This window comes from Rhineura floridana, chromosome 6, assembly GCF_030035675.1.
Source record: "Rhineura floridana isolate rRhiFlo1 chromosome 6, rRhiFlo1.hap2, whole genome shotgun sequence".
Taxonomy (NCBI): Eukaryota; Metazoa; Chordata; class Lepidosauria; order Squamata; family Rhineuridae; genus Rhineura; species Rhineura floridana.
In genome coordinates this window covers 54,359,058-54,647,415 of record NC_084485.1, presented here as the reverse complement: position 1 = coordinate 54,647,415, position 288,358 = coordinate 54,359,058, and the positions used below count along the sequence as shown (strand labels likewise).

The 288,358-nt window shown below is 42.1% G+C and overlaps 4 protein-coding genes and 1 pseudogene across 13 annotated transcripts; all 5 read right to left on the bottom strand.

The window, feature by feature from the left end:
- Window positions 1-8,535: 8,535 nt before the first annotated feature.
- TRIM33 (tripartite motif containing 33) lies at window positions 8,536-91,407 on the bottom strand. 6 transcript variants are annotated; one of them, XM_061631937.1, is made up of 21 exons: window positions 90,662-91,406; window positions 54,518-54,636; window positions 54,233-54,380; window positions 51,420-51,552; window positions 49,224-49,340; window positions 48,535-48,649; window positions 45,164-45,310; window positions 41,018-41,135; window positions 39,293-39,472; window positions 35,471-35,718; window positions 35,112-35,282; window positions 34,280-34,480; window positions 32,538-32,670; window positions 31,105-31,168; window positions 28,884-29,043; window positions 27,859-28,205; window positions 26,410-26,533; window positions 16,972-17,046; window positions 16,369-16,521; window positions 13,646-13,696; window positions 8,536-13,564 (listed from the first exon to the last, which is right to left on the bottom strand). In XM_061631937.1, exons 1-21 carry the CDS (start codon window positions 91,170-91,172, stop codon window positions 13,352-13,354), a joined length of 3,528 nt encoding a protein of 1,175 aa, XP_061487921.1. In that variant the 5' UTR covers window positions 91,173-91,406; the 3' UTR covers window positions 8,536-13,351. The 6 variants fall into 6 exon arrangements, with proteins under 6 accessions (XP_061487921.1, XP_061487922.1, XP_061487923.1 ...); XM_061631938.1 differs by having other exon boundaries at window positions 35,121-35,282; XM_061631939.1 differs by lacking the exon at window positions 13,646-13,696 and having other exon boundaries at window positions 90,662-91,407.
- Window positions 91,408-117,031: 25,624 nt separating this feature from the next.
- BCAS2 (BCAS2 pre-mRNA processing factor) lies at window positions 117,032-132,573 on the bottom strand. The gene is made up of 7 exons (XM_061631936.1): window positions 132,370-132,573; window positions 132,178-132,270; window positions 127,719-127,789; window positions 127,083-127,244; window positions 125,992-126,042; window positions 124,316-124,396; window positions 117,032-117,395 (listed from the first exon to the last, which is right to left on the bottom strand). Exons 1-7 carry the CDS (start codon window positions 132,460-132,462, stop codon window positions 117,269-117,271), a joined length of 678 nt encoding a protein of 225 aa, XP_061487920.1. The 5' UTR covers window positions 132,463-132,573; the 3' UTR covers window positions 117,032-117,268.
- Window positions 132,574-134,323: 1,750 nt separating this feature from the next.
- On the bottom strand, window positions 134,324-216,339 carry DENND2C (DENN domain containing 2C). 3 transcript variants are annotated; one of them, XM_061631935.1, is made up of 19 exons: window positions 216,233-216,339; window positions 171,141-172,102; window positions 168,665-168,813; window positions 167,000-167,106; window positions 164,646-164,816; window positions 159,930-160,026; window positions 159,268-159,312; window positions 156,761-156,948; window positions 154,363-154,472; window positions 152,881-152,950; window positions 152,495-152,572; window positions 149,226-149,366; window positions 148,793-148,941; window positions 147,088-147,265; window positions 145,782-145,823; window positions 141,825-141,930; window positions 140,232-140,471; window positions 138,713-138,799; window positions 134,324-137,079 (listed from the first exon to the last, which is right to left on the bottom strand). In XM_061631935.1, the coding sequence occupies exons 2-19, from the start codon at window positions 171,932-171,934 to the stop codon at window positions 137,048-137,050; spliced, it is 2,784 nt and encodes a 927-aa protein (XP_061487919.1). In that variant the 5' UTR covers window positions 171,935-172,102; window positions 216,233-216,339; the 3' UTR covers window positions 134,324-137,047. The 3 variants fall into 3 exon arrangements, with proteins under 3 accessions (XP_061487919.1, XP_061487917.1, XP_061487918.1); XM_061631933.1 differs by lacking the exon at window positions 216,233-216,339 and adding an exon at window positions 216,049-216,209; XM_061631934.1 differs by lacking the exon at window positions 216,233-216,339 and adding an exon at window positions 173,625-173,712.
- A 9,760-nt stretch (window positions 216,340-226,099) lies between these two features.
- Window positions 226,100-255,400, bottom strand: AMPD1 (adenosine monophosphate deaminase 1). Of its 3 annotated transcripts, XM_061631930.1 has the most exons (16): window positions 255,285-255,384; window positions 251,023-251,095; window positions 249,872-250,049; window positions 241,890-242,055; window positions 239,778-239,943; window positions 237,727-237,946; window positions 237,142-237,271; window positions 235,389-235,583; window positions 235,082-235,213; window positions 234,804-234,967; window positions 230,068-230,194; window positions 229,419-229,582; window positions 228,187-228,307; window positions 227,469-227,642; window positions 227,221-227,331; window positions 226,100-226,448 (listed from the first exon to the last, which is right to left on the bottom strand). In XM_061631930.1, the coding sequence occupies exons 3-16, from the start codon at window positions 250,033-250,035 to the stop codon at window positions 226,284-226,286; spliced, it is 2,199 nt and encodes a 732-aa protein (XP_061487914.1). In that variant the 5' UTR covers window positions 250,036-250,049; window positions 251,023-251,095; window positions 255,285-255,384; the 3' UTR covers window positions 226,100-226,283. The 3 variants fall into 3 exon arrangements, with proteins under 3 accessions (XP_061487914.1, XP_061487913.1, XP_061487915.1); XM_061631929.1 differs by lacking the exon at window positions 251,023-251,095 and having other exon boundaries at window positions 255,285-255,400; XM_061631931.1 differs by lacking the exons at window positions 251,023-251,095; window positions 255,285-255,384 and adding an exon at window positions 250,343-250,637.
- Window positions 255,401-266,769: 11,369 nt separating this feature from the next.
- LOC133388247 (5S ribosomal RNA) lies at window positions 266,770-266,888 on the bottom strand (annotated as a pseudogene).
- Window positions 266,889-288,358: the final 21,470 nt, after the last annotated feature.

Genomic DNA, 288,358 nt, shown 5'->3' with positions numbered 1-288,358 from the left:
TTAACCTTTGAAACACTATGAAGCTTGGGATGCAGGTATCTAAAAGGGCTGCCTACTCCTATATGAACCTGCCTGAACTTTAAGAGATCATAAGAATGGGTGGCAGAGGGCTATCCAGGAGACAACTAGGGAAAGTGGGGCTCTGGTGGTAGACACTCTACCCACATGATGGTCAGGCACCAAATCATCTTCCATTCTGGCGTTAGCTCATTATGCACTTGGGTTTTATAAAATAATGTTAGCTCTTTTAGTTCCTGCAACTCTTTCTTCTTTTGTCTTGCTGTTTTTATTAATGTTTTCATTGCTTATTGTTTTTTAAAAATAGGAGTTTCAAAACTGACAGGCAGGTAACAAATATTTTATTTAAAAACAAGCAAACCCTTGTTTTTCATGCTTCAGCAAAAAGTGATCCAGAAATAATGATCCTACACTTTCAGAGAGGAATTTACTCTCAGGTAGGTCTGATTTCACAAAGTCAAGAATGCCTGGACTGCTCTCTGCTGGCGTGATGAAGAAAATGCATGTCTGCATCATGCTTCATCCTAAAGGTACCCCCTCATGAAAACTTATACCACAATAAACTTATTGGTCTTTAAGGTGCCATGAGACTTGGTTGGTTTTGCTCAAAAACAGTCATAGTCTAAGCAAGCCTCACTCCCCGCCCTATTCCAGTCTTAATCTGAGGATTTAATTATAAGATTCTAGCAGAAATAGTTTCTAAATACTCACAGCCAAGTTTTCATTTCAGAGTTGAGAAACTAATTAACTAATTAAAAAGTTAAATTGGGGGGGGGGAATGAAGCTCTCAAGGTTGCCAGACATCAGTTTCAGGAGAGCCATGTTCCTATAAAACAAAGAATATCAGATAATGACAAGTCCACAGAACAGATGCTTCCACTCTTGTGCAACTCAATAATGATTTTTTACTTCATGCATCTGATGAAGTTGACTGCAGTCCATTAAATGTTTATGCCATAATAAACCTGTTTGTCTTTAAAGTACTGTTAAGGCTTTGTTTTTCCCAAATCTAAAAAGATTATCTTAAGAGCAACCCAAGATTTTTTTTAAAAAAATTAAAGTCCAGAAATCCTGGACTGGGTGGTTGAAAGAACACCTCTCCCTAGATCTGGGGGAAGGAGGTCTTCTCATTGTTCTGCCTCTAAGGAAAGTTCATTTGGTGGTGACTTGGGGTACGGCCTTCTCTGTGGTGGTACCGTGATTATGGAATGCCCGCCCCTTGGAAGTCAGCTGACATTGCTGACATTTGGTGCCAAGTTAAACCTGTCTGTTTAGCCAGACATTTACATTAGTCTAGTGTTGCAACTGGTGTGCTAGATTCCCCCCCCCATATTTAATGTATGTTATGATCCATTGTGAGTTTGCCTGGATGACTGTTTTAAATATTTTGAATTCATCCTTGGAACCTTTAATGGAGGGCAGATTAAAAATGGCTTCAGAGACATCACAAGGACTTCAGAGACATTTATTCTTCCACTTGTGCAACTAGAGATAAATAATGCTGGAAGAAGCCCTTATGCTAAAATCCTGGGCACACATCTAGGAGTAAGTTCCTATGACAGCCTTTCTGACCATGGTGCCTTTCAGATTATTTCAGACTGTAACTCCCATTATCTCTGATCATTGACTATGCTGACTGGGGCTGATGGGAGTTATAATCTAAAACATCTGGAGTACATCATATTGGGGACAGCTGCCCAATTAACAGGGCCAGCCTTGCTAGGCAGCACTATGAAGTGGAGATAAAACAAGATGAAATCAAGAATGTTTGTCTAAATAGCCAGCAAGACTTTAGAAGTGTTGGCCTTAGCTCAGGGGGTGGGGGCAGCATTTGGGCTCCACTTCAGGCAACAAGATGTCTCGGGCTGGCACTGCCTATGGACTCAATAAAATATTCTGCCAGTAAATATGCATTGGATCAGGCTGAAAGTCATCAAAGTCCAAAAATGTTAAGCGTCAAGCAGGGCTGTGGAGTCGGTACGCCAGACCTTCAACTCCAACTCCTCTATTTTTCTACTGTCCAACTCAGACTCCTTCATAAATGGCAAATGTATATTAACTAGTAATAACCAATTTACTGTAGTAAAATGGTAGCACAAGGCATTTCATCACCACCACGTGAATCCAGAGCTTGGAAAAGTTACTTTTTTAAACTACAACTCGCATCAGCCCCAGGGATTGGGCTCATGGGAGTTGTAGTTCAAAAAAGTAACTTTTCCAAGCTCTGGATTCACATGGTGGTGATGAAATGCCTTGTGCTACCATTTTACTACAGTAAATTTGTTTACTAGTTAATATACATTTGCCATTTATGAAGGAGTCGGAGTCGGTACATTTCTACCGACTCCGACTCCACCCAAAATTGCTCCCGACTCCACGACTCCGACTCCACAGCCCTGACGTCAAGTCTGTATGAACTAGTTGGAAAGAGAACATTTCAGATGAGGTCACTTACACTTATGCTAGATAGTCCCCAGGCTAAATAATTGTCAGGCTAGGATGAGAAAGTGATCTATAAGAAGCAGTCCTGTGGGATTTTAGTTAATAATTGTAATCATACCATTTAGCTGAACACTTGGCTTTCCACAGTGGACAACCACACTTTCCTGGGTAGCCCAGAAGCAGGGTATGAAATGAAATAGCTTCCTAAGCCCCCACTCCAAAGCAACTGGCATTAGGAATCATTACTGCCTCTGAACATGGAGATTCTATTAGCCATCCTGTACCTGGCCCTGAAAAAAAGTTCATCTAGGTCCTCCTCACACACCATGGTAAGAAATAGATAATATACACAGTCCTGAAGTTAGCACTTGCCTGGTGAGGTGTCTTGCATATTGGTACATCCAATCCTGTCGTGGCCTGTAATTCTGCCCATAAGTAAAATATGAACACACGCACTACACTAACAGCCAAAAGGTGGCTCTGTTATGACATAAAGGAAGCTGAAAATTCAAAATTCTCCCTTCCCCCCCCCCATACCTTGTAAAGCAACAAAGCAGGGGGTACTGGCCTTTCCCAGGGGACTAAATTGTGACAACACAAGATGATGAAAGCTCATAAACCAGGCTGGGGAACCAGGGGAAAGAGCAGATGGGCTGGCAGTAGCAGTAGCAGACAGACTGGCAAGACTAAGCCTTGCCCTTCATTTGCAAACAGAAGAATGCCTTGCACTTGCTGCTTGAATGACTCACAGCACTACCCATTTGGCCTAGAGCCTTCTTCAGTGGCAAGTAATTTAGTATGGTGGTCAGTTCTGAGAGTTTGTATAACCCTGTGTGGATAATAGGCAAAAGTGAAATGTTATCCAATAGCCAAAGTTATGCACCTTCTTACAGCTGATAATATGCACATCCAATTATTTTGAATACACCAGCCTACTAAGGTAAGGCACACAAAAAAATATAAAGTTGGACTTACTGTGATAAATTCATTTCCTGCTGGGGATGGAGAGGATCCTCGGAGGGGTTGTCCCACTCACACTGCTTGGGAGGATTATGCAAACTGATAAAACTTACCCCAAATTGGAAGGCAGCCTGTCCTGGTTCACAGGTGCCACAGCTAACAGAATAGTGCAGCAAGGCAACAATCAAAACAAAGTAGAAATAGGAACAAAAGCTTGGTAGGGGAAAGAAAAAATAGCCCTAGGAGCCTCCTGCCCTATAACCAATTTGCTTGCATAGTACTGACAACAGCACTTCTCCTCAGTGCACTGGCACTAATCACTGGACGCCCTCCAAGAAATGCCCTTGTACAAGAAGGCCAATAGCTCATCTAGTCCAGCATCCTGTTCTCACAGTGACCAACCACAAGCAGGACATGAGTGCATACCCATAACTGCCTGCAATGACCACAACACTCTGCCTCAATTGTCATCCAGTTGTTTCTCCTGGGACTTGGCCAGATCCCAGGTTCTGAGAAGAGCACTTTGATCCCAGCACTCTGGATTCCAGGCTGGTTCTTCCAGGTAGTATGGAGCCTGATGGGCTGACCCTCAGCACCTCAGCCACCATTTTCAACAGGGCTTCCCACATCTGGCAGAAACTCAGCATTCCTGAGGTGGCAGATCCACCACCATGGCCAGTCTGAGCTCTCCTTGCCTCCACAGAGCAGTCCACTGAGAGAGTGAGACTGCTCATTCCTTCATAACTGAGGCAAAAATGAGCAATGGCCTTTTAATCCCTTTAAATGTGACATTCCTGAGGCGGCAGATTGTGGGCTACTGGACAGTGTAGTAGTGCTAGCTTTTCCAGAAAGACAGGAAAGGGTTAACATGTGCAGCAGCTCAAGGACAGCTCACAGGAGAAGCTGCAGCTGGCACAGAGCGAACCGTGTGTATAAAGCCTTGGAAAAAGAAACCACAAGGTGTGGGGGGTGTTGATAGAAGTAAGAGAGTTGAATCATTGAGTACTTTGCCTAAAGAACAGTAAAGATCCTTTCTACATGACTCGCTGTGGTCCGTCTTTATTCTGTTCGGCTGTGTTCATAAGGGTATGCTGGACACCGGGCATTTAGCTTTGGCGTTAACACGCTACGCAACAAGGGTTATGGGCCCAGAGTGCCCAGAGACAAGAGTGCCTAACTGGATTAACAAACGACCAGAGTCAAGGAGGGCTGCTGGAGAGGACGTATCCGGAGAGCTTGTCTGCAAGGATGGCAGTTTCGCTTTCAGCCGGGATGCCTCTCGAACGGCTGACATAAACAAATTACTTGAGTTGGCGTTTGAGAATGCAAGCATTTCTGACAAAGGAGGATTTATGGCAAGTGGTGATACACGAACCCCCATCCGTTCCACCACCAGAGCAGTGGATTCGACTGGAAGAAAAGGCAAGGTCGTATCTAATCTTAGCAGTAGATGATTCCCAGTTACTGCACATACAAGATAAGCCGACAGCAAGGCTTATTTGGACTGCTCTGAATGAGGTGCACGTAAGGAAAACAGCCAGTAGTAAAATTCATTTAGTGAGAAAGCTCTACCAAATGAGGCTAACCAATGACGTAAAAATGTCAGCACATTTATTAGAAATAAAGAAACTGTTTGCTGAGTTGCAAGAAAGGAACGTGGTTCACTCACAATTGCAACAAGTGTATAGCATTCTGTCTTCGTTGAACACTTCCTGGGACCTGGTGGTCTGTTCTTTGGAAGCCATGCCAGACAAAGCACTGACTGTCCAATACGTATCGGGAAAGCTGATTCAAGAATGGGAGAGGCGAAAGGAAGCAGAGGATGGAAATCGAGAATCTGAGACAAAAGAAAGGAGTGAAAGAAGAACAGAAAGAACCGAGACGAGTACAAGGATTTTTGGGATAAAAGCATGTTATATCTGTGGTTCACATGCACATCTACAAAGGGACTGTGAGTTGACACGAAGGGGCGAGAAAGAAAGCCGTCACAAGTACAGCTAGTGAGCTCCGACACATACAAGGACAAAAGCAGTGAAAACAGAGACAATATTGAGTGGGTAGTAGACTCAGGGGCTACCCACAGTATGATCACAGACAGAACATTGTTCAAAACCATGATTCCCACGAAAGAGGATGTGGTTCTTGCAGATGGTACGCACAAACAGGTACAGGGAAGGGGAACCATACAATTATGTGTATTAAATACCGTAATGACTGATGTATTATATGTACCTGAATTGGAAAATCATATATTGTCTGTTATGAAATTGAATTCCATGGGTTATGGAGTAATGTTTGAACATGGAATATGTACGATAAGAAAAGGGGATAGAGTTTGTTTACAAGGTTATTTAAATAATTCACTGTTTTATGTAACTTTGAGACCCAAAAGGGATAGTAAGAGGGTGGAAGACGAAGTAAAACCACACAAGGCTAACAGCAAGAGCCCAGAACGTATAACAATGATTATGAATGAGAAACCTCATGAGAGCTGCGTTCACTTGTGACATAGGAAACTAGCCCATGCTTATTTCGGCATAATTAAAAAGACGCCAGATAACAGCGAGGATGTAACGCTCAAGGAGTGCAACAAGTATGTAGATTGTGAAATATGTAACCAAACTAAGGCCACAGTAGCTCCCATACATAAAGAGGCACAGAGTGACACACACGAGCATATCAAACCATACAGATTGACCTAGCAGGACCATTTCAAAGGTCGCAGGGTGGAGCTCGATATTACCTTGTAATAGTGGATGACTATACCAGGTTTTGTACTGTATATTTGTTGAACTCTAAAGACGAAGCAGAAGGGAAAATGAAACTGTTCATAAAGAAAGTCGAAGTACAACATAACACGCACATCCGTCAAATTTGCTCAGACCAAGGTGGGGAATTCACTGGTAAATCGTTTGAGCAGTATCTGTTACAGAAAGGGATAGAACATGCGTTAACGGCTCCATTCTCTCCATTTCAAAATGGAATAGCAGAGAGAAAAAACAGAACCCTTCAGGATGCGATGAGAGCCATGTTAACGGCTTCTGATCTACCAAAGGCATTTGGGGGAGGAGTGTGTGTTATACACCAATTACATACAGAACAGGCTGTTTCACAGTACAATACTAATGTCCCCTTATGAACGACTACATGGCAGGAAACCCAGACTACTACACATTGTGAGGTTTGGCGCAATGTGCAGGGTGCACGTTCCCAAAGATAAACGAACAGGGAAACTGGCTCCCAGAGCAGAGAGGGGATACATGCTGGGGTTCCAGAATGCTTATTATCAAGTCTGGCTACCAAAGCAAAGAAGGGTTGTGCTCAGTAGAAGTGTCCAAGCGCAGGAACAAGAATGGGATGATACAGTATATGTAGAACTAGAAAACTCACATAGCAACAACGAAACCATCGAAGGGGAGAAAGAGACAGGGATAAAGCAGGAGGAAGAAGAACAACCTCCTGATAGTCCGAATGCAAACTGTGAACAAGTATTAGAGCCCCTGATAACGTTGAGAAGGTCTGAAAGAGCAAACATAGGAAAACCACCAGAAAGGTTTCATGTTAGTGCTCTACAAGCCCAAAACACTCCAGAAAGGAGTAAGCAGCAAATGACAGAAGAAACTGTGTATTTTGACTGTATAAAACCATACCATTGAAAGTGCATTATGTAACATGAACAAACGTGTAATGATATGTCTTTATGGAAAAGGTGGGAACTGTAGGCTACTGGACAGTGTAGTATGCTAGCTTTTCCAGAAAGACAGGAAAGGGTTAACATGTGCAGCAGCTCAAGGACAGCTCACAGGAGAAGCTGCAGCTGGCACAGAGCGAACCGTGTGTATAAAGCCTTGGAAAAAGAAACCGCAAGGTGTGGGGGGTGTTGATAGAAGTAAGAGAGTTGAATCATTGAGTACTTTGCCTAAAGAAACAGTAAAGATCCTTTCTACATGACTCGCTGTGGTCCGTCTTTATTCTGTTCGGCTGTGTTCATAAAGGTACGCTGGACACCGGGCATTTAGCTTCAGCATTAACACGCTACGCAACTCAGATTCACCACCATGGGCAGCCTGGCCTCCACAGAAGAGTCCACTGATTGTTCTTTCCCCCTTTACAATGGAGAATAAACCAGCACTGACTTTAATCTCTTTCCCCCACAACTTGTAAAGGAAGAAGAGGTTAAGCCCCCAAAATATTGCTAAACCGGCTCTGAATGTGACGAAGACACCAAAGGCTGCTCTGGGAGCTTGGCAGGAAGACACTATGGGTTCCTTGCCTTCCAATTAGGGTGTCATCAATTTGCACAATCCTGTCTAATGGAGCGAGAGGCAACCCATCCAATGATCCCTTCCTTATCATGGATTGATGCCATGAGGCATTATGCAAAGGAACAAGGCTACCTTGCAAATCAAAGTCTTCACATTTCATTATTAGACAACATTGCTTAGTTTCTCTAACAGGTTTTCATTCTTATACTCCCAAGGCTTTACTGGTAATTTTAAGTAATCTGGAACCCACACAGTGTTTGTGTTGTCATGTATCAGCCCACCTACTGATCCTTAAATGCAAATCAGTGAGTGAAGTGTAGGTGGAGGGCACTTGTGGTATGAAACACAATGTGTATGCAAAACAGAAGAGTGCTCTGATTAGAATATAGTTGCATTGTTACCTCTTCAGTCTCATTGCTTGTTATCAAAGTGCAAAAGGGGATTGTGTACTTTAGAGATTTTACTCTTATACAGCCCTTTCATTTTACATCCATCAATACAGAGATCTTGAAAAGGCTCAGATGTGTTCAGAATACTGTTGAACTAGAAATTTTATTCTTAAGAAACGTTGGAGATACTCCCCTCAGTTGTTGTTTACTTTTCCATACCAGTAATTACTTTGCAAGTAGCGCACCAAAACAGGAGCCCATATTTTCAGGAAGGCTGATGAGTTTACAAAAGAATACTCCATTTGAAAGATGCTTCCTTTTCTAATTTAATAGAAATAACCAAAACAAAATTGTTTTCAAAGCAATTCTTTTTAAAACTGTTCTAGTACAACTGCTACACCACATTCCAGAGCATTTAACAAGAAATATTTACAGGTTGCTAAATGTATTAAATAATCATGTAAAGGAAAAAAATGCCTTTATTACACACCAGCCAAATAACACAGGAACTGAACAATTAGAAACGTTAACTTGTTAAAAAATTAAATATTATTCAGAGAATACAATACCACAGAAACAGCACTTTTTTTGAAGAATCAGTAAAGTTAACTATGTGCAAAAAGTACCAGTTTTAATTACCAGAAAGAATATTGGGAATTGAACCCTTTGACTTGTAGGTTTACATATAAAATTAAAACAGGCTTTCAATTGCACAAATCTTTATAGACCTGTTATATACATGTTTAATGGCATTTTGAACTGAAGAAATGCCCATATTTGTAGGCCTTTAACAAACATGCATCATCTCCCATTTTGAAATTTATGTTTACGCTAAGGGGAATGCTGAAACAAACAAGAGATCTATAAAATTGTTTGCATTTCTTTGTACAAAGTCACAAATAATGTTAAAAGGAAGCAGCAGCTCCCCAGTTTTAAAAGTACTCAAATAGAAAGGGGCAAACTGAATTTTGTTTACTGTAAATCAGTTACTAAATTAAGAACCAAAACTGCAATTTTTCAAAGCTATTTTGATTCAGACATATTTTAAAAGAAGAGAGGAACAAATAGGCAAAAATCCCCACAAAAAGCTATAATGGATAGTGTTACTGCACATGCAACTTTGGAAAGGAAAAGTGGTGGCCATATCTGATATCACAAGTCTTATGTATTAGTCTGAAATATGTCTATGTAAATTGTGGCATATAAAGTTTTTAAAAAAGTACCTCCGTTATTTACTCAAACACCTACTTTTTAAAAAAATATGTTAACTTTCCCCAATTTTTAAAATAAAATGCCACACTATCAACTGCACACTTTATTTCTTAAAAGCTAGACTTGGGTGATACACATACAAACTCTTCCATAAAACCACTACCCAAAGGAAAAGGATTCCTGCCATGCTAAACAGGCAACAGACAAAGCAGTTTTATTGCTTTTTCCTAGGAAAAGGAGGAAAAAGGAAAAAAGAAGCCTACATCCAGAACATTACATACTCAACTTCAACATACTGTTGCCATTACCTACACTTAAATAGGGCTGGCTAATAAAACTAAGTTATACAACAGAATGGCAAATTGGGGAGATCTGTTAAAAAATATTGGTTGGTTGCAGTGGCTTTCAGAAATGTTTATAAAACATTCCACTTATCTATCCAGTGCTCAGTATGCCGACAGTCAATGCCACATCAAATAGTATTTAATGGGAATCTTTTCACATTAAAAAGGCTATCTACATTTAACAGCATTTCTACTTTTAAAAGCTAGGGGGGGAACACCCTTTTTTGGATAGTAATTCAGCCTTAATAGTATATGGTAGGACACTTAATTCCAGGGCACAGTTAAGTAAGACCTGAACATACTTAGCTGGTTAAACTAACACTAATCACTAGTAATTACATGGCAGGGGCCCTGCTGAGGTAATTGAGAAGTCCACAGTCAGCACGCTGTATACTTGTCGTCCTTCCTGTTTCAAAGCAAACTGCCTTTTTCTTCTTTGGATTAACATAAACTTTTGGAACATATACAATCAACAGGGGATATTTGATTATTTTTTTACAACACTTAAAATCACAGCAAAAAGTCAAATTAAGTGACAAGATTATCTTGGGACCATAACATACTTAAGTTATATTGTAATTATGCAGCACAGGTAAATCCATATCACATGCAAGTTCCACTATCAACTTCAAATCTGATCTCTAATATAAAGAGGTGTTCTCAATCTAAGTATAGCTCAATTATTGCACAAACATCCATGAAATACACATGAAACATACAAGGTAGCAGAACAATTACTTTGGCTGAATAAATCTTGTCAACACTGGAAAAATGTATAAAATCTAAAAAGGGCCCATGAGCGTATCTGTCTAGTTCAGTGTTCTTCAGCCTTGGATCCCCAGATGATGTTGGGCTACAACTCTCATCAGCCCCAGCCAGCTTGGCCAATGGTCAGGGATGATAGAAATCGTAGTCCAACAACATTCGGAGACCCAAGGTTGAAGAACAGTGGTCTAAATTCCTACATCTTTCAGGAACAGAACCTGGCAATTTGTAGAATGTATGTAGAATTTTCTGATCTACTACATTCCAAATAGATAATCATATAGAAAAAGCAACCAAAAACCAACTTGTATGAAAAACTATTTATTCATTCTTTTGTAAATAATAATAAAATCCTTACAATTAAAGAATACTACAGTTCTCTCTATTTGCATTGAACTTTGCAAAGTTGCAAGGCTGCAAAAATGTCAAACCATGGCCAAATGCCACTTGCAAAACAAATCCTGTACATGGTTTAGTTACATTCCTCTAAAGAGCAGATCTTCTACTTCAGCATGGAAGCTTGTAATCAGTCTAACCCATAATATAAATTAATGTAATCAGATGATAAACTATGTTGACAAAGTTGCAGCTTTCAGGTAATATAGAAAGCTAGGCTGTACAATGTTCTTAAAAGTACAAAAAAAGATGCCAAGGATACTAGAAAACTCATAAAATTTAAAATTCATGGTGCATATTCCATTACAAATTTCAATACTACTCTTCCTTACTGACATGCTGTGAACTTTCTCAAAATGTCAGTTATAAGTGGACATACTAAAATTATGGGATCTTTAAAGTCAACACATTAATAAGTAGAACAAGCCATCAGTTCACGCACATCATCCCGTCAACTGAACACAGATGGTAACATTCAAATCAGGTTGTGCTGATTATGTCCACTTGAGAACTTCCTTGGTCCATGAGCCTATCCCCAGATTTTTTAAAATTAGTGGTGTGTATGTCAGGTGACCCCATGTATTGAAAAACCTTAACACGTCGTAGTTTCAACACTGCCTTCTGTGCATGGAAAAGATAGGCATGATACTGAGACTTGCCTCTACTGTTATTGTTGACTTTCCATCAGGAAAAGGAATGTTTGACCAGGTCATTTAAATAGGGCAATGATCACTATATTCAAATACAGACAATTTAGAATTATTTCATTTGCTAGTCAAAAACCTTTGGAAAACACCTTGTAAATCTTTAAATTCTGTTGGATGCTTGTACGTTGAATAATGTTAAAGATAATCCAAAACTATGAATCAAAGCCATAAAATACCTTTAACTACTTTTCTAAATCACAGGTTTGGTTGCATCCTGTCTGCACACAGAAAATGAATACACACATTTTTATTAAAACTCTCTGCATTATTGAGACAACACATTGTGCAATAGCAGCTATTCATCCCTACTGTATTACATTTCTTTATATTCTCTGTGAATCATTTGCCATGATGAATTAACTAAATGTCACAGCAAAATTTACATTTTGGTCACCTCTGTATCTTCTGCATTTTTGAAACTGGCATAAGAATAAAATGTGCTGTACAAGGGCTTGAAATCACGTTCCCTGGTGCTGTTCAATACAGATCAGATAGGGAATTTTACCTGTTTTAACATTGGATTACAATAACACATATATTTCTGCTCTCAATGTTGCTATTGAGGCAGGAGTGAAGAGCTTGCTTACATGCAGATTATCGCAACTGGGGATGGCCCATTTCATCATCTACCTGGAAGTCACTTGTCTAATACACTGGTCCATGCAAGTTTGCTGTTTTAAGAATGGACAAGTAACTCTGTCAACAAGCTCATTCTTCTTCTTAGACATTTCATTTAAGCTGCTTCTGAAGAAAAGCATCTGAGTAGCTCTAACAAATTAATAATGAACTCAGTTTTAGAAATAGACAACATATAAATCTGTTCTTGATTAGGAACATTAGTAAGAATACATAGTAGCTTAAAAACAGACCAGCAAATGTTGCTGTCTGAAAGAATTTACAGTACCACTATTTACAAATAAGACAGAATGAATACAGGAAATTTTGCACATTTGATAGTTGACAGAGCTACTGTTTGCTGATAGTGGTCTATCAGAAACTGTTATTAGGGAAGACTGGACAGTCATGAACTTCATAGTCTAAATCTGAATTTATTAAGAGCAATATAACCAGTATTGCAGCCAACATCCTGCCTTTTAAGGGAAGAAAAATAGGATCAATAAACTCCAAGAGGATACTCACTTAAATGTTCTGTGCATAGGACTTCCAAGTGACACCATGTACCCTACTGAAAAGCATTAATTGCAACCACACTTAATGAAGCACATATGAAGCACTCGCACTCCTGCATTCTCCAATTCAAAATGATTTAATGATCAAGTTACGATACTTCTATACAAGTCAGTTAAAGAAAGCAGAACCTAGCTATCTGACCCAACACAAAATATGATACTCTCAATACCACTTAGATGAGACGATGAATAAAAACAATCCAATTCACACCTAGGGTTGCATGAACAGGATCTTCAGGAAGGTTTCTTGCAGTTTAAACTGCAGCCCAGTACAAAAACAAAACATGACGGTCTTGGTCCAGTCTTTCAGAAATAGTTACTAAGTAGTGACAAGAGTTCACTGTTTGTACAAATGTCATCATATAAAACTTGTTTATCAACATTCATCCCACACCTCTATCTGAGAAGTGAGGGAGTATTCTCAGTAAAAATCCAAATGAAAATTCAAACACTTAAAAAAAAAACCAAACACAAAACCAAGAACAGAAGTTGAAAGTTTTCCCCCTTTTTGACAAGTATGTTTCTGTACAAATGCTTTTTGTATGCTAATACTGTCTGAACACTATCAGCTTCAAAAAGATGGCCACTGAAGGCATGATAATATTCCAGGAACACTTAAATATGTTTTTCTTTTTACAACAGTTTAGGTCCGTTTTAAACAGGTTACTTTATATGCACTGGTCTCTCATCTGATTTTAGGCGTTTTCTACGTGGCTGTATAAAATCTTCATCGGAGTCATCTGTTACTTCAGCATCATCCTCTTCTTGCTCAAATTCAGGTAAAGGTTGGAAGGTCCTGTCTGGGTAGATCTCTGTAAGTTTATCTTCAAAGTATAATGCAACTGCCTTCCCTGCCTGTGCTACTTCTGAATCAGCCTGCAAAGTAAAAAGACAATAACATTCACTCATTGATAATGCACATCCCTTCAGCAAGTGTGCATGGTCTGAAACGCTTACCTTCAAATTAATCTCTTGTGTTTCTGCATAAACTTGAACAACTTTCATCATCTAAAAAGGATACCAGAGTCAAAAAAAAGGAAATTATAATCCCTTCTAAAGTTATGAGACCGCACAGGGTTGGATGACTAAAGTCAACCATACCAATTTATTTCTAAAATTCAGTGAAGTAAAGGTGACTCTCTTCATGATGCTCTGTTACTGCATTTGTATTTGCAGATCCTAAACAAGTTATGTAATTGCAGAAACTGACACCAAGCACAAAAGCCCAATATTGTTAGACTTGAAGCAAAACTTGTTCAGAAAATTGAGCGGAGAGTTTTGACATGGGTGTTTGGCAGTCATTTCTTCCAGTAGGGCTCCTGTCAATTTCTCTTAAAGAAAGGAGATTTCCTATTTGACACACTGTTTTCCTGTTGGGTCTCTGCCCACTTTGATAGCCTCAGTGTAACCTCATACATAAAAAGTAGTTCTGATCATATGAGAACTGTATCTACTGCTACAATAAAAGAGGCATTGTTCATTGGTTTAGTTTCCTACCATAGCTGTAACTATCCATCCTAAAAGCAGAAGCATTTTCCTTTCACAGCAAATGCTTCAACTATTCCTGAACATCAATATGCTCTGAGAAACACAGCCCTTCCACTTCACTGTTCAGCTCAGTTAAGAAGGTCAAATCTCCAAGTCTATCATGTGCAGTGACTCATACCTTTTAGGCTTTTACACTTTTATTGTTCTTATATCATAAAATAGGAAAACAGCATTTCATATATTAATATATGTGAAGTCTCTGAGGAGGATAAACAGGTGGTATTTGAATGCATAATTGAAACAAGTGAAATTATAAACTGAACATCATCATCAAAATATGTCCCATTCCCTTCATGCCCAGAAACAGTGTAAGATCACCTACCAGAGAAGTTTCTAAATTTGTTTTCTGAAGGATTGGTTTTAAAGCTTGGACACTATGGGTGAGATCTTACATAGTGCGAGCAGGCATCTGCTCGTACAACGGGGCTTCTTCTTTTCCTCCCCCTCGCAGCCCCACAAATACACCCCAATATGCTCTGGAGATTGGGGGGCAAGAAAAAAACCCAGAAGTCTCATTGCACAAGTGAATTTCTGGGCAGACATCACTGGATGTCTTCCTATGCTCAAAAGGCCTCAAGTAAGGAAACCTCCCACATCCATATTAAGTATTCCCCTCTCCATTTCAATCCATCATTCTTTTAAATCATTTGTATGAATTAAGCTATTATGTCCCATTTAGAGTTCATAAATTATATTTTTGTAGGATGCATATGTAATAATTACATGCTTCGATCCTAGAGTACCTCAGGAAGGGCTTATACCTGTGCTCACCATCTATGAAATGCTATTTTCTTTGGAAGATCACATTCTTGACAGTCGCAATCATAGGTGTTTGGTTTAATTTTAAGGGATCTTTGTTTTCTGAATTGAGCAGTAAGATGAGCATTTAAACCTTGTAATCAAAAAGCTGGCTGACAGCTCAACAAATAATGAAGCCCAGCAGATTACTTTGTCGGACAAAGGGTTTTCCAAGCTATTTTGGGTTTTATCTTCTGAAAAGTTTTCTGAGAGAAGTTTGTATTAGCCCTGCTGGATCAGACAAAGGGTCCATCTAGTCCAGTATCCTGTTCTTAAACAATGGTCAGTCAGATGCCTTAGGGTGCCCATAAGCAGAGCATGAAGACAATAGCCCTCCTGAGTTGTATACCCTCAGGATCTGGTGCTCAAAAATATACTGCTTCTGATCATGGAGGCCCCATTCAGCTACCTTGGCTGATAGCCCTATCAATTGCTAACCTCCATGAACGTTCAAACCTTTCAAACATTTATTTAAGCTTGATTTACTTTGTACTACCATTTCTCAGAACTGTTAACAGTTCACTTACAAGATTTTATGTTTAAATCAAATACATAAGTGATAAATGGAGATATAATTTATTTAATTAAGAAGAAAAATTACTTCCAATTGTAATGGCTTATTTTGTTTTCCGCAGCTTTTAATGTTTTGCATATATCACTTAAGCCATTCCCACAAGGAACTACCATATTTTATTATTTAGGTCTTCTCAGATCACACAAAAATGTGTCAACACAGGGAGATTTACTCCACAGAAAACCCAATCAAGCATCAATCACAACTTGCTATATATTTAGACAATACACACAGATACTCATGCAGCCATACTTTGAGCTAATCCAGATACAATGTCATTAACATGAAATCTGAAAAAAGATTTTTGAACAGAAGACAAAGAATAATAGTAATTAGGTTTATAATTTCTAATGGTCAACAGACTGACATGTATACAAGTGGAGTGAGGGAGTGAGACTTGCCACGTCCAGAACCTCAACCATGACAAAGGCCTACATGCATACATTTATATGCAAACAAGCACCACTACTGTGACCTATCTACTATAAAAAAGGTTTTGACAGATCACGAGTAGGCATTTATATGCCTTGTACCCAATTCACAGTAAATGTTCTAGGCACAATTGGGGAAAAGTGGGTAAGCTCAGGACAGTTCTGTGACCCACCACATATATGTACAACTAACACACTGGTATAAATGGGCCCCAAGTCTACATCTATCCCACACACACAGCAGTTATGACAAAAGTCTGTGTGGAAAAGGTACAGAATGAGATTCTCATATTAGCCAAAATAATTCTGCAGGTTGGAAGTTAACATACTTCATTAAACCTTTCACAGTTCTTGAAGATCAGCCGAACATCTGCCACAAAATCTTCAGGCGTCTGGTAGTGCTGGGAATGTTTCTTCTGCAGTTTCTTCTTTACTGTAGATAAATCCATTGGTTTCTTTATTATTTTATAGTAATTTGGTATCTGTTGAGAAAATATAAAGTGGGGTCACAATAGTAAAATAAAGTTCATGTTCAATATGGTGACATTTCATCTTTGCAACCGTGAAATACCCCCTTTTTTTTTTTTTAAAGAGCCAGTTTGATTCTCTCTTTCTTTTGAGTTTCTTCGGTAAGAGAAAAGTTGTGGGTTTTAAAATTTATTTATTTATTTATTTATTTATTCGATTTATGTCTCACCCTTCCTCCCAGCAGGAGCCCAGGGCGGCAAATTAGTAGACATTATGAACTCTCCATTTCAGTTAACTATCTTCATCCAAAGAACTTTGTGAACATATAAACTATTCAAAAGTATAGCCAACAAAATAATATTCGCATTGGTTTTAGTCCAAGTATCAGTACAGCAATTGTGACTATCAAATGCTAGTATTTCACAGTTTATTACTTCCAAGGTAATATGCATCAAGTTACTCACCGAGGCTGGGACTGGCTCCTGGAATTCAATGCTCAGTTCATGGCAATACAGGTAAAGCAGGAGGCGCTCACATTTCTTGTAGAGAGAAAAAAACTAGTAAATTTTCTTTTTGCTTAATGTTTATTTATTTATTTACTATTAATTTATATCCCGCCCTTCCTCCCAGTAGGAGCCCAGGGTGGTAAATTCCAAAAGGCTGCATTTCAGTTTACCAGTTTCATACATATAGGGCAATTTTCAAGAAAATAAAATTCTCAAAGCTCAACAGACTGAAACAAGACTCCAACTATGCACTTTTCCCACTAGCTTAAATAAGACAACCTGGAAGAATTGTAGTCTACAGCTAAGATTCAAATAACCAGGCTACTAATTCCTTGTGCCCAAGGGGCTCCGGACTTGTGTTTCCTGAACAGCAGTCCTACATGCCAAAACCTTTGGAATTGAGAGGAGATTTGACAGCAGTTTAATACAGAATAAAGAATATGTTCAAAGAAAAAAAGCCCACTAGGCTAGAACAAGCTCTTGAGCTACAGACTAGCCAGAAACGTCATGGAAGCAGACAAGCCAAGCACCACAGGGACAAGCCACCCCCTTTTTGCCTCTCTGAATGTAGAAGCAGCCTTTCTAGCTAATAGCCTTGACAGACCAATCATCCACAAATTCTTTTTAAAAATTGCATTTGCTACTGGCCATCCTAACAGTCACTGCAACGTATTCCATGGCTCAACAATGTACTCCTAAAGCATTCTGCTCATTCTGAACCTACTCCGCATCCTTTTATCCATTTTAGTAAATATATTAGCTTTATCAAGGACCTAGGATGACTTCCAGTTCTGAATGAATACTTTCTCTATTTGTTCCTGTCCCACTATTCATAATTTAAGAAATCTTTATCATGCCACGAACTTCCTTTAAGTTAAACATTTCAACAGCTTAAGCCTTTCTTAAGAGAAATGCTTGAATTCCACTGATAGTTTTAGCTCTATTTTTTATGAGAAACTGGTATGCAAACTATACATTTAATTATGAGAAGGTGTCATAACCTTCTGCTGCTCCTCCCTCCTCAAAATGTACTTTGCAAATATCTTTTCAGGTAATTCTTTGTAGCAAACTAAAGCAGTTGTTCAAAGCCAATGACATCAAAAATGTTTTAGAAAAAAAACATTGCCAGAGCTAGCAATGGATAGCTACAGAGCGATTTCATTTATTTTAAAATTTCTGTGCCAGCTTTCCACCAAAACTGGTACTCGAGGCAGCTTACAAAAATCATTAAAACAGCAATTACCAAACTAAAATCAACTAAAATCAAACCATAGACATTCCAGCTGCTGCAAATTACCAAGGCCAGAACAAAGAGTAGCAGCATTCAGGCACTCCTACATCAGGCCTGGATACAGCTCCAGCTATAAGCTCTTCTCCCTCCAGCCACCAACTGCCATTACTCAGACGTACACAGAGAGAAACAACCCCTCCATTGTGCTTAGATCTAGCTCCATGACCTGCTGAATTCCTATTTATCATGCAGATTTTCAGGGCTTTGGAGAACAGAATGTCAAGACAGTCTAACCATACGCAAAAGGAAGCATTCAAAATTCCAAAATATTTTCATCATCAGAGGGCATGTTTCACAGACTAAAGCAAAGGACCATCTAAAGAGGGAGCTGCAACCAAAGTGGTAGAAGGTATAAGGGGTTGAAAAGAAGCTGGTGAATAATGACAGCAGTATCGAACACAGGTGAATGGGTAAAAAGGAAGATCGGGGGGGGGAGTCCTGAACTAGAAGCACTGCAAATCATTTGGAAGAGCACTGAAGCTAAATTATCCTGCCATGTATATGAAAATTATCATATTTTGTAAGCTGTTATGGGAGAGTTTTGCTTGAAATAAATAAAAAACATTTTGGAGACAAAAGCTGATTCTAGGAACCATGCCCTCCAAGTGATAATGTCACCTTTTCAATCCATTCTAATGATCTGGATGATTTGGACTCCTGATAATCTGGGTAATTTCAGCTTTCTTGTTTGCGATGGAAATACTCAAACAATGTTGACATCTATGGTGACAATTCAGAAAGCCTAATCATCTCTAACATATGCATGTATTAACTGTATTTTAAATCTATTGCTTGAAATTTAAAGAGCATTCACAAATTCACATGTACCATTGATTATAGCACACCACAGTAGAGCCCTAAAAATTAAAATCAACTGCCATTTAAGAACTGGCCTATCTCCAATAATAATTTCCTTTCTAGCCTCACTATTGTGACATGTATGGAGGCATACCACATTAAGCTGAAGTAGCTGCAAAGATGTTAAAGGGAAGGAGCTATACACGAGAAGAAAGGAATGTACCATTGGTCTCACCTGAAAGGTGATTTTCATAGGAGTGGGCCATCACTGCGGGTTATAGTTCCACCTATCGTGCGAAGGCAAGAATGTTTTTGAAGTCAAGACTAGGGGCGTCAGGCCCCTCCCACTCTCCAGTTCATTCGTGGCGAGTCTGAAAAGAAGTATCTAAAAATACAAGAACAAGGCCAACAGGCCCGCCAGGAAAATAACACAATAGTCACATGCATAATAACATGATTCTAACATAACAATATAACAGAACTAAAGTCTTGACTTCACTCTTACATTTAAATATAATAGCGCAACAATAATATGTAACCGATTAAAAAATATGTAACCCATTAGAAAATATCTAGTCATCCTCCAACTGGGAGGGCCATGATGGCCCACTCCTATGAAAATCACCTTTCAGGTGAGACAAATGGTACATTTTCCATAGGAGGTGGGCCATCACTGCGGGATGTACCAAAGCAGCCCATACAGGGAGGGACCACCCACGTGTTAATCCTCATTAAGAACCTGTTGCAACACTCGTCTGCCGAAAGATGCGTCAGCAGAGGCATAACGATCAATTTTATAATGCCTTATAAACGAGTGTGGGGTAGACCAGACTGCAGCCCTGCAAATATCGGCAACAGGAGCATTAGTGGCAAAAGCAGCCGAAGTGGCAGCTGACCTGGTAGAATGAGCCGTTATACTAGCTGGAACTGACAGCTTCAGGGACTCATATGCTAAAGTAATGCATGCCCTTAACCAACGGGATAAGGTAGAATTGGATACTTTATGCCCCATAGACCTTGGATGAAAGGATACAAACAGAGACTCCGTTCGTCGAATCTCTTGGGTCCTAGACAGGTAGGTCTTGAGAGCCCTCCGGACATCTAACGAATGCCAAGCCTTCTCGAGAGGATGGATAGGATTCGGGCAAAAGGAAGGCAAAACAATATCCTGGTTGCAATGAAAAACTGAATCGACCTTGGGACGGAAGGATCAGTCTTCAGCACAACAGAGTCCTTATGGAAGACGCAGAGGTGTCGAGCAGAAAACAATGCGCCCAACTCCGAAACGCGTCTGGCAGATGTGATTGCGATCAGAAACAAGACCTTGAAGGACAGCATACGTAGGGGCACAGTCCTGATGGGTTCAAACGGAGGGCGTTGCAAAGCCTGCAGAACTTTCGGCAAACTCCATGAGGGGAACCGATGGACAACAGCCAGAGAGCGTAGGGCGACTCCCCTCAAAAAATGTTTGATGAACGGATGTGAGGAAATATGATCTCCAGGAGAGGACACTAAGAGAATGGATGACAGAGTGGACGCATGTCGACGTAGAGTGTTGGGTCGAAGTCCCATCATAAAGCCGCTATGGAGAAATTGCAGCACCTGATGCACAGTGGCCTGGGATGGATCATGGTGGTGTGACTGACACCACTTGGAGAAAGCCACCCAGGTATGTTGATAAATACGAGTGGTAGATGGTCTTCTCGAGGCCAAAATAATATCAATCACAGCGTCAGACAGTCCAGCTGACCTCAAATGTCCCCGTTCAAACGCCACGCTGTTAGATTGAGCCAAGTAGGGTCCTGGTGCAGTACTGGACCCTGGGATAGGAGGTCTGGCCTGACTGGAAGTGTCCAAGGATCCACCATTGACATTGCCAGAAGATCTGAGAACCACGGTCGGCGTGGCCAAAATGGTGCTATCAGAACCAGCTGTACCCTCTCGGTTCGCGCCTTCCTCAAGGTTTTGGCTAGCAATGGTATGGGAGGAAAGGCGTACAAGAGACCGTCTGGCCAAGGTGTCGTCAGAGCATCCACTGCTTCCGCTGTTGAGTCCAGGTATCAGGCAAAGTACCTGGGAAGCTGGCAATTGCAACTGGAAGCAAACAGGTCGACTGAGAAGGCACTGAAGCGACACTGGAGACGATGGAAAATGTCTGGATGAAGTTTCCATTCTCCCGGAAAGACTTGTCTGCTGAGCCAGTCTGCTGTCACATTCCAAATCCCTCTGAGATGTTCTGTTTTCAGGGATTGTAGATGTTGTTCTGCCCAGACAAAGATGAGGGTGGCTAAGTCCTGCAGAGGACGAGACCTGGTGCCCCCCTGTCTGTTCAAATGTGATTTTACACACGTGTTGTCTGTTTGAATGAGCACATGGTCCAAAGGGAACAGAGACTGAAAATGACGTAGAGCTAAGTGGACAGCCTTTAGCTCCAGCCAGTTGATGCTTTGAGTTTGCTCTGCGGTGGACCAAACCCCTTGAACGTACTGGGAGTTGCAGTGGGCTCCCCAACCGATGAGGCTGGCATCTGTGGTTACAACGGTTCTGCGGGGTTCTCTGAACGACGTGCCCCTGGAGAGGTGTTGAACCTTGGTCCACCAGCGGAAGGAGAGGCGCAGTGCGGGGCTCAAACGAACTTTGCGATGGTTGGAGCTGGCAATGTCCTGTTGAAATGGCAACAGAGTCCATTGAAGGTGCCGAGTGTGGGCTCGAGCCCATGGCACAATGTGGATTGTAGAGATGAACATCCCGAGCGCTCTGGCGAGAAGCATGACGTCTGCGGATGTTTGTTGTATCAGGGACCTTGCAATGCTTATGATGGCAGTGATGCGATCTGGAGCCAAGAAGACCATTCCCTGCAGGGTGTCCAACATTGCCCCTAGATGTAGTAGGCGTTGGGTTGGTTGGAGATGGCTTTTGTCGAAGTTGACAAGCCAGCAGTGGGCCTGCAAAACATTGAGGGTGATCGTTAAATGATGATGAGCCAGCTCCTCAGATTTGGCCCGTATTAGCAGATCATCCAGATATGGGTAGAGATGAACCCCTTGGGTCCGGAGATAAGCCACTAGGATGAGTAGCACTTTGGTAAACACTCTTGCAGCAGAGGAGAGGCCGAATGGCATCGCTCTATATTGAAAGTGCTGGTGGCCAAAAGCAAACCGAAGAAACTTTCTGTGGGCTATGCAAATGGGCACATGGAGATACGCTTCCTTAAGGTCGATAGAAGCCAGGAAGTCTCCTTCATGCAGACTCTCCGTAATGGAGTGGAGTGATTCCATTTTGAACCTGCAATATGTTACAAAACGGTTGACAAACTTGAGGTCCAATACCATCCTCCATGATAAATCTCGTTTTGACACAGCAAATAGGAGGGAGTACACCCCTTCCGACCTCTCAGTTGTGGGGACTGGCTCTATTGCCGCTATGTCCAAGAGGTGTTGTATAGCTGTCTGCATGATGCTGTGCCTGGTCTGTGCCCTGGGACAAGGGGATAGATGGAATTTGTCTGGTGGGGTCGCCCAAAACTCTATTGCATAGCCAAAGGAGAAAATGTCCCTGATCCAGGCGATCTTAGTCAGATGCAGCCACTGGTCTCCAAACATAAGCAGTCTGCCACCCACAGGTAGTGCGCTAGTACTGTTTGCGTTGGCGAGACCCTCCCCTATATGAGGACGATGAGGTACCTCTGCGCCCTTGGTACTGACCTCTGCCGTGGAAACGACGGTTCCAGGTTCCCCTGAAAGTACTGGAGTCATAGGATCTGAAGTCACGGCCTCGTCCTCCTGGCCGCGGTCTTCGAAAGGGCTGGTTAGTGCGGAAAGGGGGAAATCGCCTGAAAGGCCTATGGTCGATGTTCTTGACAGTGGCCAAGACCGGTTTGTGAGCGTCTTTGGGATCGACCAGCACTGCCTTTAGAGCTTCCTCGCCGAAGAGCAAAGATCCGGAGTAAGGTGCCCTAGAGAGATTCACTCTGGACGTAGGATCAGCCTGCCAATGGCGAAGCCAGAGGGTCCGTCGAGCGACTATCTGAGCTGTCATGGCTCGTGCTCCCAGTTGAGTGGCATCCAGAGTGGCATCCGCTACAAACGCCGCTGTCTTGCGCAATTTTATGAGTGACCTTCTAAGAGAAGCAGGATCAGGGTTAGGGTCCTCTAGAAGATCATCCAGCCACATCATTGCTGCCCTGGAGAAGACGGACGCTGATGCGGAGGCCCGCATGGAGAAGGCAGTGGTCTCGTGATTTTTGCGTAGAGCGAAGTCCAATTTTCGCTCAGTAGCATCCTTGAGTTGAGATTCTCCTTCTGTAGGCAAAAGAGATCGCGAAACTAGGTTGGCGATTGGCTCGTCTATGCCAGGAACGGCCAGCTTGGTGGTAAAGTCAGGGGCTAGAGAGTAAAGTTTGTCAGCCAGGTTCTTGAAGCAGCGAGTTTGGAGTGGATGAGACCATTCATCGCCAGCCAGTTTAGCGATGGGATCCGGCACCAGGATGTAATGCTCAGTGGGTGCAGGGGATTTGAGGACCCTGGCTCCTTTAATAGTTGGAGCGGCAGCAGAGGAGGGCGCAGCTTGGAGACCAAGAATGTTAACTACCCTGCGAGCTAGAGGTTGATAATCTGATCCATTAAACAAGCGATACGATGTATCCTCCTCATGTTCTGAAGAGTCACTCCATTCATCTCCATCAGCATGTTCAGCGAAGGATGACTCCTCCCCATATGAAGTGTCATCACAACATCTGCCTCTAGCTACATCAAAGGGATTTGGGGAGCAGGAAGGATTTGTCTCATGGCCTACATATTGGTCCATGGTGTTTTGAGATATGGCAGAGACCTGTGGTGACTGCACAAAAAAGTGACTGTAAAAAAAGACAGCATGCCCTGAAGTTGTGAAAGAAACTCGTGAGACAGCTGTAGCCCCGTCGAAGCAGATGGCTGTGGCTGAGTAGGTGGCTCAGTGGGCTGTGACGTAGGACCAGCTCTGGGTGGTAATGTGGGAGGAGGCTGGTTACGTGTTGGCTGAGTAGGGAAGCCAGGAAAGCCCTCCTCATCTGAGGAAGCAGTGGGGGAATGAAAGATATCCGTCAACTGTTCCTGAGCTGCTGTGGTGGATGTCGAGACAGAAGCATAGCGTGGTTGCTTGGTTTTGCTGTGGCTGGAAAGGTGTTTAGTTTTAGCCAGTACTGTGGTATGCTTAGTCTTAGTTGCCTTGGATGGTTGTGGCTTGGCTGTCTGAGACATGTCTGGCTGTTCCGCCATCTTATAATCACTATGGGTGCAGTACACGGCCATGGAGGGGGCAGAATGTAGAGACCCGAACAGGCTCAGTACACGACCACGGAGGGGGTAGAATGCACTGGCAGATGGCTGAGTGCACGGCCACAGAGGGGGCAGAATGCACTATGGTATCAGCTTCAGTATAATGCAGGCTGGATTTCAGGGTTTCAGGCTTGGTACACTGCCACAGAGGGGGCAGAATGTACAGGATATACTTCAGGCTTGATGCACGGCCACAGAGGGGGCAGAATGCACTATGTTGTCAGTGTCAATAATGCAGACTAGTTTAGGCTTATGCAAGTTATCACAGTCTGAGTGCACGGCCACAGATGGGTTAGAGTGTACAGTTCAACTTGTGCGCAGTATGAGTAGTGTCAGCACACAGCCACAGCAAGGTATAGTTCAAAAGCAGTTTAGATCACAGCCACAGCCTGAAGAGGCACAGCCACAGATGGGTTAGAGTGTACAGTTCAACTTGTGCGCAGTATGAATAGTCTCAGCACACAGCCACAGCAAGGTATAGTTCAAAAGCAGTTTAGATCACAGCCACAGCCTGAAGAGGCAGCCACAGAAGCGCAGTGCATACGGTGTAGATCACTGTCACAGACTTGAAAAGCAGCAGCAATAGTCGAGTGGAAAAGAAGCCTTGTATATCTGCAGGATCCTAACTGTCCCACACATACAGTAGCTCTGGCAGCCTATTAGTTAGTACATGAGAGGAAAAGGGGACAAATAAAATGGCGCCCGAGGCAGGCGCGGGAAAATACAAATGAAAATGGCGGGCAATAAAGAAGGGGCAATGGCGGACTGAGGCACACAACTCGATCTGCAGCCGCGGGGCCGATTAGCGAGATCGCGGCACAGCAAATAGGCAGGGAGCAGCTAGGGAGAAATCACAGCTGCTAGACAGCAGTAGGTAGCAGCCGCAGTCGCCGTCTGCCCAGCTGTTGCGGCGTGGAACGCAAGGCAGAGAGCCTCAAGAAAAAAGCTGCGGCACAGAAAATAGGTAGGAAGCAGCTAGGGAGAAATCGCAGCCGCTAGAGGGCAGTAGGGAGCCGCCGCAGCCGCCGTCTGCCCAAGTGTCGCAGCGTGGAAAACAAGGCAGCGAGCCTCAAGAAAAAAAAACCAACGGACAAAGCCGCACGAAAGAGAGCCATAGTAGCTGGCTCTTGAGGGGATATGACACCAAAGCTGCCGCCGTGAGGATAGAAGCCTCGGTAAACCCCGGGAAGGAATTGACTCAAAACGGCCAGGAACGGTAGAGAGCGCTGGGAGCTGCAGCCGCAAGCTCCCGCTGGGAATGGAGAGAACCGCAGCCGCGGTCTCTCCGAGGGCCGTAGGACAGAAAACTGGGAAAATAAACGGCCCGGGTCAGGGAGAACCCCCCCCAAGGAAGTTCCCCAGGAATGGCAAACAACGTTAAAAACAAGACAGAGGGAAGGGAAAACGGTTGGTAAACACACAAATAACAATACCTCCACACCCTGTCAGACAAATACAAGAACAAAACACACAGAGACTTAGCTAAGCTACGCTATAGAATATCAATCTTGTTCGTACGAAGGCAAGAATGAACTGGAGAGTGGGAGGGGCCTGACGCCCCTAGTCTTGACTTCAAAAACATTCTTGCCTTCACATTATAGGTGGAACTATAACCCGCAGTGATGGCCCACCTCCTATGGAAAACCAGACTTGGCAGCAGAGAAAGTGTAGGAGGTGAGAGGGGCAGGAAGCGAAGGGAAATAGCTCTTGTTTTAAGAAGGAAACTTCTTTTTAAAAAATCACTCTTCAACAGAAGAAAAGATAGCAGATTTAAACTTGTTCATATATCAGTAACAAAGATGAATATAATTTAAAACTATGACTACAATAAATGTACGATGTACCCATTAAGCATTAATTATAGTTACATAGTGTGGTTACCCATGTAAAAACAGGTTTAAGCTAAGTCAGGAGAGTATAACAAAAGAAAAGCCAAGAGCATTTTGTTAAAAAGGGTTTCAGAACAAGATAATACATTTATCTGTAACCTACCCTTTGGTCCACAGGACTCAAACCTTGTGCCGTTTTCCCCTTCTTACTATGCTGCAAATTGTCACAGTCATATTCTACTTCAGGTTTGCTAAGATCACGGCAAAATGTACATATCCAGTCTCCACTAAAAATGAAAAGAATAATCCAGAAATTCAGGCAAATGTTTATACTGCTGCACCAAAACATCTGCAAGTAGAAAATTCAGTTTCTGTAACTGAAATAATTTAAATTATGCACATGTTCTACATATTTTAGTTTTTCTGACTACACATTTTCCAGGCAGAAATTAAATTCCTCCACCATCACCAAAACATCTTCAAGAAATAGGGAAGGAACACTGACAATACCTAGCATGCTCAGGGACTGAAGCCCATGGGAAAATGTCATGGAGCCCATATGGATATGTATAGAGCGAACAGGTTCCATTCCCTGTCTAATTACAGCCTGATTAAGGACTATTTATGCTAAATCATGACATTTTTGAGGGAGAGAAAATTTTCTTAAAACTGACATTATATTCTTTGTTTTACAAGAACTATTAAATCCTGGAAACATTGCCTTATTCCATATTGCAAGACACAAAGCTCATAATGGTATTCAACCTGTTTTCTCCCCTAGATTATTAATAATCCTCCAATATTCCTACAACGTACTCATGATATGCAGCCAAGTCTCTCACACACATACAAAGAAATAAGCATTATTATTATATTGTGAACCTGGCCATTAGCCTAGCATGACAGGAATTGAAAATCTATGGCAGCCAATCCACAGTACACATTTAAGTAAGAGCTTTTCTGACATATCTTGAAATTATGAGGACCAGGTCTGCCCGAAGTACATCAGAGAGAACAAGATACTTGGGCTTTTTTCTCTCTGCATTACTTAATTTGACATTAACACTTGGCTACTGGTCACAAGGGGAACAAGCTAGAACTGTTACATAAACGTTTATTGTAGTTATAGGTCAGGGCTGGGGAGCCTCAGGCCCAGGGGCCAAATGCAGAGCACCAGACTTTTCTCTGCAGCCCTCAGAACTCTCCCCAGACAACATCCCTTCTCATGCCACACCCCTCACTGGCTCTGCTTTATCACTTTGATTACTTTTGCCTGGCTGGATGTGGCCTTGAACTGTGAGAATGCCTCTTACTTGTCTAGATGGAGAGAAGTGTGTGTAGAAACCTTGGCGTTGTGCATGGCTTGAATGTAGCCTACTGTACAAGGGCAAGGGACAACATCTGTGGTCCACGCCTTTACTTGATTCTGGCCATACCACCATGGATATGTGGTCACTGGATGGCTATCCATGAGGGAATGCAGCCATCAGAGCTGAAAAAGATTTCCCATCCCTGCCACAGGCTGACAAAAGTTGGCTGATGCTGCTACCCTCTCATTATGAATAACTCTACCAAGCTCATGTTGTGTAAAACACTACTAATGTTTTCATACCTTGGGAAGCTGAGGAGAGTGGGTACATGACATGTGAGGTGGAAAACCTTCGGGCACTTTTCACAACATAACAGGTCTCCTCCATTTTGGCACACAGCACACCAGTCTTCATTAGGATCATCATCTTTGTTATTGCCTTCTCCTCCAGATCTAGCTGATCGGTGCATGAGGCTACGCACTGGAGACTTGCCATTTACAAGACTGTGTCCAGACTGCTTGCAGCTTTCACTCAAGTCTGCTGGTTCAGTTTTAACATGGTTTTCTATACTTCCCAGTGCTTCTAATTCACTTTCTAGATGCAAGTTTGTGGAAAGTGGTGGTGTCAAGCTGCTCTCAGGACTGCTAAGCTGAAATAAAGGCACAAGATAAAAATCTAAGCAAACCACCTTGGATGGGAAACTGCTGCCTCCTCCAACTTTCTCTTGCTCGGGTTTTTGCCTCAGCCCGTCTACCTAATTTCCTTTAATGGAGGCAAATGTGCATCTGTCCTCCCCAACATTTAGCTTCCATATCTCCTTGGCTCTTTTCTTCATACAACTCACTTTTATCAACATTCTATGGCTCTCCATTTCTGAAGTTAAGATGGATCGTAAACAAAGAATTTCAACAAATGGGGTGTGTGCATGCACAGACGTGCAGACAATTTTCTGACAAGTAGTACGTATTTCTGTGTACTATATTTGGCAAATAATTTAAGAGGTTGAAAATATTTTGCAATAGGAGAGCTGTTTTGAACTAAGGAAGGGGATGGGAAGCTAGCAGCATTGGCCCTGCCCAATTCCTACATGAGTAGCTACTGTATTTTTTGCTTCTTCTGTGTCAGGAAAAAAAATACTCATTTTGAAGGATTCTCTCTGACATGATAAATCTGCTTGAAACTAGCCCCATGTGATCATCTCTAAATAACTCTCTGGCTGAAAATGGGCACTGAAGTGGCTAGATATTTACTTTATTGCCTAAAAAACAACACATAAATGTCCTCAGTTCATGTGATAGAATGGTACAACATACAAACAGATTTTTACCATGCAAGCACTCCTTCTTCCATCCTCTGTTTTTTCCTGCTTCAATGGTCCTGAGTAACTGCATACCTCTTCTTCTGTACCTGGCTCCTGCTTAACTTTCACATGATCAGATTTGAAACTAATATTGTTCTTTTCAACTGTTCGGCCTGATGAGCCACAGCTGGAAAGGAAAGAGGTTAAGCACACATTTTAATTGTACTTCAAACTGCTAGAACTGAGAATTAAAAATTCCCTGTCGTTACTTGAAAACTATTGTGCCTATAAACAAAGGAAGCACTTGGCTATGAGACATCATAACAAAGTTGGTTGTTACAGCTGCAGAACGCATTCTAAATTTGAGATAGAAAGGGTTTTTAGCATTTTAACATACATAAAATCAGTATGTCCTAAATATCAAATTTGTCTTTATCATTACAGAGCCTGCTATGGGAAATCTTTTGAGAGAGATGAACAAGCTGTCCAAATTTCAGAACAAATAGTTATTGCAGTTTAAACATGCTGCAGAGGAACAAGGGTCTTGGTTTCCGACTTTTTTGTTGGTAAAAAGCATACCTTCAAGCATACCTTCTAACTATTATTCTAAAGGTTGAAATGATTTCAGAAGTCCAAATATACTACTGGAATGTCCCTTTCACCAGCTTTATGTGTTGTTTTTAAAGTTAGAGGAGTGCTTGACTACTAGAAGTTTGGTAAGGAAGAACTTCTCTTTAAAGAAGCAATGCTGCTTTTTCCTAATCAAGGCTTGCTCTTTTATATGTTCAATAATTACAGCTCTTTCAAATAATTACATTGTATAATTTCATATATTGTGCTTATTTACAAATTTAGGCTTCATGCAACTGCACTTTCCTTTCATGTTTCAGACCTCTGGATTAGGAGCAACAATGAAGTCAAGAATCGCCACAGGGACAATGGCCATCCTGCTGCACTTTGGCCCTTACTTTCCATATATTAACAGACTGGCACACATCAGCAGCAACAGGCAATACATGGTGATGATGGGATGATCAAGGGTGAAAGATGCAAGATGCCAAGGAACACCTGATGTAAGGCCCAGCTTTTCCCACTCTAGCGCATGCATCATCATGAGGTGACACACAAGTCAGCAAGAAAAGGATGAGGTGAGTTAAGGGCCTTTACAAATGAGATGTTAACCATAGTTGAGTATTATGTGCATGAACAGGCATGACCTGCAGGCTTGCATGCTCATGCCCTCCTTCTCTGGTGTGGCCATGAGAAGACTGGAAGTTTTCACTTTCTCTTTTAACCAACCAGAGTTCTTCACTGAATGAATTAAATCTTCAGAAGGGCAAGTCTGATGCTTTGATGAGGCCTGAATAATAACTTTGATGGTCTTACTTTTGGTTCAACATGCACAAGACTTGGCTTTGTATCATGAGGTTGATTGTCAAAATTATAGTTTACAAGCATATATTTTATTAAGCACTGACCCCAACCTGCTGTTTTCCCAACCTGTAGAACAGTGGTGGGAAACCTCTAATCTGCCAGCCTCTCCCTAGGCTTTACCTCCTCCTAGGCCACCTTTTTCTTCTGCTCAGTAAGCAGCATGGAGGGGGGTAGATACTATGGGGAGAGACTTAAACCTCCCCTCCCTGAGACCCCCCCTCATAAGCTGAAAACAGGGCAGAAGCATGGTTGAGTCCCATTGTCAAGTTTCTCACGGAACAAAATACACCAATCTTCTTCCACGAGCAGCTCATTGCATTTCCATGCTGCATATTGAAAAAGGGACTCTTCTTAGCGTGCAGCTCAGAAGCAGAGTATAGAGTGTACACACACTTATGTGTATATATAGAATGTGAAGGCTTTGGCCCCAGCCACTTGGCGAGTTGGCTCCCTGCGACTGGTGTGCAGACCTCAACTACTTCCCCCAAGGAAATGTGGCCCTTGGCAGTGGATGGGGAGGGAGAAGGTTCCCTAAAGAAAAAGAATTGGGGCTGGAAGATTAAAAGAAAGTATGTGACATAGAGTCTAAACTGTTAAGAGAGCAAAATATTAGAGACTGTAAATGTCTTTACTTCTGGTGCAGATGTCAAAATGGGAGCCTTAATTTATAATTTCCATGTCTTTGGGTGTATGGTTTTTAAAAGCCTCAGTTCTTCTCTTAAATTGGAGATTTAAAAAATCCTATAATATGCATTTACTTTTCTAGAAACGTCAACAAGAACTTAGTAGCTGGTTTTGAAGTCATTCAACTTACCTGCCTCTACTGCCTGTGCTGGAGGTACTAGGTGGCCTCACAGGGGTGTGAGAATTTGATAAACCTAAGGAAAGGTGAATTGTTTATATCAGCAGCATGAACTGTACAACTATACATCTAAAGCTATGCAAGTGTTACCCTATTAGTACAGAGAGCACCATGGTAATAAAATAATTCACAAATTCTACAGTCAGCAACCTTTCAAGTGAATACTTAGTCAATTTCACAATTTTCCCCCTTGAATGAAGTAGTTGCTCTAGTAGGTTCCAAGCCCTAAATTATTTCTAAACCAAATTCACTTTATTCTGATGCAGCTATCATAAAGGACATTTAATGACTGTACATTAATAATTATAGACTTAAAGAACCTACAATAATATATGCTGACAACAATTAAAATAATTAAAGACATCTTAAATGGCTGGAGAAGCACAGAGAAAATGGGGCTGAAAGCTGATTTACAAATTACCAGCAATATATTCTGAAGAGATATCCCACACTGGAAATACAAAGTATAATTCAGTGTGATTTTAGTACTATGATTTGACCAGGTGCATAGAAAAAGGGCTGTAAGCCCAGTTTCCTCCTCCCTGTATTTTGCACTTTCTTTCAACATTCCACAACAGTGGCATAAATAGGCAAGTTATGCTACACTGAATTTTCATACTAGCAGATGAATTTCAGGGATGGGACTTCAGATCCACTTTGGCACTGAGTATTACACAGCTGCAAGACTATATAAATAGCACAGAAGTGCTAGAGTGTGGAATAGGTATGAAAACAGACCTACCAGCTCCATATCAGCTATGGCAATTGCACCCATTTTATGAATTATTATTGTATTTTATGATATTGTGATTTTATTGTTTTTCAGAAATTGCCCTGGAAACATTGATTAGGGGAGTACATAAATCTTATTTATTTTAATGCCCCACAGGCATTAAGGACTATAGTCATGATATAATACTTGCTAGTATATACCTAAAAACCATTGGGCTTATGAGTCACAATAATGCTGATTTAACTCTATTTACATGTCACTTCCATGTCTAACTTTCTGGACAGGCATCTTGTTGCTGCACAAACCGGGCTACAATGCTGTACTCCATTTTATGGCCTTTTCATTGACAGGTTGTTACATGAAGGGGAAATTATCTATTCATGTATAAAAATCACTCCCTATTAAGTTGAGCTAGATCACAACTACGTAAATGGTACAGTCACTGGAAGAGAAAGAAATGCTCATCAGCATTATTGCAGAAGTTACTAGAAATAACTAGATGAAATTAAAAAGGGGATGTTAAGTCCTGAGAAAGTGTACTAGAAACATCCAGTATCTTAGAAATCTCAAGATATTTGGAGCATTTGTTACTAAAGTTGCTGGTTGTTTTAAGCAGAAATGTAAAGATGCCCACTGCCTCTTCCCAGCTTACCTGATGAGCCTGGAGATAGGGCTGAGGGCCCAGGGGAGGGATTCATGCTGCTTATAGGCTGAGGGGGTAGATGGCTGCCTGCGATATATCTACTTAGTAAATTATCTAAGTTACTGGAACCAGCATCTTCCAGCTGAAATAAAGGAGGACAGCCACATAGTGATTCTGCCAAGTCTACACGCAGGATGCTAGAAATGACAGCTTGAGAATCATCTGTATTTTCACTGAAGGATATTAAAGTACTAGCACTGAGTCATATAACGGGGAAACAAACAGCTGAATACTCAATTTTGCCATATTTGTATTTGATATATTCCTGCCTCATCAAGGAGTCTAGGATATGGCATGGCTATAAATGATTAGTAAACCTTAGGACAGAATATTGTAGCTCTTGCAAATTCTTAGGATTCAATGAGTTTTAAGCAAGCATAATTCATGATTTCAGTCGTAAATACTGGGTGTGTGTCACAAGGTCTACATTAGCACAAGTTCCACTCTGTTTATGGATTTCATTCCTTGAACATTATCCTTTACCCACTAACCTGCCCTGATCCATATTCTATAAAATTTAACTAACTTGTTCAAATACAAGGAAAGAAATGTAGACAGGGAGAAACCATACATTACCAATATTGCTAAGAAGGGCCCAGAGATTTGCCACTAGAAGAATTTTTAAAAATGCCAATTTTTAAAAGTTGATCATTTTAGGTTACTTAAGCTGGCTTTAAAAAAGGAAATGAGTCATTTTGTGACCACATAATTTTATTATGGCTTTCCCTAAGAACAGGAGTGGCTAATCTTCCTTGGGTTGAGGGTCCACTGACCCATGATCAACCCTCTGGAGGCCACAAGTGAAAGTGGGTACGGCCAAAGTGTAACAGTGTATGTGGCCTTTTAAAGGACAGCTTTTAGGGGATGAAGATATCACAAAACCTTTTTGGCATCACAATATCACAGTGGGTACCTCTGGGAGTAGCCGGGGGGAATTAAAAATGAGTTTTTAGAAATTAAACACACACATTTTAATGCACAAATTTGGAGGGCCTTGTGTGAGGGTTTGGGACAAAACCTTATGGGTATCACAGTGGATGATCCACAGAAGCAGTAAAAAGCTTTTTTTAAAAAAAAATGACAAATGGAGAAGGCACAAAAGCCTTGCAAGGGAACACGCAGCCCACGCGTTAGCAACACTTGCCCTAGAAGATATCCAGCTAAACTGAAAACATTTTCTTGCATTTTAATTTCAATGCAGAATTCAGACATAAATTGCAATGTGCTATAAAATCACATATTCATATAAAATTCTTTTTTAAAAAATTCTTAATCAGAATGCAATAAATTGCAGGGTAATTTTTCTACTCGTTTTTCAAAGAGAACAAGCAGAATTTTTTTCATTCAAAAATCAATACAGCTTGCATTTAACTTTTTATCACTTGAACACACACACAATATAGTAGTAGTATCACTCTCCAAGGAGCACTGCACTGCACTGCATGTGTAGTTTCCATATCATAACAACCAGTGAAGCAGATTAGGGTGGGACATTGTGATTTCTCCAGAAAGTTTCACAGCTGACTTGGGACTTGAACACAGATGTTTCTAAGCAATCCATCAGGTGGTCATTTATCTTTTTAAAATGACCGAAGCGAGACGTACCTTTATCAACAGAGTTTTTAAAGTGTTGTCTAGAAATGTTGATGCAGTAAGATTAGTTTTCATCTCATTTGATATAATTTACTAACCTGTATGGGAGGAATATCGGGCAAGGAAGGCAGATTCTCTGGGTTAGTTACTGAGGGAATGAGCTCTATTGCTGCTACAGATGGGCTTGTTGGACCACGGTTAGCATTGGCCATGGTGGCTGTTGTAGGGCTTGTTGGATTGATAGTACTATTATGCACTGAAACAACTGGGAAGGGTCCTGCATGTCCTGGGTTTGAATGCTGACAAAGCAAAAGAGAGGACAAAAATAAGAGGCAGAAATTATTGTTATAATAGTGACAAAAGGAGCAAGTTCTTTCCTATGCAAACTGTAAGTTTTCAAAGCTTGTTCCATTCCTGCAATTCTCTCTTTAGGAATTTCCTCACTGCTGATCATTCTTTCAAACATTTCAACACATTTTGAATTTTATCCATTATAGCTTTTAAAAGTCAAAAAGGTCCCATAGTAATTTTAAGAATAAACTGGAATGGAATGTTCATATAGCACCTATGTTTGATACAACTCTTAGTCTGATCTTTCTTGTAAAGCTTCCAACTTTTTCTTAATCAAAGAAGAAAACAAATTATTCCTAGATTAACCTACTGGTTACCCAGCCAACAGGCAATAAAGTTGTGAAAGACCAATTTTAGCTGCAAGTGCATTTCATTAGACTCCCAATGTGCTGAAAACTCTGCATGCTGCTAGTAAAGATTTTACAAGATTCACATTATAAGTTCTTTAAACTGCCAGCAACAGAGAAATATATATGGTAGGTTATCCTTTTGAAAGAAGTTTCACAGCTAATACATATGGATATAAGTAAAGCTGAATCACAAGTCTAAAATCAAAGATGGGAAACAAAATGTGCACACAGCATATACTTGTCTTTGTAAGTGTGGCTGCATCATGGGGTACTGGGGCCCGTTGTGGCGTGGCATCCCTGGGAGACGAGCAGTGTTCTGAGCCATTCTCATCTGGTGGGCTTGGAAAGCACCGCAATTCATACCCCTCTGCATGGTCTGCATACTTATCAACCTGGGAGGCTACAAAACATGTATTTTAAAGATGAGAAAAAGTCTATTTCCCCAAGATGCATTTTTGTGCTTTTCAAGACAGCATCAGAAGCTGTACCTTAATTTTTACTGAATACAGCAGAACTCAAGGTGTAAGAGGTTTATTTTACTGTATCTTACTATAATGAGTATGTTAATTTAGACCGTTTGAAACTTGCCTGTTGCTGCAGCATTTGTGGGCCTGCCTGGCGAGGGATCTGCCCTGCAGGCTGCCCCATCCTCATCTGTTGTAACTGCTGGTGTTTTTGTTGTGCATACACCTGCTGTTGCATATGCTGGAGCCGAAGCTGTGCAAGATTAATTTGCGGTGGAGGTTTGCTGATGTGGTTTGTTCCTGGAGGAACCTGTCCCACTACTACGTTAGGAGTGTAACCTTGGGTTGGCTTATTTTCAATAACAAGATTACCTAAACAACAGGAGACAGAATTGGTTAACTACAAAGCCTTTAACTTTAGGCTAAATGTTAACAGTCTAAAGTTTTACGCTATGTACACCCTAGCTTCACAGAAAGAAAGGCATAAAGTTAAAAATAAATGTGCCTTTAATCAATATATTCAGAGATTTGTAATTATTTTAAATAGCTTATTGGCTTTACATAAGAAATTGGTTCTGATGTATCCATATCTTACCTTACTCTTATGCATAAAGATACATACTACACAATTTTGCAAAACAAAATAATTTGTGTATAATCTATCAATAAGCATGTAATTTTATATTAACGCTTTTGTATAACATTGGAAAAAAGCCTTCACACTAATTAATAATTCACACTAATTATTTTGATTGTATAATATGCAATTTGTTGTATATTGCAATTTAAATCAGCTTAGAGATATTTTTTTAAAAGGAAACCCATTTAATACTACAGAGACTGAAAGGAGGAAGAAAAAAATCACTTAAATATATCTCCATAAATTTTACACTAGAAGCCTTTTTCAGGGAAATGTCCTCCCCAGAGAAGCTTGCCTGCCTTCTAATTGTCTTTTCGGTGCCAAGTAAAATCCTTTCCCCAAGCTTTTCATTTTTAAAAACTTGTTTTTTAAAACCTTTAGAACAATATTCTCTGTTGCTAGTTTTATTTTGATAATTTAAAATTATTTTTTATTTCATATCCATATTATTTTTTCAAAATAACATAAAATATAAGAAAATGTATTGATAAAGGGCAGTATAATGCTGTAAGTAAATAATAATATCTCACAACATTTATGGCCATTTTTCTATGTAAGGAGCTTTGAGTACTGAAAACATCTCAAATTCTTTTTCAGAAATTTTGCAAATTGTGTTTCAGAAAGTGTTCTCAGATGCATATTATCTTATGGTTGCCATTGTGGGTTGCATCCCACTAAGTCATAAATAACTCAGCTCCATTGATTTCAATGGATTTACTCTGTGTATAAGTTAGTTGAATGCTATCTATTATTTCTACCATTGCACAATGTTACTTTGGTTCCATATAGCCATTCATGAAGAATGAGGACCATATCCAATGCTACCGTTCTGCTCACAGAACAGGCTTCTGCATGATCGAACGTCCCCCTCCTCTCCTCTGCAACCCCCCTTTGCACCCTCAAAATCTGCTCCAGGGGGCTGGGGCCCTTTCAAAGCAGTTTTTTGGGGGAAGGGGGAGGAGAGGAAGAGGATGTCCCATTGCGCAAGTAGAACTCTGTTCATGTAGTGTTGGAACAACCCTGAATATGAAGATTATAGAACACTGCATCCTAATTTTAGAACTTTTTCCATATGACTGACTACATACAGCACTCCAACTGTATTTGCAAATTCCGGCAGTTCTTGGCTAGATGTACTTTCCATTTTATCATTAATAAAAGCTCAGCGTGAACTCCTTGTCTTGTGCAGTGATACTGAGCTGAAGTACTGCAATGTCCAGTAATTCAGCACTAGAGGACAGCCAGCTATGTATTCCTATTCTTGCTTTCAAAGATTAAATTGAGCAGTTAAGAAGAGGACTGAAGCAAAAGGTCTTGTAAATAATTTGTAAATATAACCATATGATTTTTATTTTTCAAGAAACATCATTAAAACAGGAATTTGAGTGATTTACAAAATAACTATTTAACACAAGGATGGATAAACCTGTGACCCTCCAGACGTTGTTGGACTCCCTCCCTCCCATTAGCTCTAGTCAGCATGGCCCAGATCAGGAACGATGAGAGTTGTGGTCCAACATCTAGAAGGCTATAGATTCCCCATACCCAACTGAATATTTTTAAGTATTAAGACATGGATTCAAAATACTTTAAGGGAAGCTTCTGAGTATTCAAAAGGGCCTTTGTAGTGCCAGCTTTCAAACCACAGACCCCAGTGGCATCCTTTGACACTGCTGAAGCAGCAAGAGTTAGGGCAAGTCCTGCTGTGCTCATATAGTCACTTGCACCTGCTTAACTGACTCTTTTATCTTGGACAGTCTCTACGTTTTTTCACATAGTGTATAGTTAAACTATGGAATTCGCTTCCACAAGAGGCAGTGATGGCCATGATGGCTTTGAATGGCTTTGAAAGAAGAATTGACAAATTCATAGAGGATAAGGCTATCAATGGCTACTAGCCTTGATGGCTATGCTCTGTCTCTACAGTAGGAGGTAGTATGCTTTCGAATATCAGCTGGAAACTGGCTGGAAACTACAGGAGGGGAAGTGCTCTTGCACTCAGGTCCTGCATGTGGACTTCCCATGGGCATCTGGTTGGCCATTGTGAGAACAGGATGCAGGACTAGATGGGCCTGTCGTCTGATCTAGCAGGCTCTTCTTATGTTCTTAAGCTTGTAGAAATCCAGATCAATGCATATTAAGGTACTTCTAAAAGTACTGTATTTGTGCCACCAAAGCGGAAGACAAAACATATCAGTATAAATTTACTGTGTACAACACATGTAATACAAAGTTGTTCTATTTGTGTACCAATGTTATTTGGGCCTCATCACATGTTATCAAACAATAATGAATTGCTAATGATCCTGAAATAACACATTTCTTACAATCATGTATTAAGCATTCCAGGCCTGCCACCTTCTCCTTTTACAGTTCAAGGATTTTTTTACATTAAAACATCTGGATTCTCTGATGAATGTTTATCTGCCTTCTCCACTTTTAAACAAGCAATATACTTTTTATTTTGCCCAGTTTGCCACTTTCTTCATACAACCGTGAAGCTACTAGCCATGATGGCTGTGCTCTGCCACCCTAGTCAGAGGCAGCATGCTTCTGAAAACCAGTTGCCGGAAGCCTCAGGAGGGGAGAGTGTTCTTGCACTCGGGTCCTGGTTGCGGGCTTCCCCCAGGCAACTGGTTGCCCACTGTGAGAACAGGATGCTGGACTAGATGGGCCACTGGCCTGATCCAGCAGGCTCTTCTTATGTTCTTATGTTCATCAACAATCTTCTGATTTATAAAACTTTACCTCTAATAAATTTCCTGGGAGCTATTAACTACTGTAAATCTGCAATGATTTGTGTACATTGATAATTTCTTCTTTAAACCATAATTGTTAGCCAATATATTTTCAGATTTTCTAGCATCACCACGTGATCTCAACTTCTGTAAATCTAAAATGACTGCATCTTCAAGGAAGGGTATTTCATGCAAGCATGTGTCATCTAAAAAGACCCGGCACCCACTCCTTATTGAATGCAAATCTAAAGTTCATCAAAAATTCTGAAATCTTTTCTTCAATGTTACTGGAACAAAATCTTCACTTGGACTGCAGTAGCGTTAATTGCAATGGGAGAGCCTTCTCTAGCAGGCATTTGACAATGACACCCATGGTTTTCCCAGGTTTCAGAATTCTCCTAGTGTTGATTCTACAGATTTGTTTGAGGAATGTGCATTTGTCAAAGTCTGCACTCAATACTGTTCACTTCTTTAGTTAGTTAAAGACAAAAATATTTTTCAGCTAACTCTAGGATTCCTCTGAAAATATTTTTCTTAACGTACTTTTCTAAGTCTTTATTTCCAATACCTTTTTCAGTTCCCAATGTATAGCCCCAATCCAAAGGGCCGCATGGTGAGCTCTGCACATGTAGTGGGGGGTTCCGATACCTCCCCCTTTCCAGAAGCATCCCCTCACACTGCCCAACAAGCTGCCCTGAAGCTTGAGGAACCTCGAAAGTGTCCTCCAAGAGAGTAAGAGGAGTTGTTGCTGAAGAAGAACATGGGAAAAACCTGGTATGCACATGTAAGCCTTTGTACACACCTAAGAGGCTCTAATCTATTTTGGTCAGTGTCCTTTATTGATTCTTATTCATACAACCAATAAATCCTCTCATCAGTTTTCTATTCTTTTATTTTGTTTGTAAGTACTATGGAAAGCTATATAAATTTAACACACGAAAGGATTTTAAAACACAAACAATAATCTAGACAGCTGGAATTCACCTGCTATTGCCTTCTCCTCTTCTACATATGCCAAACGCAGGAGCCATGCAAAAATATAAGACTTCTGATTTCTCTCCTGTGGTGCTTTGCCTCTCACTTGGTACTAAAGCTTCTTCATATCAAAGAACTCACTCACCTACCTTGCTCAGCCATCATTTCACTGAAGGAATCTTGTTTTTGCCAATTCTAATTTGTTGATTAGAGCTCAAGCTCCTATCCATATTAAGCAACGCCGTTTTGGGACCATTTGGAATCTGGTGCCCAATTATCTCTTAGAATATCTAAAACATGCTCCTAAAAGACCTTGAAGACTTTCAGTCCTGCTTAGCTGGCATCAATATTATCCGTATTACTAAGTCTACAGGACGAATATTGAACTTACAAGTTTTCCATTTCTTCCTATTGCTTTCTACTTCCTCATCTATAGAAGCATACAAGATGACAGCTATGTTGCAGCCTGATATACTAAGGAGTTTGGATCAACCAAACACCCCTTCTTTGAATGCCTGAATGTGGTTACTAAGTTGACTCCAGATTGCTTTCTCCCTCAAGTAAACACAGTGATGATAGGCTGACACTTTCCAATGTTCTTTATTACCTGAGAGGGGTAAAGGGGAGTGACCAACAGAGTATGTGGAACACCTACTGATCAGTGTTTATTGATGCAAGTAACCTTGCATATAGTTCAGTAAATACTCTTTACTCCTCCTCCATCACCACTGTCACCACCCTCCTCTCCTCGCTGCCTGCTAGCCACCCCACTTTTCTTGCAACAGTCACACTGTTTTCTTCGAAGCCTATTCATACTGTTTAAACCCTGGAGAAGCATCTAAAGAAGCCTAACACTGCTGTCTTCAAGAAGGTAACAGAAGTGCTTCACCACCTGTTAAAAGTGGACCAATTTCCAACTGAATAAAGATGCATCAAGACTGTAGAGAGAACTACCCTAGCTGCAAGGAATGCATGCAAAGCAGAAACAAAACAAATAGCTCAAGAAGAGAAGCATCTGGGTAGTGGCTGCACATATATCAAGTGATGGCTTGGATCCAACCCCACGCACAAGCTTTCCCCTAGCACTTATGCCCTCTGAAAAACTGCTCTGGAGGTATTTTTTTTTGAGATTTTTGGGACTGCTGCTGCTGCTGGAAATAGGGAGAGGGGGAAGCTTCCTGGTATGAATGGATCCAAGCCACTACCGCCAATTTTAGTGGTAAGTCTACAGAAAAATAATGTCTATGGCAAGCCACTTATCACACTAAGAATTTTTGCACATTGATTCAGCTTTCAGAGAAACGGAACATCCTCTCACCTAAGTTGACTACATTCTTTGCCCAGAATGTGGGATCACAATGGAAGCGTATTGCTCCATTAGCAGCTAGGACAGGATCACATCGTGCTTTTAAAATATGTCGCAGCTGGAACGTGATCTGTGAGAAGACAAATACTCTCGGATTAGTGATGACATTGTGCAAAGAGTCAAGAAAAAGAAGCCAAAGTAACAAGATGCAAAACTTCAGTAACTGTGTGGCTTTGGGCAAGTTGCCATCTCTTATCCTAACCCATCACATAGGAATGTTATGAAGCTAAACTCCATTTTGTGTTCCTTAGAAGAACTGCAGGATACGAATCTGAAGTCATAAGAGAATTAAGGAACATACTACTACAAATAGATGGTGGCATCCAACTAAGCCACACTCAAGAGTAAACCCAATGAAATTGATAGACTTACTAACTTAAGTCTATTGATTTCAATGCATTTAATCTGAGAAAGGCTTAGTCAGATGTTACCCAGAGTTCATAAGCCTAGTTTAGAACCATTCCCTTGTACCTTTATATATGCCCAACTTTAGTTGTACCAATGTTCAAATGATTACATACAAAACATACACAAAATATTGAGTAAGACAGTTTAATTTTTCTGTGTGAATAAAAAGCAAACCATGAAATTTGAAATGAGAAAAGGTTTACTCTAAGGTAAAACACCTGAATTCATTTCAAATTCTATTTTGCTTAAATGATTGAGTCACCCAAAGTTCAAGCCATTAAATGTGAGACACACATACCCTGAGCAAGACACTATACTTTTATCACCTTGGAACTACTAAATGAAAGAACCAACACCAACGCTTAAAAATCCTAGCAAATTTCTAAAGGCCACCCTTTCATGCGTAAAGAGGCAACATTTCCCCTGCTTTTCTGACACTTAAAAAGAAATCTTTTGATTCAGTGTTTAGTCTGAATCATTCAACATGATAATTTCCTCTCTATGTTTACAAACATTTAATGCTGAAATTTTTGTTGCTCTTTTGACTTTATTAGTTCACCTTATCTTCCAGTAATACTTCTGTCAAGTATAAACTCCAAACTACTGTTCTAAAAATTTAATAGAACAATGTGTTTCCTGCCTGGCACTGATCGACACAATCAGTTCACAGCAACTACTGATAGTGACCCAAAGTGATGCAAGTACAATTTTGATAGCCCACTTCAGTTGGGGTCTGAGTTAGCATGTATACAAAACTTTGAAAAATACTAAAAATACTATATCCTCATGCTGATATTTGGGGTACTTTTGGACCCCAGGTGCACTTTTCATTGTGTAGGATGAGGATAGTCACAAATCTTAACCTGTACAATGCACTCAAATTTCAGCCAGTCACCACTGATCGTTTTCCTTCTAGAAACAAAAATACCACTCGGGTACAAATATAACGGGGCAAAAAACCCTGGGAGCAAATTTCTGCCTCAGAAGCACTTTTATTGTGTAATTTACACATGAATAGACCTACAGGGTTGTTCTTCAAGAATACTGTCGCAAGCTGTCACGTGTACAATTTCCCCTAATTTTAGCCAGTTATCACTTACCATTCTCCTTCTAGATACAAAAAACCACTGGGGTCCAAATATACCCCAGAAATTTTGTTGTACTCAATAGACATGGGGAAGGGGCCAGCATATGCTGCTCAGAAAAATTCTACCTCCTCTGAGTAAGTGGGTTTTTTGGCTCAAGGTGCTTTGGTATTGTCAAGCATACTTGCACTGGCAACACAGAAATGGTCTCTGGGACAAAGGTACCGCACCTTTCCTTTGGAAATCTCACTGGAGTACAAATATAACCCAAAGACGCCCAGTATGATCTTTTTTTTTGGCAGGTTTGCATGAGGATTTTAATTTTTCATGCTGTGTAGATATAATAAACATTTTATCTGGTCACCAAAAGCAGTTGAACATAGAAAGTTTTACCTAAATAGAGAACAGCTTTAGTTTTGACTTGCAATCTGTTAGATAGAATACAAAATTTTGGTTTTGACTTGCAGAAAGTCAGGTGACAATTTCATCATTTGATGTTTGGTTTTTGTACTTTTTGGTTTTAATTTACTCTGCTGTTCACAAATGACTAGTTCTAGAGAGGGCCAGAGCAATCCTATTCTCCTGGTCGGAAGCAATGGGGTGGAACAGCACAGCCACTACAGCACCCAGAGCGCCAACCATGGTAGAAGGTTGGTTGTTGTTATGTGCCTTCAAGTCAATTACAACTTATGGCAACCCTATGAATCAGCTACCTCCAAGAGCATCTGTCGTGAACCACCCTGTTCAGATCTTGTAAATTCAGGTCTGTGGCTTCCTTTATGGAATCAATCCATCTCTTGTTTGGCCTTCCTCTTTTTCTACTCCCTTCTGTTTTTCCCAGCATTATTGTTTTTTCTAATGAATCATGTCTTCTCATTATGTGTCCAAAGTATGATAACCTCAGTTTCATCATTTTAGCTTCTAATGATAGTTCTGGTTTAATTTGTTCTAACACCCAATTATTTTTCTTTTTTGCAGTCCATGGTATGCGCAAAGCTCTCCTCCAACATGACATTTCAAATGAGTGGATTTTTCTCTTATCAGCTTTTTTCACTGTCCAACTTTCACATCCATACATAGAGATCGGGAATACAGTAGGGCCCTGCTTCCCAGCGTTCCGCTAATGCAGCGGCTTTCCTCCCCTCTTTAAAAGCCGATTTTGCTGCTTTTGCGGCACTTTTGCGTCATTTTCACGCAACGCTCCCCATTAAAATCAATGGGGTTCCGCTTTACGGCGATTTCCGCTTTACGGCAGGGGTTCAGAACAGAACCCACCGTACAAGCGGGGCCCTACTGTACCATAGTCTGAATGATCCTGACTTTGGTGTGCAGTGATACATCTTGGCATTTGAGGACCTTTTCTAGTTCTCTCACATCTGCCCTCCCCAGTCCTAGCCTAATTCTGATTTCTTGACTATTGTCTCCATTTTGGTTAATGACTGTGCCAAGGTATTGATAATCCTTGACCAGTTCAATGTCCTCATTGGACATTGGAGGGGCAGTTATTTGTGACATTCTTGTTGCACTAACTCCAGAATGGCCCAGCAGAGGACCCAGATTGGACCGCTCACCTGCCAATAGTCCAGCTTTAGATACAGTATATATATTGCTGGACATGTCCCATTTATGAAGCTTATGATGGCTACCATGCTGGCAGGAATATTGCCAGTGCTAACTTCCTAACTGTCCATGGTTTCCAGAGGTGCAATGGGGCCTCTGCAGTAGACACACATCGTCTGGCAGAGGAAAATGGAAACCTCTGCCCAATTCTATACCTCTCTAGGAGTGTGGATTAGCAGTTAGGATTGGTCCCTGAATATGTGCGAGGTGCACATATGTTTCCTAAGAATATGACCTGAAAAAAGCTAATTACAACTTTGAAATGAGCCATCTTGACTGGAACTGCACTATTTTTTAAAAATATGAAATAATGCCTTTTTTTAATGGAACATTTTCCTTGGAAAGATAGTTTCTCTTTAGAATTCTTGCTGATTGTTTTTATGGTTTTTAACTTTGACTGCTAACTGCCCAGAGGACATTGTTAATTGGTTAGAATATAAATGTAAATAAATAAAATAGTAGAAGATCTTCTGCCTCACATTACTGGTACTGAGCAAGGTAAGTAGCTACAAGACATTTGAGTTTTAGTGCCTGCCTAAACAAGTGAAACTGCCTGTTTCAAAGAACCTCTACATCCATGAATTTTGTAAAGAAGCCAACAAACTGCACCTCAGCTGATCATTGCGAAGTCTGGGTAATCACTAGAAACAATCTGGCCTGACATCAACTTCTATACAGATACAGGAACAGGTAACATAACGTTCAGCCATTGCTGGAAAGATGCATATAAATGCCAACACCATATATCACAATACACAGTCACAAAACACATGTATCTCAGCAAAAATACCTGATTTGCAAACATTCCAAATTCTACAGTAATTTAAATATCAAGTTTGAAATTGAGTGTGGACTAGAAACACTTGTACAAAAATTTGCAAAGTTGCACTGGCTGTACTTACCTGCAAACTTTAAGAGCAAGAAACTGGTACAGTATTTTCTCTGCTATAATTTATGTAACATTAGAATTGAAAGCTTTTCTCACCAGTCGCTTGCTATAGAGTAAGGCTGTGCTGCTGCCACTTGTAATAGCCCAATTAGTAAAGTTCATCACATGTTTCACCTGCCGTGACAGACTGCTGATATCATTCTGCTGTTGTATTAGCTTCATCTGTCTCTCCTTTGTTACAGTCTGAATAGAAACAATAAATACATATTGAATTTTTTTAATACCACCAAGAATAAAAATTAAAATATCTATTTACACAATGTTTGAGTATTTGGTAGAGGCATACATCAGAAGTGTTGTTATAACATATAGCAGGTAAAATCCAACATTCTCCAAGTGGACTTCCATTCATACAATGACATTTTCAGTTCCTCTCCTCTCCCCTGCACCTCCCAAACCAAAGGGTCCCCCAACCATTGGAACAGACTTTGGGGACATGCAAGGAGCTGCAGTGGGGAGGAAATAAAGGTGAAGTCTTGTGTAACTGGAAGCATATGCACCAGCTCATTAGATATGATCAAGCATCTATACTGTAAAATAACCTCAAGTAAATCACACGTTTCAGCATTATAGGAAGGAAATGCATCTGGAATAGTTGCATGCAGATTAACACTAATGCACACAATTACTGCTACTGGAAAATTGAAGACAGTCATGTCTAACACAAATTCATCTATGAGACTAACTTGCAACTCTGATTGAACTAAATAAAAAATGATGGCATTACCAAAGGCGAAATATTATTTGCTACATTTATTTCCAATTTCCTTCCATGGTAGAACTCAAGAGTTCAGACAGTCACTTACCAGACTTGGCCTATTTAGCTTCAACAAGTTTGCAGTACTGCGCACCTTCAGACCATTTCCTCTAAATGTCCATTTCAACATGCCAGTTCTTATTTTAAAAAATAAAGGGATCCAAGGAATTAATATTGGTCTGCCCAGTGGCTTGTAGGCACTTAGTGCTAGTGCAGCACAAGATTCCTCAGCCTGATTCTGGACAATTCTCCCTCCTCCCACTGCAGCTCCATACAACATAATCCCATGGTGCTTGATAGGTCTCTCCAGACCTCTAGAGAGGCTTTTCAAGGGGGGGGCAGGGTAGCACATGTGACTGCAGTGAAGAAGGAACAGATCCTTTGTGTGAGCTTGCCTTCTACTCACTATGGATACAACCCATATTTCCAGTTATTATTTTATACATTATCCATGAAAAAGGTGCTTAAAGCAGTTCACAACAAAAATTAAAAGCATAAAAGCATACAAGAGCATTGTAACTGCTCCATAAATTTGCATTATAATTTATTTTTCAAATAAGTGCTTTTTTGAGGCAAGTTGTTAAAGCTAGCACTGTATCTGCATATTGACAAAGCTTGGCTCAGGCAGTTATCACCTAACTAGCAAATAAAAGATAGTGATGGCTATAAACAACCCCCAATCCCAAAATCCCATTTGGTGCTTATTACCACGGAGTCTAGGGATTTAATAGCCTCTTTCATCCACCTCAGTAATTTTATCAAAATTAAAGAAAAAAAGTAGTGCAACCTACACCTATGGGCATCACAGGAGAAGACAATATGGAATATAAATATGATTTCTCTGTAAGCTCTTATGGTAATTTTGAAACAGTGAAGGTACTGTAATATTTTAACAAAGTCTACAGAAGCAACACCACTCTATTATGGGCCACATTTTTTAAAAGAAAATGTTGTGTTTTTTTACTACTTTTATTTTTCTGTAGAGAATTTTCTGTTTCTAAACACACATTGTTTAGTGAGAATTAATTAGTAACATTATGAAAGGATAAAACAGCATTCAAATTATACAATTTCCAAATTGTAATTAACTTTATTTTAAAAAAGCATAATACATTCACAATACTTTCAAGTGTACTAAAAGTTAAGACTGCAATCCTATACCAATTTACCTGAGAGTAAGCCCTATTAAACTCAATGGAAGTTACTTCTGAGAAGACGTGCACAGGATTGTGCTGTAAACAGCAGCTTTCACTTTCTAAGTTTCTTCCCTTAAAACTTAAACAAGGGGAAGGGTATTTGCTATCATATTTTAAAATACATACAACTATTCCAATAAAATTTTACCTCACTGCATTTTGTGGATTATTTTTCCTTATTAAATATTTTAGTTAAACTACTGGCACTGGAAACATTTTTGAGATATCTATATAGCATGTAAAATTAGTATAGTGTATTCTTTTTAAAATTTATAGAAGCTAAACATATTAAATCTCATCCGAATTTACTGAAGATATCAGAAATTGTCTGATTCAAAGTTTTCTGAGCAACTCACATCATCAACACCCTTTCAACCTACGACAGGGGACATGGCAATGAGCACCACAATACTGTTATGAGATCCAAAGCTGCAGTGTAGACTTTTACTAGTTTTGCTGGGAAAAAATTATCTGCATCGTACTCAACAGAATTTTAATTTTTAGCTACAGATTCAGTGATCCCTTGGAAAACCTAGTTTTAATGACATTGAAGTCACAGGTCATATCCACATCATACAATTAAAGAATTATTATACCACTTTAACAGTCATGGCTTCCCCTAAAGAATCCTGAGAAATGTAGTTGATTAAGGATGCTGAGAGTTGTTACGAGACCCCACACAGAGCTACAATTCCCAGTACCCTTAACAAACAAGTTCTCAGGATCCTTCAGGGGAAGTCCTGACTGTTACAGTGGTATGATATGGTGTGGGTGTGACCAGACAAATCTGAAGGGCAGAACAAGCACCAATGAGATATTTCAAATTTTAAAAAACAATGCATACGACACAGGCTAAAATTTTAATGAGGCATCACACAGAAAGTACCACGCTTAAAGCCATTATCGAATGGTTCTGCAGTCTGAGCCTTACTTTAGTCTGTCATGAATATTTACAATTAATGAAGAATGTTTTAGGTAGACATACTGAGAAACGTGGGCACTGGCTTTTTGTGCACAAAGTTAAACCATAGTTTAGCTAAGTGCATGGGCAGCAGCATGCCTCGAGCTCACATGCTCCCCCCTTCACTCTCCTCCAGCACAGCCATGAGGTGATTATAAGTTTGACAGTTTGACTGTGGCTTGCTTGAATAAATTACATACTTTAAATTAACCAGAGATATACCAAGTTTGAATGTAATGGAAAACTTTAGTTACTTTAATTAGGTGCCTGCAATCTCCTCACTGTCATGCTGGAGCAGAAGATACAAGTTTGAGGCTCACTGCTTGTGGTGACATAGTTGTAAGCTATGGTCAAGCTCTCTATGTGAAATGGGCCAAAAATGTCATGACGGACAAAACCAACAGGGTTATTCAAACCAAAATGAATTATGTACATGCAAAGATCACAGCAAGACTCATGCCAAACATTTATACTTATTGTGCATTTAAAGTACCTCAAGCTGTTGTAAGAGAGATTTTCCTTTTTTATTTATTTCATTAATGAGGGTAAAAATAGCCACTTTAATTTCCTGTTCTACTCGTTTGTTAGTTTCATTTACTTCTTTTATCCTGAAAGAGAGAGAAGCTTGTTGTTAAGCAGTAACACTGCAACATCTCCAAAATATTTTTTTCATTCAAGTGAAAATTCAACTTATTATGTAAATAGATACAGATACACCATGCCTATAACACTCTGTTACAAGACTCGAAAGGAGTAAAGAGTGAGTGAAGCAGGTCACATATATACAATACTATGTTATAAGGAGACAGATAAGGGAGGTTGGAAGTTCTCTTTTCCCTCAATAACCTTTCAAATGATCAAATCATTAAACCCTTTCATTGTGATCCAGAGAAACACCAAAGCAGCAGAGGCTCCTACATGCAAACACATATCACTTCATCCAGCTTTCTGCACAAGCTTCTACATAGCTCTCTGTATAGGCACTTTATACTTATCCCATCGATTGCCACACCACCTGATGCATACTGTTGTCCCTCATAAAACAAGCATTTGTGAATACATCCACTTGTGGAAACCTATTTGTTCATGTGGGTTTTGTTTGCTGGATTAAGATGAATAGCCGAGGCTGGAATTTCAGTAGTCCTATAAACTAGCTTATTTATGATGGAAAAATTGACCTACCTATTTTGCACTTGAGAAGCTGCAAAGTTAACATAATTCTTCTTTTCAAGGAGTTTGGCTAACAGATTCTCAATAGCACCCTTTTGATTCTGAAACGCTTCTTCCAAAAACTGGTATCTTTCCAAAGCAAAAGACAACAAACAATTAATGTTGAAGCAGGATCACTGCAGTAAGAGGATGCACTAGATTTAAACTTATGCTTGCTAAAGTGACAGCCACACAAATATCATTGGTAAGGAATGCTTAAAGGACAGATTTGCTGTAACTGACTTCTGACATTGGTGCCATAGTCAGAGCCACATCATATTCTATTTATACAATGCCTAACAACTAGACACTGTACAATAATTTAAAAAATAGCTTTTCTAGATTTGGGTTGCTCACAGCAATAGTTTGGGAACTTCCGCTGTGCATGAACACAATGATTTCAAAGCCATTAGCAATTTGTCTTAGCCCATTTCAGTTCTCCAAACAGAATCCAGCATTTCTAAAAACGTAAGAATCTAAGCAATGTAACAGATTTGTGAAGAACTAATTTGCGCTCTACACAAATACTTTATTAAAAATAGAGGAATCTTTTTGATAATGTATTTGTATTAAATTACTTGTTTTTGCTTTACTGATATATTTATTTATTTATTGCATTTGTATACCGCCCCATAGCCGAAGCTCTCTGGGCGGTTTACAACAATTAAAAACATTAAAAACAAATATACAAATTTAAATCTCACTATTTTAATATGATAAGTTATAAACAACAAATTAAAGACTTGGTTATAGTTCTGAACAGCTCTGAGCAAAAATAAAAATTCCCCTGCACATCAAATTAGGACATCCTTCTTTGCTGCAGAAGCCAGCAGATATAGCTGTGAATGGGGGATAAGAACTTAAGAAAGCAAATATAATCTGATTTTATCACCACTATTATCAAAGTAAGACAATCATATGACTGCGTACACATTGTTTGCACACCGAAGTTAAGCTCCACTCAGCAGAACTGCATTAGTCAGAAGTAACCATTTTCACATTTCTCTCAAAAACTCAGCTATTTTGAAATGATTAAAATTTATTGTTGTATCAACCTATGAATTGAACTCATGCAATAGCCTTATCCTTTTAAAAGTGCAGGACCAACAGTGACAATTCTATTAAAAGATTAACATCCAACTGCATCCAGCAATTCATGAACTGTTAATTTTGTATTTTTTTACATTTTTTTGTTTCTTTTTATGTACTGGTCTCATTTACATGTCACATTATATCATAATTAGAATAAGCATGATTTAATGTGGTTCACACTGTTCAAAAGTTCTGAGCTCCCCAATCCACTCCTCCTGACTCCTCCCGACTGCCTCACCAGGGAGGAAACAAGGCATAATTTGGCTTGTCGTTGTGTCCAAATCCAGACTTGTAGATTCTCTTCAAACCAAACACAAGCAGTAAACCCATAACAAACCTTGCTCATTGCTCATTGTTTATTTGGACAGAAACAAAATACAAGCCTAGATTCAGCTGCAACAAGAAGCCAGATTTTGGCTGGTTTTGTCCTTAGCACAGCTGGAGGAGAAAGAGGAGTGGGAACCTTTGAGCAGCATGCACCAGCACCCTGCTTGTTCATATTATAGGGCTTTTATTAGTTACTCTGAGCATCCCCTTTTGGAAGGGAAAGCACAGTAGAATTTTTGTATAAAATAAAAAATCTATTAAAAACTTATTGATCAATTAAAAAACTGTTCCTGATTCATCATGCAATACATTTAAATTTTTAATTATTTTTAATAGAAGTACTTCCAAAAACTGCAACTGCTGATGCCTTCTTTTAGATGAGAGATTCCCCTCTTTCCCCCACCCCAAGGTAATGCCTCCTCTAAGATGGTACCTGCTGCATACTTCATGTAACAACCAAATATGTTTTCCCTCCAACAAAAAAATGTTGCTTTCATATATGAATGTATAGTTTTGATTGATCAATTAAAATTCACATGATTAAGTGATTAAGATTTCTTTAATCTGATGGATGCTCTCTTGCCACTTAAACCTCACTAGAATCAGGACTGGAATTAGGAGGCCAAAGCACCACCACCCCAAGTCTGTTTATTATAGACACAAAACAAACACATTTTATAGCACAAATAGTTGAGGATTGTATTTTAAATTCATTTGCTGTGAGAAGAGACAGCATAGGGATAGTTATACCTATGTTCTTTGTGTTCCAGTAACTGACAGTCCCTGCATGTCAGCCTGTCGCAGGTTTCACAGAAAAGTTTTAACTGTTCTTGTTTGTGCACAGGACAGAAGACAGGACGTTGGCCAGATGCTCCAACAGCCTCTGTATTTAAAAAAAATAAAATAAAACGCAGGCAGATTTCGTATTTTAAAACAGATTTGAGTCAGTCTACAGATCAGAATAGCCAGAATAGAGTTCAGAGCTCGAGGAGGGCCAAATTCTTTGCCTCTCATCTCTAGGATAGTGGTTCCCAACCTGCGGGCCGTGAAGTAATCAGGGGGGGAGGGGCAAACAGTAAAGAAATTATTTTTTAAAAAGTCTTCCCTCCCTGAATGCTGCATGCCCCCCACTGCCACTGCAGATGACACCTCCCCCTTGCTCCAAACAAGAGGGGAGGACTATAAAACATGTGGCAGATGCCAAAGGAGGCTGAGGGCAGAGCTACCAGGAAGAAGAGGGGATTACTATCACTGACTCCCGTCTCCTTGCACTGCCACTGCTGATGATGCCCTTGCTCAGAACGAGAGAAGAGAGCAAGGTTGCAAAGAAAGGCTGTTTTCCCCTTTCCTTCCTGACAGCCGGCCTGTCTACCTTTCTTGACTCCAGCTTCGCTGCCACCTCCTTTTAAAAATTAGTCTTATTTGTGAGGCTGCCCAGATCTTGCCTTCAGCCCAGACAGAGCCAAGAAGCAGTGAAGAAGCACAGGACTTGCTAACCTTCTATTTCTGAGGCTAAGTGTGTTCGAAGGTTCTTCTACCTACACTCCGTCCCCCCAATCTCTCTCTCCAAGATGCTGCAGCAGTTGAGGGCTTCCCCCCTCCCACATGCCCGAATGCCTGCAGATGCTTGCAGGAGTGGCAGGTGTGGTTGTGCATGTGTGCATGCGCTGATGTGTCTTCTGCTGTTTTCATTCCCCAAGTGCATGCTAACCAAGTCATCAGTTCTGATGATCATCCCAAGGCACTAACCTCCCTCCTCAATCTGTGCACGTTGTCTGCAGTGCACAATCTAGCATCTCCATCACCAACAACATTGCTGCTTCTTGATTTATTTTTTAAAAAAGCTCAGCAGGTTGGCTGAGGCTAGAATCCTGGTATTTATTGCAGCAGAAATGTATTTAATTAATTATTGCATTTATATCCCACCTTTCCTCCAAGTTGCTCAAGTGCACATGGTGTGTCCCCCCCCTTTCCATTTTATCCTTACACAGACCCTGTGAGATAGGTCAGGCTGACAGACTGTGGTCAAACAGTGGGCTTCATGGCTGGGTGGGGATTTGAACCTAGTTCTTAGTCCAACACTGTAACTCACTGATGTTGGGAGACAGGTCTGTACATCTTCAGACTGTTTGGGGGGGGGAGATACCAATCTGATTGGATCTTTACATTAACGAAAGAAAGCAACACCTCCCTGTCTGCAGGGAGCTTTTAAAGGAAAGGGATATTTGGAGATATGATTTTGCCATGTTTTTCAATTAAAAGAGACTAAAATTACAGTTAGCATGGGGGGGTCACCAAATTTTTTGAAATTACAAAGGGGATCCCATACTCATAAAGGTTGGGAACCACTGCTCTAGGAGAATGTCAGTTACTTCACCTGTGTTCTCTTCCAACTCTTTTCTCAACTCCCACAGAAACTGGCTTCCATCCCCTGCAGTTCACTGAAACTGCCTTGTCAAAATCACCAACTTACTCATTTCCAAATCCAAAGGTCTCAGAGCAGGGACCTATCTTTTTGTCATTACTGTAAAGCACTATGTGCCTTGATAGTGATATATAAATAAACAAGCATAAATAAATTAACGTAATAATGCTACTTTTCTTACTTGCATATTAAGACATGCTTACATTTATTAATGTATATGTCACTATAAAAGGGCAACAAAAAGACAGGCCTCTGCCCTGTGGAACATATAATCAAAAATTTGACACTGTGGAGGCAAAATTAGGAGGGGAAGAAAAAGGAGGGGGAAAGGAAACAAGGGTATATGGGAAGAATATGTATTCAGTTCAGTTAGACTTAGACCTAGTTTCAGTAATGGAAGACCAAGATGCAAGTGAGCAAAAACAACCCAGACGTATCTTCATCACTTTTGACTGGTTAAATACAAGCTTTGTATTTTATGAGCAGGCCTAGGATTGCAATGGCAGGGACAAAACGAATAGGGTTTCTCCATCAATCCACCTACAACAATCTCTCTCTTCTGACAACAGACTGTGCCAGAAATTACTTGTTTTCATATACCTGACTGAAACCGACAACATTACATTAAGGACGTATATATTTGCAGGCAGACTTTTCTGGAAAACCTATTTCCAATTAATAAATGCTTTTTATTAATGTCTGGTTAATACTTCAGAAATACCCAATACTTGTTTAGTTTTCCACTGGGAGTCCACTGCTCTGGCATCCTCAGCAGTTCTGCCCCACTGCCATCAGCACTGCAGCAACAGTGCCATGCAAGGGGCTTCTTCTGAGGCAGGGCTGAAATCAGACCCTCAGACAAAAGGCAACAGAAGGTAGCCAGCTATTGAACTTTAGCAGCAAAGGTGCCAGAATTGTAAAATAGGTTATGCCACAGCAATGGCAAAGAACTGAAGTGCCAAACTGAGGAGTTTACATAATTGCGTTGCACTATGTGAACACGAGTACTGTGAACCAAGCAAAATCTGCTATTACAAACAGCCATCTATGAAATGAAGCATTTGGTGTTATTTGCTCAGAGCCATAACTATTCTTGATAAGCAGATATTAAATGTTAAGTTAGAAACAGAAATTTCACCTGAAGAGACATCTTCCTTCTTTCTGATCATGTGATCCTTTGTAAATTTAACTCGTTGATGAGCTTCTATGCAAGTTTTGCACAGCCATTCTCCACATTCCACACAAAAACCAACAGCACTAGAGTTGTCTTCACAGCTGGTGCACACCTAAAAGGGGGGGAGAGGGGAATTTTTTTTTCAAATGCTGAAGCCTTGGCACAAGAATCCAGAAATTACCAAAACCTTAACTTACAGAAGACATAAACCAAACCACATGGCAAAGAGAAAGAGTGCAAATGGCATACCTGTTCAGATTTCTCATCAGAGCTGCTAGGTGTTTCAGATGTGTCTTTGACAAAGTAGTTATCAACCAAATCTATTTGCCTGCATTCCTGGCGACAGATTGGACACCTGATCACACCAACTGCAACCAAAAGAAAACATTTCTTACACTCTTCTGGATTGTCATAACTTGATTTTTAAAATAACTGATATTAAATCATATAGAACCTTCTTCCAAAACTATTAAGCATAAAATGACCACAGACAATGCAGAAGGCCACTTTCAACTCCAGTGGGCCAGATAACATGTTTTACTCCATTTGTTAACAACTACGGCCAGACAAAAAAACATTTTAAATTCTTACGAGGCACATCATTTTTTTTTAAGTGTCTGGACAACCTGGAAGCTAAGTTGTTCTCTAGACACACTAACAGAGTTCCATAAGCTTTCAGAACGGTGTTGTTTTTCAAAAAACACTACCCTTGATCAGCTGAAGGATACTGCAAGTTATGAAGCTAAATAAACAACAACGCAACAAATAAGCAGTTGATGGCATTTTATGCAACTACTCTTTCATGCTGTTTTTGCTCCTTACCATTAAGTTAAGCTAAGTTAAATGCACTTAAAATCAAAGACTAACTTGTCTCAGATTTCAGTGGGACCTAATTTAAATATCACTGCAATCAATGGCAGCAAAGTACAGCTAACGTCATCTGGATCCATTTTAATGGCCTGGTTCACATGACACATAATGCTATAGTTAAACACAAACTATGGTTTGATGTGAACATGCAGCAAGCTAGTACACACAACTGAAAAGTTATTACTCTGCTGGTGCCCACTCCTGCTGTGCTATAGACAAAACAAACTAGAGTCTGTATTGTCATGTCCTCTGAACCGGGCTCGTGGTTTGTTTGCCCAAAACAAAAAAATGAGAAGTAAGCCCAGAACAAATCTTGGTTAAGGAGAAGTGGCTTTAACCACAATCCCAGCAGGTTCGGACAACACGATAAGCCAAATTTTGGCTTAGCATACTGCACTAAAAAGACCAGGGAGGAACGAAAGAGCTGCAATCTCCTTGTGAGCCTGCAGTTAAGCCATGGTTTAAAACTTAGCATTACATGCAAACACAGCCAATGAGGTCCGCAAACAAGAACAGCTCATCAACTAGGAAGAAACCTTGTCTAAATATGGCCACCCCCTTTCCAGGCCTCTGAAGACTGTAAAAGACTGCCTTTGAACCAAAGACCAGGGAGGAGCAAAGTGGGTGCAAGATCCTCTCCAGGAGCCAGCAAGTTTGTGCCATCACAGTGAGCCATACTCTGGCTTACTGTGACACGTGAACCAATCCTATGTCACACGACTAAAACAGCAATGACAATCAAAGATATGCTGATGTGACTCTTGATGAAAGACAGTATTAGTTCACAATGCTCATCATTATAATTTAAATAGGAAAGAACAAGTTTGACATTTAATGTACATTTTATCTCTATGTAACTATTAATCTGAGCTTCTTTTCAATTCCATTTTCGTCTAAGAATATAGATACATTTTTCTTAAAATAGTCTGTAATAAAAAAAAGGCCACACCTACAAAATGGCAATATAAAAATAGATATTTTACTGCCTTACAAGTGCATTGTGCACAGATCTTAGTTTGAAGACAGTTTCACATGTATCAACATTGCTTGTATTTGAAGTATCCAGTACCTCACTGTACTCATTTTTATAAGCCAAATTGTGTTATAAGAAGCTTTACAACATCATACAATGTAAGGGAAAGGGTAGATGTTTTGTTCTTCTAGCCTTGGTGAGTTTCCATTATAGCATGACGAAGGTCAGCTGTACTACTATGGAATGTGGTTACCGTCTCAGTATCCGAAATGTCTCCTGCACATTGTGTAAAGGCAGGGGAAATCTTCCTGTGCTTGACAGACATAGAATTCCAGTGCTCAAAGGGAAGTAGAAGAATTGTGGTGCATTTAGTGTGCAATATAAGTTTGCCAACACTCCTCTCCTAGCCACACGTGTACAGTAAGGCCCCACTCATACGGTGGGTTACGTTCTGGACCCCCCCCGAAAAGCACCAAAAAGTGGAACTCATTGAATAGAGTGGTGCATGACGCCCGAAAACTGCTGTAAAAGTGGAACAAGCGCCGTATGAGTGGAGCTTTAGTCTAATTGCATCTAATTGAGACTGCCACATTAGCGAAGCACTGTAAAGTGAAGTGCCGTAAAGCAGGGCCCTACTGTACTGACAATATCAGAGATAATGTCAAGTGACACAAAAGCTAACTGCTGTTTGGTCAACAAGGGCCACATCACCCATCCAAGCTATCATTAAAATATAGCTCTCATTGTGTAATTAACAAGCATTTTAAAGCAGCAGTAGCAGATGAAATCACTTTTCAAAAGCTACTGTCCTGTACTGGATATTAGCCCTTTTCCCAGTATAGGTAAGAATAACATTTCCATGTGGATGAGAAAACCTGTGTCTCCCAAAACCGTACAGCAGGATGTGGAATCTAGCACTTCTTTCTCAATGAAGCTGGTCTGTTTGCTGGAGGGAGTTTCATCATCTCCAGAACTCAAGCGTAAGAGAAATGTTTTACAACTATGCCAATGGAAGAAATAAAAGGTACACTGCGTGTGGGTGAATGATCATGAAAATGCAGCCTTCTCCAATTTCAAAATTTGAGCTGTTTTTTAAGAAACTACGTTGGTCTCCTTGACATCAACTATTAAGTGCATTAATTATGCATTTTTTAAAAAAAGAACTATTCCCATAATTAGCCCCTGTGGAAGCTCATACAGAGGTGAGAGGCAGCAAGAGACAATTAACACAATAACTTGTGTAATAAATCCTGATTACCAAGTTAAGTGCTACAGCAAACACAAAATTGAAGAAATATTAAAAACATTCTCATAAAAAAACTAAACTAAAAATGGGACCATTAAATAGAATATAAATAATTATAGTGGTCCCATCAAATATTACAAAGTGGGGAAAAACCTTTTTAATTGGACTAACTTGCTGGCACAGAAATATGCAAGCTTTCAAGTTGCATTAAAAAACCTCATCATGCAGAAAAGGAATGGTAGCCAGTTCTCAAAGTACATAGAACAGGATTTGGTACAATTTTCTTATTTGTCTACAAAGTCTTGAGTGTAAGAAAAGTTTCTGGTACTTAGTTTGGAAAAGCAGGGGATGGTGGAAGTAATTAGGAGCAGCCATAGGACACTGCAGGATCTTCCTAACTGAGGAATATAAGGAAAGCCCTGCTGGGTAACACCAATTGTCTATCTACACCAATATCCTGCTTCCACAATGGCCAACCCTATGCCTCCACAAAGCTCATAAGCAGGACACAAGCAAAATAGATCTCCCACATTTTTGCTCCCCAGCAACCGGTGTTCTGCAGCATTTGAACATGGAGGTTCCATATAGCCATATATGCTCCATGCATTAGTCAAATCCCTTTTAAAGCCATCTAAGCTAGGGGCCACATTTTGTGGCTATGAATTATGCATTGTGTACTCTTTCTCTCGCATCTGTCCTGAATCTACTGCTAATCAATGATATTGAATGACCCCAAGCTCCAATACTGAGATGGAGAAACTATTACATCTAACCACATTTTTCACAGCATCCATAATTTCATAAATATCTATCAACAAACAAAAGTGTAGCTAGCAGTGGCAGCTTTAGGGCAAACTGGATAACTGCTCAGCCCCCTCCCTCCAAAATCTTGTACTAAATCCTGCCTGCCTCCTGTATAGTCTGTCCTTTAATGTAGCAGCACTGCAATCAAGCAAGTTGTTCCCTACAAAAACACACAGAGGGCCTTCCCCCCTTAAGCCAGGACCATCCATATCAGTACTAAATTAGCTCCTTGGCTAGCAGCTGTCTTTATGCACACGTGCAACTGCCCAGTTCACTCAGGACGTCAGGAGGAGGCAGCAGCCATTTTGTCTTACTAAGAGGGGAAAGGAGAAAAGATTCACAATTTCATAAGTATTATTTCAGCAGAGTGGAGAAAATATTGTCCTTCAGCCTTTTTTGCAGGCTCTGACTAGAATGGGGTGGGAAAGCTCCAGCTTCCAAGCCAATTATGGGCCCCCAAGGGGTCCAATTTTGCCCATGAGGACATTTTCCCCAGACCACACCCACCAGCTGATGTCACAAGTGATGTCAGGTGATGGGTGGGTTTTGTTGTTGTTATGTGCCTTCAAGTCGATTACGACTTATGGCGACCCTATGAATCAGTGACCTCAAATAGTATCTGTCATGAACCACCCTGTTCAGATCTTGTAAGTTCAGGTCTGTGGCTTCCTTTATGGAATCAATCCATCTCTTGTTCGGCCTTCCCCTTTTTCTACTCCCTCCCAGCATTATTGTCTTTTCCAGTAAATCATGTGTTCTCATTATGTGTCCAAAGTATAACCTCAGTTTCATCAGTTTCTCGATCGTCCCAGAGCGCATGACACGGAATAATGGGCTCAAGTTGCAGGAAGCCAGATTTCGACTGGACATCAGGAAAAACTTCCTAACTGTTAGAGCCATACAACAATGGAACCAATTACCTAGAGAGGTAGTGGGCTCTCCGACACTGGAGGCATTCAAGAGGCAGCTGGACAGCCATCTGTCAGGAATTCTTTGATTTGGATTCCTGCATTGAGCAGGGGGTTGGACTCGATGGCCTTGTAGGCCCCTTCCAACTCTACTATTCTATGATTCTATTATTTTAGCTTCTAATGATAGTACTGGTTTAATTTGCTCTAACACCCAATTATTTGTCTTTTTCGCAGTCCATGGTATCCGCAAAGCTCTCCTCCAACACATTTCAAATGAGTTGATTTTTCTCTTACCCCCTTTTTTCACTGTCCAACTTTCACATCCATACCTAGAGTAGACAGGGTTTAATCCTGTCTTGGCTGCATGATCTTGTTCCCTAGGTAACAGAATTTAATCCCCACTCACCAACTGAAGCGCTGCTTCAAAGAGATTTCTGCGGCTTTAAGGCAGCTCCTGCACTTCCATTTGCTCAAACAGGATTTCAATTGGGCAGTTAAAGGGGGAGGAGGGAGACTTGCAAAAGCATTTTCCAAGTTTCCCCACATTTCTCTTTTAATTCTCCATGATTGGGGGCTTAAAGGGGGAGGGGAGGAAGCTTGGAAGAGGCTTTTTCCAAGTCCCCCCATCCTCCCTTAAGTCCCCGATAGCAGAGAATTAAAAGGGAAGCACAAAGAGACCTGCCAAAGGCTTTTGCAAGTCCTCCCTCTCCCTTTAAGTCCCCAGTCGCAGAGACTTAAGAGAAGCGAAAACTATTTTGACCTGTGCAAGGCAGATGCTGATAAAGATCAGGCCAATGGAGTCAAAAAGGTTCCCCACCCCTGGAATAGTAGCTGAAGGAGGAGGGCAAGGTGACACTAGAATATCTGCTTAAGGCAGGGAGAAGGCTAGGGTCCCACCACCACCACCACCACCACCTTCCTTGCTCAAAGAAAACTTTAGGCATTAATCCTATACACACTTGCTTGAGAGTAAATCCTACTGAAAATATAGTAGGATTTAGGAATAAACATGTGTAGGGTTGCACCATTATACTTCTCTTTTCTTCTGATTAGTGCATGGGGGAGTGGATTTTAAGGAAGGAGCATATGGCAGGATTTCTTTCCTGCAGCTTTTTACTGTTGCTGCAAACCCAGTAGCAAAAGGAGAGGTTGCGTTGCTCACATGGATGACAGTTTTAAGCAAATGGTGCAGTTTAAGGACAAGTATAGATTCATATTTGATGTTAAATCTTTGAGGAAGACATCTCTGACTGAAATCAAGAGTTTGTTTAGGCTATATAATCAACTTTAAGAAAAATGCACAGCTTTGGCAGCCTTTCAATTCATTCATAAATCTTATATTCAAGATATTTATTCCCACCCACCCCCAAATTTATGTGTAGCACTTCACATTATTCTCACGATACTTGCAACTGTTGTGTCTGGTGAGAGGTCATTTTCAGTAATCTGTGCTCTTCTGTGTCACAAGAATGTCTAGTAGGATTAGCACTGTTTTTAACTGAACATAAAATGAGGAGAGGTTTGGATTACAGCAATTTGATTTTGAACCAAGGCGGCTCAAACAGTTCATTTCATTAAATAGGGCACTAAAGAATTGACTCTTATTTATTATTTATTTTTTTATTATTAATTTACTCATTAAATTTATATCCCGCCCTTCCTCCCAGAAGGATCCCAAGGTGGCAAACAAAAACACTAAAAGCACTCTAAATCATCTTAAAAACAGAAGACTTTAATACACATTAAAACAAAACATCTTAAAAGCATCTTTAAAAAAAAATCTTAAAAGCAATTTCAGCACAGATGCAGACTGGAATAAGGTCTCTACTTAAAAAGTTTGTTGAAAGAGGAAGGTCCTCAATAGGCGCCGAAAGGTAACAGAGACGGCGCCTGTCTAATATTTAAGGGGAGGGAATTCCAAACAATAGGTGCCACAACACTAAACTTCTGCTTCCTATGTTGTGTGGAACAGACCTCCTGTATCTGCAGGAGGCCCTCACCTGCAAAGCACAATCAACTAGGTATATAATGGATAAGACGATATTTCAGGTATCCTGGTCCCAAGCTGCATGGGGCTTTGTACACCAAAACTAGAACCTTGAATTTGGCCTAGTAGCTAATGGGCAGCCAGTGCAATTCTTTCACAGTGGGGTGACATGTTAGCAATACCCTGCCCCAGTGATCAGTCGCAGTACTGCATTTTATTTATTATTACTATTATTTATTAGATTTATATCCTGCCCTTCCTCCCAGTAGGAGCCCAGCTGCACCAGCTGCAGCTTCCGGACCAACCTCAAGGGCAGCCACACACAGACTGCATTACAGTAATCCAGTAATACAGCCTGGATGTTACCAGTAATCCAGCCTGGAGGTTACCAGTGCATGGACAACAGTGGCCAGGCTATCCTGGTCCAGAAATGGATGCAGCTGTCATACCAGCTGAAGCTGGTAAAAGGCACTCCTAGCCACTGAAGTCACCTAGCACTCTAGCGACAAATATGGATACAACAGCACCTCCAGATGATGAACCTGCTCTTTCAGAGGGAGTATGACCCCATCCAAAGCAGGAAACTAACCCATTATCTGAACTCAGGAACCACCAACCCACTGCGCCTCCATCTTGCTAGGATTCAGACTCAGTTTATTGGCCCTCATCCAGCCCACCACTGAGTCCAAGCACTGGTCCAGAGCTTGCATGCCCTCTCCCAATTCAGATATTACAGGGAAACAGAGGTGGTTATCATCAGCGTACTGCTGATGACCGCTCTCAAGGGCTTCATATAGATATTACTCACCATATTGTTATACTGTTATCAGTGAACTCTCCTACCACGATATCATACAATATGCTTTCTTAGAGAGATCATGGAGAGAGACACGAGTTTTTGGCTGTTTCTGTTAAGTGTGAGCACCACATATGGAGGTAATAGCTTATTTCTTTTTGTTTATGACTTGTATTCATGTATTTACACAGTGTACTGTTCATATAATATATTAAGTAATATTTTCCACTCCAGTTGTAGCAAATAATTGTATTTATTTATCCATACTTTCATTACAACTTCACGTATAGAATTAAGTGAAATGTTATGCCTGACTTGCTTTCACACCTTTAAGGAGGCCTAAATGATTCTTTTGCCCAGAGCCCTCAAAACCCTACGGCCATCACTGATTGCTAGGAGTGAGGGACAGAAGTATAGGGACAACTGGAACAAGGAGTTGGCAGCTGCCCCTGAATGTGCGTTTGCAGAACAACTCTTTATTTTATTTAATCTATTTATATGCCACCCTTCACTGCAAGACTCCTACAATGGGAGACAAATGATTTGGTATATCAAAGTCACGAAAGGCAAATATCCTTCAGAACATGGTGACAGATGCCAAGTTAGCCTTGCTTTCTCCAATATGCACTTCATCCTATAATATATTTTATGAATATATTGCTTGATCTTGCAAAAGCAAGCACACACAAACCCTACAGCTATTACAAGCATAGCTTGGCAACTATGTCATCTCTCACAGGATCAGCACAAGGATTCTTTCCCAAAGTTCTCCACAAACTACAGAGATCTTTTGCAGGAGTGATCTCTCATATCATGCTGCAATTTTGGCAGCAGTGACTGAGACTTGCATTCTACCTTGTGCAAAATCCCTGCCCAAACGTGATATAAGACCCATCTCATCTCATGGGAGATATCTTTTCTATCACTTTGTGCCTTGATATGAAAACTGAACGAACTGGTAGGAGTCTTCCATCTTTGAAGTTCTGTAAGAAGTGACAGATAAGATGACCCTCAAATCTTCTGGCATATGCAGGAGACTCTGACGAGGCGGGGGCCTTGTTTCATTTGGATATTTAAGCCTCTGCAGGAGGCAGAAGGGAGACAATCACTACAAAAGCCCGGTGCCTGCCAAGACAAGACTCCCATATCTCTGAAGTCCTGGACAAAGTGAGGCATCAGTTCATCTCCTAGGTTTTCTGCGTATGCCACAGGACCTAGGGAAAGAAGACTAGCTTGTGGTGGCCACAGTAATGGTTGACTAACAAGACTAGCTAAAATTTGTTAATCCCATTCAAAAATCAAGACACTTGAAGATGGGTTGGTTCAACATTTTGCCACATCTGACTTTATTCATAATACGTACAAAAACATCCAGCATAAACTGAATGAAAAGATCCACTTGTAGGAAAATGCATATTCATTTATTCTTAACCAATTGTGATGGTCCACCTGTGGACAAGAGCGCCAGATGAAATAATTATTTTTCACTCTATCTGTGTACTACAGCATCTTTTCAGTCCCGCTCATCCCATCCACCCCGCACCACTGTGTCTCTTGTCTACTGAAATGACGAAGACAGCAGCAGTGCAAGACAGAAGTGCAGGACTGAATCTGCCGTAGTGTGGCTCACTGAAATTCCTGCTCTATCCTGGAATGCAACAAACCTTTACTGCTGGTGCCACTTGCAGCACCTATGCCATAGGATGGCTATCACTGTCTGCCTTAAGGTTTGCTAACATTTATTTATCTTTTAAATATTTGCGTTTATACCCTGCCCTTCCTCTCAAAGGGAACCCAAAGCTCATGAGATTGATTCCAGAGAAGGCATACATTTCCCCTATTTTAATCTCACTTATATACTGGCAAAACTGGTATATATAAAAGATTAAGAGGAGCTTCTGTGCTGTGTAGGGTTGCCAGGTTCAGGGCCTGAGACTGATCCTGTATCTTTAGGAGAAGAGAAAGTCAGCCAAGTGCAGGTGTTCTTGCAACACTGTAATGGGAAAAACCACAAGGTGGAATTCTCCCTTCCCCCTGCACAACTTTTAAAGATACAGAAGACCTCTTGGTTGCCAGGCCCGGCCTCACTATATTTTAGGACAGGGATGGGGGACCATGGACTGTTTCAGGTGTTTTAAAAGGCAAGGGTACTAAGAGAATCTATTCCAATTTGCCCAAGCTGAGAATTTTCACTTAGGAGAAGATAAATTTAGTGACAGTTGCTTGCCCTCCCTTTCCTCCCCTATCCCCCCAATAGGCTGTCTGCCTCCTCCACTAGACCACTCCAGCTGCCAGGGTAGTCTTGCACCATAGTTTTAGCAGTGGAGATGAAAACAATTAAAAGAACTAGAATATTCTCACCTGACTCTAAGGTAAGGGAATAGCTTATGCAGTGTTCCCAGGATTCTCAGCTAGAAAAGGCAATACAACACTACTTAAACTTCAGAAGGGTGGGATCCCATGGCACTGGCGGAGGTTTCAAAGGAAGATAAATAGGATCAGCTGGAAGAGGAAGAAGTAGGGACAAGTGTAGTTTGCTACTCAGCAACTGTTTTACAGCAACTACTGCTAGGCCACAGCATGGAAGTAAGCAGTACATTGCAATTCTGAAATAAAAGCTATTAGACAAAAAAAAATTCATGAGATTTCACCTTGTTGGTAAAAGCGTATCTTCTAAGCAATTAGGAAGAAAGCTAGGTTATTTAGGGAGAAGTCCAGCTATTTTTTAATTTATTAAAAATGTTTTTGTCCTGCCTATTCATACACTTGGAGTGCCACACAATGATAAAACACACCACCACCTAATAAAAGGAAATATAAAAACAACAAAACAATGAATCGCTCAGTGAACAGCAGCATTAAAACAGACTCATTCCTGACACCCTCCTGAACAGGACAGGCTTGTAATCTCTAAAAACCATCAGAGATTAGCTTTGGCAGACCTCTTCAGAGAAGTCAGTACTCAGTCACCGGACTACCAATGAAAAAGCCCTGCTCGTTGCTGGAATAGCAATGACGGAACATGGAGCAGGGCACCTGGTGCAGATATTAATAGGGAAGGAAAAAGTGCTTTAAATGTGGTGTTTGTCGATCCAAGGGTAAAAAGGGTAAAACCAGCACAATTTGAATTGCATCCAGAAGCCAACTAGCAGCCAGTGAAAACACTGAAGAACTGGTTGTGTATGCTCACACTTCCTCGAGGAGTTGGAGTTCAGCACATTGCACCACTTGAAGCTTCTGAGTAGTGTTTACAGGCAGTCCCACATAGATAGATTACTGCAATTGTTTTCTTACGATGGCATTGATGAGGATACAGTTCCTGCTGTTGACAAAGTACTTTCCAAAAGCGAATAAAAAAGGGAAAAATCCACAGTGCCTCTGGAGGCTTTATGTGCCAAACCTGTCTCAGCCACTAAAGATCATATTTCCACTGCATGCCAAGTTAAAGGAATGAGACAAAGGACCAAATAAATGAAGTGATTTAAGTGTTTCATTTGTACCATATTGCTGTTCTTACTGAGAGTAGACATTTTAGAAGATTTTTAACAGCTCCTATAAGAAAACTAAAATTTATATACAGAGATATGCCGCTCCCAAATACAAGCCTTTTAATAATATTATTTGTCAAGAAGTCTTTTTGAAACGGATCTTTGAAGACTGGGAATAGGGGAGAATATGGTAAGGAGCGCATAACAGTGCAATCCTAACCGTGTCTATTCAGAAGTCAGTCATACTGAATTCAATGGAGCTTACTCCCAGTAACAGGGGTTAGGATTGCCACCCATTATCTAAAATTCATCATGGAAAAATGTTTGCACTGCACTATGAAAAATAATGTTTGCCTCAATCCAAAGTACTCCCCAGCCCCCACTATTTTTGAACACACTGGACCCTTTGCCTTTAAGTCTGACCAAGTAAACTAACTCTGGAACTAATGCACTCTAAGAAACAACATATAGCAATTTAAAGACTAAAATTGTTGTTACCTATTTACTGCTGTTTTATTATTTGATGTACCCTCAAAGCATATGGTTGATGAAGGGCACAAGCTTTTATGGATTGCATGGATTACTCTTATGGAGGCGTTTTTTTGAGTTGGTGGTATAAGGTGTTTGTAAGAATAAAAACAGAGGGAAATGAAATACAGAACAGTTACAATTACTTTATTAACAGTGACCATTCACAATTAGATGAGAATTAGCAATACATTTCTATTTCCTTGGACTGATAAGTATCCTATTTGTAATTCAACAACTAGATGTCCAAATAAAGCTTCAGATCTCATGCAATGACAACAGCAAACCAATAAAATGTTTTAAATTGCTTTAATTTCCATGCCACAGTCCACAGTGCCCAACTCATATACATTTTAACGAATATGTTTAGAAGCACATTTCTTTTTTTATAGCAATGATGACAAACAAGGAACACCAAACAACATGAGAAACAGCAACATTACTGTCACTAATGAGGCTTGCCCCCAAATCAAAGATCTGCTTTATTTCCTAGCCCAGTGGTTAGGAACCTTGCACCCAGAGGCCTAATTACTCTTGCCCACCTCGGAGGTTGGCCTGCCTGGCAATTTTGGGCAAATCACACCCACCTTCCTTGGGCCTGACATCATTTTTAATGTCAAGCATAGAAAGCTGCAGCTAAAATGAAGAAGATTTGGGAGTGCACTAATTGCACCCCCAATTCCTCCTTTGCATCCCACACCTTAATTTAAGACAGGGATGCAAAGGATCTTCCTCTTCAGATATGAGTCAAGCTTCACCTGCAAAGGAAGTAAGAAAAGAATCAGAATCAGAAGCACACTTTTTCCTTTGACGTTTTGTCACCTCACATCATGGTGCCGTCAGGTGATTGACAGATAGATGAAATTTCATTTCATTTCCTAGATCAGTGGGTGTGCCATGTGCAGACACGCTGGGCAGGACAGTGGAAAGTAATCTACTGATGAAGAAGTCACTTCAGCCAGATGAGGATGTAAAGCAGTTTTATTTGGACATTTATATTCCAAAATTCTTTGATAAAAAACAAAATCAAGGGAGCTCACAAATAAAAAATAATCACAGCATTAGTATTAAAATACAAATTAAATGCAGTAAACACATCATAATAAATTTAGACTAAAAAGCCACATATCAAAAGTTTGATTAAAAATGGCCACAGGAATAAAATACTTTTAAGAAACAATTTTAAAGCAGGCGAATAGAGGGCCTGATTAACCCTTCTATAGAATATTCTCCCCAAGTGTAGGCACCATTAGCTGAAAAAGCCCTCTGTGTTGTCTCTACCAGCCACATTTGTATTAGTGAAGAGACAGTGAGGAGGCTCTGGAAATAAAGTGCAGATCTTAAGCAGGCTCATATAGGAGGAGAAGTTTCTTGGTTAGTAGTTAGTCCTAGAGCTAAGGCAGGAGAGGGAACTGGGCTTAGGAGATGCACCTCCTTAGGCAAAGGGACTGACACTCCTCCTCAAACCTCACAGCTTTAAGGGCTGTGGAGGTAGGAGAGAAAAACAGCCTACTGCGTGCTCTATGGAAAGCCAGTGTGGTGTAGTGGTTAGAGTCTTACACTATGATCTGGGAGGCGAGGGTTCAAAGCCCCACACAGCCATGAGGTGACCTTGGGCCAGTCACTGCCTCTCAGACTCAGAGGAAGACAATGGTAAACCCCCTCTGAATACTGCTTACCATGAAAACCCTATTCATAGGGTCGCCATAAGTCGGAATCGACTTGAAGGCAGTCCATGTCCATGTGGGTGCTCTATCCTATGGAAGGGTGAATCGGTCTTCCAAGAGGATGAAACTCCTTTTTTTTGCCATGCCCTACTTGTTAAATCATGAAGAGTTTAACTGGTCACTATCAAATGGTATACAGCACCGTGCACAGAAAGTTCATTCCCCTTTAGACTGTAACAACCCTTCACATTTAGAATAGTGACACCTGTGGAAATACACCAGGGAAACTATAACAAGAACCTGAATCCCAAATCCAATGTCACTCCAGGTAGAAGCTCAGGGGCCAAGTAACAACTGAGCACACCCTTCAGTAAAACCGTACCGATGCTCGGACCAGGAAAGAGTGGGATTTTGAGGGTAAAAAAATGTTCAAAATGTTGCTGCCCTTATACTGTGGCTGAAATATGCTGCCTTGTACAGATCCTCAGCCTCTCTCATGATTAGCCTTGTCTGTGTATTTTTTGCACAGCTGCCACTATAAATGTTAAAATAGTAGCACTTAGACAGCCGCTATGATGTAGTGGCTAGAGGGCAGACAAATTCGTTTTTTATAGCAAGATGGAGAATACTTCAAGACAATTATAAAATTATAAAAAATAAAAATTATAAATTATAACAACAACAATTAAAGAACAAGAGATATTTGTTGGAATAGGTAGTATATTGCTTTCATTCTTGTTGCAATTCAAAGAGCTGACTCCCAGCAAATCACTAGAGATTTGTATTCATAATAATAAGTGATGGTCTCACACAAATAAGGAGCCCAGTTGAGCTCTAACCAAGGGCAGTTAGCCACAGGTAACAACTGGTGGCCCTGAATGGGGATTTGTATCCCCATGCTCGTCAAGAAACATACCAAAATAGTTCGGTGGAACCGTGAGTATGATGCAGATGGTGATAGGGATGTGCATCCTAACACACAACTGTATTGATTACTTATGAGAAAGGCTGCTTTCACACACAGATCTACCTTTCTGGGTTGGGGCAGATAGTTTATTTCCAGTACTGAGTGAGTCACAGTTATTTCCTTTTGTATAGCTATTGGGAGTGATAATTCCTGTACAGAGAAAGTATCAATGTAGTGGCTCTTTACTGTACATTTATTGGTCACTTTGTCTTAGAACACAATCTTACACGTTATTATGAATTAAATCTTACTATTTTAAATAGGACATGATTCCTAGGAAGTGTGGTCAGGATTGCAATCATAGAGAAACATCCAATACCGCACAAGTGGAATTCCACTTGTGCAGCAAGACTTCTGATTCCTCTCCACTCCCTGAGACCTCCCAAATCTCCTCCAACAGGTCCACCAACCATCCAGAGCAGATTGTGGGGGCATGTAAAGGGAACAGCCAAGGATATGACAATGAGATGCATCACACTGCTCTTTTTATATCTCCACATAATGTTTGGGAGGGAGCACATCATAGAAGAGTATATGAAAGGAACAGGCAATGCAGCACAGTAGCAAGACTGTTGAACTTAAAATGCACTTGGTCAAGCTCACAGGATGGGCTTCGGATAGTCACTGTCTTGCTGATCTAAGCCTACCTCACGGGTTTGTTGCAGGGAAAAAAGGACCAGGGGGCAATCTGCCTCTCTTAAACTTGTTATGCCAAAGGGATTATTTCACTAGATGTAGCCTAGGGCTTACTTTCCTGCTAATTACATCTAAGGCTGAAAATTATCTCCAAGTATGCAATATAGCGTTTCTCAACCAGGGGAGCATATGAAGATCCAGGAAGGCCGGGGGTGGAGGATGAGTGATTCAGGGGGGAAATGAACAATATAAGTAAAAAATAACAGTACTAAATGTTATCTGTATGAAATGTTAATGCTTGGAATGTGAGATCACACTGCGCTTATTACATTATCTGCACGTCATCATGGGTGCACAGTAGTTTGGCATTATCTCACAAGAATTATCTTGGAAGCTTGTGAGGAAACCTTTCATCACTGACGTTCAGTCTTTGTAACAGCATGTCTAAGAGGAGTTTTTGAAACTCAAGTTTGATTCAACTGCCAAAAATGATTTCAAACAATTCACTTTGGAAATATTTTGGTTGAAATATCTCCCTGTGCATCATTATTCCATTTTCATCCATATACCTTTGTGAAGCTGGTTTTTCTGCTCTTATGGCTATTAAAACAAAGTAATGCAACAGGATGGTGAACATGATCTAAGATGTGCTCTGTCTTCCACAGTGCCTAGAATCCAAACGCTTGTGACAATAATTGAAGCGGTTAAATGAAATTCAAATTTTCATGTGACTTTTTTTGAAAAATTGATTAAATATATTTTAAAAGAAATATAAGTACTTTGAATTACTTTTATTATTAAGCCCCCCAAAATATTTATAACTGAAACAATATTTCAGTCCTTCAAGCCGGATTGGAAAGGGAGGCATGGGATTTTTATGTTAGCTAAAAGGGGCATGGGTTTTTAAAGGTTGAGAAATACCAATGTAATGGCTCAATATTAAGAATCAACCTGCACAGATCTGATAGGAGAGGGTTTCAGGAATCAGGTCCAATTAACATACTCCTTGAGTCTCAATTTTATTTTATTGTAGAAATTAACTGAGCTTTTTCCCTTTTGCTGGAATGCCTCTTCCCCTCAGAGTCATTTCAGTCAAGGTGTACAGGTCCCAGACCAGGGGCTAATGTTCTTGTTAGGGCAGCTGGTGACAAACAACCACAGTAAAACCAACCCTGCAAGGTAGTACTGCTGCCACCGCTCCTTATATCCTCCCTATCTTGGGCCAGGAGATTCCCAAGCAGTTACCTGGATGTCCTTTGAGATATACTGGAAGAAGAGGAAGACCACTCTTTGTCCCTTGAGCCTCAAAATCTCCACAATTACTCAGCAGCAATGAGCCAAACAGCTAGGATTTATAACCAAACTCTCATCCAATACACTGCACCAAATTATAAGAAGTAGGTTTATTAAATACTGTTTTAAAATATAGCAGCATAAAAAGAAAAACTCACATACCAGTGACAATATACAGATAAAAAGATATTAAGAAATACCACAGTGAATATCAGGGAAATTACAGAACAAGAACAATAAAACAACAATGCTAACTTGCCTACTCTAATACAAACCACTTAAAGCATTTAATCCAACTAAGGGCGCAATCCAATTTACATTTACGACGGGCTGAGAGATGGATATGGTGAGCCAGCTGGGTTCTAGCTACACCAGCATAAGTCCCTCATCCCTGCTCAGCCAGAGGTCCACCAGAGAAGCCCAACCTGGTGGAAAGCGAGCTGGTGGAAAGCCTGAAAAAGGGGCGTTCCAGGGGAGGTGTCAGAGGAGAGGCTGGGGGGATACTTATATGATATCCAGGTCCCGTTGGGCTCCCTCCTATAGCCCTCTGTCCCAGTAGCTGATACAATGGGGAAAGGGATGATGGAAGGAAACATATATCCTCCCCTCCAAGAGGCCTTCAAGCAGCAGCTGGATGTGGCAACCCCTTCCACCAACTCCGACTCCACCAGCTTCACTCCTGCCAGCCTCCAGCAAGTTGGACTGCTCTGCCCACCAGCAAATAGCAATAGGTAACAGCATCCAAGACAGGAATCAAGATGTAGGGCATGGAACTAAGAACCCAAATCACTTTATAGAATAGGTCTAGCAATAGTCAGGCAGATTCCTTTACCAATCAGGGCAGGTATAACAGCCTTGAAATGTAGCTGGTATCAGAGATAACACAGATGCAAAGGATGCGCTCCCAGCCAATTAGTCAGATAAGCTTGGAAGAAAACATTTTTCACACAGACCAGCTCTTTACCCAGAAGCCTGAACACAACAGCCATTTTCTGAACCAAGAAATCCTAGTTTCTTGACAATTCCTACCTGGGAATTTTCTACCAACAGGACTTTTCCCACCGAGTCAAAAACCTCCTGGTGGCAAAGGGCAGATGAAAAGAATGTTCTCCTGAAGCACTTTTGAAAAGAGATAATTCTGGTGCATCTCAGAAGGGCAGTATCCCTTTGCATACCAGTTGCTGTGAACTTCACTGTTGCATTAAGAACTTGCCTGCAAGCTTTCCATAGGTATTTGGTTGGCCAATGTTACAAGAGAATGCAGGACTAGATAGGCCTTTGGCCTGATCATGCAGGGCTCTTCTTATGTTCTTATATATTTATGATTAGATTTTTGAACAGGCCAGTCTACAATAGATTAGGTGAAGAAAATCAGGACTAAAATGAAATTTGCATTGTAATTTTAACCCACTGCCTTACAGCAAACTATTTTTGGACTGTACATTTTAAATAGAATTATTGAAGCACTTATGAATACTAGAGGAATTTCACAATTATGTTTATAACAAATGGTTCATGGCAAGGATGCCTGTTACTTTCTACTCACAGGTAAATATTATACATTTCTAAGGTAACAAAGTACAGCAATTGCCCTATGAAGCTTCAATGATTGCCCCAAGTCAACTATCACATTCACAGGGTGACTTTGGGCAACTCACAAATTCTCATTCCAACTTATACCACAGCACTCCAAGAAAAAAAACCCAAGACATACAAATGATAAACAGGAAAATTAATGTGTTACTTTAGGTAGAATTTAATACTATAGTAACACAGAGACCTGTAAGCAACCCAAGTTAATCAGTGGAGTGTGGCTGAACTTCTAAGAATCCCTGATCTGTACAGACAAGGCTCATTAGTGCAGTATGATTATTATTGTTTGGGGCAATATAACTAAAATGTCTCGTTACTACACTGTAATACAATACCTAAAGCTTGATGGTGTAACTGTAAATAAGAAGACACATGAATAAGTCAAGAGTTTTCTGCCATTTTAAGTGAAAATATTTTCCAACAGATTCAGCACCCACTTCTGAGCTTCCTCACTGAAACTCAGATAACCCTAGTCACTGGAAGCCAGTGCAAACTCTAGGGATTATTGCAGGCAGTTCTGACAATATATCTCTTGCATTATGAAGGCCACAGGTCACTTACACTCCAACAAATAAGTCTTAAAATAGCATCAAGTGAAGAGCAAGTTAAGATATAAGACAAAAATGACTGGCTTCACATTTGCTATAGAAGCAGCACTACTATGGTCAAGGAAGTGTGGCGTAGACACATTTGTGGTCTTTGGGAACAGCAACCAACCAACCAAAGCAACTTTACAAGCTACAAGAACTGCAAAATTACATTAAAAGGAGCAACCCTATCTATGCATTTGAGTGAACCTGTGTAGTCTTAAAGTGGAGAAGGGACTCACGCACAAACCCTGCCCCCATCAGCCCCACCCATTCTGGCTTCACTTCTAACCTTTGTGTCCAGAGTGTATAGGTTTGAAGGGAGAGTCTAACCCCACTGAGCACAGTTAAAAGACTGCTTCAGACCTTTGCACTCAACATGTGAAGGTCAGAAGCGGAGCTGGTGAGGGCGGGGATGCTGAATGCACATCTTGTATTGGTGTCCCCGTGCCAGTTTAACCCCAGATGGGTTCATGTGAATAGGGCTAGTAACATCCTACAGACATTGTGTCTTCTTCAGTTCTCACAGCTGTACATTAATAGCAAATAAACAACTATTTGATGTAAATTTCAATCTAATCCTATGTTCGTGGATTTTAGCTGACCTTCTGAACCTTCTTCTGCCAACTCTTTCTGAAAGAAAACCCTGGAGCCTATATTTTGCCATAAACTTCCAAGGGCCAGAAGACAGTACCTACATACAATATGCGCACACACACTGCCCCCTTGAATTCTACTATCTAACATAAATAATGGGGAAGACATGCGCAGGGAAGAGACACAAGGGATGTTTGAACGTGGTTAACTGCAGGTATATGCACTTAAATTTAGTTGCAATTGGACATGAGCGTTAGCTATCTTTGGGAGCCAAGCATGGCTGAAAAGTGGGGTATAATAAATAAAACGGAGTTCACCACCAACTCTTGTTGATCTCATAAGAAATTAACTCAGCCTCTCTGCCAAAGTCCAGGGCTCAGGTCTTTGACTTCACACTTCACATCAAAGATTTTGAGTGCTTCTAAAGCATAGGATCTCTCACAGAAGAGTGAAGAAGTGGTCAACCTGGTAGCCAGATTTGGCAAATTTGTATCATCTACACATTTTTACTTGGAAGTTAGCCTTACTGGGTTCACTTAAGGTCACACCCAGAGAGATGAGAGCAATTTTAAATAAGCTTAAACTCTATATCCCCAATGAAAATATGTATGAGATTGGTTTGCATGTCAATTTAGGGGAGAGGGGAGAAGCAACAGGATTTCATTGTTTTAACTTTGCTCTTCTGGAATAGGAAAGGATGGACTCCTCCTTTGAAAATACAAAATACTAAAAAAAACCACCCTCTCATCCAGTCAGTTCTTTCATCTTTAATCTTCTAACCATGAAAGAGCTATTTTTATACCCATTACTTTTAAGAATGAGATTAGCAGTGCATATCTACTCAGAAATCAATGGGATTTATTCCCAGGTAAATGTGTGTAAGATTGCAACCTCAATGTGGTTGTTTTAATCCACAGTGTGTGTAGAAATGTGAATTAGTATAACTTTGTATGCTCTGGCAATTTGGGGAAACTTATTTGCAAACCAAAATTAAGTACAAGAAATACTTCCACATAAAACAATTTTAATAGTCTAGTAATCAATAACTGCAAGAAGGTGCCTTAAAAAGTTGATATTCCATAATGAAGATCATAGGAAGATAATGTTATATACACAATGCACAATACAAAGGATGATGGGTGGGATCATTCTTGGTGCTTTTAAAATGTGATGGCGGCATGTGGGCCAGCAAGCATTTTCCCATACCACCAATGTTAACGACTGCAAAAAGCACCTTATTACACAAAGTCAGGATGGGCAGAGCATTATTAATTAATTAATTAATTAAACTTCTATCCTACCCTTCCTCCCAGAAGGAGCCCAGGGCTGCAATCAAAGCACAAAACACTAAAAAATCTTAAAAGATCTCAAAAACAAAACACCTTTGAAACATTTTAAAAATAAAGCATCTTAAAAATATATTTTTTTAAAAAAATCTTTAAAAACCCTGTGATATTAACTTTAAAAAAGAAAAATCTTGGATTTAGATGGAGACTAAATGAATCTTTATTACAGAATGACAAAGTAGTACAAGAATGTAAGAAGAAATTAAAAGAGTTTTTTGAACATAATTTACATAAAGGAACAAGTGAAAATATCGTTTGGGATACAAGTAAGGCATTTATGAGGGGATATTTTATTAAATGTAACTCTGAATTAAAAAAAAAGAAACAACAGAAAATGCAATTAATTTTGGAAGAAATAAAACAAAAAGAGGAAGAATTGAAAAAGAATCCAACTAAAGTTTCTATTGTAAATCAAATTAAAATGTTACAGAAGCAAGTATCAATGCTGACAGTTAGAGAAATTGAAAGAAAACTAAATTTTGCTAAACAAAGGACTTTTGAATTTGCAAATAAACCTGGGAAATGGTTAGCATATAAATTAAGAAAAGAACATCAAAAAAAATTATTTTAAAGATACAAGAAGGAGATGAGACGTTGACAGATAATGTAAAAATTAAAAAGATTTTTCATCAATATTATTCAACATTGTACAAATGTCAGGAAATTCCATCTGAAAAAATAGAAGAGTATATATCTAAACAGAATTTGCCTAAAATTACAGACTTTCAGAGACAAGCTATTAATGGCCCTATTACATCAAGAGAGATATCTGAAGCTATAAACAAAATTAAATTAGGAAAGGCACCAGGACCAGATGGGTTATCTGCAATGTATTATAAATGTTTGGAGGAAGAACTCTTACTACCTTTACAGTCTACAATGAATCTTATTCTGCAAGAGGGAAAGATACCGGATAGTTGGAAAAATGCTAATATAACATTAATACCTAAAGAGGAGCAAGATTTAACTAAAACAAAAAATTATCGACCAATATCTCTATTGAATAATGACTATAAAATTTTTACAATGATCTTGGCAGAAAGATTGAAAATAATATTGCAACAATTTATTCAGGAAGATCAATCAGGGTTTTTACCTAAAAGACAATTACGTGACAACGTCAGGAATGTCTTGAATGTTTTGGAATATTTAGAACAACGAAATGATAAACAAGCAGCTTTGATTTTTTTAGATGCTGAAAAAGCATTTGATAATTTGAATTGGAAATTTATGTTTCAGGTTTTGGAGCAAATGGATTTTGGAGACAATTTTATAAAATGGATTAGATCGATTTATACATCTCAGAAGGCTCAGATAATTGTTAACGGAGATTTAACGGATTCATGTGAAATACAAAAGGGTACAAGACAGGGATGTCCTTTATCTCCCCTTTTATTTATTCTGGTCTTAGAAGTGCTGCTTAGAGATATAAGGCAAGATAAAAGAATTTCGGGATTAAAGATAAAAAAAGAAGAATATAAATTGAGAGCATTTGCTGATGATTTGATAATTGTACTAGAAAATCCTTTGGAAGGAATTAATGTATTGATGGACAAATTAAAAGAATTTGGACCGTTAGCAGGATTTAAGATTAACAATCAAAAAACAAAGATGTTGGTGAAAAATTTAACTTTAAGGGAACAGAAAGTGTTAATGGACAAGACAGATTTTACAATAGAGAAAAAGTTGAAATATTTAGGTATCATTATGACAAATAAAAATTCAAAGTTGTTTCATAATAATTATGAAAAATTATGGACAGAGATTAAGAAAGACTTGCTAAAATGGGATAAACTACAACTGTCATTAATGGGTAGAATATCTGTGATAAAAATGAATGTATTACCGAGAATGATGTTTTTTTTCAAACAATACCTGTAATATCCTCTGATTTACCTTTTAAACAATGGCAAAAAGATATCTCTAAATTTGTATGGCAAGGAAAAAAACCAAGAGTTAAATTTAAACTACTACAAGATGCCAAAGAACGAGGAGGACTGGGATTACCAAATCTGAGACTTTATTTTGCTGCCTGCTGTTTAGTCTGGATAAAGGAATGGATCTTATTGAGGAATAAAAGACTATTGGATTTGGAGGGTCATAATTTGAAGTGGGGATGGCATGGATATCTATGGTATGACAAAGTAAAAGTAAATGTAGACTTTAACAATCATTTTATAAGACGTCCTCTGTTGAAAATATGGAATAGATATAAACCAAGGTTTTATTCGAAAATACCATTATGTGTCTCAAGCCAAGAAGCGTTTTATAGAAGAGAAATGGCTGGAAAAGAGAAATGGTTAACTTATCAAGAACTATTAGAAAATGTACATGGAGAATATATAATGAAAGAGAGAGAACAACTGACAAAGGAAGGATATAGTTTTCAATGGTTCGCCTATTTACAATTGTTAGAAAGATATAAAATGGACAAGAAAATGTATGGGTTTGAAATAAGTAAATCTGATTTTGAAATAGGATTGTGTACAAATGATGAAAATATAATTGCGAAAATGTATAAACTCTTATTGAAAATGGATATGGAGGAAGAACAAGTAAAAGAGTGTATGGTAAAGTGGGCAAAAAATTTTGGTTATAACATACAAATGGATCAATGGGAAAATATGTGGAAAAAAGGTTTGAAATTTACACTATGTTATAATCTTAAAGAAAATTTTTATAAAATGATGTACCGTTGGTACATGACTCCAGAAAAGTTGTCAAAAATGTATAGTAATGTTTCTAATGTTTGTTGGAAATGTAAACAATAAGAAGGATCATTTTATCATATGTGGTGGTTGTGTAAAAAGGCAAAATCATTTTGGGCACAGATAGGTAGGAAGATGCAAAAAATTCTAAAGATAAATATTCAGTCAAAACCAGAATTTTTTTTATTGGGTTTTATGGATAAACAAATAGAAAAGAAATATGGAAGAATAATATTGTATATGATTACGGCAGCAAGATTATTATATGCACAAAAGTGGAAAATGGAATCAACACCAACAATGGAAGAATGGCTATTGAAATTAATGGACTTAGTAGAAATGGATAAATTGACATGTTTACTTAGAGAAAAATCGACAGATACATTTCTTAAGGAATGGAAGCCTCTCTTAGACTTTTTGTTGAAAGATCAAAATAAAATGATGATACTGGGATTTGACGATTAATTAAGACAGCTTATGGAGAAAAGGGATTCTGTATGTATACATTAAGGGACAGGTTTGATGTATATTATATACTTATAGCTGATCTGCGACAAATCGGAAGTCAACTATTTTATTTTTATTTTTTGTTGTTGTATTGTTATGTCTTTTTGACTTTGTTTTGTTTGTTTTTGGAAAAATTTGAATAAAAATTATTTAAAAAAAAAATCTTTAAAAACATCTTAAAAAGCAATTCCAGAACAGATGCAAACTGGGATAAGGTCTCTAATTAAAATGTTTGTTGAAAGAGAAAGGTCTTCAGTAGGCAACAAAAAGATAACACAGATGGCACTTGTCTAATATTTTGTTGTTGTTGTTATTATGTGCTTTCAAGTCGATTACGACTTATGGCAACCCTATGAATAGGGAATTCCAAAGGGCAAGTGCCACAACACTAAAAGTCCGCTTCCTATTTTGTGCACAATGGACCTCATAATAAGTTGGTATCCGGAGGAGGTCCTCACCTGCAGAGTGTAGTGATCGACTGGATATATAAGGGATAAGACAATATTTCACGAATCATGGTCCCAAGCTGTATAGGGCTTCGTACACCAAAACGAGCACCTTGAATTTGGCCTGCCAATTAATGGACAGCTAGTGCAATTCTTTCAACAGCAGGGTAACATGTTCACCATATCCTACCTCAGTGAGCCGTTGCACCGCTGAGAATGCGTCAACACAGGACTCAGAAACAGAAGGCACCAAGAAAGAAGAATAAAAAAGATGAAGTGATGTTTGAAAGACTTAATCACTTCTTCAGTTCACTCAATTTTTAAGGAAAAAGATATTATACATATATATATATATACAAAATACTTAAAGGTAAAGGCAGGCCCTCCCTTAGCATGTGTGGGGCCCAGGGCAAAAGGATAGTTGCCCCCCCACATTCTTTATATATTGAGAGAGAGAGAGAGAGAGAGAGAGAGAGAGAGAGAGATTTTATTTATGAATATATGTAATTATATTCAACACTCAAATGAACTAGCAGCACAATTATTTATAATCAAATTCACGCCTCTGTTGTCTTGGCACTATTTTTTTCTCTCAACGCGAACAGTACTAGATACACTATTTTCACATTGTATTAAAAAAAATCATCAGATGTCCACTTTTACAAGCTTAGAGCATCCAAACATATTTCTGCAACTCTGTACTGAAAGAGTCTGCTTCTAGTCTACCCTGTAATCTGACAGGGGTTGGTTGTAATCTGACAGGTTTTGTTGGTGTACCGCCCGCCCTGCTGCTCAACAAATTCCCTAACTGAGCTGACAGAGGTAGTCTCAGAGATATTGTTGCAGTCCCCTAGACTGTTGGTACTGGGGGACTTCAACGTTCATGCCGAGACTGCTTTATCTGGGGCGGCTCAGGACTTCATGGCGTCCATGACAACCATGGGGCTGTCTCAGTTTGTTACTGGCCCGACGCATGTGTCGGGACATACCCTTGATTTGATCTTCGCCACTGGGCAGGGAGATGGTGATCTGGAGGTTGGGGATTTTTCATCTACCCCATTGTCATGGACAGATCACCGCTTGCTGAGGTTTAGGCTTACGGCGACCCTTTCCCTCTGCAAGGGTGGGGGACCTATTAAATTGGTCCGCCCCCGGAGACTAATAGATCCTCAGGGTTTCCAAAGGGCTCTAGGGGATTTTCCGACTGAGAAGACTGGCGCTCCTGTTGAAGCCCTGGTTGAACTGTGGAATACGGAGATGACCCGGGCGGTTGACACGATCGCTCCCATGCGCCCCCTCCTATGTAGAGCTCATACAGCCCCATGGTATACCCCGGAGCTGAGAGCGATGAAGCAAGAGAGAAGGAGGCTTGAGTGCAGATGGAGGCGCACTCCTGACGAATGCAATTATGCCTTGGTAAGTGCCTGCTCTAAGCGATATACAGCAGCGGTGAGGGCAGCAAAAAAGAGTTATTTTGCTGTCAGTATTAAGGCATCACTCTCCCGCCCAGCGGAGCTTTTTAAAACTGTACGAGGGCTTTTACATCTTGGCCCTCGGGATACTATAGATTCATCTGTAGCCTGTTGTGATGAGTTCGCTGGACACTTCCAAACTAAGATCGCTTGCATTCGTCGGGACTTAGACTCCAATATTATAGCAGTTGGATTCAATGAAGCATCCAGACCACGGTCTTGTCCTCATTTATTGGATGAGTTTCAGTTGGTGCAGCTTGAGGATGTTGACAAGATCCTTGGACTGGTGTGGGCGACCACGTCTGTGCTGGATCCTTGCCCCTCTTGGCTGGTGAAAGCTGGCAGGACCGGAACCGCCAGCTGGGCCAAGGAGGTAATCAATGCCTCTTTGCGAGAGGGTGTGGTCCCTGACTGCCTAAAAGCGGCGGTAGTGAGACCGCTCCTGAAGAAACCCTCCTTGGACCCAAATAACTTGAACAACTATAGACCTGTGGCGAATGTTCCGTTCCTGGGCAAGGTTCTGGAACGGGTGGTGGCCAGCCAGCTCCAGGGACTCTTGGATGACACTGATTATCTTGATCCGTTTCAATCCGGTTTTAGGCTTGGGTTTCGTAACGAAACAGCCTTGGTCGCCCTGTATGATGACCTTTGTCGGGAGAGGGACAGGGGGAGTGTGACCCTGTTGATTCTCCTTGATCTCTCAGCTGCTTTTGATACCATCGACCATGGTATCCTTCTGGGAAGGCTCACGGAGTTGGGAGTTGGGGGCATTGCTTGGCAGTGGCTCCACTCCTACTTGGTGGGTCGTCAACAGAAGGTAGTGCTTGAGGAACACTGCTCGACACCCTGGACTCTCCATTGTGGAGTCCCACAGGGATCGGTACTGTCCCCCATGCTTTTCAACATCTATATGAAGCCGCTGGGTGCGGTCATCAGGAGTTTTGGAGTGCGTTGTCACCAGTACGATGATGACACGCAACTCTATTTCTCCTCTGCATCTTCCTCAGGTGAGGCTGTTAACGTACTAAACTGTTCCCTGGCCGCGATAATGGATTGGATGGGAGCTAACAGACTGAAGCTTAATCCAGACAAGACCGAGACGCTGTTAGTGAGTGCCTTCTCTGCCCAGATGGTGGATGTTCACCCTGTTCTGGATGGGGTTACACTCCCCTTGAAAGAACAGGTTCGTAGCTTGGGAGTTCTTTTCGACCCTTCCCTGTCTCTTGAGGCTCAGGTAGCCTCAGTGGCACGGAATGCTTTCTACCATCTCCGATTGGTAGCCCAGCTACGTCCCTATCTGGACAGTGACGACCTTGCCTCAGTCGTTCATGCTCTGGTAACTTCTAGATTGGACTACTGCAATGCGCTCTACGTTGGGCTGTCCTTGAAGATAGTTTGGAAACTACAGTTAGTCCAGAATGCAGCGGCCAGATTGCTGACGCGGACCAGAAGGTCCGCTCATATAACACCTGTTTTGGCCCGTCTGCACTGGCTTCCTATTTGTTTCCGGGCTAAATTCAAAGTGCTGGTTTTGACCTATAAAGCCTTACACAGCATGGGACCGCAATACCTGGTGGAGCGCCTCTCCCAATATGAAACTACCCGTACACTGCGCTCAACATCTAAGGCCCTCCTCCGAGTACCATCCCATCAAGAAGCTCGGAGGATGGTGACTAGAAATAGGGCCTTTTCGGTTGTAGCTCCCGAACTGTGGAATGGTCTCCCCGATGAGGTGCGCCTGGCGCCGACGCTGCTATCTTTTCGGCGCCAGGTAAAAACCTTTTTATACTCCCAGGCATTTTAAAGTGTATTTTTACAGTATTTTATTACTATGTTGTATTCTGGATGTTGTTTGGTTCTCGTATTGTTTGTGTGTTTTTGTTTTTTGAGTTATTATATTTATTGTATTTATATATTGTGCCTGCTTTTACCTTTTATGTACACCGCCCAGAGAGCCTTCGGGCTTAGGGCGGTATATAAATTAAATTAAATAAATAAAATAAATAAATAAACAACAGTCTCTGTATCTTCCTTTACTCATGAGGTAGAAGACATGTGCCTTACCAACTAAAGGATGAGGAAACGTGAAAAAAACCTATAAAATTTTAACACACACACACACACGAGGCAAGACAAATATGTTATTCTTGTTGCACCACCTAACCTTAAGTGTTGCAAAGGAAAATATTGCCTGTTAATAAGAACATAAGAACATAAGAAGAGCCTGCTGGATCCGGCCAGTGGCCCATCACTCTCCCCTCCTGAGGCTTCCGGCAACTGGTTTTCAGAAGCATGCTGCCTCTGACTAGGGTGGCACACCACAGCCATCATGGCTAGTAGCCATTGATAGCTCTGTCCTCCATGAATTTGTCTAATCTTCTAAGGCCATCCAAGCTGGTGGCCATTACTGCATCTTGTGGGAGCAAATTCCATAGTTTAACTATGCGCTGAGTAAAGAAGTACTTCCTTTTGTCTGTCCTGAATCTTCCAACATTCAGCTTCTTTGAATGTCCACGAGTTCTAGTATTATGAGAGAGGGAGAAAAAATTTTCTCTATCCACTTTCTCAATGCCATGCATAATTTTATACACTTCTATCATGTCTCCTCTGACCCGCCTTTTCTCTAAACTAAAAAGCCCCAAATGCTGCAACCTTTCCTCGTAAGGGAGTCGCTCCATCCCCTTGATCATTCTGGTTGCCCTCTTCTGAACCTTTTCCAACTCTATAATATCCTTTTTGAGATGAGGCGACCAGAACTGTACACAGTATTCCAAATACGGCCGCACCATAGATTTATACAACGGCATTATGATATCGGCTGTTTTATTTTCAATACCTTTCCTAATTATCGCTAGCATGGAATTTGCCTTTTTCACAGCTGCCGCACACTGGGTCGACATTTTCATCGTGCTGTCCACTACAAACCCCAGGTCTCTCTCCTGGTCAGTCACCACCAGTTCAGACCCCATGAGCGTATATGTGAAATTCAGGTTTTTTGCTCCAATATGCATAATTTTACACTTGTTTATATTGAATTGCATTTGCCATTTTTCTGCCATTCACTCAGTTTGGAGAGGTCTTTTTGAAGCTCTTCACAATCCCTTTTTGTTTTAACAACCCTGAACAATTTAGTGTCGTCAGCAAACTTGGCCACTTCACTGCTCACTCCTAATTCTAGGTCATTAATGAACAAGTTGAAAAGTACAGGTCCCAATACCGATCCTTGAGGGACTCCACTTTCTACAGCCCTCCATTGGGAGAACTGTCCGTTTATTCCTACTCTCTGCTTTCTGCTTCTTAACCAATTCCTTATCCACAAGAGGACCTCTCCTCTTATTCCATGACTGCTAAGCTTCCTCAGAAGTCTTTAGTGAGGTACCTTGTCAAACGCTTTTTGAAAGTCTAAGTACACTATGTCCACTGGATCACCTCTATCTATATGTTTGTTGACACTCTCAAAGAATTCTAGTAGGTTACTGAGACAGGACTTTCCCTTGCAGAAGCCATGCTGGCTCTGCTTCAGCAAGGCTTGTTCTTCTATGTGCTTAGTTAATCTAGCTTTAATAATACTTTCTACCAGTTTTCCAGGGACAGAAGTTAAGCTAACTGGCCTGTAATTTCCGGGATCCCCTCTGGATCAATTTTTTGAAGATTGGCGTTACATTTGCCACTTTCCAGTCCTCAGGCACGGAGGAGGACCCGAGGGACAAGTTACATATTTTAGTTAGCAGATCAGCAATTTCACATTTGAGTTCTTTGAGAACTCTCAGGTGGATGCCATCTGGGTCTGGTGATTTGTCAGTTTTTATATTGTCCATTAAGCCTAGAACTTCCTCTCTCGTTACCACTGCCTGGTAGTAAGACACAACAAACTCAACTGGACTCGATGAGCAGGGAGGAAAAGCATCGCACAACTCTCTTGTGGAAGAAAGCCATAGCCAAAATCCCTTCCTTCCCTCTCCCTGCCCCGCTTTATTTGTTTTTAAGAGTGAGAGTTCAAATCTTGCTAGAGGTCACACCCTCTGAGCTGGCTCCATTACAGGAGGAGAAACAGGAAGGTGAGCACGACTCTGAGGTGTGCTGCGAAACTCCTTAGAAAAGCGAGCAGCAGCGGCGACAGAACTTCTGCAGTTCTGCACCTTCACCTCGGTCTGGCTCGCTCCCGCCGCCGCCACTCTCCCGCCTCTTCCCCTGTGCGGAACGGAGCTACCTCTGCAGTGCTGCCCGAGGGGGAAGGGAGGAGAAAGAAGCTTCTTCGTCCTTCTCTCAGAGGCTTTCCTCCCTTTCTGCGGCAGGAAAGCCGAGAGCGGGAGGCACCAGCTGCTAAAAGGGGAAAGGCGCAGGGAGGTGAGAAGCGAAGTTTCCTTGGGTATGCCAAGCGCGGGGGCAGGGGCAACTGCCCCGCTTCCCGGTGCCTAGAAGCGGCTCTGGGTAAAGGTACTGTCTTCAAGTTGATTCCAACTTATGGCAACCCTATGAATAGGGTTTTCATGAGGCTGAGAGGCAGTAACTGGCCCAAGGTCATCCAGTGAACTTCATGGCTATGTGGGGATTTGAACCTTGGTCTCCCAGGTCATAGCCCAGCACTTTAACCATTACACCACACTGGCTCTCAAGTACTTATTTAAGTGTAATATTCTACTCACCTGCAGTGACCAGCAATTGCCATTTGGCCAAGAAGAAAAGGCTGCCATTCCCTATCTACTTGCACCATTCTCAACAGGTACCATAGCAGTGTGCTTTTTCCAGCTGAGCACACACAGAAAGGTTCTCTAACTGTTGGCTGCAATCCTCCCCCATCAGGCAAGGGTGAGGAGAAAACACGGGGGGGGGGGGATGACAGCAGCCAAATCTCCTTTGTTGTATTTCCCAGGTCAGGCAGAGACAAAGGGGCTCTTTAGCTATGCTGCCCCCCCTTCTTTTCCTGGAGGAGGGTGAAGAGAGACAGTGTTCACATAAAGCAGCAAGAGGGAAAGCCAGGAGACTTGAGCAAAGGTAGACAACTGCACCGGAATGCAAGCTTGCAAGCAAAGTGGTAGCAGTGCCTTTTAATTAGTATCTAAAATGCACAAAGAATATTTATGAAAACTATGTAACACCAAAAATTATGGCAGTTATTTTTCCTAATGTATTACTTTGACAACACCAAAAGAAGTAACTCTATTGACAGAAACAAATTCCATTTGTGAAACATGTAATATACACAATGAGTCACACATATATATTGCATTATTTCTACGTAACTATGGTTAAAAGGACAGCACAAACATGCTGCTTTAAATACCTCAATATAAAGCTGCTTACATATAGCAGACCATGTTCTTTGCACAGCTTGTAAAGTATTTCATAAAATGGCCTTACCTTACCAAACCCCTTTACCAAGCAGTGAATACCATTCTGTAGACAGTAAAGGGCTCTACAAGGGCTCTTGCATGGTATGCCTTTATGGCCCAACTATTTCACCATTCACATTACAGCCTGTCGCACCTGAAAGTCAGCAAGGTCACAACTATAGAGCTAGCTTCTTCAGGAAGCCCCATTACTAGAGCTTAACATGGTATCTTGCAATCAGCCCTCCTGTCCAATTTCACATACACAACACTGTGCTACACTCATTTTGATTATTATAACTTTAATGACTAGCTTATACAGAACCTCTACCGATAAGATCATAGATGTCTGGCCCATTTGAATGCTTCTGTACAGAAGAAAACACATTGTGTTTATTCATTAAATTTAACCAATAGCTTTCCAGAAATTGATCTGCTTCCAATACAACTGAACTGGACAAGACCAGCTTGATAGCCTATTCATAAAATATACTACATTTTACACCAAGTCTCCTGTGGCACTAAACCCTTGACTCAGTTGCCTAGACTAAATCTCTAATTATATATCCAATTATTTTGGTCACAGGAGATCCTGAGTTACACCAAGATTAATTTGCATTGTTATTTCAAATCCACAGAAAAATCTGGACAGGCAGAAGGACAGTCCTGTTACTCTCCAGATTCGCACACTAGAATAGCTGAAATATTATGCATGTCCAGGCAGTCCAGAATTCCTATCCCAATTTATAGGTATTTTTCTCCTTCAGGTCACAAGTTGAAGACTAAAAGTACAATCTAAGCCATTACTGAAAAGATCCGTAAACTACTAGACTGGTTTTACAAGGACCAAGAGAAGAACTCTGTGGTACAGCACATGCTTTGTATACAGAAAGTCCCAAATTCAATATCTGGCATCTCCAATAAGGATTTGGAAAGACTCCTATCTGAAACTGTGGAGGCTGGCTGCTAATCAGGGTAGACAACCCCACGCTAGACGGACCAATGATCCAACTCTGCATAAGGCAGCTTCCTATCTTCTTATGCTAAATTGAAACATTGTTCTATTACTGCTTTTTTATCATTATTCTTGTCTATGTTGTCCTTGTTGTCTATTTTGTCCTTGTTGTCTATTTTAGAATTTTAATGTTGATCAGGGTTTTAATTGATTTTATCATTTTTCACATGCTGCTTTGTCTAAAACTAGGACAAACTGATTAAGCATGGTTCTTGAGAAAAAAGTCAACTTGAAATCATGGTTTATGAGCCTGGATTGGTCAGACAAAGCACAGTTAAAACTAACCACAGTTAGTCCTGTTTCAGACATGATGACAAAATGGAAGTGGATACTTCTAATGTCTTCCTCCTGGTCACTTATACATCTATAAATTAATATAAATCTATAAAATTAATATTCCTAAGAATGTTTCCACAAAAAAGTCAATATCAATGGAGACCTACATCACAGATGAAGAAACAGCCTCTCTCTCTTAAAATAGTCACACAGCAGACCATTCCAAGACTTCCATTTCATGGCAGACCAGTTGTAAGCGTAATAAGCCAGCAGCTATATTTACAACACTATATTAAGGTTGCTACCTTTTTCCCAACAGAAACTCAACAAATATGGCTTTACCCATCTCCATGACCCAACAAACGATGACTTGAATTTATATCTGTTATATCTGTTGAAGATACAGATACGCTTGTTTCAAAAAGAAAAAGCACAACCTCCTATATGAGCTCTATATTTTAGTAGACACGCTATTTCATTTTAGTGACACACTAAAAGTAGTCCTCCTCTAAATTTATCTAGCTATAAACCTATTTGCAGAGCCGTATGCTCCTCTCCCTTTCTCACACATATATTGAAACAGAAACTGTGGTGAAACACAGCAGATACATCCAGACATAATGCTAACCCATCATTTACTGGGCCCAATCCAAGGTATTAATACTGGCGTAGAAAGCCCTAAACTGCTTGGGATCCAAGCACCTAAAATAGTGCCTTGCCAATATCAATCACCTCAGGCCCTACAATCAGCATGGGAGTCCCTGTTGGTGCTGCCACTCGGAGATGCTCCGTTGGCGGTGACCTATAACAGAGCTTTCTTGTGGTGGTTCCTCATTTGCGGACTGCTCTTCCCTAGTGAGGTGTGTCAGTTTCCCTGATTATTAACATTTAGGAGAAATTTAAAAACATACTTATTTACCTAGGCATCTGATATCTGAAAGACCTAACCCAGGACACCCTGAAATCATTAGTTTTGAGAGTAGGTGATTGCTTTTAGGAGTTTTTTAGGAGGTTGTTTTTAATTGCTTTTAGAAGTTTTAATTGTATTGTTTTAGTATTGATATGGGTGCCAGCCTGGGCTCCTTTGGAGGAAGGGAGGGATATAAATTTAATAAATAACATTAATAATAATAATGTATTACAATGTGAATAAGCCTGTGCCCTCCTCCTCCTCTCTCCTTATCTAGTTCAGCCACAAGATCAGAAGCATTCTCTTCAATTTTCAACAAACTGCACTTTGTTATGCCTGAATTGGGACAAACTGAATTGTTTTAAGCATGGTTTGTGCAAACAAGCCAACTTCAAATCACATTTATGATCCTGTCTTGATCAGACAAACCATAGTTAAAAGCAATCACTAATTCTTCATTCAGACTTAACAATAAACTTCTATGTCCTCACAACCGTACCAGAAGAGAAGAAGGAGGAGGAACAACTCATGAGTAACATATAAACCAGGCAAATTGAATCTCAGCTTTTTCAGGCTCAAAGACTAGCACATCCTCTTAGTTTAAGTATACTACTTATCCATGTAGGTTATGCAGAGCTTGGAAAAGTTACTTTTTTTGAACTACAACTCCCATCAGCCCCAGCCAGCATGGCCACTGGATTGGCCTGTTGGGAGCTGTAGTTCAAAAAAGTAACTTTTCCAAGCTCTGGATTTGTATACTGCCCTTCATAAAACTTAAAACCAAACATGCTTGTCTAGTAACGTACAAATGAATCCTGACCCCATTGACTGAGATATGTGAACCTAATTGTAGAAATCTCAGCTTTCAGTTTCTTCAAAGATTCAGGCCTACATAATTATAGAAAATGCACCAGTCAGAATTTTTTAAAAAAGTTAAAACATGTATAAAAGCATCTTTTTAGATGGTACAGCCTAGCGGTTAAGACAGTACACTATGAATCATGAAGTCTCCAGTTTAAATCCCCCCACCCACCACGAACTCACTAGGAGTCCTTAGGCAAGCCACTCTCTCTTAACCTCAGTTCCGGTCTGCAGTAAAGAGATAATACTGATCTAATTTATAAGGATGGTGTTGTAAGGATACAAAGTAGAGTGTTGAAAGTGCTACAGACACATTAATGGTGTTATATAAATACTGAGTATTATAAATGTTTCCATATCTAATATATGCTACATTTCTTTATTATACCAGAGTCCATTCTGTCTCAGTCAGGGTAACTACAAAGACCTTAGATCAAGTCCAGTGAGCTGATTATTGAACAAACTGATCATTTTATAAGATGACAATGTTTCCCTGAAATAACTGACAAAATTGTAGTTGGAGAAATCACAACGGGATTATGAACAGTCTTAACGTAAATAATGTGCTGTTAAAGATACTGCTGATGAAGACTGTTTAGATACCACAATTATAAAACACCTTCTGATAGGAAAATGCATGAAACCTGCATGTATACTACTACGCGTGATATTCACATGCCAGAAAGCAACAGTAGCTTCCCAGCACTTATCGGCAGCCAAAAAAGTACATACAATTGCCGCATGTGACCTGTGTGCTGATTCCAAACATTTTCTTTAAAGAGTATACTTTGATGTAGTAAAGTCATTGATGTTTAGAGGCCCCCACAATCAAGTACTCCCCAAAAAAGCCTCAAAAGACAATAAAATGCCTGCTTCTTGATACCCACCCAGTTTATAGAAATATATACTAGGCAAGCTTGCTTTAACATCCACTTAAGTTGCATCTCCAGAAGCTGTAAAAAATATATAACTGTTGCACCATGCCCATGGGCTACACATTTGTATTACATATTTAGGAGACTGGATTCAGGAAGACATGAATCCATCCCCCTTCCATTTTAGTTTTCCTCATACAGTTCATCTTGAGCTATTGATAAATGGCCCTGTTTTCATTTCCATAGTTCACAGTGTATTTGGCTTGCCCCAGTGTGGGCAATTATTTATTTTCTCATAGAACAGGTTCTGTTTCGTTAGCAATTATGAATAGATCCCAAATACAATAATAGGAAAATTTGGAAGCATCAAAGTTTTAAGCTTTGTTTGCTAAGTACACGTAAAATAAACATGCTACATTAGATCTATAGTATAAAAAAATCCAATAGAAACTACCCTATGCAAGTTACCCTATTTTTTCCAGAAACCCCACATCACTGCTAAAGAGAAACTGAGAACTACTCCCAAACTCAGCACAACTAAAGGACGCTTTCTACGAAGTAGAAGTGGAACATCACCTGTGTGCATTCATTAGAAATGATAAACAAATCTAGCAGTGTTTGACAAACATTTAATCACATGTCATAAGCTGCATTGCATATTAAGTAGAGTATGTACATTTTCAATACTATCTTCAGTAATTATTATTCTTAACTGCTTTTAAATTACTCAGATTGGCTACAGATCTTCGCTTCCTAAGAGTCTGTTGAATTCCTAGTATGGACAATGTATTACTGGGACAGCTACACATCAGTCCCGCATCCTTACTGATCTCTACAGTAGAATTCTAAGCCATATATCTCCCAATGTTCTTTTCTGTGCAGTTGGTCTAACTTGAACTCTCTACAACTGACTGCCTAAAATATTGGTTCCCAAACACTATTCCCCATGGACCACTGGGAAATTGCTGAGGGTCTTGACAGATCCCTTAATGATTTTTCTTCACGTTGTAACAATTGCAATACACTGTACCGGATTCTGTATAATTTTTAATTGTAGTTTTATTGCTGCATTTATATTCATTACAATTTGAACTCCACAAAATTCCACAAAATTCAAATTGTAAGCGTTCTTCACAAACGTGCCGCCAAGCACCTGAATGAACCTTGCAGACCACTGTTGGGCTACAGCTTGGGAACTCCTGGTCTAGAATCTAAACTCTGAGATACATACACACTCTCCTATGCTTCGCCTCGATGCTGCAAAGCCTCCGACTCCCACTGTAGCCTAACAAGTGTGCCACAATGTCTACAAAGAAAAAACCGCTCAGGGTAACTCCAGCAGATAAGCCATCACCATTAAACAAAGCAGGTAATCATCACATGCACACCTCTATTTCTCTTGACATCAACCTTCTACAGAGCTATCCACCTACCGGGGCTGCTCTCCATAACCCTTCCCTGCAATCTCTCAAAACCGGGCTTCTGATCTTTATCCACTAACCCATTGACGATCTGTGCCAGAGCTCCCCCAGCCTACTAACCGGGAACCTAGTAACCTGCCCGACTCCACTCGTTCACCTTGCTCAGCGCCCCTTCGGCCGGGTCCACCCCTACCGCCGGGTCCACCCCTACCAGGGCATCCTTCCCAAGCGGACCTCCGTCCCCGGCGCCCACCGCCCATGCCTCTGCAGCCTTCCCACTCACCCTGCTGAATGTCCCCGTTGGCGCCGCCGGGCACGGGCACGTTGAGCTGGCGTTCAGGCTCCGGTAGGCAGCGTCGGCAAAAGGAGTGAAGGCAGGGCAGCAGCTTCGGCTCGACCTCCCGGCTCTGCAGGCTCTGCGCACACACTGCGCAGGTGTCCAGGAGCGACAGCGGGCCCAGCGCGGCGCTGGAGAGGGCGGGGGGCGCAGGGCTGGGGCCCAGCGGAGCCGGCACGGAGCCGGAGGCCGGGCCTACGCTCACCACCATCGGCGCCGCGGCCTCCGCCTCCCCTGGGCCCTTGTCCGGCGCCGCAGCCAGGACCACCGCGGCGGGACTCTCCCTCTCCTCGGGCCCGGCGGGGGCAGGAGGGGACGGGGACGCGACTGCCGCCGCGGAGGTGACAGCGACTGCCGCCGCGGAGGTGACAGGCTCGGGTCCACCCCCAGCCGGCCCGGCCTCCCCAGCCCCCTCCTCGCCACCGCCGCCGCCTCCTCCTCCTTTGTTTTCCGCCATATTTCCTCCTTTGAACCCGACTCCCCGGTTTGCTCACGCACAAGACCGCGCATGCGTCCGCACGCACGCTATCGGCCTGCGCGCGCGCCTCCGACACACATCTGGCGCGAGGTACGCGGAGAGACGCGGGTTTAGTGAAAGAGGAGCGGTGCCGGACGAGCGCGCGCGTGCTTAAAAAAAAAAGGCAGAGGTAGAGAGTCCACAGAAGGGTGGTCAACTTTCCCTCTGTATGATGTTTAAATGGAGTAACATGGACGTAAAGTAGCGCGCGCGCACGCACCCCAAGGTCTGGAACACGAGCGGCGCACGCGCAGAAACAAATTCTCGTGCTAAGCTGGGGATTCGTGAGAGCACTTGGCGGTTGCCGAGCGGAGGGAAGCACGGGTCGTGCGGGAGACTGCGAGGCCTCGCGGATGGAGCGATGGGCGACAAGCAATAAGTCGAGGAGCACTTGAAGAATATAGCGCGACTAATCTCTGTTTAGGGAGGGCCTGTTTTTCGCAGCTGGCTGCTTCTCATTTCGTTGTCTCTAAAATAAGTGCGGTTCTTGAGTAGGAAGATGGTCAGAAAGAGGGAGAAGGGCAGGGAATATATGAAAAAACGTAACAGCATCTGTATATGTCCATTTTAATCTTTTCAATTTACATCGGGTTGATTCGGTACTTGGTTTGCTGCGTTTTGAAATGATGTACAGAACAATCCTAACCATGTCTACTCAGAAGTAGGTCCAGCTGAGTACAGTAGGGCTTACTTCCAGGTAAGTGGTGTTAGGATTGCGTCCATAGTACTGGGTGGGATTCATGCCGGTTTGGCTGTTTTATTGAGATACATTTTATTGTACCACGTGAGTTACTTGAGAACAGTGGGCTAAACAAGCTTTAATGAAGTAAATAAACCACTTGGGTTGCAGTGCTAAGGGGGGGATTTATTGAATTGCCTTATCCAGTGACTTGCCAATAGGGCAGAACTGACATCAGACTTAAAAAAAAAAGTTTCTCTCCCCCCCAATGTTTTCAAGGTTTAGACAAACTCAAAGTGTGTTTCAATTATCTCCTTGTTTGGGGGCAGGTCTTGGGACTGATAGGTTCCTTTGCATCCTAGCTGCTTCCTGAAATGCCCCTATTTTGGCACTACCCATGTTGGAGTTCTGATGTTAGTTGGGTTTTGACTTTTGAGAAACAGGTTATTCAGTATGTTCTTGTTGTTGTTATAGTATAATATAATTTTATACCCATTCTTCCTCCGAAAAGGGCCCCAGGGCAGCAAAACAATAAAACCATCTTAAAAACAATTCCAATACAGATGCAGACTGGGATACTTGAAAGGCTTGATGAAAGAAGGGCTTTAGTAAGCACAAAAAAGACAACACAGTGATGATGCCTGTCTAATATTTAATGAGAGGGGATTCCAAAGGTAGGTGCCACATACTCTTATATGAAGCATAGCTTTGTATCCTTGTTCTTTGGTCTCAGAAAGGGGAAAGTAGCTGCTTCATAGCACCTGAGCAGAAATTAAGAAAAAGTAAATATGATATTATTATTATTTGGGTGACATAGTGAGCAACTTTTTTTTTAGTATGCATCATGACTATCCATTATGTGGCAGAATAGGCAGTACAGTAGGGCCCCACTCATACGGCGGGTTACGTTCCAGACCCCCACCATAAAGGGAAAATTGCCGAAAAGCAGAACTCCGTAAATGAAATGGCGCCCGATGCTCAGCTGCCGAAAAACGCCATAAAAGCAGAACAAGCGCCATATGAGTGGGGCCTTACTCTAATTGAAAACTGCCGTATTAGCAGAACACCGAAAAGTAGGGCCCTACTGTATTAATGACTAATGCATATCAGGTCATGAACATGGCTATAAGCAAAGCCTTTCCACACTTTTGCTGCGAATATATCATCCAATTATATTTTATCAGTTCCCCAATACTTGCATGTGGCATTCAATTTTTGCCTAAAACTATAATATAAAACTAAACACAATAGGTGTATGTAAAATGGGGAAGGGGGAACAGTCAATTTGCTGCTGTTTGTCTTTTTTAAAAAAAACAAACCCAAACCTATACGCTTATATGGGAGTAAGTCCCATTGCGCTTAGTAGGGTTTTCTTCCAATCTGAATAGATGGGAGTAAGATTGTTCTACTGTCAAACTCAGTTCACACCATGTTTATAAATGCTGTCAATGCAATGCCGTCTCTGACATGTATCCTACTTTTCCAGAGATATTTCAACTAACTTAAAAATTATGAGTTGCCCCATAACAAAAGTGCATCGTAGTCATTGTGAGTACAATACTGAGCGCTAAGAAAGGGAAATAAATCCATATTTATTTTGACAAAAATAAAACAAGTCCGTTCAGAAAATTCTTGAAAAATATAGAGGAATCAAGGGCAGTTTCTTGCAACACAAAGCAGAGAAAAAACATGTAGGATGAGCTGTTTTGAATTTGATAATCAGGAAAAATTTACTGAGAATCCAAAGTCCATTGCTATTTTTTGGGAAATCAGCAAATGTAAACATATTTAGGGCCTGCTGATTTCAATGGGATTGATTGATTGATTGATTGATATCCCGCCTTTCCTCCCAGTAGGAGCCCAGGGCAGCATTTAAGCAGGTTCATTTAATCAATAAGGTTTTAAAGTGCTCATATCTGGCTGGAGGATTCCTCACATTATTTGCACATTGAGCAGAGGTAGGAAGCTCTCACAGAAAAAAAAAGCTAGCTGGGCTCTAGCACTGCTAGGAAGGATGTACAGGTTTTTGGGATCTTAGGTTCAATACAAGTCAGTAATATGGTGATGTTTCAAAAAAGAAGAGGAAGAAGAAGAAGCTAATCCTGTTTTGAGTTCATTAAGAGAAGCACCATGCAAAACATGAGGTAATGACACTTTTCTATGTGACTCTTATTATAGGTCTCTGCAGCGTTGCATTATTTGTTCACATTTTAAGGCACTGGGCATTTTAGCTTAAAGAAAAGTAGTTTAAAGAAAATAATGTGGAATTAATTTTTATATATTTAAACTTAAAAGATAATTGATTAATTGTAAGAAGGATGAAAAGCGATGGGTTCAACTTTTAGGAAGTGAAATTTAGGTTAGGTTATGTATAATGTAATTGTAAGCAGCTGGGTAGTGAAATGTTGCTTTAGGAAATGGAGAAGAGTAGAATGTTGCAGAGGGTGGAGCCTCTTCAAACAACAGAACAATGGATGATGATGGCCCCAGTGCTTGTGGAGAGTGCACTGGGAACTTTCCCTTTGAAGGAAAAGAAGTGACATACAAAGAAGAAAAAAGTTTTAAAATATAGGGCATTGATATCAGAAAGGAGGTAACTTTGTTCAAGTTTGGCCTTTTCTGTTGTCATGCAGTAAAAAAAGAAAGTTGGGTTTTTTTTGCTTTTTTGATATATAACATATACTATAAACAGAAAGTTGTTAAATATAAACAGTTCTGAATATTCAGTACATAAATCACATATTGTGCTTGTCTGTCTTATCGCTCATTTATCAAATCTTTAAACTCTGGCTATTTTCCACACATGCATTCAGACAAATCTATTTATGTGAGTGCAGACAGATCTTACAATTCCATACAGTAAAGAAGTATTTATCCCAGAATGTACTTTTTTAAAAGAATATTTTAAAATGCCAAACGGTTATGCAGAGGTACTCATTCTCTTCTCCCATTCCAACAAAAAAAATCTGTATAGGCTCTATGATTCTGTAACGTTATGGAGTAAGTAGTTATGGATGTTTCTAGAATCTACATCGAATTCCACCTTCCCCTACAAAAATCTGTCAGTTGTACGCTGTTTGTACTCCAGTTTGACTTACGCCTAAACTTATTAACAATTTCTGTCTTCTCTCATGCATAATTAGAGCATCATGGTTATACTAAGAATGGAACTATAGAACTAGTTTTCTATCAAAAGTATAGACCAGGGTGGCTAATCTGTGAGGCAGATTCAGACCTGCAAACTGCAGGAAGTGGCCACAGTGCTGAGATTTGAAGATCAAATCTTTTCCCGCTTCAAAAGACAGCCTTTTCCCCAACCCTATGTGTGTTGGGAGGTGCTTCCAGAAAACACCCCACAGTGTTTACTCATCTCCATGGATCCTGTGAAGAGCAAAAAGCAGCATTTCCCCCCACCCTCAGTAGCTTGAGGCAAAATTTCTGAGGTGGCCTTTCATATACGTAGCTCTCAAAGCAAACATGGCTTTAAGGGTCAAACAATGCTTTAAATTGTGCCCACAATCATACTGGAATCCAGTGGAGTTCTTTTAACACTAGATAAAGCTCCATGTGACAAGTTCCACTAGCCAGTATATTTTGCTTTTCCATGAAGCCTTCAAAGACAGTCTCCATGCAACACATTGTAGTAGTCAGTGAATCGGTAACTGTGGCCAAGCTACTTAACATAACTGTGCTTTGCAGTTAAAAGTTTATTTAAGAAAAGATGGTTAGGTTTCTAAAATGCAGATTGTGAGATGTTGAGCTGAATAATTTTTTGCTTGGAGGATATTTAAGCATCTTCATTGTTAGATAACTGTTCCCACTCAAAGGAAGATGTTTTGTTGGGTGTCACCTCACCCAAACTTTCAACTGCTTTGATAATCTGTTGATTAAACCGTGGTTGAAAATACTTTCCTCTATGCCTTAGAAAGGATCAGATGTGAATCCAACATGAGTCAAGCCCTCAATTCAACTATAATTGACTTAACTAGAATTATCACACCAAGCTAATATCAAGACTGGTTTGCCTTTGGGTGTGTAAGTGATCTGATAGTTTTGGATACATCTGTGAGGTAGTTCTGAGAACCAAAACTAGTTTTGGCTTATTTGGAGCAGTTTTGCATTCTAATTTTGGAATGCTCAAAAGTATTTGTGACTTTAAGACTGACTAAACCAGTAGTTCTCAAAAAAAAAAAATTCAGACCACTTGAAAATCGCTAGTGGTCTTAATGAATCACTTTATTGTATGCATTGTAGAACACTTAACGGCTAGGTCAAATATGAAGCAAAATAACTTTTTTCTTCAGCATTGCCATAATCAAAACCAGGACTATATTATGAAACTATATTCCTAGGCCAGATTGCTGAGAAGGCACCTTGAATTGATAAATTTATAGTTTTTTTTTTTTTAAAAGGAAATAGTACCAATGCCGTATTACGAAAACCATAACCCCCAAACCAGGGCCTTAGACTGTTTGATAATCCAGCCAGATTAAGAATGGTCTTGATCTCTGTTATCAGAAAAAGAAATAGTGCTAAGATAAAATTCCTCAGACATTTTTCTGAACAAATATCAGATTTTTCTTTTTCTCAGCCCACCTGAAAAGGCCACTTTGAAGAATTTTCTTCAGATATCCTCTACCTTTTTTATAGTGCCCTCTCCCACCCTCAATATATATACTCACACACTGTCCTAAAATTAGTTGAGCTGAGGCATTGTGGCCAGCATGCCCACATAGTTGTTGCAGCTCCTACTTTCATCACTGGCAAAAAGAGTACCCTAGGAGTAAAAAGTAAGATGCTGTGCTATTGAGAAATATGAAAAGAAGCAACACCGATTCCATTCATTCAGGCTTGCCTCAACCCCAAGAGTCTTCACCAAAACCATGGTGGCTCCCATTGCCCTCCTTGAGTCCCAGGGTGTAATGGTTTACCTCTATCTGGATGACCCTGTCCTAGATACCACCCCCAAAACTACAATAGGTGGATTTTCTTGTAAATAAAGAAGTCAATGTTTTATTATTTCAGGCTAATGGTAGCTCAGCATCATGGAAAGAGCAGAATATAGTTCAGGTGCTTCTCAAAAACAAAGGGGTAGCAAATACCAGTCTAGTTCAGCATTAAGCCAAGTTTCTGGTGTCCAAGATTGGTAGCAAGGGTTTCATGACCGTATGGGAGCTGTGAAATTGTTCAAATGGGTTTCTCCACCTGCCTGCCAAGTTTTTAAGGACAGAAGAATGCCCAGTTACAACAATGCTTGGTCCTGTGGGAATTCTTTCTCTTGATGTGCCAGACCCATCTCCTTGTCCTCTGGGACGGAAGCAGCCTCCACAGTCACTTAACAGTCCCCTCTCTGGGTAAGAGGCAGCCTCGAACTCTAGCCTCCCCAGTAGATCCAGGTGCATCCAGAAGTGGGGGAGGGCTCTGCTCCATTGTCCCTCTCTCACACACATTGCTCTAAATCCTCTTCCTCAAGTACCTCTCACTCCTGGTCTGAAGCAGAGTTTTCATCTTTGTCTGAAGCAGAGTACTCAGAGGGGGTTGTGATAGGCCCACTGTTATGGCCTGCTTCCCCAGCTGTATTGGAATAGTATAGTAACATGACCCTTGAAGAGTTAAATGTTAGAACTTTGTATTATCTGCTAGAGTTAGACTCCACCATTTGTCATGAGTCATGCTAGTAGGCGGTGGACCATCATGCAGGAGGGGGGCGAGGAAGACTTGGATTTCCCATCAAGGAAGGACCCAACAAGGGGGGAGACGTCAAAGCAGCCCCTGCCTTGGATGCTGACAGGTCACCAGCAGCCATTCCAGGACAGACTCTCGGACCAGCTGCCCACTCCTCCACCTGATGTGGTGCCTCTCCCCGTGCCTGCATTGCCACCAGATAGCTCTTCCCCTGCAGAGGGAGAGAATGGGACTGAAGCTGAGGCCCTGCCTTTGCCCAGGTCCAGGAGGCAGATGCGGCAGGAGATTCAACAAACCCAGCTCAGGAGTCAGCGCTTACACGCAAGCCTCCAAACATGACTCTGGGTACACGCAAGTAGCGGGCTCACCCAGCCCTACTTAAGCTGGGCAAGGTGGAAGGTGTCTTAATGCCACCAAGCTGCGCTTAGTTACAGAAGGATGGTGAGTTCTGAGTAAGCCGTAGATAGATTCATGAAGCGCTCTGAACTGAAACTTTCTATTACTTCAATAAAAGAAAAAACTACAGCTGTGTCAGACTGAGTTCCTTGAGTTAGGCAGGACACCCTTAGAAATATTTTTTTTGCTCTGCTTTTCAGTTTCCGTTTCTGAGGTGCTCTCTATCCAGCCAGCAATAAAGAAGCATGTTTGTTTGCCTGCAGTAAGAAATAAGAATTTGTTTATTCTGCAGTTATTATAATGAGTAGAGCAGGATTGGGTGCTTATTGCTAAAGGGTGAAATACAGAGATAACTTAAAGAAACAATGGCTACCCTAAATTACCCTTTACTTTTTAAAGCACTCGCTATACTCACAATCATAGTGGCTATTTTTTCCTTTTTCTTGATTACGTGATAGCAAAGGATGAAAACAACCCTAGAGGCATAGAAATATTGCTGTGTATATTACAGTTAGCTAGCTGGCTGGAAACCTAGGCTGTAGGTCTAATTTCTTATTTTCCCAATATGTGCAGCTCAGCATGAAGTCTTTTCAGGGTTTCTGGACAGAAAAATCAATGCAGCACCCAGTGGAAAAAAATCCAATTGCTTTCCACAATTAGTTTCCGATTGCTTAATTCATCATTTATATGGCAGCCAGTTAAAAAGTTTTCCCTTGATTGTCCAACAAGAAGGAAAATCTAAATGCCAGGAACAAGACTAGAAGGAGGGACTTTCATGGAGACACACTCTATAGCATTTATTTCTCTCTGCCCTTCCCTAAACCTGTAGTATGGGCAAGTTTGTTTTTCAGGTGGAATCTAAAACTGAGATACCTAAGGCAGCATCAAAGCCAAGCTCAGGAGCTCATTATTTTTACCAAAGTAGTTCAGTTCATAAAGAATCGGAACACAGGGACAGGCCAGAGATGGAGACTGTAGCTATAGGCAAAAGCAAGCTTTTGAGTCTGGTATTCCTGGGGATCTCTCAAAAAGGGGTGAGACAATTCAACAGGTTAAACTTCATTCATGTAAATTAACACACACTCTGGATGGAGAAGGAGTAACGGGAAAGATCACTGCCTTCCCTTCCCCTGGCTTGACCCTCACATCCTCTCCACCAGTGGGGGGGGATTGGCTGGTGCTATGCACCCTTGTGACCCACAAATGCTCCACCTAGAAATGTGGTTGCCCCATCTAAATAGGAAGGCTTCCTGGGCCTGGGATAGGTAATCTCAGCTACCTGTAATTCCTTATAGCAGTAAGGACCTTTTATCTCTTTAGTTTAGAGTTATGAATGGATTAAGATATTAATGATTAATTCTGCCATACACCCAGTAATTTTGTATCACTATTCTTCGCTTTTATTTCAATAAAAGAAAGCTTTGCTTTAACCTGGTTTGGAACTGCATTTCTTGGGTTATACACACACTATTTAGGCACATTTCAAGGCAAAGTCCTAGTTTATCCCTAGCAGAAGATCCCTCTCCTTTCAAGGAGGTGTGTTTAATGGGATACATGGGTGATAGGTTTACACACTCAGGTTCTCAATAGACACGTGTGTTAACGGCAACCAAAGATCTGAAGAGCCAGAGGCATATAGCATAACTAAACAAACGTAAACAAGTGGCTTCCAAAAGGCAGTAGTACAGAGGAAGGCAAAGTTTAGCTAGACAACATCTTTGGTGAAACAAGTTGCTCAGACTGGGGAGCAAATTTCCAAGGCTAGGGCTTTAAAAGGCCTGGTGGAGAGGGATTGCCCCTTGACCTTCAGCTAGGGTTGCCAGGTTCAGGGCCTGAGACTGATCCTGTATCTTTAGGAGAAAGTCAACCAAGTGCAGGCGTTCTTTCAACAGTGTAAAGGGAAAAAACACAAGTTGGGATTCTCCCTTCCCCCTGCACAACTTTTAAAGATACAGAAGACCTCTTGGTTGCCAGGCCCAACCTCCAAGAGGTCTTCTGTATCGTTAAAAGTTGTGCAGGGGGAAGGGAGGATCCCACCTTGTGGTTTTTCCCATTACAGAGTTGCAAGAACACCTGCACTTGGCTGACTTTCTCCTAAAGATACAGGATCAGTCTCAGGCCCTGAACCTGGCAACCGTATAAGATGACAGGGCCAGTAGTGCAGCTGAGATGATGCCCTTAAAGCACAAAACACAGTCTGCTTGGCTTGAGGCTGTTGGAAAATGCTGGTGGCACAGGAGGCTGTGTGCTAGAGTCTGGCAGGTAGGAGTCCTGGCTTGAGATGCTACCGTCCCCAATACTTGCATTCTTGCTTATAAGCAATTTATTTTGTCATGCAATCAGTTTCTTAAATCTGCAACTGTTGACACTAGACAATTATCCTGGGGGTTTTCCCCACTTTGATTTCTGATTTGCATACTTTCAACCTCAGTAGGATTGCTAAATAGCTATTATTTGCGGGGGGGCCTTTCCCATTTTATGCCCCTACTGCCCCCACCAATGCCAGCTTTGTCTCAGTCTGAAAACAGAGAGCCGATCATGATGGATTTGTTGCAAGTTCTCTTGCAGGAACTTAATTTTCATTGCCCATTTCAATATGGCTCAAGTTTAGCATTGCCAGATCAGAAGCATCCCAAACCCTGATATTTCAGGATTGGGCCCTAGTGGTGTCACAGGGGTGGACCCTAGTGATTTCATGGGGGCAGCCTTTAATTATGTCATTAAACATCACAGTTGCTTGGAGCATTTGTTTAAAAACAATTCTCTAATTGGAAATTAGGATAGAAATCTTAATTTCCCAGGTCCAGCTGAAGTGATGGGATCATTCTCATCTGCTAAGGAAACCTAGTTAGGGAACATTCAATCTAGTCGACTTGCTTCTGTCAAGAAGGGTTTAAGTGCCCTCAGGCCAGGCCAGTCACCAGAAGGCCATTGTAGGAAGAAGAGAGTTTACTGTTGTGATGCTAGATGGGAGCACTCAGGAGTAAAGATGGATGCCCCCGAAGGCTGCAATTCTAAACACACTTAGCCCCATAGAACTCAATAGGACTTACTTCTGAGTAGATATGGTTAGGATTGTTCTGTTGGTAAGGCTTGACTAGGGATCCTCTTCAAATATGAAAGCAGGGTTGGAAGCCCCTGCCTGGAATGCCCTGCCTGCCTTTTAATGTGGCTGCTCCAAACTTCTTTACAGACTTGACCCTTCACTGCAGAGAGTAGCTTGAAAAATGAGTAATAGTTAAGATTCGCTACCCTTTTCTGCCTACCCTGTGGGCTACTATTAACTCACTTTGATAGCTAACCCAATTCCAGTGAGTAATAATTGACAGAGAGAAAACACATATGGTTTGGTCTACCTTCACAGGCTTGGGAACAGCAGCAGCTGAAGCCAAACTTCCCAGTATGTGAATTATCTCTCACCACTGGTGGGCAAGAAACACCATCATGCAAACAACAAGGTGCATCACCAGTGAGTTTAAGGGGGTTGAGCTGACCACATGGAACCACTGTTGTTGCTTCTATGGATGTAAGGGAGTGAAGTCAGAAGTAATTGAAATGCAAATAGAAAAAAAAAGACAGTGATTTCCTAAATGCAATACCACACCAATCACAAGATTCCTACTATTAAGGCAGAAAACTCAGTATCCCACAACCAGTCAGGATTCCTAACCAAAACTAAAAAATTCCTGGCAGCCAATCAGCCAATCTCACAGAAATTCCCATGTAGCACAACCTCACCCAGGGGCTGCAGTTAATGCAGAATGCTGTGGCACAATTGATGACACGAGTAAGACCCTATCAGCACATAATACCTCTGCTCTGAAATCTGTACTGGTTTCCAATTTGCTACCAGGCCAAGTTCAAGATGTGCTTTCCATGTTATGGGTGACACATAGTACTATTTCTGTTCTTGTAAGAAATTTATCCTTTAGTGTGGCAGTACCTACACTTTGGAACTCCCTGCCTATTGACATTAGGCAGGCGCCTTCATCATACTCTTTTTGGCACCCGCTAAAAACATTTTTGTTTAGGCAAGCCTACCCAGGCATGTAGAAGCTATTATGTTTTTTATCTGTTTTTAACTCGTTGGTTTTATTATTTTGAATGTTTTTAAATACCTGTTTTTAACTGTTTTTGCCAATAATTTCATGGTTTTAATTCCTTCTATAAACTGCTTTAAGGTTTTTTTACAATAAAGTGGTATATAAATATTGTAAGTAAAATACAGAAATAAATTTCAGAGTCACTGTGGCCCCTGGGTATTTTTCCTTTTTCAGGAACAAAGGAATCTGCCTTATACTGACACAGGCCATTTGGTACCATCTAGCTGAGTACTGCTGACATGGCCTAGCATTGGCTCTCCAGGATTCCAGGCAATAGTCTTTTCCAGAAATTGGATTTTGGATCTTTGCATGCAAAGCATGTGCCCTACCACTGAGCTACAGCCCTTCCCTTGTTTAAAAAAGTATCTTTTAAAATTGTTCTTTTCAATTCACTAAGGATTGCAAAGCATACCTAGGCAGATCCACACCATTCATTTAAAAGCACATTCAACACACATTTGAAGCACATGAATCCCACCACAGAATCATGGGAACTGTAGTTTGTTAAGAGTGATGAGAACTATAACTGTCAGGGAGAAACTATACTTCCCAGGATTCTTTGGGGGAAGTCATGAGCTTTAAATGTGAGTTGGATGTGCTTTAAATGTAGTGGATCTGCATTCCTTCAAAAACCTTGCCTGCATATAAACCATTTTAATTATTTTTTAAAATTGAAATCAGTTATCAGTTACAAAGTTTACTGGGTGACCTTCTCTCAGCCTAATCTACTCTTCAGAGTGGAAACAACAGAGTGGGACCATGACCACCCCCACTAAAGGGCACATTTAAAATGTAGAGGAAATAATAATGTACACTATACACAATATAGTGTGAAATCAGACACTTATCAGGACATAGCATGACTGTCAAATATGTTTATTATTTACGCAACCTGTAAAGATATTTATAGTGCAATCCTATGCATGTTTACTCAGAAGCAAGTCCCAATGTATTTAATGGGGCTTACTCAAACATGGAAGCATGCACAGGACTGCAACCCCAAATGATAAGGAACTTCACTTACCCAATCCAAAATTCAGAATCATGCCATTTTAAGCAGTTTTGCAACTGTTTTATATTTGTTTTATGGTTATTGGATTTTAAATGGATTTATTTCTTTTTGTGAGTTGCCTTCGTTTCCAACCCTACCTCACAAGGTTGTTGGAAAGATTCCATATACACATACACTGGAGATGTAACAATACATACACCCCATATAATAGTTTACTGTCAAAACCAGTTGGTCACTGCAGAACATTGCTTAAAGATAAAATCAATATTAGTTCCCTACAAATAAAAGCAATGACACCTAGGTAAGCCCTGCCTAATTGCTTTAAAAATAGGGTTGGAGGGGAAGAGAAAGATTTACAACACAAACACAATACTTTGCTATGTTCACTCAAATGTCCCAGTGATTTACAGCACAATCCTAACCACAGGACTGTTGGTTGTACTGTCAGCCAGCTCTTGGATCTCCAGGTGCTGCTTTTAAATGCTAGGTCGGTCGTTAATAAAAAACCCCTTATCCACGATTTGATTGTGGAGAAGGGTGCCGACCTTGTGTGTATTACCGAAACCTGGGTGGGTGAGCAGGGAGGAGTTGCTCTTTCCCAGCTTTGCCCACCTGGGTATTCGGTGCAGCACTGTGGTAGATCTGAGGGCCGGGGAGGCGGGGTTGCTGTGGTCTATCGGAGTTCTTTCTCTCTCACTAAGCACCCTGTCCAGACGGCGACTGGTTTGGAGTGTCTTCATCTTGTGCTGGGCCAAGGAGACAGATTGGGAATACTATTGGTGTACCGCCCACCTTGCTGCCCAATGGCTTCCCTAGCTGAGCTGACGGAGATAGTCTCGGAGGTATTGTTGAGATCCCCCAGACTTGTGGTACTGGGGGATGTCAACATTCATGCCGAGGCTGTCTTGTTCGGGGCAGCTCAGGACTTCATGGCCTCCATGACAACCATGGGGCTGTCTCAAGTTGCTACTGGCCCGACGCATGTATCAGGACATACTCTTGATTTGATCTTCGCCACTGGTCATGGAGATGGTGATCTGAGGGTGGGGTATTTTTCATCTACTCCATTGTCATGGACAGATCACCGCTTGCTGAGCTTTAGACTCACGGCAACCCTTTCCCTCTGCAGAGGTGGGGGACCTATTAAGTTGGTCCGCTCCCGGAGGCTTATGGATCCTGTTGCTTTCCAGAGCGCTCTGGGAGTTTTTCCGGCTGATAGCACTGGTGCTCCTGTCGAGGCCATGGTCGATCTGTGGAATGCGGAGATGACCCGGGCCATTGACATGATCGCTCCCGCGCGCCCCCTTCGGTGCAGAACTCAAACAGCACCGTGGTATACCCCGGAGCTGAGAGTGATGAAGCAAGAGAGAAGGAGGCTAGAGTGCAGGTGGAGGCGAACTCCTGACGGATGTAGTCATTCTTTGGTGAGTGCTTCCACTAAGTTGTATGTAAAAGCGGTTAGGGCGGCAAAAAAGTCATATTTTGCTGCCACCATTAGATCATCTCTTTGCCGCCCAGCGGAGCTTTTTAGGATGGTACGAGGGCTTTTACATTCTGGCCCTCCTGATACTAAGGAAACATTGGAAGCTCGCTGCAACGAATTTGCGGAGCACTTCCAGGATAAGATTGCTTGCATCCGTCAGGACTTAGACTCTGATGTTATGACAGATGACTCCATTGAAGTGTCCAGAGCGCGGTCTTGTCCTTCATTGTTGGATGAGTTTCAGTTGGTGCAGCTCGAGGAAGTGGACAAGGTGCTTGGAATGGTGCGGGCGACCACGTCTGCCCTTGATCCTTGCCCATCTTGGCTGGTGAAGGCCAGCAGGGCTGTAACCACCGGCTGGGCCAAAGAGGTGATAAACGCCTCCTTGAGAGAGGGAGTAGTCCCTGGTAGTCTCAAGGAGGCAGTAGTGAGACCTCTTCTAAAGAAACCTTCTTTGGACCCAGATATTTTGAACAACTATAGACCGGTGGCAAATGTCCCTTTTTTGGGCAAGGTCCTGGAGCGGGTGGTCGCCGGCCAGCTCCAGGCGCTCTTGGATGAAACCGATTATCTGGATCCGGTTTTAGGCCTGGTTTTGGCACTGAAACAGCCTTGGTTGCCCTGTATGATGACCTTTGTCGGGAGAGGGACAGGGGGAGTGTGACCCTGTTGATTCTCCTTGATCTCTCAGCGGCGTTTGATACCATCGACCATGGTATCCTTCTGGGGAGGCTCGCGGAGTTGGGAGTTGGGGGCACTGCTTGGCAGTGGCTCTGCTCCTACTTAGTGGATCGTCGCCAGAAGGTAGTGCTTGGGGAACATTGCTCGACACCCTGGACTCTCCATTGTGGAGTCCCTCAGGGGTCGGTCTTGTCCCCCATGCTCTTTAACATCTACATGCAGCCTCTGGGTGCGGTCATCAGGAGTTTTGGAGTGCGTTGCCATCAGTACGCTGATGACACGCAACTCTACTTCTCCTTTTCACCTTCTTCAGGTGAGGCTGTTGATGTGCTGAACCGTTGCCTAACCGCGATAATGGACTGGATGAGAGCTAATAAACTGAAACTTAATCCAGACAAGACTGAGACACTGTTGGTGAGCTCTTTACCTGCCCAGATGGTGGATGTTCATCCTGTTCTAGATAGGGTTACACTCCCCTTGAAGGAACAGGTTCGTAGCTTGGGGGTCCTTTTTGACCCTTCCTTGTCGCTTGAGGCTCAAGTGGCCTCGGTGGCACGGAATGCGTTTTACCATCTTCGCTTAGTAGCCCAACTACGCCCCTATCTGGACAGTGACGATCTCACCTCAGTTGTTCACGCTCTGGTAACCTCTAGACTGGACTACTGTAATGCGCTCTATGTAGGGCTGCCCTTGAAGACCGTTCGGAAACTTCAGCTAGTGCAAAATGCGGCAGCCAGGTTGTTAACGAGGACCCGCTGGTCTGCGCATATAACACCTGTCCTGGCCCGCCTGCACTGGCTGCCTATTTGTTTCCGAGCCAGATTCAAGGTGCTGGTTTTGACCTATAAAGCCTTACACGGTGTGGAACCACAATACCTTGTGGAACGCCTCTCCCGCTATGAACCTACCCGCTCACTTCGTTCAATATCCAAGGCCCTCCTCCGGGTACCAACTCATCAGGATGCCCGGAGGATTGTTATTAGATCTAGGGCCTTTTCTGTAGTGGCCCCCGAACTGTGGAACAGCCTACCTGTGGAGATACGCCTGGCGCCTACGGTACTTTCTTTTAGGCGCCAGGTTAAGACCTGGCTATACTCCCAGGCATTTTAATGTTCAATGTGTTTCATTTAATTTTTTTTTTCATTTAACTTGTTGCTGATTTTATTGTAATTTTATTGTAATATTGTATTTTAATCTTGTTTTGTTCACCGCCCAGAGAGCTATTCGCTATGGGCGGTTTAAAAATGAAATAAATAAATAAATAAATAAATAAATGTCTACTCAAAAGTAAGTGCTATTGAATTCAATGGGGTTTACTCTGGGTATGTGGGATTACCATTGCATCGTTACTCCCAGAAAAGCAAGTACAGGATGTACAATGTATAGGATTAAATGCTTCATACTGGGAAGGTTTTCAAAAGACAAATAAACTGCCCTCTTCAACAGCCCAGAAAAGATGTAAACTTGTTGGTCTCCTTATAATCAGAAAAGAATAACACATTGTAATCATAAGCTGCATGTAAACTTCTTTTAAATTTCTGTTCAAAAATTATTTGAAAGATAAAATGTATATGCTATTTTTGCAAGTAATTAAAAACCCTGCGTGTACACTTGTATTATAATCATAACTGAAATTGTTTACAGTAAACAATAGCCTACCACGATCCTGCTGTGATCTTTTGTTCTACATCTCCTGACCAGCACACAATTTATGAGATTTTCAGACAAGCAGGAAAAGACAAGTTTTCTGGCCTTGCATTGGGTTCTAGCTATTACTTGGAGGTCAACAAATCCCTTGTCAATTACAACCATGACTTCACTTATTGGCTACAAACATAAAAGGGCAGGGATAGAGCAGCCAGCTACAAGCTCATTCAACAGAAGTTGAGGGGGCTGACGTTTTAGTGTATCTTGAACCAGATCACCTAGGAACTTGATTTTTTTTAAAATGAAAGCTGAGTATCCAGAGATTGAGGTCACTCACCCTGAGACCTAGACAGGACCCCAAAAACCCAAGAGTCTCCTGGCAAAAATAGAGACCTGGCAACCCTAAAGAATTTCTGCAATTCTCTCCTCTCATACTAGTCCCCTGCTCCACATCCCACACCATTTGGAGGCAGTGATGGGCTGGATGTGGGCCAATAAACTGTGGCTAAATCCTGAAAAGACAGAGGTGTTATGTATCCAGAGTTCTCATGTCCGGGAGGTAGGGAGACAGCCTGTACTGGAAGGGGTTGCATTCCCTTTGAAAGAGCCAGTCCACAGCTTGGGGGTAACTCCTCGATCCAACATTGTGACTGGAGGCTTAGGCGGCCTCAATGGCTAGGAGTGCTTTTCCAACTACCAGCTTCTGCTCCTTTTGGACAGAGATGAGTTGGCCACTGAATTCCATGCTCTGGTAACTTCCAGACTGGATTATTGCAATGTGCTCTACATAGGCCTGCCCTTGAAGATGACTTGGAAACTTCAAATTGTTCAAAATGCAGCAGCCAGACTACTGGCTGGTTGCCTTTAGATCTCATATAACCCGTTTTAAAACAGTTGCTTTGGTTGCCAGTTCTTTCCAGGCCCAATTGAAGGTGCTCACACTAGAGTTTAAAATAGGGTTGCCAGGTTCAGGGCCTGAGACTGATCCTGTATCTTTAGGCGAAGAGAAAGTCAGCCAAGTGCAGGCGTTCTTACAACAGTGTAATGGGAAAAACCGCAAGGCCCGGCCTCCAAAAGATCTTCTGTATTTTTAAAAGTTGTGCAGGGGGAAGGGAGAATTCCACCTTGTGGTTTTTCCCATTACACTGTTGTAAGAATGCCTGCACTTGGCTGACTTTCTCTTCTCCTCAAGATACAGGATCAGTCTCAGGCCCTGAACCTGGCAACCCTACTTTAAAGCCCAACACTACTTACGTCCCAAATATCTAAGACTGCCTTCTGTTGGATGTTGTATCTGGCGCAAGCAGATGCCCAGGATGCAGAACAGTATAGTGACAGGCTGGATGCCAGTTGAAGCAATGAGCCGGACAAGCAATAAGTTTTAAGAGTCACTTTACTGACAATAGAATATATCACAAGCTCTCTCTCTGTACAAACTCCTCGACCCCCACACTCTGCAAGTGTCTGCTGGCCCTCTATATAGATAAGGCCAGCTGCCCGAGCCTAGGTTGCATAGCAACGTGTCCTTGAAGATGGCTCGAGCTCTGCCAACTTTTGCTTCTAATCCACGTAGCTCACTTGCGGAAATTTAACCTCTGCTTCCTCGGTTTAATAGCCAACAATCCCCCACCTTAAATTTCCACATTCTGCCAGTTACATTTCTTTTCCATTTACATGTGTTACATTTCATATTTACATTTGCATCATCTGGTTTTACAGCCATTACATTTCATTAGAATCTTAGCATCATTTTTATTACATACATTTATTACAGCAATTATTTATTACTCTTCATGATTTCCATCATCCCACTTTTTCCAGTTACTGAAGTCTATATGTTTAATGGAATTTATTTTAAATCCAACAGGTGGAATACCTTTGGTTGTTCTCTCTGATCTGCATGGTTGTATTTCTGCCTTAGTGTCTGTGTCAGGCGATTCCTCTGTTTCTCTCTCAGAGCTAGAACTTGATTCACTACTGCTGCCTGTTTCTTCTTGTTTTATTGGTACTGTGTCTGCCTGTTCTTGTTCATTACTAACTTCACTGTTTCCCAACTCCACATGTTTTCTCTTCCCAATCCTTCTCTATTGCTTGCACGCTTCTGCTTAACACCACAGACCTTTGTTTTGGCATCCAAATTCTATAATACGTGTTTTCAAATCCCAGCATGTACCCTTCGTCTGCTCTCCTTTGCAGCTTCCCTGTCCTTTTATTTTTGGGAACATGTACCCAGCATTCTGCTCCAAACCTAATCAAATGTTTTAATCTGGGTTTTCTGTCATACAATTTCTGATAAGGAGACATTCCAGTGGCCTTATGGAATATTCTGTTTTGAATGTAAGCTGAATACAGAACACACTCTCCCCAGAAACCTTGTGTTAAAGAGGAGTCACACAGCATTGATCTTATTGAGTCCTGAAGCAACCTGTTCCAGCGTTCAGCTAACCCGTTCTGATGAGGACTATAAGGGGCTGTTAACTCCTGTTTTATCCCTCTTTTATCCAAGTATTCAGTAAAAGAGTGTCCTGAGAACTCTCCTCCTTGATCTGATCTTATTCTCTGTATTTTGACACCAAACTGCACTTCAATTTTTGTAACAAATCTTTTCAGTTTCTCTGCAGCTTCACTTTTAGCTTTTAGTAAATAAACAGTGCAGAATTTTGAAAAATCATCAACTATTGTCAGGAAATATCTTGCACCCCCCTGAGTAGGTTGAAATGGCCCCACTAAATCCACGTGTATTAACTGATAAGGTGCATCAGTACTAGGCATGGCTTCTTTGTTCTTTGCAGCCACAACTGCCTTAGTTTGTTTACACACATGGCAGTCTACATATTTACCACAGTTTCTCAATGTAATATCATTACTGTTCTCAGTTGTTTGCACCACATTTTCATATCCTATATGGCCTAGTTTTCTGTGCCATAAATGTACACAATCATTATAGGGTTTCTCATTAGCACACATGAGTACATGATTTGTTTGTTTCAAGTATAAGAAGAACAATGAGTTCCTCACTATTTCTTTCATGAATATTTTTCCTCCTCTCATTACATGCACTGAACCCCTTTTGAACATTACTGTGAACCCCATTTCATTGAGTTTCGACACAGCCTTAATGTTACATTCGATATCAGGAACAAACAGCACATCTGTCATAATGGTATTGAAACCTGCTAATTTCACTGTACCCCTACTTTTGATCAGTTTCTTAGTCCCATCAGCCATTATTACATGATCCTCTACGTCACAAAATGTATGAAACATGGATTTATCTTTGATTATACTATTTGTTGCCCCACTGTCAATTGCCCATAAATCTTTACAGTTATTTCCCTGCTCATTGTTAATACATTGCTTATTCTTACTAGCATAGATCACCTGTACACATGGTTTTCTTCCTCTTTCTCTTCTTCTTGCTTCACAATTCCTTTGCAGATGTTGCTTGGAACCACAAAAATAACATGCCTTTTGTCCATACAGTCTCTCTTGCGCTGCTTTGTTGTTCTGCTTTTCCACGTGTGTAGACTCAGTCCTTTCTTGCTTTGCCATTTCTTGCCTTCTTTGAAATTCTTGTAAAAGTTTGCCTTCTATATAATCCATATTGAGATTTGCATCGTCCATTGCTTCCAAAGAGCTCACCAGACTATCATAACATGAATCTAATGAAGATAATGTGATATACACTTTTTGCGTTTGAGAATGTTCAATTTCACGTTCTGACAACTCAGTAAACAGTCTGTTTATTTTCAACAAATGCTCTGACATGGTTGTATCTCCAGATAAGCGCATCTGATACAATCTTCTGGCAAGATATATTTTAGAACTGGCAGTCTTTTTCACATGAATATTTCTTAAAGTTTCCCAGGTTTCTTTTGCCGTTGTTGCATCACGCACGTGCAGTAATTGAGAATCATCAATAGCAAGAACAATTAACGCCTTTGCCCTCTCATCCAGCCTTCTCCAATCTGCTGGAATTGGCACTACAGCGGGTGGGTCTTCTGCGATAGCTTTCCACAGGTCTTCTTTCACTAGAAAAGCCTGTATTCTCTGTTTCCAAGTGCCATAATTATTCCCTGTCAGCCTTTCCAAGGGAATCCCGGCCGATAACGTAATAGACATACTTTCACTTTTCACAGTTCACCGCCTTTGTAATTAGAGCTTCTCACCTCTGTCCTTCAGTTAGTTTTTTTTTCTTTCCCACGGCTCTCTCACAGCTTTCAACTCAGCTTTCGGTTTCTCCGTCTCTGTTTTACTCGCTGGTCTGCAGTTCTGGCTTTTCTCTGCCGCTTTTCTGCAATCCTCTGCTCCAGGTAATCCTCAGCACCAGGTAATCCTCAGCACCAGGTAACCCTCAGCACCAGGTAACCCTCAGCACCAGGTAACCATCCTCTGCTACCACTTGTTGGATGTTGTATCTGGCGCAAGCAGATGCCCAGGATGCAGAACAGTATAGTGACAGGCTGGATGCCAGTTGAAGCAATGAGCCGGACAAGCAATAAGTTTTAAGAGTCACTTTACTGACAATAGAATATATCACAAGCTCTCTCTCTGTACAAACTCCTCGACCCCCACACTCTGCAAGTGTCTGCTGGCCCTCTATATAGATAAGGCCAGCTGCCCGAGCCTAGGTTGCATAGCAACGTGTCCTTGAAGATGGCTCGAGCTCTGCCAACTTTCGCTTCTAATCCACGTAGCTCACTTGTGGAAATTTAACCTCTGCTTCCTCGGTTTAATAGCCAACACCTTCCTCCCTACAGACCATATTGTGGAACTTCCTCCCCACCAAGGTACATCTGGCAACTTCATTGCACAGTTTTAGGTGAAAGCTGAAGAAACGCCTCTTTACCTTGGCCGACACCTGAGACATTTATTTTTAGGACCCATCCTATTTTGAAATTTTAGGTTGTTTTGTTTTTAATGTTGTATTTTAAAATTGTTGTAAACTACCCTGGGACCTTTGGGTGAAGGGTAGGTAATAAATTATTAACACTATTGTTTATAACTATTATTCATTATTTCAAGATGCCAGCCAGATCAGGCCTCTGGAACAGCTTTCCAGGGGGGTGCTGCAGTGAGAAAGTGGTGAGAATCTTCATTGCCCAAATGGAGCAGCTCTGCTTAAGCTCTTTTTGCTCCAAACCATGTTGTTAATTTTTATACTTTGCTTGAGTCACTTGCATTAAGTGGATGCAATAAACAATGTTTAGATGTGCTAAATGTGCACAGCAAATTTCAGTGGAAAAGGCCATCGGCTAGAAGGCTGCAATTCTAAAAGGAAAAAGGAAACAGTCTTAAAAGATATTGGCATATGTATTCATTATACAACACTACACCATGAGGTGTGATTTCATATTGTATACTTATTTAAGAACACTTATCCTATCCTCCCTCTAAGGTGCTCAGAGTTGGATGTATTCTTTCCTCCTCACTACAACATGGCATGGTAGATCCACCTGCAACAGAGGACTAGTCCAAGTCCTTCTAGTGAGTTACCTACAGGACTCAGCAGTTATTTGAAGCTAGGTTTTCCCATTCATTGTCCAGTTTTAAAGATTTTCACTAACTATTTAATATAGTCTTAAGTCATTCTCTTGAATAGAGTTTTGCTCAAAACTCATTGAGGTCCTTACGTCATACACCACTGTAATGATTTGTGTACCATTTTGATTTTTTTCTTGTTTATCGGTGCTATGCAATTCCATTTTATTAGATTTATTAGTCCCTTGATATCTGAAGGTCTCAAAGTGACTTGCAATGTTTGAAACAAGAAAAAATATATTATAAAAACAAAACCACATAAAAACATTACCACATAAACACCCTTCCCAATTTGTTTGTCTATGTATTGAAAGATAGTTCCCTCACTTCTTGAAACATCCACTATTTTCTTCCAGATTCAATTGCTGGAATGACTGCCCACCCCTTGTATGATGGCTTGTGAAAGTGGGGAAATCATACCTGTGATGGACCTAATTGTTCTAATTCTTACAGATGCTGACATGTTGTTCAGTGTTGCCTAATACATTATTATCTTCACCAATATACCTGCAATAGGGCCTATCTGCACGAGTGTTTAGAATGTAAACTAAACTACCTTACAGTCTGAATTGCATTTTTTTTTAAATGTATAGTTTTCCTTCTGGAAGCAACATTCTAATCACACATAACTGAATATGGGCTTATGCAAGTGTAACCTGTATTCTTCAAGATGGAATCTAATGTTATACTAACAACCTGTACCTGCAAAACCAACAGTGAGGGGAGTTTTTTCTGAAGATCTAGAATGCTGACAATTGTGTGATCTTATCCTACTACAAGTACCAACAGAATTAGGATAAGTTCTTTGCTGGTAAGTCTCCAAGCCTAGTGGTGTGCTGTTGCAGCCAGAAAGTTGTTTATGTGAGGTGGCTAATTTTCTTCTTACAGAACATTCGTACCAGCTTCACTCACACACACTGTCTGAGTAGGTGGAGGCACTAAACTTGCCTGATATATTCTTGGATTCTGCACAGTTCAAAGTACTGTGTAGGTCATCATAAGAAACAAGCCTTCTCTCACTAAAAACCAGATCAAGTAAGAGATCACAGATGGTTGAGTAGTTTGAAGTAAAGTACAAATGTTAGTTGGGTGGGACTATCAGGACAGCACAAGAGAGTGGGTGGGAAGAACAAAAAGGCCAGCGAGGAAAAGAAACTAGAAATACATAGCTCTAAAAACAATGAATCAATAGAGAGCTAATAAATTTGTGTGTGATCTTTGAAATCAACTTGGTGTAGTGGCTACACTATGGCCCTGTAGCCTAACACTGATGGGAGTAGATACCACCATCCTATTCAAGCTAACGCAAAACTAGTTAGATTGCTATACGCAGTGATTTTATTGTATCAATAGTTGTTAAATTGCCTATTTACATAGCAGACTTAAGCCTATGAAGAAATGTGATAGACTACAGTATTCCACAGACCACAGGGACAATCGAACTTGCGTTTTCAGGTAACAGTTCTCCTAATGGTTCTAAGAACAAATTTAACTTCAACGAATTTCTTTAATAAAAACACATCGCTGAATTTCTTTTAAGTACTAGGGATGAACTCGATCTGGGGTCCTCTGCAGCAGTCTTTTTTTAGGAGGAGGACTGCAGGGGAAGTCTGCTACCATGGCATTGGATGTTGTATGTTGCTTTTAAAAATGGGACTATGTAAGGACAAGAATGGCATATGGCTAGATAGAAGACAGAAGCAGAGTATTAGAGGTAGGGGCAACACAACACCAATTAGATACCAGACATGCAGGTCATGAAAAGCCAGCTCCCCATTATTAAATGACTTGCCCAGATTCTTTGGTTCTAAGTTATCAGATGCTACTAACATGCTCCTGGAAATCTGACTTACTAACGAACAATCCAGGCACGTATAGGAAAAACTTGTAAGTTTGCACTGTGCAGATTATGCGCAGACAAATGCAACCCACTTTCGTGCTTAAAGAAAGTGTGGTTTGGAGGCTATGACAACAGAAGCATTAGCCTTAACAGGGCTAAATGTAGATCTCCTATTGACGCAAGCAGTGCAGATGGAGAATTAATATTCCTCAAGCCCTTAAGAAACCTCTGGAAAAGGAATTGTGAAAAGATGGCTTGTAACTGATTAGGTTATAAGCAGCTAATGAAGTTAAGTGGATTTTAATGGATGAAATAGATAGGTCACCACCTTTAAGTTGTAATAGATCAGCAGTGATCCTAGGAGCAAGGACATATGATGCCACAGGTAGGGATGCCATAGATAGAAGAAAACCTGCTTCAGAATCGGAAGTCTTCCAACCCCCCTCCCAAATTCTCCCCTCCCTCCATGCAGATCAAAATGTGAGTACTTGGGAAGTCCTGCTCGCAGATATTGTCCTTTCCCAAACATCCCCTCCCCCATCAATTGGTAGAAGAAAGGCAGCAGAGGCAGAAAAAAGATTGTCTCCTATCCCCCTCCCCTCCTTTGTCTCATCTAAGATGTGCAGGAACTTTCCCTCCCATAGTTCACCATCACTTAAGACAGGAGTGAGGGGAGCATCTCCCACCAACTTCATTGCCAGTGCTGCTCCTGCACCTTGAAAGCAGGCTGAACAAAACTACGGATGCTGGACCCTGTCCTTGCAGGGTATCACAGACTAATAAATCTCCCAGCCCACTCCTTGCTGGTGTCCATATGCTTGAGACACAACAAGTGTGTGAGCATATGTGACTTGACAATGTTCTACAGTAGGGCCCCACTCATACGGCAGGTTAGGTTCCAGACCCCTGCCAAAAAGCAAAAACTGCCAAAAAGCGGATCTGACTCACCTCCTCTCACTCTGGCTGGATCCAACCAGCATGAAAAGACAAGGACTCTGCTTAGTGGCTAATATGCTGCCCTTTAATATTGATTAACTGATACACAGGGACCTGGCTGGGACCCTGCTCCCAAAAAAGTAAGGGGTCTATGACCTCAGATGACTACACCCCTGGTTCTACTAGGAGAAACAGTTCTAGGGGTAGCTGACAACAAAATTGCCCAATCTGTCAGTGATTCTACAGATTGGGAATCATTTGTTGCTACATCTTCTCTGGATAGGATTACTGGAGAAGAATGGGCGAGGTCCGGCCTTACCAAGAGATGCACTTCTTAACATTACACATTAGTGCGATAAGCAAGTGTTAGGAATAAAATCAGGCTTTGTGAGCCAAAGTTGCAAAGCACGATGGAACTCTGATGGAACAGGAGGGGGAGCACAGCTGCTCTAAGTTTCGTTTCCCTTTCCTGAGAACTTAGCCCTGAGAGGTGCCTGCCAGGCGGCAACAATGTTTTGCCGAGATAACAAATTGAGCTGTCCGTAATTGTTTTATTTTTTTGCAGTACACGATGTGTATTTGCACCCACGTATCTTCCATGTGTAATTAAAACTTTGTATTTCTCTCTTAATTCCTTCTGGGCACTCCCTCAGAGGCTTAGTAACGGAACCTCGTAGTTTCATTAATAAGAGGGCTCCCCAGGACTTTATGTATTTTCCTGTGTATATGTTCTCTTGTTTTATGACTCCCAAAGTGTCAAAACACCCCCTCTCACAGGCCCTTATCTTAAGAACATATTGCTCATGAGTCCGAATCCAAAGAAAGGACACCCTGACATCTGATGCGTAGCAAATGAAATGTAGCAGGGGCCTGTTCTTCGTCTCTGACGTTGTCAATAATGTTATGTTACATTTTGTTTATGGCCCTTTTTTCTCTTGAACCCTATATATTGACTCTGCTGAAAATAAACGGGGTTCTCATTCTTGCCAGGCTGTGTGCCTGTGTTAAGACTGGGGCCACTCTTGATCAAGAGGCTGTGTGTGTGTGTGTCTTTACAATGGTACCTGGCCAAAAGCCTAGCAGTCAAAGGTTTTCCTCAGCTCGCACTTCTCTCCGGGAACTGAGGTGAGCAAGCCCACTTTAGGTGGGAACAAAAGTCACCCTAACAATAGCATAACCTATTACCTGCTGCTGAATATTTCTGTTCACAGGATCATGGATATCTTTCCTAGTCCTTATCTTAAACAGAATTTCCCACAGCTCGTGCTAAGAATGCTATCTAGCGTATCACTAGTAAAGCCCATTCTTACAGTAACATCACCAAACCTTAAACTATCAATAGCTTACCATCAGTGTGTTCAACAGCTTCTGTGGCAGATGGTCATGAAACAGGCTCTCACTTTTGTAACTATCCCATATTTTAGAAAGCAAAGAGATGCACTTCACTGTTTAAATACAAACACATGAAGAACCCCAACAGTTATACCATTTTTAACCAACGGTTTGATGTACAGACACCAGGAATGCTAAAGGCATTTGGTCTCACCTTGCATATTTATATAGAGCACAGAAATTATATTTTTAATTAAGCTTGTCTTGGCCAAGTCCTATAATAGTGCACACATATATTATTGTATTACTCTGAAATCTGATTTGACAAGGATCCTGCAACAGTTGAAAGCTTGTATTTCCTTCTATCTGCTACATTTGACAGTATAAACTCTAATGTACCTGCTATAGCTTAGTAGTGGTATGACGTTTCATTGCGGTATTTTGTTTTTACTAGAAAATGAAGATAAAGTTGAAAATCATTTATTTTCAGTTATTTAAAAAACCTCAAACATACCACTCTTCACAAAACAAGCATAGCTCCCCACCCACCCACTAACATTCATGTCAGAAACTGAGTAAATCCTTTGAGGAACCGTTAACAGTTTCTTACTCTAAAGCTTCCACACAGAGAGAAATTAGAATTTACTGCCATGCATAGACTTCAGTTTTGTATGTTTGTCTGCAAAAGGCCAAGGCATATCTCAGAAGTCCTGTTGGATGTTTTCTTTGTTTGCCTCTCCATGTTGCTGCTTGATTTGAGAAATTTCATTTTCTAGTTGCACAATAGTTCGTTCAATCTCATAGTTTTTACTGACCAAGGACACCCACCTGGGAAAAAATAACAGAAAAAAACATTTTAAATTACTATAAGTGTCCTTAAAACTAGGTTACCAGTAAGGGAACTGTCAGACAAGTTGGAGGTGTGGTGGGTGGGGAAGGTGATTGATTGGGATGGAGGACTGCAATTAGATGGTGTCGTGTTCTCCCCTGAAAGACCAAGTTTATATCTTGGGTTTCTCCTAGACTTGACACTGTCTACAGAAGCATAAATGATGTCTGTTGCTAGGAGTGCCTTTAAGCAACCTAGGGCCGCAGCTGGCTTAACTGCCTATCTAGAAAGTTCAGACTTTGCCTCAACAGTTCATATGCCAGTCACATCCAGGTTAGATTACTGTAACACTCTGTGTGGGGCTGCCTTTGAAGATGGTTTGGAATTTAGCTAGTATGGTATGTTGCCATATGGTTGCTGGTGGGTACTACGCAATCAGAGCAGTGCGCACTGGTAGCTAATGCATTTCCAGGTTCTATTTAAAGTGCTGTTTTTGACATTTAAAGCTCTACATAGTATGAGTTCACATAATTTGAATGTACACTTATACCTGTATAAATCTGCTTGGATATTAAGATCTGCCTCAAGAGACCATGATAATAAACCTTGTCACTGTCACAGAGTCATCAAGGCAGAAGAGGAGAAGGCAATTAAAGCTGTGCAGAAGGCAGGGTGCATTTGTGACGGCAGTTTTCATCTTCACCCTCAACACCTATTTTATCCTAGTTCTTCACACACATCTGCCTCTTTCTAAGATGCAAGAGAACTGCATGATGTAAACTTGACACAAGAGATTCCCAGAGCTTGGAAGATTACTTTTAAAAAGTAGTAAATTACAGTTAAAATTACATGGTCCAAAAATAGTAATTACCATTACAATTGCAATGGCTCTGAAAGTAACTTGATTACTTTTTCTCAAAAGTAATCACTACAATTACATTTCAGTTACTTTTTAAAAAAATACCTACAAGGTGCTGGCCTTGGCTGCTGCACATCTAAGTGGCCTAAAACAACATTAAAAAAAATACACACAGAGATAGTAGAATAATTCTTTTTATCCATAAGATAGCAGTGGTGGTCTCTCTGCTGGTAAGGGAGGTGGGGAGGGAGGCAACCACACACACACACACACTCAGCCAGCAAGCATACTCTCTGTCACTTAACCACCTCCCAGACCCTGCCCTGCCACCAACTAAGGGACACTCACCAAAGCAAACATTTTCAAGAGATGCAAAAAAGTTAAAATACTGAAGATGCAGCGCAGTAGCCAGAAAAGGCGGTGAAGGCCACTTTGTGTGGAAAGTGCAAACACAGTCTCTCGTCTCTCTCTCTCTCACACACACACGTGTTGCCATCTTTCACCTCCATAGTTCTTTATCTCCATTCTGCTGCTGCCTCCTTCTCCTCCTTTATCCATGTTCTTGCCCTCCGGCTCTTTTTTCCTTCCATTCCATTGTTCACCACCAACATCCACTTTTTTAAACAATTGTTTTCTCCACTCCACCCCATCCCACTCTCCACCTCCTCCCTTGTTAAGAACATAAGAACATAAGAAGAGCCTGCTGGATCAGGCCAGTGGCCCATCTAGTCCAGCATCCTGTTCTCACAGTGGCCAACCAGGTGCCTGGGGAAAGCCCGCAAGCAGGACCCGAGTGCAAGAACACTCTCCCCTCCTGAGGCTTCCGGCAACTGGTTTTCAGAAGCATGCTGCCTCTGACTAGGGTGGCACAGCACAGGCATCATGGCTAGTAGCCATTGATAGCCCTGTCCTCCATGAATTTGTCTAATCTTCTTTTAAAGCCATCCAAGCTGGTGGCCATTACTGCATCTTGTGGGAGCAAATTCCATAGTTTAACTATGCGCTGAGTAAAGAAGTACTTCCTTTTGTCTGTCCTGAATCTTCCAACATTCAGCTTCTTTGAATGTCCACGAGTTCTAGTATTATGAGAGAGGGAGAAGAACTTTTCTCTATCCACTTTCTCAATGCCATGCATAATTTTATACACTTCTATCATGTCTCCTCTGACCCGCCTTTTCTCTAAACTAAAAAGCCCCAAATGCTGCAACCTTTCCTCGTAAGGGAGTCGCTCCATCCCCTTGATCATTCTGGTTGCCCTCTTCTGAACCTTTTCCAACTCTATAATATCCTTTTTGAGATGAGGCGACCAGAACTGTACACAGTATTCCAAATGCGGCCGCACCATAGATTTATACAACGGCATTATGATATCGGCTGTTTTATTTTCAATACCTTTCCTAATTATTGCTAGCATGGAATTTGCCTTTTTCACAGCTGCCGCACACTGGGTCGACATTTTCATCGTGCTGTCCACTACAACCCCGAGGTCTCTCTCCTGGTCGGTCACCGCCAGTTCAGACCCCATGAGCGTATATGTGAAATTCAGATTGTTTGCTCCAATATGCATAATTTTACACTTGTTTATATTGAATTGCATTTGCCATTTTTCTGCCCATTCACTCAGTTGGAGAGGTCTTTTTGGAGCTCTTCGCAATCCCTTTTTGTTTTAACAACCCTGACCAATTTAGTGTCGTCAGCAAACTTGGCCACTTCACTGCTCACTCCTAATTCTAGGTCATTAATGAACAAGTTGAAAAGTACAGGTCCCAATACCGATCCTTGAGGGACTCCACTTTCTACAGCCCTCCATTGGGAGAACTGTCCGTTTATTCCTACTCTCTGCTTTCTGCTTCTTAACCAATTCCTTATCCACAAGAGGACCTCTCCTCTTATTCCATGACTGCTAAGCTTCCTCAGAAGCCTTTGGTGAGGTACCTTGTCAAACGCTTTTTGAAAGTCTAAGTACACTATGTCCACTGGATCACCTCTATCTATATGCTTGTTGACACTCTCAAAGAATTCTAATAGGTTACTGAGACAGGACTTTCCCTTGCAGAAGCCATGCTGGCTCTGCTTCAGCAAGGCTTGTTCTTCTATGTGCTTAGTTAATCTAGCTTTAATTATACTTTCTACCAGTTTTCCAGGGACAGAAGTTAAGCTAACTGGCCTGTAATTTCCGGGATCCCCTCTGGATCCCTTTTTGAAGATTGGCGTTACATTTGCCACTTTCCAGTCCTCAGGCACGGAGGAGGACCCAAGGGACAAGTTACATATTTTAGTTAGCAGATCAGCAATTTCACATTTGAGTTCTTTGAGAACTCTTGGGTGGATGCCATCCGGGCCCGGTGATTTGTCAGTTTTTATATTGTCCATTAAGCTTAGAACTTCCTCTCTCGTTACCACTATTTGTCTCAGTTCCTCAGAATCCCTTCCTGCAAATGTTAGTTCAGGTTCAGGGATCTGCCCTATATCTTCCACTGTGAAGACAGATGCAAAGAATTTATTTAGCTTCTCTGCAATCTCCTTATCGTTCTTTAGTACACCTTTGACTCCCTTATCATCCAAGGGTCCAATCGTCTCCCTAGATGGTCTCCTGCTTTGAATGTATTTATAGAATTTTTTGTTGTTGGTTTTTATGTTCTTAGCAATGTGCTCCTCAAATTCTTTTTTAGCACCCCTTATTGTCTTCTTGCATTTCTTTTGCCAGAGTTTGTGTTCTTTTTTATTTTCTTCATTCGGACAAGACTTCCATTTTCTGAAGGAAGACTTTTTGCCTCTAAGAGCTTCCTTGACTTTGCTCGTTAACCATGCTGGCATCTTCTTGGCCCTGGCGGTACCTTTTCTGATCTGCGGTATGCACTCCAGTTGAGCTTCTAATATAGTGTTTTTAAACAACTTCCAAGCATTTTCGAGTGATGTGACCCTCTGGACTTTGTTTTTCAGCTTTCTTTTTACCAATCCCCTCATTTTTGTGAAGTTTCCTCTTTTGAAGTCAAATGTGACCGTGTTGGATTTTCTTGGCAATTGGCCAGTTACATGTATGTTTAATTTAATAGCACTGTGGTCACTGCTCCCAATTGGTTCAACAACACTTACATCTCGCACCAGGTCCCGGTCCCCACTGAGGATTAAGTCCAGGGTTGCCATCCCTCTGGTCGGTTCCATGACCAACTGGTCTAGGGAATAGTCATTTAGAATATCTAGAAACTTTGCTTCTTTGTCATGACTGGAACACATATGCAGCCAGTCTATGTCCGGGTAGTTGAAGTCACCCATTACTACCACATTTCCTAGTTTGGATGCTTCCTCAATTTCATATCTCCATGTCTCCCTGAGCATTTTGATCAGGGGGACGATAGATCGTTCCCAGTATTAAGTCCCTCCTGGGGCATGGTATCACCACCCACAACGATTCTGTGGAGGAGTCTGCCTCTTTTGGGGTTTCGAGCTTGCTGGATTCAATGCCTTCTTTCACATATAGAGCGACTCCGCCACCAATACGTCCTTCCCTGTCCTTCCGATATAGTTTATATCCAGGGATAACCGTATCCCACTGGTTTTCTCCATTCCACCAGGTCTCCGTTATGCTCACTATATCAATGCTCTCCTCTAAGACCAAGCACTCCAGTTCTCCCATCTTGGTTCGCAGGCTCCTAGCATTAGCGTACAGGCACTTGTAAGCAGTGTCTCTCTTCAAGTGTCTTTGGCACTTGTGGTTAGGCCTGTGGTAATTTTGCTCTTCTGAATTTATATCCTGTGCCCCTGCTCTCACAATGCCTACTTCTAGGCCTACCCCTTTTAAAATTTCATCATTTCTTTGGTTTTTATCCAAGGGGGGAGGTTTATTCCGAACCGGACCTTTCTCAGCTCCTGTCGGATTTCCCCCCTCAGTCAGTTTAAAAGCTGCTCTGCCACCTTTTTAATTTTAAGTGCCAGCAGTCTGGTTCCATTCTGGTTCAAGTGGAGCCCGTCCCTTTTGTACAGGCCCGGCTTGTCCCAAAAAGTTCCCCAGTGCCTAACAAATCCAAACCCTTCCACCCGACACCATCGTCTCATCCACGCATTGAGACTGCAAAGCTGGGCCTGTCTGCCTGGTCCTGCGCGTGGAACCGGTAGCATTTCAGAGAAAGCCACCTTGGAGGTCCTGGCTTTCAGCATCCTACCTAGCAACCTAAATTTTGCTTCCAGGACCTCACGGCTGCATTTCCCCATGTCGTTGGTGCCAATGTGCACCACGACCACTGACTCCTTCCCAGCACTGTCTACCAAACTATCTAAACGACGGGCGATATCCGCAACCTTCGCACCAGGCAGGCAAAACACCTTGCGGTCTACACGCCCATCACACACCCCACTGTCTATGTTCCTAATGATCGAATCACCCACTACATGGATCCCTCCACCCCCTGGCGATATATCCTCGGCACGAGAGGATAGCTGCTCATCCCCCAAGGAATGGGTCCCTTCTAAGGGATCGTTTCCCTCTTCCTCAGCTGGATGCTCTCCTTCCCCGAGACCATCGTTGTCCATGATAGCAGGAGAGCTATCATCGTTGGAGTGGGACACAGCTATAACGTCCCTGAAGGCCTCCTCCACACACATCTCTGCCTCTCTCAGCTTTTCCAGGTCCGCCACCTTGGCCTCAAGGAAATGAAGTCGTTCCCGGAGAGCCAGGAGCTCATTGCACCGAGAGCATACTCACAACTTCTGTCCAACAGGCAGATAGTCGTACATGCTGCAGGCGGTGCAAAACACTGGAAAGCCCCCACACCCCTGCTGGCTTCTTACCTGCATAGTTTTGTTTAAGGTTTATTACGTCAATGGGTTGGAGACTGCGGTTTAGTTGAGGTCAGGGAACAGACGGGCAGAGTGGGGGGCCCTGGCCTCCTCGCCCTGCTGCCGAACTCGCTCTGCTGCTTAACTCGCCTTGATGCTTTGTCAGCTGGGGCTCCCTCTAGCTCGTGGAGCAGGCTCAATGTTGTTGCCTCCTACCCACCCACAGAGTATGAGGGAGGAGCAATGCTGCACAGAAGCCCAGTTTGAGGCACATGATTTTCATCCACAAATCAAAGGAGCAGAAGACTTCCCATGCTTCCCCCCACCCAAGTAATACCCAAAAGTAATGCTGGAAACATTACAATTACTCCACAAAAGTAATAAAATTACCCCTAGTTCTATTACAATCAAAATGTAAAAGAATTACCCACTCGTTCCTCAAAAAAGTAATGAATTACAAGTAATCTGTTACTTGTAACGAATTACTTCCAAGCTCTGGAGATTCATTACTTGAGTAAAAAGGACAACAGAAATATATAGCCCAATATTCTGTTAGTAACACTAGGCCATGTGGACATATGACACATCTTCTGGTGCAACTGCACAGGGGTTAAAGCACAAGATCTTTTTCCTAGTATTTTTCAGCTTCTACGCATAGTCAGCTCACAGTAAATTAAGTTAACACTCCATAATTAACAGTGATGTAGAACTAATACTAATCATTTTATTTTTAAAATGTTTTAATTACTTGTTTTTAATGGTTTTTATGAATAATTTTAATGTTTCTTGTAAACTGCTTATACCTTTTTTTTACAATCAAGCAATATATAAATTTTGTTAAATAAAATACCAGAGCTTTTAGAATGTCCAGTTACTCATTCCTGATAGAATTTCAAAAAATATTTCTTTTTATCAGTCTGCAGACATCACCACAGAATTACTCAGCTATATCTTCTATGATAACACATGTAAAGGTTGTAGCTCAGTGGTAAAACTAGAGGTGTGAAGGCCCAGAAAAAAAGGGGGAAAGTTCAGGAGGAAAACAGTTCTTTTTCTGCTTTCCCCTCCAATTTTCCCAGGCCATCACACCTCTAGGTAAAGCACATGTTTTGCATGCAAGACATTCCATAGTCAATCCCTTGCATCTCCAGATAGGGCTTGTAAAGACCTGTTTTGAAAGCCACACTCTAAGGGAAAGAATCTTGAGGCATTGTAACACTGCTTATCCTATGGAGTAGCTCCAAGAACAAAAAAGATGTAGAAACCAAGGTTCATGACACTCACGTAGATTCCATCTCCCGAAGTTTAGCACCAGCTGTGAGCTGCATGTTCTTTCGCTGCCAGTTAAGGTCTTGAATGTGTTTCCTGAAGAAAAGGGCAACAAACTGAATCACTTGTAGTCATTTACTCTGCTGCCCACCAAAGACCACAGTCAAGTGGAACAGAAAGGACCCTGTACAGTCATGTGCTCCTAAAAACAGAAGATAGGCCTGAAAATTGCATCCAGTTCCGGACACTGCACTTTAAGAAGAATGCAGACAAACCGGAACAGGTTCAGAGAAGGGCAAACGAGGGTGATCAAGGGACTGGAAACAAAGTCCTATGAGGAGAGATTGAAAGGACTGGGCATGTTTAACCTTGAGAAGAGAAGACTGAGGGGAGATATAATAGCATTCTTCAAGTACTTGAAAGGCTGTTACACAGAGGAGGAACAGAATCTCTTCTTGATTGTCCCAAAGTGCAGGACAAGGAAAAATGGGTTCAAGTTACAGGAAGCCAGATTTTGGCTGAACATCAGGAAAAGCTTCCTAACTGTTGGAGCAATATGACACTGGAACCAATTACCTAGGGAGGTGGTGGGCTCTCCAACACTGGAAGCATTCAAGAGGTAGCTGGACAGCCACCTATCGGGTATGCTTTAAGTAGGATTCCTGCATTGAGCAGAGGGATGGACTCGATGATCATATAGACCCCTTTCAACTCTAATATTCTGTGAAGCCTGACAACCATTTCAGACTTTTAATTTCAGAAGCAACTTTAAAGAGTTATGAAAGACTCTAGACTAAGACACTAATGCTTTGGCCACACCCACTGTTGGCATGCAGCCCTTGGAGAATTGGCCAATCAGGAATGCAGCCATCGGACAAAAAAAGGCTAGCCACTCCTACTCTAGATTCATTATCCAGAAGAAGACTACAGTAAGTGAGCACCATCACTTTTGGACTTGCCATTGTACAGCACGCCTAAGTTTTTTCTTCTGAATTTCTTTTCAAGCACCCACATGCAAAGCCCTTTCAGTAATTACGGATGACCATGTAGTCTTAACCATAACTAGAGCTAGCTAAGCAACTTATCTGCCAAAGATTCAGCAGCAGCACACAGCAGCTCATCCCTGCAGTTTGGAACTCTACAACATTCTATGCTGCTAAAGGTAGAACCATGCAGAGGGTGTGTACACCATTAATTTAAGATAGAGGCCCAGTTTCCAAGTTTTGGCAGATCTAGCTTTGCATAATTCACAAAGCCATTTATAACAAATTGAATCAGCTTCTCTCCCAGAAACAAAGTCCATTCTTGACCCAAAGTTTGGGAGGCTGATCTTTAAGGAGAAAGATTCTCCAGAAAATTTCCTAATGGAACAGAGCCCCTTATCCTTTTTGTAATTTATTATTTGGTGACTTGGAAGTTGCAAAACCTTCCTAATAACCAAGAGAACATTTTCAAACAGCAGTTTAGCACATGTTGCAATAATCCAAGTTTAAAAATGAAAGTAATTTGTTAAAATTTAAATATTTATTTCTTGCACAATCCCATATATACATGAAAAATTCAAATGACCACACTGTACTAAAATGCTTATTTTTTTCAATCTGCAGCAAAGACTAAAGTCTTACATTGTTAGATCAGCGCATTAGAATTTCTTTTTTATTCAAAAAGTAAAGCAAAAAAGCAGGACTCACCTCAAACTCTGCAGCTCCTTTTGTGCCTGTTCAATCATATGAACTAAATGCCTATCAGCAGAGAAAAATAGTAATTCAAAAATCGATTCCATTACAGAAAGCAAGTAATATCATGTACTGATCTACATTTTTTCTCAACAAACATAACCTTGCTGGATGAGCTGGGGGGGGGGCGCCTCTGGCTTAACTATGTTTGCTTTCTACTTATTTGTAAGTCTCTTTACAGTGAAGAAACTGTGTTGAATCCTGAGATACCAGAATTAAATCTGGCACAAAGGACACAGTTCTATGCTTCAAGTTCAAATACCAACTTTATCCCCACAGTAATTTAGAGAAAATGCAATACAATACTTGAAGACAGATCACTGTGAAAACCAGACATGTGTGTCTACGATATAGTTTCTGTTTGAAGTTCAAAAACCTTGTTGACCTACAGCCATTTCCATATTGCAGAGAAACAATTTATAACATGATGGATGACCTAGATAGTGATATATCACAATGAAAGTTAGTTTTCACATGTTGAGGAATAAGTTATAAATGTCATGGACAAACCTGAACTCTGTTTTTTTTTTCCCATGGAAGTCAGCACTCACCAGCCTCATTAAACACTTAACTCTGAATCCAATCCCTAGAGCTTTTGTAATTCCTTATTGCAAAGTTTGCTCTCTGACGTAAAACATCTTGCAGCTTTTTTGCTGCATCTTCTCTCATCTTTTCAGCTTAAAAACATTTAAGCAATAAATGTCTCAGATCCACTGAAAGCAGCTATAGAACAGATGCTGGACTTTTTCAATAAAAAAGTACCACAATGCAACAGCGCGAGGCTCATTTTTAATTTGTAGATGTGAAGGTTCTAAAGGAGGAGAGGCAGGTTCAAGTTCTCAGTGGCAGGTATGTGCTTCACATTGCATTAAATAGCAAGATAGCATTCCATTAACTTCAACACTGCTTGTTAAAAGTTTTTCAGTGTCACTTTAATAATATTTCACTACCAAAAAAAAAAATCCCCTGGAGAACAGGTAACAAATTATATAGCCTTCCAGCTACAGCCCTTTTCAGGGAATAACTGGAGGGAGACACAAACTTACTCATTATACACTTTCCAGGCATTGCAGCCATACTGAGACATCAACTCCAAATTCTCAATTCGAACTGCCTGGTGCTCCAGCTGAGCCATTGAGTTATTAACACATTCTTGCCATGCTGTTATGTCATTCTTCTGCCCAGAGGATGGCGCAGGCAGCTCGTATCTGTGAAAACAACAAGAGAAACAATCTTGTTCAGGAACAACAGTTTAGGTGGCTACAAGCTTAACAGGATCACTGCGTTGATCACGTCCATGACTAATTTTTATCAGTGAAAGAGATGAATGTCAGTTGTGTTAAATAACCCAGTAAGAGAAAAATATGATTTAAAATACCTGGGAACACAACAATTTTGATTCATTTGATTACAGTAACAGGCATATGCAGTCCCAATTGCTGAAGTATCTGCTTTCTCCAACGTTATCAGCATGATGCACTTCAATCTCTTTCGCTAAAGTGCTGAATTATAACTCCATCAGCAGACCTATGAATTCTTTTAAGGCATAAAGAGCCACTGGCCATGGTTCCAGTAGAGTAGACTGCCACCCTGAGGCATGAACTGGAATGTCACCATTTAATACTTTTCAGAGATCACACATCCAAACCTTTCTAGCACCCCACAGAAAGCTCCAGACTTACCTTTTCATGCTCAGCAGTTCTATGGGTTGTCTGGCTGCAAGGCGTTCAAACTCATTCCGCATTATTTCAGTCTATGGATCAAAAGTCAAGAAGAATTACTAGTAGCAAATGGAAAATTCTAATTATGGTCACATCTAGCAAACAAAGATCTAGAGAAGAGCTTTGTGATGCTTCCTTCCCCGGCTCTCCCTGTCAGGTTCCTACCTGCTCGTGGTTACTGCCTGTCTCTAGGCACCACCAGGGACTCCACCAGTCCAGACCGCACTCTCTTATGATTTCTCTCCCCGCTCTAGCACAGATCTCAACAGATCCCCCTGCTAGGCAACCACCAGTAACGTCCCAATACTAGTATTCCCAGAGACTCTGAATACTGGTATTGTTATTCTCTTCACCGCTGCCACCATTTGTTACAGTTCCCCTTCAGCCTTGGTCATTACCTTACCCTCCCTTCTGGTCTGTGAAACCCCAGCCAAGGATCAGGCCTTTGGTAAACCAAATTAAGTATTTATTACAGATAACAAAGCTAACAAGATTAACAGGATTTCTTCTTAAGGCACATAAGCATATGGTTTTACTCAATACTAATCCGAACTCCACCTCCCTCCTTCTTCACTCTCTCCTGACAAACAACTCTCTCAAACCCCACCAAGCAATCCACTCTTTCTCTTCTCCCCCCAGATTCCACAATTCACCACCTCACATTCACCCAGATTTACCTGTCATCCTTTCATTTATACTGTCAGCCATTTTAAACATTCAGCCAATCATCAAGCATTCTATTGCCCATTCACTCCCCCTCCTCTTTCACTACTTACCATGTATACTCTAAACAACCAGCACTTACCATATATACACTAATATATAGGAACATCACAAGCTTCCCCAAACTTCTGCTAACAGCAGCACACTTTTTTCCCAAAATTAAAATTAGAAGCCAGACTTCAGCCTGCACCAAAGAGATTACCTCAAACTGTTTGCCCTAAGAGAGGTCCACCCTTGTCCCACTGGAACTTAACACACTCAAGACACTCCATATTTTCTAGGGCTCAGCCCAGACTTTGGAAGCAGGTAACTTTGTGTAGTATTCAATATAGTTTTACAGAACAGTTGCTAGGACCATGAGTTTAAAAGTTCCCAGTTTAAATCTCGCCTAGGCTGTAAAGTCACAAGGTGGCTTTAGACAAGCTACTGTTCTCTCTGTCCCCACCATTTACAATAAAGGGATAAAATACTATCTTACCTTCTAGGATTGCTGTAAGTTTAAGGACTTCTAAAGTAATGTGGTTGGAATATTGTAAAAATCTGTATCTGAATTATGAGATATTCTTCATTCACTTCTGCCTAACGACTCATAATCTTTTCTGTTGTTGCAAATTTCTTCATATGCTTTCTGAGACAAATTCTTCATATGCTTTCTGAGACAAATAGTATTTATAGCTTTAATTATACTTATCCCTTCCCTCCCCCCCAGTTTTCCTGTATCTGTTATGGAAATATGACTAGAACTATTTCACATAGTCCCACAATTAGAGCTCTGCTTTTACGTTAAATATATAACAAACTACTGCTGTCTTAACATTTATTAAACAAGTGAACAGAAACTAGAGCTGGTTTCATTTTGGTACAGTGCTCAAAATGGATAATTTACAATTAAACTTATTTAAATAGTTTTTCATATGCTGGGACCATATAATACAATTGTGGTGGGCAGGAAAGACTCTTTTACACTGCCTAGAAATATTTTTAACGTTTTTAAAACGTTGTATGTCTGCTTATTGTTATTGATACCTTTATCATTGTAAGATTACTGCTGCATGGTTGCTTAAGACATCAAGTTGTAAGCATATATATATATAAAAAAAACCAAGCACCTCAATACAGTATATTAAGAACATAAGAAGAGCCTACTGGATCACGCCAGTGGTCCATCTAGTTCAGCATCCTGTTCTCACAGTGGCCAACCAGGTGCCCGGGGGAAGCCCGCAAGCAGGACCCGAGTGCAAGAACACTCTCCCCTCCTGAGGCTTCCGGCAACTGGTTTTCAGAAGCATGCTGCCTCTGACTAGGGTGGCACAGCACAGCCATCACGGCCAGTAGCCATTGATAGCCCTGTCCTCCATGAATTTGTCTAATCTTCTTTTAAAGCCATCCAAGCTGGTGGCCATTACTGCATCTTGTGGGAGCAAATTCCATAGTTTAACTATGCGCTGAGTAAAGAAGTACTTCCTTTTGTCTGTCCTGAATCTTCCAACATTCAGCTTCTTTGAATGTCCACGAGTTCTAGTATTATGAGAGAGGGAGAACTTTTCTCTATCCACTTTCTTAATGCCATGCATAATTTTATACACTTCTATCATGTCTCCTCTGACCCGCCTTTTCTCTAAACTAAAAAGCCCCAAATGCTGCAACCTTTCCTCAGAAAGGAGTCGCTCCATCCCCTTGATCATTCTGGTTGCCCTCTTCTGAACCTTTTCCAACTATAATATCCTTTTTGAGATGAGGCGATCAGAAATGTACACAGTATTCCAAATGTGGCCGCACCATAGATTTATTAAACAGCATTATATCGACTGTTTTATTTTCAATTCCTTTCCTAATTATCCCTAGCATGGAATTTGCCTTTTTCACAGCTGCCGCACACTGAGTTGAGATTTTCATCGTGCTGTCCACTACAACCCCGAGGTCTCTCTCCTGGTCGGTCACCGCCAGTTCAGACCCCATGAGCGTATATGTGAGATTAAGATTTTTTGCTCCAATATGCATAATTTTACACTTGTTTATATTGAATTGCATTTGCCATTTTTCCGCCCATTCACTCAGTTTGGAGAGATCTTTTTGGAGCTCTTCACAATCCCTTTTTGTTTTAACAACCCTGAACAATTTAGTGTCGTCAGCAAACTTGGCCACTTCACTGCTCACTCCTAATTCTAGGTCATTAATGAACAAGTTGAAAAGTACAGGTCCCAATACCCTTGAGGGACTCCACTTTCTACAGCCCTCCATTGGGAAAACTGTCCATTTATTCCTACTCTCTGCTTTCTGCTTCTTAACCAATTCCTTATCCACAAGAGGACCTCTCCTCTTAGTCCATGACTGCTAAGCTTCCTCAGAAGTCTTTGGTGAGGTACCTTGCCAAACGCTTTTTGAAAGTCTAAGTACACTATGTCCACTGGATCACCTCTATCTATATGCTTGTTGACACTCTCAAAGAATTCTAATAGGTTACTGAGACAGGACTTTCCCTTGCAGAAGCCATGCTGGCTCTGCTTCAGCAAGGCTTGTTCTTCTATGTGCTTAGTAAATCTAGCTTTAATAATATTTTCTACTAGTTTTCCAGGGACAGAAGTTAAGCTAACCGGCCTGTAATTTCCAGGATCCCCCCTGGATCCCTTTTTGAAGATTGGCATTACATTTGCCACTTTCCAGTCCTCAGGCATGGAGGAGGACCTGAGGGACAAATTACATATTTTAGTTAGCAGATCAGCAATTTCACATTTGAGTTCTTTGAGAACTCTCGGGTGGATGCCATCCGGGCCTGGTGATTTGTCAGTTTTTATATTGTCCATTAAGCTTAGAACTTCCTCTCTCGTTACCACTATTTGTCTTAGTTCCTTAGAATCCCTTCCTGCAAATGTTAGTTCAGGTTCAGGGACCTGCCCTATATATTACACTGTGAAGACAAATGCAAAAAATTCATTTAGCTTCTCTGCAATCTCCTTATCGTAATTTAGTACACCTTTGACTCCCTTATCATCCAAGGGTCCAATTGCCTCCCTAGATGGTCTCCTGCTTTGAATGTATTTATAGAATTTTTTGTTGTTGGTTTTTATGTTCTTAGCAATGTGCTCCTCAAATTCTTTTTTAGCATCCCTTATTGTCTTCTTGCATTTCTTATTGCCTACTAAGACAGGGGTTATTCCTAAAAACAAGAAGTGCCTCTTTAAGACTCAACCTTTAACTTAAGTTACCTCTCTTCTCCAGAAACTTTTTCCTTAGCTGTATGCCTGGTTACGATTATTCAGCAGAGAAAAGGCCACAGTGTAAATCCACTCAGACACAACATCTTGCCACACCTCACAAAGACAACGTTGTAACCTAAGCTTTTGGGGGCTAGAGGCTGCTTCATCAGATACAGAATGCGTTTAGTCACGTGATCCTAGCCAACAAACGCTTGTACCACATTAAACCTCCTAGATCTTTCTAACTTTCCAAAATACTGTTATACGGTGCTTGATGTAACAGCAACTCCACGGGAATTTTGCAAAGATACTCACAGCCACTTCTCATAATTCTAAGGCAGGGCCCGCGGTCAGGGACGAAGGGAGCTGTGGTCCAACAACATTTGGCTAGCCACCGGTTCCCCATCCCCGGTCTAGTCTCAACCCAGAAACTAAAAACGAGTGGCCGCCTCAGGGGAAGAGCTGGCTCGCGGTGAGCTGTAACGCAGAGCCTCCCTCACCTCGAAGGTGCTGTAGTCTGGCGCAGTCAAGTAACTCAGGTAGTTCTTGGTGGGTCGGTAGCGCCGCGTCTCCTCTTCCACCAGCGCCGCGGCCTGGACAAACAAACGGCCAAGCACATACTACTAGGTCAGCTCCTCAGGGAGGCCCTGCTGACTCCCCCTCCCCTCTCTACCCAGCCGCGCCACACTCACCGCCTCCCGCACGCCCGGCGCCTCATAACCCTGGTCGAAATAGGGTAGAGCGTCAACGGCTACTTCGCCAGCCACCAAACCGGGCCCAGACATGTTACAGTTCCCAGCAACCTGCCCCCTTCTCAAATCTTCAGTCACACCACTGCGGCTGCGCTGTCGCTGTCTCCGCCCTGTCTCTGCTCTGCTGTTGCACTGCGGCTGCGCAGATTCACAGCTCTACCCGCTACCCAGGATTTGGGAAATCTTACTCCTACCGGCCCCTACGGGTATTACATTTACTGCCCAGCACGTTTCGTTGCTCCCGCTGTAAGGTGGCGTTTGTCGTAGCAACAACAAATTAATAAATAACAGTTCAAGTGGGCAATCTTTTCCCATGCTCTGTGTGTAATTATATCACTATCCTGAAGAATTGCGGGGGTGATGGCATCGGCATCCTGAAGTCTAGACGGACAGAGCAATCGATCTGCAATCCATTTTCTTATTCTATCGCAAATGCAATTTGATGGGACCCTCGCTACACAGGAGGAAACTGACTGCCTATTATAATCAGGGAGGGGATAGTGGGAGAGTGATAGGCTGGAGTAAGAAATGGCACTTTGAAAAAAAGAACTATCGAGAACTATCGGGCGACTGTAGTTGGAACCACAAAAGGTTCCGAGAGCTGTTAGGCAATAGATGCACTTTCTGTCAGGACTGTAGGTGTGTCACCCAGCCATCCCGGCTTATAGGTGAGTTGAAAAACCACTTATTTTCATTAAAATAAGAGCAATGCACTTTCCACAGGCGAAGTGTGATCAGTTCTCCATTAGACATGAAGACACCATTTAAAATGTACCAACCTGAAGTTGCATATGCAGTACAGTGCAGAACCATTTTATATCTTTTTCAGCTGCAGCTCCATCTCCGATAGAGCTGTTACTTTTGGCCGCAAGCTGCTACTCAGGTATAATGTCAAGTTTGCTGGAGGGAGAAGGCAATACAAAAGGAAAAGGACCCAGATAAGAAGAGCAGCACTTTTTTGCCTTGACACTGTCACATGGAGGGTTACTACCTTTTCCTGACCATAAGAGGTGCAAGTTAGGCATGAGAGGGGAAACCCACTTGAATTACTGCCTCTGCTGCAGTTGTTCCTGATGATTTTGTAAATGTTTTACAAGTGGTAGACTTGAACTCTTAATGCCTCAAGATGCCACCATCCAGTCTGTGACATTTATATAAAAGGCAGTATAAAATAGTTTTAATTAATAAATACATAACAGGGAGAGTTCTGTAATTGTGGGTACCCAATAAGAATGGCCCTCTGTTTCTTCTTGCCCTTTGGGTGTTGCAGAAACTGCCTTATAAGTCAGACCACTGGCCCATCAAGCTCAATAGTACCAACTGGCAGCTCAGCTTTCCAGGGATTCAGACGGGGGTCGTTCCCAGTCCTGTCTACTGTAGCTCAGTGGTACAGCATCTATTTTACATGCAGAAGGTCCCAGGTTCATATCCAAATAGGACTAGGAATGCCCCGTCTGAAATCCTAGAGCGCTGCTGCTAGTCATCGTAGACAAGAACAAGATAGACCAATGATCTGACTCAGTATAAGGCAGCTTCCTATGTTCCACTGAGGGGCAGCCTTTCTCCACATCTTGAATTATGCCCATAAAGCTATAATGGAATAAGATGAGATTATGTGTTGGGGTGATACACATGGAGTAGCCAACATTTTTTAGGAGACAGATCACAGTATTCTGCAAGAGCTGCAGCTTCCACTCATCCAGGCCTTTCTCTTTAAAATTTAAAAGCTATACTTCTGGAAAATTAGCTACACATCTTCCTGATTTCAAGAGCTGAGCCTCTCAGAAAACACTAGACATGTAAGGAATACACCAACAGTGTATCATTGATATACAGGAAAAAGAGACGATCCAATACACAAAAACACAGCACATTTTCTTGAACCAGTTCCTGAAAGAACTTGGTTTATTATAGCTCTATTACTGTACATACAGTTTTGGTTTCATTTAAACACCACAAAATATGGCTTTACCTATAATGAGCCAAACAGGCTGCAAAACACACACAAAGGCACCACACAGGAGAAAGACCACCACTGAGAAGTACACATGGTCTAAATGAAAGTGTTTTCATGGAGTTGAAGGAAAGACACACGTTTCCCATCTTGGAGTGTGCAACTGGAGTGGGTGATTAACACAACCATTTCCCAAAGATGGATGTGAACAACAGAGTCACAGAGGCATTCTACCTGGTCTTCTGATCAAGTAGAATCACTTTAAGTGCTGAAATGTACTACAAAATCAATGACTAGCTCCACTGCTTCTTATCAAGAATCTAGTTCTGTAAAGGTGGAAGCATGAGACATTCAAAACAGAGCAGCAGCAGCAATGGTTCTAAAACAAGTGACCGTGTAAATTATACAAAATTACTTCCTTAAATGTTTCGAACTCACATGTTACATTATGCTCCTGTGTGTGCTTACTCAGAGGTATTTAGTTACTTTCAAGTAAGTGCACATAGGATTTCAGCCTTAAGCTGAAATCCCAAGCACACTTTCTATGGAGCAAAGCCCGCTGAATTCAGAGGGACTTACTGCTGAGTAACTATGTACTGGATGGTCTGTTGGTCTTGTACAATTGAACCTGGGAAGCAGATCTTTTCCAGGCCTTTTAATGCATCCAACCTCCCAAACTAGTAGAGAATCACTAAGCCCATGGTTTTGCCCATTCTTTCCCCTTGAAACACTGTAGGCAGAAGAAGCTTTGGCTCAGGATAAAACTTCACAAGTTCTCTGATGTTATCCTCATCTTGTTGTTGTTTTTTAAGTGCTCTCTTCATGGCACTGCAAGAAAACAAATATTCACAATCTGTCCCCAGCACAGACAGCACCTTTCAGATACAGGCCATCCAATAAAACCATATAGACCCCAAATTCATGTTTCGCCCAAACCCAGAGGTCAATTAGACTGTAAGGCAGAGACAGAACAATTCAGTACATCAGCCCTCTGCACTTCAATACAACCCCCCTTATTTGGTTAATTTTTTCTCTCCACAGCTGCACAACACTCTCATGTATTAAACCTGAGCACATTTTCTACATGTAACATTGTACATGTATATTTCATACGTGTAAACATATGGTAAAGCTCCATTGGAAAGTAGTTTCTGGCTACCTCCAACAGGTCCACAGAGGCAAGAATAGCTGAAGTGGTCTAATACTGCCTTGTAAACAAGCCCTCAAAAGTTACCAGCCTGCAAAGCAACAACAACCACCCCCCACCCATAATCGCTTACTAGAGGCTGGCAGAAGGATGGAAAGCTTCAATTCTATGCTGGGTATGTAGACAGGGACTTCCTTTCTCCAGCAACCTGCTTGGTATCTATGTTGGGCTCAGAGGAGTGACAGCGTGGTCCATTCCTCCTCCGCCAACCTGCTGGCTTGCCTGCATGCAATTCCTGATCACCAATGGCTACCAGGCTAGTTCTTAAACACAAGGATAGTCTAATAAGAAAATGACATTATATGTCATAGTTGATTAGATAAATGACACAGGTATTTGGCATTATAAACCCTAAACAGCTATTGCAAATGGTGTGCAAGCTACCAGGAAGAATCAGTATTTCCTAAAAGCAGATAACAACGGGCCTAGGTTTAGCTGAGGAAGAAAATGTTTTTGACAGATGTTCAGCTGTGGTAAACAACAATGCCTTTAGGGAAGAACCCATTTCTGTCCCACTCACATTTCACAGCAAGATGCCATGGTAAGAAACTCGCTTGTCTTTTTCAATAATTCTGTATCAAACCAAACCAACTCATTTTCAATTCCTTTTTTTAAAAAAATACAAAGTCTTCATACTCCCAATTGGGATCAAGTGGCATTTCCTTGGCAAGTAAACACCACTCTTGTATGATATATATCCCCTGATGTGGTATGTATTAAAGGTAGATTTCCAAAAAGGCACAGAACATGTATATTCACAACAGCTAACACAACTAATACAGCAAATGGAGAAGTGGAAGTCCTCATCTTGCTTTCAATATTTGCAAAATGGAAAGCTTTGCAATACATAAGTAAAGCTAACAGTTAATGAGAGAACCTGGCTCAACGTGGGCCAGTAACAGAGGATCTGACTGAATGGCATTCTAGAGGAAGATGGATGAGCAGTCCCTAGAGTACAGGTTTGCCTTTCCAGTTTTAGAGGAAATTTCCAGGTGCAGAGAATCTCTGTAGTGCAGTATCACCATAGATCACTTCCTGAATTCATCTTTTAATTCATGGTTCATTCCTCTTATTAAAAAGGTATCAGCTTCACCCTCAGGTTGCTTTGAGCAGGAGTCTTTTATAAAAAACAGGAGGGCATAGGGAAAGTCTCTTTGAGCCAAGCAGCATAAACAGGAACGGTTCACACAGTTAATTGAATTCCCCTTTGTAGACCAGTTCTACAAACATACAGAAGTCTAGTTTCTCCAAGTAATACTCCAGTTGGATCAGGCACAGCAAAGGTTTAAGAATTCCACTCAGATATCATGCACTTTCTTCCAGTTGTATGAAGCTCATCTGAGCTTAAATTCCAGTCATCCTGTCTGATTCTGCAGCAACAGGCAACATGGTCCCACCTTCTGACAGCCAGCTGGGAACTTCCAACCATCCTTAGCAGCAATTCTGCACTTGACTACTCACTTCTTTTGTAGAAATTTCATTTTGCTACCTAAAAGGAAAAACATTAAAAAAAGATTTAACAAGATTAATATATTTGTGGGTATATATACTTCATTTCATTTATGAACTGCTTCCCATGAAACATTCCAAAGCAGTTAACAATATAAACATATATAAAAACAATTGCAAATCCAATACAGATACAGACTAGGTTAACAGCCTCCATTTAAAAGGCTTGCTGAAAAATGTAAGTCTTCAATATACACCAAAAAGATAATAGAGACAGCACTTGTCCAATATGTAACAGGAGGAAGTTCCAAAGAGTGGATTTTGCCACACTAAAGACATAGTTTCTACACTGTGATTGTACAGAATGGACCTTCTGAAACTGTATCGGCAGGAAGCCATCTCCTGCAGAGCACAGTGATCGGTTGGGTATATAAGAAGTGAGGTGAACTTTTTCGTACTTATTTGTTCATACCTTGTCTTGTTAGTATACAGGAAGCTGGCTACGTACAACAGGTCTAGAGAAGTAAGAGTAACTGAAGTAATCTAATGCTGTCTTGTAAATAATCTCTCGAAAGTTACTACCCTAAAAACAACTAGCCTGTTGGGGCTGACAGAAGATGGGTGGAGAACTGTATTTCTGTGCTGGGTATGGAAGAGGGGACTTTTCCTCCTTTAGTAGTGTGCTTGCAGCTTCTTAGGTCAGAATCCAAAGAACTGCACAGCTAGTTCTGCACACTCAAGGGAGATTTAGGCTTGTGGTTTTCAAAACGGTAACCTGCTCGTGCTACAAGGAATACTGGTTATGAAATGGAGGTGATTTTAAAAGCAGTTTGTGGTACAACTCTGATATTGAAACGGGAAAAAATCCCATTTTTTGGACATGCTTAAAATAGCTCTTTGGATCCTGGTCTTATTCCTCAGAGCCAAATACTTTTATTCAATGAGATTTTCCCAGCATTATCTGTTTTGAGCAATTCACTAGTGGTGAATTCAGCTGGTGAGTGCCAGTAGCATTCTAGCTAAACAGAGTCACTGAAACATCAAGAGGGAAATACCAGCATGCTCAGAGGAACCACAAGACTTGCAGAAGCACAAAAAATATTTAGGAAAAGCATTTAAAAAGGCAAAAAAAAACCCTCACACACCCTGCTTCTTCAGAGGGAGTGCTTCCCCATGCAGAATAGGTTGTTTCCCTAATTCCTGGACCCTGGACTCTGTCTTATCCAAATTCAGCTTCAGTTAGATGGCCCTCATTCAGTTTATCACTACCTCCAGACACTGCTCCAGCACTCGGAACAATCTTTTCTGGTTCAGAAAGAATAGAGTGCAAGAGTTTGGGTGTCATTTGTATATTGATTTCACTGTACTCCAAATCCCCACATGACAAGTACCAGCAGTTTCACATAGATATTAAATAGCATGGGGGACAAATGGATCCCTGAAGGATCCAACAGCATACAGTAAATGCCAGGAGGCTGAGCAGAAGTATCCCAGTGCTACACTTTGACAGTGTCCCTGTAGATAGGAACAGACTCATGGTAACACTGTGCCCCCTAATCTCCAAAGGCAGAAAAGTAGACTTATTATCAAGGCTGAGAGTGTTTCTCGAGTTGATAGCTATAACAAATCACAAGCAACCAAGGCAGCCAAGAACAAAATTGAGCATTATTTACCCAGACTTCGAAGGATTTTGTTCATCCCACTTGGCTCAGACTCTGGAATGCTCTCCAAATACTCCAAGGCACGAACTTCAAACAAGCCTAGAAAGGGAAAGCATCACTTAGACACACATCTTTCCTTCTTTCTGTCGGAATGCAGTTTCAAACAAGCAAGATGATAAATGAGAAGTCAGTATTCTATACGTATATACATAGAACCCCTGAAAATACATACCCACATATGCCTAAAAGGAGGGAAGAGTGTATGGATGCAGCCAGGCATCCTGTTCATAGCCTCACATTCTGAAATGGAGAGATGCTCTCATACTTCGGCCTTTACCTCCTCACTGGCAAGTGCAAAACTGAATTTCACAGTTATTTCCCTTTGCACTATCCAGGAGGTTGGTACAAATGCTGAAAGTGAGACAGAACTCTGGCAAAGGGCAGAGCAGGTTTTCCATCACCTCCAATTCTGGTTTTGTTACAGGGGAAGGGGAAGGACTTCCTCTTCTGTCCAGCATACTGAAAATGTACTTACTGCAACTAGCTATTGAATACAGCAAAGCTGGTATTATTGTTTGAAGGTGTTTGAATTTCAGTACATATTCATTTTCTAGTTAGTCGGCTTATCTACAACAGCTTAGAAATTCTTACAGCTGACAAGAGTCAGATCTTTGAAAACAGCCTTGTGAGAGAGACGGAGCAGCTGCAGAGAAGGGATGCTTTTTGATGCAGATTGCCAGTACAAAAGGGGAGAGACACTGAGACTTCAAGGCAGGTGAGTGGTAAACAGCCTCTGTCTCTGTGAGGCACCTGCGGTAGGTGACCCAGCAGTTGAAGGGACAGACAATCTGCAGACATAAGGCAGCCAAAAAAGGTAAGGAATTTGGGGGAGCTGAGGTTTTGGGAGAAGCCTCTGAGACAAACAGGAGTAAAGGGAGGTTTTGTTTTTGGTTAACAAGGAGACTTGGCAAGAAGCCAGAAGTTTGTTTGGTTTGAAGGGGAACCTCCCAGGGAAGCCCCATGATGATAATCTTAAAGTAAGGGAAAACACACTGCATTCTGAGGGCACCAGAACATTCACAAGAAGTGTGTTGATATTGCTGTGTAGGTAGGAGATGCCTTAAATCAAGAATGTCCCTTCCACTTGCTGTTGCATTGGAATTCCCATCACCCTGACTTTTGGCAATGCTGGCTGGGACTAATGGGATTTGAAGTCCAATGACATCTGGAACATTCCTATAGGGTAGCACAGGCACCTTAAAGAAGCTTTTAAAACCACCAAATCACTGCACTTTCCTAGAACTAGGAAATAAAACATGTTTTCAGTGGTGGCAGCAATGGTATCCTGGACTACCCAAGCTCAAAACTTAGTGAGGCTCACAACAATAGACTGTGCTCTGAAGGTGGCAGCAGTACCTTCCAGATCCCAGCAGGAAGGCAGACAACATTCTGCAAACACAAAGTCGCTCTGGACTGGAACCATTTTTGTTCTGCACAAAGCAAGAATTAGGCTGGATTTGGCATGTCTCACCTTTAACCCCACTCTTCCGGAGCTCTCGATCCTGTATGAAACCAGCAAACATTTGTGTCTCCATGAAGATGTCTAGGAAATGGCGCACGCTGCGGGAGGTGTGGGACTTCCGGAAGGGCTCTCGCTGGAATACTCGCTCCCCTTTCTCAGTGACATGCATGTGCAAGGAGTAGTGCCCCACAATCTCCACAAAGAAGCGCACAAAAGCCTCCGATACCAAGGAGTCCAGAGTCACATCACCTACCAGAAGACGCACAAAGCAGTCACATCTCACCTCTAGATACCAACCTCTACTTTATACCCAAAAGACCATCCATTGTGCTGGCTGGGTCAGAGCCTAAATGTTTAACTGCTGAAACACAGATAAGGAAACTTAACACACAGCTCAGGATGTCAGCAGCTACAATGGAGGCAATGATTGCACTCCTAAAAGGGAGCTACATAACCATCATTAAAAATGGCCACTTCTTTGTTGTCAAACATCAGGATATGAGAGTAATTTGCCGGAAGAGATGACAGGAGTTGTATAAGCATTTAACCCTTTCCCAGTCACTGCTTTCCCTCCGCATCCTACCCCTCTTCCCCTGCTGGAGAGTTAAGCCCCTTCCTGCCATGTCTTCTCTGCCAATCACTTTCTCTCCCCATCATTACCATCACCCCTTTGCAGTGGAGAAATCTGGGGGATTCCACCCTCCTATATTCTGATGAGTGGGTAATTTCATCCCAACGTGATTTCCATCATCTCTGACCCTGAAAACTCTAGGAACTGAAACTGGTCCTCATGATTGACACAGACCAACACATGCATGAATGTTTGGCTTCCTGGTTTGCACACAGGATTGTCCTGGAAGAAAGAGGTGACTGTCTCTTTTGTTAGAAGTGTGACAAGAGCAACTCCCATTTGGTCCTCTTTGTGTGGGGAGAGAGATAGAAAGATAGTCCTCTTAACTGGCTAGGCTGTCACTGACCTATGCTCATCTTTTCTATCTGTCTTCCTTCTCTGTAAACTGATATGTCTCAGGGAGCTATTCACACCTATGGCTCACCCTCCTGTTTTTCTCTTCTCTGCAGACCACCCAAGGAGAAGGAGCCATGTTCTCTTTGTCTCTTCTCCTCTAGAATGAGGGGCAATGTCCAGGCATGGTCATTGCAGCTTCCAATTTAGTTCGCTAGAAGTAGCATCTTTCCTATCCAGTATGTCTTTCTATTAATAAAGTAGTTTGATTTAAAGCAAGGTAAAAGCTCAGTTTCTCTCAGGCAAAATCACACACCTGCAGCACAGAGCACTGAGCAAACTACACTAAGCTAAACTCTGCTAATTTACTAAAACTCTAATTGGTATAATAGCAATAAGAGCCATCATTTTTCAGTGATATTTCTATTCCTCACAATGTGCACTACTGTCCCAGACTAGGGGCCCTGGGCATGCCCTTAAAAGTATATATCCTTAGAAAGTTAGGCAATTCTCATTTCAGTGGATTTTCAATTTAGATATTTCCTGCCTCTCATTTTGAGAATTCACATACATAGGCTTCTCGCAAAAAGCAGCATTTTAAGGTAAGATTCTTAGTTATAATTTTCTGATCAAGTCACCTTGTGTGTAACTCCGCTCCTGAAATAAGATTTCATTCCTTTCCTCCAAGATCTGTACAAGTGCAGCCTGCAGCTTGTGAGGTAGGATTTCATCCTCATCTGAAACCTTTAAAATAATAATAAAAAGGGGGGTTAACACGTTCAAAAACAGGATAAAGTGACGTCACTAAAACATTGTATGAAGTAATTACATTAGCTACCATAAGAAATAATTTCAGCATGCTACATAAGAGTGTAAGCATTATGACTATACAGAATGAAAGTGTGGAAGAATTAAAGTAAGTGCTTAAAACAGATTGGGTATAGCCAGTGTTAATCATACTCAGAGTAGACCCAATGAAATCAATTAACTTTGGTTTCAGTTGGTCTAATCTATGATTTAGCTGGGTATCACCCAAGCACTGCAGATATTGATGAGATCACAACAGATTTCCAATCTATACTAACAGAGTACAAAGTATCTGAATGCCAGAAAATATAATACAGCCATATCTTAAGATAGATCTTTTTAATACCCAACTTCCATATGCTGATTCCAGTGCAAAACAGAACAGTGAGGCAAAACGGGAAGACTGCTTGGTGCGGAAAAAAGAGAGGGAGATGTGATCCTTTCTCTCTCATTACTCTAGAAACAGTCATCTAAAGAAGCTGAATGGTGGGGGATTCAGGAAAGAAAAAAGAAAGTACAGTACTCCTTCACACAACACGGAGTTAAACTATGGAAGATGTAGCAGTGGCCACCAACTAACACAGTTTTAGAAGGTGATTAGATAAATGCATAGGAAACAAAGGATATCAGTGGTTAGGGTTAGGCACTAGAGGTACCGATTCACTCCTGAGAACATTTATAACTTTCATGTGATTGCCTAAAACCCAAGAGGGCCTTGCAGCCTAACAAATTACTTCTGTGTCTGTTTAACCTCTTGACCCAAGTCCTTAATTGTTGTTCCCAGCTGGATCAAAGACTGCTTGCTTTTGCACTCATGCAATCTTCCTACACTTCCCTCTCTCACCTGCCTCTCTGCACACCTTGGCCACCACCTAAGTTTAGGTTGTAAACTCCTCAGGGCAGAGACCTGCCTTTGGCTATGGACACAGATGCCACTACATAACAACCTGAAGTTAGCAATCTCCTTCAAACATTTTGATGTACTGAAGCACTAGATGGTGGAAAGAAAAGGAATTATCCAAGTACCCCTAGATACTCCTTAACTAGGAGCTATGCATCAGAACCACAAAGTCCAATGGCACTTCATTCTACTTAGTGGAATGTTACCGTGAGCGGTTTCTCAATCTCTGCTTGCGTTGCCTGCAAGAATATGTTCAGTCAACAGGGAACAAGGGACACCAACAGAGAATGACAACATGAAAGTTTATTTTAAGAGCAGCTGATCACAAAAAAATCTTGATTGTCTGGGCAGTGAAGAGAAGAATTCTTATGGAGAGGAAACACAGAAAATAGGAGATAGATGCTGGAGAAACGAGAGAGCTTGCTAAGGGCCAAAATACATATCACGTTACAGGTTGGCCTTGCACATTTATATTTTTATTTGTAAATAGCCATCATGGGGGGCACCAATTAGGTTATCAGGAACATAGAAAGTAAACCTCACCCCTTTAATGCTATTTGTGTTGGGAGAGCAAAGCTGCGATTGGTGCCAGCAGAAGCTTCTCTCTGATGCAAATAGCACCTTCATGGGGTATTTTCAACGGAACTATGGCATGGGAAGAAAAGGTATAAAAACTCCATCCATGCCATGATCCTGACCTGCTGTTCCTAAATTTAAAATAAAAACATAAGGCCAAACTGCACAATTAACATAATGAACTGGCTCATACATAAACTGAATTACAGTTTAGCATTACAAAAATGAGCCCAGCCTTTCCCAAACTCATAAACTCCCCACTCCTCATTTAGTGTGGCAGTGAGAAGGCATAGGAAAGCATTCACTTCTATTTTAATTTAACTGCAGCTTGCTGTCTTATCCAATCTGGGTAATTGTGGTTAATCTTAACTATGGATAATGGAAACAAGCCAACTTCAAACCATGGCTTGTTTTCACTTACCATAGCTAAGGGAAGGGAAGGGCCATAGCTCACCAACAGAAAAATTGCTTTGCATGCAGAAAGTCCCTGGTATCTCCAGGTAGGGCTGAAAAAGACCTCTGTCTGAAACCCTGGGGAATTGCTACCAGTTAGTATAGGCAATACTGAGCTAGATGGACCAATCATCTGACAGCAGAAGGTAGTTTCCTATATTCTTATGTTTCAAGAATAACTACAGTTTCGAGTTTAAGACAAACACAAGGTTAATCCAAAGCAGAAGCGTAAACTTCCAGTCTCCGTGTAGCTGTGCTGAGGGGCAGGTGAAGCGCACATGTGCAGCAGGAGCTAAGCTCATACTTGTAGCACTAAACCATGATGATCATATGCATGGGCAGTAAGGAGTCACATGAATTTTGTACTCGTGTACCTTTCTGCTCTGGCCGAGCAGCTGGGAGAAGAACTTTGGCAGAGTTTAGTTTCTCTTTCCATGAAAACTGGTTTATCATTACAAAGAAAGCACAGATTGTGGTGTAAAGCAAACTCTGGTTAAATAAGCCAGCTTTTTAATCCATTGTTTAAAGTTAGTTTATTTAGAAACTGATGAGAGTTTGTTTTAAAACCATGGTCTTTGGTTTGTACATAACAAGAAGCCAAGTTGCAACACTATTGAAGTCTTCCTCATGGTCTTGTGGGAGGAAGAGAGGGGAAGAGTATATAACGCTGAGGCTGGTAGCATCTCCTTCCTACTTGTGCCCATAGTGCAAAACAATGGTTTGTCATTATATGAGAACTGTACCAAGATGGAATTTGGCCCTAACACCCCACCAAATTTCAGTTGCTTTAGGGTAATATCACTTCCTCACAAGAGCCTGCGGATACCTAAGTCAGTCAAATACACAGACAAAACAAGGCCTGTTTTGGTACTCTTATTTTCCCAGAAGCCCAGTATTACCCATCCCTTTTCCCAGAATCCTCAGCACCACAAAAGGCAAGACTAAGGCTATGAACACACTAATTGCCAGAACAAATCATTTCCATTAGCCACACCTGGAAGGCAAACAGGTTGATCTGCTGATCAGTTGTAAAATCTTTCTGAAGCTGAATTTTAAAAAACACATTCAAGCTGCTCCCACCAGGTTTTACCGTAAAAAGGGGCAGGGTTTGACTAGCATCAAGTGCCCCCATTTTCAGAAGGGAGAGGTGGAGATGCACTGGAACCAGCAGAACAGTGAGTATGTTTCTACCCTAGCAATCTTTGATTTAAGGCTAAACCAGATGTGATACAGGATATTGATGATCAGACCTCCCACGCTTTTTTAAAACTTAAAAAGCAGCTACAGACACAAACTGGATCAAGGCCAAGGTGGTGGAGGTAGGGCATGTTTTGGGCAGGGGAAATCAGGGAAATGGCACAGGAGAACAGATTAAGCCCCCACTTCCTCTAGCACTGTAGCCTCAATCCAGTTTGTCCCTACTGCTTTTAAGGCTATACACACTCTAGTTGCCAGATCAAAGCTTTTCCATTAGCCACACCTGGAGGGGGAATGGGTTAATCTGCCAATCAGATGTAAAATGTCTTTGAAGCTGAATTTAAAAACACACACACTCAAGCGGCCCCCACCATGTTTTACTGTAAAAAGGGGCAGGGTTTGACTAGCGTTGTGTGCTCCCATTTTCAGAAGAGAGAGGTGGAGATGCACTAGAACCGGCAGAACACTGAGTTTTCTACCCTATGTTTAACAAAGAGTCAGCAGATCTGATCATGGATCTCCAAGGTGCAGTTTGGTCCTTAGTTCCTTTTGTGTATTTATTTCCACTCCTGTCTGCAGGAACCATGCTAGGGTGGGCAGGGGTGAGGGAAACTGTTCTGCTTACTTGTGAAGCAGCCAATAGATAAATAATGTTTCTCACCTGTTGCAAAAATGTATCAGCACACAGATCAACAATCAGTACCTAGGGAAAAAGGGAGAGATACCCTGTTATTGCATGTGTGCTACAGTGTATAAAATCTCCTAGCCCTTCATGCAGCCCCCTGTCCTCCCACGCTGACTCATATGACCATGTGATAGCGAAGGACTCCATTTCTGCAATAATCGGATTTATCATCGGATTATTATTTCTGATATTCTCTAACTTTGCAGAGAGTATTTTGACATAGCAACTCTCCACGGTTTCCAATTCATTCTTCTTCTTTTTCCAATTTGTTTTTTTTTTAAATCACCTTGAAATCATCAATAGTGTGATGCTTTTATCAATTTACTTCCTATGTGAGCTCTTCAAATCTGTATTCCCTTTCACTGATGTCAATGAACTGTTGATTGTAACTGACAGAAAGCAGGAGAGGGGAATGAGGTATTGATTGTAAGCAGCAGGAGAAACAACACGATTATCTGCCTTAATCCTTCTGCAGTGCACTTGAAAAAGAATGTAAACAGACAATCATTACAGAGCTAAAAATAAAGATTGATACCACATTTATTGTGAATAAATAGTGATTATAATATCAATAATTCTATGCAAAACAAAAAATTGGAGATTGGAAAAATGAAACAATATTGGAGGAAAAAGGAATCAGATTGTTAATGACCACCAGGGGGCCACACTTAAAAATAAAACATGAAAAAGGAGAGGATTCCATCTCTACCATGTGATAGACTATTGTCTGATTGCATGAAACAGCTTGTAAACATAGATCAGCTAACACAAGTGCAACCCTTCTTATCAAATGACTGCAGTTCTCATCAATGATGAGTAATCGGATAGGATAAAGTTATCACTCCATAGCTGACTTCAATCCAGGCACTTTTTTGGGTGGGAGAGAGGCTATTACACATGTCATGGTAGATGTTTGTCCACATCTACAATGACAAACAGTATATTTCAACTGAGAAAAGAAGGAAGGGGATGGATCTACAAATGAACATTCAAATCCTAAGCCCCATCAGAGTCTTCAAAAGGTCCATCTGTGTAAATGGAACATTGGACAAACAGTTATGTCACATTAAAAAAAAAAAAGGAACACCATGTGATAAAATGGCAATTCACTGATAGACTAAATGTCCACCCATGCACAAGACCCTAGGAAGAACTTATACATATTCTCCAAAATGAATAGGTCACACAGACACACATCACTACAAACTTTCATCCCCTCCTCACTAAAAACTAGAACCCCACCACCCTTTACATTTTGTCTTGAGGTTTTCCCAGATCTCACCTCTTCGATAGGCAGGTCCTGGAGCTGTGTTAAGGAGCAGGAGAGGATGCCAATAAGGAAAGGGGTAGGTGAGCAGACAATGTCTATCATGGAAGCTGGCAGGACAGGGATATAGGTATGTTGCCAGGTGAATGGGTAGAGTGCTGCAACCACAGCATGACCACATTTGGACAAGGTGCTAAGTGGGGGAAACAGAACATGAAGCACTTGTCAGTATATGAAATCCCTGAAAAATTAAAAGTATCCCTAATCTAGAGAAAATAATTCAGCACAGGTACAAGCTAAAATGTGATGTATGAAGTATTCCAATGCAGGAAAAAATACATGGTACTCTTGGAACTGTACCACTGCATAACGAAGGTCATGAATTTCAAGACTGAATGTTGTCCCATATTAAAGATTCCCTGGTCACAGAATGCCAAAGACAAACAATATAGGCTTTTCTATGGCATGCTAGTCTTCTGTGTACAGTTTAATTTACATGGAGGAACATTCATACATGCTACCTTCCACTAGAATTATGAACTTTACAGCCCCAGTAGGACTGTCCAATTCACTTTTCCTGAATATGTAGACTGAGCCTGGAATTCCAGATTTTTGCTTCAGGTTTGCAAGCTACACATTCCGTACAAACTCCTGCACAGGTAGACCAGCAGTCTTCTCTCCCCGTGAAAAGCTGTTTTCAAAGTAGGGGAGGGCTTGAGAACAGAAAAGTGGTAGAGGGGAAAGGGCATTTAACCATCACCCTTTCCACCTTCAGCCTTTGAAATGGAAATGGACTGCCTTCAAGTTGATCCTGACTTATGGCTACCCTATGAATAGGGTTTTCAAGGTAAGAGGTATTCAGAGGGGGTTTACCATTGCCTCCCTCTGGGGCTAATCCTCCCCAGCTGGCTAGGGCCTGCTCAGCTTGCCACAGCTGCACAAGCCAGCCTTGCTCGCAACTGCCAGCCTTTACCCACTCCAAATTGCTCCTTCTCACCAGCATTTCCCACTGAAGGGTTTCTTAGATAAGTTTGCCCTGGCAAACAGTGAGCAAAGTGAGTGTTGACCTGAAACTCTTTCCCTCCCCACACACACACACACACACACACACACACCATTTACAAGCATGCACAAGGAGTACTCAGTCTGGAGAGACCATCCCTTCTGCCCTTAACTCTTACAATTGATGGAGGCAAAGAAGAGACAAGTGCACATTTTGCATATGCACTCACACATGCATGCTAAAGCAGCTGCTCCCACACTCTCCTCTTCTGGAAGAGTACACAGACCATTTTTCACAGATGCACACATACACTTTCTCTGAAGTACTTCTGCCCTCCTCAGCATTTCCTAATAATCTCTAGACATTTCCTTGATCAGCATAGGTTTCTCTTTCATCCCCTCACCAATCAGGAGTCTCTCATTTTAACAATGGCACTCCACAGATATGCCCTCCACCCAATGGCTCACATCAGGCAACCCTTTGGCTGGAGGCTGCTAGTGTATCACAATTGTGAAAGTTTGGTTAATTTCTGAATGTGTGCTTCATGTTTGCAGAATTTGCATTTTCTGAGGGATTAATTTGGAATTGTTTTAGTCTGTAGATGTATTACCAAGAAAAGCTACAAGGTTTTTTTGTGGTATGAAAGGGTCAAAAGGGGGGGGGGGAAGCAAGGATCTTGCCAAACTAGGAGGAGGAACCATAATTTCTGTCTCTCACCTTAAATTGTCAGCAACAAAGATCACCCTCCTTTCCAGCAGCAGAGAAGCACAGACTTGGATCAAATGGGAAACACTTAGGCACTTAAACAGGCATTCGAAATCAACATGTTCTAGCCGGGAGTCTAGTGGACGGCAAAGCTCAATCACCTAAGAACAAAGAAATGTAAAAGCCATGGACAAATACTGAGTCATATTGTTATTTTTCTCCAGGGACCAAAATCTGTGTGCTCAGACTTCACAAACTCTGGATTGTGTCCCAAAAGGACAGATAAAAGGTGTCAGCATTCGGTCCACCCCCTGTGAACTAATTCCATTATTGCTTACACATTCTGGGCAGTGAAGCAAGCCTTCCCTGGGATTTTTATTGGAATCATAGTGGTCATTCTTCACTCCTTTGCTAGGATGCAAGCCAAGAATGTCTTTGCTATTACCTCATTTCCTGCTCCTGGCAGGAAGCTCTTCACAGTGATGGTGCGCCCAGAAGCAGGGAATGGTGCCTCCATGACGCTGCGCATGAATGGGTGCACTAGTGCTGGGGACATCTCACGCCTCTTCTCCACTTCATCTAATATCTACATAAGAAGAATTTATTGTTACTGGACCAGTTCTTTTTTGGTCACAATACAAATGAGAAAAAGCAGAGGATTAACACTTCAACAGTTCAGTTGATGTCATCCTACTTTCAGTGTTAAGACATGCTATGTTGTGTACATATGGGGACATGATGTACATGCACATTCAACTTTTTTTCAGTAAAGACTATATTTCTCTATAGTGGCACAACCATCCATAGAAACCAGTTTTTCAAGTTATTTCACCCAAAAAGACACAATTTCATCAAGAGTGGGTGCTCCCTACCCACCCAGGACATACCCCAGATGCATCCCCCAATTCCCACTTTTCTCATATCCCATTCCTTATTCCTTCACCTGCCCTAGTTTGTGTGAGCTATTTTCAAAATTTGTTGTCAGCATTTTTCTAGGAGCCTGAATTTTTATCTGAATACTTTAAGTTGCATAATTGCATATTAAAATTTACATACATCCTATTTGTTTTCCACTGCTGTTCCTTTCACTTTTCTAAGTGCCCACTAGTGTGCTTTGAGTTACATGGATGCCTAACAAGACCCAGGATATTATTAGCTATTATTTGCATCTCAAACACAGGAGCAAAAAGCAGTTCACCATGGGGTGAAAGCAAAAGACAATCCAGGACACTCTCCTAATCCTATAAAAAACAGCAAAAGTACACATCATGGCATTGCTCATGGCATTGTATCCTATGTCCGAAATCCATCAATGTGGTACATGGAGGTTGTAAATGGTTCAAAGAGAGAGCAAAAAACTCTTAAACTTAAAAGGCTATTACATTATAATGTTTAATGATCCATTCCTTTATATGAATGATCATAATGCATACACCACTATGAAGATAAAAGGTGACAGTTTTTCAAAGATGAACGTAAGAGGAACTCTGCTGGCTCAGGCCAATGGCCCATCTAGTCCAGCATCCTGTTCTCACAGTGGCCAACCAGGTGCCTGTGGGAAACTCAAAAGGAAGTACTGGCTGTTTTAATTATTTTCCCCTGATTTGCCTATAATTTGCTCTCTGAAGATTGGGTAGTTTGGGGTTCTAGAGGGAATAGAATAGAGTTGGACGATATCTCAATGGCCGCCGAGTCCAGGGATGGGAAACTTGTGGCTTCCAGATGCTGGTGAACTACAAACCCGCACCATCTGTCAGCTCTGCACTGAATCAGCAGTGCCGGTGGGGGCTGGAAATTCCTGGGTCATTGGCAGGGAAGGAAAGTCCTTAGCCGGCAGTCTGGTCGTAAATCTGCCAGGTCTATGAGGAGGGAACCTGATAAGGGCCAGGCCTGTCCGAAGCTTACTTGCCGAGTCAGAAGTCCAGAAGCGAGGTCAGTAGAGGTCCAGGGTCAAGTGCCAAGCGGTCAGTCCAAGAGACGTTGCAAGGAAACAAGGAATACATGAAGCCACGCCTGACGTTGCAGTCAGCAACAAGCTGCAGCCAAGGTGTGCCTTATTAAGAGCAGGGTTGACAGCAGGTGTGAGCCCTCAGCGTTTGGGCCTTAAGGGGACAGGCCTGCCTCTCTTCTGCCTGACCTTCTGCTGTCTACGTTCTGCAGGTGAGGGGGGAGTATCCTGTTCACTGTCTGTGTCTGGCAGCAGGGCCTCCGCTGTCTCTGGGGTGCTCTGCAGCTGAGGGGGAGAAGCAGCTGGATTCTCAGGAGGCTCCTCCATGTCTCCTTCTGGGTCTGCTGCTCCTGGGTCTGCTGCTGTTACTCCCGAGTCGTCCTCATCGGAGGAGCCCTCTGATGGGGCCATGACACCATCCCAGAACAGTGGCTTTGCTAGCAGGGGCTAATTGGAGTTGAACAACATCTGGAGGGCCACAGGTTTCCCACCTCACCTGATCAAGTCCAACCCCCTGTTGACGCACATACTCCACAACTACTGCATTCCTGATAGAAGCCATCCAGCCTCTGCTTAAAAACCTGTAACAAATTAGAGTCTACCACCTTCTGAGGCAATCTGCCTAACAGCTTGTATCATCAGAAATTTCTTTCTAAAGTTCTTTTTTAATTTGAACCCACTGTTATGAGTCCTACCCCTCTGGAGCAGCAGAGAACAAATTTGCTCCATCTCTAGATTACAGCCTTTCAAATATTCAGAGCACCTCTTAATAGTTAATAGAAGATTAAACATCTTCAACCATTCCTCATAGGATTTGATCTCTACATTCCTCACTTATGAAATAAAACTTATTCCCTCAGTTATGAAATAAAACTTTTGACCTCTGTCTAAACTTCATGTAATTGCACGGCTGCAGCAAGAGGCATGGAGGACAGACAGCAAATCAAACTCTACCTCTCACTGCAGGAACAGCATGGGATAAAAAGATCCCAAACAGACTCCATTCAGGATCCATTTAAGACCCCTGCATAATAACACCAATGTATACAAGAGCATCCAAATCTGGATCTTCCTGGTCATGGTATAGATCATGTGTTGTGCCGATCTCACAGATTAGTCTAGCAATGTCGCAGTGCCTCTGTACAACGAAGGATGTGAATTAAGACAGACAGTCAACAAGCATACAAGCCTTCTAGGGAGCGGACAGCTGTTATGTGATATCATTTTGGAATAGGTTAGAAATAGATTGTCATCTGCCAGTCTGAAGCCAACAAGACAGTTTTCTCTATTGCCTTTCTCAAAGCAGTACACCTCTCTTCTAGTAAGAAGGGAACTGAAAGCTGGTTTTAAAAAAAGCTTCTTTAAATCAGATCACATCCTTTCCAGCTAAGACTCTAGTGGATGGGGAAAGTGGGGTTGGCCCTCAATCAATTTTTATTGATGTGGAAGGCTGATTTTGCATTTACCTCACTAAAGGTGCATTGAGATCCAACCTTTCCCCTGGTTTCCTTTACTACAGGGGTGGGGAGCTTGTGGCCTTCCAGATGTTGCTAGATTACAGCTCCCATCATCCCTGGCCATGCTGCCTGGGGTTGATGGAGTGCAACAAGCGCTGGAAGGCCACAGGTTCCCCACCCCTGTTCTCTTAGATGGGCACCAGCTGTAGTGAAAAGATGTGCAATCCCAACAACCAACAGCAACCCAAGAAAGGCATTTTACCACCTAAGATGCTATGTTTGCTAGGAGTTCCAGGGCAGTTCACTTACCTTAGAGAAAAGGTTGAAGCAGCCTAGGCGGCTTACCATGCAGTACACTTCAGGTAGCCGCTTCCCTTTCCCTTCTGGCTAAATAGGCAACAAGAGCAGAGAGTTAGATGCAAAGCAGTGGAATAAACAGGTAGATCAGACTGCTAAGTATCTCTCACCCTACTGTCACCTGAGTACCCCTAGATTCAGCTTCTAATACTGGATCTTTTTCTTTTTATCTTTGATATGTCAGGCTGAAGAAATGTTTGAAGATGCATTTTGCTTAGGCATCTCGGGTGCCAACCATCGCAGTGGCATTCAAAGCTACAGGACTGTTGATATGCACTCATCCTTCACCTGCTACTGCACAGCTTTTACATGAGCATCAAAGACAAGGAGCTACCTACCAAGAGCTTCTTGCAATATCCGAACCAGCGGCTACCATCCTCACCAGTCAGCACAAAGGAAAAGGTTTCACTGCGCAAGAAAAAAAAGTATGTGTGCCATATTGACTGAGTAAGCACAGGAAGATTAAGCCTACTCTGCAGAGGGCCCCATCTTCACAAATTTGGACTTGAGGCTGGACACAAACACCACTGATCTTGTCCAGGTCCCATATCTGTTTACAGTAGATATTTCATTAGTTTGATGCTTTCCAAGCTGTCCACCCTGCCACAAATGACCACAACTGGCAGCCAAGAAATGACCTTCTTACCCCACCCTTGCAGGGGTCCCACTGGGGTAGGTAAGCAGGATAGGGAGTTTATGGTCAGCTACATCTAGGCTTATTCACTGTGACACTGCAGTGCTTAAGGGACAGGAAGGGCAAAAAGTAAAAAGCAAATAACAAGATCACAAACGGGCCTTAATTTTGGTTGTGTTTCTTAAAAAACAATTTAAAAGGAAGGTTTTTTTTAAAAAAAAACTCCAACTAGCCAAAAGAACACCCTTTCTAACGCATCTTGTTTGAAAGCCACCAAAACTATGTGAAAATGGAAACACTGTGTTCCTTACCAGGGCTAGCTCCAAAGGGTGGCCAGGTGGGACCCTGGGGCTACAGGGGCCCCTGAGGGGCCCCTCTGCTCCCCTTCCGCAATTCAGGGCAGGATCGCTGCCACATATGGCAGGGTGGGAGCTTCGGAGCCCCCACCATTCCCTCACTCAACGTACCTTTCTCGGCTTTGTTGTGCAGCTGCATGCACAGCACTGCCCTTAACCAAGATGGCGGCCGAGGTTTCCCTAAGGGGTTGAAGCCTCTGCTGCCATTTTAGCTGATCACATGCATGTGTGCTACATGTGCACACCCCTGCCATCAGCCAGGATGGAGGCAGAGGCTTCAGCCCCTTAGAAAACCTCAGCTGCCATCTTGGTTAAGGTCAGCGCTGCACGCACAGCCGCACAACACAGCCAAGAAAGGTAGATTCAGGAAAGGAATGGCGGGGATTCCGAAGCTCCCGCCCTGCAATATGCGGCAGCAATCCTGCCACAAATTGTGGAAGTGGAGCGCCAGGGCCTGGGGCAGGCTTGTGCCCAAGGGCCCAGGCATGCCTGGGGCTGGCCCTGTTCTTTACTAAGGGCAAGGAATCCCCTCCCCCACCCTCACTGCTAATCTCTTCTACTCCCAGCATCACTATTCAGTCATCAACAAAAGATTTGCTCAGAGAAATGGACAACCTCTCAAGCAATGCTGGGGAAACTCTGGTCCATGAACCTCATTTGATTGAAAAGTGGGCAGCACAATCCATCTGTCAAAATGGCCCGATGGCATTGGGGGTAGGTCAGGATCTGGCCCGCTAGCAAGGACCAATCCCCTCCCCCCCACTTCCAGTCATACAGTTGTTAGCCTAGGTTCTCACAGAATAAACATAATTCATTTTACAGTCACTCACCTCTTTGATTCCGATGTTGGACACCAGTCTTTGGGGTCAGGGAAACAGAATTTGGGGATGACCTTCAGCCTTTCTTCAGTGTCCTTAGACTGCCAAAAGGGGTGGTCAGGCTGCAGAGAGAACACATGCCACGTCACTGAACAGACAAAGGCAGGCAAAGAGTTGCAGATGGGGAGTCTATACTCCAGGTATACCAAGCCCCAGCTCCCACATCAGTTTTTCACCCTGTCCTCTCCTCCATGAGTTGCTTTTTATCTGAATTCCTTGAAAAAGGTACACAAACACACAAATCAAGCAAAAAGAAGCTACCATTTTTCAAAGCCAAGGAACAGTTTTCAGATATGATCAGATCAATTTCACATTAAGAGTATGCACGTTATTTATTTACTTAAGAATTTATAAACCAATTTCCAACAAATGTTTCCAAAGCAATCTTCAATAAAAATATAAGAAAACAGAATGTATAATAAAAATAAATATATAAAATACAGATATAGATAAATAAATAAGGTTAATTGTGGCTCATTATTTCCTGATGAAATTCTAGCATGGTCTTCAGAGCAGAACAAACTGCCCACCCCAGTCTAGCCTGACTTACTATGGAGACTACTAAAGGCTTTCCAGGAGCGTTGCTTCACTGAAAAGCCTATGCCAGAGATGACTGGCAGATTGTTTGGAAACAGCACTATTTTCGAAGCTGGTGAAAGTCTGTAATCACTGTGCACATGTTATAATCATTGCCCCATAATTACTAGGGCAGTGTTTCCTGCTAGATCCCAGCCTGAAAGACCCTCCTGTGCAAATCTTGTTAACATCTTACAAAACATCTCCCAGGCAGAGGGAAAGCTAGCAGACTGGCAGTGCTACAAAGAGCACACAGTCATGGGAGGCAAGGGGATATTGCTCACTGTCTCCTGAGCAATGTAGGCCAACACATTCCCCTCCTTGTTTTTGTTATCAACAGCAGCCTGGATGAAGTCAGCACAGCTCTGGGATTATGGTTAACTCAGCTGCACTTCCTTTCCCTGTCTGTGGCCACCCCCTCCCCGCCATGCAGCACTAGAAACCAGTGCATGTTTTCCTGAAACAAAGCTAAGAGTCTTTCCTGACTGTCTGGCAAAGAGCTCAGCAATCATACAGCCTCTGATTCTGCAGAGAGGCCTGAGCACCACCAGCTATGTCAGCATTTAGCCATTCCCACTACTAGACCACAGCGCAGCAGCTGACATTTCAGCCTGAGGGCAGAACTACATGTGGCACCCAAATGTGTGTAGCACTTAAAGTTCAACCACTGCTTTTCCTGGGAAATGGAGCACCGGGAGGGGATTTTGGAGAGGTGGGAATGGAAGGGAATATGGATTTAAACCTTTATCTACCTGCTGCATCTCTGACCCAAGTTGATTCTCCATCTAAGCTGCTTCCATCATCCCTTCTTCACTGGATTCCAAATGTATGTGTGTATGGCAGAAGCATTCTGGAGATGCAATTTAGTTTGGGTGATGTATGCCTGAACGTATGCCTGAGTGTTTTAGATGTAAAACAGAAAGGTGGGATTAAATTACAGTTTAGTTTGCATCTCTCTCCTGATGCTGCATCTCTTTAAGAAAAGCAGCCATCAGACTCTTGTGATGTATATCTTGCATGTGGTGTGCTACTAGGCTCTGAGGATTCTCCAAGGCCTGGAACGATTCCCAATGGCTGCTACAAACTCAGTCCGAGCCACCCATTGCAATATGGGCCCTCAATAACTGTCTTAATGAATCTCATTCTTTTATTATTTAAGAGATACAAAGAACATTAACCAAGGGCTCACAGACAGGATAGCATACATGTTTGTTTATTTATTTATTTATTTTATTATTTTATTTGTATCCCACCCTTCGTCCCAGCAGGAGCCCAGGGCGGCAAACAAAGCACTAAAAACACTTTAAAACATCATAAAAACAGATCTTAAAATACATTAAAACAAAACAGCATTAAAAACATTTAAAAAACAAAACACTTGTGCCTCTATTAATCTTAGTGTATATTATACTGCTATGACAAGAGTAATGGGGCTACAAAAGCAATCTACACACACACACACACGCATTAGAAATATTCTGCACCACCTAATCAGAGTTACCCAAGATCAAGGCAGACAGAGCACTAATTAGCTCTGCCACTCAGAAGAGCAAAGATTCCCCCTTTTCCCCAAAATGCAGGCACTTTATCCTGGTGGCACTCAAGGATCACAGCAAATTTTGAAACAGTGAGGAGATCTCAATGAAGACAGAGTCCTCAGCTGCACTTTGCTTTGTCAGTTACTTGTCTCATTAAAATTTAAGCAAATTACCAAAAGCATACATATTCAACTTTGCACTGTGGAGACCGATGTCAACAACGTTCTGAAACCCACCTTGCTAGGAAACTGCTGTATCACCTGTGGAGTGTATGTCACATCTGATGGCTTCTTCTGTAGTGACACTACCACAAAGAGCTCAAAGAGCTGCTGCTCCTGGAGCTCAATGAGGTCCCGCTCCAGAGTCTGATAGTGTGGATTCCTCTTAGACTGAGCCTGCACCTGCAGCAGGCGCTTATGGCGACCTAAGAGAGACAAATGACCCTTTAACTGCCAAAGCCTCATATCCTGAAGGAAGTAAGGGAAGGCAGCATGCCTTCCAATCGGCAGAGAGGAAGAGGACTGAAGAGCTGGAGCCAGAGATGTGAAGGCCGGGGGGGGGGGGATGAGAAATCAAGAAAAACAAACCGAGGGGGGTATTCTGTTGTTTTCCAATTTTTTCAGTACCCCCCCATTTTTTCTGTACCCCCCCATTTTTTCATGAATTTCTCAGTTTTTTCCTGGACCCTCACATCTTTTGTTAGAGCAGGATTAGCCAACATGGTGCACTCCAGTTGCTGAACTCCAACTCCCATCAGCCCCAGCCGATAATCAGAAATTTTATGAGTCGCAGCCTAACAAACCTTGGGAGAGCCCCAGGTTGGCTTCCCTTGGGTTAGGGATTAACCAAAGGTCATGCAGCAGGTCAGTGGTAGTTTCTGCATACCAGAAATTCAACACTGGAAGAAAAGTAGCCAAAGAACCAAGAGACCACTTAGTAGCAAATTTAGCTAAACTGCCCAATCCAAGAGAAAACAGATCAGCACCTGCAAGCTGCAGCACCTAGCAGCAGAACAGAACTGGTTTCCTCCCCTTCACCACAGTAAGCTACCACAAAGCCTCCCATTTTAAATGAGTGCTATAACAAGAGCAGGATTCAAAACTGTGGCAACTGCAGTGACATTCCCATGGCCTGCAAGTAAAAGTAACTAAGTTGCTTCTTTTCAAACTAGACTGCATTATCTCCCCTTCCAACTCTAAAGGAGAAGCTTATCTGACTGTCTGCACAAAACAATTTCCAGGAAGGAAAGGAGACATCAGGGCTGAATTTACATTGGTGGGCACTACTAAAGTGTCGCTGTGCTAGGCTACAGGCTAAGCTTTGCTCTGAGAGTTTCCAGGCATAAAGAGCAGGAAATGCTGGTGTGTCCAGAGCCATTGGTGCCAACTAGGGCAGATGAATCATGATACAGAGCTAGTTGGGAGCCTGTTGCTCTAGTTGTTCTTCCTCCAGTGTTTACATGCAAGCCTAGAATAAAGGGCCGAACTCATTACGTATAATCTCACTCCAATTACTCCTTTTTCCCAGCAAAGGGTGTTTCACAAACTTGCAAGAGCTTACAGAGTACAGAAATGAAGGGGCAACAGCTTTAGCAGAAGGTTCTAAAGAAGCAGCTCTAGAGATGCCCTGGGAAGGGGTATGTGACTACAAAAGAATGCCTCTCAACATACTGTAGTTTACTACAAGAAGCTCACTGATCACTTCATAGTATAGTGGAACTGAAGAGAACTTTCAAGTTATCAGCTCAGCCTCTGAAGCCTCAAGATGCCCTAACTCTAACCTTTTTCTTTTTAGATGGATATTCATTCATTCTTTTCTTATCCTGTGGAAAAGGACACAACTGCTCCAGGCGAAATCTATCCCCTAAGAGAGCTGTTTTGAAGAAGAGAAAAAAACTTCCCACCTTGAACTTGTTCCACATTGGCTCATGTGCAGTGGCACCCATTCAAGCTTACCATGGAAATCTCACGTCCACCCAGAGGATTCTGGGTCACATTCAACATTTATGCAGAGCAACAACTAAGCTTGTTGGACTTTGCCATTGCTTTGCATAAACCAAATATGCTTTAGAATATGCCCAACAGTCACAAAAAAGCACAATGTCTTTCAGAAAAGCCTGTCCTCAGTGACTGATTTTCTCCTCAAGCAACCATCATTAAACTCCTGAGGAAGGCCAGAGTTCATGCGGATGCAGTTTGAAAGCCACCACCTAAGCTCTAAATATCCCCAGCTCTTCAGACTTTTTCTTGTTGTTCATCCTCATCCTTTATTATCTTCACTAGGATCCTAGGAATGAAGTCGTCATGCCAAAGTTTTAGCAGAGATGGCTCCTAAGCAAGCCTTGTTATTTCAGGAGCTGGAACAAATATGCACACCCTGAGCTCCACAAGCAGCCTCTAAACCAAGAAGGGGGACCTGTGGCCCTCCAGTTGTTGTTGGAGTGCCACTGCCATCAACTCTGATCACTGGCCACACCGGCTGAAGCTAACGGACGTTGGAGGCCATCAGCATCTGGAAGGCCACAGGTTCCCCATCCCTGATCTAAACTTTCATTGAGAGTCCACTTTACCACAACCAAACAGTCAATATTCCAATTATTCAAATGGTTCACAGCCCCCAAATCTCCCCAGGTGACAGGCAGAAGCTGTATACAGCCCGGCCATTCCTAGCAAGTATGCCAACAAGTGACCCAGCAGCTATAATTATGTCCCAGGAGCAGGCTCAGCCCCAGTGACTCACTCACTTTTTGGCAGATTCTCTGGTTCACTGTCATACCCATTGGTTTCACCTGAAACAATAGAAAGTTCCCATCAGAATTTGCCAGCTGGGTGGGAATAGGGAATGCTGGAAGGCAACTGACTGAGTGATGACCCATTACAGGCCCAGGGCACCAAGAGTAGGCAAAGGTGTCTGTCACTACACACACCCCAGGTGTTAAACAAAGCCAGTAAAGCTCAATATATAGTTTCAGGGAGGCATCTTCTACATTGTGCAATGTAAGGAAGCATCACCATAAATTATTTAGCACAACTAGGCAAGTTGGCAACTCTGATTTGTAGAATGTAGGTTACATAAAGAACACATTGCTATAATTAGGTACTTCAGCACATATGGGAAAGAAAAGCAACACTGGTATAGGAAAACACAATTGGTAGCACACTCGAACAAAACAATTTTGGGACTACGTTGTTCTACTGTTATTTTAGTACAGAATCTTCTATATTGCCCTATTTTCCTCGGAGGATAAAAAAGGATAAAAAAGATAGTGAGTAAGGAAATATTAAACATAATCGATTGTGTTTTCAGGGCAATTCTCTGAGTTGTTGAGTGCCTGCCTATTGCTAAACATCCCCACCAACATTTGATATCCTGCTAGAAGAACTGCACCTAGCTCAAAATCTATACCTCTGGCTGGAGAAACTTCTTTTCCTGTTTGGACCACCAACTTCACCCTCTTCTTCCCTCGCTTGGAGTCAAAGATCTCCTGTATCTTCAAAACAAACTGAAACCAAAACAACAAAGTGAAAATCAAGAGGAGCTGCATGTCTCGCAAGTGTCTAGGCAAGGACCAGAAAAGCCTGGCATTCACAGAGCCATGATAGGAAATTGGAGGGGGGGGGATTTACCAAACCTGTGCTTAAGATGCCCTGATCTAACTAGAGAGCAAACTGGATAATCTGGTTTCTGGATGCAATATGCAAAAGCGTAACTGAAAAGGATGGTAACGAGTGATGCATATGGACACTGGACAACATAGCACTAGAAGTCCTGCCATCGACCTAATCTCAGTACCAGGACACAGGGAGAAGCGAAACATATGGACTACCAGAGAAATCAATGACAGAGAACTTCCCATGGCACTCAGTAGAATAAAGTGTTTGATGCATCTAATGTCTCTCTTGCTCAAAGGCACATTCAACTCCATGCATGCTGACCCAAGATTCGTGATATAGTTTGGCTTAGTTTTCTAACTGGCCATAAGCAAAGCTGTGCATATTTGAAGGCCCACGGATCTGAAAACCTGTGATCACTCCACAAGTACAAAGTGTGCTCACCATTATAGAATCTGATCACTCATGTAGAAAATCCTGAAGTTTCACCTAAAAAAACTATAGCTACACCCTACTACTATTGTTGGCTATAGCATTTTTCAGTGACCACCTTTATCATGATCCTTGTTAGCTTCACAAGAACCCGGTCAGGAAGCTTTGACTGAGGCATGGTAAGTCATTTAAAGTCACCTCGAGAACTTAATGGCCAAAAGGGGCCCTGAATCCAGGTCTCCCACATCTGTATCTCCAACACTCTACTCACTGTTTGCTTACATCATTTCAAATAGCCATAATTTCCTTGCTTTTTTCCTGACTTCAGAGGCTGTGCGCTGCCCCTCTCCAGAACTAGAGCATACATTTGCCAGAATATGATGAAAAGACTGCTGGTTATCTCCCACAGAAAGACTAATCTGGGGACTGGGGTATCACTGGATGGAGACATCATATGTATTAGAGGAACATAGGAGCCTGCCTTACAGTGAGTCAGACTATTACTCCATCTAGCTCAATATCGTTTGCACTGACTGGCAGTGGCTCTGCAGGGTTTCAGACTGGGTTCTCTCGGGATTGAACCTGGGACCTTCTGCATGCAAAGCAGATGGTGTGTCATTGAGCTACGGCTCTCCCCCTATCGCTTTGGAAAAAGAAAAGGCCCTCTGACATGCAAGGGAGCGTTAGACAGAGCATGCAGTAGTGAACACAACAGGATTTTGTATGTCCTCCATCCCTCCAAGCCTCTGCTTTTTCAGCACGTACCTACCCTTCTTTCCATGCTTCCACTTTTTCACTCTGTGCAAGAAATATTCCAATTCACATTGAAATCTAAATGTGACAGTGAATTCATGCAAGTTTGTTCACTTGCCCTGAATAAAGAATGTGTTTCATCATGCAAATTTAGGCTTCCTTTGGGCAGACTTGGCTCAACCTTTGTATATAAGGTAAAGGATGGACTATTTTAGAGCCCATCTGGATTTCAAGGGCATAAATTGTTCAGTTTCAACGCCAAGAAGCAATCAGCTCATTATCAAGTAGGTTGTCATCCACTGGGTCAGGAATGGGGAACCTGGGGTCCTCCAGATCTTACTGGACTATACCTTCTGTCATCCCTGGCCATTGGGGCTAAAGGACTGGGGCTAAAGGATAGTTGTAGTCAGATGTGGCGTGTAAGGAGGAGGGGAGCAGAGTGGCAGTGTCACTGTCCAGGTGGCAGGAGTGGGGGAGCTTTGGGGTTTTATTGGTGGCATCCCACAGCCACCAAACCTTGCCCTGTCTAGCCTAGCAAATGCAGTGCTGCCACTGAGAAGGCACCACAGCATCTTTGCTCCCCTCATGCATCACAGCTGGTTGTAGTGCAACAACGTCCCAGAAGGCCATAGATTTTCAGTCACTGCCAATGGTGAACCTTATTACATATGATAAGGAAATGGCAACAAGGAATCTCCCTTGCAGGCACCAAAGAACCGTTTGGCCCCTGAAATGACTGTTCTGAACAAAAGAGAGGGGAACAGCATCCCATATTTGCAAGCAGGGAGGTCAGGCACTCAGCTACTGCAGCCCACTTGCTTTGGGTCAGCTGTTTGATGTCATTCGCAAAGGCACAGCCACACACTAAAAACCGAGTGGTAGCAGCAGCCCAGCCCATCAAGTTCCATGTGAGGTATCAGGTATCTCAAGCCATAGGCAGACAGAGAGCTCTGTGCCTCAGCATGTCAAGGCATAACCTGCTGACACTCTTGTCTCCTGCTGAACCGCTTTACTATTTTAAAATGTGGCATGCAGGCCAAGTTCCCTCTTGCCCGGCTTTAAGAATGCATTCAACATTCCATGCACAGTCAACAGGGCGGGGTCCAGTTGTTCCCATCACACAAGTAATGCCTAAATGCAAGACAGAAGCAGCAGGTAAATCCGCTCAAGGTCCCAACCCTTTCCTTGACCTTAGCAACCCAAGCAGAATCAGGAGGACAGAAGAAGAAGGGATTGCAACAACGATCCAGTTGGCTGCCCCTGGCCCAGGGAGGTACACATTGAGTGTAGCATGACCCGAGGGCACGGCTACCCTTATGCAGAAAGTACTGCATTTCCTCTATCAGTTTCCTTCTGCCTCTCTTCCGCTCTTGCAGCATTTTCCCAGACTTGATCTTAATTCTGCCAATTTGAAAGCCACTTCACCCTTTTATATGATAGCCTGGCAACATATGGCAACGGTTGAGGCAAAACATGTAAATGCAAAGGGGAGAACACAAGTCCTCCATTCATGGGGGAATGCATGTCAGGGAGCTGAGCCTGTCCACTGCTTCTTGCCATAGATGCACTGTGCATTTGGAAGCACACTTCTCCACTACATGCTTTATATAAAAACTCAACGGCCACCAACTCCAGTGGAACAGGTCTGTCACAGCTATAAAGAACACCAACAAAGTGGCTGAGAGCTGCAGACATGGTGTCAGAATGCTAGTGGGGAGCCCGTGTTTTTCTGCTGGGGCTGACCAAGATGCTTTCCCGCCTTGTTTGGGCATTCCTCCAGCAATTGTGGGCAAGTCCTAGGAGTTCAGAGTGAGAGAATACCAAGCACTTCCCCTGTTGGTAAATCACTCCCATATTTTTGGAGGTGGTTTGGGGGTCTTCAGGCAGGATCAATTTGTTTAAGGAAGGATGCTCATGTGGGACATTTCATCATTACTCTTGGCATGGTGTTTATAACAATCTTGGCACACTCCAAGAAATGCTGATGTGTAATGCTTGGAAAAGTCAACAAGTCTAGCCTTGGGAACATGCTAGCCTTCCCTTCTTCCACTCCCAATCCCCCCGTCACAGCAGAAACAGATTCCCACTAGACTGTGCGGCTAGCTCTATCCTTTGGCCAAAAGCAGGTGTCGGAATTGGAAGTGTCTATGCTCAGGTCCCTAGCTAGATAACAGTATCAGAACTGCAGCTTCTTCTTTGCAACATTTTGTTACCATAGGGTTGCTAAAAAGTGGTGTGTGTATGTGCATTGGTTTTAAAAAGTGTATGCAAGGTGATGTCAATGGCACCCAACTGGACAAAAGCCCTATTCATTCAATGCATAGGCAGCATCAAAAGCGCCTCTTGGTTTGCTGACTACACCATGCATGGATCTCCATTAGTCACTCACCCACGGGGGGGAGCGGCAGGAAACACATCAGGAAAATCATATTCAAGTTTTATGGAGCAGTCTCATTCTTAACAAACTGCTCAGCAAGTTTAAGCCACAAACCTTTGGAGGTTAAAATGTTAAATCAAAAATAAGCTGTTCCAGAGAAAGAAGCTACATAAGTTGAGGCAGAACAAAATGAACTCAGACTCACTTTGAGTCTTTGCAAAGATCACTAAACACATTCTCTTGTTTTTAATTTTCAGTGTGAATGGAGGTTAACTGTGTATTAACTGCATGTTGCCACATATTGCCTATGCCTACTTGCTAAAAATCAGTTGTCTATGCAGAGCAGGACAGCAGTATCCAAACCAGCAAAGCGGGGGGGATTTAATTCAAACAAAAATCAATTCCAAAACCTCTTCTAGTCTGTCACTTCTAAGTAACACCTTCCCTCCCACAATTCCAGTACTAAATACCTGAATTAGATTACAATGACTGAGCAGTATGGAATTTGTTCTGTGGCCATTCTGATAGGCCAGCCACAGCACAAAACAAGCACCACAAGTACACACATATGTACACACACACATATCTGGGCAGAGCTGCAGAGGAGGAAAAGAATCACAGTTTTCAAAGAACAAAATGAAATGAAACCACATTCAATAGAGTGCATGGAATGTTAGGATTTGGGCTAAGTAGACCCAGGTTTGAACTAGGTTCAAATCACTGCTCAGCATTATTGCAGAGGAAGGATGTTGATCTCCTAGTGTTCAGAAATGTTTCCACAGTTGAGTGGTACAGCTGGGGGAAAAGTAAAGTAAAGCAAGTCTTGTGCCTTTTCATTAGCAGTGCGATAAGCAGAACCAATAGGGGCTTGTAACACTGGGAGGTGGGCGCAGAGGACTACATTTGCCCAGCAACACAATACTGATGTTTTGACTTGTTCTTCCTCACCCGGGGAAGATTCTTCCTCTTTCTGCTTCCAGCCTCGCCTGCTTTGAAGAACTTCCACTCAGTCAATGTAACGGGTAGAGTCGTGTCCTTTGCCAGCTTCCCACGCAGGCACATCCGTGTGTTCTTTAGCTCCAAGGTTTTGCGATGAAGGAAGTGTGGCTTGGGGGGGAACTGGAGAAAAGGGGGGAGCAAAATAAAAAGGTTGAGAACAAAAAGGCTTCACTAAGAAAGCAATTCCCACTGAGTTTGTTGTGGGCAGACACCAATAATGTCCCGCAAACCAGCTGCCTCTTTTTTATAGTAGTGACAATGAGGTAGTCTAACTGAGGATAGGAACAATCCCTGGGTCACGGAACAGCACAAACAGACAATCCCCTTAGATCAGCAGTGGGGAATCACTTGGCCAACCAATATGGCCGGCAAGGCCATTTCAGCCAAGCCATGCTCACCTGCCTTATGCCTGACATCAGGGATGAGACAGATGTAACTCCGCCTAAAGGGGTTTTGAAGTGTGCTTGGATGCTCTCCCTCCCCTTTGAAAAAAGCTTCGATCAGAGCCAAACTATGCATGATGCTAAACATTTCACTGGAAATGGCCCCACACAAGACCGGCGCCAGGCATGCCTGGGCCTTTGGGCATCAGCCTGCCCCCAGCCCGCGGCACTGTAGTCCAACCCCTCTATACAGGCAACGCAGGGCTAATAAGTCTGTCCACACATCCCACCTACCTCTATCATCTCAGTAAATGGTGTGCGTGTATGTCTGGCATCAACCAAGATGGTGACAGGGACATCAGCCCCTTAGTGAAGCCTCCACCGCCATCTTGGTTGATGGCAGGCACGCTCACACAGAGCTCATGGCATTCACAGGGATGGGAGAGGAAGGTGGTCCGATATCTCTGTGAGCAGAAAGAGGACTGCTGGCGTAAAGACCTCAAATGGGAGAGGTAGGTGCGTGTGGGCTTACTGAAGTATCAATATTTTTATTGGTATTTCCTTTAATTTATCACCACATCTTTTCAAAATATTGATATTTCCTCTAAAAATATTGATATTAATATATTTTCAGAGGGGGAAAATGGATCAGTAAAAGCAGCAGCTTGTAGACAAAGAATGAACTCAAATCGATACATCACGAATGAGCTCCAGGATCATTTCCCTTCCTTATTCCTTCAAGTGTGAGAGGAGTGAGTACAGGGAAAGGAAAGTTCATCTTCCACTCTAAAACGAGTGTAGTTAAATGTTTTACATATGGCAATGCACACTGAGTGGGGCACCTAATTTAGGTGCTCCATGTGATCAGAACTGCCAGTCATGCAATGCCTCTCCTGCCCTGCCCCAGAGACCCCTGCAACGCTGCAGAGACTGTGCATGTGGCTTTATCCCCAGGCAGCACAAGCTCCACTCCCCAAAGTAGTACCCTTGTGCATGTGTAGAGAAGCTGCCCCTAGCCAACAGAATTTGAGGTTTCTAACTGAAAAAGCCTTCAGTGTGCACACATTCCCCCCTTCCTCTTCTTCCTTCCCCTTCCCCTTTTGTTCTCTGGGCAGGAAGTGCAGAATATTGTCTTCAGATAAGGAGAGGCCAAGCTGATGCAAACGCAGCATCATGAAGCGGCACTTGCTCTCTGAGGGTGAATTCAGACACATTTACATTCTTCACTCGATCACTACAACTACAGGAATGACCAGCACATGCAAGAACACCATCCAGAGTGTCACAGGTTTCATGTCACCAGAAACCACACCACACTTTTCAACAGAAGAATGTCACACTTCAGCTGAAAGTCACTGAATGATGTACATGCACGTCTGAAGTTATTCCATTTCAGTCAGTTTTCTGCACGTAATTTCTGCAAACCACAGGAGCAAAGTCCAACCTTGGGCTGAGATGCCAGAGAGGGAAGGGGTTCGCTATTTGATTCTGTTCTATTTTTCAGTTCATCAAATGGGTTGCCAATTTCTATTTGTTATACATTGTGTTATTACGATTCCCAGTTCTCCCTTTTTTCATTATTTTTTTCCAAAAATTACATAATTTTCTCCATGATTCCTTATGCTGCTGAATATTTATATAATGTATACATCAGCAGCAGATTACAAAAACCAAAAAAGCCAGCCAGATGGGCAACTAAGAAATTCAATAAATAAATAAACAATTATGTAATTCTCGCAGAAGTTTTTTTTTTTTAAATTACGGTGTCACTAAGAGCCACAAACGCACACAAAGAGGGGGAGCTTGTTCAACAATTAAATCAACTCATAGATTATCCCAGAATTCGATACCAAATCCAATTTTGCAAATATTCTACAATATCCTTAATGCCAAGCAGAGACATTGTTAAAGAGCCTTCACCTTGGGTGGTTTGAAGGTGTTCCGGGGAGGAGGCAACTTCCAAGCAGATGGGATCCTCCACAGAGGCTTCACTTTAATGTCTTCATACAGATTCTCTTTAGCAGGATCTAGGAAAAGAAAGTCTCTTGAAGGAGAGGGACAGAATCCCAGCCCTTTCACACAAGCTTGCAACAAGAGACACAAACTGGACTAGTGTCTACAACATGGATGGGAAACCTCCAGCCCACAGGCCAATCTCAGCACACCAGGGTTTCCAATTTGTCCTGTGAGGCCATTTTTCCAAAACCATGGCCACTTGTCAATCAGGTGACATCAACTGATGGAAAGAGGATTCAATACTGCTTTGTTTGGCTGTACAAGAGAGCTCTTGCAGGGAATTTGTTTGTGTAGTTGATTCCTGCAGAAAGCATGATTGACTCCTCCACCCCATAGCTGATGGGCAGGAGAGGGGTTTTAACCCTGCTTTGTTTGGCTGCATGAGAGTGTTCCCCGTGGAATTCACAGGTGGAAGGAACAGATGTCTGCAGAAAGCAGGCTTTAACTCACTGCCCATCAACTGACAGGCAGGAAGCTGAAGGTTGCTTGGTTCAGCTTTCTCCCCCCACTCCCATGGACCAAACATGGCAGGTGGGAGGGAAAACCTGTTTGACAATCACCTGGCTTCATTATTATATCAGTTGATTGATAAGTGAGTGGCATTGCTCACCTATCATAGTTGGCCTGTTTGGCGGGTTGAGACAAGGATCTGCTCTGCGGGGCCAAAATGGTTCCCCACTCCTAGTTTACATCAATTACTACAGGGGTAGGCAATGGTTTTTCTGCATGTCGGTGGCAGGTGAAGCCAGTCTATGGATTAGTTCTGGATTAACTAATCTGGAATGAAGACCACACTGCTTCAGTTTCACCATGCCTACCTCAGATTTGAATTCCTAATCTGAGGAAGATCTACTCATAAACCCCACTGAGTTTGGTGTAGTTACTCTTAAGTAAAGAGAGTTTTTTTTAGCACAACAGACTAATACAGTGACTGTTCTGAAAAGCAGGTGAAAGTAATTCCTCTCTGACTTAAACATGCTACACATACAAACACACATACACAAATGGAAGAGGTCTGCCAATTTGTTCTCAGATAGCTGGGGAGAAAAGATCTTTTCCGCAAGCTGTACAATGAGGAAAAAAGTTTTTTAAAAAATTAATTATTTTTATCAACTAAAATGTGGCCCTTCATATCATTCTGATGCTATATAGAAAGTAGGTGAGGGGGGAGAAACTTTTAAATGCCAGAAAAAATAAAGAAGAAATGCACAGGAAGGAAGTAACTCTGACGGGATGGAAGAATGGGGCAGCTTCAGGAGACTTGGGGGTCATGTTAAATGACGCGGGAGGCTGCAGGTTGCCGACTTGTTAGCTACTAGCAAAGAAAGAGAGACAGAGAGAGGGGAACAGCGTGCAAAGCAGCAGCATGCATTGCAAATCCCAACACATCCTTCTTTTCAATTTGCTGCTTTCCAGGGGAAATGGTATTCGATAACCAGGCATCTATAAACACGTTCAGTAAGTCAGCAGTGGCAACCATACACTTAATTCCGGTCACCTCCAAATTAGTGTAATTCATTTCCTCCAAAGGAACATACCAATAAAGTTGGAGTGGGGGTGGAAACATACCAATAATGTCCTCATAGAGGTTGTCCTCTGACTGTGTGCAATAAAGACGGACACTTGTGGTGCCATTCAATTCTTCATGGAGCTTTTGGTACTCCAAGGCTGCTAGTCGGTTTCGGTAGCCTTGGATGTCCTCAAATTCAAAGGACTTTCTATAAACAAAGCAAAGAGTTGCCTTATCGTCACACAAGTCTCACGAGCAAGAACATGTCCATCTCCTATGTTTTGTTAAAACCTTACCTAGAGCTGACTGAAAAGTTTCTTTTCAGAAATTTTCAACATAAAATTGTTCTTTGAGATGTTTGAGAAAAGGTAACAGTATGCATGTTTTTGGAAAGGTTTTGGCTTCAGTTTTCTCGAACCAGAATGTATAAAGACAAAGTAAAGGAGTGGGATCATTCTTAACTCAGTTTCTCACTGAATTTTTTCCCCATGCATTAAGTCAGAGATGGTGAAATCAGTGGGGCCCTCCAGATGTTATTGGACTCCAATTTTCATCACCCCAACCAGCATGGCTAATAGTCAAGAGTATTAGGAGCTACAGTCCAATAAACAAGGGGTAGCCAATGTGGTGCCCTCCAGATGTTGCCAGGCTACAACTCTGATCATCCCTGACCATTGGCTATGCTTGCTGGGAGTTGAAGTCCAACAACATCTAGAGAGCACTACATCAGCTGCTCCTGATATAGAGGGACACAAGTTCTCCATTCCTGCCTTATAGCATGAAAAAAGAGGTTTTAAATTCTACAGCATGAATATATTCACATGGAGGACAGAGATCAGAATTCTAGCCCCTTTCATTCTCACACCCATATTCCAAGTCCACAATCCAGGAAAGAGTTAAACCTAATTAAGCCCATTTACCTATAATTAGCTACAGCTATAAAGATTATATACACCAGGGGCAGCTCAAGATAAAGATCTTAAAAGTGGCACGCAAGTTGATTAGGCTCTCCTTTCACCAGCACGGCAATGAAAGGCTACTTAAGTTCTGTGCTCATCAATGATTACATGGGGTTTCCAAATCACAATTAGGAGATCTCCATACTGGAAAGACAACTACCCATGGGAATTTCCCTCAGGTTCTCAATGAAGCAAAGTTGATAACAGGGTTCAGCAAATGTTGACTGTTCTTGATAGCCACCCAAAACTTTGTGGTTGCTGCCTAGCCTGCCTCTCCCTTGAGAGGGGAGAAGTGAGCTTTTCTCTCTGACATCACACTGAACTTTAAAGGTATTAGTAGTGATTCCAACAATGAGCGCAAATAGGAGGGTGAGTCCCATGGCTGTCTCCCTAGCTCTGAGATTCAAGGGGATCAATTCCTGTCATGCTCAACTTCATGCTTGTCAGTAGTTGAAGGGGCTCTCACAATAACAACCATTATTATTATTATTATACATTGATAAAGCAAAAAATACATTGATAAATTGATAAAGCATAAAAAGGAAAAAAGGGGAGGGAAGAGGAAAGGAAGCATTGGAACAGCTGTTCCTTCTCTGGCTGATGGATGGGACCAAGCTGATCTTCCTGTTGCTGTGATGTTCCTCCTAGAGGCAGGGGGTGTTCTGGCCAGCAGCAGAGGCCAGAGGGTGCCTCCCTTCCTCCTAGGTAATTGGCAGTTGACAAGGAGATGTGAAGGCCCTTGGCTAATCAGATGGCCAATGCATACGCATAAGCAGATGTCCATGCATATCCATAAATAAGAATGTGTATACTTTGTGCATTAAAAGCTTGAATTCTTCCACATACACAAGTATGTGTATATGTAGGCACTGTCTCCCCATTTTCTCTTTATCTTAGCATAAGATTTTCACTTTTAAGTTGCTGACAATCTTACTTTCAAGTTGCTAACAATTTTAATACTGAAATCTATTTTAACACCAAATTCTACACATATATAGAAGAATAGAATAAAGACAGCTTGCCCTTAATACTATAATGCACACCAACCAAAGCTGGGAGGAAAAACTAGACTCCTGGGTTGCTGCTGTTGTTGTTCCTATACTTCACTCTGATGAGCAAAAAAATGACAGAGTTGTGTTTTCTATAGAACCTTTCCGATTTAGGAAAAATCTACCATTTATCACCCACTAGTTTGAAGTTCTCATTTCTCTCTCGATGTTTGAACACATGGCTTATAACTGTCAAGTTCATTTGGGCACCTATTTGAAATGCTTATAGTAATGTATACATTTAAAACAGGATTGACAGAATACTCTTGCTGCACTATCAGCTGCCCCTGGATTTTTGTTGCTGTTTTAATCATTTTCTTTTTTTTTCCTGTTACAATTGCAAATAAAAAATTGATGGGGGAAAAAAGCTTTCTGAAAGGAGAGAAGAGAATGCCTAGCTGTTCCTTAAAATGGGGCGAGACTGTGATAACTGAGAAAAGCAACATAGAAAGTTGCTACAATGAGCAAGGTCTATCACAAGATCTTACTTACGCAAGAGGAACAGGAGAAATTAATCAGACACCCACCTCTTGGATCTGCCTCGAATCCCTTGGCCGGCCACTCTCTGCTCAGAATCATGGGAGTTTGTTGCAGGGCAGCCACCGTTACACCAACACTCCAGTGGCTTCCTCTCAGCGTGGCCTCCATCAGGGCAGACTGGACAGTCCTTCTCAGACAGGTATCGGAAAGTCCTTCGTGGTTTGGGTACTGGGTTGATGGCTGGCCGTCCTTCCTGGCCTTCAACGTCCGAGTATACGTTCTCCAAGCTCTTTGTGGGAGCCACGTTCTGCTCTTTCTCCGTCGAGCCGCAGCTTTCCCATTTCCTTTTCAAGTCCAAAGCTACAGAGAGGACTTTGTCAGAAGGAAGGGCTTCTATCTGTTTCCATAGGTCCCGCGAGGTGTAGAAGTTCCCTGGGGGTAGCCTCTCCCCTTGCCAATCCTCCTCCTCCTCACCTTCAGATATAATGCCATTGGGGGGTTGATCAACCACAGGGCTCTCGGAAGACTCTTGGAGGCTCTCCTCCTCCTCCTCAGTCACACAGCAGAGATTAGAGTTTTCCCGGAAATCTAAGCCAAGGCTCTGAACATTTGCTAGCCCTTCACCGTGCCTGCTATGCCCAAGTCCCACAGTCTGCCTCCTGCTCTCTTGGCCATACTTAACCCCAAAGTCCTTGGGTTTCTGGCTCTCTTCCTGGCAGTCCCCTTTTGCCCGACCCTCCCACTGAGAAATCTTTTGCTTTATGTTCCGGCAGTGGCTACGAGACAGGGTTTGAACGGCAGAGCGGGAAAAGCCAGTGTCTGCGCTGCCTGGAGGGCGCATGGCAGGCAAGCAACGTTCACTATAGCCCCATCACAGCATGCTGCCTCCCAGGTAGGGTATGCAAAATTTGTAATTCCAGAGTCAAGCCGCTCTCAGTTTCCAATCACATCTGGTTTGCAGAGTGACCCAGCTCCTGCACTGAAAAGGGAAACGTGTCCTGATGCCACCCTGAAGAGAGACACAGACAATCCATCAGAAGGGGTGCAAAACACAGGAGTGTTCAGTACACATGCTTATGCTACAATCATGCAGTTAGTCTTTAAGGTGTCACAAGACATTTGCTTTTTGTATGCATGTTTTATACACACACACACAGCTTTTTTTGTGACCGTACTCACTGGTATGGAGTAATGTCAACTATACAACTAGCAAAACAAGAGGTGACTGAATATTGGGTGGCTGCAGAACTGAGGCAGCACTGATAGGCAATGGTGAATTTGACCCTCAACAAGAAAAAATGTTCCCCATCCCTAGCATAGTGGACAGGCAGCACCTCTGCCACCACCACCACCAGAGTTTAGGAATCTGAACCATAACTGGCAGAAAGATTACTCAGTTACAACCAATGAGCTTTAGCCCCAGAAGTCACACAATTGGCAGCTCATACTTGCTCGGATTGGAGGTCAGATAGAGACCTGGATTGTTCTCAGTGTGAAATGCCACCATAACCACACTCTTCTTTTGTTCAGCAACTCTCAGCACACTTACTGAAAAGATTACCAAGGTCTATGAGTCCTAAGGCAGAGCTTGAGGCTGATGTTGTCTGCGTTTCACAAACAGGAAAACAGGGTGACACAGTTACGCAACCCACCCACAGCCACTGCAGGCGGAGGTGGCGGAGACAAGGCTTAGACCCAATAGGCCTGGTTCACAGGCTTTGGTTCACCCCACACCCTAGATGGTGATGACAAGTCAGTGCTGTGTTTTCCCATCATTTGCACAAATGGGTGCAATTCTGATGGGATTCTACTAAAGATACTCCGAAGACTACCCAAGATGCTCTTTTGGATCCTTAAGGTTAAGAAACAGAAGAAAGAACACCAGGTGTTCTGAGGTTTGCTACTGCATATTTGTGGGTACTAACATATTTGCTGTCCCACCTCCCCAGGGCCAGAAACTGTGCTAGAAACAAAACACCCGCAATATTTTGTCCTCTCCAACCAAAGGCCAAGTGCAGGACACTGCAAAGGTTCTCCTACTAAGAGAAATCTCTACCACCAGCACATAAGCTACAAACAACTGCATTACCATGTAGAAGTGGCATGAATTTGAGGTCTTTATGCCAGCAGTCCTCTTTCTGCTCACAGAGATATCGGACTGAAACATCGAAGAGGGAGCAAAGGATAAATTTCAGAAAGGCCCTCACTGTCAGAGACTTCAAGAGACACATTACATAAAATATTTCCCTGCTTTCTTCTTTAACCATGAGGACTAGAAACTTGTATAGAGAGCTGATGATGAGGATTCAAAAATGGCAAGGACCCTCAGCATCTTCCTGCTCCATGTTAATCCAGCCCAGACCAAGGACAAAGGCATTAGAGACAGTGGAAGCTCTCCCATCAGCAGAGAACTTCTTGTCCTGAATTTTAACTTTAAGTTTCTACAGCCATTCCACACTTGCCCATACTTCAGTGCTTGCTGACCAGTGCTATGGCCCACATGGACATGCCCACCTTTTTGCAACACTCACCCTGGCAGGCCAAGCCCTTCTGTGTTCTATCTTGTTTCTCTAAGCAGCTGGGGATCCCTTCTTCCCAGAGTTTCAGGAGGTTTCTCTCCAGCCCTACACAGAAACTATAAATAGGCCTTTCTCAAAACATCCTGAGCATCTGACAGTCAGCCTCTCCCACACACCCTCTACATAGCCTTGATTAGTAGCAGCAACCATGCGGCCACTCCCCAAAGTAACAGGCTGGCATCAAGTAATAATGCTCCCCAAAGGAACAGCTGTTAACTTCCTTGGAGGTCATGGAAGCCCAAAAAACAAAAGGGGAGCAAGTTTCTTTTTTGAGGGAGGCAGAGAGACTACAAATAAAGGAACCCAAGAAGCGGGAACTGTCTCTAACTTGGTGCTAAATATCCCAAAAATTTCATCATCGCACACAGTGATATAAATTCTTGTTCCTTTGCATTAAGGCTTTGTCTGGTATTTCCTTCCCCAGTGATATGGCACTTTTCCTATCCATCACCTTCTCATAGATCTTTCTCAAAGGTATAACGCTTAAAGGCTAATCTACACACACAGCAAAATCAGGTGATCTTTCTGAGACTCTAGCATATTATAAAGGGGGTGGGGAGTGTCAATTATAAGTAATTGTTTCCTCATATAAAAAAGGCCCCCCTTCAAAAAAAGAAGAAGACTCCCTACAAGTTGACATCAGGAGAGGTCCATCTTTCTACATGCTGAGAGGTTTTGTTTTTATATGGGGGAGCTTTCATTCATGCACCTAAGATTGAAGTGGTTACAGTATAGCTAGAGTGGGGAACCTTTGCTCCTCATGATATTTGTTGAACTACAACTCCCATCATCCCTAGCCATTGGCCATGCTTGCTGGGGCTGATGGGAGTTATAGTTCAGCAACATCGGGAGGGCCAAAGGTTCCCCACTTTAGCAGTATAGTAAGATTTTCATCACATGTTTTTGCTGGATGTAGAAATTCATCTCTCTGGATTGTATCCAATGTAGCAACAGAATTCCCCCCTTTCTCCTCATACAGACCCTATACCTTTCCTAGATCTGCTCCAGATGGTTGGTGGATACCCCAGAACAGATTTGGGGGGAGGTCATGGGCGGAGATGGGTGAGGTCCCACTGCGCAAGCATAAATCCTTGTGCTGACTGAACGAATTAGTTGGATACCACCCTCTGAACGCATCACATTCTGTTGGCCTGCCTCACCTTCTCCTCTCCTACCCTTCCAGAGGGGAGAAGCATCGTCATGATGGCACCAACTATACTCGCTGAGTGAAAGCATCCTATAATAGTTTCCATCTTGGAAGTGCTGGAGCCAGTGAAGTTAGATTCCACAACTGTTTGATTCTGCTGTTAGGCAAACATCCCCCTACAGGCACTCCCGGATCATAATTAATCAATGTCTATTAGACAATTGCTCAGGATCCAAAACTGGAAATAAGCCTGGCTGAGGGGAAAATATCCTGCAAGACATTTTCAGGGGAGCACCCCTGTCTCCTACCAAACACCCCATACAAATGCTATCTCCACCCACACATTACCTCAGCAAATATGACCTTGGAAATGCACATTTGTCAAGATAATATGTCGTTTCAGCCTCAGCACCATCTACCCTTGACCACAGTATAGGGATAAATAACACTGGCCTACTTTACAAGGTTCTTGTAGGATTCCTTGGATAATGTACATGAAACAGCCTGAACACTTGAAAGCAGGGACAGGGACCTGTGGTCCTCCAGACATTGTTGGACTACAACTCCCATCATTCCTGGCCATCAGCCATTATTTATTATTTATAAACAATATTTTATTTATTATTTATAAAGTTGGAGTCTAACAACTTCTGGAGAGAAGCAGGTTCGCCGCCCTTGCTCTAAAGTAAATATTAAGTATTATTATCACCATCATCAGAGGTTGAAAAGCCACATGAAATTAATAAGAAAGGAAAGCATATACTTCATGATAGGGGACAGTATTCTTCATGTGCAATAACTAGCACTCTCTACCTACCTACGTAGATATAAAAGTAATAGAGGTAATTGTTATAGATTACGCACAAACATGAATCTTAGTTAGCTTATTCTCTGCTTGGACCTAAACATGAGAAGCTGATGGTTCCACCAAGTCAAGTAATAGCACCAGGTAAAGTTGGTTCATCTGCTACAAGTTGCAGCACATGACAGAGATAATGACATACAAAAGCACTCACGAGAAACCTCAGAGGTCCTATGCAAAAACAAAGAGCTCCCAAATCTGCCCCTTACATGCTTCTCTATTGAGCCTCACAGTTTCAAAGCTTAACTTGATCTGGGGCCCACAGGCCACAATCTAGTACAAATGGGTTGAACTGAAGCCGCAAAGCACTCAGGAAGAAAGGGGAGCATTTATTCTCATTCGAACACATTCAGCTGTCCTAGACCTTGGTCCTCTCTTGCTTGCCACCAAAACATGCTCCTTCAGATTGACTATAAGAATATAGGACAATGCTGCCCAGAGGGTCTTCCTTGCTCACTAATGTTGTTTAAGTTGAGAAGCACCAAAAATCATATGCTCTGGGAGGAAATAACATAACCCAGTTATGACTGCTGCTCCCCACCCCACTTAATTATCTCAGTTTAACTGTGTGACCTTTTCCCAAAACATCCTGGGATCTGTTGTTTTTATTAGCACAATCCGAGTTCTCCATTGGGGTGAAGACAGAAGTTAATTCCAAACTAACAGTCACAGCGTGGCGAGCCCACCATGGTAACTGAACTGTCAGATGCGCATACCAAATGCAAATCAAATACTGGTTCAGGACTCTCCAATCTTGTCCCCTCCCTCTTTCATTTGCTCAGCTACTACTCTCTCTTGCTCCTGTTCCACTGCTCTCTGGGGAAAATTAGCAAAGTGCCCCATGGCCAGCTGCCCAAGACAGGAGGAAGATGAGATGCAGTTTTGTTTGAAGTACCCGGCTGTAGAGTACATTGTTAACTTTTCCCAGCTGGAGGCAGAGGCAGAGGGTTAAAACTGACAAGCTTGAACCCAGAATTCAATTTGCTGGCATGACCGAGTTTACTTGTGAAGGCGTGCTTAACTCCAGAGCTGGATAACATACTGTAAGCCCTCTTTTTGCATGACATCGGCTTCCAGCTTCTGATATCCAAAGCTACAAACACCTGGGTGCTCTGGGAGAAGCCACATCTGTGGCACAGACATGTCAACCTACAGAGCATCTTTTGTGCAGGTTTGCTTTTGCACTATTGTCAGCCGACTGTGTAAAAGCACCTCTACTGGGAAAACTGAATTGGGAAAGGGGAGGGGAAACAACACCATCAAGTCAGTGTGCCCCACAGCAAGGTCTGTTGTGTTACCCTGCACCTCCACATTACACTTGTTTCCCAGCCTGCAGCCTCATGTCCTGATCTTGATTGCTATTCCAGTTCATATTGGCTCCTGAGTACAGGACTGCATACAGCACAGAATCAGTACAGCGGGGATGGGGAACCTGTGGAGAGGGATGTCAGAGAATTCCGACAAATACAGAAAAGGAAGTGGAAGCTGCTGTAGTTCACATGTTTGTCTGCGGTGAGGAACAGAAATCAGTCAAGTGAATACAAGATATGGTATTTGTTCACATTGCTGTTGCTTTTTTAAAGTCTGCAAATGATATGGGGGATCATTGTTTTGACATTTCCTTACAGATAGCGAGAGGAATAACATAAGATGTGACAGAAATCAAATTGTAACAGAAACAACACTGATTGTGATAAATACAGAACAGAAGCTGCTGCCTTTTGACATCCCTGCCTGTGGAAATCAACCCTGACCATTGGCCATGCTGGCTGGGGCTGCTGGGAGTTGCAAACAACATCATCCGGAGGGCAGATGGAGGTTAATGAAGGCTGCTCTACCAAGATCTTCACAGATTATGTTGAAAGTGTAATCACCTGCTAAAGAGAGAATTGCCAGAGCTCATGCTGGCCTGGAAGCTCAGCTCCTTAGTAGAAAATGTGCAGAATAAGGGGAAGATATGCTTTAATTTGCAAATTCCTCCCCCCCCTTCCTCCAACTGCATATAGTCAGTCTCCTTGAACATTTGTTTGAAAGGCACGATACCTGTAGATTGATACACAGGTGGGTGGGTGGAATCAGAGCTTGGAAAAGATAATTTTTTGAACTACAACTCCCATCAGCCCCAGCCAGCATGGCCAGTGGATTGGGCTGATGGGAGTTGTAGTTCAAAAAAGTAACTTTTCCAAACTGTCGGTGGAATGTATGTGTGGGCATGGGCTGTGGTTACTCAGTAGTGATGAAAATCACTCCCAGTCACTACTTAGCATGAATTCACACTTTCTACAACCCAGTTCTGGTATCGGGCTAAACCCTGGCACAAATGAAGCCCTGGATATAGAGCCAGTCTCAGCCACTCAAGGCAAAAACAGGCTATCAATGACCCCTCTTGATGCTCTCTTTCTACACCCCACCATACCTCCCACATGGTCATCTACCTTCTTCTCTGACAGTGGTGGGAAAACACTTCTAGGATTGCTCCAAGTATATGCATTACACACAGGTTTCCTAAAGCAGTTCACCGATGGCAGCCCTCATTTCCAAGATGGCACTAGCCTATAGTAATCACTCTAGGAAACCTGTGGACAATATACCACCTCTAGCAGCTTTTTTTAAAAAAAGCAAGGTTACTTATAGGTAACAAAATCCACCACTCTTCATTGCACCCAAAATCTTCAGCAGAAATGAGAAACCTATGGCCCATGGACTGAAGGCGACCTTCTGTGCCTTTCTATCTGGCCCTCAAACTCTTCCTGGACTATACTCCATGCCCTCTTCAAGTACATTTGCCTTGCTACTCTTGCTTGACTGAATGGAGGACAGATATATTTGGGGGGTGGAAACCTTTGGGTTTTACATGGCTGTAATGTAGCCTATTGTACAGAGGAAAGAATCCTATCCATTGCTCCACCCACTTTTGCCTCTGCCCCTGTCCATTACTGGCATGTGCCTCCCCCTCCCCCGGACATTCATCACACATCACTAACATGCTACACATCAGATACCTGCCTAGCTGATCACAACCTTTACAAAATCTCCTATATTTCTTTCTCAAAGCAAGCTTCACCACTTGCCTTTAGCATATTACTCTTGGAAGCTGATAGGGTTCCCAAATACATCACATTCCCTTCTAACCCCAAGAATTAACTAACTGAAATAGCTGGCTATTCTTCTTGCTTGAGGCACATCCCTGCATGGGCGTCAATTAAACCACACCCAATGGGAAGAATAGAACACTAGTGCTTAAACTTGCAGAGGCTTGCAGACCAGGTAGTTGTGGTTGCCATCAAAGCAGGTGACTTTTGTCCTGGCAAAATCTACTTTTCTGTTCCAGTAATGCACTTAGCAGAGAGTAACTGGCCCAGTCTTTATTTTTAAAGGGCAGTTGCTGTTATGACATGTAGTCAGACACACTGGCAGACAACTGCTCCAAAAGAATTTGCTTCAGTCTCTCCCAAATACTCTCTGAGATTTGTGTTCACATATATTTCCCTCAACAGGACCACTGAGTAGCAATAACCTTATGAAGATTCTTTGGAGCCACTCAGACCTCTGCAACTTTTTGAGTGTCTATTAGGAACTCAGGGTCAGCCGTGTCTCAATCTGGAAGGACCTGGCTGGTTGCTAGAATTAAAGGTTGTAGGTCACATGTGTGGTCTTTTAGAACAGGAGTGTGGGACCTGTGGCACAGGAGATATGGTAGGACTACACTCCATTCATCCCCGACCATTGACTGTAATAGCTGGGGCTGATGAGAGTTGGAGTCCAATACCATCTGGAGAGTCACAGGTTCCCCCACCCCTGTTCTAAAGGACCATAAATGCAATCTACAACTTTTTATTCTAGCAACCAGCAAGGTTCTTCCAGACTGAGATGCAACTGAACCTGAGTTCCTAATAGACTCATCAGAAATGAAGATGAAAGAAATACACCGATCAGCATTCTGTCTCATTTCTAAACAATGCAGGGTTTTCCCCCACATCACATACTTCCTAGATTTGTTTCCATGTGGGAAAACCCCAGCTGTAATCATAAAGTTCCTTCAATGATAATAAAGTTGCAGTTTATAAAGGAGTGTAGCTCAGAGCACACACTTGGCATGCAAAAAGTTCCAGGCCAGGTTCAATCCCTGGCATTTCCAGGTAGGGCTGTGAAAGACCCTTCTAGTGAGCCACTGCCAGACAGTGTATGAACCTCATTTTCGATGTATACTGAGCTAGAAGGACCAACTGTCTGATTCGGTGTAAGGCAGCTTCCTATGTTTCTAAATTACTCCAATTTCAGGACTTATCAAGCAGAGAGTCAAATTCTGACCTTCCCACTTAAGGTTTCAGATGATCCACTTGCAACAAGCCCTGCTTATTCAGAACTGGCTTCTTCAGCCACTGGAGGCAAAATAATTCAGATTAATCTGAGTCACACAAAGAAATATTTTTAAGTTCATTGAGTTATGAAGATGGACGTTTGCCATATATATCCTTCCCTCAGCTTCAGTGCTCATGTTCTATAGTCAGTATCTAGTGGTTCCTGTTCAGCTTTGACTGCACAGGAGTGTACTTTTTGTTTGAAATACGTTTTGTGGTATAGGCAGGTTTTTCTATGTCTGTGCTCTTCAATACACAAGCCTGCTGAAATACCATGGAGAAATTGCAACAGCCTGTCTTCCATGCTTTTACAGTATTATCCCTTAATCAAGAAAATTATAACCCTATTTAATATGCTCTTTATTTCAGAAGCTCCTGGGAACATCACTGATATGAATATGGCAGTTCTGGTGGATCTTTTGCTTTTAGAACTTGGGTCTAGCAAGAAAAAACAGACATGCCACACAAATTATTCACATAACAATTCTTTTTCTTGCTGTTTTTACACCCACCCACCAATCCATATTTACTGTTCAGTCAATCCTGTTTGTATTTTCACATGCTAAACCAGATTTGTGAATGGATGCAGAATGCAAGATGTTCACCAGTGTTAATTCATACTGAACATAATGGGACCATTTCACTATGCACTCAAGCTCACAACTCAAGCTCACACCAGCTACTCAATCTACATATTCAGCCCACTTTCAGAGAAGTGTGAATAGGCTGTGAAATGGCAGCCAGTACTCAAGCTCCTATGATATGCACAAATATTTATTATCTTTGCCTCTGTACCAGGACGCTCAAGGCAGATAACAAATGGCGACATTATCCAAAGCAACTACAACACATTACACATTACCTTCTACATAGAGACTTTTATCCCAGTTGGTATCTGTATTGGATTTGAATTGATTTTATATATGTGGTGATGTTTTAAATTATGTGTGTGTATATACACATACATACAAACACACACATATATAATTTTTTTTATATATGCAAATGTTCTATATGTATGTTTTATTATATTGTAAATTGCTTTAGGATGCCTCAGTCATTGTTATCATCCTAACAAATAATAAACATTAAAAATCATCACATGGGAAATTATTGTTGATAGAAAACTGGGCAGCTGGTTTTGCCCCTTTCCCCCCATTGCTAGCAAATGATGTCGTCCTAAGGCAGTAAAAATGATGACAAAAATGAAGACTGGTTTGACACCTTCCTTTGCTACTGGCACTTGGGTGTGCCACTCTCCTGATTGCATGGCTTTATGATTTGTGGTGGCCCAAAACATTTTATGGTGTGCATCCCCAGTTCCTTGTTTTTTATGGTCTTATTCTATCACTACGCATTTATCAGTGTTTCGCAAATGTTGATTGAAGAAATGTACTGTACTCAAAGGAGAGATACCCAAATCATGGAGATATATCCCAATGCTTATTTTGGGGCTCAGGGGCATATAAACTTTACTTCAGAGTTTAGGTACACATGACACATTTCCTTCATTTTTAGTGTTTCAAACCTTCAAGCAAATAAGTGAGAACTAGTAAACAACTAGCATAATTGAGGAACCTGTGGCCCTGTGGGATACTTGGCTCAGCAATGCTACATGCGAGAAGGATCTTGAGATTGTTGTTGATCACAAGCTAAATATGAGCGAACAGTGTGATATGGATACAAAAAAGGTACATACTATTTTAGGCTGTATTAACAGAAGTATAGTTTCCAAATTGTGAGAAGTATTGGTTACCCTCTATTCAGCACTGGTTAGGCCTCAGCTTGAGCACTGCATCCAGTTCTGGACACCATACTTTAAGAAGGATGCAGACAAACTGGAACAGGTTCAGAGAAAGGCAACAAGGATGATCAGGGACTGGAAACAAAGCCTTATGAGGACAAACTGAAAGAACTGGGCATGTTTAACCTTGAGAAGAGAAGACTGAGGGCAGATATGATAACACTCTTCAAGTACTTGAAAGGTTGCCACACAGAGGAGGGCCGGAATCTCTTCTCAATCATCCCAGAGAGCAGGACATGTAGGGTTGACCTATTGCCCGGTTAGCCAGGTTTTACCCGGATTCTTTGCATGCCACCCGGCGCCCGGGTAGCCCCTTAGGTGACCCGGATTCTCACCTTTAATTAAAAAAAAAAGTTTCTAGGTGGTCCGGTTCTCGAGATATACATAAAAACATCAGCCGCCCCCCTGACTGTTAAATCTTTCTTTAAACAGTACTACAGTGCTATAGCACTTTGTAGCTTTAACCCCGCCCGTTCAGCATTGCAACCGATCAGAGAAGCCAGGATTGTTTCAGTTTCATTGACCTGAGGCAGTGTCTAGAAAACAAAATGGTGGTTTCCCCCCCCTCGTTTATCTGAAAATCTCATAAATTGGGTAAGTATATACATTTCAGTTTCTTTTCCTCTTGTGTGCAGGAGTCAGATCTTGGGCAGTGTTTTGAAAACCTTCCCAATACTTGCTTTTTGTAAAAGCAATGCTAATCCCATATGTTGCTTATCACTTGAGGTTGCATTTCTGTCCCTGTTTGAGTAAGCCCCACTGAATACACTGGGACTCGCTTCTGAATAAATAAACCTAGGATTGCACTATAAATATCTTTACAGTTTGTGTAAATAATAAATATATTCACTAATAGGCAAAAAACCTTGCGGTTTAAGAATGTACCTATAGCCCACAGATATTTCTACCAAACTTTAAAAAGCAGGGAAATTTGCCAGCTATAGTGAATGTACCAGGGGAGCAGGAGACCTGAACTCCTGTACTGCCCTACAAAGTCGTCAAAATGCAAACACAATTTGGGTTGGTCTTTCACAGTCCAATCCACTTCCTGTGTAGCTTGGAAGAATTTGGTAACATGTGCCTCTGAGCATATGGTGAGTGGTGGCAACACCTGCCATCTCCAAAGATGGAGAATTATATTTTTGTATGTTTGTTGGTGTTCTTCTTACTTTGCTTCTTTCCTGTGTTACTAATGTTTCTACAGAGAATCTAAACTAGAAAAAATTTTCCCCTCATTATTCATCCTAGAAATCTGTGTCAAATTTATTTTTATTAATTTCAAAGCCTTTTTATTGGTTAATGTCATATGATGATGAAGATAGCCTTTTTTGTTTCAAACTGGAGGTTATGGTCTATTTCTATTTTGGGTGCATTAACAGTTGGACCTGAAACTGCAGTTTAATGTAAAATCAGACTGATTCCAATATGCTGCTACTTTAGCAATGGCTCTAGTTGTTGGAAAAAAGAGGATGCATGTTTTCAGCCTGCTATGTTTAAACCACTTTATTTAAGGCAAGGTGTTCACAATCAATTAAAAACATAGGGCACACCTAGAATTTTGCTAGAATATATTTCACCTCCCACTGTTTTATCTTGTGCAAATTGAGACACTTCTGAGGTCCACTGGAGATTATTTTGCAGACGTCAGTGCCATTATTCCACAATTATGTTTGGAGTTTTTTTAGTATAAATTTTGCAAAGTGTTGCTTTACTTCACATATTCATAGAAACAAAAGCAAAAGAAAATGATTTCCTATAGAAAACTTCACTAAAATTGCAAAGTAAATCAGACATATTTAAAGTGACCATCTGAACTATATCAACTGTCTTAATAATGTTGCTTCCTCCCGGCTAAAACAAGATCAGCACAGGACATATCTTCTATTACTTCGGCTGATTACAGGTGTTGCCACCACTCACCATATGCTCAGAGGCACATGTTACCAAATTCTTCGAAGCTACACAGCAAGTGGATTGGACTGTGAAAGACCAACCCAATTTGTGTTTGCATTTTGACAACTTTGTAGGGCAGTACAGTATCTCAGAGAGGAGTTCAGGTCTCCTGCTCCCCTGGTGCATTCACTATAGCTGCCCAATTTCCCTGCTTTTAAAGTTTGGTAGAAATATCTGTGGGCTACAGGTACATTCTTAAACCGCAAGGTTTTTTGCCTATTAGTAAATTTCCCTGCTTTTTAATCCGGGAGGTAAGAAATGGGATCCTGTGCAAGTTTGCTGAGAATGGATTGATCATTTGCATGCTTATTGAGTTAAGTGGGATTTACACACACACACACCAGGCAATCATGCTTAGGATAGGTGAAACTGACCACAGGGGATGGGGAAGGGAGGAGAGGGAGGCAGGAGTGGTGGAAAGGCAGAGGGGAGGACTGGGAGGGGAGGACTGGGAGGGGAGCAGGCAGGAGGGGGAGGGGAGAAGGACAGATGTGGTCGTTTGCATGTTTATTGATTATTGAGTTCAGTGGGATTTACTCCCGTGCAATCATGCTTAGGATAGGTAAAACTGACGGGGGGGGGAGGGACGGAGGGCTGGAGTGGGCAGGGAAGTGGAAGAAGGAGGAGGGAAGGAGAAAGGGAGAGGAAAGGGAAAGCAGGGAAAAGGCAGGTCTGATCATTTGTATGATTATTGAGTTGAATCGGATATACTCCTATGCAATCATGATTAGGATAGGTAAAACTGACCAGGCTGGGCCTGCCAACCAAGACGTCTTCTGTATCTTTCACAGTTGGGCAGGGGGAAGGGAGAATTCTACCTTGTGGTTTTTCCCATTACAATGTTGCAAGAACACCTGCACTTGGCTGACTTTCTCTTCTCCTAAACATACAGGATCAGTCTCAGGCCCTGAACCTGGCAACCCTACCTCCCACCCAAATTTAAAACAAAGCTGTCCCTGGCCACATCCACACCAGGCCTCTATTACACTTTGGGCAATCATTATTTATCTATTTATTTAGTGTATTTATATACCGCCCCATAGCCGAAGCTCTCTGGGCGGTTTACAATAACTAAAAACATTAAAAACAAATATACAAATTTAAAAACACATCTTTTTAAAACAATTTATCATGGCTTCTCTCAAAGCCATGGCTCAAAGCCAATCATGGCTTCTCTCAAAGAATCCTGGGAAGTGTAGTTAGTGAAGGGTGCTGAGAGTTGCTAGGAGACGCCCTGTTTCTCTCACAGACCTTCAGTCAGAGCGGCTGGCTGTTAAACCATTCTCTCAGGGGAATAGGAGTCTCCTCTCAGCACCCTTCACAAACTACACTTCCCAGGAGTCTTTGAAAGAAGCCATGACTGTCTCAAATGAAATCAAGTCTGGTGTGGGTGTGGCCCTCTTATTAGCCAGGCCCAGCAGCTATGAGGCTTTTAGAAGACTGACAGTTGGTCCTTACTGAGCATGCCCCGTGCTATGATTGGGTCCCAGCCAAAATTTATTAAATTAACTAAAAATCAGCCAGGCATTTTTTAAACTGCAGCAGATGAAGGTCAGAGTATGGGGCAACGTCAGTATTAGGATTACAGGTACTCTGTGAACATGGCTGATTTTGAATGAATGACAACAGATTATAACTCTCTTTTTACACTTTGAACTGTCTATTCTCTCTGACTGTTTTGTGTATCGCCATGAAAATTGACAGGGTTGTTAAGCAAGTGTTTCTGAGTTCAGGACTATAAATTATGTAAGGTTTTGTTTTGAAATGAGCTTATGGGAAGCATCAGAATGGCATGGGGGGTTATTTGCCATTTAACATTGTGGAATGTGAAAAATCCCTGCTGACTATAGTATACAGCCACTCTTGTGGCTGTATAACTTGATAGTCATGCTTATATAAATATTTTTTCATTTATCACACTTTTGGTTTTTGGTTAGGAATCCTGACTGGTTGTGAGATGCTTAGTTTTCTGCCTTACTCATAGGAATCTTGTTGTGGTTGGTATGGTATTGCATTTAAGAAATCATGGTATGAAATGGCCTGAATCAGTATAAGGCAGATTCCTTGGTTCCTAAAAGTGGGAAGAGACTCAAGGGCCACAGTGACTCCAACATTTATTTATTTTTATTTACAACATTTATATACCGCTTTATTGTAAAAAATGTCAAAGCGGTTTACAGAAAGAATTAAAACAATAAAATTATTGGCAAAAGCGTTAAGGACAGATACTTAAAAACATTCAAAATAATAAAACGAACAATGAGTTAAAAACAGATTTAAAAACACAATAGCTTCCACATGCCTGGAGAGGCTTGCCTCAAGAAAACTGATTTTAGCAGGTGCTGAAAAGAGGCATCTGCCTAATGTCAATAGGCAAGGAGTTCCAAAGTGTAGGTGCTGCCACTTAACAGGACTGATTTCTTGCAAGAGCAGAACAAGTACTATGTGGCACCCATAACATGGAAAGCACAGCTTGAATTTGGCCTGGTAGCAAATCAGCAACCAATGCAGATTTCAGAGCAGAGGTATTATGAGCTGATAGGATCTCACTCATGTCAGCAATTGTGCTGCAGCATTCTGCATTACTTGCAGTCCCCAGGTCAGGTTGTGCTGCATGGGGATTTCTGTGACCTTGGCTGACTGGCTGCTAGGATTTTTTTAGTTTGGGTTTTTGGTTATGAATCCTGACTGGTTGTGGGATGCTGAGTTTTCTGCCTTACTCATAGGAATCTTGTTGTGGTTGGTATGGTATTACATTTAGGAAAGCGATACTGCCTTTTGTGTTGTTGTTTTCCTATTTGCATTTCACTTATCTTTAACCTCACAGCCATAGAAGCAACAACAGCATATGCAAGATAATTAACTCCCATTAGTGATAAGAGCAAGAATTTATAATTATTATTTCAATTAAAACAAGAGGCTTATCAGTACTTTGAAGAGGACCAGATATTTATTTTCTTTCTGAGCCCAGGACTGGGTCTTTCATGATGCCCGGTGGGGGGGGGGGAGCAGGAGAGTAGTCGATAAGACAGACATCCTGGCATTGGTAATCTAATTAGCAAGGTATGTGTGGGGTTGTTGCACACTTCCAAGCCCAGTTTCATTTTGAGTATGGAGGTGGAACCTGTGTAGATGTGGTTGATCAAAGGGAGAAGAAATTTTGAGTTAAGCAAAGCTCTGCTTTTATAAAACCTAAGAAACATACAGATACTTTGAATGTCTGAGTCCCTGCACCAGTGGAATACTGGAGGAACTTGTAAAACTTGCTGCAACAGTATTTAGAACTGAGCATGTGGTGTGAAAGACTCTTTTTCCTAACATTTTGGCTTCTTGTTTTTCTCCACCCACCACATCTTTGAAATATATCGTATATGGTTAACCGTACTGCTGCCCTGACTTACTTTATGTTTGTTGCTATTTTGTGTTTTTATTATATTTTTATATTGATTGTGTATTTTTATTGTTGTTATTATATTTGTAAGCTGTGCTGAGCTCTGTTTTTAACAGCAGAAGGGCAGGATATAAATCCTCTTAATCAAACAATTAATACTCCATAGTGTTGGAAACTAGAGTCTAGGCATTTAAGGCTGAAAATGTTGCTTTTAAAAAAAAGATTTCTCACATCTTTCCCCAGTTTTTGGTGGTAATTCCTAGGCACAAAAACAAAACTGGACAATCCAAATATTAATATGCAAATAATCTGCATAATATGCAAATAATTTACATAATATGCAAATTAGCCTGCCCGGATTTGTGGAAATGGAATATGGCAACCCTAAGGACATGGAATAATGGGCTTAAATTGCAGGAAGCCAGATTTCGACTGTGCATCGGGAAAAACGTTCTGTTAGAGTGGTGTGACAATGGAACCAATTACCTAGGGAGGTGGTGGGCTCTCCAACACTGGAGGCATTCAGGAGGCAGCTGGACAGACACCTGTCAGGTATGCTTTAATTTGGATTCCTGCACTGAGCAGGGGGTTGGACTTGATGGCCTTATGGGCCCCTTCCAACTCTACAATTCTATGTTGTTCAACTTTAGCTCTTGTGAGCCCTATCCAACATGGTCAATAGTAACAGAAGATGGTAGTTATAACCCAACAATATCTGGAGGGTCACAGATTCTCCATCCCTGATCTATATTTATTTATTATTTTATTTTATTTATATCCCGCCCGTCCTCCCAGCAGGAGCCCAGGGCGGCAAACAGAAGCACTAAAAACACTTTAAAACATCATAAAAACAGACCTTAAAATACATTAAAACAAAACAATGTTAAAAAACTTTTTTAAAGCTTTAAAAACATATTTTTTTAAAAGGGTTAAAAACATTATTAAAACAACACATATTAACAAGCAATTCTAACACAGATGCAGACTGGGATAGGTCTCAACTTAAAAGGCTTGTTGAAAGAGGAAAGTCTTCAAAAGGCGCCAAAAAGACAGCAGAGATGGCACCTGCCTAATATTCAAGGGGAGGGAATTCCACAGGGTAGGTGCTGCCACAAAGGTCCATTTTGTGTATTGTGCAGAACGAACCTTCTGATAAGATGGTATCTGCAGGAGGCCCTCACCTGTAGAGCACAGTGATCGACTGGGTATATAAGGGGTAAGACTGTCTTTCAGGTATCCTGGTCCCGAGCTGTATAGGGCTTTGTACACCAGAACTAGAACCTAGAACTTGGCTTGGTAGCAAATGGGCAGCCACTGCAATTCTTTCAGCAGCAGGGTGACATGTTGGCGATACCCTGCCCCAGTGAGCAGTCTCGCCGCCACATTTTGCACCAGCTGCAGCTTCTGGATCAACCTCAAGGGCAGCCCCACATAGAACGCATTACAGTAATCCAGTCTACAGGTTACCAGAGCGTGGACAATAGTAGTCAGGCTATCCCGGTCCAGAAATGGCCGCAGCTGTCTTACCAGCCAAAGCTGATAAAAGGCACTCCTAGTCACGGAGGTCACCTGGGCCTCTAGTGACAAAGATGGATCCAGGAGCACCCCCAGACTACGGACCTGCTCTTTCAGAGGGAGTACAACCCCATCCAAAGCAGGCAACTGACCAATTATCCGTACTCGGGAACCACCAACCCACAGTGCCTCCATCTTGCTAGGATTCAGACTCAGTTTATTGGTCCTCATCCAGCCCCCCACCGAGTTCAGGCAGTGGTCCAGGGCTTGCATGGCCTCTCCTGATTCAGATGTTACAGAGAAATAGATCTGGGTATCATCAGCGTACTGCTATAGATTAATAAACTAAAACCCATATAATTTCTTTAATCAGATTGCAGCCCTCAGCAGCCTTCATGAGGAACAGCAGCAAACATTCTCTCAAGGAGACAATATATATCACACAGGAGACTTGAAATGGCCATAGCCTCCTATTCTGAATTATATCATACGCAAAATGTATCAGGCACAGAACAGCACCACAGATCTATTCCGGGGTGCTTCAATAAACAAGCTTCCCAACTTTTTGAGGTTTGCCTCATTTTGCTGGATTTTTTAGCAGCAGTAATGACAAATGGATGATACCCTGCATCAACAATTACTTTTTTTTTTAACAAGACACAAATCTGGAGATGAGCCAGCAATGCATTAAAAAAAAACACCCATATGCAACAATGCTGGGCTCAACAAGTGAGTGCCCTTCCTGACATCTTTGCCCAAAAGAAGGCAGCTAAAAAATGCTCTTGCCACGTGACAGGCAGTTCTAACATCTTTCCAACACTGAAAGCCAGAACACATATTAAATGTTTTCCATGGAAAAATTCCCAACAGAATTCAATTTCCTGAAGCCACAACTTCCAAAATGAGAGTGCTGCCAGCATCATTGGCTGTCACTGCTTTCCTCATTGTTGAGGTCAAGCCCACCCAATGAAGGTACTTCTGCGTCTGCATGAACCTCTCTTGCTGCAATCCTGCTATCACAGCAGAATGGCAGAACAAAACATTGACACACGTACACATCGTGTCGTATTACCAGACTGAAATTGCAAAAGCCAGCAGAATGTGCACAAATAGATTCCTTGTGACCAAGTTAGCTTTCCAAGTCAGTATTTGAGATTCCCCTTTCAAATACCATCACGGTCCTTAACTGTTTGCAAGAAGAAAAGTCTGCCTGCCATTTGAGAATTGTGTTTATTTGTAAAAAAGCAGCTATATGTTACTAAAGTCCTCCACCCCCTTCAGACATTTGTGACCATGGAAACCCTACAGCGAATAATGCCTATCCACACAATCTGTTCTCATCCATTGCACTCTCCACCATCTCGAATATGTTGTCTGAAGCCCCACTTTGACTAATCCTATTCCAAGCGACTAATCGTATTAAATTGGGATTGCTTTCCTTGAATTTTTATATAGGCTAGCAACAAAACCTTCTATTTCTCCTTAGCACAGGTATGCTGTATACTGAAAGAGAAACCTTTATAGAAGACAAATCAAATCGAGTAAACATGAACACCCTCTCAGACATGCTTCTCTCTGCCATTTTTTGTCTCCAGCTCAACACAGGACAATAAAACAGGAGTAAGGAACTTGTGGCCCTCCAGATGTTTATTTATTATTGCATTTATATTTGCATTTATATCCCACCATTCCTCCAAGGAGCTCAAGGGGAGTACATGTTTCTCCCCCTTTCCATTGTATCCTCACAACCATCCTGTGAGGTAGGTTAGGCTGGGAGGCAGTGACTGGCCCAAGGTCACCCAGTGAGCTTCATGGTTGAGTGGGGTTTTGAACTCTTATCTTCCAGTCCATAGCCCAACACTCTAACCGTTTTGCCATACTGGCTCTCTGCAGCTGGACTCCATCAGCCCCAGCCAGCATGAGCAATGGTTAAGGGTGATGGGAGTTGTAAGTCCAACAACATCTTAAGGGCTACAGGTTCCCCACCTCTGCAGTAAACTATTCCACGTTATTTAGCAGTTTTCTAATCCCCAACACTTGTACCAAGGTGACAGGACAAATGAGGGAAGAGAAGGGGGGAATAGGGGCTAGAGGTAATAACACATCTCACATCACAGTAATTTTCCTTCAGTCTCCTAAGGAGCAGAGCTTAATTATATCCATAAGGGACCTGGGCTGCCATTTCTGCACCATGGAAGTTCTGAGACAAGGTGTGAAGTCCAATGAATCCATCCTTTACAGCCAGGCCATTAGCCTCAGGGAATGCAGTTTGCAGGATTGCTCAGCCAAGTGACAGAGGAAAGGGAATGCCAAACAGCCTCATTAAGATCAAAGCTTAACTTCATTTGAGAAAGGCATTCAGAAAATGCATATTCCACAAGAGGCCAATCTCAGCAGAGAAACAATTGCCCTGCAACCCCCTTTATCTCCCTGCCCACAGGATGTTGCTCCTACATGTGAACAGTGCACAGCTGACATTAAGCAACAATGCATGGCTACAACTGGCAGGGATCTTGTACAACACCAGGCCCTTTTCAACCACTGCAACTAAGACAATTGCTGAAGACTTTATGTACCACTTGGTTTATGCTTAGGTTTCTCCATACAAGGGTGCACCTAGATTGCTTCGGATAGCTCACGCATAGACGGAAAGTCCTATGTGAACATGCCCTTTTCCCAACTGTAGCACAGGTATCACTGCTGGCTGTATGTGTGGGTCATGCATTTGCACAAAGAAATTCCAAACGTGTATGCTTCTAAGGGCAAGAGGGTCTGCTTGCATGCAGGAGAAAGGTACCATGTGAGCTGGCTTTGCCATTCCATTTATTTGAGAACAATCAGAGTAGAAACTGAACTTCTACTGTTCCTGTTTCACTTCCTATTATCAGCAGCCTCAAGCTACTCCATACATATTTCATTATTGCTCAGAGGAGACCAGTGTTGCATTGCTCTAGCTCAGAGAAAAGGAACTTGTGGTCTTCCAAATGTAGCTGGACTACAATTCCCATCAATCCTTACTATTGGCCATGCTGGCTGGAGCTGGAGTCCAGCAACATCTGGAGGGCCACAGGTTCCCCATACCTGCTAACTGGAAGTATTTACTGGCGATGCTCTCAGCTCCAGAGCACTGACCTCTATGAGAGACTAGCAGAGTTCTGGGAATCTTTCTTCTTAAACCAGGAGCTTCCTGCTCCGCATGCAGTGAGTGGCTAGAGCAGCCTTTCCCAACCAGTGTGCCTCCAGATGTTGTTGGACCACAACTCCCATCAGCCTCAGCCATTGGCAATGCTGGCTGAGGCTGATGGGAGTTGTGGTCCAACAACATCTGGAGGCACACTGGTTGGGAAAGGCTGGGCTAGAGTGCAAAAAAGTATTGTCTTCCAAGTTCCAGAATACTTCTCTCCTCAGGTAGCCCACTGATTCCTTCATTGCCTGGGAAACAACCAGACTCTGGCCTAGCTTCTGTGGCTCCCTTGTCTTAGTCAAGGAGTTTCTACCTGGTGGCTGCTTTCCTGCATCTTCATTTCACTCCCTTCACTTGAACTTTTCTGATCAGCTCCTGGCTGACCATCGTCTTCTGAACTGACCCTTTTGTGAATCTGTCCAAACACCCCACTCCAACACCCATCCTACCAGGGTTTGTATCTTCAGCATCCTGGGTGGCTCAGTGGTCTACAGCCATGTTGACACCAAAGCAAGCATCAGTGAATGGTGTGTGCATCAGCGAATGGTATGCGCATCAGCAGAGTACAAGTGCTAAACCTGACTGTTCTGCACAATACCAGAAGCTGGGCCAGGTCTAACATTGGGAAGAATGAGGCAGCCACCGCAAATGGCAAGTGCTGGAAGGCAGAGAGCATCAGAGAAATGACAGGCAGACCTGTGCTTGCTGTTAACCCAAACCCTGTGCCCCCTAATTGAGGATGCTATTCTCAGATGCAGTGGGGGACACTGTCCCATCAAGATTCAACTACCAGTCCAGTTAGCTTCTGTTATGTATCTTGTCTTTCACCTGAGGCATCAAAATGTCTTGGGCCGGCACTGGCTAGAAGTCCACATTTAGATAAGTGCACAACATCTTCTCTGCACAAAACTACCTGTACTGTTGTGAGAGGCAAGGCAAGCTTAAAGCAGCAACTGCTGCATATCCTGAAATATCAGCCCAGAGCAGGACAGAAGAGAGAATGACAACAAGGAGGGGGCATCAGCATAGTGACCATACCAAAGCAACAACTTTGAGGTCCCATCTCTGAGATTTTCTCTCAGTGAGAATAAAGCACATGAGATGAGCCTGCCAGCTGTGAGAAGACTAATGTATGCCAAACCACAGGCATACTGAGCAGCCTACATAAACCACATGGACACAGTTATGCATAGCGGCCTAGTGTGAGGATATTGTCTCCCAAGGGAGTGAGAGGCCAGCTAAGCTTTTTTCTGTCTGCATGGTACCCATCCCAGTCAGCAGTTTAACATCCTAGTCCTTTCTTCCTAGCTGTAAGCTCGGCCCTTGTTGGGAGTACAACAATGCATAATGTAATGTAACCAGAGTAATTCATACATACAGGGACTAAACTGTTCCTCTTCTTTGCTTAATCAGAGGTCTCTGAGCCCTGTTCCAAGAAAACACTGTGAGCAAAAATGCTGAGTTGCCCCTCAGAATTATGGCTCTAGCATCAGCTTCTTGCTCGGGGATGTGGAATCCATAGCTCTCCAGATGTTGCTAGACTACAACTCCCATCATCCCTGGCCATTGGTTCTTCTGGCTGGGGCTGATGGGAGCTGGAGTTCAACAATAGCTGGAAGACCAGAGATTCTAACCCCCCCCCGTTCTACACAAAACAGAATGCATTTTCTCTATTATTCTTGAAACCAACTCTTCCTTTAGAACACTCTGAGAAACTTATACCAGGCCCCCAGTACATTGATGCATTCACATTTAACTTCAGCCCTGAATGGGTTATGCTGGGGTAGGGGGAGCTAATCCATTGCTTGGGAGCCTGATCCATTTTCCCTCAAGCCATTTTTTCTGGTTTCCTCCCACCCCCAACACCTCACTGATTTTGGCAAAGGCAGGAAAAAGGGGAGAAAAAAACAAAAGGAAGCAGAGCACTTGGGTGGGTAAAGCTCCAAATTGTCCCTTCCCCAGTCATCAGATTGATCCTTTGGTGAGCAGAAAGGGGGTGATATCTGTCCTTCTCAGTTGAGGAGGGTCTATGTGCATGTGTAAATGAAGATGGCCACATCCACCCCTGGCATGTGGTGCCTGGAGGGTTGACCAAAAGTGTTAGCCACCCTTGCTTTACATGGAGTTCCTAGTGATCCCAGGGTGTAGTCGTCCAAGGTCTTGGGGGGGTCTTAGACCCTTTACTTTGGGGATCAGGGTCCCAGCAGGGTCCCTGTGTCTCCAGCATCCTGTAACCAATCAGCATGAAAGCCACTGAGAATCTTCTTAGCTACTGAGAATCTTCTAACATGCTTCCTTGTCCTTTCCTGCTGATTGGAGCCAATCAGAGTGAAAGGAGATGAGTCTGCCACTGAGAAGAGTCTTTCATGCTTATTGGCTCCTAGGGATATCTATTGTAGAAGAAGGCATTAACATCATTCTCAACCACGCAGCAACAAAGGGGGAGGGGCGTGGCTATGACTAATATGAAGGGACCCTGCAGTTCTGAATTTGCCACTATACTACTGGTGATCACCCATCCAGGCACTGACTGCATTCACATCTCTGCTTTAGCCATTCTACAGCAATGAGTGTGTCCAGAATATTACCTGTGCTCCATGCTCAGGGGTTGGGGGCAGGATGTGTCCTGTCATGCTCTGCATTGAACTTGCACAAGTAACTCATCAGAACTCTCATTACTTTAAGATCCAGAACTGATTTCCCACCAAGCCCAACATCTGAGTCATCGCAACTTGCCTCTTCAAGGAACAAAGGTCCCCATTTCTTATTGTGATAATCAAATCCAGCAAAAAACCCTCAGCCGCACTGGTATTAATCCAAGGCATCCTCCCAGTAGAACATGTGGCCACAGAAAGAATAAAATCAAATGCCAAATATGACTGGTTATGGATGAATCAAGAAGCAGAAATGCTGGCTGCAGCGGACTCCAAAGCACATAACTCACCTCGCCAGCCCAAGAAGGACATGAGCCAAACAACACTTCCTGTGATGAATCTTCAAGTTGCAAGTAGGAAAAATTACTAAATGAACAAGAGGCTTGCATCACAGCCGTAATGAAATGACCATACTAATCACTCATGCTTGATGAAAGTACAACCAACTCAGCCTGGGATGCATTGATTACTCCATGGCTGCTAGCTGGAGACGGTTCTCACATCGCATTAATCAGTAGGTTGTGGGCTGAGGCAGTCACAGTAACAGAATTATGTGGGCAAAGGCCAAAGTATTTTGCAGCAGGTTGCTCTCAGAAATGCAAGAAAACAACATTGTAGGACTGGATGAAGCTGCCTGACAAAATTTCAACCAAGGTTCATCATTTGGAAAACCCAGACTTCAAAACCCCACAGATCTATACATATTAACAAACACACACACAAGTGGAAGTCCCCATGTCCCCAAAAGAGAAGGCTTTCCACCCACAGTAAACATTTGCAATGCTGGGGATATGTTTGCAGACTAGGCCACATGAAACCAAGACTCAGATGGAGTCACACTATTTGTAGAAGAACAAAACATTTTTCCACAAGGAGGAATTAGCTGAATGTGGGTCACAGCTAAGATGAAAGGGAGAGGAAGCAGTCAAACAATCTGAAGCTCTACAAATGAAAGTTCAGCCACACTGCTATTGTCTAAAAGCTTTCTCACACAATATCTGTTTCACTTTTTGGGAACCTATGCCATCCTTGTTCTCTGCTGTCACTGGAAAGAAAGCAAGTTTTTTTTCTGAATAAGGATTTTTTTTATAAAAAAAGTTTGAACTGTAGTGTATAATAATGTGGAACTTACTTATTATGGCCTTTCTGAAATTATCAATTTCAAGTTAAAATTGGTACAGTCTGTGGAACCCTGTAAAAAAGCATTTTCATTTTTTAAAGCATCATTTTGAGGGGTTTCCCCTTCAGTTATTAACATATCTGATAATATTCTTCAGGAAGGTGAAGGATGAATCTCTGCATCAATTTCTGTTTAAACCCACAGGGATTCCAAACTCAGTCTACCTAACAAATATCCTTGAGACTAAGGAAAACTGTGTTGGATCAAATTATATCCGACCCTGGTATGAAAGAACTTATTTTTCTCTTTAACATCAACAAAGACTGCTAACAGGGCATTATTCCCCTGAATAACATTTGTTGGAGGGCCAGCAGCAGCAGAGGATTGTTACCTTCATGCCCTGCTATGGGGCTTCCCAGAGAATTAGAACCTTGACTGCTCCAGCAATCCTCTTTGTACATATAAAGAAGATTTCTACAATCAACCACATTTCCTCAATAACCAGATAAAAAAAACATGGTTGTTGAAGAACACTGTCTACCAGGATTATATTATATCTGTGTTGTATTCAGATACCATGAATCAATCATGCATTGTCTGCTTAAGGATAACCTAGTCTCTAAGCTACCCCCATAACAGAAATCCCACCCAAATTTGTGTTTTTAGAGTCCTGCCACGGAGCTAAATGCAAACCTGTTCATTACCAGTGCCTGTGTGAGCCTAGAGTCAAGATTCCACAGAAAATGCAATACCTTGCTGCTAAGTCTCCCTCTTTGCCAGTTTATTTCAAGGTGCAACTGAGGGTAATCTAGTTTGGGACTTAACAGTGCAATCCTAACCATGTCTAGTCAGTCGTAGGTTCTACTGAATTCAATGAAGCTTACTTCCAGATAAGCAGAATTAGGATTGTAGCCTTAGTCAATTTCGGGGTTTCCTATGCATATTCATAGTAGCTATGGTCAGTTGGGTCCCCTTTTGATTTGTCCCATCTTTCAACCTGCTGCGTATTTGTTATCTGCTCTTCTTTTATTATGTACCCATGCTGAGAAGAACCAGAAAGAGATTAGACTGGCAGAGAGACAGGGCGTTTCCAGACAAGCTACTTTTCAAGCATTCATTCTGATTTGTTTGCAGGGAGGTTAGATGACATTGCATTGAACAAGTGCGGTCCTACACGTACCACTGCATTCTCCTGTCACTTTCCTTATCACAAAAAGTCAGAACTTTTGGGGAAGTGGGTTTATTGTGCAAGATCTCCTGATCAACTACAATTGTGCAACCTGCATTTGCCAGTATGCAACAGTCTGGAAGTGACCATAGATAAGCTACAGCATCTTTACCCAAACACACAGTAGAGTCAAACTAGATGAGATGAGATGTCCTGTGTCCTTACATGTCTTTTTAAAAGAGCTGGGTAGAGGTGAGGAACTAGATTTGGACCAAGGAGTGGGAAGATTAAACCTATCCCCAAATGCCATTTTCTAAATGTAAATCAGGCCCCCAACCAAAGTTACTATCTGCCCTGTTGGGGAAACTACACGTCCATTCATACAGTTTACCTAATAGGGCAAATAGCAGTGGTGGAGCAGGAGAGGTATAGAACATATAACTGCAGATTCTCAATGAAAGAATGCAGCACTTTCTTTCTCTATCAACCATCACCCTCCAACAATCTAGGACTCTGCCCATGGATTGGGGCAGAGCATGCAGGAACATATTGTCTTCTTTGACCCCCCCACCTCCTAATTCCCTCAAATTCTAATTCCTTCTACTGGGCTAAATTGAACTGTTTCCTCTTCTACAGCAACAAACATTATGGTGGGCAATGCAAAGCATTGTTAAAAGTTATAAACATCCCTGGCGGCTGCCGTTCCTGACAGACCCCACAGAATGCTCTGAGCAAAGGAATACAAACACCACCGGGGAGCATGAATCTTGCAGGGACTTTCTTACACTACTGGAGCTCAGTCACCAAAACCAAAGTTGTAAGGACTTCAGAGCCAACAAAGATATTGCACACAGATTTATTACTATTATTATTAACACAATTTATTAGTCATTGTTACCTAAAAGGTCTCCAAGCAACTCTCATTTCAAAAACATATACATAAATGTATACCTATAAATGTGTATACATTTGTTTATGTAAAATGTATATGTAATTTGTAATATGTAACATGTAAAGTTGTATATATATGTAAAAACATACCATATACATAAATGTATATGAGAGTCTGTGTCTTGTAGGGGTTAGAGTGTTGGACTAGGACCTCGGATGGGAGACCAGGGTTCAAATCCCAACTCAGCCATGAAGTTCGCTGGGTGACCTTGGGCTAGTTCCTGCCTCTCAGCCTAACCATTCTCACAGGGTTGTTGTGGGGATTAAATTAGGAGGGGGAGAACAATGTATGGCACCTTGAGCTCCTTGGAGAAAAAGTGGAACAGAAATGTGATAAATAAATAAACTGTACCATAGGGTTTAATTCATATAAAACATTAACATTTCATACAACGTATTTAAAAAAAACCTCCCCCCGCCCCCGTAACATCAATAGGAAGCTTTGGCAACACACTTACAATAAAACAGACTCAACTCAGTCTACAAAAGGCCTGCTCAAAAAGGTAAGTCTTTATCCGGTGCCAAAAAGATGTCAGCGAAAGTGCCAGGGGGACCTCACCAGGGAGCGCTTTCCACAGAAAGGGAGCCACAACTGAAAATTGCCCCAAGTCTATTTTTATTAAAATCAAAAGCAGCTTCATAGAGAAGGAAAGGAAGACCAGCAGGGGAAGGGGGAGTGCTTAATATTTTCCCTGCTAGCCCATTTCCCCACCATTAGCGCTTCTTCCACATACAGGGATCCAAAAACATGTGCCTTGTTAGATCTTCACTTCTTCCAAAAGAGAAATTATTTTCCTGATGCTACTGGATGGACTTAAAAAGATCACTTAGGGGAGTGAGAGTTTAACATCCAGTACTCTCCTCATTAACACAAAATGCATAAGAAGTAAAAAGGAGGTTTTCCCCACTCTTTCAGATTATAACCCAGGGCAATAATCCTGCAGCCATACCAGGCTAACTCATCTATAGATGTTGCTCTGAAAGATATACCTACAGTTTAATTATGCTTTCACCACTATGAGCATGGGGAACAAGCTAAACATGTTAAGGGTTCATTAATCTATGTTAACTGATCTTGCGTGTGCCCTCAGAAGAAAACATGGAGACATTTTAATAGCACTCCGGACCTTCATCATAAGACAAACCAACTACAGGCGCCAGGAGAGTTCAATGACGTCCTCGTAGGTGATCAGCCAGAGGGAATAGAAGTTTAACTTTATCTAAAAATATCATTCACTGTTAGTAAATAGACAACCCTTAAGAAACACCCTTTTTCGCTCAGCCCCAGCAAAGGTGTGGGTGCAGGAAGAGTGACTCATCTAGGGCACCAAGTAGGGATAGAGGTGGTTTCGGCTCTAATCCCAGTGTTCCTCCCCCAGAATTCATCAACCCCCCTTCCCATTCTATCATGTGGCTGACACTCTTTGCTGTTAGACGCAAAGCCAGAGATGTAGTCGATTCAGCAGGCACAGAACCACTCCTTGTTACATCATGACAGTCAAAAATACCACAGAACTTCCCATGCAAGAAAAACACATTTACACCTTTGCTTTTTCCTGCTGAACTTCCTCCCCAGAACAAGCCCAGTCCAGAAAAATTATGTGCAGTGCTGTCCTGTAGAAATCAATGCAGTGTAAGCACTTAACTGTGCTTTTCAGTTTTCTCTGGTTTCAAAAGGCAGAAGCATTTAATATTCTCTGGACTGCATCTAGTATTTTTACCACATGACCCCAGCTCTTTCCCTCTGGGCTCTTGCTTCCTCTACGTTATCCATCAACCCACTGTTCTTTGGAAAGTATTCTAAAATCCCACAATGCATTGTCTGTTGAATCCTTCTTAACTATATTCAGGCTTTACACAGGTGTCAGTAACTTTGTTGTTGTTGTTGTTATGTGCCTTGAAGTCAATTACGACTTATGGTGACCCTATGAATCAGTGGCCTCCAATAGCATCTGTCATTAACCACCCTGTTCAGATCTTGTAAGTTCAGGTCTGTGGCTTCCTTTATGGAATCAATCCATCTCTTGTTTGGCCTTCCTCTTTTTCTACTCCCTTCTGTTTTTCCCAGCATTATTGGCTTTTATAGTGAATCACGTCTTCTCATTATGTGTCCAAGGTATAACTTCAGTTTCATCATTTCAGTTTCTAGTGATGGTTCTAGTTTAATTTGTTCTAACACCCAATTATTTGTCTTTTTCACGGTCCATAGTATCTGCAAAGCTTTCCTCCAACACAACATTTCAAGTGAGTTGATTTTTCTCTTATCTACTTTTTTCACTGTCCAACTTTCACATCCATACACAGAGATCGGGCATACCATGGTCTGGATGATCCTGACTTTAGTGTTTAGAGATACATCTTTGCATTTGAGGACCTTTACTAGTTCTCTCTAGTCCTAGCCTTCTTCTGATTTCTTGACTATTGTCTCCATTTTGGTTAATGATTGTGCCAAGGTATTGATAACCCTTGACAAGTTCAGTGTCCTCATTGTCAACTTTAAAGTTACATAAATCTTCTGTTGTCATTACTTTAGTTTTCTTGACATTCAGCTGTAGTCCTGCTTTTGTGCTTTCCTCTTGAGCTTTCATCAGCATTCGTTTCAAATCATGACTGGCTTCTGCTTGTAGTATGGTATCGTCTGCATATCTTAAATTATTGATATTTCTCCCTCCAATTTTCACACCTCCTTCATCTTGGTCCAATCCTGCTTTCTATATGATATGTTCTGCATATAGATGAAACAAATAGGGTGATAAAATACACCCGTCTCACACCCTTTCCGATTGAGAATCGGTTTCTCCATATTCTGTCCTTACAGTAGTCTCTTGTCCACAGCATAGGTTGCACATCAGAACAATCAGATGCTGTGGCACCCCCATTTCTTTGAAAGCATTCCATCGTTTTTCATGATCTACACAATCAAAGGCTTTGCTGTAGTCTATAAAGCACAGGGCGATTTTCTTCTGAAATTCCTTGGTCCATTCCATTAACCAACATGTGTTTGCAGTATGATCTCTGGCACCTCTTCCTTTTCTATATCCGGCTTGGACATCTGGCAAGCCTGCAGCAGGGTTTCTTCTTGGTCAAGGGAAATGAGGGAGGTTGAGTTGTTCTGAATTGTTCTTAAAGAGGCAGTTAATTCATGGTGCCTGAATATAATAAACATAAGACACTGTGCAATACATGAATGTATTTAGCTATAATAATCTGCATTACACATGTTTACACTTACACATAGAGAGAGAATTAGGTATCAAAAATGGCAAATGGATTAGAAAGGAGAATGGCTGAAAAGCTGGAAAAAATTAGACACATGTGGCTGGAATAGGAGAATACACACACACATACACATACATATATACATGTATGGTACAAAGAACCATCCCATTGTCTGGAAAGGTCACTTCCTGGTTCACACTGAAAAGCTATTTTTAAACGACCCCAAGGATGGGAAAGAGTGCTGTCTAGAGACTTTAAGCAAGAAATGTAAACTTTTAACATAGTTGGCACAGGTTCCTCCACTCCACAAAAACCCAAATGGAGAAAAGAAAACAAATACACACAGCCCCCGAAGATGGAGCATTCTCAGTGGGCACAGAATATGAGGTGGGGAAGGAGCAGACCAGGGTAATGGAAAGAAGTGTCTGGAACCCTCTCCATTTTTTGCAACACCTATTAAGGACTGACACAGACAAACTCTGCCTGCAACTGTGACTGTGGGTTTTCCTGCTGCATATTTCTCCCTGCCCTCACTCCTCCACTGACACAAGTACCTGCCTCTGACTCCCATGTAGAACTTCACCCCTCCCTGAAGGCTTTAGTAGCCATTATTTTTTATCATCATCATCATCATTATTATTATTGATGATGATGATGTACCTGGCACATTTACCCATTTAAATGTTTATTTGGTGGATTTTTTTTAAAGACCTAATTTATTTATTTTTTAATTGAAGAATTTTCTGGGAAATGGATGGGAGTGGCCTTGAACATAGATTACAAGTCACAGAAAGTAACAGTTCGACTTTATACTTCACTCATCTGGAATACTGTGTCCAGTCTTGGGTGATGCACTTTAAGAATGATATAGACAAACTGGAACAGGACCAGAGGAGGGCAACAAGAATGGACAATGGTATGGAAAACAAATCCTATGAGGAAAAGTTGAAGGAGCTGGGTATGAGCCTAAAGTATTAAACAGCTATCACCCAGTGGCAAATATCCCCTTTGGGGGCAAGGTGCTCGAGAAAGTGGTAGTGGTCCAGCTTCACGCATGCTTAGAGGAAGCTGATTATTTGGATCCAGATAATTGGATCCGCCTTCAGGCCTGGCCATGGCACTGAAACTGTCTTGGCTGCCCTGGTTGATGACATCTGTTGGGGGAGAGACAGAGAGAGTGCAACCCTGCTCATTCTCCTTGATTTCTCTGTGGTTTTTGGTACTGTTGACATTCTGGAGCATCTCAGGGAGGTGGGGGTTGGGGGCACTATGCCTTAGTAGTTCTGCTCATACCTCCAGGATGGCTTCCAAAAAGTAGTTAGGGGAGGTTACTATTTGGCACCATGTGACCTGTCCTGTGGTGTTCCACAGGGTTCCATCTTGTCCACCATGTTATTTAACATCTATATGAAGCTGGTGGGAGCTGTCATCAGGAAATTTGGAGTGAGGTGTCATCAATATGCAAGTGACACCTAACTCTATTTCTCTTTTCCATCTGACTTGGGAGAGGCAGTTGAGGTGCTGGACCAGTGCTTGGAGGCTGTGATGGGCTGGATGTCGGCCAATAAACTACAGCTAAATCCTAAAAAGACAGAGGTGTTATGTGTCCAGAGTTCTCATGTCTGGGAAATGGGGAGACAGCCTGTTCTGGACAGGATCGAACTCCCCTGGAAGGAACAGGTTCTCAGCTTGGGGGTACTCCTGGATCCAGCATTGTCACTGGAGGCTCAAGTGGCCTTAGCGGCTAGGAGTGCCTTTTTTCAGCTCCAGCTGGTTCATTAGCTTCAGCCCCTTTTGGACAGAGATGACTTGGCCACAGTACTCCATGCTCTGGTAACTTCCAGACCGGACTATTGCAATGAGCTCTACACGGGGCTGCCCTTGAAGATGACTAAGAAACTTCAACTGGTCCAAAATGCAGCAGCCAGATTACTGGCTGGGGTTCTCTTTAGATCTCATATAACCACTACTTTAAAACAGCTGCATTGGTTGCCAGTTCATTTCCGGGCACAGTTCAAGGTGCTCATATTAGTTTTTAAAGCCCTAAAAGACTTAGGTCCCAAATATCTGAAAGACTGCCTCCTTCCCTATAGACCCTTTCGGGTGTTGAGATCAGCAGAGGGGGCCCTTCTGGTAGTTCCACCACCCTCAGAAGCTCAGTGGGGGGTGGCCTGGGAGAGGACATACTCTGTGGCAGACCCTAAGTTGTGGAACTCCCTCCCCACTGAGGTGCATCTGGCAACTTTGCTGTACAGTTTTAGGTGAATGCTGAAGGTGCACCTCTTTACTCTGGTCTTTGACATCTGAGGCATGGATTTTTAGGACCCACCCTACTCTGGGATTTTGGAAAAATGGAAATGGACTGCCTTCAAGTCGATTCTGACTTATGGCGACCCTATGAATAGGGTTTTCATGGTAAGGGGTATTCAGAGGTGGTTTACCATTGCCTTCCTCTGAGGCTGAGAGCCAGTGACTGGCCCAAGGTCACCCAGTGAGCGTCATGGCTGTGTGGGGATTTGAACCCTCGTCTCCCTTAAATTGTTGTAACCCATCCTGGGATCTTCGGGTGAATGACGATGATGATGAAGAAGAAAAGAAGTGTATGGGAGCGGGCATAATAGCACTCTTCAAATACCTGAAGAGCTGGCACACAGAACAGGGCAAAGGCTTGTAATCTGCTGCCCCAGACGGAAGGACTAGATCTTATGGCCTTAAATTACAGGATGGTAGATTTTGGTTAGGCACCAGAAAAAATGCATTGAAGATAACAGCAACCCAACAATGGAACCAAAAGCCTAGAAGGCTGATGAGCTGTTCCTCACTGGAGGTCTTCAAGCAGAGGATGAATGACTGTCTGTTGAGGATGCTTAACTCTGGATTTCCTGCATTAAGCATGGGTTTAGCTTACAGCAAGTATGAGGAACCTTTGGCCCTCCAGATGCTGCTAAACTACAACTCCCATCATCCCTGGCCATTGGCCATGCTTGTTAGCAGGGCTGTGGAGTTGGAGTCGGAAGCAATTTTGGGTGGAGTCGGAGTCGGTAGAAATGTACCGACTCCAACTCCGGCTTCAAAATAAATTTTGATTAACAAATTTTTTAAAATATAAATTCAAAATGTTAAAGAAGCTTCCCATGAAGTCAGCTGTACTTGAGCATTTCACCATAACTCAAGATGGAAAACATTTTGTGTGTCAGTGTATGACACAGGACCCAGATGAAGACAAATGCTGTGATGCCAAGATCAGCGCATATTTAGGCAGCGATAAAAATGCTCCTATGAGAGCTTCCAATTTAAAAAGACATTTACAGCCCTTTCTAGGGCTGTGGAGTTGGAAACAATTTTGGGTGGAGTCAGAGTCGGACAGTAGAAAAATAGAGGAGTCGGGGTCGGAGTCGAAGGTTTGGCGTACCGACTCCACAGCCCTGCTTGTTAGGGCTGATGGGAGTTGTAGTTCAGCAACATCTGGGGGGCCAAAGGTTCCCCACACTTGACTTAGAGAAACTACAAGACCCCTTCCAACTCTATGGTTCTTTGGGCATTTCCAGATGACCTGTTTATTAAGCATTCATCCTGAATTTTTCACAAGGAGATTAGATGACACTGGCTATTTAATGAGCATTCATTTTGAATTAATTTGCAGGGAGGCTAAATTAGGTTGCATCAAAGTGAGTGACTCCCACACGTTCCACTGCATTTTCCCTGTCACTTTCCTTATTGCAAAAAGTCTGATCTTTTGATAAAGCAGGTTTGTTGCGCAAGAGCTCCAATCAGCTTTAATTGCGTAGCCTGAATGTACCAGTATGTGGCTGAATCCTACCTGAAAAAAATAGTGACCGTCTGGAAGCACCCTATGATTCCCACAAGGACCAGCCAAACACCACTCTACATGGCTTGATAAGGAAATGGGAGGGAAGTGATTGATTGTCACAAGAACCAGCTAATCATCACTCTGCAGTACAGCTGACTTCTTTGGAAAAAAAGACCTCATTGCTCTGGGATTTGATTCAGTATGGAATTCTGCACATGTGTCCAAAAAAGGGGTAACTATGAGTCTACAAATGGGATCAAAGTATATTACTCTTTTGAGATCTATTTGATAGTAATCATTCTATAAATGACTTAAATAAATAAATAGCAGCCTGTGGGTGAGAATTATGTGTAACTATTTTGTACTCCAGTGAACTGAAAATGCAAGTAGGGTGGATGGCTCTCTCCCACATTGCTGAAAAAAGATCCATGACCACCACTACCACAAGAAAACAGTGAGAGTGTGATTTTTCCTGCAGAGATATCCAGAGTGGCACCTGTTGGGCTCCTTCTGGTTGGCAAGAATCTCACTGGATAAAGAAAAAAGGCAAGTTGGCTACTATAGGTACAATGCTTAAAACTGGACCCAATGTAAACACAGAGTGGTTTTCAGTGTCCAGAAAGCAAGAGTGTTTTATCACAGTTTTCTGTTTCTCCTAGTAACCATCAGTCCATGCCTCCTTGTAGCTAGACACTTCTCTCTCCCTCCCTCTGGATTTCAGCAGATGTCTCTTGAAAGGAAGGTCACAGTGCTTCAAAGGATCAGGAAAACTGCCCTTTTCAAAACTCCCTCTCCTGCACAATTATCTAAGGTACAGAAGCCCTTTCTTTCATTGCATCTGGCCATCCTGTCCTGTGCAGGAATTTCTGGCCATAAAAATATTTATGTCTGGACATAAAATATTCTGGACATAAAATATTTATGATCATGATTGTGTAAACCAAGTTAAAGTTCATAATTTGCATGGTGTTTCATTTAGGCTTTAGGGGAGAAGATGGGGAGGGATGTTAGAGATGGACGATATGTGATGTGTAGACTGAATCCCTCCAGGGGCTTGGAAACAAAACAATAGCTGTGCTCCAGGGATCACTCCCATCATTTTTCCTCCCTCTCTGAAAGAGACTGTGCCCCTAACAACATCATGATGACAGGCAGAAATTCAAAGGGTGAAGCTTTTCTCAGGCTGAGGATGCTGTAATGCAGGGAAACCTGTTGCTCTCCAGATGTTGCTGGAGTAGAACTCCCATTTTCCCTGACCATTGGCCATGCTGGCTGGAACTGATGGGAGTTGGAGTCTAACAATATCTGGAGGGCCATAGATTCTCCATCCCTCCTATAATGGGAAATGCTCGGACCTGTGCCATTTTGCTAGTGAAGGCAGAAACCTCTATTGGGGGAGGGGGAATCACAACTACTATCTTCAAGGCCCAAAGGGAGGGGTGGAGGAAAACCACCTGAAACCAGTTTCTCTCCACTCCTTACAGAACAGCTCCTTATGCAGTGGCAGCTTCCCATTCCCTGTCACAGATATAACATAAGCATTGGCAAAAACTCTTGGAGAAGAGTCCTCAGTCTTAAAGCAGAAAGCTGTGAGAAACCAGCAGCTTGGACAGCACTCATTAATAATGAGGAGCGGGTCCTACATGTTTGGCTTTCCTCTCTCTCCTGAGGAGCAGAACACACATAGACACACGCACGGCTCTCCCGTCTGCAAAGTTGGTCACTGGCTCAGAGGCAGGAACAGCAGGCCTGACCTTTGCCTGGCTCGGCCTGGAGCTGGAGGGACACCTGCCTGCAGCTTCTACAGAGAGAGGAAAAGGAACCTCTCAGCCTTGGCTTGCGGTTGGAATGCCAACATTTCCTCAGCCTGAGGACAAAGCTCTTTGTCAACATGCCATGTGTCTCACAGGTAACCATGGAGCCATGGTTGTGAGACAGTCAATACAACAGCTCACAGCAGTGGCCTGCAGCTCCATGGCTTCAAACAGTCAAAAGAATCAAGCCAGGCAATGAGCATGCAGGGGAAAGACCGTCGCTCAGTGGTAGAGCACTTCTTTTGCATGCAGGTGCAATCCCTGACATCTCCAGGTAGAGCTGGGAGAGACCCCTGCCTGAAACCTTGGAGAGTTGCTGCCGGTCAGCATAGAGAATACTGCGTTAGAGAGACCAATGGCCTGACTCAGTATAAGGCAGCTTCCTATGTACCTGGGAGAGTCAGACCCTACAAAAAATGTGCTGACTTCCCACTTTCATCCCATAAGAAGCAGAAAGTAGCACAGTAATGGCTAAACTATATGTGATGCTAGTCACCTCACCTGTAGAGTTTTTCTTGCAAAAACAGCCACCCGATACCGAGTAGGTTCTGGGAATGAGGCTTTAGCCCTTTGCCCCTCCCTGTGCTTCTGATCAATTAACATGGAGGAAAAGCTCCCACTGGAATGAAAGCTAACCCCCCCACTGCGGAGCTCCAATCAGGGTCCCACACCAGCTATTTCAGCAAGAAAAATCCTGTGCTCTAGGGAAAACAAAGTGATCAATGTCATGTGTATGGCAGAATGTCAGTTCTAGGGTGCAGAAAAGACTAATTGAGGAAGTAGCTTAAAATCTTTCCCAGAAAAGGAAATATCGAATAGGAAAATCTATTAAACCTCTCATTCCCTGCTCCCCAAAGATGTGAGGTTTGACTATTATATATATAAGCAAAATAAGAGCAGAAAATATGGATTGTATCCAATGTCAGTCATGCTCAGAGCAGACCCATTGAAATTAATAAATGTGGCTAACTTAGGTCCATTAGCGGCAGTAATGCAGCTGAAGCTCTGCTCATGGCCGGAGTTCGATTCCAACAGAAGGAGGAAGTCGAATCTCCAGTAAATGGGGTCGAGGTCCACTCAGCCTTCCATCCATCCGTGGTCAGTAAAATGAGTACCCGGCATATGCTGGGGGGTAAAGAAAGGCCGGGGAAGGAACTGGCAATCCCACCCCATATATACGGTCTGCCTAGTAAACGTTGCAAGACGTCACCCTAAGAGTCGGAAACGACTCGTACTACAAGTGCGGGGACACCTTTACCTTTTTTACTCTGAATAGACATTAGTTGGCTCCAACCCTATTGTCTTTCTGATAAGCAGTGAAGGATCTATGCAAGGGAGGTGTAATTTCCCAGTTCACTCTGCTATGGGTCTATTGTTGGAGGAAAAGTCTACTGTGCAGAGCTGGCTTTCTGCTGCTCCACACTGTAATGGGAACAGAAATATATAGCAATCCTATTAGCTAACTAACACCCTTTCCCTCCTGCTAGTACGACAGGGCAAATTCAGGCTAAGACTTTGGCAAACAGCCCAAAGATTTACAGCTGACACAAAACAGCAGAAAGGAAGGACTTCATTGTGGTAACACAACCTCTTACAATCTGTATAGATACAGACTTCTAGGACTGGGCTCACAAGGGGGACACAACACACTATGGCCTCATGGTATGGTGGAAGCAAGGTAAGCCATCCTGCATAGCTTCACCAGCCACAGATAGTCCTTGCCCTCACCTTCTATGGTTGCAGGCTTTTCCTGAGACAAGCTGCAAGGACCTTTCCAGAAAAGATAAAATCAATTTAAATCACGTTTCCTATTTTGTAATCCATGTACTTTCCGTACAAATGTGCACGCTCTTTGGTTGCTGCTTAAACAATGAAAAGATACCAGGGTGCAACTAAATAGATCTTTTATGCTACAGAAACACAAAATCCAAAGCTTTTCATCATACATCCCTCATGCCTTTTGCACTACAAAACTATACATACAAGGAGCTACATTTAGATGAGTAGATTTTTGTTTAGCTCTCTACACACTTGTGCAAGGACGCTAGATAAGATAACTTACTTGAAGACTACCCGTCTGCAGGGTTTGGCACACTAGCATGGCAGCAAGACCCACTGAAATTGTCAGTTCTTACTTCTGAGTCATCCTTACAGGATCAAGAAACCAAGAACTTCCAAGTAGCAGGTGCTGGCAGTTAGTAGACAGAATACGGTCCAGGAAACAGAAAGTAAATTGACATGTTGTTTGATTTATAGCAGGGGTGGGGAATCTTTCTTAACCTGAGGGCCACATCCCCTTCTGGGCAACCTTCTGGGGACCACAGGCCCGTTGTGGACAGGGGCAATAGCAAAAGTGGGCAGAGCAATTAATGCGAATTTTACCTTTGTAGAGTAGGCTAGTTTCTTCACAGGCACACATTCCTCTCTATTCTCCATCCAGGCAAGCAAGACGCATTATCAAAATTCAGGGACACATTCCAGCCAGGCAAAAAACATTCAATGAGGGTGCACAGCAGGGCTGATGAGGAGGTGTAGTTTGGGGTGTGTGGCCTGGGGAGAGGCCTGGACCAGAGGTTTCCCATCTCTAGTTTATACCTGTGGCTCTCCAAATGTTGTTGGATTACAACTCCCATCATCCCTGACCCTTGGCTATGCTGGCTGGGGCTGATGGAGTCTAACAACATCTGGAGGGCCATAAGTTCCCCATCCCTAGTTTATGGAGTCTAAACAGAACTTTGTGCTTTTCCCTCAAAGGAAATCAGCCATCAATTCACTCTAATGGCATGTGTGAGCTTATATTGGAGTGACCATTTCTCACAGCTCAGCATATGATGACAGCTGCACCAACAAGGAAGGCCACAGAGCAAAAGCAATCCTGTCAGGTGTTGGTCATTAATCTCTCTAACTGATGAGGTAGAGCGCTTCACCCTACAAGCAAAATCAAAAGAAACTCCTTAGTAAGGACCCCCCCTCTCTCTCACACACACACACACACTAATCAAACCAGGAAGATGGATGCAGACTAGAAGGAGGGGAGAAGGGAAACAGTATTCTAAAACTTGTATTCAAAGGCCTTCCGAGTTACCTAGGCCCAGTAACCTTATCATCCTAATTTGACAAATGTGGTGGGGAGAGAAGGATGTGTATAGAAGTAGCAGGATCTTCCCAAGGCATTTTGCTGCCTGAGGTGAAGGACAAGATAGCACACATACAGACCCCCAGAGTTCCGGTTTTAGGCCTGGGTTTGGTACCGAAACAGCCTTGGTCGCCCTGTATGATGACCTTTGTCGGGAGAGGGACAGGGGGAGTGTGACCCTGTTGATTCTCCTTGATCTCTCAGCTGCTTTTGATACCATCAACCATGGTATCCTTCTGGGAAGACTCACGGAGTTGGGAGTTGGGGGTACTGCTTGGCAGTGGCTCCGCTCCTACTTGGTGGGTCGCCACCAGAAGGTAGTGCTTGGGGAACATTGCTCGATACCCTGGACTCTCCATTGTGGAGTCCCGCAGGGATCGGTTCTGTCCCCCATGCTTTTCAACATCTACATGAAGCCGCTGGGCGCAGTCATCAGGAGTTTTGGAGTGCGTTGTCACCAGTACGCTGATGACACGCAACTCTATTTCTCCTTTTCATCTTCTTCAGGTGAGGCTGTTAACGTACTAAACCGTTGCCTGGCCGCGATAATGGATTGGATGGGAGCTAACAGACTGAAGCTTAATCCAGACAAGACCGAGACGCTGTTAGTGAGTGCCTTCTCTGCCCAGATGGTGGATGTTCACCCTGTTCTGGACGGGGTTACACTCCCCTTGAAAGAACAGGTTCATAGCTTGGGAGTTCTTATCGACTCTTCCTTGTCTCTTGAGGCTCAGGTAGCCTCAGTGGCAAGGAATCTTTCTACCATCTCCGATTGGTAGCCCAGCTACGTCCCTATCTGGACAGTGACGACCTCGCCTCAGTCGTTCATGCTCTGGTAACTTCTAGATTGGACTACTGCAATGCGCTCTACGTTGGGCTGCCCTTGAAGACAGTTCGGAAACTACAGTTAGTCCAGAATGCAGCGGCCAGATTGTTGACGCGGACAAGAAGGTCTGCTCATATTACACCCGTTCTGGCTCGTCTGCACTGGCTTCCTGTTTGTTTCCGGGCTAAATTCAAAGTGCTGGTTTTGACCTATAAAGCCTTACACGGCATGGGACCGCAATACCTGGTGGAGCGCCTCTCCCAATATGAAACTACCCGTACACTGCGCTCAACATCTAAGGCCCTCCTCCGAGTACCATCCCATCGAGAAGCTCGGAGGGTGGTGACTAGAAATAGGGCCTTTTCGGTTGTGGCTCCCGAACTATGGAATGGTCTCCCTGATGAGGTGCGCCTGGCGCCGACGCTGCTATCTTTTCGGCGCCAGGTGAAAACCTTTTTATATTTCCAGGCATTTTAATGCGTTTTATTATATGTATTGTTGTATTTTGCTGTTGTTTGATTATTTTTGTTTACCTTTGTTGGCTTGATTTTATTGTATTATTGTATTTATATATTCCCGACTGTTTTATTTTATGTACACCGCCCAGAGAGCCCTTGGGCTTAGGGCGGTATATAAATTAAATAAAATAAATAAAATAAATAAATAAATGTACAGGAGCTGACAGGACCTACAGCTGAATCTCACTTCGACACTGGGAATGGGACAGTGTCTTCCATTGCGCCCGAGGGCACAGGCTTGTTTAGGGGGCAGCACAAGGCAAGCCAGCATTTCACTCCGGTTTGCTCCCTGCTCCATACAATGCCTGCTTGCTTCTCACTCAAGTAAATGCTGCAATGCAGCAGTAGCACCAGCAGGTATCACACAAGCAGAGCAATGCGTGCACACATGTGATGTCTGTTAGAGCCTGCGGCCTGGGCTGGTAGCCTCTCTTCCTACTAGCTCAGTCACTGGCTTTCCCAGTGGTGCTTTCTGTGATGTGTTGGGAGAGGGTGACTACGCAAGACAGACAGATGGACCAAGCCAGCAACTAGCAAGCATTGCCGTTGCCAGGACTCTGTAGATGAGGAGAATGGGAGTCACCAGGGGGACTTAGGAGAAGCAGCCAAGGGAGTGCTCAGGAAGAAGAATGGCTGGGGAAGGCTGCTGTCACCACCCCACCTCCAGCAACTGTCAGCTGAGGCAAATGCCTCACTCTACCAAATAGCATGGACAGCCCTGAAGGAGCCCAAATTTCTAAAGAGGACTTGGCAGGAAAAAAAATCAGAAACTCTTATTTTGAAGAAAGGATGCAGGGCTGGCACTTCTCCCATCACAATGCTGCAGGTGTAAAAGAACAAGAACCTTCTTCAGTTCATCTTCCAACAACCATAAGACTCAACACTTTACAAACACAAATAATAGAGAGAGTTGTGACTTACACCAGCTCTCTTTCACACACACACACACACAAGGTCGTTTATTCTGAATACTGATCTCTCATATCAGATTGGAATAAATATTGGAAGGACACACCCACAATTTTTATAAAATATCAAAGCCAAATCCCATCATAACGCCTTCATGAGTCACCAAAAGCCATCCAGCAGCAAAACACAAGGATTCTGTGTACATCTTGCACGGGTTAATCTTACCAATCCACAATGTGGCCAGTCAAAGCAATCTGTGTCTAGACTGTCAAATCTGACTGTAAAATTCTGAATTAGGAAATTCAGAATTCAACATAGTTAGTTTAGTGGGACTCAGAAACTAATGATGGATGAAGGCCCTCCAGGACTGTTAAAAAGGGCACATTCTTGAAGCCAGTCTCCCCAGCCCAGATGCTGTAAACCTCAGCCTTCTGGAAGAGAAAGGAGAAACTACAGTCGCTCAGCTGAAAAATACTCATGAACTGAACATGAAATCAAGTGGCTGTTCAAACACAATTCATATAATAATCAGCCTTACCATGTCAGTGTTCACCACAGATGATCAAGCCAGTCTTCCAGTGAGAGACAAACCAGCCAAGCAGGTATCACCCACAACAGAAACACAATACTGCTAAAGCTACCATCAAACAATGATCATGAAGGATATTTCGTTTCAAAAGTGTACACACAGATACAAAGCCAACCAGCTTGGGGCTGTTGGACAAAGTTTTAGCCTTGAAATGGGAAACCTAGCTTCATATCTCTGCTGTTCTATGAACTTACTGAATAACCTTGCTCAAGTTAGTCTTCCTTCGGTCTCAGTTCCCAAATGTAGAAATAACAATAATACAGATCTACTTCTCAGCAAAAGAGTAACTGTTAAATAATATAAAGTGCTTTGTCCAATTGCAGCTTGTTCTATTGTACATTTACAAAAGTAAGACCCACTGATGCAGTAGGACTTCATTCATTCGAAACAATTTTATACCACCTTTCCACCATACCAAATTTCAGGGCGGTGCACAGCATTTTATAAATTGTTAAATACTATAAGCACAATTAAACAGCAGATAAACCTTGAAAATAGACGACTTACATAATTAAATCAGTAAAATCCACTAAAATGCCTCAGTACATTTTTTAAAATTGCCTGGTACTTTGCATTTAGCCAGGCAGCCAGAGGTGATAAGGAAATGTCTGCAGGCAGGCGTGCAGGCTGGTGGAGGGATGGAGTGTTCTCTTTCACACACCCTCTCTGTATCCAGCACAGAAGTGTAGTAGGCTGCTGCAGGAGGGATGGAGATCTCTAGATCTTCTTTGACAGCCTCCAACAGGCTAGTGTTTTGTTTCGTTTTTTATTTGCAGGCTAGTAACTTGGTGGGCTTATTTACAAGGCTGGCTAGCCTAAATGATAGCAGAGATAGCAGATCTCTCCATTAGAGATGGTGTTTGCACCTCTGATGTTAGAGATATATGAAAAAAGGCCCCAGTAGAAGACCTCAAAGCTGATATGGGAATAAGTGCTGACTTGCTCCCAAGTAAATGTGCACAGGATGGCAGTCTAAACGACAAATTACTCTATTTGGGTCAGTTCTGGACACTGATAATGTCTAAGGTATCTGCCATAGCTTTACCTCAATCCCAATGGAAGGGAACACTTGTAATAAGTCAAAAAAATTTTTTTAGAAAATCTGACAGTGAAAGCCATTCCAATGCCAATAAAATGGGGGGCTCCCTTCACTACCACCACCATATTTATCATTTTCAATAGACAGACATACATACATGAGAAGAAAGATATCTTTTTTCATTTTTTAATGACAAAAACCATTCACATCTTTTCCTGAAAAAAAAGCTGTCAGGGCCAGGAAAAGCCTCAGTACTTCCTCTGTTATTTGAAGGTTCTTTATAGGAAAACGATATATCTTTCCTACCACTCAACATTGAGAGTTGCAATTGCTTACATCTGTCTTCCCTAATATTTATTAGGATATAAGACTAATGAATACTAGTGCCCAACTGACAGCTACCCCCTCAGCAAGCTAAAGAATTTGATAACTCAATAAAAGTCTTGCCCCTTTTGACCCAACCGGGCTGTTGTGGCATAATTCAAAACTCCTTATCCAACATTTTCCCTTTGTTTCACTTTTAGGAAAAGGGCCATTGTCATTCTCTCCTAAATATAATAAAAGGTCACAGGACACCATTACTCCATTTCCTGGTTTTGCTGTGAAACTGCTTCAAAACATGCAAGGGGAAAAATCCACTGTTTAGACACTTTGACTCTTCTCCAATCCAAACCTTTTAATTTGCACAGATGTTACAGCAAAGAGCGTTGGCCTCACCTTCACCCAGAATAGTCACATGGCTCCTTTTAATCCAGGGTGAGAAATCTTTGTATTTCAGAAAGCGTTCTGAAGAATCTGAACATCCCCACTCTCAACTATAGCATTTGTTTAGTAGACCTCATGACAATCTTGGACCGCAAGCATATCCACAGTTGGAATCTTAAAATGCTGAAGTACAGGGGTTCGATATCAGGGCAGACTTGGGACATATTTTCCATTTTGGAAAATGAATTAAAAATATTTTCCATTCTGGCAACCTCATTAAGAAGAATTAGCAAAAGATTCCTTTGATGATGACAACACAGTGGTCAATGACTCATTAAATTTGGGACTAGGTGCACAAGCAACTGAATTCTAGGTTCACAACTATATTAGAAGTACAGAAGTCATTCCTGGAGAAATTAGATACCTTTCTCCATTAACCCACGCTCCCACCCCTGCACTGACAGCAGAGCCTCACAACTGTCCCTGTGAGAACTGTAGATGGGTGTAGGATCAGCACTGTCCCTAGGCATGTGCAAACTGCAGGACTCAAACATAGAACAAGCACATACCATCCTCCAAATTAGCAAGGCATATGTGTGCCCTGATTATTGGAGATGGTCAGAACAATCTGCAACATTGTCTTTTATAACACTAGGTTTGGATGCCTGAATTGGTAATGTTTCAAAGCTGAGCCATTAAACTGCAGCTAATGTAAGAACTTAAAAAGAAGGATCATGCCAACAACCTATCTAGTCCAGCATCCTGCTTCTCCAAGTGGCCAGGCCAATACCTATTGAAAGTCCACAAACTGAGGACACTAGCCATCTCATGCTGTTGTTCCCAGCAACTGGAATTCCGAGATATAGTGCTTCCAATCCTGGAGGTATTCTATAGCCATCATGACTAGAAGCCATTGATATCTTTGTCTTCCATCAATTTGTCTAACTCTAACCCCATTTTAAAACATCCAGGTTGGTGGCCTTCATCACATTTTGTGGCAGCAAATTCCATAGTTTAACAGTGTGTTGCCCAAGAAGCACTTCCTTTTTGGGACTATCATTAATAGCGCTATTATTGTGTTTAAAACATCAGTCACATACCTCATTGTGAGGATTATTGAAGAGCAACAGGGCAAACTAGTTTATAAAGTAAAGACAATCTAGGCATTCAAGTATCTACCAAACGACGATGAACAGATTATCAGGCATTTTGAGGAGCCCTGAAAATCACACTCTCTTCTCTCTCTGACTTTGGAAAAGCCTGGGGTTATGGGAAAGGCACTCTGCACATACTGAGGCATCTTCTGTTATTACTTCATCACGTATCTTAGGATATATATTTGGCATTCAACAGAGATCCCAGTCACGAAGTACAGTTTAGTTTAAACCCTGCCAAACAAGCAAGAACAGGCGCAGAACCCTCTCTGTCTAGTTCTGACGGACTAAAATCTCTCCCAATGGAAAAAGATCCCTTGGGACTGTGAGGGGTGCCGGCCAAAGTATTTCCTCAGGCAAGTCAAAGCATAGCATCTTCTCAGGCCTTAGTGTTCCAGGGGCGAGTTAAGGCAACAGACTCTGGATCTCAAACCAGTTCTCCTCAGAGAAAAAACCCGGAGGATGCCCCTCTCCGAGGTAGGACAAACGGTATGTCCAAGTGGGACCCTGCGGCAGGACAGACCGCAACGTTACCCACCCACTCACCGGCTTCCATGGCGGCGGCGGCGGCGGCGGCGGCAACTCTCCCACCCAATTCCACTCCTTGCTCCTTCTTGCTCACTCGCAACTTCGCAAGTAGAGGCTAGACCCGCTCTCCCGAGTTGACACATTTGGGCAGAGCCCCATTGGCTAGCTCCTTAGTCAGTCCGGCTGAAAGCCCCGCCCCTACCTCTCTTTATAAGGAGTCCTGCTTACTCTCGTCCCCAGCGGTACACGTGGGCGCTGCTGGCCCCTGTTCACCGCCGGGCTAGAGACTGGGAGCTTTCGTCAGCTCCTCTTTATGGCTGCTGCACGCTATAGCCTAGTGCCGTCAGCCGTGCGCCACGCCCACCCTGGGGATGGTGAATAAGGATGACTCTCTGGCAACTGACGGGCCGGAAAGGCAGTCACTCCAGCGCGCTCCAAAGCCGCCGCGGGCTTTGGCTTTCTTGTTGTTTTGTACGGACGATCTTCATGGTCAGTCCACATTCAAGCATTGCCATCTTACTACACATGCACACAATGCCATTTTTCTGCATCGTGGCATGTGAGTACTTGTCATTTGAGGGTTGTCACGACGGGACGGGGGACGCAGAGGAGGCCCCCCTTACCTTTCATACTCCTCACTTCTGGTTTTAGAAGGCTACAGAGCAAGGAGTTATTATATGGCTAAAATTGGGACATGATTTCCCTACACTCGGCCACCTGCCGCCTCCTCCAAGGAAGCCGGTGACTGTCTCCACTTAATGATATGAGACAATATGAAAATTCTGGCTGGTGGTATATGTGGGATGAGTGACCCATTCACACATGCAAGTCATCACATCTTGAACCTTCAGAAAAACACTCCAGTTGTGAAAGTCCCAATAAAATGAGATTTGACAGTACTTATAGCAAGCTGAGGCCAAATCAGCTGTTGGAAACTCAGTGGTCTGCAGAATACTTTCTTCATTATTTAAAATACCCCACACTGTGTCAATGAATGCATGCCACAACACAGTTATAGCAACTTCTAAGTCAGAGTGAGAAACCTGGTGCCCTCCAAAAGTTGGATTCCAATTCCCATCAGCCCCAGCCAGCATGGCCAATAGTCAGAGATAATGGCTGTTATAGTCCAGCAACATGTGGAGATTTCCTCACCACTGATGTATATGTTGCTGTCATTGGGTGATGGCATGCATTCACACAGTGTGGTTATTTTCAGTCATCAGGGTGGTCAGAAGGTAGATCAGGATCCCTAGATGATTTGCAATAGATTGGCAAGGATTTCCTACTCCCCAGTTGTTTAGCAACAGCAACAAAACAGCTTTTCCCACCAGCATTAGGCTGCTGAAATGAAGAAAGCTAACCAGGAGAGAAATTGTGTATGAAAGGACTATAAACTCAATTCACTTCTGGGACTGAAAACAAATTCCTAGGCCCAGAATGTGCTCAAGAGGTACCCTGGTCTTTAATTCTATCTGCAATGTATATCTTTTGCACCTGGCTCTGGTTGGTAAATCTTGGGCTTACAGTAAAAAACAAAATAGCTGCAACAAGTTTACCCACCCCTGGTTTGTGCCGCTTTTGTTCTGGTGTGTGAACAGAAGCATTTCCCAAACTTGGTTTGGTCTCAGCTTACAATTAGTACTGACAACTCTCCCTATTTTATTGTGATTCTCACAACCGGAGTGTTTTTCTGAAAGCTCAAGATTATGATGTACATTTTGCAAAGTCAGTGGCTTTGTTTTGAATGTTTGATAAACATTAAAAAAAAACCTTGAATAATATTCCAGTCTTACTTTTTTTTAACTTGTCTTTTCAATCAATGTCAGAAAAAAATTGGTATGAATCCTACAGATATTTATCATGGCTTCCTAGAACATCTCATTCAGGATGCACTTATACAATGGCTACACTTCCAGGAAACGTAATACAAGGTGGAACTTTTGCATTTGTTGCCAAAGCTGGAATTATCTAAGCAAAGCTTCCACTGACACAGCCTGGAATCTTGTTCTGCACACCCACGGGTGAAACGCCCTGTAGACTCACCCACTGCACACTCATCCTCAGGTGCTGCTGTGGCACAGTGCCCACTTACAAACACCAGCCAATAGGGATCAGGCACTCCACATTTGGATGTGTAGCTGTGAGAGAAGTAGGTTCTACTATGCCTGGCAAAAACTTTTCCGTGATCTGTTAAATTTTCATGTTAGAATCCATCAGACGGAATAGTGGGATCAGGCAAGACAGAGTGACTTTTCACCCAGTGCTCAGGTCAGCAAATGGGAAAACTAATTAGAAGCAAATGGCAGCAAGCAGTTGTAATAATACATGGATATTGTGGAAGGAGCATGGCTGTTTAGAGCGAGGGTGTGAGATGTCACAGTGTAATGCAAAACATATGACTAGCTAGCAAAGTTCTCTTTTCTCTGGAGCCATGGCTCAGTCTCAAAAGTTGTTTTGCAAAACTATTACTCACAAAGGCTGGCCTGCTAAGGCAGCTCAAGCCCTAGGAGAGTCCTATTGCCCTTCCCGACCTGGCTAAATTTGAGGGGGGAAAGTGGGTCACACATTACAAACTATTTGGGTTTTTTTGTGCTATGACGTTTGCTAGGCAACAACCCATGTTATCAGGCTCCAGGCTCCTCTTTATCAGACAAATTAGGCTTTTACTTACAGAAACAAACAAACAAACAGTGAAGCCTCTGAGGTGCTCTGTTGGTTTTGGACTTTTTGCTTCTACAGTCTAACACAGCTGTTCTGCCAGTGTTCTGATTTCTAAAACAGTTTTGGTTTATTTTCATTGAGTTGGGAGGTGGCCTGCTAATTTGGCACTATCCAAACAGTAATGTTTATATTGGGTGTATAACTGGGACTCAAAATAGTAATGATGATGATATATCAGATCTCTTATGGAAATGTTTTGTTCTGGTGACTGGTGTGTTCACAGCCTAATATTTTTGGATTTTGGCCCTTTTTGAGCCCCTAGTACCATCCAACATTTCTAGCTAGTAAACTGTGTGAGTTACTGCAACAGCACTCAGTAGGTCAGTGAGATGCAACATGAAAATAATCAATTAAAACAAATTCCAGCGAAGAGAATAGGGTGCTCTAGTGCCAATACTACAACCTCCTATTTTTGGTTCCAGTTTAGTTCCCTGGATTCTCTCTCTCATAGACCTTAAAGCAGGCTTGCACAATTTGTACAAAACTGAGGGGGAGTTAAGCCCTTAATATGTCACTGGGGAGCTGCCTTTGGTAGGCCACTAGTTGGACAAGCCTATCTTAAAGCACTCTCAGGCCACCACTGGACTCTATTTTGAACTCTTTGCCTTTGATCTCCATAGTACTAGAGTTGTTGGGCTTTGGTTATCCATGGGGAGGCGCAAACAGGATTTGGTTTAATTATGTAGGGAGGCTCATTATGACCAAGCTTCAAAAAACAAAACATTGGCAGCTGGAAGGTAGGACAATTCTCTTTTCAACCACTACGATAAACAACAACCCCCCTTTCCTCACGTTTTTCTGTTTTGTCACCCATCACTCATAATAAGTTTTTAAAGAAAAGGTAGAAACTGTGTGAGTTACTGCAACAGCAGTCAGTAGGTGGCAATGTGTAACTATGAAATATCAGCCAGTGAGATAGCTAACAGTTGCAACAAAACCAAGAGAAAGTCTTGTGGCATCTTACAATCTAACATATTTATTGTGGCATAAATCTTTCATAATGAGTGACATGATGAATGTGTGTGTGTGTGACATGTATACACAAATGCACATATAAACACATAGTATAGAGAAAATTGGAAAGTGTAGGACCATGTAGCCATGAAATGCAAGAGGAAGAATGTGTGATAATTCTATGTACTCTTAACATTTCATGGCCATTTGGCCTCACTGTTTACTATTTCTCCTGCTCTCTGTCTGCGTGTTTACAGACAGGGGCTTAATATTGCAAATGGGTTGATGGCAATAGCTTTAAAAAGAAAGTTATTTTATTTTATTATTTATTTAATATCCCGCCGTTCCTCCCAGTAGGAGCATAGGATGGCAATCAAACACACTAAAAACATATCTTTAAAAACATATTAAAACAAAACATCTTTTTTAAAAAGGTTTAAAAACATCTTAAAAAGCAATTCCAACACAGACACAGACTGGGATAAGGTCTCTACTTAAACAGCTTGTTGAAAGAGGAAGGTCTTCAGAAGGCACCAAAAATATAACAGCCTGTCTAATATTTAAGGGGAGGTAATTCCAAAGAGTAGGTGCCACTACACTAAAGGTCCGCTTCCTATGTTGTGTGCAGTGGACCTCCTGATAAGATGGTATCTACAAGAGGCCCTCACCCCATCCAAAGCAAGCTACTGACCAATTATCTGAAATCGAGAACCACCAACCCACAGTGCCTCCATCTTGCTAGGATTCAGACTCAGTTTATTGGCCTTCATTCAGCCCACCACCGAGTCCATGCACCTGTCCAGGGCTTGCATGGCCTCTCCCGATTCACATGTTACAGAGAAATAGAACTGGGTATCATTAGCATGCTGCTAACACCTCACCCCAAAACTCCTGATGACTGCTCCCAAGGTCTTCATATAGATATTAAACAGCATGGAGGACAAGATGGTACCCTGTGGCACCCCCATAGCACAACTGCCAGGGGGCCGAAAGACAATCACCCAATGCTATTATCTGAAAACAACCCTGAAGGTAGGATCGAACCAATGAAAACAGTGCCTCCAATACCCATCTTGCTAAGTGAGTCAGAAAGATACCATGGTCAATAGTATCAGTCAGAAGGATACCATGGTCAATAGTATCAAAAGCTTCCAAGAGATCAAGTAAGAATAACAGGGTTGCACTCCCCCTGTCCTTCTCGCGATAAAGGTCATCCATCAGGGCGACGAAGGCAGATTCAGTCCCATAACCCAGCCTGAACCCAGATTGGAATGGGTCAAGATAATCTGTTTCACCCAAGAGTACTTGCAATTGCTGCGCCACAACCCTCTTAATCACCTTCCCTAAAAAGGGGATATTTGCAAGCAATCGGTAGTTGTCACAAACCAATGGGTCCATGGTGGGCTTTTTCAGCAGTGGTCGGATCACCGCCTCTTTCAAGGCGGCTGGAACCACTCCCACCCGCAATGATGCGTTGATCACACCCTGGATCCACTCAGTCAAACTCCCTCAGCAAGCTTTAATAAGCCTAAAAGGGCAAGGTTCAAGAGGACACGTTGCTGGCCGCATCATTGTAAGCACCTTGTCCATGTCATCAGGCTGCATCAACTGAAACAGATCCCAAGAAGCTGCAGCAGACATTGCACTGAACACCTCACTGGGGACTATAGTAGATGTGGATGGGGCATCAAGATTGCTACAGAGGCAAGCAACTTTATCCTCAAAGTGCCTTGCAAACAATTCAGTGGGGCTCCAAAGGGTCTAAAACTCCATTTCCTGGAGTTAGTCAACAGACCCCTGACAATATGGAAAAGCTGCACTGGATGGCTACTTGAGGATGCAATGGTGGCAGAGAAGTGGACCTTCTTCACCGCCCTCACCGCCACACAGTAGACATGGTTATGATGTTTTACTCATGCCCAATCAGCCTCAGCACATCTTTCACTTATATCAGATTTTTTCCTGGAAAGGGTATATCCGGATTAAATGGGGGGAGTGATACGAGCTGGTATTTTGATGACAATGACATCATGTGGATACTGCAAAAAATACTTGCATGTATTATAAGCCAAGATCCCACAGTAAACACCCATCTGTAAGCCTCCCTCTCTCTCTCTCTGAACTGAGGATAACACTCCATACATCAAATTAAGTGGATTTCAGTCTATGAAAGCTTATGCCACAACAAATCAGTTAGTCTTTAAAGTGCCGCAAGACTTTGTTAAAAGTTTAGGTAGCCAGTCCCACATCAGGGCTACTTCAGTTTAAAATGAGTAGATTATATTCCTATATAATAAATATGTATGACCTCACAGCGTCATGCAGCATGATGTCGGAGGTGGGGCATTGTGGCAAAGACTGCTGGGTAAGTGAGTGGGCTTCCTAGCCGTGGTGCCAGAGGCCACGCAGGCCGCAGCAGCGGCAACAACACTGGAAGAGGCCCCACCGGTTCCAGTGGCGGTGACAACGGAGGAGGCTGTGTTGAAGGTGGCAGCAGCCCCACAGGCTACCACAGTGATGGCAGAAGCCCCACAGGCTGCCGTGGTGGCAATGGAGGACACCGCAGCAGTGATGGAGGAGGCTGTGTTGGCCATGGTGGCAGCATAGGAAGTGGAAGAGGAGGCCTTGCAGGCCGCAGCAGCAGCGATGGAGGCCCTGCAGGCTGCAGAATCAGAGTAGGAGGCTGCGGTAGCAGCAGAGGAGGCGGTGCTGCCAAAGGAGGACTCACAGGCCACGGTAACCCTGCCGGAGTACACTGTGTAGGCCATGGCACTGGAGGAAGCCATGGTGGTGGCAGCTGTGCACGTCACAGCAGGTGGAAAGGCTGCTGCCTGGGCCTGGGCGGGTAGGAGGGTGGTTGTGGCAGCGGCAAAAGCGACCGAACAGTCGAGGCAAGTGGGGAGGGGAGGTGTCTGGAGGTGGGGGTAGCAAGAGAGAGAGAGACTGTGTGTTTGGGGGTGCCTGGGGTATGTGTCTGTGTGTTTCGAGGGTACCCTCCTAGTATCTTCAGAATGTTCAAGCAGAGCAGAGAAAGTCTGATGTTTCAATAATGCTTGAATTGTTCTCAGCCTGTAGTTCTGAAACACACTTTGTCAGACAGTCAATGCGCAATCTCTCTCTTTAATCAGGAACTATTTTATTACACCATATAAACAAACAGTATACAGAATCTCCAAGAAAGCTTACAGCCCCTGGGGATAGTGAACTGAAAATGGTGATCATGGTAGAAAAGTTTGATGTCGAGAGAGACAGTTTTGATGGAGAGAATGCTTCTGAGACAGTGACAAGTAAAAAAAGAATATTGTCCTCTGGAGCTACTAGGCCTACTGATAGCTTCTCCGATGGCTGAAACAGAGGCAAGTTTTTGAGGGAAAAGCTAATTGCCGGAAACTACTTAGGACTGACAAAACGGGTATTACCTGACAGGAAGTAACTTTATAGCTAAGGGAGCATAGAACTAGCTTAGGCTGTAGAATACCATAACTCCAGCCTAATAAATACATTAAAGACCCTCTGTGGCTCAGAGTGGTAAGCGGCGGTAACGCAGCCGAAGCTCTGCCCATGGCTGGAGTTCGATTCCAATGGAAGGAGGAAATTGAATCTCCGGTAAAAGGGGTCGAGGTCCACTCAGCCTTCCATCCATCCGTGGTCAGTAAAATGAGTACCCGGCATACGCTGGGGGGTAAAGAAAGGCCGAGGAAGGAACTGGCAATCCCACCCCATATATATGGTCTGCCTAGTAAACGTCGCAAGACGTCACCCTAAGAGTCGGAAACAACTCGCACTATAAATGAGGGGACACCTTTACCTTTTAATAAATACATTGTTTGACACAACAGAGGGAGTCTCTCTATATACAATTCTAAACCCTGTAGAGGCAGCACGTGAATACTTTACTTGGCTGGTTTTGCTTTTGTTAATCATGCACAAGACTGCATTCTGCAGCTTAAAATAAGGTTTGTAAAATATTGGTTGCATCAAGAATAAAACCGTGGAATTTTAAAGCATACAAATCATTAAAGACTGACCAACCACACTACTGAGACCAGCTTCAGAGTTGTTACTCCACTACCAATCTAGCCACTTTAACTCTACAGTCACTTTTGTGGCTGTATGTTTCCATTAGCATGCAAAGCAAAGATCAGAAGAAATTCACTGGCTCTATTCCTGTTTACTCAGAAGTAAGTTCCATTATAGTTAATGGTCCCTACAGATAAATGCACATAAGGTTGTAGCCTTATAACAAAGGCCTAATGACACATTATATTGTTGGCAAATTAATCTGTGTGATTCTGACAAAGCTTATAATTTTTAGATTTTTAAAATGTCTAATTTAATGATGGTATTTTGATTTGGCTATTTTATTGTATTTTTCTTTTGTTTGTTTCCCTGGATGCTTCTGGTTCTAGAATAATTTGCCATGCAAAAAGTAAAATACAGTATCAAAGCCTGGCATGCTTTAGAGCAGAGGTGGGAAACTTTCAGCCTGTGGGGCAGATGCAGCCCATGATGGATTCCCATCTAGCCCAGGGCCTCTCCCCTTTTCTCCGGATTAGTTTAGCTACATTGGACCTTTTTACTGTTATTACATTTATATCCCACCTTTCCTCCAAGGAGCTCAAGGTGGCGTACATGGTTATCCCCCTCTCATTTTATCTGCACAACAACCCTGTGAGGTTGGTTAGGCTGAGAGGCAGTGACTGATGCAAGATCACCCAGTGAACTTCATGGCTGAGTAGAGTTTTGGACCCTGGTCTCACAGATTCCAGTTGGACACTTTAATTGCACCACCACACTGGCTCTCTATGCATTTTCCCATGTCAATTCAGAAACCTAAAGGGACCATAAATTTATATGACTGAGGTTTCAAGTTTCCCTCCCATTTCCCTTTAACTTTGCTATTAAGGGAGCAACTCTCTGTTATGAGAACTGTGAATATAAACCCAGGAATCTTGGGCAACAGGTATGTGTGTGGTGGTGATGACAGTTCAGAGAAAAGATAGCAGCTGTAGGAACACAGTGATCTTGAAATCTGATCACAGCTAGCCTGGAACACAACATGGGCCTTTCCGCACAATTCGTTTTACTGGTGTAATAAAAGCACTTTGTTACACAGTTCCATTCAAGGTTTCCTGTTGCTTAGTACCTGGGAAAATGTGATGCTTCGTGCATTCACCACCAATAACATTGAACTCTGGTAGTTGAGTGCCAATAGGATTGGAGGCAAAATGGAGGCATTGTTCATGCGTATCTTGAAGTATGGAAAAGTACAAAAGAGGGTGATGTTTTGTATGCTATTCTTCCATTTTTGTAGTAGCATCATTTTCCTTTCAGTTTAGTTTCAGTTATTTAATTATGTTAGCTTATTTGTATCATTTTATCCAATGCTGTTTTTTCAATATGCCGATGATAATGTAGTCTCCGTACATTCAGAGAAATATCTTCAAACTATCCTAAATGTCTTTGCAGAAGCATATGAAAAGCTTGGGCTCTCACTTAATATTAAAAAAACCAAAGTGCTTCATCAACAGGTGCGAACTAGTTCCTTTGTAGCACCTTCAATCCAGCTTAATGGTGTGACGCTGGAAAACGTCAATCACTTCCCCTATCTTGGAAGCCATCTCTCTGTAAAAGCTGACATCGATGCTGAAATTCAACATCGTCTGAGCTCTGCAAGTGCCGCATTCTCCCAAATGAAGCGTAAAATGTTCAAGGATCGGGATATTCGCAGGGAGACCAAAATGCTTACTTACAAAGCCATTGTACTACCTCTTACTGTACACCTGTGAAATATGGACCATTTATAAACACCACTCCCAATTCTTGAAAGATTCCACCAATGGAATGCAAAACTAATGCAATAAACCCCATGTCTGTATGCAGCCACAGTCTTGTACGAATGTATATGCTCTCACACTGATAAAGTGGCCCTCATGAACATCTGATCTGCATTTATTTATATCACTTTAAACATCAGCCCTGACCTGTGTCAAGAAAAGTGCAGGACAAAACCAGACCACAACCTGTTTCTCTTGATAAGAGTTAAAGCTGCCAATTGGAAAGGCTTTAGATTAGTATGTCTTTAGCTATGCACTTCAGGGAGACCTCAGTGGATTCATATTTATTCATTAAATTTCTGTGCTTCCCTTCCCCCAACGTGGTGTTGATATCAAAAGGTTGTGTGAATCACTTAAAAGTCTGTACTGCTTCTTTTTAAACACCAAAATAAAAAACAACAGTTCATATCAGGGTTGTGAGATAGGAGCAAGAGTTGTGAGATGGCTCTGCCTTGAGTTCCTATTCAGACAGACATCTTTGTTTTATTCATGGCAAGAAATACCCAAGATGCTGAGTAAACTGCTGCTTGGTTGCAGAATGGAGGAGCACAAGGAGCTTAGTAAACACACTACGCATATTGCTATTTTATTTTAGACTGTATATAATCTGAAACAACAATGTTGGAGGCTTTAATGATTCCCCTACTCCAACCACTGCAGTTGCCTGGTGTTGCATGGCTCTGCTGTTTTCCTTACTCAAGCCTGCTCTGTGGTTCCAGCAGGCATCTGGTGTGGCAAGCTTCAGTTCTCTTCAGTACTTTTCAGCCCCTCAGCTATGAGATCAAGCTCATAGCACCATGTCTCATAGCGGTAGGCCATGCGGATCTGAGCCACGTTGGTCTTGTGGAGGTTGTTACCCTGTGGTCCCTCTTCTTGGTAATTCTGTCCTAGTATATGGAGCTTTTCCTGGAGGAGTGATATGGTAAATGAGGTCCACCCCTCACACACCAATCCCTATTAGCTCTTCCCCAAAAGGAACATCCTATTGCCTCCATTCCTTCCTTGTACCCCCTTTCTTTTCCTTATATTCCCAGCCACTAAGCCCAGGGGCAGTGATTCTATGGCTACTTCCACACAGGACACTTACTGTGGAATAGCCACACTTTGTACACTCACTTTTTACAGGCATCTACACAATATTGCAAGCAAAACATCTCCCTCATGTTTCCCCATACCATTTCCTTTACTCCCCCTGCCCCCCAAGTCAGAAAATGTAATAACTCCGCAATTTTCCAGGTGTAGATTGCCCACAGCACTTCTATGCTGGAGATTTTCTAGAGTCTAGATATTTTATAGAATTTGTTCTAGCCATTTCCTTCTCTTATCATCTCTAGGAATTATTTTAACTGTTCCGTTTCCAAATAGCATGTTCTTTATTCCTCCACCCCCCAACTGCAGCAAGGAGACAGGGAAATCATGATACTGAATGAAGGGAGCAGGGAAGGGAGTATTTAACTCTTTCTCTGCACACAATGTTCCTAATGAAAATCCTACCATCACCCACAAAAAAGTGAGAGTTGGGGAAAGGGAACGATAACTTGGCTACAGAATATTGAAGTCTGGAATAGCAGAGTTGCTATTCCACTTTCAGCTTAAAACATAAATTATTGGGTGCTGCTTAATCATCCACATCTAGGAGCACTCTATACCACTTTGAGATTTTCATTGAACACCATACCTCATGAGACATGCCTGATTGCAGAACACTGTTGCGTGCAATCTCACACATGTCACAGGTGCTGAGCTTGAAGACTTGGGCAGCAATGGCATATTCTTCCATGAGAGGCTCCTGGAGAATAAAAAAAGAGATACAAAGTGCATCATTCTGCAAAGGCAATCACAAAAGCTGCAACTTATCCCCTATGCCAGCAGCCCTTGTACTTCTGAGAGCAAACATCAGCTCTAGGAAAGGATTCAGCTGCCTACCTTGGTGTAGTGGAACTGCATAGGGTCATCAGTGGATAGTGACACCATCAAGCCCTTCTGGTGGAAATCAAGAAGTGGGTTCTTGGCATACTCTAGGAAGAGACTGTTGTTGCTGAGTGGGGACATGGCGATGGGGATTTGGGCTAGGAAGTAAAGATATTGCAGCACAGGACTCTGCAAAGACAGATGGCAGGCATGAGTCAAGAAGCCAGGCAGTACGAGCTCTATTACCTCCCAACAAATTTTCTGAGAATGGGCTTCCAGATTCTTTCTATGTGGTAGTCATTTTGTCTCAATGCACTGCATTGCAGAATTGCTTGCACTATTCATTAGTCACTTCCCAGTACCACATGGCAAATACAAACTCCTGGTCTTCCCAGTTATAGCAAACATCCATGGCAGGATCTTAACAATGAGGAGACATAAGCACTTCATGAAGGAGTTACATCAAGTTCTGCCAGATCACAAGGCTTCCTGCCATCATTCAGGATGGAAAAGGATGCTCAGAATGGACTGGTTAGATCAGTATTCTGGAACTCAAGGGGTGGGTTCAGTGTTCAGTTCTTCATTTTGTGTGTGTATCATGTGCATATGTGGAATAACTGAACCTCTCAACATGAGGCCCCAGGTGTACCATGAGCATGAAAAGACACCACATGATCATATAAAGAGCATGCACTGCGGCACATAGGAGTGATTTTCTCATCCTGCAACTCACCTTCTTGAGGTTCAGGCCATGGGAGATATTATCTGCAGTCATGAAGGCAGCCAATAGGTGGGTGAGAGCACCAGCTTCTCCACAGTGAGGACGGAACAGAAAAGTGTTCATGCCACGCTCCCTGAGGATGGCAAGGCAGCCTTTATGCAAAGCCCAGATCACCTGATACATCTAGTATTATTTAGGAAGGAGCCATCAGGTGGCAGCAGCAGGTTTCCTACTTGTAGGGATCCAACATGCTAGGTCATATATATCCTTGAGTATATTCCCAGGAGATTAGCAAGCAGAGCACGGACTGTATTTCACTTTTGTGCTTTGCATTGGTGAGTACCAATTACGAATTACCAATACGAATTAATTTTAACATGCAGATGGGTACAACTTCTGTCCTCCAGATACACACACAAACAGACACACTCACGCCATTGCTTTTCTGCCCCAAAAGTACAAACATATTGGCCAAGACTCAACACACCTTTGAAACCTCATGGAGGAAATAAATTTGGGGAGCAGTTTGGTTCAGAGAAGCAGCAAGCGCAGGAAGAATTAAGCCCCCTTTCCCCCTACTGCTCCTCTGTATTCAATTAACCACTCCTGAAGTGGTTTTAATCAGGCCCAATAGTCCCACTGGCTTTTCAAATAAAAGGTTTAGACCTTTTTATTATGGTGTATAAAACTCATTCTCAAACTAGTGAGAAAAGGATATAAATATCTGAGAGAGATTATCTCAACAGTCCTAGACTTATTATATGAAGTCATTACTTCTGCCAACACTGGCTTGGATCCTAAGTTGCTCCTCCGTTCACAGGAGGGAGGCAACTCTGCCTCCATCAAAAGCCCCTTCCTGCATCATACAGTATGCCATACCATTCCCAAGGATTCCCCAAACTTCAGAAGCAGATTTTGGGGGGGGGATGCAGGGGACTGCAGGGGAAAGAAGAAATGGCAAACCTCTGCAAACATGAACTCTCTTGCATTCACAGAAGAAAAATCCAACCCTATAAATCTAGCAAAATCTGGAACCATGCATTGTAAGGGTTTGGGATTAATGAAGGGGAAGGATCGATGCAGACTAGTTTTCAAAATATAATACACATTTGTCAGAATTAGTGGATGGTCTTATCAGAACCAGAAGATCTAGGATTATTACTCCCACTAAAAGTTAATGCAGGATATTTGTGCATCCAAGCCTTTCACCTGGCAACAATCCCCCTGTCCAGGCTAGGACTCACCGTCGGAGATGATTGAGCACCATGATGTTGGCATACATATAGTATAAGTAATATGTGTAGGAAGGATTATTCTCTTGGGTCCACTCCTCCGGCTTGGGGCTCTTGGTACAGAACATGTGTCCGCTGTGCTTGGACTCATCATCCACACTGTCAAAACCAGTAATCTGAAAATCATACAATTGGATCTGGGGAAGGGAAGCAACTCCAACAGCAAGCCCACCTTCACCAAATAATACGAAGCTAATTATCACTTATTCCCACCACCCAATGGTTGAGATCACCCTCCACTGCAGGTGGACAGAACGGCCGCTTTTGTCCAAGGTGCTTCCTTGTTGGTACTGGAAGGCTGGAATCAAGTAATGGCTTGGTGTTCTTATTTCTTATATAGTATCTACTAGATGTCACCCTTACTGAGGTGGACCTGATGCTGTCTTAGATACACTTTGAAGTTTCTGGTGCAGTACTCTCCACTGTCTCTGCCATCCACTTTCAAAGAGCTAGACCTGCTGGCCCTTTAAGGATTTGCATTTCTTGGAGGCAGGGGGAGGGAGGGGGAGCTTTGAAGGGGTAGACTGGATGGAGGGACTCATAATTAGGGATGGAGCAGGAGTCAGGCTGGGCCCTCTGCTTCCATGGCAGCATTACTCACATGGCGTAGAAACACACTCAGCTCCTTGTTGTCCTGGGGGTTGATTGTCGCCTGAAACACTGGCAGAAAAATGTTCTCCAGCATCTTCCCAAAGTGTGGCAGAAAGTTCTTTGTCCTGAACACATCACTGGGGGTAGGAGGAAAAGACAGGATCACTTCAGATCAGTCCCTACATCACCTTATGTGGGGTGTTTTGGGAGAAAGGAAAAAGTGAGTGGGCTGAAACTGGGGACACAGCTGAGAGGAAGCAGAATTTGCTTCCTGTCCCAGGCAGTGGTGAACCCAATGCTGAAGGGAGGGACAGTTTTTGCCCTACTCGGTTGTTTCCCAGTTTGCTACCCATTTACTTTGCCTCATAGAACTCAACAGGAATGACTGATAATTATCAAGGCAGTGACATGAGCTCAATGAGAGTCAGGATATTTCTTTATTTCATTTACTAGATTTCTATCCCACCATTCCTCCCAGTAGGAGCTGAGGGCGGCAAACAAAAGCGCTAAAAACACTCTAAAACATCATAAAATATATTAAAACAAAACATCTTTAAAAAAATTTTTTTTAAAAAGCCTTAAAAACATATTAAAAAGCAATTCCTATACAGGTGCAGACTGAGATAGTCTCTTCTTAAAAGGCTTGTTGAAAGAGGAAGGTCTTCAGTAGGTGCAGAAAAGATAACAGAGATGGCGCCTGTTTAATATTTGGAAATGGACTGCCTTCAAGTCGATTCCAACCTATGGTGACCCTATGAATAGGGTTTTTATGGAAAGAAGTATTCTGAGGTGGTTTACCATTGCCTTCCTCTGAGGCTGAGACGCAGTGACTAGCCCAAGGTCACCCAGTGAGCTTCATGGCTGTGTGGGGATCTCCCCGGTAGTAGTCCAACACTCTAACTACTACGCCACACTGGCTCTCTTTTAATATTTAAGGGGAGGGAATTCCAAAGGGTAGGTGCCACTACACCTACCGGAAAAATGGCAAATGCAATTCAATATAAACAAGTGTAAAATTATGCATATTGGAGCAAAAAATCTGAATTTCACATATACCCTCATGGGGTCTGAACTGGCGGTGACCGACCAGGAGAGAGACCTCGGGGTTGTAGTGGACAGCACGATGAAAATGTCGACCCAGTGTGCGGCAGCTGTGAAAAAGGCAAATTCCATGCTAGCGATAATTAGGAAAGGTATTGAAAATAAAACAGCCGATATCATAATGCCGTTGTATAAATCTATGGTGCGGCCGCATTTGGAATACTGTGTACAGTTCTGGTCGCCTCATCTCAAAAAGGATATTATAGAGTTGGAGAAGGTTCAGAGGAGGGCAACCAGAATGATCAAGGGGATGGAGCGACTCCCTTACGAGGAAAGGTTGCAGCATTTGGGGCTTTTTAGTTTAGAGAAAAGGCGGGTCAGAGGAGACATGATAGAAGTGTATAAAATTATGCATGGCATTGAGAAAGTGGATAGAGAAAAGTTCTTCTCCCTCTCTCATAATACTAGAACTCGTGGACATTCAAAGAAGCTGAATGTTGGAAGATTCAGGACAGACAAAAGGAAGTACTTCTTTACTCAGCGCATAGTTAAACTATGGAATTTGCTCCCACAAGATGCAGTAATGGCCACCAGCTTGGATGGCTTTAAAAGAAGATTAGACAAATTCATGGAGGACAGGGCTATCAATGGCTACTAGCCATGATGGCTGTGCTCTGCCACCCTAGTCAGAGGCAGCATGCTTCTGAAAACCAGTTGCTGGAAGCCTCAGGAGGGGAGAGTGTTCTTGCACTCGGGTCCTGCTTGCGGGCTTCCCCCAGGCACCTGGTTGGCCACTGTGAGAACAGGATGCTGGACTAGATGGGCCACTGGCCTGATCCAGCAGGCTCTTCTTATGTTCTTATGTTCTTACACTAAAGGTCCGCCTCCTATGTTGTGCAGAATGGACCTCCTGGTAAGATGGTATCTGCAGGAGGCCCTCACCTGCAGAGCGCAGTGATAGGCTGGGTATATAAGGGGTAAGACAGTCTTTCAGGTGACATATTGGTGATACACTGCCCCAGTGAGCAGTCACACCACAGCATTTTGAACCAGCTACAGCTTCTGGATCAACCTCAAGAGCAGCCCCACATAGAGCACATGACAGTAATCCAGCCTAGAGGTTACTAGTGCATGGACAACAGTAGTCAGGCTGTCCCAGTCCAGAAACAGCCGAACCTTTTTTACCAGCCGAAGCTGGTAAAAGGCACTCCTAGCCACTGACGTCACCTGGGCCTCTAGTGACCAAGATGGATCCAGGACTACGTATCTGCTCTTTCGGAAAGAGTATGACCCCATACAAAGCAGGCAACTGACCAATTATCTGAACTCAGGAACTGCAAACCCACAGCACCTCCATCTTGCTAGGATTCAGACTCACTTTATTGGCCTTCATCCAGCCCACCACTGAGTCCAGGCACTAATCCAGGGCTTGCACGGCCTCTCCCAATTCAGAGAAATAGAGCTGGGTATCATCAGTGTACTGCTGACACCTTACCCCAAATCTCTTGATGACCACTCCCAATGGCTTCATATAGATGTTAAACAGTATGGGGGACAAGACAGTGCCCTGCGGCACCCCACAGCACAACTGCCAGGGGACCAAAAGACAATCACCCAATGCTGTTCTCTGAGAATGACCCTGGAGATAGGATCAGAACCACTGCAAAAGAGTGCCTCCAATACCCATCTCACTAAGTGAGTCAGAAGGATACCATGGTCAATGGCATCAAAAGCCACAGAGAGATCAATTAAGAATAACAGGGTTGCACTCTCCCTGTCCTTCTCCCAATATTGGTCATCCATCAGAGCAACCAAGGCCAATTCAGTCCCATAACCAGGCCTGAACCCAGACTGGAATGGGTCAAGAGGTTGCCCAGTCAGCCTCACAGCACGTCTTTCACCACTTGCGCTCTAGCCATCATCCAGCTCATTTCATTGCCCTTAGATTCCTGGTGTACCATTGTGCAAACCAGGCTCCACAATGCCGGAGAAGGTGCCCAGGGGCAGCCATGTCAACAGCCCAACGCACCTCACTGTTCCACAGCATGACAAGGGCTTCAACAGGGTCACCTGCTCTATCTACTGGGAACTCCCCCAGAGCATTCAGGAATTAGAGTAGAGACACATCCAGTGCATCTCCACCTCTCTTGTCTGAAAACAGGGACACCTGACGCTAGTCAAACCCTGCCCTTTTTACCGTAAAACTTGATGGGATCAGCTTAAGTGCATTTTTAAAATTCATTTTAAGGAAGTTTTGCAACTGATTGGCAGATCAACCCATTTCCCCTTCAGGTGTGGCCAATGGAAATGCAAGCTGTAGGAGACTAGTGTGTTCACAGCCTGGGAGAACGATAAGCCAGCCAAGGTCAGGGCTACTAGACTTCCATGTGAGGAACTGGGCAAGGTTCCTGGTAGTGGGCCTGAGGCTAGAAGTCACAAGTCTGTGAAACTTGAGGCAGGATCCTCATAGCTGATGTCCTCTGAGCCCAGTCCCCTTCAGGAGTCAAGCACCTTCCCCTGTACCTGCCCAACAGCACAAGGAGCAAACTATGAAAAAGGCCATAGAAAGAAAGAGGCATGCTCACTTTCAGTCCAAGAGGTTGGCCCTTTAAGTATTCGCACTTCTCGGAGGCAGGGGAAGCAAGATGGAGCTTTGGAAGGGGAGACTGGATGGAGGGACTCATAACTAGGGGTGAAGCAGGAATCTGTTTTAAAAATATTTATTTATGGAATTCGGTGGTTCTGACCCATTCAAGCTTTTCCCACATCAATCATCTTGCACTGAGTGTTCACTTATGTCCAAGCCACTCGTGTATTGTTGTTGTTTTTTAAGACCAAAAAATCATATGCAAAAGTATACACAAGAAAATATGTATACTATATTTATAATACATATAACAGTTAAGTTACACACAGTGCTTTAATTCTGCAGCATTATTTTATGTATTAATACAGAAATAGTTTTATACAGTTACATGGATTGCTGTGTGTATCTGTTTATGTGCTGCTTACTTTAGGAGACCTGGAGTGTATATGTGTATAATACTATACCTCTGCAAATGTGTACGATGTGTATCCTGTAAATAATAATGCATACAATATGCAACAATTGTTCATATTTTTAACAGAACCGTTAAACAAAACTCATTGAGATCAATAAGCAAAGTGGAAATAAAAAAATGTCTGTATGAATATGGTCAACATCAAAATTTTGAGAAAATTCCATCCTTGTTCATAAAAGGGCAAGTCCACATCCAGCCTTTGTTGGAGCAAGTTTCTCCCTTGGAGCTTTGCATACATGGTGCTGCAACACTGGCTACCTGGTCTTGTGTGTTCCTGCTGTGGAGGGGATAGAACAGAGTGCCCCAAACCGCATGCCCCTGTCCATTTTTCTGCATAATCCTGCCTTATTTCTTGACCACAGTAAAGGGATGATAAAGAGACACATAGCAACTGGCTTTTATGTATGCGATACATATAATTTATCCATGTGTACGCTGTTTGTACATTTAAATTGTTTTCATTGTATTTTTTAAAATTCTTTGTAAGCTGCCCTGGGTTTGAACTTGTCTGAATATGCCTTGGAATCTCAACAGTAAACAAGCACCTTAATGTAACTATTACAAGGATACGAATCAGCTGGGCAGTAATTTCAGTGTGTTATATCTAAATGCTATCCCCATCATCCTGCCCTATTGTACTTACTAGATTCTGGGCACTTGGATCATCCACTTCATATTGGGTGAATAAACACGGTGTGTGTTGAACCAGCTGGCTAATTTTGGCCACTCTTCTGCTGAACGCCCATAGATGGAGAGCCGTGGCTCTGCATACTGGTACTTAGCATCCTCTAGGTCAGAGCCAACCTCCTGGGAAATAAAAGGGAAAGGGATAACTTCTCCCTGATCTGCTCCCAGGAACTGGCCTCATCCTCAGACTACCAGCCACGCAGACACAAACACTTGCATACCATAGGCTCTAACCTTGATGATGGTGGCAAAGTATTCGCCATTGATGGCGTTTTCAGTCTTGAGGTAGAGATCACGCAGCTCACTGGCACCCACTGGGTTATACTTGGCATTGAACTTGTCAAAGCGCTGGAAGGTCTGCCGGCCCTGTGACACGAAGGAGGAAGTGTCATGGCTAGGGGTACAGAGCAAAGAACATTTGCTGAACATAGAGACTGGTAGAGGGATTGGCCACAGACAGTCATGAGACTCCCAAAGAAGGGCTGAGAACATGGGGAGGGGAAGGAGGTCTCCTGTATTGGAAAGGAACAGCAGGACTCACTGCATGCACATCAAGTGAGTCCACAGTCAGGTCATAGGGGTGAAGCTTGAGCTGCTCAAAGAGCTGTTTGAGTGTCAACGTCTTGTCCTTGGATTTGTACACCACCCTTTCAGAATCTTCATGGTAAGACTTCTTAATGAATCGCAGCAAGTGCTTCTGATTCATGCAAGCTGCAGCATGGATGTGCGTATCTACCTGTTAGAGAAGACAAGAGGTGGTGATGATTCCAGAAGACTCCCTCCCCAGGAACCCACCACAGCAATTGTATTGGAGGAGGCACTGATGAGGAAGACCTTGAGATCTGTGCTAAGAAGCTGTTCAGAAACAATGCGACTTTGATCAGACTAAAATATGAAAACAAAGCAATTTGGTACTTTGCATCACACATTCTTTTTTGAAAAAGATTCGGAAGAATTTGGAATTTTTATATTGGCCATGCTGACTATGGCTGATAGAAGTTGCAGTCCAAAATATCCAGAGGGCACCGGGCTGGAGAAGGCTTACTCCATATAAGCAGTTGCTTAAGGTATGTTTCCTAAAAATCATGCAGAGCCCTAGAATGAAGTTAATTAAAGGTGTTTTGTAGGTACAAAATAATCCAGTCAATGTTACAACTAGATGAGTGCATAACAATGTGGACCTCATAGTGAGAGTCAAGAACAGTACAAAGGACAGCTTAAAATGTTAGGTTCAAATTAGGAATCTTGACAGCTGTATCAGCCAACCATACCCACTGTACAAAATGCATTACAAAATGTTCTCATGGATGAAGCTCTGATATTCTTAAGAGGTTGGGGGGGGCAGGGGGAGGCAGCAGGATTCATAACTCTAATCCTGATTCATAGGTTCTACTCATTTTCAATATAGCCACTCTCAGTTTCTTTTTCTTTCCTGAACTTCACTCCTCTGCTCTCCCACACATACCCATGGGGGCTTGTAACTGGAGATATCCTTCAACTTCTCATCCATTCCCCAAGACCCTCCCCAAATATGTATTTCTAAATAATGATGATGATGATTAATGTTTTTTACATTTATTGCTCAGACCCCTGCTGTGATGCCATGATGTCAGTTTTGTGTAGCTCTCAAAGCCACTCCCACCCCATTTCTCCATTTACTTTTTTATATTAGAAAATTAAAAACTTAAAACTTAAAAACTTAATTTAAAAGCTTTTTAAAAAATGTTTTTAAAGATGTTGTGTTTTAATGTATTTGTGTTTTTATGATGTTTTAAAGTGTTTTTAGTGCTTTTGTTGCTGCCCTGTGCTCCTGCTGGGAGGAAGGGCAGGATATAAATCAAATAATAAAATAAATAAATACTTTAAAAAAATTACTGACTGCTCCCATAGGCCCCTGTTGTGATGCTATGGTGCCAAATGCCTTTTGTGACCCACCAACTTGACCATTTAAACAGATACAGATTGTTAACTTATAAAAATATTTTTACTGACTGCTTCCATAGGTATCCACTGTGATGCCAAAAGGTTTTTGTGGTTCCCAAGACCCCCCAAATTTGACCATTTCTATTATTTTAACCAAGATAACTTTTTTTATTGAGCACTCCTATGGGCTCCCTGCTTTGATTTTTCTGACAGCCCCAAGATCCCCCAAATTTGTCCTTTGAAAAAAGGTGACCACACCCACTTTTAGACTTGGGCCACACCCACATCCACATGTTTCCCCTGGAGAGTTGACCATGAGTCAATGCAACCTTCACCTTAAGATGGCAACTTACCTAGGACAGATCCCTCACCTTACGACAATTATAGAAGTCCCTATGGGGGTTGTTCTTCACCTCTTTCATCTCTTCCATCTCATTCAGCATTTCATGCACACTAAACTTGGAGGAGAGGAACCGAAGGCGTCGGTGTGTGTAGGTTTTACTGCAATAGTCAAAGGAAAGAATATTGTTTCAAATAAGCTTCCTACAAAATAAGCAAGAGAGCCCAGGTTCACCTGCTTGCCAACATAGCCAGTGTTTGCCAGCCAGAAGTATCCATGCTGCTGTTACGTGGCAGCTTGATAAAGGTCACATTCAAGAGTGACTGAGCAGAGAGAGTAGAATTCATTGCAATATATGTATTGCCTTGGAATGGTTCAGCTTTTACTGTTTTTGTATGCAGGGCCAACACTACTAACACAGAACAGCAACCACCTAATGTAGCAGACCTTGGCTTTCAATAAAGTGAAGCACATTGGTAGTTAATTTATTATGATATTTTTAATTGCAGAGTGGATGTCCTTTGGATTTTCTGCCTGAGGTTCCAAAATCTCTTGGGCTGGCCCTGTTGATATGCAAATGGGCCATACTACTGGTAGGGCTCCCTAGGACACTTACACAGGCCCCTGAGCTATAAGGGCCAGCAGGAAGTTCATGTCATCAAGGAAGACATCCCGATTAGGGTAGGACAGGTCCTTGGGCTCACCCCTGGCAGAGGCTGCTTTGTCAACATAGACATACACCACACCTTCATTCATTTCCACATGGTAGCCCAGATTCTCAGGGAAATTGTCAGACCGGAAAGGATCTTCATCTTTCTTTACAGGTGAAGTGAACGCTAAAATCAAGAGAAGGAACATTCTAGTGATGGGCAAGGCAAGAAAAAGACTTGGAGTCTATACCCTATTTTCCTAAAACCTGTCGATTTGTGAGAATTAAATTCTGCCCCTGTAAGAAACGGTTAGAAGACAACTGGACTGAGGAGGGCAGAACTGAGACTGGCTGAAAGAGAGAATGCTACCACTCTCTCCCCCCACCCCCACTCCATACAGTTGCTTTCAAATAAGAACTTTTGCTAAGATTTGTGTCTTTATTCTGTCTAACTGTGGCTCCTTGACTGCATGAGTACCCTTTAACAAGATGCTACCTCTTTTAACATAATCCTAAAATCCAATTTATTCTTATTGACCAATGACTAGCTCAGGTATGGTTTAGTTATTGGTTGCATATGTTGTTTTGTTTTGTGTGTGTAGTGAAAAAGATTCCTAGAAATGTGGAATTTCTGCCTCATTCTCAAAAGTCCTGTCCATGATAATCCAGAATGTTGGAGAGAGAAGATTCATAGACTCTAGCTCTGGAAGATGATAGGTGCCTAGACTTTTCATTCCTTACACCAGGGGGTAGCCAACATGGTGCCCTCCAGATGTTGCTGGACTACAACTCCCATCATCTTTCCCCATTGGCCATGCTAGCTGGGGCTAATGGGAGATGATTAGCTGAGGCTAATGGGATATTAGGCCTTATGGCTGGCTATCCCTGCCTTATGCCATGAACCCATTTAATTTGCAGTCTCCTTTTCTGCTTGTATACAGAAGAAACAGATGTGGTGGAAATCTAGCCCAGAGGATTAACGTGTGATTCAGATGCAGATTAAGAGAAGGACTTTAGCATGTTTTTCATGAGGTAGGTCACAGGTTTAATCCCAGCACTCTCCAGTTAAAACAGGATCATATGGCTGGTGATGTGAAGGACCTACCTAAGGAGACACAGTGAGAACCTACCGTTCCTTTTGGAAAGGCACTGCCAGTCAGAGTAGACAATAGTGGGCTAAATGATATGTTATAAGGGAGTTTCCTATATTCTATCCTATTACGGACAAGCCTCATTCTGTGTGATAGAAGCAGGGGCACTCCATTTAGGTCAGCCTTCACTTTGTAACAAGGGAAATCATAGAGATGAGATTGAGGAGGGTGGGCTAGGTGAGCCATAAAAGCCAAGGCCAAAAGAACACTTCAGACCAAAAGGCACAGGAAATATACCCCTAAGACCAAGGGTATGTGTCATTTAGGCTCACTGATTATCTTTCTATGGAGAATATACACTGTAAAGTCAAGTATGAATTGGCAGGAGGTGCTGTTTTTGTCACTAAAAAAGATAACTGGTCAAATAAGAATGTAAGCAAAGGTAGAGTGGAATGCCAAACTTCTACAACCCCATCTGAAAAGCTCCTCTCCTCAAGTCTTTGTCAAGGCCTGGCTCTCACTGGTCCTGGCAGAAAGCTGTACTAGCTTCCAAGTCAAGAAGGCCCATAGCTCTGTGGCAGAGCATCTGCTTTGCATGTAGAAGGTCCCAAGTTCCATCGCTGGCATCTCCAGGCAAGGCTGGGAGAGACTCCTATCTGAAACCCTGGAGAGCTACTGCCAGTCAGCATAGACTACACTGAGCTCGATGGACCATTGCTCTGATTCGGTATAAAGCAGCTTCCTATGTTCCTGTGTTCTGTATCCTCAGCACCCAATCTCTGCACAGACAGGTTGTTTTACTAAAGCCACTAATGCATGCCCACGCAGCATCCTCAGTTCCCCTGACACCTGCTTTTTCCCTCTGGAATACACCCACAGATGGGACAGGCTGGGCTTCCAGACTGCACAGCCTGCCTGTTTAATTACCTGGCAGCAGATCATCATTGGGCTTCCACACCTCACCCTCAATGGTGCGTAGGAACTGGGAGGGCGTTTTGGGGAAATGCTGCAAAGATTTCTGCATATACTTCTCTCGGATACAGAGGGCACGGTACAGACCTCTGCAGACCAGCTCAAAGTCCTCCACTCTCACCTGTGGGTGCATTTGTTAAAATTCCTAGCACTGATAAAAAGGACATAAATATATGTATGCATGCAAAAATACATGCACTGAAAATGACAAGAAGACATTATTAGCAGGGGTGAGGAACACTTTTCAGCCCAAGAGTCACATTTCCTTCTGGGCAGCCTTCTGGAGACCACATGCCAGTGGTCAGCAAGACCAGAGGCAAGTGAATGTAAACATTACCTTTGTACATTAAGCTGCTTTCTACACACACCCCTCTCTAGCCTCCATCCAGGCACGCCAGAAGCATTATCAGTGTTCAACCCATGCAAAAACAATCATGGAGGATGTGAACCAAGGCCAGTGAGGTTGTGTGTCTGGGGAGAGTCCCAAGGGCCAGACAGAGGCAGGGAGGGTCATATTTGGCCCCAGGGGCTGAGGTTCCCCACCCTTCCACCATAGGCTTCTTCTCCAGAGTGCTGTCCTAGCATTCTGGGGGAGTGGGAGGAACAGCAACAGTGATTAGAATTAAGCAGGTCCAACATCAGCACATGGCAATTATTACAACCCCCATATCCCTGGCAGGGCTGACTGCTCTGACACCTGCCTGTTGTAATCCCCCCTGTTTAGGAGCATTGAGCTCTGGTGGATGCTATTTAGTTGGCATCTGCCATTTTACTTTTCCCACAATGCTCTGAACCATCACAACACCTGGGGCATTGTAGGGAAAACCAAATAGCAGGCACTGAGAGGTTGTCACTCACAGAAACTTTTCTGCTCCTTAAAGAAGAAAGAAATGTCCACTGTTTTGCAATGCTACAAAGTAAGCCCTTCCCTAGGAGGGAGCGCACAAAATGAACTTTGCCAAACTTTGCTCAAAGATGGAGGCATCCTAGGGATGAAGCCTAGAGGAAGAAAGGTTGCTCAAGTGAAGGGGAGAGTATAGAACATACTACAACAGCTGCAGCACCCATCTCTTCCAATAACCCACCGAAGCCGGCAATGAAAGGCGATCAGGGATATAGCACGATCCAGCTGCTGAAGCTATTTTGAGCACCAGGATGGTCACACTTCAGTTTCATCAATATCCCTTGACCCAGGAAATCCACACCAGGATTTGATTTATTTCTCTGCAAGTTCAAGTTAGGTCATTCTCAAATGCAGACACAGCCATTGACCAATAAAGCTAGGGTTAGCTATAGGAAAGCCATTGTAGTTCTTCTCTCCCCATTGCATTTCTGGGCTGTGTCCCTTGGAATTTAAATGTAGGATGGTTTCAGGGGGTGGCAAGTTGGAAAGAGCAGTAAGTCTTTTCTACATGGTCAAGTTTTATGCCCAATAAATATGCCTTTGCTGCCCATCTGCAACACGCAATCAAGGTACTCTGTAACCACTGTTCTTGATCATAGCCATTCTGTGGAATTTTTGTGTGTGAGGGCTTTGAGGGAAAGGGTAATTCTTTTAAGGCCCTTTACTCCTCCAGGCAAATGCTTCCTGGGTGGGATCACTCATCCAGATAGGTTTTTTTTTTAAGCCAGGCTGGTTCTACCATTAGGCAGAATGTATCAGCTGCCTCACATGCTGAGGCATGGAGAGCAGATAGGCCTATGTGAGGCACATGACCAACCCTGAGCCTCCTACTCAGCTAGCCTGGTGCCCTCAGGTGTGGTGGAGGACTCTATCCCATTGCCAGTGTTGAAGTAAGAGCCAACCACAAGTTTGGTCAGTTTTTGTACATGGAATAGGGGAGGCCCCATCTTGTTCTTTGGCCCAGGCAGCAAAATGTCTTGGACCAGCCCTGAAAAGAAGCAGCGGCTACACTTCCTCCCCATTTACAAAGTGCAGATGGGATACTGCATTATTGTCACTGAAAACTCACTAGTGGGGGTACCATGTCTGGGTGAGAAGGAAGAAGTGACAATAGAATAGACTCAACCCTGATAGGAGATGACTTGGCACTTCAGTCTACTGACCCCTGCAGCATAGTCCCCTGTGATCTGGACACGCTGGAATTTGGGAACAGCTTGATACAGAGCATTGGTGGAGATGACCTCATCTAGGGTGGACAGTTTGGTTAAAGACTTTTCTATCGTAGGAACAAGCAGTGCTATGGTCTTCAGTCGCAAGAGCCTCTTCTTCCTATGATGGATAAAGAATAAGAGAAGGAAAGCAACTCATTTCACATAGTATGGTCTATGCAGCAATAATCTGTATTGAACAGTCAGTTCATCATACACTACCCATGCCTATTTTTTTTTTGTCTCTGGTTACATTTAAAGTCTGACATTTCAGTTAGATTGACAGATATATAATGATCTTGGAGGGGTAGCAGAGGAATATTAATTGCATCTGTATACAAATGTCTATATATTTCTGGGGGCCTTTTCAGCAGTGGCACCCTGCCTGTGGTATACCCTTTTCCTTGAAGTCTGGCTGGAGCCTGCTGTGCCAATTTTGTGGCACCAGCTGAAGATAGTTCTCTTCCTCCAATTCCAAAAGCCTTTGAATAGGCTTTTTGAATAATTGGGAGAGAGATGATAGATGGATGTGTTATTGTAGTGATCTGCCCAAGGATCACATATGATGAGGGTGGAATATAAATTTTATAAAAAATATTCAGATCTAGCAACTTTCTGGCTTGGTTTGCACCTCCTGCTCTGAACTGACTAGCTTCTCTAAATTTGCATTCTGTATCCAAACCCAAAGATATTTCGGACTTCCCGGAAGTGAGTGCCCAGCTGGTGGTTGTCTCTGAGAGATCTCTGCCTCAGAGGAAGCTTTTTTCAGTTTAAAAGCCAGCCAAGAGGAAACTTTGACTGGCTTAAATGTTCTCCAAGGTATAGGTGAACCGATCAGATTTTCCACAGGACTTCGTTGAGCTGTCGGCTGCTGGAATTGATCAGGAATTCCCTGAGATAAGAAGGCATACCGATCGGCTGAAGACGGAGTCAGGACTTCCAACAAGCTGTACTGAAAAAAAGTGAAGCGTTTTTTCTTCTTCTTAAAAACGTTCTTAACCAGCGAGCCTCCTTCTGTCTAAATCTTATCATTTGGCTTAAATTACTGCAATAAAAGGGATTTGTTTACGAATCAGCAACTGAGAAATCTGGGTGAGTCATACTTTTTCTCTTTTAAATATAATTAAGGAAGAAAGAAAATGTAAACAATTTATATATATATATTTTTACGACAAAAAGCTGGCCTGAATTTGGAGTTTTAAAGATTAAAAACGGATGAGAGGTAATTATTATTTGATGGAAATATATTTTGGACTATTTTTCTCCTTGGATTATTTCTTTTTGGACGAATCTGCTGTTCGTATATGTTACTAATCGCTTGGTGTTGTGAACCAGAATTGTTTTGCATTCCTGGACGTAGATAAGAACTGTGCTGGCCGGACTATAATAACAGGCCTGGAATATTAACTCTTTTGTTGGTGGAGGGAAAAAAAAGAAATAGACTGCCTCTAGGTTTTGGAACAGTGGTTAATATCAGAAATTAAAGGCTTCTTTTGAGAATGACAACTAGAAAAGCAGCTAAGGCTCAGGAGCGAAGAGGTTCAATTGATCCACAGGAAGGGGTTATACCCCCAGATATGTTTCAAAAAATAATGGAAGGGATTAGTGATATAAAACAGGAAATGAAAACTGAATTGACAGATATAAAAGACTATATTAAAACACAAGTGGATGAGATTAAAGGGACAATTGGGCAAATAAAGGAGGATGCAAAAAATACTAAAGAAAAGGTACAAATCTTGGAGAATAGAACAGATATATTAAATCTGGAATTAGAAAAAAATTTGGACTACATGGCTGTGATTGAATTAAGAAATAAAGAACATTGTTTGAGATTCCGTGCAATCCCTGAGGAAACAGGTGAAGACATCAGAGATAAAATTGTTAATGCTTTAGTAAAATTTCTGGATTTGAATGAAGATCGGATGAAATTTGAAATAGATAAAGTTTATAGAATTAATTCCAGATATGCAACAATGAAAAAAATTCCAAGAGATGTGCTTGTTCACTTTATAAAAAAGACGACCAGAGATATGGTATTACAACAACACTTCAACAATACCTTTAAAATTGATGGTAAGGAAATACTGGTGATGAAAGAAATTCCTATTAGACTTTTACGTAAGAGAAAAGAATATGCTTTCTTTACAGAAAAACTTAAGCAATGCAAAATTCAATTTAGATGGGATGTTCCAGAAGGAGTGATTTTTACATTCAGACAACAGAAATATCGATTGAATACTGTTCAAAAAGCAAGGGATTTCTTGAGAAAAGCTTCAAAAGACATGGAAGAAGATAAACTCAAAGATATGGATATAATTCCTGGGAAACAAAGTCAACAGGAACATGCAGAGGAGGGGAAGGAAGATGATGGATTAAAGGGAGCATCAGGTACATTTTAAAATACACGCTTAAAGATGGATTACAAATATCTAACTTGGAATATAAATGGAGCCAACACGGCGCAGAAGAGAAATAAAGTGTTTCATTATTTGAAAAAATTAAAATTGGATATAATTTGTTTACAAGAAACTCATATTAAGAAGAAAGATTCCAAATATTTGATTTGTAAAAATTTGGGTGAAGAATTTATTTCGGCTGGATCAAAAAAAAAATGGAGTTGTTCTTTACATTAACCCACAATTGCTTCCTAAATTGATATTACTGGATGATAGTGGTAGATTTGTGGGGGGTTGAAATTACTTTACAGGGCATAAAAATTTTGATAGTGGGTATTTATGCCCCCAATGAAGATAAAACAAGGTTTTACACAGGACTTATGGAAAAATTGTCAGAGTTTTCATATGATCATTGGTGTGTCATGGGTGATTGGAATGGGGTAATCTCACCAAAAATTGATAGACTTTCTGAAAAAAATATTAAAGAGACACAGGGTAAATTACCGAAGATTTGCTTTGAACTGATGGAAAAATTAGAATTGGTGGATACCTGGAGATATATAAATGATAACGCAAAGGAATTTACTTATTTTTCAGAAAGACATAAAACATTCTCGAGGATTGATATGATTTGGATGTCTAAAAATCTAGTGAAAGATATTTTTAAAATGGATATATTACCAAAAACTTTTTCGGACCACAATCCTGTGATATTAACTTTAAAAAAAAAAAATCTTGGATTTAGATGGAGACTAAATGAATCTTTATTACAGAATGACAAAGTAGTACAAGAATGTAAGAAGAAATTAAAAGAGTTTTTTGAATATAATTTACATAAAGGAACAAATGAAAATATTGTTTGGGATACAAGTAAGGCATTTATGAGGGGATATTTTATTAAATGTAACTCTGAATTAAAAAAAAGAAACAACAGAAAATGCAATTAATTTTGGAAGAAATAAAACAAAAAGAGGAAGAATTGAAAAAGAATCCAACTAAAGTTTCTATTGTAAATCAAATTAAAATGTTACAGAATCAAGTATCAATGCTGACAGTTAGAGAAATTGAAAGGAAACTAAATTTTGCTAAACAAAGGACTTTTGTATTTGCAAATAAACCGGGGAAATGGTTAGCATATAAATTAAGAAAAGAACGTCAAAAAATATTATTTTAAAGATACAAGAAGGAGATGAGATGCTGACAGATAATGTAAAAATCAAAAAGATTTTTCATCAATATTATTCAACATTGTACAAGTGTCAGGAAATCCCATCTGAAAAAATAGAAGAGTATATATCTAAACAGAATTTGCCTAAAATTACAGACTTTCAGAGACAAGCTATTAATGGCCCTATCACGTCAAGAGAGATATCTGAAGCTATAAATAAAATTAAATCAGGAAAGGCGCCAGGACCAGATGGGTTATCTGCAATGTACTATAAATGTTTGGAGGAAGAACTCTTGCTACCTTTACAGTATACAATGAATTCTATTTTGCAAGAGGGAAAGATACCGGATAGTTGGAAAAATGCTAACATAACATTAATACCTAAAGAGGAGCAAGATTTAACTAAAACAAAAAATTATCGGCCGATATCTCTATTGAATAATGACTATAAAATTTTTACAATGATCTTGGCAGAAAGAATGAAAATAATATTGCAACAATTTATCCAGGAAGATCAATTGGGGGTTTTACCTAAAAGACAATTACGTGACAACGTCAGGAATGTCTTGAATATGTTGGAATATTTAGAACAACGAAATGATAAACAAGCAGCTTTGATTTTCTTAGATGCTGAGAAAGCATTTGATAATTTGAATTGGAAATTTATGTTTCAGGTTTTGGAGCAAATGGATTTTGGAGACAATTTTATAAAATGGATTAGATCGATTTATACATCTCAGAAGGCTCAGATAATTGTTAATGGAGATTTAACGGATTCATGTGAAATACAAAAGGGTACAAGACAGGGATGTCCATTATCTCCCCTTCTATTTATTCTGGTCTTAGAAGTGCTGCTTAGAGATATAAGGCAAGATAAAAGGATTTTGGGATTAAAGATAAAAAAAGAATATAAACTGAGAGCATTTGCTGATGATTTGATAATTGTATTAGAAAACCCTTTGGAAGGAATTAATATATTGATGGACAAATTAAAAGAATTTGGACCGTTAGCAGGATTTAAGATCAACAATCAAAAAACAAAGATGTTGGTGAAAAATTTAACTTTAAGGGAACAGAAAGAGTTAATGGACAAGACAGATTTTACAATAGAGAAAAAGTTGAAATATTTAGGTATCATTATGACAAATAAAAATTCAAAGTTGTTTCATAATAATTATGAAAAATTATGGACAGAGATTAAGAAATATCTGTTAAGATGGGATAAACAACAATTGTCATTAATGGGTAGAATATCTGTGATAAAAATGAATGTATTACCGAGAATGATGTTTTTGTTTCAAACAATACCTGTAATATCCTCTGATTTACCTTTTAAACAATGGCAAAAAGATATCTCTAAATTTGTATGGCAAGGAAAAAAACCAAGAGTTAAATTTAAATTACTACAAAACGCCAAAGAAAGAAGAGGACTGGGATTACCAAATCTGAGACTTTATTTTGCTGCCTGCTGTTTAGTCTGGATAAAGGAATGGATTTTATTGAGGAATAAAAGACTATTGGATTTGGAGGGCCATAACCTGAAGTGGGGATGGCATGGATATCTATGGTATGACAAAGTAAAAGTAAATGTAGACTTTAATAATCATTTTATAAGACGTCCTCTGTTGAAAATATGGAATAGATATAAACCAAGGTTCTATTCGAAAATACCATTATGTGTCTCAAGTCAAGAAGCATTTTACAGAAGAGAAATGGCTGGAAAAGAGAAATGGTTAACTTATCAAGAACTATTAGAAAATGTACATGGAGAATATATAATGAAAGAGAGAGAATAACTGATAAAGGAAGGATATAGTTCTCAATAGTTTGCCTATTTACAATTGTTAGAAAGATATAAAATGGACAAGAAAATGTATGGGTTTGAAATAAGTAAATCTGATTTTGAAATAGGTTTGTGTACAAATGATGAAAATATAATTGCGAAAATGTATAAACTCTTACTGAAAATGGATATGGAAGAAGAACAAGTAAAAGAGTGTATGGTAAAGTGGGCAAAAAATTTTGGTTATAACATACAAATGGATCAATGGGAAAATATGTGGAATAAAGGCTTGAGATTTACATTATGCTATAATCTTAAAGAAAATTTCTATAAAATGATGTACCGTTGGTACATGACTCCAGAAAAGTTGTCAAAAATGTATAGTAATGTTTCTAATGTTTGTTGGAAATGTAAACAACAAGAAGGATCATTTTATCATATGTGGTGGCTGTGTAAAAAGGCAAAATCATTTTGGGCACAGATAGGTAGGATGATGCAAAAAATTCTAAAGATAAATATTCAGTCAAAACCAGAATTTTTTTTATTGGGTTTTATGGATAAACAAATAGAAAAGAAATATGGAAGAATAATATTATATATGATTACGGCAGCAAGATTATTATATGCACAAAAGTGGAAAATGGAATCAACAACAACGGAAGAATGGCTATTGAAATTAATGGACTTAGTAGAGATGGATAAATTGACATGTCTACTTAGAGAAAAATCGACAGACACATTTCTTAAGGAATGGAAGCCTCTCTTAGACTTTTTGTTGAAAGATCAAAATAAAATGATGATATTGGGATTTGACGATTAACTAAGATAGCCTATGGAGAAAAGTGATCATGTATGTATATATTAAGGGACAGGTTTGATGTATATTTTAAATGCCGCCCGACAAGATCGGCCACACAGGGCCTTCTCTCAATCCCGCCAACAAAAACAGCCAGATTGGCGGGTACAAGAGAGAGGGCATTCTCAGTGGCGGCCCCCACTCTTTGGAACTCCCTCCCACAAGATCTCCGGCATGCCTCTTCCCTAAATGTATTTCGGAAAGCCTTAAAGACCAGGCTTTTTCAGCAGGCCTTCGGGGTATCTGGGGAGGGTTAATCGATATAATTGTAATGCCTCCTACCCAGTTTTAATATTGTTGTTGCAGATCTATTGTTTTTATTGTATTACTGTATTTTATTAATTGTATTTTAATAATTTTGTAAGTCGCCTAGAGTGGCCATTGGCCAGATAGGCGACGAAGAAATTAAATTTATTATTATTATTATTATTATTATTATTATTATTATTATTATTATTATATACTTATAGCTGATCTGCGACAAATCAGAAGTCAACTATTTTATTTTTATTTTTTTTTGTATTGTTATGTTTTTTACTTTGTTTTGTTTGTCTTTTGAAAAATTTGAATAAAAATTATTAAAAAAAAAAAACCCAAAGATATTTCCATGAGGAAGCAGAGCATACAAATTCTGGGGCTGGAATAAGCAGCAGAGGAATAGGACCAAAGTCCTCACTGCTCAGGTAGTATGGACAATAGGCACAATTATGGAAATCTGTGGAAATCTAAGGATAAATAAACTGCTGGTATAGCACAGTGGGGATGAGAGCCTGCCTGGGAGTCCAGAGTCTGTGAGTTCAAATACCTGCTCATGTCTCCTGGGTGTAAAGGGCCAGCTAAAGATCACCCCCACAGTGAGTGGCTCAGGGGTTATGTGCCCTGCCACCTGTGGGCAAGCTGCACAGTCCCAAGTAGCCCAGTTGCCCCCAGCTGGCAGTTGCGGACAAGGAAGGGGCTGGCTTGTGCAGCTGTGGCAAGCTGAGCAGGCCCTCGCCAGCTGGGGAGGACTAGCCTCAGAGGGAGGCAATGGTAAACCCCCTCTGAATACTGCTTACCATGAAATCCCTATTCATAGGGTAGCCATAAGTCAGGATCAACTTGAAGGCAGTCCATTTCCATTTTCAAGGATAATAAGAATGTGCTTTCAAACTTGCTTGTAGTGGAAAACTACCTATCTGCTATCTTTGTTATCACATGGAAATAGTCCATTCCTCCATGGAAAGGCAATATGGCTGGGAATATATCTGCTGAAAGCTGTTCAGTGATTAGAAATGTAGGGCAAAAGCAACTGTTTCAATAATGCCAGCCAACTTATTTGAGGAATGTTTTATATCCACCTTAGTATTGCAAATCTGTGTGAGCAAATGGTTTTGGTTTATGCTGGTCTCTGAGATACTGAATTCCTTGATCTTCACTGGTGAAATTATTAGGTGCTAGAACAGACTGGATGCTTTGGGCTGGTGGCTGATCCAACATGAATTAGTTATATTGCAGTTTCCTATACATGCAAGACTTCCTAAGTTCAGAAGTGAGCTCTTTCCAAGTTCTTAGTCAACTTTCCTCAGTGTGAGTACAAGTACACCTGAAGCATTGTGATGCTTCAGATGTATTATGATCAACATGGGTCTGGGGTGAGGCCTCTCTCAGCCACACTTATCATGCTATCTGTCCAATCTTTCATGGAACCTCCTTTCCCACCCAAATATCCCCACACACACACACAATTCTCACTGTTTCTGAGTATCAGTTGGGCTGTCCTCCTGCTTGATCATGTGTTGTTGCATTTCATGGTGTGATATGGGGCAGACATCTTCCACATCAAAGGGAGAGATTTCATGCCGCCCCCCTTCATTCTTCACTTCTGAGGCAAAGACCTTCTCTGCAAAGGAGCGCATGGCATCATCTGTTTCTGTTGAGAGAATGCAGCAGATCATTGGCCAGCCACTGTGGGAAGATGAATCAATTGTATGACTCAGAATGTCAGCCCTGTGTGCGTTCAGAGGAGACCTCAGTCCCTCATGTTCTTTGCACACATTACAGAGAACTGTAGGACTAAAACAATGTTTCACATCTGCTATGGAGATTCACCTGCACCACAACCATGGGTGCAACTTGACAGTTATAGGGGAGAATGCAGCAACAGGGCTAGAGCATGGAAATGAGAAGCTTATTTATAGTGTGTCATACAACTGATCCATCTACCTTGGTATAGTCTACTTTGACTGTCAATGACTCTCCAGGATTTTTGTTGTTATGTGCCTTCAAGTCGATTACGACTTATGGTGACCCTATGAATCAGCAACCTCCAATAACATCTTTTATAAACCACCCTGTTCAGGTCTTGTAAGTTCAAGTCTGTGGCTTCCTTTATGGAATCAATCCATCTCTTGTTTGGTCTTTCTCTTGTTCTACTCCTGTATGTTTTTCCCCAGGGTTTTAGGCAGATTTTTTTCTTAGTACTTCTACGGACAACCTTTTTACATAGAGATGCCAGGGATTCAACCTAGGAAATTGAGCAAAATAGAACAACAGTGACAAACAATGGATGCATCCGATGCGTATATATGCCATGGAGGTGAACATCGATAAGCATCCCTTAATGCCTGCTCATTGCTCTAGATTCTGGAAGGCTGGAGTCTGCATTTCTCCACATTCTGGAAAAGTTTGTGCCTCTCAACACTGAGTAGGATCTCATAAGGATAGTGAAAGTGAAGCTGAATTGAAGCTGATAGGCTTGGCTTTCCCAACCAATAAGTGCAAATTATATCACCATAGGAGGTGCAACTGCTAGGATGCATCAATTTGACCTAAGCTATCAGCTTTACCATTGGCTAGATTCCAACCTAATGAGAAACCAGGTGAACTAGACAAAAGTGTCTTACCGTATTGTCCTTCCTCATTGTAGTCTTAGCCCATTTCTGAGGAATTCAGAGCCTGGAGACCACCTTTCTGTCACTAAACAGTGTGTGCAGGAAAGTACAACAGTCACAGATGTTTCTGCTTAAAGACCTCACAGTGCCTGTTATGAAGAGCTCATATATAACTTTGGTGTCAGACCTCCAAAAGGCAGGCTCTGATCTTTCAAATGGCCTGAGGCTACTACATGATGATTCTTGTTGCAGCCATATGGTGTATTAGGCACAGGCACATGAAAGGAGAGGTTATATAAATCTGAGCAGCACTACAGGTTATTCTGACTATGGGTTGGTGTGGCATTTGTAAGGATAGTCACTGCTGCTCAGGTGGCAACAAAGAAGCCTCCAGCATAGGGTACTACTTACAGATGTATTGTCTAATTCTACGCATGTCTGTTCATGGGTAAAAGTCATAATTGAGTTATATGGGCACCTTTTCCCAAGTAAATGTGGACAGAATTCCTGCCTTAGGGTCATACAAAGGTTGCCCCTTTCTCTCCTATGCTGTCCCCATATGTCCCCTAAATCTGTTCTTGAGGTTCCCCCGACCCTCTAGAGCAGATGTGAGGAGGGCGTGGGGGCAGGTAGGGAGAGGGAGGGGAAGTTCCATTGTGCAAACCAAAATCCTTCCGCTAACATAACTGCTTCATTAGATACTGCCCATTAAATTTATATAGCAAAATGTTTGGATGATCAGGGACTATCTTGTTCTTGCTACTGAGAAAATGCTTGGCTTTAAGAATTTAACAGCTCAATCACTGCAATATGTACATACAAGGCTATCCAGGAGGGCACCTGCTGTCTGGAGAGAGCTTCTGTGTGCTAGCACTGCTTTAATGGTGGACATTGCAGAAGCAGGGAAGTGATATGGTTCAGCAGGAGGTATGCAAGTGGAATAAGCAAGATGGACATAGGATGGCATGACAATGGGATGGGAATGCGGGAGGCCATGCTAATGGCAAGTTCATGCAGTGCCACTTTCCAGACAGACAATGTGCATGGGGGAATGAGCAGGGAATGGAGTCCACACTCACACCAGATTAAAAGGCTGAGCATAAGGGGTCACTCTACTTTGAGCTTCTAGTCCTACTTAGAGACATTTTCTCTTTGTTGTCAAAGCAGCCACAAATCCACATCTCAATTCCACCAGAACAGGGAGGTAACGTGGTTCCCAGCAAAGCCCCTTGCACACAGGGGCTGCTGGGCAATGTGATTCATGCTCAGCTGCACACCCAGCAGTAGCCAGCAGCCCAAAAGAACAGCCATTTTTCAGCAGGGCAAGCTATGCTAATCCCCAGCCTTCAGGCTGAAGTGCAGTCATCTACCAGGAGCTTGAAGAGTAGAGAACCTTACAGTCAAATTTAAAAATCAAGAGAAAGTGGACCCACTACCAAGTAACTTTAATCACTCACTCATGTTCCTTCTTTCATAAGAACATAGGATCACACTAGTGGCCCATCTAGTCCAGCATCCTATTCTCACAGTGGCCAACTGGTTGCCCATGGGAAGCCCGCAAGAAGAACCTGAGCACAAGAGTCCTCTTGCCTCCTGCAGTTTCTAGCGACTGGTATTCAGAAGCAAACCGCCTCTGATGATGGAAGCAGAACATAATCATCATGGCTAGTAGCCACTGACAGACTTTCCCTTCATTAATTTGTCCAATCCTCTTTTACAGCCATCCAAGTTGGTGGACATCACTGTCTCCTGTGGAAGTGAATTCCATAGTTTAACTATATGCTGTGTGAAGAAGGACTTTCTTTTGTCTGTTCTGAATCCTCCAACTTTCAGCTTCATTGGATGTCCACAAATTCTAGTGTTATGAGAGGGATAAAAACTTTTCTCTATCCGCTTTCTCCATGCCATGCATAATTTTATACACTTCTATCATGTCACTAGTTGCTTCCAAAGCAGCATGAATGGTTTTTCTGGCTGCATTTTGAAGCGCTCTGAACTCAGTTGGAAACACCTCCCTTCCCCACTGCTGATTTCAGATCTTTCAGGACTGCCCACAAGAAGTGTTGGGCCAATCACTGTCTCCGCCTGAGCCTACAGCAAAGTGTTTCCATTGGCCACATCTGGAGGGGCAACAGGTTGATCTACCAATCAGGTTTTTTTTTTAATGCACTCAGGCTGATCTGATCAGGTTTTAGAGTAAAAAGGGGTGGTGTTTGACAAGCTTCATGTGCCTGTTTTCAGAAAACTGGAACTGTCACAACAGTAAATGTGTCTCTACCCTGACTCACCTTTTCTCTAAACTAAAAAGTCCCAAATGCTGAAACCTTTCCTCATAGGGGAGTCACTCCATCCCCTGGATAATTTTGGCTGCCATTTTCCCAGTAGGTAGGGTGCAGTTGAGGGTCCAAGTTTACAGCAAGAGGTTAATACCAGAGTAAAAAAATTGGGTGGAGAGAACTGAACTCTAGCATTCATTGTTAGTATTGCAATTCAAATGAAGATCTCTGAACCAGCTCTGAAGGGTACCTCGGAACTGATTCAGTAAGACAGAGCTGGGGAACCCATAGTTCTCCAGATCTGAAAACACCAACTCCCATCAGCCCCAGTCAGCACAGCCAATAGTCAGGAATGGTGTGAGTTGTAGTCTAGCAACAACTGGAGGACCAAAGACCAGCCATCCCTGCAGTGAAGCTGTATAGGACTGCTACCCACTACGGAGTAATAAAGTAAACTCAAGGTGGTTGTTTTGAAGATATGAAAGTCTGCCTTAGTCTCTTAGTGTCAAAGAGACCTCTACAAGATCAGGCAGAAAATTCCCAAGCTGAAAGTAAATCTGCAAGTCCTTCATTCTGACACAGGCTCTTTGATGAAAGTAGCTATTCCAAGACCAGTCAACTGCAAGTGGCTTGAGAACTGTGGGTTTAGTACCATCCCCATCCACTGATAATTTGAAAGGTGGCTTCCTTATAAATGCATTCTTTGATCTGAAGTTCAGGAAAAGTTCCCTGAAAAGGTAGGCTTGATGCAGCACTGAAATGTCTTGAGAAACATTTCATCCAGACTCATGAGAACAGCATGAGTCAGCAACAACAGATCCTGGCAATGGCTGCTGAGAAACAGACAGTTGCTGAGCTGCTGTGATCATTTCTCATTTGCGTATTTTAATGATCAACTGCTTGACAAAGCAGCAGGCGGCACAAGGAAGGCCTAGGAATACTCACGTTTCTCCACTGCTGTTTGAGATTAAAATAAAATAAAATACATGTGATCAGCTGACAGTGTGTAGCACCTGATAAAGGTTTTACCTGTTGTCCACATTTATACAGAGAAAAGAATAGTTATATATTTTAAAGGGCAAATGTTTGCAGAATTTTTGCCTGTATACCCTACATACCTTAGTGGTCTATGAACAGCTCTACAATGAGAAAGAAGAACAGTTAAGAAAGCTGTTAGGGGCTGCTTGCCCAGACTTCCTGATATGCTGAATGCAGCAGTCCTTTTAACCCTGCCTCAGAATCTGAGATTTACATCTCCAGTATCCCTTTCCATACGTTAATTTGGATACAAGTGGAAAGGACTGACCAGGGCTATGCCTCCTAGCCTTGGCCTCAATCTCCACATGTTCCAAAGTACTTTTTCCCCAGACTGTGCATGTATACGGCATATGGGCATTTGTATACATGATCTGGAACTCTTGCCTGCAGATGTAAACTCTTCTTACTATTCTGCTACCAACAGCAGAACTACTATTGCTAGCAGAATAGCCATATATTCTAACGAGGGTTGATTCAGGTCTTTTACAAAAGGACAAAAAGAAGCAGAGTTCCCACCTCTTTGGACATTAGCATTAGTGAATTGCATTGCTTCTAATGATACTTGAATAAGCCATTAGAAGTCACTGGTACCCTTCAATGTATCCTGTACCTGGCAAACACCCATGTTGGTTTGTATAATTTTATCCTACCTCCCATGAATTTTTAACACTGAGGGTGGAGGGAACTAAATTCTGCTGAAGTGAATGGTCTCACCCAATTTCACCTCTGTGGCATAAAAGACACTCATCTAACAGTATCTCCAGATTACCCATTTTGGACAGCTTAATGGCTTGAGCTCTCACTCGTACCACCTTCTGTGTCTCCACAACCTAAAAAGCTTTGTGAACTCATCCCTAAGAGTCTAGTCACTGGCACTTGTCTCATTCTATAAGAAGGCCTGGCTTTATCCCAGGCTCCAAACTTGCCTAATGTTATGTGGGAGTGGGGGTTTAGACCTACCTGGAACTTTCACCTGCGGCATTTTTCCTACTATCTCACAAGAGTCCTGAGAAACCAACTGTGGGGCGGGCGAGTGGAAGAATGAAGCTGCACAAGCACCCAACGTTCATTTTACTATTTATCTCTCCTCTTGTAACCCAACTCTACTTCTCTAAAAGGAGTGGAGGAATAAGCAACAGACTATTTAAAGCTGCAGCCAGGCACAGTCCTGGTTGTAACAGGTGAAGCTGCAGGCTTGGGGGTTAACTCTGTTAGTCCCGAGATGCACGGCCAGTAAATTTGTGAGCCTTGGGATCCCCACACATGAGGGAATATTGCCAGGATCATGGCCAGGACTTAGTGCTTTTGATTGGGCCACAGGGGGCACTTCTCACTGACTCTTGGAGGTCAGATTAACATAGCTCATTTCACTGAATAAGATATTCTGACTTTGCACCACAGCCCGTTGGGATATGTTGTACACGGGACTCTGTGACTGTCTATGGCATCCTTTCAAACAGTTTTTTTTTACCTCTTCCAATTTTGTATCAGGTCAGACTAGTGGTGGGAACTCTGCTGCCTTGGAGGAAGTGTGTATGACAAAAATAAGCAATATTTAATCCAGTAATATATACCAAATACATTGAGTGTTTATTTGAAACATTATAGCATGCCTCTCCCAAAAGCTCAGAATGAGTTACAAAACCACAAAACAAAACAGTAACACCCCCCCAAAAAACCCTCAAACTAAAGTGCAGCAAATCTTAATGTTCAGAAGTTTTCCTAAATCAATTATCCTTGCACAGTTGCCAAACTCCCAGGGGTAAACTGCGCAATAACACCTCCTGAAGGAGGGTTATCCACAATTGTGGGACTATGATAGAAACGGCTCTGCTGCCAGCCACAGACGATTACAGAGCCAGGACCCTAAAATATAGGCAGGGCTTTAAAGGTCAAAAGTAGCAATTGGAACTGGCAGCTGTTAAATGGAATAGACTAAGATGGACAACCCTGAGAATATTTTTTATTTGCAAAAATAAAAAAAATTAGAGAGGAAGCTCAGAGCAAATCAGTTCTCTCTCAGGAATGATGTATGTTTATTGTTAAGTGCATTTCAGGAATGCCCAGCCCCACCCCTCTGTAAATTAGAGTGATGAAAATGGTAATTCTTGCCTGTGCTGCCACAGTAATGTATGCAGTGCTGTAGTGGTAAATTCTGAAGTGCAGGAGCCCATCATGAGATGCCCCATAGTCTTGTCCCCATAGTCACATCCCTTCTAAAACTGGAACAATAAAAATGAAGTGTTGCCCAATTGAGACATTTGGGCTTTAATAGCAAGTCAGCTTTTCTCTGATCTTCCCTATACATATTTTAATATTCAGCCACATGAGGAGTTGTTTGCTCATTGTTTTGTGGTTTATTTATTTTGTTTGATCATAATAAAGATATTTTAGAATCATTCAAAATAAAAGCGGCAGTTTAGTCCTTAGCCAATGTAACTTACCTCCTTCTCTGCTTAGCTTATAGGGTGGGTTTCACTTTGCATGCAGAGGACTGGCAAACAGTGCCCCAGGAGATGATATCATCATTCCCACTATGAAATAAGTGGTGGCACTTCATCCCTGCTCCACTACACCATTGAATCCATTATAATCATTCTCTCAGGTATTTAATGAGACAGAAATGTTCACTATATGATGTGCATTACCAATCTGTTGTAATAGGCACTGCACAGAATATGGCACAGAGGATTTTGCCCCAAAGAGCTTACAGTGTAAATCAGGTTTCCACTCTTCTGACCTATCAAGCTGAACATAGTTTACCAGTTATGTCTTGGGGACTGTCAGTTGCTTAAAAAACTCCTTGTTTTTTAGTTTTTCCAAGAAGGTAGCAAAACTAGCAGGGTTATCAAACCCTCAGTGAATTACTATACATGGCTGGTAAACTGTGCTGTGCTTGGCAGGTCACAAGTTGTGCATGCCCGGTGTAAACGCAAAGGAAGGGGGAAGGAGAGATGCTGCTCAGCACATTTGACAGATGAAGATTTAAGACTTTTTCTTTTTAGAAAGTTCAAAACAGATTTTTAGACCAATATCTAGAGATGAATTCCCACCTGATAACTAGAATTACTGGCTTTGGAAGCATATCCTGCTATGATGTGCCCAGGAGACTGTTTTTTCATGCCACCCAACCAGCAGTTTCATGTTGTTGTCATCATGATCTTAATTCACAAGGCCTCAGTGATTTATAATATTTTTATTTGTTTTCATAGAGGATCTGCAGAACTGACTTTACTTCTTGCTGTAGGAAAGATCTGTCAAACTTCTTAGAACTGCCATTGGGCAAGATGGCGAGTGATTCAGCTTTGCACCTGGATGCTTAGGTAGCAGGTATTGCCAAGAGTATCTTTAGCCAGCTTAGGGTGGTGCACTAACTGCATCTGTTCCCAACAAGGTCAGAACTGGCTGCATGGCTCAGTTACATCTAGCCTGGATTACTGCAGTGTACTCTACCTAGGGCTACTTTTGAAGATTTGATCCAGAGTGCAGTAATGAGGATGTTAGTTGGTACTCAATCATGGCAATATGCAACATCTGTTCTGCCAAAGTTTCTGGTTATTTCCACGCACAACTCTGAAGTTCTAAATAGCTGGGGTCCAGGATACCTTAGGGACCATGTCCTCCCATACCAACCTGCCCATGCTCCAAGATAGGGATAGGGAATCCTTTTCAGCCCAAGGGCTGCATTTCCTTCTAGACAACTCTCCAAGGGCCATGTGTCAGTGGAGGGTGGGTGCCAAAGTGGATGAAGCAGTGAATGTAAAGTTTACCTTTGTACATAAGGCTTGTTTGTACAGTACATACACACAGATACAGCTCTCTAACCTCCATCTAGACAAGTGGGGCATTATGAGAGTTCAAGGACATTCAGCCAGACAGTAACATTCAGGGGATGAAGCAGGGCCAGCAAGGGGTATGGCTTGAGTAGGGTTCGGAGGGCCAGAGAGGCCTGGAGGGCCAAATTCAGACCCTGGGCCTGATGTGCCCCACCCCTGATCTAAGACAAAGATGGGTGTTCTGTAACCCCCCAGGTATTACAAGACTCCACCTCCCATCAGGTCCAGGCAGCATGGCCATGGTCAGGGATGATGGAAGTTGGAGTCCAGCAATATCTGGTGGGCCACAGGTTAGCCACCCCTTCTCTAAGATCTAATAGAGAAGCCCTTCTCTATGTCCTGACTATGGTGGGCTCCGTTGGTGAGGACTCAAGAAAGGGCTTTCACTGTGGCTGAACCGAAATTGCAGATTCTCAATCCCATGAGGCTTTAGCAACTTGTTCTCTTGCTGTGTTTCACTGTAGGTTTCTGTTTCGGCAGCTGTTTAATTTTCTATCTCATGCTTTTGTTTCATCTGCTGAATCTGTTCCTGTTTTTTAATTTTAAGTTGTATTTTATAGCTAATTTCATTTGGTGTTGGGAGGGCTAGTTATGAATCTTAATCTTAACAAATAATTGATTGCAAAGACAACATGAGTAATGAATATTCTGGCTTCTGAAAACAGGGCAAATTATTTGATGACCTTCCTAAAATGCTGCTTTGCTTCTGGTGCACAGTCATGAAAACAATTTCTAGACATTGATGTTTTCTGACCAGGCACTTCAAATTCCGTATCTCCTGTTAATTTAGTCAAACCCTACAACCAAACCCAATGCATCTAGAATCCTGCTTCCTAGGTTGGACTGGCTCTTTTGAATGCCTAGGAAATTACCTGCCTTCTATGGCTATCTATAAAGACTGGATTTGCTTCTAATCTTTCTGTACTGCATGTCAACGGCATTAAATTTGCATCTGAAACCAAGAATGACCTTCAGGCTTTACAGTCATGTTAACTGTCTTTAGTGCTCTTGTGCCTACTTTTCTCCAGAGGGTCAAATTAACCCAACCAAGCTTCCCTAGGTCAGCAGGAAACCAGTGAACAGAAAATGCTATTTGGTGGCTATGTCTCATTGATGGGCTGGAAATGTTTCCCTCCCTAACTGCTCCTGGTTTAGAAGCAAAGCTTCCAGTCCAAAGGCCAGTGGTGCCTAGTGGCTCCATGTCAGTGGGGCAGTGGAACACACTCCAGGTTTTAGTCCAAACTTTCAAGGAACTGTCCAATGTGCTTGAAAATTTGAACTAAAACCCAGTGTGGATTCTACTGCCCCACTGCCATGGAATTACCAGCCACCACTGCCAAAGGCCAAAAGCCAGAATTCTTAACCCAGTCAGTCTAGGCTACTGCTTATTTCATGGATTACACCAAGATGTGATTGGCTTTTTGATGTAAGATATTCAGGCAGAAGCTGATGCTAGCACACTTCTGTTTGTGTGAGTAGCCATGGCTGATGTGCATATTCCCTGCTGAAAACAAGGTGGCATCTGAGGACAACCTCTGCTCAGGCACTTCTAGGGAAGTACTCTATTGTACTCTAGGAAAAAGGAAGCAGAGGAATTATTTTGGGCCTCTTGTGCCTGTCATTTTTCCAGTGGACTTGCAATTCAGTATGTGACAGTAATGAGCTAGTGGTTTTAAAAGCTTTCTTGATTCCATAAAGGAACCCACAGACCTGAACTTACAAGATCTGGTTTATAACAAATATTATTGGAGGTTGCTGATTCACAGGGTCGCCATAAGTCGTAATCAACTTGAAGGCACATAACACACACACACACCTTCAGGTCAAGAAACACTTTGCCAACATCACCTTGTCTAGCTAGGATCCTGCACATTTATAAAAAATCTCCCTTCATATTTAAAGAATTCTGGGGTATGTTCTAGGGCAGAACCTGAAGACCTTGGCCTGATTTCATGCTGGTGGGGACAGCCAGGAGGGAAAGCAGGGAAATAGAGCTGGGGGGGATTCCTCTGTATAGAATCAGTTCACACACACCCCTGATAACCCCAAGAGAATGACACCCTCTCCACTCAGCCATGAAGCTTTCTTCATAATATTTCGGGCGGTTACATTCTCCCTCAATCTAACCTACCTCACAGAGTACTTTGGAAAATAAAACGAAGGAAGGGGTAGAAAGAATTGTGTATGCTGCCTTGAGCTCCTTAAGAGGAAAGGCAGGATATAAATGTAATACATCTCACTCTTTGCTGCAAAGACTTATTTTACATCCAGGTATTGGTATATGGTGTACCTCCGATTTTAATTCCTAAAAATAAATTGTGACCTATATCAGAAGTATGGGAAATAATGATCTACACCACCAGCTCAAAGCCCCTGGATATTCACACAAATCGTCCATGCTATGTTGCTGGCACACATCAGAGACTGGCTCTGCTATACCCTTGTGAAGCAACAGCCCTTGTCGAATTCATACTTGTGTGTGGCTGTATCAAATAACTAAGTGATTGAATTTCCTCTGCATGGCAAGCATTGGACGCCGCCAGCTAGCTCAAGTATTTAGGGAGAAGTAAACATAAGTAACTGTTGCTTGCTTGACTCTGACCATTTATACCAAAAGCTTCAGAGCAGATATGAGGAGCCTGTGGCCCTCCAGATGTTGCTGGGACTACAATCATTCCTTTTTTTTTTTACAATAATTTTTATTCAAATTTTCATAAAACATACAAAACAAAATCATAAAACATTCAAAGACAAAAAACAAAACAAAACAAAAATGATTAAACAAAAAAATAAAATGTTGACTTCCCATTTGTCGCAGATCAAATCAGTTGTAGGTCTACAATATATAACAATCCTGTCTCTTAAATTATATTATAAAATCACTTTCCTCCAGTAGTTATCTTAATTAATCATCAAATCTCATAAACATTACTTTATTCTTTCCACAAAAAGTCAAAGAGAGGTTTCAATTCTTTAAGAAATATATCTATCAATTTTTCTCCAAATAAACATGTCGATTAATCCATCTCGTTAATAATAATAATAATCTTATTGTCATAACCATAGTCTAAATAAACATATCGATTAATCCATCTCATCAAAATCTGTTAGGTCCAATAATTTCAATAGCCATTATTCCATTATCCATATTAATTCCATCTTCCATCTTCAATAGTCCTGTTAAGTCCAGTAATTTCAGTGTCCAATCTTACATTATCAGTATTCCATAATAATCTTGCTGTTGTAGCCATAGTCATATAATAAGAGTCTGATGGGAATTTCCTCTATCCCAAATATTTTCTTGCCATCAATTCTGAATAAGTTGCTGAAATATTGTTGTAAAGTCATATCTGTGTTCTTCTTTTTTACAAAATGCACTGGCTCATCTCTTGAGAGTTTTTCCATTGTCACATGGCTGCAGTTAATTCCATAGATTTTCTCTATATCAAGCTCCATCACGTCATTCCAGTCCAGAAGATTATCCAAGCCATTGATAACTTTATCTCTAATATCTTCATTAATTTCTTCAGAGATAACGTTAAATTCCAAACAGTAGATTTTATTTCTAATATCCATAAACTCCAGATCTTTTTCCAATTCCACATTTGTTCCAATCTCCAGGGCTTGTATCTTCCCTTTATTTTTTCTTTTCTCATCTCTGATCTCATTCTCCTCTCTCACAGGATCCCCTATTTCTTTAAGCTCCTGCGTCATTTTGCTCAGTTCAATTTTCAGCTCCTTACTGCCCTGTCGCAGGGTTTGTTTCGTTATCTCAATCTCATCCATTATTTTCTGAAACATAATTACTTCCAGATTCTCAGCCACTTTCTTGATTGCCATTTTTAAAACCACGAAAACAAAACAAAACAAAAATAAAGAAGAACCACTTCTTATTTCAGCAACAATTGGGTTAATATTCCAGGCTTGATGACATCACAGTATAAACAGAGCAGCCTGCCTTATCTCTCTATGTTCAAGAACACAAAACAAATTTAGTTCCCAGCATCAAAACAGTTAGTGGCATCGTGAAGAAGCAGATTCGTCAAAATAAAATAGACCAAAAGAGAATAGTCCCAGACAATATAATGTTCCTCGGAATAGAAATCCCTCTTCTGTTTATATCTTTAGAATGCACTTCCAGGACAGCTTTTTGCAATAGAAACAGAGATAAGCTGTTAATTTCGTGAATAACAGAGAAGAGTTATAGCCCACCCAGAAGTTCTTTAAAGCTGATTCATTTGACAAATCTCTTTTTGCTGCAACAATTTAAATCAAGTAAAAAAAAATAATAGAAAGAAGGGTGCTTGCCTGTTAGTCTGTTTTCTCTTTGAAGAAAAGATAAACGTATCGCATTAATCAGATAGAGCTTGTTCGGAAGTCTGTCCGGCATTGCTGGCTGGACCTTTTCTCATAAATTAATGAAATCCAGTCCTCCCAACAAAAACAGGCTTTTGAGGTTGATCTCTACGTTTCTCCCTGCCCGGGAGAAATTTCATCAGTCAAAAAAAAAAATGTTCTGATTGATTTATATCTGAATAAGCTTCTTTTGAGGCGGGAGCCCGTCTCAAAAGCAGGCACAAGCGAAGTCACCCTTCCCGGAAGTCCGGGACTACAATCATTCCTGACTGTTGACCACACTGGTTGGGACAGGTAGGAGCTGAGCCCAACATTTGGAGGACCACAGGTTTCCCACCCTGAAAGGCTATTACCTTAGCCGCCATTACAAAAACATCTCTTTGCCCACAGGGTACCTTTGACAGATGCATCTGGGGTCCAATTCAACTGTACAATTCTTTTAATTTTTCTGCTCAGCCACTGTTATTCTAAGTAAGTTCATAAACATTTCCTGCACAGCATTTTCCTGGCTGATATTTATGCTTCAAATGAGCTTTTTTGCACTGCTACTACAGAAACAAACTTCTTCAACAGAGAGTTAAACATTACTGTTTTCAGGAAAACCCGTATGGCTTTGATGCTTATCTTCATTTTACAGCACCTACAATTTTTTGTACATTTATTCCTTCCCCTTGAGCATTTCTGAGATGTGCTTGTAAATTCCAGAAAGTGTGTCAACATGGTAAGCAAGTCCAAGAATTAAAGGTTCATGTGAATGGCCTGGGCACTTGGACAAGGGGGTGGTATACCACACCAGAGGCTGAAGACTATGCACTATATATCAGTGTTCTCAAGTTTATTTCCCTATGGACCACTTGAAAATTACTGAGGATCTTGGCAGACCATTTAATGATTTTTCTGCCTGTGTAGCAATTTAAAGTTCTGTGCTAGATGCTGTGTGATTTTTAATTGTATTTTTACAGACACTCCATGGACCTCAGTTTGGGAACTCCTGCCATATAGTATTACTCAGCTAATAGCAGGGAATCCAGATTTCTGAACTACTACTAACCCATCTTCAACCATGTAGTTTTCAAGATGGAAGTAGGACAGATAAATTGCTTCTTCTCTCCAGGTGAAGATTTGCCATCCATGAACTCAATGACCTGCCTTCAAGTCAATTCTGACTTATGGCGACCCTATGAATAGGGTTTTCATAGTAAGCAGTATTCAGAGGTGTTTACCATTGCCTTCCTCTGAGGCTGAAAGGCAGTGACTGGCCCAAGGTCACCCAGTGAGCTTCATGGCTGTGTGGGGATTCGAACCCTGGTCTCCCAGGTCGTAGTCCAACACTCTAACCACTATGCCACACTGACTCTCAACCAACCCACAAATGCTTCTGAAAATGTTGAAGACATACTGGATCCACTATGGCTGTTCCAAAAGTAGAAAGTACAGGCACTTGGCAGAGGTAGTATTAGTTTCTATATTCTCAACAACAGAAGATTTGCTGGATCAGACGGCCCTGTTCCACTAATCAGATGGTTCTCAGTGGACATGGGAGAACTTTTAGCTTTGCACTCCCTTACAGAAAACTGTGCCGCTTGCTTTTGGGATGAAAGAAGAGTCACTCATTTATTATGCCCAAGCCTTCCTCCAAGGAGCTCAAGGTGGCATACAAAGTTCTTTCCCCTTCTTTCAATATTAGCTTCACAACAAGCCTGTGAGGTGGGATATGCTGAGTGTGTGATTGCCCCAAGTGAGCAACATGGCTGAGTGGGGTTTGAACCCAGACCTCCTCTGGTCTGACATTCTGGCAACTACAGCATGCTAGCCCTATCAGCCATTCCTCACCCATAAGTCCACCACCCATAAGTCCCACCGAGGATCTCTAGTCCAGCTATAAGGAAAAAATCTCTAAGCTTAAGAGAGAACAGGAGACTTTGGGCAGAACTTGAGATTTTTCCCACAGAGAAATTTGTCTAAGGCAAGTGGGAGGTGAAGATAAAGGCAGACAAGTGTTCACAAGTTTCCTTACTATCAGATAGCTCAAACAGCACAACGCCTGCTGTGGCTTAATTAAGTAATATAGGGTTCAGACCAGTTCAGGGCATATTGTCACTACTCATAGAATTCCAGAGACTTAGAAGCAGGTCCATACTCATTTGCTAAGGGGCTTAGCTTGAGTGAAGTCATAGGCTCCAGCAATGAAAAAAAAGGCCTCTTACAGGAATCACTCACATTCTAGCGTATGTGATGGGTTCTTCAATATACGTACTGTTTGCCCCACAATTATTACACCACATACACCAAGGAATAATATTTATGTATTTTAGAAAAAAATTACAAACATTTGCTTAAAACACAAAATAAGTGAGAAATTGATTACATTATAACGAAGTTGACATTAGTCCTTTGATGACATGTCATGTTTAAATGCAACCACAACTGAAGCACACCTTGTTTCCTATCCACACAAAATCTACTGATTAGATTAATTAATTGTGGTAGTCTGCTGTACGGGATCCAGAAATAATATTGCTTGTCAACAAGAGCAAAACTGTGGCAGCATCAGTAAACATGAATATAACTGAGGCAAGGCACCTTTTCTACTATCCAAATAAAAGGAAATGGGAGGAGTATCATCCAGTATGAGAGAGAGCTTTTCTTCCATTAGCTGCTCCAGAATCACAACCCATCACAGTGTAGACCTAATTAACATACACCCATTTTGCAATTTGCTTGTGTATGCTACCCTTCTTTCCTATAGGAACAATGCATGGAAGTTCTTAGCTTATGTCCATCATGTACTGTGCTAGACAATGCTGAAGAGATAAGCAGCATTGCATTGATAAACATGTCAAATAAGAACACAGGTGAGCATTTTTAATTACATTTATACATCTCAAAACTCAAGTTTATTAAGCAGCAAAAAGGCACTTTCTCCGCTTTTCAATAGCCTGTGCTTTAACAACTGTACTATTCAGGTCTCATGTGTAGCAGAACTGGGCAGTTACATTACTGAGACTTAGAACAGGGGCAGCTACCATGGTGCCCTCCAGATGTTGCTGGAGCCCAACTTCCATCAGCCCTTGCCAGCATGACCAATAGTCAGTGATTCTGAGAGTTGTAGTCCAGCAACACCTGGAGAGAGCCACAGCTACCCTTAGCCTAGAGGAATTCAGAAAGCTTGCCTTGCAGTGGCTTTTTAAAAAACAATGCTACAAATGATTTAAACATCTTGATCACGAGTTTTAGTTAACTAGGTGTTCATCTGGGCAAAAAAATTTCTGAAGGAACAAGCATGCTTTATTTTTGGGCAATGAGAAGTTATTCACCTGTGGTGAAGGAAGATCATCCACAGCAACTGGAGTCAGATTAACAACAGGTGTGAAACTGCCCAACATATTTTTCTCAGCTACTTTTTCATTGGCTAACATGCAGAAAACACAGCCAGACATAACACTTAATCTTCAGGCTACTGCAGTTACAACCTTTAAATGACAAATGCAAGAGGAGGAACACTTCCTGAGTCCAGCAACTGAATGCGATACCAGCATTGCCACTGTTCCTCTGCAGTACTCCAATGTCGAACATCTTGAACAACTGCATGACAAGCAGAAATTCAACAAATCCTGCCTCCTCCAACAATGTATCTGCTACATTTCTGCCTGCCATGCAGCTATGAAAGAACTGTGCCCATAAAAATAAACAAAAGCTGTAGTCTGTGAGAGTGTCTAGAGGTGAACATAACAAAGGAAGAGCGTTTAAACAATACATACAACACTTTATTGCTCAAGTGATATAAGCCCCTTGACAAAGAGAGCTCTGTGATGCCTTAAGGCCTGCATTCAATTAACAGCTTACCTAGATATAAAACGTATTAACTCCCTCTCGTAACACTGCATGTCTCCACATACGATGTCTGACACTAGCATTCAGACAAAGATTTGTCTGAAATGTTGCATCAACATCATATTAGACAAGAGCAAAGCTATTTTAAGAAACAGTTGTCCATCTCTCAGTTTGCGATTACACAGTGATTTCTCCATCTTAGAACATGTGCAGTAAAATGACAACATAATAGAACCACTAGTAAAGGACTTATGCTCTTGAAATCCATTCTATTGTAGTCTGGCCCCTGCTTCGTTGTTGTTGTTATATGCCTTCAAGTCGATTATGACTTATGGTGACCCTATGAATCTTTTTGGATATATTCATAGGGTTTTCATGGTAAGAGGTATTCAGAGGTGGTTTACCACTGCCTTCCTCTAAGCCTACGGCACCCGGTATTCCCAGGCAGTCTCCCATCCAAGCACTAGCCAGGCCTGACCCTGCTTAGCTTCCGAGATCAGATGAGATCGGGGATGTTCAGGGTGGTATGACTGTAGGCCCCTGCTTAGTAAGAGTTCACAAGTGCAATAACCGGAACATTTAGCAGTGATGCATATGTATGAAACAACTACCACAGACACAGCTTTCATACGAACATTCATTGTTTTAAGCAAGTACACTTTGGAATCAAGGCAGTTCACACATTCAGTTGCAGTCAGTAATGAGACATGAGAAACAGGATCAAATCTTATAGATTTCATATAAATATTCACGCAGCTATTCCCCAGCAAATATTCATTTGAACAAGGAATCATGGTCTGGTACACATAGGCTAGTGAAGAATCCTACTCCAAGGTTTGTAAGGTTGAACATATAATAGCAATTTACTTCTTTATCTAAGCAGCATCAAACTGTGTGACCACTAAATCCATTCTCCCCACCTTCCATTCAACCTCTTTACCTGTAGCTTAACTGCATAGCACTCACCTGGAATTAGCTTTCAAAGTGTATAATCTTAATGAAGAATATTCCCTGTATACCTTTTTCACAGATTAAGAATAAAGACTGTGCTTGACAAAGCCGTTGAATGAATTTTAAAAAGAGAGGCGGAAGTGCACAGATAGCTGGGGCAGCTCACTATTCTCTACATAGACCTCACAGAGCATGATTTATGACTGGCTCTGGGGTAGCTGTTAGTTTTAGTATCCACAGCTGTTAACTGGCCTTGGTGGAAGCAGCAATGGCTACAAGCACAATAAAAAAGTTAACTGGAATGTATTTAACATCAGAGGAGTTAAACTGACTGCTAAAGTTTCCTAAACTTCTTAAAGATCAAAGTGCCTTTCAGTCAATGGTGCAGAGAAGTCCTTGTGCATTACTCATGACTGGAGAGGCAACACAGCTCAGTGACAGAACACGCGCTCTGCATGTTGAAGATTCCACATTCAATCTCCTGCAAGTCCAATTAAGCAGGATCAGTAAACAGAGCAGAAGGAGGATCTTGGAGAGCCACTGCAGTTCAATAGTAGACAGTGCTGTGTTAGATAGATCAAAGGTCTGAGGCAAGTTCAAATGCTCAGGATTGGCTAGTGAGGAACCTGGCAGGTTAAGACTAAGTTCTGGCCTGCTTTGCAAACGGGCACTTGGTTATTCAAGATTTCTCCTCTTACTAGAGAAAAAAAGCCAAGGACTAGAGAGGCCAAAATAGATGCAATAAGTTGATGTGCTATAGAAACACTTTAGGTACACAGTGCAGGGGCATGCTGCACGCACTTCCTTATCTGAAAATGGTGCAGAGAGAGTCAGACACACAGCATTACCACACAGTGCTAAATAATGGCTTTTCAGTACAGTGTGATCACAATTCTCTCAAGCTTTCCTTCAGGGGAAAAATATTGTCCTTTCATAGCATTTGGCCTCTACACTTTCACATGTAACCAGTTCCATTGCTGGAACCTACCCGAGAAAGGGGGGTGGAATCCCACCACTAACAGATGAGATTTTCTTTGCTTGCTCAACTGAGCAAAGAGGTAGATGTTTGGAGACATTCTCTTCAGGTGTTGATAGAAACATGTAGTACTGGTCAACTGGCACCAGGGTACTGGCCGGGCATCATGAAATGCAACTGTGGAATAAAGGTTTACCCTCTAGCTGCACTTTGTCGAGATGTGTTCTGACAGCTGAAACAAATAGTTATGTCTTGTTAGTTTTGCTCCACTACAAGGTCCACAATATAAGCAGGCTATGTTTTAGAAGAGTCCCAGAAGAATAGCCCATGCACTATTAAGTTCCAGCTAATCGAACCCACAGAATCCAGGAAAGCATGCCCAGGATAACAAAATGATGGAACAGGGAATTCTAGGAGTCCAACAGGCTATAGACATTTTATCCCTATTAGAAGTGCTCTATAAAGACTGGCAAATTTTTACATTTTTTAATTTTTAAAAAGACGCTGTTACACGGACTTTAACATTATGAAGCTACATCCTTTGCTATGACAGGGACTGTCAAAAGATTTTTGCGAAGCCCTTTTGAAATATTTAAACCCGTAGAAGCCTACTTTGAAAATGGAAACCTGCTATCCCTTTCTACAAGGCATTCAGCTACATTTTTTTCCAGACTGCCAATAGCTTTCAGGCTCTCCAAGCCTCTTATCCCTACTCTGCAAAACTTATTTTATAAGGAATTAAGAAACTGCCCTTCAAAATAAGATCTTTATTCAAAAACACTGCCCCCACCGTATTTGCCAAACATTATCTAGTGGCAACTCCCATCTCACCTGATCACATCACAAGGCACGAGAGTCCCATGCACCCTTGATTCCCATCTTCACTGCTGTTGAGTCTTTTCATTCGATACTGACGGATCTCCCTCACCAGCGTGTAAAATGCATCTTCAACGCCCTAAATGGGAAAGGAACTCAAATCAGAAACATGTTCTCTCGAGCATATGACCTGTTTTCCCCTCCTTACTGCCCCTTCTCCACACATCCATCTTCAAAAATTTCATGTTCAACTTATCAACGGTGCTCTTCAGCAAGTTGGAATCCCACATTCTGCAACAGGGGAGGGATCCCTTTTCAGCCTGAGGACCACATTGACTTATGACAAACTCCCTGGAGGCTGCTTTCTAGTAGTAGGCAGGAACCAATGCAGGAATCAGAAGCAAAACTGTGGGCCTTTGCCCAATTTTTAAAATTCCATCATGCTTTCGGTCAAAGGAAGGATGAACTTAATTTATCTAGGACAGCAGATTTCACCTCTCAAACAAAAGTTTGCAGCTGTCGAAACTAAATCAACAGCCTATAGCTCTTACTTTCCCTCTGAGGTAAGATCAGCCCCCTCTCTTCCTGTTTTAGATGGCTGCTGAAGACCCATCTTTTTATGCATTTGGTTAAATTTATGTCCTTTATGCCATTGTACTGATGTTTTTAAAGATTTTATGGATTTATGTATTTTTTTTATATATTTTTACATCTCTGTATGGTTTGTGCATGCTTTGTATTTTTAAATTTATGTAACCTGCCTTGGGAGCCACATTCCGGGTGAGTGGCAGATAACTTTATTATTATTATTCTCATTATTATTTCAAATTACACACTGAAGCAGCCTACAGAATAGTGCTCCTACCAACAAGCTCCAATTTCCTGCCTGCCTAGTGCTAACTTCCCAATCAGATTTGCCAGTATACTAGAGCACTGCTGGCAGTTTTCTTGACAGTGAAGCAGAAGCGCAAGCATTCGTTACCTGTCTCGTTTTGGCAGATGTCTCAATGAAGGGAATCCCATAGCTCTTGGCTACTTCATGAGCTTGTTTGGTATCCACTGTCCGTGTTGGCAAGTCACATTTGTTTCCCACTAACACCATTGGTACATCTTCCGAATCTTTCACTCTTTTAATCTGCTCTCTGGAAAAAAAGGGAGGGAGAAGAGAACATATCCTCTAAGTTTCAATTTAACATGTTGCTCAAACTGCCATTGCTCAGTGCCTTGCCCCAGACACCACTACTGAACCCAGCTACTTGTTTTCTGACTTTGGACATTGAAAACATCTTACAGTCCAAAGCAAAGTAATGTAGTAGAGGGAGTAGAAGTGGCCCAATAATATTACATGATTGTATTATTTTATGTTAGCTGCCCTCTGGATTGAAAAGTGGGACAGAAATCAAATCAACATACCTGTATCTATATGAACCAGGTAGTGGGAAAAGAAAGGTGCCCTCAAGCTTATTTTTATTCACCTAAGTATGTTCCTCTCCATCCCTTGCCAGGACATCTATTTCTATCACAATTGTTCCCTGCTTCTCCAGAACAATTCTGCATATTTTGATCAAGTAAGGGCATTTGACCGATTGATGAGCAAGCATGTGTTGAACAGAATATTCAGCTGGTCAGCAGTCCTTGTGAACCACTGATCCTTCGCTTGTGCAGTTTGATTTCAATCCTTGCAGGCAAAGAAAAATGCTTTACCTGACATCAGGTGACTGACAGGTGAGTGGCCTCCACCCACCTGTCAAAACGGCCAATAGGGGTTGAGGGAAGTTAGGCTCTGACTCATTGGCAGTTCCAGTTCCTACTGGTCTAGAAGTTGCTACCAATTGCCTTAGTAATACAGTCTATTTAAAGACCATGGTGGATGGTACTCAGCACTAGTATGCAACTATGCCTTTCCCATCTCTCTTCTGCAAGTAGAGCTTACCTGTAAAGATTGATATCTGCAAATGATTTGCTGTTGTTAATGGCAAACACACACAGAAAGCCTTCACCAGTTCTCATGTATTGGTCTCTCATAGCACTATACTCTTCCTGCCCTGCCGTGTCCAGGATATCTAGCAAACAAGTCTCTCCATCAATAACTACCTGTTTACGATAAGAATCCTGTGGGAAATAAGGGTAGTTTCAAGACTAAGCATTATCTGATCCTCCAAATCCTGCTTACAATACACTTCAACACACTTCAAAGGTCCAGTTTCAAAATCAGCACCACAGCCAGACCTTTCTGTATCTGGATTTTTAAATGAAGTGCTTCCAACATGATGTTGGGCACCTGCTCATTCAACTGAAGAACCTCATGACCACTTGTCAATCAAGGAGAGATATTGGCCGAGATGCCAAGAAAATCTTTGAAAACATGTGAGTTACTGGTTTGGTTTCAGAAACCAAACCTAGAACAAGGGAGTAAACTGTGTTCCAGTTCTGGGGAGAGCTCTGTCCCTCATTCTTTGAATCCTACCGCATTCTCTGCTCCATGGATACTCTCTTCTAGTTCTTTGCCAAATAATTGCAAAGACTCAAAAAGTTTAGTTTAATTATGTATATGGGATGGTTTTCAACTAAACCATACTCATAGGCCCACTGGAATCAATGGTTTTAAGTTAGCATGACTAACTTAAGTCATGCTAAGTTAGTCAGGTTAGCATGACTAAAACCCACCGATTTCAATGGTCTACCCCGAGTATGACTTCCACAAATACCACCCATTAAGATTTAAGCAGATCAGCAAAAATGTTAATATTACTGCAAAACAATTCTGAACTTCCTGAAGTTATAAAGATACATGAATTCTTATGTTCTGATCATTTCTCTAAAAACTGAAGAAATCTAATGAGTGTGAACTTCCTAACAACATTCAGAACAGAATACTCTGAATGCTAGTAATAAAGCAAACACAGGAACACAGGTTCGCATACACATAGAAGATATGGAGCTGAGGTTGAAAATGCCTGCAAGAGCTCACCTCTATAGTAGGGTCATATTCATCTACAAAGTGATTCTGGATGAGCTGGATGGTCAGGGCACTTTTCCCAACACCACCAGCTCCCACTACCACCAGCTTGTACTCAGTCATCGCCCTCCTCAGAGACCTGTTGGTAGGACAGATACATTACAGCAGAGCCAAGAGCTCCAAAACTGAAAATGCCTTTCAAACACTCACACGCAAGTACATCCAGAGTGAGGATAAACATTCTGAAGACATGTATAAGGACGGAAGAACATCCAATATATTTTGGTACCATAGTAGCCAACTTGAAGGCCTTACATTAGGCAGGGTAGAAATTAAACAAGACCAGGCACAGTCAGAGAATTCATGGATGATTGATCTAGACCCAATTCTCCCCAGTACACACTCAGCAGTGTGAGATATTAGGTAATGTCCTATACTTGGGCTGCAATCCTATATAACTGGGAGTAAGTGCCATTGAACTCAATGGGATTTACTTTTGAGTAGACATGTACTGGATTGCACTGTTAGCCTTTGGCTCAAATTTATTCTCTACCATCAGACTTGCTGCCTGGCCTTGGGCAAACTGCTGCTCTACTTAAATTACTTCATAGCATTTTGTAAGAATAAGATAAGAAATCTGCAAACAAAGCTACTTTTTCAATACAGTTTGTGTACTGTGAAATTTTTGAATAAGGGTTATATTCAACATAGTGCTATCACTGGTTCTGTCAGCACAAGGATTTCTCCTTGTGCAACTAAACATTCTCTTCCTCTCCTCCTCACCCCACATACCTCCCAAATATGTTCTGGGGTTTTCCCTAAACCTCTGGAACAGATTTGAGGATGGTGTCGGAACATGCAGGGGGAAGAGAGGGGAAGTCCAGTTGCTCTAGTGCAATTATTTAGCTGAATACCACCCTAAGTGTCTGGATACTGGTTGATCTAGATAGAGGGGTACACCCAGCCTCAGACTGCACTGCATTCAAAGTTTGTAGCTTGAAGGTTCTCCTGGAAACTTTATTATCTCTGGTGTAGTACAAGGGATGTCTGTGGCTAGAAGCACCTTCTGACTAGTTAAAGCTGATATGCTAGCTAAGATCCCAAGTAAAGAGATCAGACCTTGTCTCAGTAATCCATGTTAGTCACATCTAGGATAGACTACTGCAATGCACTGTACATGGGACCACGTTTGAAGACACTGGAAACTTCAGTTGCTGCACAATGCTGCTGCTTGGTTACTAATGGATGTATGGTTCCTCATGGAGTGTACCCACGTACATATAAATCCCACAGCTCCCCTGTTTAAGTGAACCAATTCTGCACCAGTTACACTGATTGGCGTTATGTTTCTGCGCCCAATTCTAAGAGCTAATTTTAACCTTTTCAGTTTACATGGTTTGGGACAATGTTACCTGAAAGAATGCCTACTGCACTAATATGAACCTGCCCAGGTGTTGAGATAAACAATAAACATGATTTTCAGACTGGTAAAAAAATATTGTTGATAATTAAGTGGGCCTTAAAACCCTATCATAAAGTTTGCTCTCTTGGAATTGGTTCTTTTGGTACAGATAAACAGAAGTCAGCTATTATTATACCGCTTAATCACTGAAGTTTCTAAGTGAAAATTACAAAAAGCATACTGTGAATAAAATCAATTAAAGGTAGTAATAAAAACAGAAAACTTCCTTAAAATGTCTGCTGAAATACAAAGGTCTTTGTTAAACATCTGAAGTTTAACAGGGATGGGGTCTATCTAATCTTGGGAGGAAATTCCACAGAACTGGGCCAACAATACTGAATACGTGGGTCCTGGTGAACAAAAGCCAAGCTCCCCTGAAGATCTGTGGCCAGGAATACCAGAAATCAGTCAGTCCTCAAGGTATCAGACTGTAGATGTTAAGGGCCTTGTAAATTAATACAAGAACCCTGAATTTGGCCTAGTAACACATGGGTGGCCAGTGCAAGCTTTCATGCACCAGAGTTATGTGCTGGCAGTAGTCTGTCTAGACCAGGTCCAAAGGAAGCCCCACATAAGAGCACATTGGAGTAATCAAGTCTTAAGGTTACCAGTGCATAAATCATCATGGCCAGGCTATCCGTATCCAAGAACGGTAGTAGAATCATAGAACAGAAGAGATGGAAGGGGCCTATAAGGCCATCCAGTCCAACTCCCTGCTCAATGCAGGAATCCAAATTAAAGCATTCCCGACGGATGGCTTTCCAGCTGCCTCTTGAATGCCTCCAGTGTTGAACAGCCCACTACCTCTCTAGGTAATTGGTTCCATTGTCGTATGGCTCTAACAGTTAGGAAGTTTTTCCTGATGTCCAGTCGAAATCTGGCTTCCTGCAACTTGAGCCCATTATTCCGTGTCCTGCACTCTGGGAGAAGAGATCCCTGCCCTCCTCTGTGTGACAACCTTTCATTACTTGAAGAGTGCTATCATATCTCCCCTGAGTCTTCTCTTCTCAAGGCTAAACATGCCCAGTTCTTTCAGTCTCTCTTCATAGGGCTTTGTTTCTAGTCCCCTGATCATCCTTGTTGCCCTCCTCTGAATCTGTTCCAGTTTGTCTGCATCCTTCTTGAAGTGCGGAGACCAGACTTGGACGCAGTATTCAAGATGAGGCCTAACCAGTGCTGAACAGAGGGGAACTAATACTTCATGTAGTTGGTGTATCAGCTATAGCTGGTAAAAGGCACCCCTAGCCACCAAGGCTGCCTGAGCCTCAAGTGACAAAGATGGATCCAGAAACACCCTCAAACTACACAACCTATTTCAGAGACAGTGCAACCCTTTCCAGAAAGGTCAACTGGCCAATCTGCTGGATATGGGAACTATTCACTCACAGGCCTCCATCTTCCCAGGGTTCAAACTGTGTTTATTGGCCCACATCTTGTCCACCACTGTGGCAAAACAATGGTCTAGATCATACTCATCCTCTCCTGACTCAGATGTTATTGCAAAATAGTGCTGTGTCATTGCTGTACTGATGACACTTTGCCCCAAAACCCATAATGACCACTCCCAACAGATTCATATAGATGTTAAATAGCAGAGGTGACCACAGCACAAGAACTGTGGGGCTGAGACACAATCTCCCATTGCTATTCTTTGGATCCAGCCCTGCAGGTACAAATGGAACCCCTATAAAAAAAAGTGCCCCAAAATCCATCCCACAGTGCAGTCCAGGAGGATATTGGCTCAATGGTATCAAAAACCACCATGAAGTCAAAAAGCAAGAGCAGAATCATACTCCCTCTGTCCCACTTTTGATTCAGGTCATCCATCAGGGTGAGCAAGGCTGATTCAGTTCCCAAATCAGGCCTGAACCTGTTTTGAAATGGATCCAGATAATCCGGAACTCCTGCAAGTGCTCCACCACCACCACCTTGCCCAAGAAGGGGGCATTTGTGGTGAGAAGGTAGTAGTTATAAACCACAGGGCCCAGGGTGGGCTTTTTCAGAAACAGTAACATGTTCAGTGCACCCTGAACCCGCCTGATCACTACCTGATCTATCCCTACAACTGGCTTTCACCAGCCAGGAAAGACAGGGGTCAGGAGAGCAAGAAAGTGGTTGGTTGGCAGTTCACACTGATGTTTGTAAACTGTTTTAACTGGCCTATATCTTTTAAGTAACATAACACAACTGCTGTTAAGCAGCTCTGGATGTGCTTATGCTGCAGAAGTGCAGCATACAGATGATATTATAAATAAAATAAAAGTTTGCTTTAATACAGAGCATACGTCTTACAGTGAAAACATTAGCACAGAGTCAATTAGGTCCACATAAACATTTCTGCATACAGACAATAATCAGATGTATTAGCATTTGTGGGTAAGGTAACAAGCACCAACAACTTAAGGCTGGATAGGTGAGGTAACATTTAACGTCAAAGATTTTGGTGGTCCAAGAGGAGCCATGGAGGGCAAAGATGGGCTGAGCCTGGCAGCCATACCACACCTTCTCACTGTTGGGACTTAGAGAGCTGATAAGCCTAGACCAGCCTTTCCAAACCAGTGTGCCTCCAGATGTTGTTGGACCACAATTCCCATCTTTCCTGACCATTGGCAATGCTGGCTGAGGCTGATGGGAGTTGTGGTCCAACATCTGGAGGCACACTGGTTGGGAAAGGCTGGCCTAGACAGTGAACATGGACTGTCTTCAAGTCAATTCCGACCTATAGTGACTCTATGAATAGGGTTTTCATGGTAAGCAGTATTCAGAGGTGGTTTACCATTGCCTTCCTCTGAGACTGAGAGGCAGTGACGGGCCCAAGGTCACCGAGTGAGCTTCGTGGCTGTGTGGGAATTCGAACCCTGGTCTCCCAGGTCGTAGTCTAACACTCAAACCACTACGCCACACTGGCTCTACTGACAGTGAAGATACTCCATATAAACAGTTCAACAAAAGCTGGACACCCAGCACACGCTAAGTACGCCTTCAGGGTGCTGGCCCGAAAACAGAAAGAGATGTCGAAAAAGGATTAGTAGGAAGAAGCCCAAACAGAACTGACAATCCCACCTCTACCCCTGTCCTCGTCCCTAGAGGCAAGAAGACAATGAAAAGCAGCAGCCCATATGGGGGTCAAAGGGAGAGGTGGGCACACCTAAACCCGACCGTATAAAAAGGCCATCCAAGGCAGTGTCTTCCGGTATCAGGTAGAGAAAGGAACAGAAAGTGCTGCATCTTCTCTACTACACCTTATCTCTCGTCCACCCAAAAACACCGCGACGAGAGTATCCTATCGGACATTTCCTCTTTTCCTGTCCCAGTGGCCGGCAAGTCAACTACGAACCTTCTCTCACCTCACTTCCAGGATCCACAGCCACCGGAACGCCCTTCCCAAGATCGGGCCTTCTGAGGCACCGTAGTGGTGACGTCATCACATAACGCCGGAAGTGTTGGAGACGCTACTGCTTGGGCGGGGCTAAAAAAAATTTCAGGTCCTGCGGGTTGCTTTTTTTTTCTTACCCTGTACGGCGAAACTGGGGAGGGGGGAGGGGCACATGGCAGGGTTCTTCATGCCCTACAGCAGCCGAGGCAAGTAGGAAGGAGAGGGCTAGATTTGTTATATGCGTGACGGTAGGACCTTGGAACAAAGTCCACTCCTGCCACCTTATTTTACGGTAACCTCTACCCATCGGGGGTTTATGGAAGTCGCGTTATTCAGGACCAGAGCTGTAGAGCCAAAGGGCCGGGTCATCTGTGGCCTTTCAGATGTTGTTGCACCACATCATCCCTGACCATTGGCCACAGGAGCTGATGGGAAGTGGAGTCCAACATCTTATGGAGGACTACAGGCTCCCTAACTTCGTTGCAGTCACCACTGTCTACCTTCTGTAACTGTACAGATGACAGTGAGGACGTTGAACTTGTCAAGGATTATCAATACCTCGACACAGTCATTAACCAAAATGAAGACAATAGTCAAGAAATCAGAAGAAGGCTAGGACAGGGGAGGGCAGCTATGAGAGAACTAGAAAAGGTCCTCAAATGCAAAGATGTATCACTGAACACCAAAGTCAGGATCATTCAGACCATATTCCCGATCTCTATGTATGGATGTGAAAGTTGGACAGTGAAAAAGGCGGATAAGAGAAAAATTAACTCATTTGAAATGTGGTGCTGGAGGAGAGCTTTGCTCATACCATGGACTGCAAAAAAGACAAATAATTGGGTGTTAGAACAAATTAAACCAGAACTGTCACTAGAAACTAAAATGATGAAAGGTTATCATACTTTGGACACATCATGAGAAGACATGATTCACTAGAAAATACAATAATGCTGGGAAAAACAGCAGGGAGTAGAAACAGAGGAAGGCCAAACAACAGATTGATTGATTCCATCAAGGAAGCCACAAACCTGAACTTACAAGATCTGAACAGGGTGGTTCATGACAGATGCTCTTGGAGGTCACTGATTCATAGGGTTGCCATAAGTCGTAATTGACTTGAAGGCACATAACAACAACTCTACTCGTCAGGACGATCTTATGCAATACGTCCATAAGCGGAGGCAATATGCTTCCAAATACCAGTTGCTGGAAACTGCAAGAGAGGAGAGTTCTCTTTGCACTCGGGTCCTGCTTGTGGGTTTCCCATGGGCAACGAGTTAACCACTATGAGAACAGAATGCCGAACTAGATGGGCTGCTGGCCTGATCCAGGAGGCTGTTCTTACGGTGATGGTAGAGGATTGAACTTGACGCCTTGTACATGTAACCTTTAACACTCGCAATGGATGGGTTCCACTAGAATCTAAGTGAAGCTATAGGAACTTTGCAAACCCTCTTTTCACTGACTGGAGGATATTGCGCCTTTGTGCAATGGCCCGATACACCCCATAAGTCCCCGTAGTGGCACTAGCATGATATTCCCCACTTGCTCTCCTCCCTTATTCTCACTATGTGAATCAATCAAGGAAAGCATAGTAGCGTTGCTGTTCACTTCTTTCCTCGTCCCTCCATCTCAGCCTTTCCCAACCAGTGTGCCTCCAGATGTTGCTGGACTACAATTCCCATCTTTCCTGACCATTGGCAATGCTGGCTGAGGGTGATTGGAGTTGTGGTCCAACAACATCTGGAGGCACACTGGTTGGGAAAGGCTGCTCCATCTGCTAGATTTAGGCTCTCATGAAGCCTCTAAGTTGGAGAATGAACGTGTTAACGAAATAATGGGCCAGTGGTTGAGGGGATGGTACTAGAGTTAGATTGTTCACCTTTATTAAAAGAAAAACATTGAATATATTTGAAAATTGACAAAATTATATACACATAGTACAATAGCCAGTGACACTTGGGAAATCACATTCCACACAACAGTCACTATTATGACAAAATATACATCCCTAACATCAGCAAGTGATTTATGAAATTATGCATAGTATGTAGAGAAAGCAAATAAAGAGGTCTTTATCCTTATCTCCTAACACTTGGGGTTAATTAAGTTTTTACAGTAGATTCAAGATAGCAAAAAAAGTACTTTTTCACAAAAAAGTATAATTATCAATATGTACTTAAAATGTAGATGGCTTTAAAAGGGAATTCCTGAAGGATCAGCTTTAAATGTTACCCTTGGCAGCTAAATTATTAAGAGAAAGTGTACCTCTGCATACCAATTGCAGTGTGTGTACACACACACAACAGCCAGATGTTCCTCTTGCCCTGCTTGTGCCTTCCTAGAAACATCTGGCCACTATCAGGCAGGTGCTGGACTTGACGGTGACTATTGTTAGACCATGACAAACTTTGACCAAGCCCCTTGTTATATTTTGTCAAAGCAAATAGCTACAAATATGCTAAACACTGGGAAGCACTGTTGTCAGATAGTACCTGCCTGTATATTTTAAAAAGATCTTGGGTGAGGATGTGGCATCAGCTGTGGAAGCAATCGATCACTTGGTACCATTATGACAGTTAAATAATTTTTTTAAGGATTTCCCCCTTCCCACAAAACAAGTTGAGACTTCAGACTCCTTTGCATATTTAGAGATAGTGTGTTTAACGCTTGTCACAATCAAATTTATGCAGATATCAGCATAAATTCTAATTCCATCTGAAATTTGTTGCAGACAGCAGATGTTTGGGGCAACAAATTTCTCCAACTTTTTCTGCTTCCTTGTTTTATCTACCTGATGAAAGAGTTCTGAAGTCAAAAGCATGCTAGTATCTTTGTGACATTTTGGTTGGCCTAATAAAGGCATCCTGTTCTTATTTTTTTTCCAGTGGACCAACACAGCTACCTGCTGTTGCTAAGTATGCTTAAGTTAATACCCTAAGTTATGTAAAGAGGCATAATTGTTCTGTATAATTTATAGTACTTTGCTTAAAAGTAAAGTTATAAACACATAAATGGAATTGGAATAGGCAATAATCTGCTTTTATTTATTTTTAAAATAAACCCAGAATACTCGAGTCTGGTTCCCAAATGTTGGTTGACAAGAGGTGAGCTGCTTCATCCCTAAACTCACTGTGGGGAGGGAGGGGGATGTCTTAAAGTATCATTGTGGAATGATAATGTGAGGTAGGGGATAGGTTTTACTCCTAATTCCCCATGTTTTTAGCATACAAAAACATGTATTTAGCATGCTTTATTTTTTAATTTATTTTTATTTCCATTTTGCATTAACATGTATTTAGTTACAAAATAATACAAAAAAACTATTAATTCCCTTACCCTTCCTTTCCCCAACCCCTCTCACCCCCCCTTCCCTCCCTTTCCTCTAATGACTTTTAACTTTCAAGATTTTATTTTGTAGTTTTCTTCTCTGAGAAACTTCCATTCTTAAGGTATCCACAACGATCTGAAAGGGTAAGGCACTGGTCCCAAACTAGTGTCCGATGTAGCAGCCAAGATAAAAGGCCACCAGTCCGCTTCAAAAGAGTCCTTACTTTTCTTTTTTCCCTCCGCCATTCTTATTTTCCGTGTTAACTTCTCTAATAGAGCGATTTCCCATAGTTTCTTTTGCCAGTTTTACAGTGTTAAACTGTCCAGGGATTTCCAATATTTGGCAGTCGTTGATCTGGCTGCCGACGGCATAAATCCTATAAGTCTTTTATATTGTAGATTTGTGTTTTGTTCCATAAAAATGTTTGATAAAGCTAATTCAGGCCTGAAGTAACATTGTTGTTTTGTCAATTTCTGTACCCACACCTCCTGCCAAAAACCCTTTTCACATTCCCACCAATTGTAAATGTGAGCCTTGTACTTCGTATCCTCTCCAACACCTTTGTGTGCTATTTTTAAAGATCCGTGCTAAATACAGCGGGGTTAAATACCATTTTTGTATTACTTTTAGGGCTGTTTCTCTATAGGAAGTCGAAATAGCTCTATATGGGAATTTTGTCCACATATCATTCCAGTCCTCTTCTTCAATCTGGCATTTCAGGTCTGATTCCCATACTTGTTTTAAAATTGAGTTGGAACCCATATCCTTATTTACCAAAAATCTATATAATTTTGATATCACCCTCTTTTCCATTCCCTCCATACTTAACATTAGTTTCTCCCCTTCTGTTAATTGTCTAATACCCTGCATTATGTTTCCTTATAAAAGTACTAAGTTGATACCAACAAATCCATGACACACCCATCTCCTTAAATTTATTTTTCCATTCATCACGTGTTAAAGGTAGTCCATTCGTATAAAAATCCTTTAATCTGTATAAATTATTGTCAATTAGGCTTTTATCCTCTATTTCTTTGTCTGACCTGTAAAACTCAGGGTGATTGCAAATAGGGATTAAAGGGGAAATTCCCGGAACTAAGATTTTTTCCTATATCTCCATACCTCTAAAATTGGTGTCATAGTTGTATTTATGTTTTTGGCACTTGTTATTTCTTGGTTAATAAAAGGCAAGCCTTTAGGATTGTGAAGTTTTAGTAAATATCTATATGTATCCAATGTTTTTCAGATTTGAGATCCATAAAAGAGATTAAGTAACGAATCTGAAATGCTTCATAATAAAGAAATAAATTTGGGATTCCCCACCCTCCCTCTCTTATTCCCTTGTATCTGTATTTTTTTGCTGTTCTGGGCTTTTTTTATTTAAAAATAAATTGTTCAATTTTCTGCTGCCAGGTTGTCAGTTTTGTTTGAATTTGCGTTGGGAAACCATAGAAAAGATATGTAAACTTCGGGACTATCGTCATTTTGACAACTGCTATTTTGCTGGATAACGACATATTCACTTTTGCCCATTTTTTAAGATCTTCCTTTACCCGTTGCCATATTTTTGTATAATTAATTTGGAATATATATATTTTTTGGTTTCTGGGTATGTTCACTCCCAGGTAGCAAAGGTGGGACTGTACCAATGGAATTCCTAAAACCTGAGATATTTGAATTTGTGCCTTAGGTGGGATATTATCACATGAGGTCTGATTTTATAAAATTTATCTTTAGACCTGCCAATCCCCCAAAATCCTCCAGTTCTTTTTGAAGGTGTGGCAGAGCTTCTTTTGGATTGGATAGCATAAGCAACGTATCATCTGCATATAAACTAATAAGATGTTCTTCTTGAGCCACTCTAATTCCTGCTATTTTGTTATTCTCCCTAAGTTTACTAGCCAGAAATTCTACCACAAGAGTAAAAAGCAAAGGAGACAGTGGGCAGCCTTGGTTTGTACCTGCTTGTAACTCTATAGTTCTAGATTCCATCCCATTATATTTTATATTTGTGGTGGACAAAGTGTAGATGGCTTGCATTGCTGAGATGAATTTAGGGCCAAATTGAATTTTTTTCAGTGCTTTTAATAAGAATTTCCAATTCACGCTGTCAAATGCTTTATAAATATCCAGTGCCGCTATGGCCAAAGGGCCCCCCTTGAGTCGGCATATTTTTATTATACTAACTAGATGGCGTACTGGGTCTGCTATGTATATTCCAGGCATAAAACTGTATTGATCTGCATGAACCAATTTGGTAATCACTGCTTTCAGTCTATTAGCAAGGAGTGATGCAAAAATTTTGTAATCAGTGTTTAATAAAGATATCAGACAGTATGATTCTGGAAGAGTTGGATTTTTACCTGGTTTCAGTAGCAATACAGTGTGTGATGCAGACCAAGTTGGGGGCATCCTTGCCACTGTCATTATTGTATTGTATAATCTAGTCATATGAGGAATGAGAATGGTACCATAAAGTTTATAAAAATTAGTGGTGAATCCATCGGGTCCTGGTGCTTTATTTACTTTTAATGTCTTTACTTCTGCCCCACCTCTTCTTCTGAGATTGGATCTTCAAGCATTAGTATGCTGATGACACGCAACTCTATTTCTCCTTTTCATCCTCCTCAGGTGAGGCTGTTAACATACTAAACCGTTGCCTGGCCATGATAATGGACTGGATGAGAGCGAACAAACTGAAGCTCAATCCAGACAAGACTGAGACGATGTTGGTGAGTGCTTCCCCTGCCCAGATGGTGGATGTTCATCCTGTTCTCGATGGGGTTACACTCCTCTTGAAGGAACAGGTTCGTAGCTTGGGAGTTCTTTTCGATCCTTCCTTGTCACTGGAGGCCCAGGTGGCCTCGGTGGCACGGAATGCTTTCTACCATCTTCGTTTGGTAGCCCAGCTACGTCCCTATCTGGACGGTGATGACCTCACCTCTGTTGTTCATGCTCTGGTAACTTCTAGATTGGACTACTGCAATGCGCTCTACGTTGGGCTGCCCTTGAAGATAATTCGGAAACTACAGCTAGTCCAGAATGCAGCGGCCAGACTGTTGACGCGGACCAGAAGGTCCGCTCATATAACACCTGTTCTGGCTCGTCTGCACTGGCTCCCTATTTGTTTCCGGGCTAGATTCAAAGTGCTGGTTTTGACCTATAAAGCCTTACACGGCATGGGACCGCAATACCTGGTGGAGCGCCTCTCCCAATATGAACCTACCCGTACACTGCGCTCAACATCTAAGGCCCTCCTCCGAGTGCCATCTCATCGAGAAGCTCGGAGGGTGGTAACTAGATCTAGGGCCTTTTCGGTGGTGGCCCCCGAATTGTGGAACAGCCTCCCCGATGAGGTGCGCCTGGCGCCGACGCTGTTATCCTTTCAGCGTCAGGTGAAAACCTTTTTATTCTCCCAGGCATTTTAAAGTGTATTTTAATCTGTTTTTAAAGTGTATTTTAACTGTACTTTTAGTGTTGTATTATGATGCTGTTTCTTTTTGTTATTTGTTTTTGGTTTTTGACTTTATTATATTTATTGTAGTTATATATTGTGTTGTTTTTATCTCTTATGTACACCACCCAGAGAGCCGTCAGGCTTAGGGCGGTATATAAATGAAATGAAATAAATAAATAATAAATAAATACTCTGTCTCTGTCCCTGTCCATGTAGTCTTGTATAGTCTGCTCTTCCACTTTTTTTTTGCTATATAGCTCCTCATAAAATTTAGCTAGTTCCTCTCCTGTTTGTGTATTATTATTTGTTAGGGCATTAGATTCTCTTAATTTTAAACAGCGGATACCGTTTTCCCTTTCCCTTTCTTTAACTCTCTTAGCTAAATGTTTTGTTCCTTTGCCTTCGTGTTTGTAATATTTTTGTTTGCAATAAATCATGTTTACCATCTATCTATTTCAGCTAAATCAATCTCTGAACGTTTCCTTTCCATCTCTTGTCTGATTTTTTGCAAACCCGTTGCTTTATAACGAGCCACTAAATCTTGTAGTTCCCTAATATTTTTTTTTGTTCTTTGCGTGTATGTTGGATAAACCCCCACTTGCTTATATACTGCCCCTTGATCACTGCTTTCATTGCTTCCCATCTAGTTTATTTCCTGATTCCTTCATCCATATTATCTTTAAAACAGTTCTCCAGCCCTTCTTGAATTTTATTTCTACTTTGAAGAGAGAAGTGTTGGATGCAACTTCCATTTTGGACAGATTTGTTTTTCAGATTTGTTACTCATGATTTCCACCGTTACTGGAGCCTGGTCAGTGACTTTAATTGTTCCTATCTCTATTTGCTGTACTAGTGGTAATACTTCTTCTGAGACTATAATGGCATCCAACCTAGAAAAAGTTCCTTGTGGTCTGGAGTAAAAAGAGTGGCTAAAATCTTCTGGATGAGTCTCTGACCATACTTCTCTTAAGCCTGCTTTATGTATCAGAGTATAGAAATTTACAACTTGCTTTAAATTGGGGGTCATTTTTCTCCCTGTCATTAAGTTTCTGGAATTTCTTAAAGCAACCTGTCCTTTTATCAGTTTATTTGGGTTAAACCCCTGCATGTTTAAATTCAAGTCTCCTCCTAGAATTATATTTGCCACTGTGAATTTGTGTAGTTTTCTCAACAATTTTTGGAAGAATTGCAGTTGTCCTTTGTTTGGGGCATAGCATGTCACAAATGTAGTTTTCATGCCCCCTTCCAATATTCCTTCTACAAAGATAAATCTACCCTGAGGGTCTAGCATTTATCTACTGGGTTCAAAATCAAGACTTTCATGAGAAAGAAGTGCTACTCCTCTGGCCTTGCTGGTCCCTTTTGCCAGGAATTTATGCTTCCATTGAGTACCTTTTAGAAATCCATCTGCCAATTTGGCCTTATGTGTCTCTTGTAACATCAGTACATTAGGTTGCAAGTCTCTTATTAGTTTGGCTAATCTATTTCTTTTAATGACCGTGCTCATTCCTTTAATATTAAGTGTTGAGATTCTCATGTTATACTAATCTTGAATGTAACCTCACCTATTTCTTCTAATTTAACTCCCTTTTCACTCAACTGTAACTTCTTCACTAAACTTATAAACTATATAACTATATAACTGCTTCCCATGCCTTTCTTCTTTTACCTCTCCACTCCCTCCCCCCCTTTTCCTATTCCCCCGTTCCCTTCCCTTTCCCTTAAGATCTAATTCCCTCCCCCTCAGGTGCACTTCTCTGTGTCACCCACTGAATTAATTTCTACTTCCAGTTTTTGAAGTATTTGAAAAATTATACCTCGTAGGGATTCGACCTATTACCTCATAGGACGATAGCGTGGGACAAGACCTCATCCCAGCCCTTATTTTCATTATTTTTGTATGCCCTTAAAAAAAAGGGGGGGAGTAAACTAAACTAATATTAATGAGGGGGAATGGTTCACATCCACACAAACCAACCTGGTACATTTTGCCCTAATTCAACTGAGATATTACTCTGCTTGAAACTATTATGATCTGATGCTCCTTCTCATCTGCGTCTGTCTGGAAGATTTCAAAGACTGCGTTGCAGATTTGAATTGTCAAATAGGGGGTACATTCCTTTTTCTCTGTTTTCCAGTCTCCCTATGTTCTGCCTTTTTCATCTGATCAGTTCAAAATCCTCATCCTCTCCTAATTCTGCTTCTCCAACCTGATCCTCTTTTTCTGAATCTCTCCTTGGTGTTCCAAGTGTAATCTTTTAAATATACTTGCTACCTCTTTTTCTGTTGAAGCCATGTGTGTAACTGTAATCCCTTTGTAGGGAACTGTAAGTTTAAATGGGAAGCCCCAGTGGTATTTTAGCCCCGCCTTTTGCAATATAAGTGTATAAGGCAGTGATTCTCAAACGGTGCACCACGACACACTGGTGTGCCACAAGAGGTGACTAGGTGTGCCGCGAATATTACGAAAATATATTTTAAAAATGAGAAGAAACCCATTTGTATAGATTTATTACATCCATGATCAATATATATATTTAATTTTGTACACGAAGTGTGACAGAAATTTTTTTTGTTTTACAGTGCACCACGAAACCAATAAAGTTTGAGAACCACTGGTATAAGGTCTCAGATTTCTTCTTCTCTCTAAAGTTTCTGGAGCAAGATCTTGAAGTACCATAATTGTGGAGTCTTTATATTTAACTTCACCCTTTTCCCTGAGACTTTTAAGTAAGGCCTCTTTCTTGGAATATTTGGCAAAACATTCTACTATATCCCTGAGACTTTCTCTGCATATTGGTCTGAGGGATCTGTAGGCTCTGTCAAAGTCTTCCTCCTCCGGGGGAAAATCAGGCAGCGATGTCGTCAGCCATTTTGTAAGAAATTTTTTAACATTGTCTTGTTGCTCATTTTCGTCCACCCCTCTAAAACAAAGGTTGGATCTTCTATTTCTGTTTTCCAGGTCTTCCAGTTTAAATTTGATAATTGCATGGTCTTTCTTTAATATTTTAAATTTGGAATCTTGGTCCCTAAGCATCTCCTCTGACTGATTCATAGTTCTTTCCACTGCATCTATTCTTTTAGTCACACCTCCCAGTTTTTCCTCTAGTATTGACAACCAGCTAGCCATCAAATCTTGTTTAAGAGACTGGAAGTACTTTGAAATTTCCTCTTTGATTGCCCCTGCAATTGTTTCAGGGGTACCCCCCTCTGCCTCTGTTTGCGCGCCAATAGAGGTTTTACTCACGCTCGTCGCCAGTTTGGAGAGTCGGTAGTCTGTCTTGAGCTGGTCTCGAGATTAATATCTTTCCTGACGGTTTGAAATATCCTGCGAGGTCCAGGTTTTTGTTTCTCTGCTGTCCCCAGAGCATACCCCGCAGGGGGAGTTCGTTGAATAAATAAAATATTTTTTTCTGTGCTTAAAGGCATTAATGCTGTATCGGGCTGGGGAGCTCTCACCCTACACCACCATCTTTCTTGGTGTCCAAACCCCGCCTCCTATTTAGCATGCTTTATAGCTGAACCGACTTGAAGGCACATAACAAATAGCTGAACCATTTAGTGTTCTGGTTACAGCATTGGACTAGGACCTGTGAGGCCAGGGTTCAAATCTCTACTCAGCCATGAAGCTTAGCAGGTAACCTTGGGCCAGTTACTGCCTCTCAGCCTAGCCTACCTCACAGAGTTGTTGTGGAGATTAAATGAGGAGAGGAAGAACCATGTACGCCCCCTTGAGCTCCTTGGAGAAAAGGTGGGATATGAATGCAATAAATAAATAATGACTATACACCTAGCTGGAGGTATCTAAAGGTGCTACTGCAATCAATTGCATGATTTAAGGGTGCAACCCAACTGGCATATATGCCAGGCTGAGGGGATACAGGATGTGATGGAGGAGGGAGGGTGTCAGCATAGCCAGGCTGTGCCAGCAAAACTCTCCCCCCTGGGCACAGCTGCAGCACAGCTGAGCAATTCCACTGCCTCCCTGGGCAAAGCAGGGGCCCAGCTGGCTCAGCAAAGAGCAGCACAAGAGGAACTGGTGGAAGGAGCAAAAAAGGAATGTTCTGGGGGTACATTGGAGGCAGAACTGAGGGGAGGGGGACCTACACTGCATCCTGAGCCCATTCGGCTCAGTCCTGCAGCTCTGAATCCCAGCAGCCAATATGCTGGGAAAACAGGTGGCAGAAGGAAACATGACTTTTCCTGCCACTGAGCCCAGCCAGCATGCTCCCCTCTCAGCAACTCCTGAATGAATGTGGCAGTGCCTTCTGCTGCCTTCCCTTTTGCCAGCTCTGCCAAGCCAGATTGCTCCCTAAATGACCAGCCAACTCTGGAGCTTAAGGGTGACTTGCCTGTTCAGCAATGTAAATTATTGCAAAAAATAAAAATACAACAGCACTACTGTGTAGGTGCATGTGGTTTGAATATAGTCCAAAGCTTGCTAATTTCTACATATCAGCAAGAAGAGTTTTCTGGAAATGTTTGAATTGGAAAACTTGCCTAAATTACTAGGGTTTAATTTGGCATGTTTGTAGCATGTCTGAATATATTTAAGTAAACAAAACTTTAAGAACTACATCTTAAACATGTTGTATAAATCTCTAGATTCATTTTAATAGTCAAAGACACTTTTAAGGCCCAATCAATGTGGCTTAAATGTTATATTAAACAGATTCA

Bases quoted from the DNA above. Each gene is read 5' to 3' on its own strand.
- BCAS2 (XM_061631936.1), bottom strand. From the start codon at position 132,462: ATGTCTGGGCCCGGTTTGGTGGCTGGCGAAGTAGCCGTTGACGCTCTA. The intron at 127,245-127,718 runs GTAAGTCTGGAG...TTGTTTTCACAG, and splicing joins GAACTGCTGAGCATGAAAAG to ATACGAGCTGCCTGCGCCAT. The intron at 126,043-127,082 runs GTAAGTTTGTGT...CTCTGCTGATAG, and splicing joins GCCTGGAAAGTGTATAATGA to GCATTTAGTTCATATGATTG.
- DENND2C (XM_061631935.1), bottom strand. From the start codon at position 171,934: ATGCGCCCTCCAGGCAGCGCAGACACTGGCTTTTCCCGCTCTGCCGTT. The intron at 168,814-171,140 runs GTGGGTGTCTGA...CTTTGTTTATAG, and splicing joins ATTCGAGGCAGATCCAAGAG to AAAGTCCTTTGAATTTGAGG. The intron at 152,573-152,880 runs GTAGGTAGCTCC...TTGCCTATTTAG, and splicing joins GATATTGCAAGAAGCTCTTG to CCAGAAGGGAAAGGGAAGCG.
- TRIM33 (XM_061631937.1), bottom strand. From the start codon at position 91,172: ATGGCGGAAAACAAAGGAGGAGGAGGCGGCGGCGGTGGCGAGGAGGGG. The intron at 39,473-41,017 runs GTGAGAGGATGT...GTTCTTCTTCAG, and splicing joins AAAGAATGTAGTCAACTTAG to CAACAACTCCTCTTACTCTC. The intron at 13,697-16,368 runs GTATGTTAACTT...TATCCTTTTTAG, and splicing joins ACTGTGAAAGGTTTAATGAA to ATGATGAAAGTTGTTCAAGT.
- AMPD1 (XM_061631929.1), bottom strand. From the start codon at position 255,306: ATGCCGCAGGTGAAAGTTCCAG. The intron at 239,944-241,889 runs GTCAGTAGACTG...ATGCACCCACAG, and splicing joins CAGGGGACTATGCTGCAGGG to GTGAGAGTGGAGGACTTTGA. The intron at 227,643-228,186 runs GTGAGTTGCAGG...CTGTCTTTGCAG, and splicing joins ATGGCCTGAACCTCAAGAAG to AGTCCTGTGCTGCAATATCT.